At 47.5% G+C, this 280,622-nt stretch overlaps 13 protein-coding genes and 4 long non-coding RNA genes across 34 annotated transcripts; 5 read left to right on the forward strand and 12 right to left on the reverse strand.

The window, feature by feature from the left end:
* Window positions 1-11,370: 11,370 nt before the first annotated feature.
* On the forward strand, window positions 11,371-21,278 carry CCDC65 (coiled-coil domain containing 65). The gene is made up of 8 exons (XM_008522046.2): window positions 11,371-11,785; window positions 12,345-12,512; window positions 17,755-17,924; window positions 18,463-18,601; window positions 19,623-19,820; window positions 20,025-20,243; window positions 20,625-20,777; window positions 20,880-21,278. Exons 1-8 carry the CDS (start codon window positions 11,654-11,656, stop codon window positions 21,195-21,197), a joined length of 1,497 nt encoding a protein of 498 aa, XP_008520268.1. The 5' UTR covers window positions 11,371-11,653; the 3' UTR covers window positions 21,198-21,278.
* Window positions 21,279-21,666: 388 nt separating this feature from the next.
* On the reverse strand, window positions 21,667-25,003 carry FKBP11 (FKBP prolyl isomerase 11). Its single transcript, XM_008522045.2, has 6 exons — window positions 24,656-25,003; window positions 24,423-24,488; window positions 23,945-24,032; window positions 23,616-23,649; window positions 23,171-23,241; window positions 21,667-21,904 (listed from the first exon to the last, which is right to left on the reverse strand). Exons 1-6 carry the CDS (start codon window positions 24,782-24,784, stop codon window positions 21,687-21,689), a joined length of 606 nt encoding a protein of 201 aa, XP_008520267.1. The 5' UTR covers window positions 24,785-25,003; the 3' UTR covers window positions 21,667-21,686.
* Window positions 25,004-32,212: 7,209 nt separating this feature from the next.
* Window positions 32,213-50,657, reverse strand: ARF3 (ARF GTPase 3). Its single transcript, XM_070619535.1, has 5 exons — window positions 50,339-50,657; window positions 37,000-37,240; window positions 36,091-36,201; window positions 35,746-35,870; window positions 32,213-35,184 (listed from the first exon to the last, which is right to left on the reverse strand). The coding sequence occupies exons 2-5, from the start codon at window positions 37,145-37,147 to the stop codon at window positions 35,023-35,025; spliced, it is 546 nt and encodes a 181-aa protein (XP_070475636.1). The 5' UTR covers window positions 37,148-37,240; window positions 50,339-50,657; the 3' UTR covers window positions 32,213-35,022.
* On the forward strand, window positions 50,593-54,464 carry LOC103552199 (uncharacterized). Its single transcript, XR_545191.2, has 3 exons — window positions 50,593-50,754; window positions 50,945-51,161; window positions 52,174-54,464. It is a non-coding gene; the product is annotated as an uncharacterized lncRNA (long non-coding RNA).
* Window positions 54,465-54,609: 145 nt separating this feature from the next.
* WNT10B (Wnt family member 10B) lies at window positions 54,610-61,052 on the reverse strand. Of its 3 annotated transcripts, XM_070619534.1 has the most exons (7): window positions 60,778-61,052; window positions 59,922-60,519; window positions 58,911-59,030; window positions 58,517-58,779; window positions 56,434-56,807; window positions 55,354-55,804; window positions 54,610-54,695 (listed from the first exon to the last, which is right to left on the reverse strand). In XM_070619534.1, coding segments are annotated over exons 3-7 (1,164 nt in total). In that variant the 5' UTR covers window positions 58,985-59,030; window positions 59,922-60,519; window positions 60,778-61,052; the 3' UTR covers window positions 54,610-54,693. The 3 variants fall into 3 exon arrangements, with proteins under 3 accessions (XP_070475635.1, XP_070475634.1, XP_070475633.1); XM_070619533.1 differs by lacking the exon at window positions 60,778-61,052 and having other exon boundaries at window positions 59,922-60,635; XM_070619532.1 differs by lacking the exon at window positions 54,610-54,695 and having other exon boundaries at window positions 55,204-55,804.
* Window positions 61,053-62,568: 1,516 nt separating this feature from the next.
* Window positions 62,569-71,504, forward strand: WNT1 (Wnt family member 1). 2 transcript variants are annotated; one of them, XM_070619537.1, is made up of 4 exons: window positions 62,569-62,867; window positions 68,240-68,493; window positions 69,236-69,501; window positions 70,021-71,504. In XM_070619537.1, exons 1-4 carry the CDS (start codon window positions 62,602-62,604, stop codon window positions 70,507-70,509), a joined length of 1,275 nt encoding a protein of 424 aa, XP_070475638.1. In that variant the 5' UTR covers window positions 62,569-62,601; the 3' UTR covers window positions 70,510-71,504. The 2 variants fall into 2 exon arrangements, with proteins under 2 accessions (XP_070475638.1, XP_008520270.1); XM_008522048.2 differs by lacking the exon at window positions 62,569-62,867 and adding an exon at window positions 67,160-67,484.
* A 9,243-nt stretch (window positions 71,505-80,747) lies between these two features.
* DDN (dendrin) lies at window positions 80,748-84,954 on the reverse strand. The gene is made up of 2 exons (XM_070619538.1): window positions 84,616-84,954; window positions 80,748-84,225 (listed from the first exon to the last, which is right to left on the reverse strand). Exons 1-2 carry the CDS (start codon window positions 84,822-84,824, stop codon window positions 82,317-82,319), a joined length of 2,118 nt encoding a protein of 705 aa, XP_070475639.1. The 5' UTR covers window positions 84,825-84,954; the 3' UTR covers window positions 80,748-82,316.
* A 3,102-nt stretch (window positions 84,955-88,056) lies between these two features.
* Window positions 88,057-100,326, reverse strand: PRKAG1 (protein kinase AMP-activated non-catalytic subunit gamma 1). Of its 3 annotated transcripts, XM_070619540.1 has the most exons (13): window positions 100,128-100,326; window positions 96,251-96,299; window positions 95,283-95,420; window positions 91,106-91,215; window positions 90,825-90,906; window positions 90,667-90,725; window positions 90,500-90,545; window positions 90,345-90,399; window positions 89,794-89,920; window positions 89,523-89,688; window positions 89,327-89,364; window positions 88,912-89,058; window positions 88,057-88,772 (listed from the first exon to the last, which is right to left on the reverse strand). In XM_070619540.1, exons 4-13 carry the CDS (start codon window positions 91,175-91,177, stop codon window positions 88,668-88,670), a joined length of 897 nt encoding a protein of 298 aa, XP_070475641.1. In that variant the 5' UTR covers window positions 91,178-91,215; window positions 95,283-95,420; window positions 96,251-96,299; window positions 100,128-100,326; the 3' UTR covers window positions 88,057-88,667. The 3 variants fall into 3 exon arrangements, with proteins under 3 accessions (XP_070475641.1, XP_070475640.1, XP_070475642.1); XM_070619539.1 differs by lacking the exon at window positions 95,283-95,420 and having other exon boundaries at window positions 100,128-100,245; XM_070619541.1 differs by lacking the exons at window positions 91,106-91,215; window positions 95,283-95,420 and having other exon boundaries at window positions 100,128-100,245.
* Window positions 100,327-100,640: 314 nt separating this feature from the next.
* KMT2D (lysine methyltransferase 2D) lies at window positions 100,641-139,160 on the reverse strand. The gene is given in 57 exon segments (XM_070619543.1): window positions 100,641-103,272; window positions 103,433-103,541; window positions 103,670-103,743; window positions 103,986-104,271; window positions 105,398-105,445; window positions 105,942-106,072; window positions 106,163-106,299; window positions 107,172-108,312; window positions 108,450-108,577; window positions 108,656-108,788; window positions 109,467-109,597; window positions 109,697-109,872; window positions 110,042-110,117; window positions 110,781-110,940; window positions 111,099-111,266; window positions 111,390-111,530; window positions 111,669-114,545; window positions 114,646-114,878; window positions 114,977-115,055; window positions 115,161-115,245; window positions 115,371-115,494; window positions 116,886-117,205; window positions 117,207-118,772; window positions 119,003-119,139; window positions 119,217-119,399; window positions 119,505-121,316; window positions 121,441-121,491; window positions 121,701-121,774; window positions 121,877-122,118; window positions 122,359-122,443; window positions 122,510-122,686; window positions 122,886-122,996; window positions 123,175-123,240; window positions 123,441-123,588; window positions 123,673-123,803; window positions 124,019-124,132; window positions 124,220-124,339; window positions 124,569-124,790; window positions 125,457-125,504; window positions 125,600-125,709; window positions 125,805-125,969; window positions 126,403-126,584; window positions 127,333-127,437; window positions 128,063-128,173; window positions 128,523-128,636; window positions 129,087-130,192; window positions 130,287-131,906; window positions 132,045-132,190; window positions 132,395-132,552; window positions 132,667-132,781; window positions 132,882-133,047; window positions 133,367-133,529; window positions 133,704-133,813; window positions 133,931-134,154; window positions 134,321-134,447; window positions 134,707-134,792; window positions 139,023-139,160. Coding segments are annotated over 56 exon segments (16,908 nt in total). The 5' UTR covers window positions 134,756-134,792; window positions 139,023-139,160; the 3' UTR covers window positions 100,641-103,179.
* Window positions 139,161-143,408: 4,248 nt separating this feature from the next.
* Window positions 143,409-146,631, reverse strand: RHEBL1 (RHEB like 1). Of its 2 annotated transcripts, none has more exons than XM_008522051.2 (8): window positions 146,330-146,631; window positions 145,662-145,733; window positions 145,246-145,313; window positions 144,889-144,971; window positions 144,744-144,800; window positions 144,493-144,540; window positions 144,072-144,153; window positions 143,409-143,913 (listed from the first exon to the last, which is right to left on the reverse strand). In XM_008522051.2, the coding sequence occupies exons 1-8, from the start codon at window positions 146,379-146,381 to the stop codon at window positions 143,824-143,826; spliced, it is 552 nt and encodes a 183-aa protein (XP_008520273.1). In that variant the 5' UTR covers window positions 146,382-146,631; the 3' UTR covers window positions 143,409-143,823. The 2 variants fall into 2 exon arrangements, with proteins under 2 accessions (XP_008520273.1, XP_070478258.1); XM_070622157.1 differs by lacking the exon at window positions 146,330-146,631 and adding an exon at window positions 146,138-146,292.
* An 8,664-nt stretch (window positions 146,632-155,295) lies between these two features.
* Window positions 155,296-163,909, reverse strand: DHH (desert hedgehog signaling molecule). The gene is made up of 3 exons (XM_070621171.1): window positions 163,306-163,909; window positions 160,363-160,624; window positions 155,296-160,080 (listed from the first exon to the last, which is right to left on the reverse strand). The coding sequence occupies exons 1-3, from the start codon at window positions 163,606-163,608 to the stop codon at window positions 159,455-159,457; spliced, it is 1,191 nt and encodes a 396-aa protein (XP_070477272.1). The 5' UTR covers window positions 163,609-163,909; the 3' UTR covers window positions 155,296-159,454.
* A 1,733-nt stretch (window positions 163,910-165,642) lies between these two features.
* On the reverse strand, window positions 165,643-177,311 carry LMBR1L (limb development membrane protein 1 like). Of its 8 annotated transcripts, none has more exons than XM_070621174.1 (17): window positions 176,888-177,311; window positions 174,213-174,297; window positions 173,101-173,134; window positions 171,916-172,055; window positions 171,718-171,821; window positions 170,900-171,026; window positions 170,303-170,371; window positions 170,101-170,165; window positions 169,681-169,753; window positions 169,506-169,589; window positions 169,333-169,409; window positions 168,692-168,769; window positions 168,469-168,542; window positions 168,146-168,236; window positions 167,980-168,046; window positions 166,435-166,596; window positions 165,643-166,234 (listed from the first exon to the last, which is right to left on the reverse strand). In XM_070621174.1, exons 1-17 carry the CDS (start codon window positions 176,957-176,959, stop codon window positions 166,167-166,169), a joined length of 1,470 nt encoding a protein of 489 aa, XP_070477275.1. In that variant the 5' UTR covers window positions 176,960-177,311; the 3' UTR covers window positions 165,643-166,166. The 8 variants fall into 8 exon arrangements, with proteins under 8 accessions (XP_070477275.1, XP_070477274.1, XP_070477278.1 ...); XM_070621173.1 differs by having other exon boundaries at window positions 169,333-169,427; XM_070621177.1 differs by having other exon boundaries at window positions 176,656-177,284.
* Window positions 177,312-189,619: 12,308 nt separating this feature from the next.
* On the reverse strand, window positions 189,620-193,258 carry LOC103552226 (tubulin alpha-1B chain). The gene is made up of 4 exons (XM_008522082.2): window positions 193,013-193,258; window positions 191,393-191,615; window positions 191,102-191,250; window positions 189,620-190,787 (listed from the first exon to the last, which is right to left on the reverse strand). The coding sequence occupies exons 1-4, from the start codon at window positions 193,013-193,015 to the stop codon at window positions 189,807-189,809; spliced, it is 1,356 nt and encodes a 451-aa protein (XP_008520304.2). The 5' UTR covers window positions 193,016-193,258; the 3' UTR covers window positions 189,620-189,806.
* Window positions 193,219-200,489, forward strand: LOC103552210 (uncharacterized). 5 transcript variants are annotated; one of them, XR_011540410.1, is made up of 4 exons: window positions 193,269-193,516; window positions 197,156-197,340; window positions 199,906-200,086; window positions 200,299-200,489. It is a non-coding gene; the product is annotated as an uncharacterized lncRNA (long non-coding RNA). The 5 variants fall into 5 exon arrangements; XR_011540409.1 differs by lacking the exon at window positions 197,156-197,340 and adding an exon at window positions 196,576-196,780 and having other exon boundaries at window positions 193,294-193,516; XR_011540407.1 differs by lacking the exon at window positions 197,156-197,340 and adding an exon at window positions 196,642-196,780 and having other exon boundaries at window positions 193,298-193,516.
* A 9,962-nt stretch (window positions 200,490-210,451) lies between these two features.
* LOC139083573 (uncharacterized) lies at window positions 210,452-230,927 on the forward strand. The gene is made up of 2 exons (XR_011540412.1): window positions 210,452-210,527; window positions 229,894-230,927. It is a non-coding gene; the product is annotated as an uncharacterized lncRNA (long non-coding RNA).
* Window positions 230,928-231,923: 996 nt separating this feature from the next.
* TUBA1A (tubulin alpha 1a) lies at window positions 231,924-236,190 on the reverse strand. Its single transcript, XM_070621179.1, has 4 exons — window positions 236,049-236,190; window positions 233,760-233,982; window positions 233,470-233,618; window positions 231,924-233,118 (listed from the first exon to the last, which is right to left on the reverse strand). The coding sequence occupies exons 1-4, from the start codon at window positions 236,049-236,051 to the stop codon at window positions 232,138-232,140; spliced, it is 1,356 nt and encodes a 451-aa protein (XP_070477280.1). The 5' UTR covers window positions 236,052-236,190; the 3' UTR covers window positions 231,924-232,137.
* Window positions 236,191-247,065: 10,875 nt separating this feature from the next.
* On the reverse strand, window positions 247,066-249,867 carry LOC139083572 (uncharacterized). Its single transcript, XR_011540411.1, has 3 exons — window positions 249,785-249,867; window positions 248,556-248,668; window positions 247,066-247,196 (listed from the first exon to the last, which is right to left on the reverse strand). It is a non-coding gene; the product is annotated as an uncharacterized lncRNA (long non-coding RNA).
* Between the last annotated feature and the right edge of the window lie 30,755 nt (window positions 249,868-280,622).

Here is a 280,622-nt window from a genome sequence, read left to right on the forward strand (position 1 = left end):
ATAGGCACTCCAGGGGGAGCACAGGTCAGGGTGAGGATAAGTATAGCTACGAGAGATGACAGAAGGAGTCCCAGCACCTCCACAGGAGGGGGATGTCAGCTCACCAAGGACTTATCTTTATGTCTCCAGAATAAGAGCTTCATGTCTGAGAGGGGCTCGTAGGAGAAGTCAAGATGGCTTGGAGTTTCCAAGTCTTCCAGTTCAGGGCCTCTCTTGACTTCAGTATGGTTCACCCGGGGGGTGACTTCCTGTAATTTTAGGGCAGTGTGAGTAGTTAGAATCACCAGATAAGGCCCATTCCACTTAGGAGTGAGCTGGTCCTGTGGGTTCCCAGTTTTCCACGTTTTCAGGCATATCCAATCACCAAGCTGGAAAGGATGGAGGGCCGGGTCCGTGGAACTAGGCAGGACCTGGCTGCCATACGCTGTGAGTGCCTTCACTGTTTCCCCTACCTGAAGGGCATACTCTGGTTGTTCTCCTGTACCTCCAGTATACCCCCATTGGCTTTTTGACAGGTAGAATTGGAGTGTTGCATGCCTATTGGCATGGCCAGATGAGGCCTTGATTGATCAAGTTCTTTACAACAGGGCCAATGTCATTTAGGACATCCTGTGTGAGAGGACATTGTTTAAAATTTGGGCACTTGTGCCCAGGTTTTAGTTCGACGATCATGGAGTCCACTCAGATTCATGTGCCACTCTTCCTTGGGCCCAAATTCAAGGATTTACCTCTGGTAATTCCATTAAGTTTCTCTTTAAATCTTTTGACTCAATCACTTTTTTTTTTTAAGATTTTATTTTTTCCTTTTTTTCTCCCCAAAGCCCCCCGGTACATAGTTGTATATTCTTCGTTGTGGGTTCTTCTAGTTGTGGTATGTGGGACGCTGCCTCAGCATGGCTTGATGAGCAGTGTCATGTCTGCGCCCAGGATTCGAACCAACGAAACACTGGGCCGCCTGCAGCAGAGTGCATGAACTTAACCACTCGGCCACAGGACCAGCCCCTTGACTCAATCACTTTTGTCAGGAGCATAATTAGCTGGTGACCAAAGGCTGAGGGGACATTTACCTCCAGTCGGTCCCCTTTCAAATAAATGGAGACTCCTGACTTATGTAGTAGGTCCCTACCCAGCAAAGGAATAGGGCATTTTGGCACATATAGAAAGGAATGAGTTGACTGTTTTCACCTAATTTGTAGCTTAAAATTTTAATCAACTACTTGTTTTCTGGGGCCCCTAACACCCCCACTATATTACATTTCAGGCTGGTAAGTTTGGAGATTTTTAGCCAGATATTTGAGGAAAATAGAAGAATTTAAGGTCCAATCCAGTTTACGGGTAGAAAACAAAAACCTCAAAGACAATTAACAGAACTAGAATCTAATATCCACAATTGTGTATTAGTTTCTACTGAAACATAATTTTTTTCTCTAAAATTACCTTCATTTTTTTTTCACAAAAGATAGCCAAAATAAGACTAACTGGTTTGCAAAATAAAGCTAGTTTCAATAAAATTTGGTCCAATTATTTACATCAGTACAGCAAGAATAGCCATTGATCATATAGGCTTTTTAAAATCTGCTTTGCTGGAACTTTTTGTAAGGAATCTCAGATTGAACTTTAAAGGCATCTTGAGGCCAGGCCAAGCAAAGTCAAGGACGTCATCAGACTCTGCCTACAATACCTGTAGATCTGGGTGAATTCTTCTCTTCTCTTGAGGTTCCCCAAAATATCCTTGAGGTTCCCTGCACCTGTCAGAGAAGTGACCATCTTTACTCACCTGGTAAAGTTGTTGGGAACCCTGTAAAGAAGGTACCAGGCCAATATTTCCAAGTGGCTTTATTTCATAAAGTCAACCTTTATTCTTCAAAAGCTGGCTTGCCATATCTGAATCTATGCATGTTTTTCTCAAATATGACATTCCAGTCAAAGCTTTGGTAATATAACCAATGTTTCCAATTGTGTCCTGTTATAAGAAGAAGAGATTCTTATCAAACTTATGCAAATAACTATATTGCCACGATAATAACAATACTCACTCACTCACTAAAAGTTTCCAAATTCTGGAGGGATCAAGTAGAGTGAAAAAGGTAAATATTTCAATTTTGCTTACAAAAGTATAACTGACCAAATTGCCATAAATCATAGCTTAAGAGAAAAGAAAAAAAGACTTCCTCAAATCTGAAAAACAAAAAATTTTTAAAAATCAGCAATATTTCAAATGAAAAGTCATAGAAATTACAATCATCCTCATCAGTTCATTCAGTCCTATGTAACCAACTTTTGCTCTTGATCTTTTGTTAGCATTTTCATGAAGTCATCCATTTCTCCATTAGAGTTCTGTAATTTCTCACCCAACTCAGTCTTATGATATGAAAGTTTGTCAGAAACCTGTATTCTAGAGCAAATGTCAGAGTCTTTTCCATGAATCTCTCCAAAGATGAAACATATTTTCAAAAATACCAGAGTCTGCAAGTAACAAAACAGTCAAAAATGGCAATTAACAAAGATGCTTGGCTATTTCTGTGACATATAACACTTTGAGATAATACCTGGAATTGTGACTAACAATAAGGACAGGTCAGGATTTTTGGAATGTTTTATATATATATATATATATATATATATATATATATATATATATTTTTTTTTTTTTTAAAAACAGTTATATTAATAACATTTACCCATACAATATAACCTAGGAGTTTATCATCATTTATTTGATAATGTTTCCCATGTAATTTTAACATACCAAATAAATCTAATTAGTTTAACATTTTCCTTTTTATAGAAAGAGAGAACAAATTCTTTGAGAAGTCCCAGGGCTGACTGGAAATTCTTGGTTCCTCTTTCTTTTTTTTTAAGTCAAAAGAAAGACTTTAATTTCAGGGGAGGTTCATCAAAAAATATAAAAAAATTTTAAAACACTTGGTCAAATAGGAAACATGCTTACTTATCCCTTCAAGGGACGTGACAACAGAAACAGTGAAAAACAAAAACAAAAAACCCCTATTGGAGGGATCTCAGTCTTTTTGAACATAGGAAATTACTTTAGCAAAACATAGATTTTCTGTCTCTTAGGCAGACTTACTCAAAAGTAAAGAAAAATCTTTTATAATCTCTTTATTAAGAGCACAGCAAATGTTCAAGAAAATTATCTTTCTAAGAGAGAAAGCCAAATTCTAATTTTTGCACCAGATTGCCTTCTATATTAAAACTCATTTACTTAATTAAATTCATTTCACTCTTAGCCAACTTGACCATGCACAAAACTCCTTAGGGTTTTACTTCCATCAACCTTCTGTCACTTACTTTTTACATTTGGAAATTGTCCCATGCCTGCCTTTTTTTTTCCCTCCTAGTACTTTAGGACAAATTTATCTTTCTAAACAAAAATATTTCCATTGCTTTTTTTTTTTAAAGACTGGCACCTGAGCTAACAACTGTTGCCAATCTTCTCTTTTTTTTCTGCTTTTTCTCCCCAAATCCCCCCAGTACATAGTTGTGTATTTTTAGTTGTGGGTCCTTCTAGTTGTGGCATGTGGGACACCACCTCAGCGTAGCCTGATGAGCAGTGCCATGTCCGCACCCAGGATTCAAACTAGTGAAACCCTGGGCAGCCAATGTGGAGTGCACAAACTTAACCACTTGGCCACGGGGCCAGCCCCTCAAAAATATTTCCATTCTTTATGCCTTCTTTACTAAAAACATGTTATTTTCCTTGAATACAAAGATGTTTTCCTGATTAAATTTTTAGTAGTTTTAATTATATATATTAATTAGAATTCTTAACCCTTACAGACCTTACCTCTTAGTGAAAACTGAAAAGCAAGCATTTATGAACTGTCCTTTACATTAGCATTCTGTGACTTGGTAAATTCATAAATACTTGTTATAATTTCTAAAAACATGTTACCTTTGTCAACACAAAATAACCAATAACCATTCCACAGATAAGAGAAATAAGGAGAGTTTTACTTGAGCCAGAGTGAGTATTATAACCTGGGTAGGCCTTCAAAAGTGTTCCAGAGATCTTTTTAGAACAAAGAACATACATTAAAAACACCCAGGATACATTTTCATCAAAGTTGCAAATTAGCAGGTCAACATGACCCTGATGTAGGGAAAGGGACTAATCCAGGTGTTACCAACAAGGCGTTACCAATAGGGTGTAAGAGGGGAGGTATACATTCTATCTTAAGAGAGTGCATTCTTTACTTTAACGGTTAAGCAGATGTACAATGTATGTGTGATACGCCACAAGTCAGGCTTCTTTAGTTCAAGCCAAATCAGTTTTGAACAAGAATAGTTACCCCATATACCTCAATATGTGAAAATCTCTTGTCACCTCATAGTACAATTTTTTAAATAAAATACAGGACTTGTTTACTAATAGAGCCAAACATCTTTAGTTTCTCTGTAATAAGCCAAAAGTAGATAAACCTATATTTAATAATTAATGTCTAATGTTTTATCTTATTTAGAAATAATGTAGATAGTCAATGAATTTTTCATCATTTAATTTAATAGAACAAAACTTCAAAGTTTCAACTTATAAAGAGATTTTGGAAGTTATTAAATATATGTCATAAAATACAATTATTGCTAAAAGTTTAAACTCTTATCTCATTTACATCTAAATTATTCGTTCCCAACAATTATGTTTAGATTACCAATGAAAACTTCATGAGACATTAACTGGGACAAACAGTAACTATTCTTGACTGCATTAAACAACTCCATTAATTTTTTAATTTCAGTTTCCCCTTGAGTGTTTAAGGGTAGCAGTTTCCCAGAAGACCTCTCGGAGTCTCGTTATTGGGACCTCCCAATAACTCATATTGGGTCCTCCTTCGAAGCTAGATTATGGGGGTGTCTATAAAAGGCATGACTTAACAAGTGCACTTCTTAAATGATCTTACCTAATTGGAACGTTCCTTCTAACAGCCAATGTAGAAATTTTGGAGGCTCAAAGGGGCCCCAAAGTGGCCACTGTAATTTTAAATTATCTGGGGTTATCTTGCTCCAAAGATTCTTTTCTTTTTGCATTAAAGATCCTTTTTATAGCTGTTTTGAAGTCAGTTTGACCATTTTAAAGTGAGATCTCCTTTACCATGCTTAATTAACATTGCCTGAAGGGTGGATATATGGGCCCTCAGGATATCAGGCAAAGGAAACGCTTCCCAGTGAGACACAATATTTATCCTTCCAACACAATTCAAAATACAATCAATCATGAAAGATGTAATAATTTTACACAAAGCCCGCCATTCCCAGACAGTCCCGTTGGAAGAAGATTAGCACAAAGACAAAAACAAAACAAAAACCTTAAACAGCTATTCTTACCTCCTTCCATCACCACCTCAAAACCTCCCACTGAGGCACCTTGGCCTCCGGGTTTGGGTGTCCTCAACTGTGACCTGCTGTGATCGGGTGTCCCTGATCCCTCACCCAGTCCATCCCTCACAGACTGGGTACCAGTCAGGAAAGGGGCTCCCTTGAGGGACCAGCAAAACTGTTCCTGGGGAGAGGGTTCCCTCAGTTGATTTCTGGGGAAAGGCCTCTCCGTTCCCTCAGTCTGTTCCTGGGGCAAAGCCTTTCTTCTCCCTCAGTCCTGCGTGCAGGCACACACTCTGTTCTGATGCTAAACTGAAGGTAGACTTTATGTTGCCTCGTGGGAGATTCCCCTTGACTCCAACGAAGCAGCAGAAGACAAAAGTCTAAGAGCGACCTCGGGTGCTGGTTTGGTAAGAGTCAGTGGGGAGAGTCTGGGGGCCAAGCACTCAGCAGGACAGCCCTGGTTTCTCTCCCCTTCACAAGCCTCTGACAAAGTAGGTAAGTCAGCCTGGGACGTGATTCTGCAGCCCATTGCTTCACCCGTTGGGAGCCCAGAGGCCTGGATCAAAGAGAGGAGCCAGCGACTATTCCATTCCCACCAGAGTCAACAAATTTTGTTACCAGGCCCTAAGGGATGGGTGATCCGCAAGTGGGCCCTTTCTCTTGGAGTCCCCTGCGCCAATAGAACAAGACGGGGTTCGGAATAGCAGAGCAGAAAAGTTATTCACTGATCAATGGGTACAGGAGGTAGAGCTCCTGCTCTAAACCACCTTCACCCCAAGAGAAGGTGAGCAAGGTTCTTATGGCATGTGAAGGAGGAGGAGTCTCTGTGTCCTCACTCCGGGCGGGGGCATTTGGGGCATGCGCAGATCTTCCCTTCTTGCACATGGCACCTTTTGCTCATGTTTCCTTTTGTGCATGGCATTCCATCACCATCTCGGACGTTTCTGGTTTGGACTGGTTCTGCCATTTGTCCACCTGGCATTGTTCTGCCTTGGTTCCTATAAGCAAGCACAACTTAAAAACAAAGCATTAAACATGGAAAATATTTTTAGAGACTTCTCTGGGTGACATGGTAACTTCTACCACATTCCCATTCAACTCACCTATTCAGCCTGCACAGAAGACAGATGGATCTTGGAGAACGACAGGGGGTTATTGCAAGCTTAACCAGGTGGTGACTTCTATTGCAGCTGCTGTACGAGATGTGTTTCATTTCTTGAGCAAATTAACATGTCCTCTAGTACCTGGTGTGCGGCTACTGATCTGGCAAACGCCTTTTTCTCCATCTCTGTGAATAAGGACCGCCAGAAGCAGTTTGCTTTTAGCCGGCAAGGCAGCAATACACCTTCACTTTCCTACCTCAGGGGTATATCAACTCTCCAGCCCCATATCAAAATTTAGTTCACAGGGATCTTGATCACCTTTTTTTGGACAAGGCAGTCTCATGCCCACAGTGTTTTCAGCCCTGCTCAGCCACATAAGAATGCACTTTGGGCCTGGAACACTTTCTTACTAAGAGATCAAGAGCCCGCAGAGCCTGTGCTGGGCTTATCACCTTGTGTGGGAATATCTTTCCCTGTTTCATGCTCAGTGTATACTCCTTTGTTCTGCTTAAGTGTGTGTATTAATAGCCCTCAGGCATGCCCTCAGCTATTTCAGATTCCACAGACAAGGGGGAAGTCCTCCTCCTGTGGCACCAGAGAGGTGCATGTAGGCCAACTGCCCTGCATTGGCTTCCAGGAGACACTCACTGGCTATGGGGGCCCAACGTCCACTATAGAAGCTGATCTTGCGCTATCTCTTCTCTATGTGAGTAAAGCATTGTTCTAGCTAGTGCTTGACTGTGTTGTGTTTTCCTTGGTGACTCTGATACCAAGATGCAATGGACAGAAATGTTTGAACTTCTTTTCCTTGTGGCTGGCACTGTGATGATCTTTGCTCTCCCCCATGTAGTTGGAGTCCTCCCCTGACATTGGTAACTAGTGTGTGATGTTCTGCTTGACACCTTTTCCTTTCACAAGGTATAATACTTGTATGTTACATTGATGACATCATGCTGATTGGACCTAGTGAGCAAGAAGTAGCAACTAGTCCAGACTTGTTGGTAAAACATTTGTGTATCAGAGGATAGGAAATAAATCTTGCCAAAGTTCAGGGACTTTCCAGCTCAGTGAAATTTCAAGGGTCTAGCGGTGGCGGCATGTCGAGAAATCCTTTCTAAAGTGAAGGATAACTTGTTGCATATGATCCCTCCTTCAACCAAAAGAGAGGCACAACACCTTACTGGGCCTCTTCGGATTTTGGAGGCAACATAGTCCTCATGTGGGTGTGTCACTCTGGCCTATTCACCAAGTGACCTGAAAAGCTGCTAGTTTTGAGTGGGGCACAGAATAAAAGAAGGCTCTGCAACACATCGGGCTGCTGTGCAAGCTGCTCTGCCACTTGGGCCACACGAGCCAGCAGATCCAATGGTGTCTGAAGTGTCAGTGGTAGACAGGGATGCTGTTTGGAGCTCTGGCAGGCCCCTATAGGTGAGTTGCAGCACGGGCCCTTAGGATTTTGGAGCAAAGTCCTACCATCCTCCACAGATAACTACTCCTCTTTTGAGAAACAACTGTTGGCCTGCTACTGGGTCTTTGTAGAGACTGAATGCTTAACCATGGGCCACTAAGTTACTATGTGGCCTGAGCTATCCATCATGAAATGAGTGTTATCTGACCTACCAAGCCATAAAGTTGGGCATGCAATTCAGTACTCCATCATCAAATGAAAGTGGTATATATCAGATTGAGCTTGAGTAGGCCTTGAAGGCACAAGTAAGTTACGTGAAGAAGTGGTCCAAATGTCCATGGTCCCCACTACCTTCTCTCTTCCAGCCTACACCTATGGCCTCAGGGGGAGTTCGCCACAATTACTTGGCAGAGGAAGAGAAGACTCAGGCCTGGTTTACAAATGATTCTGCATGACATGCAGGCACCACCCAAAAGAACAGCTGCAGTACTACAGCCCCTTTCTAGGGCATCTCTGAAGGCCATTGGCGAAGGCAAATCCTCCCAGTGGGCAGAACTTCAAGCAGTGCACCTCGTTGTTCACTTTGCTTGGGAGGAGAAATGGCCAGAGGTGAGATTATATATCAACTCATGGGCTGTGGCCAATTGTTTGGCTGAATGGTCATGGACTTGGAAGGAACACAATTGGAAAACTGGTGACAAGAAAATTTGAGAAAGAGGTATGTGGATAGACCTCTCTGAAAGGACAAAAAATGTAAAGATATTTGTGTCCCATGTGAATGCTCACAAAGGGGGACTTCAGCAGAGAAGGAAGACTAATAATCAAGTGGATAGTATGACCCATTCTGTGAATACCAGTCAGTCTCTTTTCCCAGCCACCTCATCATTGCCCAATGGGCTATGAACAGAGTGACCATCGTGGCAGGGATGGAGGTAATTCGTGGACTCAGCAACATGGACTTGCACTCATCAAGGCCAACCTAGCTATGCCAATCACTGAGTGCCCAATCTGCCAGCAGCAGAGACCAACACTGGGCCCCCTACATAGTACCATTCCCCGGGATGATTACGTTGGACCACTTCTGTCATGGAAGGGACAGTATTTTGTACTTATGGAATAGACATTCACTCTGGATACACATTTGCCTTCTCTGCACACAATGCTTCTGCCCCAACCACCATTGGTGGATTTACAGAATACCTTATCCACCATCATATTTCCACAGAGCATTGCTCCTGATCTTGGAAGTCACTTCACAGCAAAGGAAGAGCAGCAATGGGCTCATGCTCATGGAATTGACTGGTCTTACCATGTTCTCCACCATCCTGAAGTGACTGGTCTGATAGAATGGTAGAATGGCCTTTTGAAGACTCAGTTACGGTACCAGCAATACAGGTAATACCTTAAAAAGCTAGGGCAAAGGTCTCCAGAAGGCTGTATATGCTCTGAATCAGCATCCAATATATGATGCTGTTTCTCCCCTAGCCAGGATTCATGGGTCCAGGAATCAAGGGGTGGAAACGGGAGTGGTATCACTCACTATTAGCCCTAGTGATCCACTAGCAAAATTTTTGCCTCCTGTTCTCACAGCCTTATGCTCTGCTGGCCTAGAAGTCTTAGCTCCAAAGGGAGGAACGCTTCCACCAACAACACAACAATGATTCCATTGAACTGGAAGTTAAGACTGTCACCCAGTCACTTTGCACTCCTCATGCTTCTGAATCAATAGGCAAAGAAGGGAGTTATTGTGCTGGTTGGGGTGATTGTTCCTGACTACCAAGGGGAAATCAGACTACTGCTTCATGATGAGGCAAGGAAAAGAATGTCTGGGGCACAGGAGATCCCCCAGGGTGTCTCTTAGTATTACCATGCCCTGAGATCAGGTTAAAGGAAAACTGCAACAACCCAATCCAGGCAGGACTACTAACGGCCCAGACCCTTGAGGAATGAGAGTTTGGGTCACCCCACCAGGTAAAGAACCATGACCAGCTGAGGTGCTTGCTAAAGGCAGAGAGAATAAAGAATGGATGGCGGAAGAAGGTAGTTATAAATTGCAAGCTACAACCACATGACCAGTTACAGAAACATAATTTCTATAATTACAGAACTGTAATTTTCATGACAGTTCCTCCTTGTTTTGTTATGAACGTGTTTGTGTGTCTGTGTGTACATATAAAAATAAAATATCATTGTTTCCTTCCCTCTCTTTTTCTCTTATAATGTAATGTAAGATGTATTGACCTTATATCAGAGAATTTAAGTATTATGACCTTGTTATTATCTTTATTTGGAGATTAAGTATGGGTTAAGAAGATATGTATTGACAAGGGGTGCATTTGCGATGGTTAATTTTATGTGTCAACTTGACTGAGCCAAAGGGTGTCCAGATATTTAGTTAAACATTATTCTGAGTATGTTTGTGAGGATGTTTCTGGATGAGATTAATATTTGAATCTGTAGATGAATAAAGCATATTGCTCTCCCCGATGTGGGTGGGCCTCATCCAATCAATTGAGGGCCTAAATAGAGTAAAAAGGCTGAGTAAGAGGGAATTCCTTCTGCCTTAATGTTTGAGCTGGGACATTGGTCTTCATTTGTCTTTTCTGGGCTTTGGACTCAGACTGAAACATCAGATGGATATATATATCTCCATATATATGTTTCCCATCGGTTCTGGTGAAGTCTGACTAATACAAGCATTTTATCTCACATTTAAAACAATTTTATCAGGGCACATTTTACATATCATATAATTCACCCATTTCAAGTGTAAAATTCAATGATTTTTTAAACCAAACACATAGAGTTGTCCAACATAAGTCAGTTTTAGAACATTTTCGTCAACCCAGTATGATCTCTCACGCACATTTAATATTAATCTCCCCTTCACCTCTCTCAAGCAATCGGTGGTCTACTTTCTGTCTTTGTAGCTTTGCTTTTTCAGGATATTTCACATAAATGGAATATATGGTCTTACAATATGTGGTCTCTTGTGTCTGGCTTCTTTTACTGAGCATGTTTTTGACGTTCATCCACGTTGTAGCATACATTCATAGTTCATTCTTTTTTATTGATGAATAGTATTCCATTGTATAGAAGAAGCATATTTTGTCTACCCATTCATCATGTTAATGGACATTTACATTGTTTCAGGTTGGGCTATTTTGAGTAATGCTGCTAAGAACATTCCTGTGAAAGTCTTTGTGTGGATACGTTTCAGTTCTCTTAGATTGATATCTGAGAGTGAAATTGCTGGATCACATGGTAAATTTATGTTTAACATTTTAAGAAACTGCCAAACTGTTTTCCAAAGTGGCTGCACTATTTTATATTCCCACCAGCAATGTATGAGAGTTCCTGTTTCTCCATAGTCTCCCCAAAATACATTATTATCCGTATTGTAAAATACGGACATTCTATGAAAAACAAACAAAAAGTGGTTTTAAAAGGTTCAGTGAGGAGGCTAGGGATTTTAAGAGGTGCAACGACCCTCTCTCAAAAACTGACTGCCGTCCTCCAGCCGGCAGAGGGCGCTCCAAGCCGAGGGCTCCCCTCCTAGCCTCACACAGCGCCATCTTAGCGAGATCCCCGTTGCTAGGAGACGGAGATGCGTCTTTAGGCTTGAAAGCTCTACCTCATTGCTATCTCAGGCTCTCTCTTGCCCGAGGACTGAGATCTAAGCTTCCAGTACCGTCCAGGGGAAGTTCCAGAAGGGCTCTTTCTGGGGGCGTTTTCCCCTTACCCCCTCTAGCGCTGGCCTTGGCAGGCCAAGGATCCTTGCTCAGGTCTAGTCCCCAGTCCAGCTATGCCTAAGAAAGGGAAAAAGGCCAAGGCCCCCCTGTCCGATGAGGAGCAGCTGCTTCTGTTTCAGCAGAAGTTGCTGGCAGAGGAGGAGATGGCCAAGAAGAAAGAGAGGCTCCTGAGCCAGTTCTTGAAGGTGATGGCTTTCTGCATACCTCCCTGCCCAACCTCACCCACTCCCTGCGCTGGTCCTATCGCCTTGACTCACTGTGGCAGCCTCATTTTCATGCTGGCCTTCCCTCCACCGGAAATCTCGAGACCCAGTTATACGTAGATTTGGGGAAATATTGTTTGGGGGGAGGGGCGGTTCTCTGTGAAGTATGGAGCCAGCCAGTGGTATAGAGTTTGGCAGTCACAACTGAGCCCCAGGACTGGGACAGAAGGTGCTATCAGCTGTGTGAGCTCTCTGAAATTCTGATGTTCTCCCTGGGGATGGATCCTGCTGTGATGCATCCACCCTGAAAGAAATTCACCCTTGCCCTCCCTAAAATGCTACTAGGTTGTTCCTATCTTACTTGAGACCCTCCCAAAACAAGAACAGGAGCTCCCTGAGTGTTAGTCATCAGGAGCTTTGGACCCTCAGAAAAGACAAAGAGTAAGGTGTCAGTTGACAAACTAAGTGTGATCTGGTTTGTTGCACTGTATCAGGGGTCTTGGCCCTGACCTTCTGGGGTTGTATTTATTCCTTCACACAGGACAAGCTGGCCAAGGAGGAACACAACAGTGCTCTGAACCTTAATAAGATTAACACGCAGTGGAGAACCGTTCTTCGAGAAGTCAAGACCAGAGAGCTTCATAAGGACATTGAGATCCTCAGCCAAACATTTGAACGAGTGGTGGACTGCAAGGACAGTGTCATCAAGGTACACATTCTTCCCAATGAAACACTTGAATATGGCTACCTTGACCTCTTCTCTTAATAGAATGGGCCTAGTGAATTAATTAATCAGTCTTAAAGCCCCCCAAGACACAGGCTGTGATGAAGCCAGGCAATTGGTAATAACAGTTTTTACTGAAAAAAAAATTGAAATTTTGGGCTGTCATCCCTCTCCTTCACTTAGAGGAGCCATTCTCCTTGGTCATCACTGCCTCAAACCAGTACTATACCATATTAGAGTTGTAAGGCACAGTATATATCACCCAGTGATTTGAACTTAGTCCCACACCTTCATTCCAGTGTGAGAAGACTCACTTCCAGAGACGGGACCCCGCTTGCCCAAGGTCACCAGCTAGTCAGCGAGAGAGCTGGGACTAGAGCATGAGTTTCTTGATTCCCACTCCAGTGCTTTGTTTAACCAAAGTTTGGCTTCTTTGATTCAGCTTCAGTGGCCCTGGATGAGGCTGAGAAGATCTCCACGGGGAAGAGCAGTTCTAGATCTCTAAGCAATTCAAGCAGCCGTCCTTTTGTTCTGGGGAGGCTCTTGAGTTGAGTCCATACCATCTTTTTTTCTTCTTTTACCCTTTTTTTTTTTTTGAGGAAGATTAGCCCTGAACTAACGTCTGCTGCCAATCCTCCTCTTTTTGCTGAGGAAGACTGGCCCTGAGCTAACATCTGTTGCCAATCCTTCCTCTTTTTGCTTGAGGAAGATTGTCCCTCAGTGAACATCTGTGTCCATCTTCCTCTGTTTGGTATGTGGGATGGCACCACAGCACGACTTGATGAGTGGTGTATAGGTCCACACCTGGGATCCGAACCTGTGAACCCCAGACCAGCAAAGTGGAGTGCATAAACTTAACCACTATGCCACAAGGCCAGCCCCTAGTCTTTTCTATCTTAAAACAAAACAAAACCCCCCACAATAACAGCAAAATATACAATGTCAGCCTGGTAGTCCCCTCCTAGAAAACACATACCTCTCCTTCACAGCCTAACCCCTGAGGAAAAAAATTCAGTAGACCTTGGGCAGTTTCAAGTGATACATATTAAGAGTTTCCAGATTTGCAAAAACCGTTCATTATACATTAGAAGTCCTCACCCAGCCAGTTTTACCTTATGGCTTTTTAAGTGACTGTTTAAGACTCTTATTGAGAGTTATCAAATACTTGCTGAGAAGAGAACCAGCAGTGTTCATTTTAGGATGCTGAGCAGTGGCCACGCTCACCCTTGAGCCAATTAGCTTCATCCTACGCAACAGCTTTGCAGCTAATTATTACACTCCCTGCCTTAGGCCAATCACACACTACTAATATTAAGCACCTTCGCGGTCATTCCTGAATAACTGAAACTACACCTGTTAAATGTGCAAGTGTTAGTGGTCCTCACATGCTTTCTTCACTTCTTCACTTCCCATTATTCCCATTCATCCTGCATCCCACAACATCAGATTTCCACCTTTCTCTAGGAAACTGCTCTTGTAAAGACCACCAGTCCCAAATCATGGATACTTTTCATCATTTAGTCTTCATCTAACCTGACTTCTCTATGGCACTGACACTCTTGGTCATGCCCTACTTCTTGAAACTCCCCTTTGGCTTCCCTGAGACCATTCTTTCATGGCTTTTCTCCTGCCTCTGGGATATATACATCCGGTCCCCTTTGTGAGTTTATCTCCTCTCTCTATCCTCTGAACTTTAGCATTTCCCAGTTTTCTGAGTCTGGCCACTTTTCCCTCTAACTAGGTACCTAGGGCCTAGACAATCTTACTTATTACCCTGGCTTTAAATAACACATATATTGATGACTCCCAGGTCTGTAACACCAGCCCAGATTTTTCTCGAGTTCCAAATCCTTATATTCAACATTCAACATTCCTAGATATCTGTTCCTGGCTGTTGCACTGTCCTGACAACTGAACTCATGAGCTCCCCCTTGCTGAGCCAGCCCCATTCCCCATCCTCCACAATCTGGTCTTTTTTATACTCTCTATTTGAGTGGCTATTGCCATTCACCAAATCACCCAACCCAGAAATCTGGGAATCATCCTAGGTTTTGCTTCCATCCCTGACTTCTGTTACCAAGTCTTGTATAAGTCTTCTGCTTCAGTATTTTTCAAAGCCGTACCTTGCTCTTTCCCCCACTATCCGGCTATAGTTGAGACCCGGGCATTATGTCTCATATGGACTATTGCAATAGTCTCCTATCTTCCAGCCTTCATGCTCAACCGCCTTCAGATGACTGTCTACACAAATGCCAGATTATCTTTCTAAAATAAAAATCTGATCCTGTTACTCCACTGCTTAAGTCTCTTTAATGGCTCCCCTCTTATACAGGAAAAAACCCAAACTCTGTGGAAAGAACATCAAAGCCCTTCATCATCTGGCCTTTCCCTGTACCTTTCACACAGCCACACTTGTTTCTTACCTGTGCCTTTGCACATGCTGTTCCCTCTATCTGCTATTCTCTTTTCCCCATCTTCCCAGTTTTCTTGGCAAACTCTCACTCCTCCTTCAAGAGTGATACAAATAACATCTCTCCTGTGAAGCCTTCCTCGGTGCTCTTAGTCAGATGTAGGCACTCAGTGCTTTATATTCCACTGTCACTGGTAAGTCATCAAACTCATAGCAGTTTCCATGTTATAATGTAATTTTCTGTTTATATACTCTTCTTTTCCTACTGCAAGACTGCAAGCTCCTTTGGGGGCAGTGAGCATGTCTTTTCATCTCTGAATCCTCAGCATCTACTACAGTGCTGGTACATAGCAGGTTTAGTAAACGTTTGTGAGTAAGTGAATAGTCTTCCATTATCAGCACCTATTTCCTAAGATCTTTTTTTTTTTTTTGAGGAAGATCAGCCCTGAGCTAACATCTGCTGCCAATCCTCCTCTTTTTGCTGAGGAAGACTGGCCCTGAGCTAACATCCGTGCCCATCTTCCTCTACTTTATATGTGGGATGCCTACCACAGCATGGCTTGCCGTGTCCACACCCGGGATCCGCACCCGCAAACCCTGGGCTGCCAAAGCGGAATGTGCGCACTTAACCACTGCGCCACCCGGCCAGCCCCACTAAGATCCTTTTTGATACTAAACATATACGGTGAAAGCTAGCTCTGCATAGAGACTGTAGTAGTTTACAGTGAGTGGACTCAAGGTGCTTGGACCATGGGGGCATTCAGTAAATGTTTTTTTGTTTTATTCATTTTAATTTTAACTTGTTTTACTTTTTTTTTTAAAGATTGGCACCTGAGCTAACAACTGTTGCAATGTTTTTTTTTTTAATTCTTCTCCCCAAAGCCCCTCTGTACATAGTTGTGTATTTTTTTTAGTTGTGGGTCCTTCTAGTTGTGGCATGTGGGACGCCACCTCAGCGTGGCTTGATGAGCGGTGCCATGTATGCATCCAGGATCAGAACCAGCGAAACCCCAGGCCACCGAAGCGGAGCGCGTGAACTTAACCACTCAGCCACAGAGCCGGCCCGTTTTACTTTTTTGAATAGGTAATACATTCACATTATTCAAAATTCAAAAGATAAAGAAAGTTATATACAGAAAAGTTCCCTCCTACCAGTGCCTTCCAGCCACCCAGTGCCCTGCCCAATAATTTGTTTCATAAGTAAACCCTTTTTTTACACATATGATAGTATTACATAGTGTTCTGCCCCTTGCCTTTTTCAGTTAACAATATATCCTGGAGATTATTCCACATTAGCCCATACAGAGCTTTTCTTTTCCTTTTTTTTTTTTTTTACAATTGCATAGTATTCTGTATTGTAGTTTAACATTTTACTTTGTCCTCTGTATTTCCTGTATCTTGATAGCTAGATCTGGAAGCTTGGACGTGCTGTGTTCTTCCATCAAAAGGCACATAATGTCTAGTTATTGCTCTTTTTGTGATGTTAGCAGCTGTTGATTATCCATTAATTTATTAGGGGTTGCAGAAATGCTGATTTTCTAATAGTATCATTCTTTTTTCACTTATTAGCTTTAATACTTTTATAAAGAGATACTTATCATCATTTACCATTCAATTACCAAAAGGTGCAGTTTATATAAGAAAGGCAGGATAAATGCTTCATTCTTTCTCTTCTCTTTACATACCAGTTAAAAAAAAAAAGAATTGGTTGTCTGGCATCCTCCAATTGTAACTGATTTTTTTAAAGTATCCTTATGAACTCCTAATCAACATATTTGATATTTTTCAGTTCATTGCAGTTCTTATTCTTATTGATGCTGCACTGTCCCTTTTTTGCCAGAAGTGTTCCAGTTATCTACTGCTATATAACACACTACCCCTAAATTAGTGACTTAAAACAAGAATTTCTTTTATTTCTCATGGTTCTTTAGGTTGACTTAGCTCCCTTAACCGGGGGGGGCGGGGGGGTGGTCTTTCTTGGGATCTCCTACAATTTCAGTCAGATGTCAGTGGGGGCTGCAGTCACCTGAAGGCTTAACTGGGTTGGATCTAAGACGGCTGGCATTTGATTCTGACTGTCAGCTGGGAGCTCAGCTGGGCTGTTGACTGGAATGCTTTCACCTGGTCCCTCCATATGCACTGGGCTTCTCACAATATGTTGGCTGGGTTCCTGGAGGGAGTGTCCCAAAAACAAGCATTCCAAGGGGCAGAAAGCAGAAGCTGCCGGGCCAGTTAAGGGCTATGCCTGGAACTGGCACAGTGTCACTTCCACCATATTCTAATATCTAAGTAGTCACAGGCTATGCCCAAATTCAAGGAGATAGAAAAAGAGACTACCGCCTCATGGAGGAGTAGCAATGTCACACTGCAGAAGACTGTAGGATGGGAGAAATTGTGCCCATCTTTGGAAAATAGAATCTGCCACAGAGAGCCACTTTTTGTTAGTTCCTGAGTCCTTTCAACATGACTCTATTTGCTGTCTTTTTGAGAAGATACTGTAGGTTCAACTTGTTTATTTTTTGCCTCAGACTTTGAAGCAGCCATTTCTCCAAGAGTCCCTAGTTCCTTTTAGTGGTAGCTCCATCACTGTAAATGTCCATTGCCTCTGCGACACTGACTGGCTACGTGGGGCTCCCTGATGTCAGTCTTACTTTACATTCAAGAGTGGGAGAACCAGCACTTTTAGAACCAAAGAATTGGCATTAGGAACTAGGGGAAAATGCCATTCATGTGATCCAGCTAGCCACCTGAATACATATTTATTTTCTCACACAGAAGCCATTCAGCCAAAATGTTAACTCTCTGTTTCCTACCCAGTCTTTAGCTAAGGACCTGTCAGAAGCTGAGGAACAGTATGCCCATGCCCTGCGCAGCCACATGCACAACATTGACCAGCTGTTGGCCCTGCAGAGAAGCCGGCTTAACCTCCTAGAGGAAAGTTACAATCTGGAGCTGGAGGCCCTAACGAAGGAGTTTGAGACAGAAAGGTATGAGGGCCTAAGAGAGATGGGGATTGAGCCACAGAGAGTATGCAGAGCCTTTGTCAAGGAGCTGCCTGCCTATGAGCTGGTGGCCAGCACCCTGGAGCATCTCGCCTTGATTATGACATGACCCCTGGCGCAGAAGATCCTGAGATCCTTCTAAACTAACTCAGATTTAAGCTTGTGGCCTTAGCTTCCCTTTGCCCATGCCAGGTCCCTATCTGTAACGCCCTCACCACCCACTTTCAACTATCAAAATCCTACCATCTGGCAGAGGACAGGGCTGAGAGGAGACTTCTCACTATAACTGTTTGTACTTTTTGATTTTTGTATCATATGAATATATTACATATTCAAAAACCATAATAAAATAATCTTATTCATTCTTTCTGTCCCTAAAAAAGAATAGAGCCCACCCTCCCTCTGTTCTCCTTCAGTACCTAATAGATTATACCATTCATAAAGTCTTCTTACTGCTTTGACTGTCATTATTGGTCTATATGCTTGATCCTTCAGAGCAGGGACAGTGTCTTATCTCCTATAGGAAGACAATTATTGACCAACATGAAAAAGAGATTCACTACCTACAAGATGTCTTCATGGCCATGGAGCAGAACTACATAGATTCCGAGTATGAAAGCAAGCTGGAATTCCAGAGCATGTGGGATGATCTCAAAAACAAGGTAGAGGGAGACCACATGGGCAGGAGGTGGGAGAGAAGTGAGAGCAGAATGCTCAAGCCTAGTGGAGCTGGAAGAGACCCTTTTAACAAACATCATCAGTAAAATGCCACTGTTGCTCTAGGTACCCCTGCTTTTTTGTACTTTTGTGAAAATTGGTCAGGAGGACCACTCTGAAATGTTAAGGAAATGCATTTTAGAGGTAAAAAGCACCAAGGAGATCACCTGGCTTCACCCCTGTGATTTTCAGATGAAGAAACTAAGGCCCAAAGACATAAGATGGCCTGCCAAAGTCATGCTGCTGATTTGTGGTAGAGCCAGGAGAAGTCAGGCCTTCTGCCCCTTGGCCCAAAGTGCTTTCCTCCAGCCTGCGGACCTGGGTTTGGGTATGGGGTTCTTTGTTTTGCCCCACAGTGTTTTGTAAAAATTTTTAATAAGCTTCCTACATTTAAAAATTGGGAGGGGCCGGCCCCGTGGCAGAGTGGTTAAGTTCAAGTGCTCCACTGCAACGGCTCAGGGTTTCGCCAGTGCGGATCCTGGGCACAGACATGGCACCGCTTGTCAGGCCACATTGAGGCAGCATCCCACATGCCACAACTAGAAGGACCCACGGCTAAAATATACAACTATATACCAGGGGCTTTGGGGAGAAAAAGGAATAATAAAATCTTTAAAAAAAAATTGGGAGATTTCACATAAAAATCCAAATTTTCAGCTTCCATTGAAAATTTTAAAGATCTGGTAACACTGGGCCACATTTCCAAATGGGGACATTCATGTGGAGCCGAACAGCTGTGCCATCCCCTTGCCCCCATAGAGCATTTCCTCTATGGTTCACCACAGGCTCCATCTAGCCCACATCACTTATTTATGTCATCTGCCTGGTCTTTGTCGGCATTTTCATTGGCAACCTCTGCACTACACTATGCTACACACAGTTCAAGAGGGCAAGGTTGCTGGTGGGATGTGACAGGGCACTAATAGGGTAATTCCAAGCACTGGCTATTTTGGGGCCACTTCCTAGAACATAGAAGAGAAGCACTTTCTAAGACTGCAACTGGAGAATATAGTAGAAGATCTGTGGAGGAGGTTCCAGGATGCACTCAAGAATTATACTGATGCCACAGAGGATCGAAAGATTGCCTTCGAGACCCTGAAGGTGAAGGACGAGAAGAGCTCCAAAGAGATTGAAGCACAGATGAAAAAAATACAAAGACTACAGGTTAGTCCAGCCAACCAGAAATACTTGCTGCTTTAACTGCTCCATTATCCCCTGTTCATCTTCCCCCAGTTTCCACTGGGCCTCATCCACTGGTTGGGGAAGGATGATATGCTTTGATTTGAGTCCCCAGACAGTCCTCTTACCTGTCTCACTGAAGACCCTCAGCTAGTCAAGTGTTTCCTCTAATCTACTCTGTTCCTCCAGGAGTCCATAATTATTTTAAAAGGCAAGATCATGGCGCACAGCCGTGAGAGTGAAGAACAGAACCAGGACATTCGTAATGACAAGGAGTTAGTCCTTGTACAACTGCGAAAACTTAAGGCGCAAAGGACTCAGGCCCGGGGAATATCACAGGAGAAGCTGGTCAAACTCACCCTGGAAAGTAATGCCACCCTCAAGGCCCTGAGAAAGACTGTCGATAAGGTAACAAGGGGAGAAGGTGATCAGAACCAAGGAACCTGGCTCCCTGCGAGGGGGAAGGGGTTTGAGAGAGGTAGAGAGCTTCCTCCTGCTTCCTGCCTCAGTGGACACCTGGAGTACCTTTTTTATTCCATGTTGTTCCCTTCTCTCTTTAAATTAAATGAATTTTAAATTAAATGAATTAATAATGAATGAATTTGGTAGGAAGACAGAATGCTTGGAATGGTGCTTGGCACACAGTAAGCACTCTGTGTTAGACATATTTATTACTCTCATCTCCCATTTGGATAAGTAGATTCCCTGGGTTCAAGCAGGGGAGCCAACTCCACTATTTCCCCTGCCCTCCTCCTTTCCTAATAAAAGGTCTCTTCCTGCTTCCAACAGGGTGAAAAGATCCTTAAACTTGCTGAAATATGTAGGAAATTTGAAACAGAGGAAGAAAAAGTGCTGCCTTTTTATTCATCAGTATTGACTCCTCAGGAGCAGGAGGAGATAGAGGAAATTAACCCAGAGGAGCTTACGGAGGAGCTTGCAAAGGTAAATTTCCTGGGGTCGCTCAAGGTTGGGGATGATGGGGCACTGGGCTGCATTCACTAACGGGCCCCTCCACACACCTTCTCCTTTTAACTCAACTCCCAGGTGATAGTGGACTACATAGGGATGGAGAATTTCTGGAAAAGGTACAACAAAGTGAAACTGGAGCAACTGAGCCTCCAACACAGACATGCCCAGTTGTTAGAAATCAACAGGAAACTGCGGGAGATGCTCAAGCAGTACTTGGATGGCATCTCAGTGAGTGATGAAGTGCTGAGCCAGCTCAACCCACTCTTCATTGTCAACCATCGAAGCAACTTAACCCAGCCCTTGTCCAAACCTACAACCCAGCCAGGTGACAAACAACCTCCAACCACTTACAACATCGTTGAAGCAGCCCACGTGATCTCTCACATCCTGTGATACAAGGAGAAAATCTCTTTTCAATCCCCAGAGAATTTTTTGAGACCTGAGGACTTTCAAAGCATTAAAAATTTCCATGGAGTTGATGAGCTCCTTCTATCTTTGCCATACTGGACAGAGCAGTCTATGCTGAACACACTAGGAATACAGTGGCCCCAGGGAGTGGAGAGAATGGCCAAGCAACTACCAGGACGTTTACAGCTCAATGAAGCAGTGCTCCTCAGAGTCAGGGCACCATGGGAGCCAAAACCCATACCTTCAGGACCTAGAGATCTTATGGGGAGATTCAAGGCCAGGTTCTTAGAGTATGTTAGGACAGGAAGAGGAAGCCAGGGGAAGAAGTGATCCAAAGCCTCCAACCACCCCATGCCAGGCAGGATCCAACTCAGAAGGCCTTTTTCCCCAGCCCTTTACCTCATTCCCCTTCAAAAACAGCCTCAGAAAGTATCAGGTGAAGAATGCAAAGACGTTTTTTTAAATTACTATTATTTATTTCTTTTTGCTCTTGTTTCGTTTCTCTTCCTTGAGCTTCTTTTTGGAGACTTTAGGTCTGTTGGCCTTTTTGTATAGGTGATACCCAATGAGGCCCAGGAGGGCTGGCACCATGGCCATGCCTACCAGAGGCAAAATGCCCTTCACCAGCTTTTGCCAGTAGTTGGCTCGGATCAGTGCAATCAGCTCCACGTCAAACTGCAGCACTGCATCCGCTGGAGGCAGAGAGGAGGTGAGGGTTAGAATCTCTGTGTGTTTTATCCAGGGCTCAGAGTCTGAATGAAAATAGGGAACTAGGAAGCTGGCAAGATTTAAATGTGGGGTTGAGTTCATTTAGACAAAGGCAGAGAAGGATGATGAGCAGAGTCTAGTGATGGTCATGTTTACACCAAATGTACACGTGTGGCTTGTGTTCAGTGACAGGTCTTTCACAGGACAGGAAAACTTTCTGTGGATGTGAAATGTACAGGCTCTTCTCCATTTAAAAGTGAGACAACCTCTATACTAACCATATTCCATTTCCAAACAGCCACATGGATAGAATCTTTGCAGGGCTGAAATTAATTGGATTTAAATTACACTTTTGGAAATTCCACCAACCAATGGGCACACTCAATATGACTGTTGGAAAAGATAAGTGTTTCAACATAAGAGCTGGAGAGGAAGAAGGATGTGGCTTAGGAAGTAAGGGGCAGGGAATAAATGGGAGTTGGGGGTCAGGGGGAGAAATGTAAACAGAAGCAGTACTGGAAATGGGGAAGTAATAGAGCTTTAGGTGAAAGAGTTTCTTTTTAGTCCAATGACCATCTTTCTAGGTCTCCTTCTAAGCTGGAGCAAGGATAAGAACTTTTATCCCATTACTCTGAAGTACAACACATTTTAGCTAATAGGACATTTGTGGTAACTAAAAGCAAGAGATATATACCTTGGGAAATCTGTCCAGTCTCAGCCCTTCAAGAATAGATATCAGCAGTGGCCTGTGAGGGCTTTTAAAGTTATGGGGTGGGCTTGGCTTTTAAAAGTTGTTTTTTTATTTTGTCTCAAATTCCTTGACTGTGATCATTTTTACTATCTCTTCCCTGGTGGAAGCTGAAAGGAGGGGTGGAGATGTGGTGAGAAGCCATGCCAACTGCACAAACCGCAGTTTGGAGTTGTAGGAAAAAGGCAAGAAAGAAGTCCAGTGTTCTGGGAGGGGTGGCACAGGCAGCAGACCCATGGGGCTCAAGCAGGTGTCTCCTTCCTAAAAATTTGCTGGCTGCTAGAGGGCAAGTCAGGTGGCCTTAACAGGCTACATGTCTCTAGTCCCTGTGGGTGATGTGAGGAGGAAAAAAGTGGCCCTGCAGAAGGAGGCCCCAGCCACTCCTGTCCCTTTCAGCAAAATGGCTGTAGACCATCTCAAGCTCCAGACAAAGTGTGCAGCTCCTTGTAGCTCTTAGGGACTAGGTATTTTGATTGCCTGAGAGACAGGCTGGTCAGGTTACCTGGAATAGACGGTGGAAATCCCCGTTTTCCATAGGCCAAGTGAGAAGGAATGATTACCCTTCGCTTCTCTCTGTGGGAAGGAATGAGTCACAGCCAGAGGTGGGATCAGGTGGGCCAGCAGCCTCAGTCCATTTGAAGCCCCATCAGCAAAACCCTCTGGATATTCACACCCAAAACATGAACTTTCCTACCTGAATACCAAATAGGTTGACCAGGAAAGGTGACTATTCCCCCACATGCCTCCATTCCTCCAATGAAACCCACAGCCAGAAAGGCACAGATGCTTTGGATGCCCTCAGGAGTCCCAACGACCTGGACCTGCCCAGCGCAAAGCCAGGGCCCTTTATCCCCTGTTCTCCTGCCTCCTCTCGGAGCAGGGATAGCAGAGAAAGCCTCTACCCATACAAAGGGGGGATCCAAGCCCACCCCTGCCCAGATACTCACCCCACACACATGTCTAGAAGGCTCTGCTCCAGACCTTGAGGAAGAAGACACAACTGAAGAGGAAGCTATCTACATTCCCCAAATCCCAGGAGAGGAGGATCAAAGGCTCCCATTTGACCCTCAATTGAGCTCCCCACTTCTCAAATCTCTGCCTTCCAGTGGGGTTTGGGGCAAGAGGAGTATCAGAAGTGGGGTTTGAACCTCCAGAGGTGGCTGGTAGAGCCCTGGAGTCATATTCCAGGGGTATTTCCAAGGTAGCTTAGGGGTTGAAGAGGCTAAGAAAGGGCTTAGGTTGGGAAAAAGTGGAATGGGAGACGCAGGTCACATACCTGGGATCACCTGCTTTTGGCCAAGTTCTATAACCAGAGGGTCTCTGGTCAGGGAAGTGTCAATAACGCGTCCATCTACCAAGCTGCCCTGCAGGGAGAGAGCATCAAGAGCGCACACCTGGTTCCTCTCCCGCCCAGGGGCCCGCAACACATACCTGGGCCGCTGGGCGGCGGCAATCCTTGCAGCTACAGCCTAGCATTCCCTTCAGGGCAGAAAGGAACAGGAAACCCCAAAGGGCTGGCACTTCTCGGAGATCTCCCCACCCTTCACTTCTCAGCGCCGGGAAGGAATTGGCGGAAAAGCCAGGAGGGGAAATGGGCAGGGAAGGGGAGCGCCCCTCCCCCCGCCACGTGCTCGACGACCCCAGAGCCCCGAGTTACTCCCGAACCACTTGCCACGTGTCCAAGCCAAAGCTGACGTGTTTCAGTAGGGCGCCGCCCCCTCCCAGGCCCCGCCCCGGCCCCCCAGACCCCTCACCGTGTAGTGTATATGAAGCGTGTCTCCAAAGGCAGCAGGCTCCGCACACGGTTCGGGGGGCTCCACCTATGACCGGACTACAGGAGTCACGGACGGAGGCTCCTCCAAAGATCCCGTTCTTGCCCCTAGACCCAGCACCCCCCAACTCAGTTCCCGCACTTCCTCTCCTCCCCGTTCCCAGGTTCGTTCAGACCCCGTATTCCCTGCGGGGCCCGGGAGTATCTCCTCCTCACCAGGGTCTCCACTTGGAGGGTCCGAACGGGACTTTCGGTTTCGAACCCAGCCTCAGCCCAGCACACCGCCCCACTGAGCAACAGCAGCAGCAGCAGATGGAGCGGCAGTAGTGAGGGGCGCAAGGTCATGACTGGACGCGGGGCAGGGCACGGGGCACCAGGACAGGCTGCTCGGGTGGCGGTGGCTAGGACAGCGGTTCCCTCGGCGCCCAGGCCAGACTGGACGGGACGGGGGCGGGTCGAGACGCGCCAGCTCCTCCTCCTGCAGCCCTTCCTCCACCTTGTCCCCACCTCCTGGAGGGAGGAGGCCACGGGGAGCCCTCCCTCCTCTCTAAGATCGGAAGGTCGCGGATTCTGACCCGTCCGTTAGCCATTCCGTTCCATAGCGAGGGACTGGGTCACATAATAGCACCCATTTACGATTACCTGTTGTGTACCAGGCATTTGTCTGTAATCCTTAAAACCACTCTGAAAAGTAGGCATAATTGTTTCCGTTTTACAGATGAGGAACTGGGTGCTCAGGTTAAGTAACTTGCCCAAGGTCATCTAGCTAGGGGGTGCCTGACACAGGATTTAAACCTAGGACTGCCTGAGTCCAGCCTGTTTGCTCTCAGCTCTTTCGTCTAAGCCCTATCCTGGCAGCGTCTGGCTGCCCCCCCTTCCCCCCACCGCCCCAGCATCTGTCACAGGTGGCATCCCTCTCCCACCTCCAACCCTACAGCTTGAATTTCTGGAGGTCATATGTCCAAAAGGAGGCAGGGAGCCGTCCCATCACTCTGTCCCTTACAAAGCTAACTGAAAGAGCAAGGGGCTATTTTCCTGTAAGGATGGGGTGAATCCTTGATCTTTTCTTCTGACGCTACCATTTCCTTTCTCTTTTTATCAAGAAACTTGTCCAATGGGTAGCTACACACAACTCTTTCCTGTTTGTGTAAGGACTTCAGTTTTTAAAAAGGTTTTAAAATAATTTCAGGTGACCCTGCCAGTCCCCTTCTGTGTGACTGGAACCCTCACTGCCCACTCAGGCCTTGGCATCTGGATTCTGCTCCCTCAAAAGTCATCAGCGAGTTCAGTCACCACATTCTTGGGTCATTTCTTGATCCCTTGTCCTCTTGGGCATCTCTCTAGTATTTGATGCCATTGAGCTCTGCCTCCCTTCCCAAGCTCGAGACACAACTGCCTACTGGGTATCTCCACCTGGATGTTTAACTGGCACCTCAAATCAACACACCCAGTACTGTACTCATTCCTCTTTCTCCTTCCATGTCATCTGCAACAATCTAGACTTCCCTCCCAATTTCCTGTTTCTGGTAGTGGCTCTGCTCTCAGCATTCTCTTCGATTCTTCTATCTCCCACATCCAACTAGCCTCCTTTGGGTTCTCCCTCCACAGCCTCTCCAGCTCTTTTTTTTCTTTCCTTTTTCTCCCCAAAGCCCCCCTGTACATAGTTGTGTATTTTTTTTAGTTGTGGGTCCTGTGGGATGCCGCCTCAGCATGGCTTGATGAGCGGTGCCATGTCCACGCCCAGGATCCGAACTGGTGAAACCCTGGGCCGCCGAAGCAGAGCCCATGAACTTAACCACTCGGCCACGGGGCCGGCCCATTTTTTTGGGCGAGTAAGATTGGCTCTGAGCCAACATTTGTGCCAATCTTCCTCTATTTCGTATGTGGGATGCACCCACAGCGTGGCTTGATGAGCGGTGTTTTGGGCTGCGCCCAGGATTTGAACCCACGAACCCCAGGGCCACCAAAGCAGAGCACGCAAACTTAACAGCTATGCCACCCACTGGCTCCCCTCTAACTCTTTCCATTCCCATGGCTACCACTCTAATTATGCCCTCATTATCTCTCTTTTTGGGGTCGTTTATAAAGAAAAAGACCCCTCAGCCAGAAGGAATTTCTGGGGAAGGTGGAATGCTCTATATCTTGATAGGGATGTGGGTTACATGAGTGTATGCATTTGTCAGAACTTACCAAACAGTATGATAAAATCTGTGCATGGCACTGCATGCAAATTATACCTCAAATTTTTAAAAAAGGAAAAAAATTAAACAAAAAAATAAGTACAAAACTACAATTCCAAGTCTCCCTTAAAGCTGGATAAGGCCATGTGCCTAAGTTCTGGCCAATAAGACATAAACAGAAGTGTTGGAATTATTGTCCTGGACTTCCAGGAACACTCCTTACAGGGAGTTAACTTAGCTAAAAAGTGTGTCATTGAATGCTCCTCCTCCTCCTCCCCCCTCCTCCCTCTTCCTTCTTTCTGCTGCCTGGAATGTAGATGAGATGCATTACACTCCAGCACCTGTATCAGACCATGAGATGACCATGAGGATGGAAGCTACATGCTAGTATGGTGTAGCAAAGAGATAGAAGCCTAAGTCACTGATAACTGTAGAGCTACCATACCAGTCCTGGACTGCTGACCACCAGATACCTTTAAACTGAGGTAGGAAAGAACCTGTATCTTGTTTTTAAAAAAGATAAAAAAGAGTAATGAGCCCGTCATCCCCAGCCTCTCCCTATTTTAGCCCATTCTGGTCACTGTTGCTATCTGCTCAGCTTCAGTCATGTCGCCTGCCCACTAGAAAGCACGCATGGTTCCACACTGCCCAGTGAATAAAATTCAGACTCCTTGACATGCCAATTGAAAGCTTTCATCATCTGGTCCTAATCTGCCTTTCCAAACTTGGCTTTTATTCCACTAAACTGAAAGCCTTTTAAAGACAGGAACCTCATCTTTCTCATTTCTGTATTCTCATTGCCTGGTGTGGTGTCTGACACACAGATGTTTGATAAATGTTTGTGAACTGAAGCAAACCCCCTGCCTGCTCATGGTCTGGCATCAGATGAACCTCATCATGTGTCTTCATCTCTGCGCCTGTACTCATGCTCTTCCTTCACCTGTCAAGCTCCCTCCAAGCCAAGCTCAAATATCACCTCCTCTGTGAGGTCCTGATTCCCTTCGCTAGAAGTGACTTCTCTGATTTCTGAACTCCAGGCATACACTCAGAGACATTCTTATATTTTTCCTTGTCTTGCAGTTATTGGTGTACACCCCACTCCTCCATCTCCTCTAAAGAGCCAGCTCCCAGATGGTAAGGACAAGGTTGTGATCATGTCTGGAGTCCCCTAGGTACTAGCTGCACATTTATCCTCCATATAACACACTCTAAACAAGTACGTTTTATTTTGAATAAATATTATACAATACTGAGAAGCCATTAAAAAGGAAGATCTAACTATACTGATATGGAAAATCTCAAAGACAAATGTACATACCCTTAAAAAAAGCAAAAATAGATGTGATATGAGCCTATTTAGATTTTAACCCCTCCCCAACGTGTGTATTTATATTTAGAAAAGGAACGAGAAGGATGCACACCAAATAGCTGAGGGGGTTACCGTTGGGGATGGGAACAGGTTCCACATGTGGCTCTATATATATGTACTCTTTGGATCTTCTGCAATAAAAATTAGTTTGGTTACAAAAATAAATCTTAAACAAAATATTAAATGAATGAACATGATATACAGCAATACAAGGGGATGTGTGGGAGGTGTTGAATAAGTTGTGCTAACAGAGCTAAAGGAGCCAGACTGGGGAAAAACAATTCCTTGTGACTAGACAGGTCACAGGCAGCTTTGTAGATCTTAAAGGAAAGTAGTATTTTTAAACAAGTGAGAAAGGGGACAAAGGCAGAGGGCCAGATATTTGGGAAAAATGAATGGACCAGTTTGGCTAAAGCAAGGGATTTAGCTGGATGAGGAGAAAGGTAGTTGAAGAGGGAAGTAAGAGCTGGTTGTGGAGAGCCTTGAATGGCAGACTAAGGCAGTGGGAACCCATTGCTTGTTTCTGAGCAAAGGGGTAATAGTGCATACTGCACCAATTCACCAGCTTATTGGAATGGTGCTGTGAAGGTGAAAGGCTACTGTCAGGTCCAGATCTGAGGCTTTATTTGGGAATCTGAAGGGGAAGTGGGGGTGGAGTGAGAGAGGGAGGTAGTGGCAATGGAAAAGGCAAAACTAAGACAACAATATCACCCACAGAGGGCAGCACAAGCCCACTTGGACCCAGGAGGAACCAAGGAAGGAGCTTTCTCCTTGGACCAAGTTAGGAAGAACTTGAAGGACAGAGAAAGGTGAGATGGTTCTGGGAAAGGTAGGGGAGCTGGCCCAACCTTGACTGGAGGCACAACTTAATCAGAGGGCCACTCCTGGAAAGGCCTCCACCCTCAAAGGTGTTGGTGAGTAAGAGAAAAACTACCACAGCGCCCCCTGGCTCCCAAGACTCATGGGGCACCCACGATGCCTAGCTTAGTTAGTGCCTATTATGTGCACATAAGTGCCTATTATGTGCCAGATAGTAAGCACAACACTGCTTTTTAAGTGTTTTTAATATGTTTATTTTAAACAGATTGTTAATAAACAAAAAGACTATGAGTCAGAATATGCAAATCTGGGTTCAAAATCTAATGCCATATTTTCAAGGGCATGCCTACCCTGGCTGACTGGATGTTTTCTTTTTAGGTATGGTTATGCACTCATGCATCCATATGCGCTTCATTCATGCATCCAGAATGAAGCGTTACCTCCCTCTCAAAATCTCACCTATGGCTGTTCTAGACAGGGAGGTATCATCCCATCAATGCAAGATCTGGCATAGGCAAAAACAAAGATTTCTCATCTCCCATCTATTACCTAAAGCCAAGAGAGCACCCCACTTTCCTATATTTGGAACTCATAAAGATGCTGGCATCCAAATCCCTTGGTTCAGAGCCCCAAGCTAAGCCCTCCAACCCTCAAAAGGCCTTGTACTCCATTCTGTCCTAGGACGGCTCTCAACAATGTTTGGGATGGAGGAGTGGAGGTGGGAGGTGAGCGGGAGGGGATGCCAGGTGGACAAGTTCACTCTCAAACCTCCTGCCTGGCCTGCACTGACTGTCCAGACCTCCTCAGAGAGAGCTTTCAATGTGCCTGGTTTGGAGGAAGGGTGCATGGGTAGAACTAGTCAGCTCTGGGCACACATAGCCAGAGTTCTCGCTAGAGTGTCATCCTTTCTGCTCCACCAGGTTCAGCTCAAAAGCCAGATTTTCTCAGAGTCCAGATACTCTCTTCTGTAGCTCATGTTGGCCAAGTACACACACAAGCAGACACTCACTTTCAAGCCTTAATGGTGAACAGTCCTGACCTAGGTTCCTTACTTCCAGACTTCCAACCACTGCCTTCAGGGGCATAGCTCCCTTACCATACTCAAGGCTCAGATTTCCTCAGACCTCACCCTCTCTTCCCTTTGCTCAGGAACTTGGAGTCATCCTTACTCATCCTAGCAACCAGGGCCAGGGAACCCAATTAGAATGAAAAATCTACAGAGGCAGGAAGGCATCTGGATCATCTCACTCCCTAGTGACCAGCATGATACTCTATCCCTCCAGTTACCAGGTTAGAAAATAGAGAACTAGACTTTGGCCTTCCCACCTCCACACCCTTCAGAAGTGGAAAAGAGGCTGTTCTTACTATTATGACTGCCTGCCCAAAGACACCACTCCCTGCACCAAGCAGTAGCAAAGGAGTATGCCCTTCCACAGTTATTCCCCAATTCTCACTACCCCACATGGTGCACTATGGCTACCCCAAGGATTCCAGAGCATCCCAGAAATAGATTCCCAGGTCTCTCCCTCCATTCTCTGGTTTGATTCCATTCTTAGCACAGCTCTGGAAACACAGAAAATACTAAGTAAATACCTGTCAATTTCCTGCTCTGACCAATCTAGGCCCTTGAACAGAAAGGGACGCAGTGAATCCCCAGAACCTTCAGACCTCATACCTTTAATCTAAGAAACTCATACACACCCAAACTCATTCTCCCTGCCACTACCCCCATACTCAGGAATGACGGGGGCAGTTTTGTCCTCCATCCCACGCAGACCAATCCAAAGGTTTTCTACTGGTTTTCTCCAAGCTCATTTTGGAAGCTCCTTTGCCCAGATTATCCTGAAGTGGACCCTGGGCCCCAGGTCCTCTGCGAAGCCACAACTGAAGAGCTATTCATGTTCTGGGAAGATGGGGTTGCTGTTTGTCCTGAGTTGGATGCTAAACATTTATCTTCCAGGTTAAGTCTCCCCCTCATTCCCCTATATCCCCCCAAAAGAAGCTAGAAGGTTTAAGCAACTGCCACAAGAGGGCTCCCTCCACCTCTTTCCTGGCATCCTAAAATAGAGGACTGAGGGACAGAAGGGACGAGGTCATCCTCTTCTCCAAGATATTCAGGGGTCAAAAGACCCCCAGTGGCCTGCCATCCAGCTAAAGTCCTCTCCATTATCATTATCTTATGAGAGGCTGTAGCTCTATAAGGTATCTATTAGCACACAAATAAAACACTTGAGAAAGGCGCTCCAAACTTATCAGTAACCTTGGTCACCAAGCAGGACTTTGAGGAGCCTAGAAGGAGGAAAGCAACATCTGATTTTGAGGGTTAAGTGGGTAGTGTTCAAGGCTTATGGGGTTGATAAAGGGATGTCTGGTTGGAGTAGTTTAAGAGTTTCATAAGGGCAGAAGTCCTGATCCTTGAGGGTCATGGCTTATTTTAATAACAGGAAAGGGGCTGAAAAGAAAAACTGGCAGAGGAGGCAGCAGCAAGGTAACTGAATATAAATGATATACTTCACACTGGTACTTGGGACTCTCAAACTTATTACATGCCTAAATCCTGTCCCTTTCCCACAACATCAGTGTGGAAAGACCTCTGACTTCAAAGCTTAAGAAAGTGGTAAGAGTGAGGAAGGTCCTGCCTGGCTCAGGCAGACCTCACCCACCAAAGGAAGGGTAGATCCGTTGCTTTCTTTGCCTGGAACCAGACAGCAGTAGCAGGAAAGGAACAGAATAGTGGTGGGAGTAGGACAGGAGGACTGAGGCTTGTCTTTTCCCTCAAGACATTTGTGGAATCTCTGGATGAGGCTTAGCATCCTGACAATGGGGAAACACACACCTGAAGTAGAGGTGACGCAGGGCCATCAGTTGTGAGGAGGATTAAGTTCATTACACTACCTGGACCTTTACCCTTCATGCTTACTCACTGCCAAAGTCCCAAACTAGATGGGTGAAGGGGACTCCAATCTATGGATGAGGAGACCCTGTTCCAACTAGAAACACCTGATGCACAGGGCTGGGGAGATCTGAGAGTGGAGGCAGTGTGGGGCACTCCAAGCTCAGGGTCCTCTAGCCACTGAAGTCCCTAACGTCTACCAACAGGTGATAAATATGGCTAAATTCAGGGTTAAACCCTTTAGAACTAGAGGAGCAAAGACATGATGCCCTCACGCTCTGGTGCCCAATTCATTTTGGCTCCCCTCTGGGGTATGACGGGAAGTAGTAAGCAGTGTGGAGATGAGCCTAAGTTCCTCAACGACCTCACTAGCCACGAGTCACATGTACTCTTTACCCCTCTGCTGAGAGAAGGAGCAGTCTAGAGAGAGGGACCAGAGACAGAACTACCCTCACCGTTAAACCACTGTCCCATGGCTGCTGCACACCAAGGATGAAGGTCTGCTCCAAAGCTGCATAAAACAAATTTAATTTCCAACCAGGGTCACAGTCATCGCGTATCCCACATATTGAGCAAGGAGAGAGAAGGTGAGTTACTAAACATGTACAGTCTACATTCCAGAAGAGGAAAAAAGAAGAGAAAAACCAGTTCAGAACTGCAGTTACCACTATAACACCACAAACGCGGGGGGCGTGGGGAGAGGAGGAATCCCCAGGGAGAAGAAAGGCTGGAACAAAGGAAAGCATAAAATTAAACCTACCCGAGGAGACTAGGGGAGGGAGTAGGCAGAAATGGAACCAAACACCCAATCCCCAAAAAAGCTTTTAGGTGAATGGGAATGTAGAAGGGGCCACCCCTGCCAAGGACCTAGCAGCCAGGGATACTACCAAGACCACTTACTGCCCCCTGCTGGACAGATCCTTGAGCAGCACCAAGGCCACCTCCACGGCTACTTCCTAATACCCTCAGCCCCATTGGTCCCTGGAGCCCCCAAAACGAGGTGGGGGTTGGCCTAAAATAAGGAAAACCTATTTGGGACCGGCATTAACTAGGGAGAGTTAGAGAAGGAATGAAGCTGAAGAGGCAAAGTCCTCCCCAACCACAAGGATACAGAGTCGGGAATCCTAAGTAGGAAAGAAACAAAGGAGAGACAAACGGGCAACAGCAGTGAATGAGTTGAGAAGGCAAAGGAAAAAGTTCAGGGAGGGAGAGGCAACAGGAGCAGGAGCAAAAAAATCTGAGGAAATAGAGACAGAGGCAAGGAAAAAGTGTGGAGGAAAGCATTTGTGGGGTCAGGGGAGTGAATACATGTTAAAATGAAATAGAAGCTCCAGCACCTCCCTCCCCCTGCCACCAAACACAAACACACAAACACACACACACACACACACACACACACACACACACACACACACACGGAAAGGCCTAGAGAGCAAAAGACCTGCACACACCCACTGCATCTTGGGTAAGTAACACATCACTAAGGAACTGGCACTAAGGGAGACACCCCTGGAACCTCTCTTTCACAGTTCAGTCTGGGGTGGGGTGGGGGGTACTGATCTGCCTGTTGTAGACAGGGTTAGCAGGAAGCCTGGCCCCATAGGATGGGGCTTGGGACAGCCCTTCTGGGAAGGGGGTCCCTCAGTTATGCTTTGGGGGCCCTGGGCCCCGACCTTAGCAGAAAGGTTATGGGCGGCCATCTTGGAGCTCAGGGCACAGCCAGCACACACAGGAGCCCATAGAAAAGGCACGGCTTCACAGAAACCGCAGAAGTCAGGACCCAGGCCAAGATCTCAGGGACAAGAGCCCCCTGTAGACAGAGAGATGTAGTAGCAGCAGCTTCTGAACAACTTCTTATCAATGGGGGGAGGACCCTGAAGACCACTGCATCCCACCAGCACCAACAACCACTACAGAATTCTATTTCCTACACTGTAAGCATAGATCCATTTAGGGGAAGTAGGTGAAGAGGGCAAGGGAAAGCTATTGGGATGGAGGAGGGAAAGACAGCAGGATGGTCTGAGGGTCTGGAAACAGAATAGGAAATTTTCATTCTTCAGCACATCCTGGACTAGAAAGAGAGAACTAGAGAAAAGGGGGACTGATGCTGAGGTCTGCTATGTCACACCCACTCCCTTGCTCCCCATTAAACCACCCAGCCAGCCCTGGTCAGGCCAGGAGGACTACTAGGGTGAGGAAACTTCTGACAAAGGACAGATGAACCACCCAGCCCCCAAGACCAGAAGACAAGGGGGAGGGGGCATGGGAAGGCAGGAATAGGACTGATCTGAACCTCACCTTCTAATAACAAGAGGATGAAGATGGAAAACCTGAGGCCCTCCCCTCAGTGCCCTGGGTCCCAAACACACCCTTGGTCTTGCTATCCCCACCCCACCACCCCCTCAAGCTCCTGAGGAACAGATCTAAGGATGAGGGGGAGGATCAATTGAACACTCTGGGCTGATTAAGACTGAGTGGGTTCCTCTCTCCTCCCCACTAACAAGGCAGGGCAGAATGGCATCTCCTTGGGAACACTCCTCTAGAGATAAATGCCACCCTCCTGCCCTAAGTAGAATGGAAAGAGGGGTACAGGGAAAATGGTGGAAAATCCATCACCTGTCCTATCATCCAGGAAAACCTACCTGCAGAGAGGAGAAGAACCAGTGCAAGACTGGGGCAGCCTTCCCTCTACCTTCAACCCTTTATCTCACCACCATGAGAGGGGCAGATGATAGGCTAGAGTGGGCAGTGTCCTGGCTGCAAGCCCTGAGCTGCACTCCACCCCCTCCACCCTTCTCCCTGGCCCCCACATATATATCTCTCTATACATGTATATACACACGCACACACGCACGCACACACAGAGAGGCCCGTGCAATTTCCATGTAGAACAGGGAGAAGGTGGGGAAGGAAAGGAAGACAGGGAGGAGAGGGGCCTGTGAGGAGAGGGAAGGGACTTAGATGCCAAGAGCACAGCAACCAGAGCCAAACAAAGCAAACGGAGAGAATACCCAACCCCACCTCCCAAACTCCAGAGGATTGTAGGGGGGCAGGGGGAGGGCTACCCCATGAAACCATAACAACTTTGTTTTTGTTTTAAATCTGGTAAATTGGAATGATTCATCATCAAGACAGCAACTGGGGACTGGTATGGACAGGGGAGAGGAGGCGAGGCAGGGGAGGCAAGGCTCTTGTTGGGCATGCGGACATGATACCCGGGCCCTGGCCACAATGGCAATGGGAAGAAAGGGCTGGGGCTGGGGCAGGGAGATAGTAGATGTGTCAGGGGTGGGTAGGGCGGTCAGACAGGGCTGCCTGGCTCTCACTTCTTGTTTTTGAGCTGATTGGCCAGCCAGTCCAGGCCTTCGTACAGCCCGTCCCCACTGGTGGCACAGGTGGCTTGAATGTACCAGTTGCGGTGACGCAGGGAATGCAGGCCCAACTTGTCTGTAATCTCGGCAGCGTTCATAGCATTAGGCAAATCCTGGAACACAAGGGAGAGACAAAAAAAGGAGCCTCAGGATCTTTCAAAGGCTTCTAGCGCACCCATCTACCAAAAAGATGTGCACCAGCACCCTCTCCTCCTCCTTCACTGGAGGAACCCAGAATAAGATCCTAAGGAACTGCTTTGGATCTAGTCATCCTAGAACCTCCTATCCAAGGCTCTAACGGTCATTCCACTGGCGAGCTGGATACCAAACGCATGGCTAGTAGGGAAGTGGAAGGTGATTCAAGCTGGGCAAAGAATCAGGTCTGTCAGACTGTAGAAGTGAGGGCAGTTCCACTAAAGTGGACAACAGGAAAGATGAAAGAGGGTTTGAGGTGATGTATCTACCACAGCAATGCCTGAGGACAGAAATGTTGCTAATTAAAGCTGCGGTGGGGGACAGGAAGAGGAGCATAAACAAGCCAACTAATCATATTTCCCACACTTCCAAAATTGAGAGCACAGTCATGGGGCTTCCCATACAATAAGCACCAAGGCCCCATGGTATCCACGGCCAGGTCACCCTCTCTTAAATCCAGGGGTAGGGAGAAGTCTCACCTGTTTGTTTGCAAAGACAAGGAGCACAGCATCCCGGAGCTCATCCTCTGCCAACATCCTCATCAGCTCCTCCCGGGCCTCATTTACTCGCTCCCGATCATTGCTGTCGACCACAAATATCAACCCTAGGGAGGCAGAGCACGGGCTACACAGAGATGACAGATGAACTCCCCTCCCCCAGCACCAAAGACAATACCCTCCTCATACCCTCCCTTTCCTCCTTTTCTCCCACCTCTAGGAGCTGCAGCAGGGCAAGGGTTGGCTGCCCATAACCAAGAATGACAGCCACACTCTGCTCACACCCAACCAACCCAGGCCAGTCCCCAGCCAATTTATATGCCATACCTTGGGTGTTCTGGAAGTAGTGTCTCCAGAGAGGCCGAATCTTGTCCTGGCCACCCACATCCCAAACTGTGAAGCTGATGTTCTTGTACTCCACTGTCTCCACGTTGAACCCTTTGGAAAAAACAATGGCCACTTGGCCTCAAACACTAGGTCTGCAAAGGATGCCCCACTGGGTTTGTTTCTGTTTCCCTCAGCTGTGGCCAAGATTCTATCCAGGGAAAGCAAACTAAGGCTTCCTCAGACCTGGTGTTCCTGACTTAGTAGCCTAAATGCCAAAAAGAAAATCTAAGAGAAGGGGAAGAGGATGAGGAGAACATCAGAGGTTCACAATCATGTGGGTAACGTGAGCCAATCTTCCCCACTCATTCTCTCTGTCTTTGACTCTCCCTCCTGCAAAGAAATGACTCAGCCCCACTCTTGTACCTTGGCCACTTGAGTCTGAGAGGCAGAGTGAAGAAAAAGAAGTGAGCTATAGTCCTGGAGCCCCAAATGCAGAATCAGCTGACAATGATGATCTCGAGCCCTATCTACAAGGCAAAGATTCTCTCTCCCACAGGCAGGTCTTAACCAGGATCAGGGCCACCAAGGATCTAAACTGAAGCAATTCCAGGCCTCTGGCAGGAACATCAAAGCCCTTCACCTGCTTTCCAAACAACACAAAGAACAAACCAGCTCAGTGCCTGAGGGCAACTGTTGAGTGCCAGGCTGCGGAAGTTCCCGCATCAGAGAGGGCCAGGGTAGGTGGGCAAACGACAGCCCCAGCACCTGCTAGTAATCTAAATAACCATCCTTTCTTGAACCCCACAAATTGCAGGGACTTGTCTGGTGGCCAGGTGGGGGATCTAGGAATAGGCCCCCTGCCCAGCTCAGCTGTCAGCATGAAAGCCTGTATCCAAGCTGTGCCCTTACCAATGGTGGGGATGGTCGTGACGATCTCCCCCAGTTTCAGCTTATACAGGATGGTGGTCTTTCCTGCGGCATCCAGGCCCACCATCAGGATGCGCATCTCCTTCTTCCCAATCAGGCTCTTGAGAAGGTTTCCAAAGATATTACCCATGATCACGGTGGCTGCTTTCTGAGGACAGTAGGGCCCAAGTGGGGGCAGTGGCAGTCTGGTTTTGGCCTGGTCCCTGGTATGGAGGACTTGATCCTAGGCAAAGAAATGTAAACTCACTACCATCATCTGCTTGTCAGGATTTCATGTAAACTGGATTTGTCAAAGTCATGGCTAGAATTCATTCATGACAAACTAAAAGCCTGGGGCAACTATGAAGATCAAGGCCCACTCAGATACATTCTGAACCTTTGGGAGCAGAGACAAAGCAGTGAACACTAACGACCCTGCTCTGCCAGTAATCTACTCATGTGACTTCAGCCAAGTTATTTCATCTGTCCATATCTGCACCTGTAACTGGAGGGGGCTGAACTAGATGATTTCTAAAGTCCCTTTGGTTCTGACATTCTACACTATACCCCAAGGCACTGCAAGATCATTAATGCCCCTCCCTCCCCCAACCTTACCCTGAGACTTCTGGAAAGGGTGGGAGAGGGAGTGGAATGAGGAGTGGCTCTTTGTGACTCCTGACAAGGTTCAGGCTTGCCAGGTTCCCAAGGTTTATGCTCAAGAGAGTCGGCTTCCTCCCTTTCTATATTTCTGCAATTTCACCTTCCTTCCACACACCAAAATTAATGAGGAAGAAATAAGAAAGCAGCACTCCTGAAAGAGGCTGATCCTTTCCACTTTGTAAAATGCTGGCTGCGAAAGTCGTGTTTTGTGCATACAACAGTGTGCTAAGAGTTGGGAGGTGGGGTGGGGAGACTCTACCCCTCATTCCTCAGCCAGGTAAATCCCAGGCTTGCTGTGGCCCATCCAAGGACAGCTGCTCCACGTGGTCACTCACAATAAGGCAGTCACCTCATCCCCTGCCTCTTACCTAAGCCCCTTCAGTCTATTCTCCACATAGCAGCCAGACTGATTTTAAACCCCAAATCAGGTCATGTTGTTCCTCTGTTCAAAACCCTCTCTTGGCTTCATATCTCCCTTTCAGGAAAACTCAGAGCCATACCATGGCCTACGAGGTCCTGCATCGTCTGCATTCTCCCTGCTTCTCTCATCAGATTTCCTACTACTCTCCCCTCCTTTGCTTACTCCACTTCAATTCCTCAACACTTTCCTGCCTCAAACCTTTTATACTTGCTATTCCCTCTCTGCCTGGAATTCTCCCCTCCCAGATAACCTTCATGGATTACTCCCTCACTTCCTTCAGGTGTCTGTTCGAATGTCACCTTATCAAAGAGACCTTCCATAACCACCGATAACACACACACACACCACCACCACCCCCGACTCTCTACCCTTTTAATCCCATTTTACTTTTCTTCTTAGCATTTATCACCATCTGACACATTACATATTTGTTTCTTGCTGTATTGTTTTTCTCCTCCTACTATAATGTCAGCTCCTTATCTATTTTATTCACTGCTGTGTTCCCAGTACCTTGAAGAGTGCCTGGCACAGCAGTCGAATAACTGAACTGACTCCCAGGGTCTCTACAGACCTCACTATAGCTCCCTCACACTGCAAGCTTATGTTTGGTACATAGTAGGCACTTAACAAATACCTGCTGAAGAAATGAAAGGAGCACTAAGAGCCACTGGGAAGGTACAAAATGCCTACCTGCCCACCTCACCCATTACCCTCAACAGACAGAACCATAGAGTCATTCGTTCCCTCTCTTCTTCCCTCCCTTCTCTATGGCAGAGGATAGGCACAGAAATGTGTCTTTGAAACAACAATGAAATGGGGGTTCAGAATCATCCGTGCCAGCCAGTTCTCTGTGCCTGCGGGAGACGTGTGTCAGTGGGCAGCTTATTCAGCAATATCCATATGCCAGCTGCTGGCATCCTCTATAGAGTCTGGGAACCAGAGACACATACACACCCCAAACCCAGCAGGAGAAGGAACAGGTCAAGACAGACTGCACCCAAACCCAAGAATGTGAAAGGTGGATGGGGAGGAATCCTATTTACAAGCTAAAGCATGGGGGTTTGGTGGGAGTTTACTGGTTTTTTCAAAAACTATTCCAGATTTGCTTGTTTTTTTCCTACTCTCCTCAGTTTGCAGCAAATTCCAGACTAGTACAAAGAGCCAGATCAACAGCCCCTGGAGACCAAAGTACTAGTTTGTCCAAAAAACAGAAACAATGAGTGCTTAAGGAGTGTTTCATCTTCAAAGGCCTCCCCAGACATCCACTAATGAGCCAGGCGTGGTGCTTCCGGTAGGTTCCTCAGATGAGCCCTGCCCTTGACCCAAAGGGCTCACACCCCAGGGAGAGGACCTGGCGCACCCTTAGGGCTCAACTTCAGCCAAGTCGCCCACTAGCCATCCTCTCTGCCCATCCTGCCACAACCCACCCAGGCAGACAGATTCCGGAGGATCCCTGAGGCAGGAGGGAACACCTGCCTAGCTAGTAAGATCAGATCCCATCAACCTTGGCAATCTGTGGTAGTCAGACTTCTGGTTCTGCCACCATCACCTCCAGAAATTCATACTTTCCCCAAGTCTTCCTAGTCTTTATCATGTCTCCTGATTAGGTGTCCTCTCCTTCAGCTCCAGATACTTTGCTTTAAAACTTAGGTAATGGGCTTTGGTCTAGATTCTGAACTGAATTTATACCACACATTTATCTTGCTTTCCTTCATGACTGGAACTATTGCTGACTAAACGATTACAACCCTGAGTACAGCAGTGGCTGAAAAATATCCCTTGCCCCAGAACATGCATACATTGTCCTTTGGTTTGCTTCTTTGCTAAGCTATCATGCTAAAGTCTTGGTTCAAAAGCTGATCCCATTGTTACACTCATTTCTATTTCCTGGCATGCTGCATCAAGGCCCCTGAATTATCTCAAACACTCATGTTGCACTTACTACCTTGTGGAGCCTTTTGCTTTCTTATAAGTCTGTAACATTTACTGTCTCTCCACTTAACTGTGTATTCTCCATGGGCAAGGACTATGCCTTCTATTTATTTTGGATCTGTCCTCACCCCCAGTGCCAAGCCCACTGTAGGAGTTCAATCAAGCACACTGGCTGATTTAAGCCTCATCTGAGGATGTCCTTATATCATTTCTTCTGTCCTAGCAGTACTTGGTATCTCTGTGTAATGCACAGATGGTTGCTTAGATATCCTGTCAATTCTTGGCCATTTTCCACACATATCTAACCCAAGACTGGTTTGGGAACACCATGAAAAGACTAGAAGACTAAAATTGGTGGAATTTTCTCTCGCCATTTAATGCGCAATGTTGCTGATGGTAAGTAACGAAATATCCAAGTGGTTACCGTGGGTCCCCTAGGGCAGCCCAGGGCCTTGAAATAAATGGACATTATGACTCCTTTTTAATATAATCAGGATGAGCATTGATTGACTCAGATAAATATCTCAAAGGGCATGTTGGCTTTCTCTGTCCCTGTCTATTACCAGAGAGCACGTTGCCCCTACCACCAGGACGGTGGCAACTTTCAGCTTTGTGCCATGAACAGAAATCTTTGGCTATATAGCTAATTCTCACTTTCACCATAATGCATTCCTAGAAAAAGCTCTGGGAAGCAGAAGGGCAAACAAACAAACCAACCCTGGCTTGTTTCCCTACATACTGTATAGCCTACAGTTACTCTCTTTCACCACAGATGTCACTCCTGTGTCGGACAGGGCAAAATGCCAGGGTTCCATGGGCTGGTGGAAAACAGGAATCAGCAGTTAAAACTGAAGGTGTGAGGGGCTGGCCCCGTGGCCGAGTGGTTAAGTTCGCACGCTCCGCTGCAGGCGGCCCAGTGTTTCGTTAGTTCGAATCCTGGGCGCGGACATGGCACTGCTCATCAGACCACGCTGAGGCAGCGTCCCACATGCCACAACTAGAAGAACCCACAACGAAGAATACACAACTATGTACCGGGGGGCTTTGGGGAGAAAAAGGAAAAAATAAAATCTTTAAAAAAAAAAAACAAAACTGAAGGTGTGGCTCAAGATGAAAAATGGAATACAGTAATATCTCTATTAACAAAGAGGTTATCTCAACATTCTATTTTACAGTCAGAAACTTTGTTATCAGTGACAAAAATAACAGGAACGCTAAAAATGTTCCAGTACAATATGTGTGGGACACTGCAGGAGTTCAATCAAGCGCATTGGCTGATTTAAGCTTCATGTGAAGATGTCCTGAGGACCACTTACTGCCTCCAACCCCACCCTCCCACACGCACCTCCCAGCAGAGGCTGATATTGCTGTAACTGACTGCTCAGCCATCCTGGGTTGTATGTGTTGCAGGAACATGCCTTACTCTCCAGGTGATTCTGAGAGTCACAGCTCAGTCCGCCACACACACTGTCTCCCTCTGACTCCACTGGCTGTGTGTCCTGAGACACTACTGAGGGGACTCCTGATCTGGCACCACCTCTTCCTCTTCACACCGCGTGGGTCCAGGGAAAGGAAGACCAGAGTCTTCCCAAACAGTCTGCTGCCAGACAGGGTGCACTAAAAGCACCTTTGTTCCCAGATAACTTTCCAATTGAGATATCACTAATAGAGACACTATTTTCAGCACAGCCAATGAAGCAGACCAATAAAATTTAAGGAAACAAAAGCAGGGTCTGCCTGTATTTAGTTTCCTTAGTGCAGTTGTCTTGTGACCCCTGTAAAGTTTCCAAGTTTTTGTCTCAGGAGTACTGTAATCAGCACACAAGAACTCCTAGATTAGTATCTCAATGACTCCTATTGGACTCAAAGATTTCCCAAGCCAAGAAACAGCTTCTAATGTCAGCTTCCATCCATTCATTAAACATTTGAGAACACTGAACGAAGGATACAGAGAGGAGGAGTTTCTGCCTTTATGAAACTCAGTCAATGGGAGAGAAAGACTAGGAAACAGAGGACTACAAAACAGCATGAGGATAAGAGTGCCCTAAGCACACAGTATTATGGGGATAGAAAGCTGGAGCCGTTAATCAAGACTTGGGGGTGAAGGATGATTTCCAGAAATGATTCTCAGGTCGCACCTGATCTAACTCCTGAAGGAAGAATGGGAAGTAACCAGACAATAAAGAGGCAATAGGGAAGAAGGAACAGCATGTGCAAAGGCATAAGGATTTGAGTTAGGGACAGCATGCTTTACTAGCCAAAGCCAGGCGAAACTGGAAGGAAGTTTATTTGGATGCAACATGGTGGGAAAAAGAAGTGATGAGGCTGGAGAGATAAGCAGGGGCTGGATCATGAAAGTTTTCAAAGGCCACACTGAGTAACATGACCTGACGTGTGCCTTAGAAAGACCATTATGGCAGCAGTTTAGGGAATAAATTAAGAGGAGGAAAGACTGGAGGCTGAGAGACCACTTGGGAGGTACAGTAATACAGATGAGAAATCAAAAGTTCTTAACCAGAGGCAGCAGTAGAGAGGACAGATTTGAAACATCAGAATAGTAGAATCCCAAGATTTAATGATTGATTAAATGTAGGAAGGAAGAGTAGAAGACTCAAATATGATCCCCAGGTTCCTGGCCTGGGTGATTCAGTGGTTCTTCTTTAGACAGGAAATACAAGAGGAACAGATCTGAGAGTGAAGATATTTGTCTTTAGATTAAATACTGATTTTGAGGTGCTAAGGTATGAAGCTCAAGAGAAAACTCTACACTGGGTATTTGGGAATCATCTGCACAGGTAGTAACTGAAGTCCTAAGAGGAACCAAGATGATCCAAGATGGCAGCAGTTGCCGGCTGCCTGCCCAAACAGCCACTCTTTCCTTTCTTTCTTCTACAGAACCCCTAATTTGTTCAGATGGCAGGGTATGAGATACCCTTCCCCAGCCTTAGGGTATGAAAACTGATCAGCCTAAGGGATGTGGGCATTCCATTTCCCTGGCCAGTGACTGAGTCACAAATGGTCATGTACTAATTCTAGCCAATAAGATGTGGGGAATGTCTGCTGGGAGCATATGGGAAAGTTTTCCTCAATCTTTAAAAAAGATATGGGAATATTCTCTTGTCTAGCCTTTGGATACTGGTGTAGAAAGATGAGATGCTGGAGTACTCTTGAGATCATGAAGAGACAGACAGAAGAACTCTAGGATGTCAGAGCAGAAAAATGGAGAAAACTTGGGTCCTTAATAATACTGTCAAACTGGCAGAGTAAAAAAAACCAAAGTGTTCTATCCCTAGATCTTGGGGTGGGGTGTGTGTGTGTGGTAAAACATACATAACATAAAATTTACCATTTCCACCATTTTTAAGTGTACAGCTCAGTGGTATGAAGTACATTCACACTGTTGTGCAACCATCACCACCATCCATTTCTAGAACTCTTTCATCTTTCCAAACTGAAACTCTGTACCTATTAAACAATAACTCCCATTCCCTCTTAGCTCCAGCCCCTGGTAACCACCATTCTACTTTCTTTTTTTATGAATTTGACTATTCTAGGTACCTCATATAAGTAGAATCATACAATATTTGTCCTTTGGTGTCTGGCTTATTTCACCTGGACTTCTTGTTACTGCCTTAATAAATCCTTATTGTTTGAGCCACAAGTGTGTTTTCTATCTTTTGCAACTGATACATCCTAACTGATATATCTAGGGAGAGTGTGTATAGTGGGACAGGAGAAAAGGCCAAAGGCAGAAACCTGGGGCACATCAACATTGAAAGCAGTGGGCAAAAAAGGCCAGAAAAGAGAGTAAGAAGCAACCAGAGACAGGGACTGGCCCAGTGACATAGCGGTTAAGTTCGCATGCTCTACTTCGGTGGCCCAGGGTTTGCCAGTTTGGACCCCAGGCGCAGACCTATGCACGGTTAGTCAAGCCATGCTGTGGCAGACATCCCACATATAAAGTAGAGGAAGATGGGCACAGATGTTAGCTCAGGGCCAGTCTTCTGGAAGCAACCAGAGGCGTAGAAAGGAAATCAAGAGAATAAGACACTATAGACACCAATGAGGAAAGAATATTAAAAAAGGAAGGAGGGGGCCAGCCGGGTGACTTAGTGGTTAAGTTTGTGTGCTCCGCTTTGGTGGCCCAGGGTTTGCAGGTTCGGATCCTGGGCGTGGACCTATACACTGCTCATCAAGCCATGCTGTTGTGGCATCCCACCTACAAAATAAAATAGAGGAAGGTTTCCACAGTGGTTAGCTCAGGGCCAATCTTCCTCACCAAAAAAATTCAATTCAATTCAATTTTAAAAAACTTTACAAAGGAGGGGCCGGCCCAATGGTGCAGCACTTAAGTTCCCACATTCCGCTTTGGCAGCCTGGGATTCGCCAGTTCAGATCCTGGGTGCAGACCTATGTACCACTTATCAAGCCATGCTGTGGCAGGTATCCCATATATAAAGTGGAGGAAGGTGGGCATGGATGCTAGCTCAGGGCCAATCTTCCTCAGCAAAAAAAGAGGACTGGCAGCAGATATTAGCTCAGGGCTAATCTTCCTCAAAAAAAAAAAAAAATTTAAAAAAGGAAGGAGGGAGGCCAGCCCCATGGCATAGTGGTTAAGTTTGGCACTCCGCTTCAGCAGCCTGGGTTCATGGGTTTGGATCCCGGGTGCAGACCTATGCCATTCATCAGCCATGCAATGGTGGCATCCCACATATAAAGTGCAGTAAGACTGGCACAGGTGTTAGCACAGGGCTAATCTTCTTCAGCAAGAAAAAAAAAAAAAAGGAAGGAGGGTCAAAGGCTTTTGAAAGGCCTGAAAGATACCCATTGAACTTAGCTATTAGGCAATCAATGATGGCCTTGTTATAAATTAAAACATACCTAACTAAAATTAGACTCCACTTAACTCAATTAGCAGTGTTTAGGCCCAGACCAGAATCCTTTTGCCAGTTTCCTTTCAAGTCTGAGAAGACAACTCTAGTAGAGGATAATCTGAAGGAGGCCACATTATCAAGCAAAGAAGGAACTTAAACTGTCCTGACCAAAACCCAAAGACCTGGGAAGGGTGTGGCTTTTCCCAAAGACAACCCTCAGCAAATGAGTCAGAACAGAGCATCAGATCTGTTTTAGAATACATAGGCCTAGCCAGATAAAACAGTGACCAGATAAAAACTAGACTCATTTGTTTCTTTGGAACGTTCTGTGGCACTGCCCTCTAACCAAAGATTTCAGCTTCCCCTATTCTTAGAATCTGACCAGCTTACCACTGTTTCCACTCCTGACATTTGATGGCTGCTCCAATGCCCACATCTATAGCCTTGGATATCTAGAACACTATACTTTCCCAATTACAAAATCACTGAAATTCCATCAGTAGTCAGCCTAAAACCCTAACAAACCTTTGCCCAAATCTAGTCCCACTGAACAGGTCAAGATAGAGCTGCCAGTGAACAGATGAAACAGGAAGCCATGATTTGGACAAAGCCAACCATCATAGAGCAGCTAAGGATACAGAAGACAGCAAACTGCCTACCTTAGGGAATAAGAGCCATCTGTGATCCCTCAGTACCTCAAACACACTTCTACCCTAGGACTTACCACAGTGTTTTATTCACTTTTATCTGTTTCTCCTTGCAGAGCTGGAACTTCCCAAATTATGTGCCTTTAATGTATTGCAGGTCAGTTGGAGATACTGATCCCATTAGTACTGGATAGCTAGGCAGGGCTTAGGGTGGCTAGAGCCCTTGGGCCAATCATCTCATGTTACAAGCAGCTACGTCTGTGTCACTGTTACCATTTTCTGTGTATGCCACAATGGGAAAAAGTGTGGGAGTACTTCACTAGACTATGAGCCCCTCGCCAGCAAGAACCATGCCTTATTCATGCTTCATGTCCCCAGCATCCAGTACCATGACAGCTCTGCGGCTAGTCATCGACACTGCTGTTGTTGAGGAGCACAGTTCTACTGATGGTGGCAAAACATTTATGAGGTTGAGGAGGACAGCATTCTGGAGGCGATCTCTCATCCTTTTCCTGTATCTGACAAACTGGAGAAGTGGCATCCATGTGCTCAGAGCCCTAGGGTTCCTTGACTGGGATTCAGAAGCTGCTTGGGGGAAGGGGAGAACCATATGAGAGGGTCTAATTATGCTCCCCGACTCTCTACCACCATCAGAGAAGCTTCATTTTCATCCATTTTATGTATTAGACTTCAAGCAGGATTTTACGTAAGGTACGGTTTGATTGTTTTAAAAAGAACAGGGGGTAAAAAACACTGAAACAGAAAGCAAATGTTCTCCTGCATCCTAAATCATCTTGAAGTTTAAACATTCATGCTTGACCCTCTGGTACATAAGCTCATAAAGGAAGCGTTATGCCAGGTTCTCACCAGTAATGGGAGAGCTAAAAGGTACCATGACATCTGCCACACTCAGTCATCTCACCTTTTTCCAGGACTATGGTGATAATAGTAGATCCCTGAAATCTCGAGCCATTTCCTTTCTGGTCCATACAGTGCAGCAGATCCTTTGCAGAAGTTCATGACAAAGCTCTAGCATGTTCATGGAATCACTACCTCAGTTCTTTCCCAGACTACAACACCAAGCCTTCAAAAATGTGTGGAACTCTTTCCACAGAACGCTCTCCATGTCTTTTCATTGTCAAAAAGCTTTATTAGCACCCTACCTATATTTGCAACAGATGTTGGAAAAGGTATAGTAGATAGAATTCACAGATATCACAACTCTGGACCCTAGTACAGTATATTCCGAAACATACTCAGAGGCAGACATTTAAAGGAGATATAACTAAACGAAAAGAGTGGCCCAGGAAATGGAGGATGCTGAAATATTGATTGAGACCAAAATAAGAGGACCCAGGAATCCAGATCCCCAACCTAGGTCAATCAGGGTGCTCCTTTATAGAAGAGGCAACCGCTACCTCAGAGTCATGCTGACTTTTTTTAACATGAACACTATTCTTGAGCCCCCACATCCTCACCCTACATCCAAGTTGACGGTTCAGGGCCCCGGCCTTGCACCAGCTTCACCTCCCACTCAGGCAGCAGGAGCCGCCTCTGTGAGGCTGATGCTGAAAAAAGATTTCACTGCTCATAAGCCTACGACCAGCACAGAAAGTCATGGTAACAATCATCCCTCTGCACAGGCGCTTCAGGCGGCAAGTTGTTCTTTTGTAAACCTCCTCTCCTTTAAGGCAGCCCTGAGTACTCATATTATTATTATGATAATGATAATGATTATTAATAGCAGCTAACATTTATTTGGGGCTTACTATGTGCTTTGTACAATACTAAGTGCTTTGCATGTATTATCTCATTTAATTCTCATGCCAACACTACGAAGTAGGTACTTTTTTTTTTTGAGGAAGATTAGCCCTTAGCTAACATCTGCTGCCAGTCCTCCTCTTTTTGCCAAGGAAGACTGGCCCTGAGCTAACATTCGTACCCATCCTCCTCTACTTTATATGTGGGACGTTTGCCACAGCACGACTTGACAAACAGTACATAGGTCCACGCCCAGGATCCGAACCACCAAACCCCAGGCTGCCGAAGCAGAACGTGCAAACTTAACCACTGCGCCACCAGGCTGACCCCTATGTACTATTATCATCACACTTTTTACAGATGAGGAAAATGAAGCTAAGAGAGGACAAGTAATGTCACCAAAATCATACAACTAGTAATTAGCAAAGGCAGAATTTGAACCCAATTTTGTCTGATTCCAAGGTCCACACTCTTAATTACTAAACCATTTTGCCTCTAAATTCACCTGCAACAAAAATGAAGAGAGCCAAACACAGTGACATGCTTTGAGTCCTGGGCCTCTGGGCAGCCATTTCTAAGGGTATATGGGAAGCAGATTCCACAACGTCCCTCAGTTATTTACTCAGCTTTAACAAACCTGGTCTTACAGAAGTTCCTCCTTCTAACCAACAAGTCCCACCCACTGTCCTCTGAGTCCATTTCCTCTTATTAGGACTCCAGTGGAAAAGAGAGTGGCAGAGATGAACAAACACAAAATGACCCTTCCTGCACTTAAGACTCCACTTCCACTCTTTCCAGCCTGCTCTCTGCTGTCCTTTATACTTGCATTTAGTTTAATAAGAGCAGCCGCCATTCATCGGCACCACTTCTGTGCCAGGCACCATATACAAACAGTGGCTCCCTCCTCCATAACCTCCAGGATCCCAATTTGCAGACAACACTTTGAAGGACTTAGGTCTAATGGAGAGACTTCTTTGCCCACAGTGGGAAAGCAGGAGATCGGGGATGTCAGATAAATAATGACTCTGTTCTAGTAATTCTCTCTGGGTCTTGGTTTCCATCATCCAGGCCTTGTTTTGTGCCTCTCAGGAAAGTGGACAGACCAAGACTTCTGAATTACAAAGGCCCTTAGCCTTTGTACCCTCACTTAGCTATCTCCAGGCACTGTCCCTGACAGCCAACCTTTCTCTTTCTCTTAAGCTTTAGTCAGAAAGTTTGTTGAGTTCTATCCATTCACACCGTGTATTCATCACAAGCGCCTACTGTGTGCATGGGCATTATGGGAGACAAGAGATGAGATCCAATTCCTACACTCAAAAAGCTTCATCTCTTTGGAAGAGCAAGACACGTGCATAAAAATTTTGACTATGCGAGGTAATAATTCTATGCTGGGAGGCAGGACGCAAGTGAATACAGTCATGTGCCACCTAACATTTTGATCAATGATGGACATTTATGACAATGATCCCATAAGATTAGTAACATATAGCCTAGCTGGGTAGTAGGCTATATCATCTGGGTTTGTGTGAGTACACTCTATGATGTTTGCACAATGACAAAATTGCCTAACCAAGCATTTCTCAGAACATTAAGCCACGCATGACTGTATGTGATACATGGGGGCCCTTCCCAGCCAAATCCAAGGTCAGTGATTCATTCTATGAAAAAAAATGAACTCAATAGATCAGCTTCTTTCTTAAGCTTTTACAGACATGTTATTTAAACTCGGGTCTAATGTGCAATGACCAATTCACTGCCTCACTGCAGTCATAGCAAGTGGAGACACTTACCCCAACAACAAACTCAAGACAAAATGGCAGCAAAGACTGTCACCACCTGACTAGGGACAGGGAAGGAAATAAGTAAAGACTGGATTCTGTCTTCTTGTATTGACTCAAGCAATCAGACTCCTGCAGCAGATCTTGCACCAATGAAACTTTCATGCCCTAGACCAGGGGCGACTCAATCCAACAGCAGCAGAGACAGGCTTTAAGTTACACTTCTCCCTCACCCGGATGACCTCACTATTTCTTCTCACTCCCAACCACATACCACACTCCTCCAGGCCTGGCCAAAGGGAGGCCGGCAGTAATACAACCCAGAAGGAAGGGAACTCCCCAAAGAGAGGAGCTACCACTTTGCTAATCAAGTGACCCGTTTTAACAAGGAACTCCACCTCCCCCTCCTTCCCTCAAACAGTGGTGTAAGCAATGGCTCCATTTTCTGTTCCGGGAATCCTGGTACTTCCTAAAGAAAGAAAGCGGATTGGAAGACACAAACTCAGAGCCAGCGGCAAGATGCTCCCTCCTCCTGTAAGACCGCCCCCGCCTAGCCTGGGGGAGGAAGGCACCACCTCTCTTCTCCAAGCAAGATCAGATCCCCTCCCCCGCCTCCTGCCTCCTCTCCTGCCGCTCCCCACCTGCTGCCCTTTTCCCAACGTGCGGCTCCTAAGACCCGAAAGCACAACCTCCACCAGAATACTGCCCTTGGGGTGCCCCACTAGCCTCCCCTGTCCTCTAATCCCTAAACCCCCTACGCACCCCTACCCCACGAGGGGGGAGGAGGTGTCACCACAGCAAGGCTTCTCTCTGGTCTCCTATTACTAACGTGGAAACAGAGAGGGGGTAGGAAAAAGCGGCATTTTCTAGCCCTTTAACTGGAAAAGGATACAAAACAGCCATCGCCGCCCCCGCATCACCTCTCCCTGGACTGCTTTCTTCCCCTTCAACCCCGACCCCTCAAAAGCCCACCTCCTGCAGGCGAGGGGAACCTAACTGCAGTCCAGGTCGCCCCCTTGCGCGAGGCGGAGGACAAATCCGTGTGTGCCCCTCACCCCCACCCCCACCCCCACCCCAGCTCCGCGTCCTTCAAATGCGGGGGCAGGGGTGAGGCTGGCCCCGCGCCCCCTCTCGGAGCTCTTGGGTGGGAAGGACCACACCGCCCCATGCCGGGCAGTGCCGGGCGTTGTAGGGGGGGGCTCTATCTCCTCAGCCCCCACCCTGAGCCTCTCCTCTACTGGGACCCGCCTTCCTTCCCCAGCCCCTCACCTGTTCCTGCTCCCGACTCCGCCGCTGCGGCCGCCGCCTCCGTTACCGCAGGTTCCGCTCGGCTCTAGCTCCGCTCCCTCCGGCTCTCCCAGCCGATTTCGGCGCGGCTGCTCCCCCGGCCCCGCTCCCCGGCTCCCTCCTTCCTTCCCTCCACCTAGCACCGGAAGCCGCGACAGCGACAGGAGCTGTGCGGCTCACCCCCACCCGCAGACCGGGATACTTCCCACCTCCCCGATCGCGCGAGAGCTGCGCTCAGCGAGCAGCGGTTCTCGCGAGATCCATCACCATGGCAGCGGCTGCAGCAGAAGCCGCGCGGTGTTGGAGCTGAAGTCCGGGCGGGGGCCGATGTGGGGGCTGGAGGCTGCGGGCGGCGGAGGCGGGAGCCGGGGAATGAGCATGAGACAGTGGGGACTGAGGTGAGAATCCCAAGCTCCAGGGCCATGCCTGGAATTTAAGGAGTGGGGCTGCATGCTGGCCACACTGGAGACTGGGGTTGGGCTGAGAGGCCCGGGGACTCTTTGAGCAAAGCCGGGAGCCGGGTATAGTGAACAGTCCTTTCTGTGGCCCGCCTTACTCCTCCAGACCTCATCTTTGTTTCTTAACCAGGGCTGGCTGCATCCCCCTGAGAGCCATCGCTACACCAGTGTTGCTGCTCACTACTCCTAACCTAAAACTAGGTTACTCAGGAGTCTGAACCGAGAGATCCTTTCCCGTAAGGAAGAGGAGAGAGGTGAATTTGAGAGACTGAAGGAAACAACTGGACTGTAGGCCTGTTAGGAAGTTGGAACGTGAAAAACAAATGGTTGGAACCTAATATTCAGAGGTGTGGTTTGAGAAAGTGTTCCTAGATGATTATGAATTTTAGTATCCCAAGGAAAGTGAGAGACTTTGCACCCACGTTTCTCTATTCCTACCCTCCCCAACTTCCCTCACACTCATTTCTGCACCTGATCTAGACATGCAAAGCTGCCTTGGAACAGTCATGGCTGTGATAGAAGGGCACTAGTAATGCTAAGAACAGAAGAAGGTTCTTTTTTATTTTATTTTTTTAAAGATTTTATTTTTCCTTTTTCTCCCCAAAGCCCCCCGGTTCATAGTTGTATATTTTTAGTTGTGGATCCTTCTAGTTCTGGCATGTGGGACGCCACCTCAACATGGCTTGATGAATGGTGCCATGTCTGCACCCAGGATGCGAACTGGCGAAACCCTGGGCCCCCGAAGCAGAGCCCGCAAACTTAACCACTTGGCCACAGGGCCTGCCCCCAGAAGAAGGTTCTTTAAGTGCCCTCTCTCCTCATTTACAGTAGTATAAGGGAACATATGGCTCTTCCCTAAGATGTAAGCCAAAATTGTTGCTTTTCTGGATTTTTTGCCTTGTTTCTTGTCTCCTTCCGAGAAGAACTATGCTGGTAGATGGCCACGCTATGTCTACCCCTTGTCCCTATCAATCCCTGGTGTATGTATTCACCAGTCTCTTCTTCTTATCCCAGTCTGTTTTCTCTCTTATTTTAACCTGGAGAATAACATGACCCTAGAATGTGAAACCAAGAGGACCCTAATTTAAGATGGTGAAGGATAAGATGGATAATAAGGAACATGTTTATAACAAACTGAGTTGTATCTGTCCTTGGCCATTGCCATTAAGGGCCTTTGCCCTGCTAAACTCAGTATGTTAAATGGCAGAAGACTTCTTCACTGTTATTACAGACTCCTAGAGTGGGCCCTGTGATACCTCACATGATTACTTTACTCTTTCCATTTCTTTCCTAGGAATTTTCTAGGAATACCCCACCAGTTTATGCCTCCATGCTAACCCCCAAAATTATGCTTTACAGCCCCCTTCCCTAAAGGGGAATGCCCCGTCCACACCAGCATGCCTCGTGGGACTCTAACAGGAGGCGGAAACTGTCCGTGTTCCTGCCCAAGACTTCATATCCTCTCGAGGTTGGATCCCAGTTGTGACAGAAGGACAGATGTGGTGACAGCCTAATATGGTTAGCAGCAAGTACCATGGCATTTGAGTCAGCATTGACGAATGGGACTGCAGAATCTCCCAGCCCTTCTGTCCTTGACCCCTCTGGAGTCTGGAGAGGAAAGTATCGATTGCAGCATCACTGGGTGCTTCCCATGGAGCCAGCAGGAGCACAGATAAGAAGGGTCCTGCCCACTGGCAAGTAGCCAGCCACTGCCACTCCCCAGCTTCCCAGCCACTTGAAAGGCTAAGGGAGAAGTGCTCATCCAGAGTTGAAGGAGGCCAAAAGGACTTACAGTTCATCAGCCTTTCCCCCTTCCTCTGGCAGCCACTGGAGCTAAGCGAAAGCTGAAATTGTAGCTACCCGCTCTGTGGGTTGCACACTCCCACTCCTGTCACTGACCCCAGGCCTGGGCCTGAGCCCAGCGCGTGTGCCGAGAGCAGGGGTGGGGAGGGGGGTGTTGGCCTTGCTGACAAAATCCATTTGGAATTTCTGAAGGTTGTGGTTTGGGGCTTAAGTTTGCCACAGAGTGTGTCTGATGAAAGAAGAGAGAAAGCTAGAAAGAGAGAGGGAGCCAAAGAGAGTACAGAGGAAGGAAACAGGAAAAAGCTGAAATATTCTTGCTGTGACTCCATTGCAGATTCTCCTCCCTCTTCCTGAGTGTGAGAAATTCCCATTCTGGATATTCCTTATCATAATTCTGTCTCATATCCTATGTCCATTCTAGCTGCATGCCCTCTCTCCTCCATTCCCCATACATACACTAGGCTCAGTCAGTGCCTGAAGGTATCTCCCTGGCTCCATCCAATTTCCAAACACAGAATTCTCAACGCTTAAGTGGAAATTCAGTACATAAAACTTTGCATAAAATAATACCCTAACTCAACACACTCCTCAAAATGCCCTTGCTACCATGGTGCTACCTTCATTTCACCTGATTTTGGGGGTAATTTGGGTTGCAGATATATCTATTGCCTAGAGGAGTGGAGAGAACTCTTCTACATTCCCTGGGCAAGGAGATGACCTGCTAGAATCAGCATCTTGCAACCCCATAAGTATTCAGTTATTTGTAAAGTTCTAAATGTGGGATGCATATCCCTTTTCCAAATTGAAAGATAACGGTTTGTTTTCAAAGATTTTGAGCTAGGAATAGAAAGATTGGAATAAAAGAAATTCTACTTTCTCTAGTTATGGGTATCTCCTAAAAGATAACAGAATTACTTTACTAAGATTAAATGCAGAAGAGCTCTGAATAAGAAAGGACAAAATATATATGCAAATAATTCAGTGGTATAGCATGCTGGTTTTGCTGCTTTCCAGAGCAAAAAACTCCAATTTTTTTGTTTTTGTTTTTCTTTTTTTTGGAGGAAGATTAGCCCTCAGCTAACTACTGCCAGTCCTCCTCTTTTTGCTGAGGAAGCCTGGCTCTGAGCTAACATCCGTGCCCATCTTCCTCTAGTTTATACGTGGGACGCCTACCACAGCATGGCTGCCAAACAGTGCCATGTCCGCACCCGGGATCCGAACCAGCGAACCCCCGGCCGCCGAGAAGCGGAACGTGCGAACTTAACCGCTGCGCCACCGGGCCGGCCCCCAAAAAACTCCAATTTTGAGCATAGAATTCCCTTTTATATGTTTCCCATTAGTCTAGTGTCTACCTCCCAAGTTTTCTGGTTTGAAGCCAGAGAGAAAAGTACCAGTTCTTTTGGGTCCAACTTCGATGTTGAGATAATTTTAGGACTTGAAAACCCCAGAACAGAGGTGACCTCATGATGTAGGGCAGGAGTCAACAAACTACAGCCAGAGGACCAAATCTGATCCTGCAGTCTGTTTTTGTGAATTAAGTTGTATTGGACACAGCCACGCCCATTCATTTATGTATGTTCTACGACTACTTTTGATGTACAAGAGCAGAGTTGAGTAATTATGGCAGAGTTGAGTAGTTGCGACAAAGCCCTCAAACCTAATATATTCACTATCAAGCCATTTACAGGAAAATAAAAAAATGCTGACCCTTGTTCTAGGGCAGTGACCCAGGCAAAATCTGGAGTTGAGGCACATAGAGAGTAAATGGGGCCTGTGTCTGGATCTCTAGCCCTTCTCACCTAGAAGTCTCCCCTGGTTTTTTGCATTAAAAGTTGCCAACTAAGTCACTGAGGACCATTTCAAATCCTTTGGGGAACCAGGCGGGATATACATAAATAAAGTCATTGAGTGTAGGAGGGTAGGAGAATTCACCTGGAAAAGAAGCCATAGACTGGGATCCCAAGTGTGGGCAGAAATATCACCATCTGCATCCACTGGTCCAGTAGCTTAATTTATTTAGTTACAAACAGGAACCAAGAACAAGTCTCAGTACAATAAATTATCCATTCGCACCCCTCCTGCCGAGGAAAGAAAAAGAGGCTCAGAGAGTCTTAGGGAAAACTCTTCCTTTGGAGGGTCCCCTTTAACATCTGAATTAGTGGCAACATCTTCCCTAAGGGCCTGGACAGATGACTCTTTGGGGACTCAGGGGAGAGCACCCCCCCCCCAGCACTGTGCCTTCCCCAAGAAAAACCTCTCTACCACTGTCTCCCATTACCCCACAAGGTGGTGCCCAGGCTGCAGCAGAGGGAGTATGGAAATAGCCATGGAGTGAGTAGCCTCTTTCTAGATACAGGTCTTATGGCTCCACACAATGTCTGGAGCTATGCCTCAAAGGAGAGGAGTGGTCAAACTCTAGGGACTCCTCAGCCAAAAGGAGTATGAATCAGAGTTAAAGGGACCCCAGGGTTGGGGAGAGGGGGACAACACAGTGCATTTCATCTTAGCCCATTCAGGTGTTTAAGGAGCAGAAGAGGGAAGACAGCTTCCCTCCAAGGTCCTCCTACTGTGGGGGTGAAGGCGGCACATCACAGACTCCACCTGACCCCCACCACCCCCAAAGCTGTTTCCAGGTAGATACTTTGAGCTTCCGGGGGCCAAGATTGACCCTGGACAGAAATCAGAGCAAAAGGCTGAAAAGGTGCCCCTCCCCTTCCCCAGCTGACCCTCACTTACACACGTTGACCCACTCTGTGACTTTGCACTCATCACACAGCACGTAGCAGCACCAGTGGAAGCGGCAATGACAGCGCTCAACTCGTGTCTGCCGGAGCACATTGTGCCCTCGGCCACAGCACAGGCTGCCACAGCCATCCAGCAGGCGGCTGGTCTTGTTGCAGGCCCGGCCCCGTGTGCCTGGGGAGCCCACAGTGGGGTCTCGCTCACAGAAGTCAGGAGACTTCTCAAAGTAGACCAGCTCTCCTGAGAGGCGACGGGGACGCAGGCGAGGTTGGAAGGCTCCAGAGTTGCGGTTGTGGGTATCGATGAAGATGGCCCGGCCCAGCCGCTCTCTCAACGCTGCCCCCACTGCCCGGAACTCTGGGGCGGCCCTCCAACATGTCTTGAACTGGCAGCTGCCTGACGTGCCATGGCACTTGCATTTCCGCTTCAGGTTTTCAGTTACCACCTAGAGCATCAGAGTGAGGAGGAGGTGAAGGCGAGGGCAGCAAATGGACAGAGCACAGAGGCACAGGAGTGGGGAGGGAACAGAGAGTACAGGGAGGGACAAAGAGAGGCAAGAATAACTACAAATATCAGAAGAGAGAGGGAGCTTCAAGACTGGCTAATAGCCCAGCTTCCTCATTTTATGGTGGGAGAACTGAAGACAGAGCAGAGTGATTTGCCCATCTTCAATCACTAGGTGGTAACAGAGACCCAACTCCAGTTGTCCTCACTCTCTCTCCAGTGCTCTTTCCAGGGTGAGCACTGCTAAAATGGGGAGTCTGACCTGGAGCACCCCTCAATTCTGTAGAGAAGGCAGCTATAATAATAGCAACCATGTAAAGAGCACCTGCCAAGGATGAAGCATTATGCTGGTGCTCTATTTGCTAGCTCACTCTTAATGACACTGTAAGGTAGGTATCATTAGACTCTTTGCAGATGTAAAAAACTTGTGATTAAGTGACTTGCTTAAGGCCATCCAGATGGTGAGTGACAATCACCCACCACATCTCATCCTCTTACTCTGCTGTGCCTCTCAAACTCTAGCCAGGCCTTGAAAGGTAGGGAGACCCAGGACAAGTTGCACACACGTACCTGGCGCCCCACCCTGTTGTTGTGGATTCTCATTCGTGCCTGGATATCCCGGGGAGCTTCCCTGGAATCCAAGAAATCCCGAGAGAACTTCTCTCCAAAGTCCATGTCATGGTTACAGCCACCCCATTCCCATGTGTCCTGGGGGCCAGGGCTGGGGCCTGAGCCAGGGCCTGGGCTGGGCAGGGAGTGGGGGAAACTCTTGCCCCGGGAAAGTGCCTGCAGCTGAAGCAGCTTGGCCCTCAGCCGGTCCTGCTCACCACTGCCCTTCCAGTCGCAGCCACAGCTCACCAGCTTGCCCAGGCTGCAGGCCGTGGCTACTGCATGCATGACCCCAGCAGCCAGCATGGAGAAGGAAAAAGCACTCTCACGGAAACCTGGGGATGAAAAGGGTGTGATGGTAGGGGTAAGGCTGACAGGCAGCTGAAAGTAGGGAGGCAGAAGGAAATAAACAGCCACCCTCCAACTGCAGAAATTCCTCACTGAATCCATTGACCAGCTGAGTAATTTGGGAGCAAGTCACTGGAGAAGGAAGGGAACTGAAAGCACAGAGCCTCAGTTTCCTCATCTATAAAAGAAGATGGCTTGAGATGATCTCTGAGGCCCCTTCCTGCTCTGTAAGTCTGGGATTTCGGGTGCAGATGAAAGAGCTAGCCTCGAGGGAAAGTCCCCTGGGGTTGGGAGATGACTAAGAGGGAGTCCCCAAGGTCTTTGAAGATGTATTCACTGAGTTCTACATCTGAAGCCCTTAGAAATTCCCCAGCCCTGCAGGGAGCTTGGGTGGGGTGGAAGCAGAGGACTTTGGGGTTCTTTTTTTTTTAACCAACCTACCCTCCACCGCTCCAACACCTCCAAAGCACTGGAGCTGTGCAGCTGTCCTTCCCCTTTCCAGTTTCTAGTTTTATATTTGCCCTTTAAGACTGCCCCTTATGTTTATCCTAACCTGCTATTACTCTATAAAACACTGGGAGGGGAAGGGAGGTGGGGGTGATTTTCCCCAAGGCCCTCTTAAAATGTTGGCTTCTTTGTTAGGTTTTGGGGGTCACAGAGGCTCAGGATGACAAGCCTTTCCCAGACTTAGATAGACATGCTTCTCATTTGGGTATCAAAGCCTTCCCTACACCAGCCCCTGTGGAGAAGGAGGGTGTCCCTCACTTCCTTTTAGGCAGGGGCTCTCTGGATCCCTGAGAGGATGAGAGACAGCACCTCCTTAGGGGCCAGGCCTCTCCCACCCCAGGATGCAGGGCTCCTGGCCCAGCCTCCTGATCCCCCCAACCCCAACCCTCCAGGGGTAAAGCTGTTTGCACACGTCTTGGGAATTCCCCCGCAGATGGCAGCTGCCTATTAACCCCATAGTCCCCGAAGTACTGCTCCCACACTTGAGCTGAGTCCTGGATGGGGTGCATGTTTACTCCTCCAGGGAGTAAACTTGGGCATGGCCTGGCAAGAGGCAGCAATGCCTCCTAGACCTGGCCTGCAGTGACCCGTTCTCCACCCCTCCAGCCAGTCTTCACCTGCTCAGGTGAGAGCCACCTGGGGCCCTCACAGCGCAGAGGAGGGGGCTGCTCCCCGGCTTCAAAGCCAGCAGGGTCTTTGTTCCCAGCTTCGGCTCCTGGGAACCCCAGCAATTAGGGGAGTAGGTTTAACCCTTAAACGGTTGGGGGAGTCACCCCACCCCCGCTATGGCTCTGGGGACACCAGCCTGGGCTTGTCCCACAGAGAGGGAAGGGGAAAATTGGGAGGAGGAAATGGGGGGGGGGGGGCGCGTTTGAAGCTTTCAGGGCTGGGGGCATCTCTTGCTCACAGGTGCAATCCAGATTGAGCTGGGCAGAGACAGCAAAAGGGGGCCCTAGGGTAGGGGAGCAGGGACCCAGCTGCCTTGCCGGCAGCGCACAGGTGGAAGTCAGAAGCGCAGGGGCCCAGACGGGTGGCCAGACCCAGCTCCGCACGGCTCCCGGGGAAAATTCCCCGAGAGGCCCCTCCCCAAGTCGTGAACCCGTCCCCCCCCCCCCCTACCTCCGCTCTCCTCGGCCTGCCTCCCACCCCCCAGCCTGGCGGCGGCTCAGACCCGCCCGGCCCGGCTCACCGCGCTTGAGGATGGCGCTGTGGTGCGGCAGGCGGCCGCCGCCCTCGAGCGCCGAGCAGTTCCAGCGCTGGTCGCGCAGCTGGTGCTGACACTCGTGGACCGCGATGTGCAGGCCCTGAAGCGCGGACGCCGTCACGTCGGGGCTGCGCAGGCACAAGCCCAGCTGCCGCTTGCTCAGGCCGGACAGCGTCAAGCACACGGTGTTGGCGGTCAGCGGCGGCTCACCGGGCAGCTTCAGGCCCAGAATCTCATTGCTTAGGGCCCTGGGAACACAGAAGGCATTTTGGGTTCTGTGGTCCAGGCCTCAAGCCCCCTTCGACTCCTCCCGCCCCGGGTCGGTGCTTCTAGCCCAGGGCTTCCCCTCGTGGGCTAGGTGACAAGGGGAACTGCTCACCGACTGCACAACGCCAGGAACAGGAGACCCACGAGGCCCGAGGGCGGAGGCCGCGGCCGGGGCTCCTCCAGCATGTCGAAGCCCGGGCCCGAAGGCTCCGGTGGGCAGATCAATCAGGGCCTGCAGGACAGGGAGACTTAAGTAAGGAGGGCGCAGGAATAGGGTGACTCACCGGGGCAATCAAAGGATGCCCAACTTTGGCCTCCTAACTTACCAGTGCCACCCCACTGACCCTTCTCATTCCTCCGGGAACAAAACAATAAGAATCACTCCTTGATTTCCAGAGTCCCTGGGTCTTGGAGGAAGAGTCCAGGCCTCAAAGCTGGGACTTATGCAAGCGTCTCTGGAGTGAGAGCCAGCCAGACACAATGCCCAGCACACAGACACACTCACATGCAAACTCATACAGGCTCACGAACCACCCCCTCCACCACCTGGCCCACAACTCCTTCTGCTCAACACAGCTACATGCCTTCACAGGGTTAGAGGACTGGATTGGAAGGGGGTTCCCCACCACCTACAGCCGGCAGGTGGGGGCGGGGGAAGAGCCGCCTCCAGGTGCCGTCGAGGGTAGGCAGCCTCCGCGGGAAGGAGTCAGCTCCCCATCCCGCTCTACCCTCTTCCTCCGCGGTAGGGAGAGAGGGGTGGCTCCAGGTGCAGCAAAGATGGAGAGGGGACCTGGTTCCCGCCTGAAAGGGACCGCGGCAAGCTGAGTCCTCTTCCTCCTCTGCCACCTTCCTAACTATATATTCCCGTCCTCCGTTGCCCGTCTGGTCCCCAGGGGTCCCAGCCCTCAGTTGCCCCCATCCCTTTGCTCTCCCGTTCATTGCCCTCCAAAGCTGAAAGCACTCCTTTACTTGCTGTGTCTTTTTCTCGGGCGGTATCCCTAGCTCTCTCTGCGTCTCCATGCCCCTGTGGGCGGATGCGTGTCTGTCTGTCTGACTACCCGTGTGCCTGTCTGGTCCCCGCGTGCGCTGTCCCTGCCCTCCCTGCTTTCCTGGTTCCGATTACCTCCAGCTGCTCCGCTGCGGGGTCCGCCACCGGCGGGGTTGGGTCGCCTGGGCTTGGCTCGGGCTGCTCAAACCGTGGGGAGACTGCGTCGGGTTCTGCCCCCTCGGCAGAGCCGCATTCTTCCAGGGCAGGGCCACTCCTCTTCGCCGCTTCCCCAGCGCCGCCGCGGCCGCCGGGAGGAAGGGAGGGAGGAAGGGAGGGAGCGATCCAGAAGCAAGCGAGCGGGCGAGCAAAGAACTGGGGGCTCTGACTCTACTCGCGCCGAGCTCACGGGCGGCTGTGCTGCGGCAGACAGAGCTGCGGCCCCTCCCCGAGCCCGGGGCATCCCCACCCCACTCCTCGCACCCCCCGCCTTGACCCCGGGAGTGCAGCCGCGCCCCCTCCTCCCAGGGCACACACACCCTCTCCCCCGACGCCCGGGTTCAGGCTTGGCCCCACTGAAGGAGGAGGTGGCCAGAGTTCCTCTCACCTGCTCTGGGGTCGCCAAGGCTGCAAGGAGGGTGCAGTGACCCAGACTAGAGAGCCAAGACCCTGGTCCCAAGTTGTCATCTCTCTTTGTCTCAGTTTCCCCACCAAGAGCTGGATGGCTGGAGGGTGCCTTTGACAAGATCAAGACAGAGCTGAGAGCCGACTTCCCTCTTGGACAGTCCCGTGTAGAGCCCTCAGCGAGAGCGCACAGCAAAACATTCAGAGCCGGCAGGCAAGCTCCCTTCTGGGTGGCTTGGCTTCCGCCCACCTCCCAGCCCTGCGCCTGCCCCTTGGGAGGGGTCAACTTTGGCCTCTGAGTTCGGCCCTAGCAGAGGCTCCAGTAGCCCCAAAGATCTTCAGCCTGCCCCTATTGCTTCCCCTGGCTTACAGGCATCCTTGCCCGCAGAGGTCTCCTGCCCTTCCCAGGATCCTGGGTCTGCACTTCGGGTGGCCCATATTCCTGCTCCAGGCTCCACAGACTTGCTTCATACGGAATGAAGAGGGCCTCGGGATCCCACACTGAGCCCAGCCCAAGGACAGCCAGGGAAAGAGCCTGATCTTGGGGTGCACAGACCGAAGCAAACCCCCTTAGGGAGCTCCAGCGGCAGTGAAGGGGTTAGGCGCCACTGCGCTCCTGCCTGACTCACCCTCCCGGCTCTAACCACTGTGGGCTATTTTTGCCAGAGAGGGGCCCCAGGCTTCCCAGCCGCCCCCCGCCCCTGCCAGACCGCAGCCCAAGGCACGGCTGGCCCTGAGTGCCCAAGGCTGGCACGTTGACTCAGAGACAGGCCCCCCAGGGAAGCAGAGCCACGGGCTGAAACCCACAGCCACAGTCATCCCTTCCTTGGTGGTGGCCATGCAGCTCTGCTGGGCAGCCAGCCTCTGGTCTATGTTGCTGCAGGTCCTGCCCCGTGCTGCAGGGAGCACTGCTGTCTAGGGGGCAGAGTGGTCTGAGAGAGATCAGCAGCTTTCATCTGTTGGGCTATTCATTGAACACCTTTATGTGCCAGGCCTTGAGCTGGGAGGTGAAAATGCCATGGTTCCAGACACGGGACAGCTGTGACCACAGAGGGTTGCTTTTCTCTGCTTTCCCACCTCTGGGGGAGGGGGATGTGGAGGAGAAAGAACCCTAGAGCTGTTGCCCCTCTTTCTTGTTTCGGCGTCAAGAACCAAACCATGTGTGGCTTTTGAGGCCACCAGAATCTGTGAGCCCCATCTCAGTAGCTTTTGTCCTTACACCTGGGTTCAGTGATCTTTGCCAGTGTCCTTGTCCTTCTCCCTGCATGTCACCCTGGGACTCCACCCAGCTCCTTGGAGGAGGGGGATGAGGTTTCCTATGCCTTTCTTCTCCCATGGGCACCTCTTGGACGTTGTATTTCTCCATGTGTCTCCAGGTCCCCTAAGGTTTGGGATTATTTCTTCTGATTCTACCCTTGTCAGGCTGCAGCATAGTCAGGTGCCAAGGAAGGGCCAGGGTCAGAACTACTACCATAGATTCCAACTTCTTAGTGACTCCAGGGTTCCCCAAGCTGGCCTGTCCCAAATCCAAGAACCCATACTCTTGTTCCCTCTCCCTGCAGAAGCCCAGCTCTGAGACAGGCCACAGGCAGGCAGACTGGGTGGCCTGAGTTGGCCCCCAGTGCCCTCGGCCCGACCGGCTGGCCTGAGCACTGACCCGCAGGCGGCTGGAGGGTGGTGGGGCAGGCGGGGCCTGGAGAGGGCTGTGGGTACACACCCATTGCCTAATATCCCAAGCACGCGGCCAGCTCCATGGAAGGGGAGGGGCGGGAACCAGAGAGACCTTGACAAGGGTTGGGGCCATGACAGGAGGGGAAAGTGAGGGGCTGTCATTACCTCTGGGAGGGAGTCGGGGCAAGCTGGTCCCCCTTCCCCTGGATGAGATGAGTGGAGAGCTGTCTTCCCATCATGGGGATGGAGGGTGTAGTGAGAGCAATCTAGGAAGCACACTGGGGCCCTGGAGGGCGGGGGTCAAAGAAAAGACTGGGGCCCCTGGAGATTGGGGGATCGAGCAACTGAGGCGGTGGCTAAAGCTGAGTGCAGCTTCGGGAACCTCCTCCTCCTTCTCCACACCCCCCCCCCCCCCGCCCCGTGTTTGCCTTGGCCCGGGGTCCCGTGTGACTCATCTATTGCTGAGCCGCTGATAGGGGCGGCCAGGCCTGGGGAACCCAAATTATAGGCCCGGGAGGGATGGATGCGCCCGCGCGGTGGTGAGCTCAGCTGCACTGCCCACCCTCTGCCTCGCACGCCGTCTGCTGCAGCACTGTGGGCCACCACCCGGAGGCACCAAAGGGCCCATAGCCTGACTGCGCTGGACTCTCAGGAAACCCCCACATTCAGCAATTGGCCCCAACAAGCCTGTGGGATTACCCTAGACAGAACTTTGCCCCCTTCTCTACCGAAGGCTGATGCCTTGCCAGCCCAAGAAGGCAGTGCTACCTGCTGGTGCTTCAAAGGAAGGTAGGCTCCTCTGTCCACAAACTCTCAACCTTGGCCCCTGCTTCCTCCCCAGACCCCAATATCAAGGTAAAATCCCTTTCCCCTCCGACATCTCTCTCCCTTATTCCTATTCTAGGGGGGCGGTTTGCTACTGATTTTCTGCTTCAAGCCTTTAAAGTTATCCATGGTCAAAAGCGATATAGAGAAAAATAAAGCAGGGCAAAGGAGATAGGGTGGAATCCTATCTTATATAAGGGGAGGGAAAAGGAAGTGAGGGAACAAACCCATGGAGACATCTGAGGAAGGGCATTCCAGAAGACAGAAAAGCAGGTGCAAAGATCCTGAGACAGGAGCTTGCTTGATTAGCAAGAAGACCAGTGCGGCTGGAGGGAGGAACCCACAGGGGAGAGAGTGGTAGGCAATGAGTCAGAAGTCAAAGAAGGAGCAGGGTAGGATTATATAGAGCCTTGTAGGCCACGTAAAGATTTTGCCTTTTCCTTTGAGTGAGATGGGGAATCATTGGAAAATTTTGAGTGGAGAAGGAAATGACCTGACTTCTGTTTAGAAAGAATGGCTCTAGCTGCTGTGTGGAAAATAGACTATGGGGGGGGGGGGGCAGGTAAGGCTAGAAGCAGGGAGATCTGTCAGGAGGCAAAAATATAGATGTGATGATGGTGGCTCCAACCAGTGTCCTAGTGTAAGAATGGATCAGATTCTACATATATGTTGAAGAGAGGAAGACAGGACTTGTTGATTGATTTGATGTAGAGTATAAGAAACAGATGAGTCAAGCATGGGTCTAAGATTCTTTTCCTGAGCAATTGAAAGGATGGAGTTGCCACTTACTGAGACGGTAATGACTGAAGAAAGAGCGGGTTAGAGCAAGGGAAGGATCAGGAGTTCAGTCTTGGATATGTATATTCCAAGATACTTATTCAAGTGTTAGATGTGTAAGTCCACATTCCAGAGCCAGAGACAAAATTTGGGAGCCTGAGACTGGATAGTTCACCAAAGGAGTGAGTATAGACTGAGAAGAAGCTCCAGACTGAAGGGGGGTGCAGTCCAGTGTTTAGGAATTGGGTATACAAGGTGGAACCACATAAGGAGACTGAGAAGGCAAGCAGCCAGGAAGGCAGGAATAGTGTTTCAGAAAACCAACTGAGAAAGTATTTCAAGGAGAAAGTGTTCAACTGTGTCCGCTGTTCCTGAAAGGTTGATTAGATGAGACCTGAAATTTGACTATAGAGCAACACGGAGGTCGTGAGTGATTTTGATAAGGCGGTGTAGTGGGTTCAAAGGTGTGATCAGAGTGGAAAGAGAGAATAAAGAAAAGAAACTGGTGCTAGTGATTAAAGCAACCTTTTTGAGTTTTGCAGTAAAAGAGCAGAGAAATAGGGCAATCTTGAGTGGTAATGTGGAATCAAACGAAGATTTTGGGTTTTTTTGATGGGCGATATGACAGCATACTTATGTGCTGATGGGTATGATCCAGCAGAGAGGTAAATTGATGACGCAGAAAAGAAAGAGAGGACAATTGACACAGTGATAATTTGATCTAAATAGAAATTTGGGCCAGGTCATACATAGTGTGACCCAGACCTAGAGCCCTCTGGCTCTTCTCCACCACTCCTAGTGAGTGGAATGGTAGAACAAAGGATACTGGCTCCTTCTTTCCTCTCTTCCCACCTCTGCTTGTCACCACTGGCCATGGACAAGGTTTCCCTGTCTTCCAGTCCACCTCCTACCTCCACCAGGTTTTACCAATCCACCAGGCCAGGAGACTCGACCCAGGACCCAGTGGGGAGAAACTCCTAAGGGACAAAGGACAAGTTGCCCATAGTACACTACATCTTGACTTGAGCCATCTGTGCTGGGTGCCCTCTGCAGAGACTATTTGTTTTTGGACCCATGGAGGATGCTGGGCCAGTATACCTCATCCCTCAGGGTCAAATCCTTGGAGGGGCCAGGTACACTGCCCTGGGCAAAGGGTCTGGGAAGGACATTCCCCTCCAAAATAACCTCCATCAGGCTTCATTTGGCTTAATACGCATCTCATTTAAAATGCAAGTGCCCCAGAGGATTAATTAAAGTTAGACATTTACTCTTTAGAGTGATTTCCCTGCCTTGGAGGGAAGCCCTGGTCATTTCTGGGACTTGGAACTCTTTAGGATCAGGCCTGTACATTACTCAGTGAGAAGGCATCCTAAAGGTAGGGGAGATGAAAAAGAGAGGATCCAAAAGGGTGTCAGGAAGATCCTAAAGATCATTTTTATTTACCTGTCAGCTTTGAGAAGGGGCCCCAGTCTGATGTCGCTACACACTCACAAGCAGCTGGTCAGGTGGAAAGTGCATGGGCTTTGAATCAAAACAGTCTGGGTGGTTTTTGGGTTTTTTTTAAAGGTTTTAGTTTTCCTTTTTCTCCCAAAGCGCTCCCCCCCCCACCCCGTACATAGTTGTGTATCTTTAGTTGTGGGTCCTTCCAGTTGTGGCACATGTGAGATGCCGCCTCAGCATGGCCTGATGAGTGGTGCCATGTCCATGCCCAGGATTCGAACCGGTGAAACCCTGGGCCACCGAAGCAGAGCATGCAAACTTACCCATTCGGCGTCGGAGCCGGCCCCAGAACAGTCTGCGTTTTAACCTGGCTCTACCATTTATTCACTTATGAGCTGTGTGGACCTTGGACAACCGCATCGTCTAATTTTTCCTCTGTAAAATGGGGAGGGAGGAAAGATGTAAAGGAGGAGATGCTCCGTCCTTAGACACGGGCCATCTGTGTGTGGTGGTGGGGCATGAGAGCCAGGCTGTCAGTGCCCCCTATGCCCCATCTGGGGAACAGCAGCCACTTCTTCAATAGGAGGCCAAGGTGGCCTTGAAGCTGAGTTAGTCTCTGGGAGGGAAGAGAAAAGTGTACAACAAAGGAGATAGTTGCAGGCACTCTGGGCATCCCAGCGTGTGGCAAGTGGAGAGAACCAGAGTTTGGAGGGAAGACAGAAACTTGGCAGAAAAATCCAAAAAGAAGCAGATACATGGAGGCACAAGTTCCCTGTTTTGGGTTCAGTTTAGCCAGCAGCCCTTCTCTTCCAAGCCCTCCTCCACCATACACACGCTTGACATCTACTCCACTGCCCTTCCTTTCTGAGCCTAGTCCTCAGAGACTCAGTCACTCCAGGCCTCATCCATCTTGATACCAACTTGGTTGCCATCTCAGCCCCCTCCCCCAGTGACATGCACAGGTTGACACATGCCACGGGGTGACACACCATAGGATGACATAAGGTACATCGGGTGAGACTGACACATACATGCATATTTAATCTCCCCACACACACACTCATCCACTCATCCACCCATCCACCCACCTCCACACACAATCCCAGACACTCTCTGTCAGTCAACCTTCTGGGTCTCTCCTGACAGTGGCTGCCACCTCCTTCCTGACACATAGGAGATGATGCTCTGCTCCAGGTGGTGGCTGTGACAAGATGACTCAGTGATCTCTTCTGACCTGAGCTAAATTCTAAGATTCTTTGGAAAGGTTCCTAACATCCCTACTCAAAACATGAAGTTTCTGCACACCAGTACATACACGAGTGTTACCCTCAGGACACACTCACGCACACTCTCACATGCACTACATTTGCACTGTCCCACTTACACACACACAGAGCCACTTGTGAGCTCCTTCTAGCCCACAGCAGGAAGAGCTGCTTCCTCAGGTTTCTCCCCCTGACTGGGCTGTGTTTGGTCAGCTCACCCCCAATCCACCCCCCGGATTTCTCTGACCACAGCCCCACCCCCACCTCCAGTCTTCCCCTTTTCTTTCCCTATTCAGCCGTCGGGAGTTCCTAAACGAGAAGGCGTCTCCCCGGAGTCGCCGCCTAGAACCACAGCTTTCCTTCCTCCACTCAGGATGAGTGAGAGAGGGGACGACGGTGGGGCCCGGGGTGACGTCGAGGGGACAGCCCCACGGCGAGCGACGAAGCAGTTGGGTTTCAGAGGACTCTCCCAGTAGCACATTGTTGCCGCGCCCCCTGGCGGACGCTGGTCCCCGTCGGGCTCCAGACGCGAAGAGGAGTGAGGCAGGCGCGCGTGGGAGGGCGTCCCAAGGGGAGGGGTCCGCGGCCAGTGCAGGCCCGGAGGCGGGAGCCACCGGGCAGGGGGCGGGGGTGAGCCCCGACGGCCAGCCCGTCAGCTCTCGGCTCAGACGGGCGGGAGCCACGGCCCCGCTCGCTGCCCATTGTCTGCGCCCCTGACCGGTGCGCCCTGGTGCCACAGTGTGGCCCGGCGGGGCAGCCTCCTATCGTCACTTCAGCCAGCGCCGCAACTATAAGAGGCGGTGCCGCCCGCCGTGGCTGCCTCAGCCCACCAGCTGGGACCGCGAGCCATGCTGCCCGCCGCCCGCCCCCAGGGCTGTTAGAGCCAGACTGCGAGCTCTCGCCACTGCCGCCACCGCCGCGTCGCGTCCCACCGTCGCGGGCAGCAGCCAAAGCCGCCCCAACTGCAGCACAGAGCGGGCAAGGCCGGGCAGGCCATGGGGCACTGGGCACTGCTGCCCGGCTGGGTTTCTGCTACGCTGTTGCTGGCGCTGGCCGCTCTGCCTGCAGCCCTGGCCGCCAACAGCAGTGGCCGATGGTGGTAAGTGAGCTAGTGTGGGGTCGCCACTTGTCTCGGGGCGCAAAGCCAGGGGCCAGCCCCATCCAGCTCCCACGCTCTGGGATGTGTCTACAGGCAGGCTCCCTCCAGCGCTCTGACTTTCCTCCTAGACACCGAGGGGCGCTCTGGAGCGCAGCTGCTCCAGAGAATCCAGCTCTGCTGAAGTGGGGTGAATGGTCCGGCTGAGCAGCCCAGGATACTCCAGGCAGGGAGCCCACTCCCATCTAGCACTGCCCTTCTTCCTTGAGCCCCAAACTCAGCCTCACGGTGGTAGCCACACCAAAGGTTTACCTGCCTGGGGAAGCGAAGGGCCGGGAATGCCCTCCGAAAGGAAGCAAGAAGAGGATGGGATTCCTAAGCATTTCATATCTTGGGTGGGCATGGACTGCAGGCTAGGATTTCTTCACCCAGGCTGCCTGGAAGCAGGCTCTGAGAGCCAAGGTGGACATCTAGTCTCCGGGTTCCCCATGCCTCCCATGTCCAGTCCCAGGACCCAGGGCCCCAAGCAGCCCTAGGACTCCTGGGCACACAAAAGTCTGGACACCCAGTCCTTTCAAATTACTAGTGAGCCCGGAAGCGCCGAGTCATTACCTTATTATTGATCTCCTGCCGCTCTCTCGCTCTCTCGCGGGGCAAATAGCCCCAGCCCCAGGAAAAGGACAGGGTGGGCACGACCTTTTTGGTTAGGGTGCAGGTCCCCTTCCTAGAGCCTGAGCTCCTATCATGCGTCTCTCCAGGGGCATCGTGAACGTAGCCTCTTCCACGAACCTGCTGACCGACTCCAAGAGTCTGCAACTGGTGCTCGAGCCCAGTCTGCAGCTGTTGAGCCGCAAACAGCGGCGGCTGATCCGCCAGAACCCGGGGATCCTGCACAGCGTGAGCGGGGGGCTGCAGAGCGCTGTCAGAGAGTGCAAGTGGCAATTCCGGAACCGCCGCTGGAACTGCCCCACGGCTTCGGGGCCCCACCTCTTCGGCAAGATCGTCAACCGAGGTGGGTACCCAGGAAGGCGACGCTTCCGGGACCAGGGAAACGCGGGGTCACTTCTAGGGCATGGACAGGCGAGTGCAGGGAAGATGTCCCGGGCGGGCGCCTGCAGGGTCACATATCAACCCACCAAGAGTTTCATGCCTAGCGTCAGCTCTCAGCCAAATTTGTTCTACCAAGCGCTTTGAAGCCGTGCACCTCGGGCAAGAAGCTTAACTTTTCTGAGCCACTGCCTCAGAGAAAGCGAGTTCTGAGTCGTGGACGCTCGCTGGCCACCGTTTTCCCCAGGCCCTCTCAAAGGTGCCTGAGAAGCCGCTGGCGGTGTGTGTGTGTGTGTGTGTGTGTGTGTGTGTGTGGTGGTGGTGGCGGGGGTGTCTTGCCTCCAGCCCAGCAAGGCTTGCATCGCTGAGACGGGCCGAAAGTTTGAGCTGCGGAGAGGTGCCGGCGGTGCGGAGTTCTTATGCTCCCCTCTTTTCGGTTTTTCTCTCTGCAGCTGCCCCACGTCTACTGAGGACCCAAAATGCGCCCTGCGTCTCAGTAATGCATGATTACAAGCGTGGACGTGGTTCCGTGCCCACGCACGTGCTTTCTCTAGGAGATCAGCTTCCCACCACAGCCGGCTGCCTGGCTCTCAGAACTCTAAGGGTGGAGTCGGGGCGTGGGACTCAAGGGTCCCAAGCCCTCCACTGACTGTGCTGGGCGCACCCCGTGTGCCCCCTGGCTGATCCCCCGCTCTCTTCCCCCACAGGTTGTCGGGAAACAGCATTTATCTTCGCCATCACCTCGGCCGGGGTTACCCATTCGGTGGCGCGCTCCTGCTCGGAGGGCTCCATCGAGTCCTGCACGTGCGACTATCGGCGGCGCGGCCCCGGGGGCCCCGATTGGCACTGGGGGGGCTGCAGCGACAACATCGACTTCGGCCGCCTCTTCGGCCGGGAGTTTGTGGACTCCGGGGAGAAGGGGCGGGACCTGCGGTTCCTCATGAACCTTCACAACAACGAGGCGGGCCGCACGGTGAGCGGGCTTGAGGGACTCCGCACCCGAATTGGAGTGGCAGGGATCTCCGAGTCCCGGCGCAGGGGCTAACCTCGGCATTGGGAAGTAACGGTCCGTGATAAGGCCAGGGGTTAGGGTAAGGACCAGGAAAGCGCGTCCTGAGGGAGCGAGAGGCTTGGAAGGAAGCCAGAGAATGGAAGAGAGAGTAGACGGGGGCAAAGGGATGCCTGGGCTCAGGGAAGGTAGAACCGAACAGGTCAGAAGTCATGCGACCCGCAGAATGCATTGCCTACTGCCCCTCCACTGTACAGATTCAAAAAATAATGCTGAGAGCCCGAGACAGACTCTCTGGCGCGGAGCAGAGTTGGGCCGCCTGGTGTCCAAATCTCTGCGGGACATTTCGCGCCTCTTTCCCTGGGCTCGGCTACTCCTGGGCCTTTGCTGAGGTCCCAGCGGCGTCAGGGAGGGGGCAGCATCTGGGATGAGGGCTCTGACTCTGAAAGTGTCCTGGGATACCCTTTCTTCCCCTTCCGCTAGACCGTGTTCTCCGAGATGCGCCAGGAGTGCAAGTGCCACGGGATGTCCGGCTCGTGCACGGTGCGCACGTGCTGGATGCGGCTGCCCACGCTGCGCGCCGTGGGCGACGTGCTGCGCGACCGCTTCGACGGCGCCTCGCGTGTCCTTTACGGCAACCGTGGGAGCAACCGCGCCTCGCGGGCGGAACTGCTGCGCCTGGAGCCGGAAGACCCCGCGCACAAGCCGCCCTCCCCCCACGACCTCGTCTACTTCGAGAAGTCGCCCAACTTCTGCACATACAGCGGACGCCTGGGTACAGCGGGCACGGCGGGGCGTGCCTGCAACAGTTCGTCGCCCGCGCTGGACGGCTGCGAGCTGCTCTGCTGCGGCCGGGGCCACCGCACGCGCACACAGCGCGTCACCGAGCGCTGCAACTGCACCTTCCACTGGTGCTGCCACGTCAGCTGCCGCAACTGCACGCACACGCGGGTACTGCACGAGTGTCTGTGACGCGCAGCGCGGACTCGCTCCCAGGAGCATTCTTCTCAAGCCCACCTCCCAAGCGGATTCGTTGGCACCTAAGACCCCCATACGCACCCACCCAGTTCCTCCAGCCACACTCCCCGCGATTCCTACGTAACCGATCATTTTTCCCACCTCCTCCTACCTGGGGACTCCTGAAACCACTTACCTGGGGCGGCAAGGATGTTCTTGCCATCCTCATGGACCTGCCCCGACCTACCTCCCTCCCTCTCCGCGGGAGACCCCATTGCACTGCCCCCTGCTTGGCCAGGAGGTGAGAGAAGGATTCGTCCCCTCCCCCATAGGGGTCAGCGCCTGACGGTGTTCCTCTGCCTCCTCCAGCACGCCAGCGACCTCCGTGCCTCTCTCCCTCCCCTTTATCCTCTGTTTTCTCCAGGTCCTCACATGCCCCTTCCCATTCTCCTGCCAAGGGTGCAGACCCTGAACACATACCTGGGCATCAGGACCTTTCTCCCCACCCCCACCCACATATCTGAAGCGGGAGGTTCCGGGGCGAAAGGGCAGCTGTGGTGATGTGGAAAATGAGGGGGAAATGAGGTTGGGGGACCCAGCAGAAATACCCCCATTCTCCCAGCCTCTGTCATGGAGCCATTGAACAGCTGTGAGTCTGCCTCCCTCGGCCTCCTCCTACCCCTTCCTGTCCTTCCTCCTCAGCAGTGTGTAAATAATTTGCACTGAAACGTGGATACAAAGCCACGGGTTTGGTTGTTGTAAATAAAACTATTTATTGTGCTGGGTTCCAGCCTGGTTTGCAGAGACCACTTCCACCCCAACCCAATCCCTCTCCATTCTTCTCTCCTTTTGACTCCTATCCTTTTCTGATCCCCTTCTCCCCAGTTTCTCAAAGATGCCTTTTGCCTACCGGAATCAGTATTTCCTTCCCCTGTGGCTATTAATGGCTCCTCGCCCCCACCAATGTAGTATCTTCCTCTGCAGAATAAAATCTCTATTTTTATCAATGACTTGGTGGCTTTTCCTTGAATCCAGAACACACCATTGCTTACCTCTCTTAAACAAATAGGGCATATTGTTGGGGAACTGGTTTCCTGGCCTTGCAAGAGGACCCTGAGATTCTGAACCTGAGATGACCCTAATGAAGCCACTGGGTATCCGGGTCTCCAGAAGAACCTGGTCAAGAGCCAAAAGACTCTGCAAGGTTCTTCTTCCTATTTGAACATCAGCTGGCTGTGTGATCTTGGGCAAGTACACAGCTGCCTCAGTTTCTTCCCTTGCTGAATGGGGATTAAACAAACTCTGAGCCCGCCTTTCCTATTGACAAGAGTTGTGAAGATAGCTACAGTTGAATGATAGCCGTGACTGTGTTCTCAAAAGAAACCAAAGGAGAAAGAGAAAGGCAGAAAGGGTGCTGCTGGTCCCAGCGTAGAGCTGTTGGTCCCCGAAGCGTATCCGCTCCCTCTGTGGTCAGGGCATTGGGCAGTGGGGAAAGCACTCCCTGCTGCCCAGACAAGGAAAAGCTTATTAGGACCCAAGTCATCCTGGACCTAGAAGCTCAGAGATGACGGTGGGGGAGAAGAAAGGAGCAGGAGGGCTACAATTCAAACACAGCCAGGCTTAAACCAGTGGAACCAAAAGGAAACCAAGTGCAGTCCATAACCAAAGCATTAAGCTAGCCATTCTCACAAAGAACCCAAGTGGGAATTCTGTTACTATCACCACTGATACGTCTGTGTGGGCATTCCCCAGAGCCTCAGGAGTACTCTTCCTACCCACAGCCCTAAACCTGTCTCTAACTCTAATCCTCTCCCCTCCCTGGGTCTAGATCTAACCTTAGCCTTAACCCGAACTTCAGACAAACACTAACCCCTTGCTAAGCTCTAATGCCTATCCCTAATCCTAACACTTCCCCCCAGGGGACACCTGAAGGACAGGGGGAGCTATGAAGCACCCCACCCCCCAAGGGCAACAACTGATCCTAGCCGACTGGAGAATTTCCCCTCTCCCCAGGACTCTTTTGCTGTTGTGGCTGCCTCCCACATCTCCCTGGATGTGTGAACTCTGACCCCTGATGGCCTTTGGGATATGTGTGGGGGTAGGGGAGTGGAGCCAGGAGCTGCTCAACCCTGCAAGGATATCCCTTTCCCTTTCTCTCCATCTGCCAAGCTAGCTGCTCTGATGGGCAGCCGAGGGGAAGGAATAGAAACCTTATCGATCTGGGGTAGGAGGCACCTGACAGGCCTTGGGTTTCCAATAAAGAACCTCCTGCAGAGAATGCCCATCTATATCCAATCAACTATTAGATCCCCCAGCTCCCAAAGCAAGAAGTTAATGGGCTGCCAGAGGCAAGAGAGGGGACTTGGGCCCTTGCTGGACAATGCCCAGAGTTGGGGAGAAGCAGCAGAGTGGAGAGTCGAAGGCTTGACAGCTATCCCCAACCACTGTGACCTGTAAGTCCTAACTCCAAGAACTGGAATCTACATCTGCTTTCAAGCCTGGAAGCTGGGGCCTCTGGGCTGAGCTGACACATAGGAGCTGGAGGAAAAGCAAAGGAAAGCAAGGAATCCCATTCTGGCCCTAACTAGACACAAATCTCTTGCTTTCTCAGCCTCAGTTGCCTTGTCTGTTAGTCAGGGATGGCTGTAGGTACTTAATCTCCTTCAGGAAGGTAATGAGGTTCAGAGAAGATTATGTCCATGAAAGCTCAGGTCATTTGAACACTTGCTGACACCTCTTCTGTGCCAGGCATGTGTAAATGCTGGGGATACAGTGAAGTGCGAGCCATCCTGCCTGCGTGGAGGGGTTTACAATCTGGCCAGGGAATCACACACATCAATAGATATTGTCAGGATAATGGGGGGAGTGTAATGCACTTGGTGAAGTCTAACACCCTCTGCACATGCATGAGGTTTAAGGACAGACTCCCATCCCCAAGTCCTCCACATGGAGGCCTTTCGCTTCAAGGGGCTGAGCTTCAAAGCAGGGGTATGTACTAATAAAACAGAAAAAGCAAGCAGAAGTGCTGTAGGAACTGCAAAGCACTACATAGGAGCAAATTGTTTTCTTGTTGTGATTGTCCGTGCCATCTTCTCGCAGGCGAGGACAGATCGATCCTCGGGAGAAAAGCAGCTGTTCCTGGAGAGAGGCCTCACTGAGGTCTCAGGGCCCAGAGCAGGCCAGGGGGTCACCATAGGAGCATGCTATAGTGCTCTCAGGAACAGGCCTGATGCCCCAGCTCGGCTCTGTCCACCCAGGCTATTCTCCCATCCATCTTGGATCTTCAGGTGCCAGGTGCCACATACCCAGGGGGATCTGAGGCTGCCAGGGACCCCGGACACACGGTTGGCCTCAGAGAGTGAGGGAGGCACTAGTCCTGAAATATCCTGGGGGGAGCGGAAAAGCTGAGAGGACTGAGACGCAGACCTGCATAGTCCCCGGGGGGTCAGCAAGCTGGCACCACACACACGCTGCCACATGCACCCTGGAAAAACCCCGTCAGTGGGGCTGCAAATACCCCAGGGTCTAGCAACCGCCCCCCCCCCCCACCTCAGGCTGGCTCAGTCCTCCTCTCCAGCCCAGAGGGAGAAAAATAACAAAATGAGGAGAAAATAAGCTGTTTGGCTGTGGTGTGAGCAGGAATATCCATACAGAGCTGCCCACCACTCACCCTTACTCACTCTTTCCACACCCAGCCGGGGCGCCCAGCATGAGACAGACCACCCCCCTGCCCCCTCCCCCGTCTGGGCTAAAAGCAGACGCTGGTGAGCGAGCAGCAGGTTATAAATATGCCCAGGGAACTGCCGCCAACTCGCTCCCTTGTCATCCCCTGGGAGGGGATAGGGTGGGGTGGCTCCTGGGGAGGAGCCAGGGCTGCCCTGTTCCCTGGGGCCCAGGAGGAAGTGGGGCTTCCAAGAGGCTGCTGCATTTTTGGCCCTTTTCAAAGGGAAGGAACCACTGCTACTTCATTTTTCCTGGACACTTGCTCATCTGCTCAGAGGTGGGGTCCCCATCATTCCTGGGCCATGGCTGGGAGCTCAGAATGAAAGGGCCCAAGGCCACTCACTCTGTGTCATGGTGCAGTCCAGTCCCACTTCTCTTCCTCACCCCCATTTACTGTCAGCAAAACTGAAGTTCATTCATTTATTCATTCAACAGGCATTTACTGAGGCCCTGTGCATAAGCACACCTGCATATACCAGAGTAGGCACACGTATGTGCACATACACACGTGGTAGCCTCTACCCCCATGCATTCACACCTGCTCCAACCCCTGCTATGGATTTCTTGGCTTTAACCTGGCAGCCTAATCAGGAAGGGTAAAGCTTCAGGCTCCTGCTTCTGCCTCAGAATAGGTTGCAGGCGGGGGCTTGAGACCAGGGCCCCTAAACCTCCATGCTTCCACCACTTCCCTGATAAATGAGAAGGTCTTTCCTCTCCTCCTGGCCCAACCATCCTCCCAATGTAGGCGCCATGCAAGGAAGAAAGAGGCATTCTCTGGGATGCTAGGGTCACCTGCCCAGGCTGCCAGAGCCTCCTGCCTCCCAGCCACTTGCCAAGTAGGTGCCAAACTGTGTAAGAGGGGGCAGTACCACCCTGGGAAGTTTCCAGCTCTCCTCCCCCAGGGCTGAACCCCTCCCTTCTCTCTCTTCCCTATTAATCCTCGGAAGTGAAGGGGCCGTCCCTGGCGGCCCCTCAGCCCTATTGTGGCCCCTCGCCCTCCTCGGCTGGCGTCTAATTAACTCCTCCTGCCCCTGGTTTTGTGTGCCCCCCTTACCCCACCTTGTCGGCCCCGCCCCTCCGCTCGGCCCACTCCCCCCCACGGACATTCCAGCCCGGCCGGGCTGGTGTGCCAGGGCAACCAGGGCCGGACTGAGGCCTAATCCCCCCGCCGCCTGGCCCGGCTCGGGGAGCCCCACTCACCTCCCCGCTCTCTGGGGGCTGCCCGGCTCTGCTGTGGCGGAGACATACAATCGGGACAAAGGCGCAGCCCCCAGGGGGCTAACTCAGCCTTCACGCCCAGGTTGTGCGGCATTTGGGGAGTTTAATGAATTGTCCATCACGCCTTTCAGGGCCCGCCCGTCAGCCTGGATTAATCTTCGGAGCCCTGGTGGGGTAGGAGACACTAAGCCTGTATTTATTACTCTCCCATTGTCACTAATTGAGGTAATTATCTGTGACTCTGGCCTGGCCAACAATGCGGCATTCACTCCTGGGACCTCGATGGGCCTGGCTCCCACTCTCAGCACCAACCCTCCCTCCTCTCCTCTCCCAAACCCACCAGGGACTAAGTTGGGCCCTGGAGCATGTTGGGAACGTTGACAATGTCCCACAATGCTTCAACTCCCAACCAGTGTCTCCACAGCCACCACTATGGAGTTGCAGCTAGGAGAGGCCCGTTCCCCCCAAAAGCAGGTGAGAGAAGAAGGCAATCTATCGGGGGACAGTCTTGGCCGGCAGAGTCCTCAGGCCACAGAGGGGCATGTTTCTGAGATCTTTGGTTTTCTGGACTCCCCAACTCCTCATCTCTGGATTGGTGGTTCCAGGGTCTCACAGGGCCCTTCTATGGATCCACCCTCATGTCCCTGTTGCCTCCAGAGCTCCAGAGCATTGGGAGGCCCTAACCCCTACCAAGCGTACTCTGAGGAGTTCCCTAAAGCTACCAGGGCTGGCAGACTAGCTGTGGATCTGACGGGAGAGAGAATAGAAAAGGGCTCATCAGGGAGCTCAGGAGAAGGGCAAGGGGAGCCATCCCAGGAAGGAGCATCCAGGGATCACAGCATCCAGGGGTCAAACTAATGTGGCCATGCAGCAACCTTAGGGAGAAACTTGGATCTGGAGGGGCAAGCAGTGCCTAAGAGTAGATTTCACACAGAGATGACTTCCCAGGTCAAGGGGATTGGCTCTGAGGAATGTGTGTGCATGCGTGCATGCATGTGTGTGTGTGCGTAAAACAGAGAGAAATTTAGCAAAGGAAGATTTGGTCAGGACTAGACGGTGACCTCCTTAAGGGCCGGGACTGTGTCTTGGTCACTGTTGTTTTTCCAAAAGCCTAACATTGTACATGGCACATAGTAGGTATTGTCAAATGAATGGCTGGATAGATGAGGCCTGTACTTGCGTTGGGGTTGGGGGTCTATTGGCTCTTCTCTTCCATAGCTGCACTCAGGCTTTTAATTCTGTCTCAGGACTTCCTGGAAGGAAATCTAGACAGTCCCTGGATGGCTCTTGGATGGACACTTCACCAGCTGCAAACGTGAAGGACCTTGACAGAACTGAGAGCTACAGTTAGAACAGCGCCACCTTGTGGTGCCTCTGGGAAGCGCTCCTGGAAAGACCCCAGGAGGTCACACCAGACAGCAGCCACCCCTCTTCCAATATATCTGATGCTGAATTGCTGTGCCAGTATTCCAGTGGCACAGTTTTATCATTTGGTCCTTCCTTCTGCCAGCACTTGTTGCTCCACTCCAAGCTTGCAGGGGATACAGAGCTAACTCAAAGTCACTACCCTTGATTAGCTCATGGTCCAGCAGCAGATTCCACAAGGTAACAGGATCAACAAAGGTCATAGACAAGCATCAGAGAAAACAACGCTGTAGGTGTTGAGGAGGCAATTGGGACATTTGCGGCCCAAAAACTCTCTGCCCCTTACCTCTCCCTAAATTCCTCTCACTAAAGCTCAAATGTTTTATCCTTGCTTCCCAGAGACACTTCATGGTTTGCCTCCTACGCATCATTCCAGGATCCCATCCCTCTGCACCTCTGATTCCCCAGTGCCTCTGTTCCTGGTGAAAGCTGGGTGCTTTCCCACCTCTCTACCTTTGCCCATACCCTGGAAAGCACCTCTTCCCCATCTCCCCCTGTTGAAACCCATCTCAAATGTCCCTGCCTGCATGAAGCTCTTCTAATTTACCTTGGAAAAGTGACCTTGCCTCCTGAAGCACCTTCTTGGCAGAGCTTTCACTAACAGCACATACTGGCTGTCCCATGCGTGGTTATCTGTGTATGTCACTCATCCTCCTACTAGGCTTCTAGCTTCCTGAGGACATGGGAACTGTGTTTTGTTCATCTTGGCATCCCTTGCAGCACTGAACTAGGCATATTGTATGCCATCATGAAGAGAATAGATGAATGGATGGATAAATAAATGGAAGAATGCATAGATGGATAAGTGGGCAGGTGGATAAATGAATGGGTGGGCTGTATAGATAAATAGATGCATGCATGGATGCATGGATGGATGAAGCAACTCTTCTCTAAAAGGATTCAGAAAAGGCTATGGGCCACCAGGGATTCAAAGGAGGGAGCCCATTCCATGCCAGGACATGCAGAAGTTGGGACAGTATCCAGGCTGAGCCTTCCTCCACTAATATATGCACCCTCAGTGACTTGTCTCCCAGAGGCCTGGGCATAACCTCACTCCCCAGAATTCACAGTCTGGGAGCTGCTCTTTCCTTCATGCTCCCCCAGACCCTCAGGAATGCCTTTATTAACATATATTATGTTGTACTGTCTGCACTGTAACAACTGTGGGTTTCCTTTTCTGCATCCCTTGCCCTATCCCACATACACCCTACATGCTGAACTCCCTGAAGACAGGAACCATGTCTGTGTCTCTTTTGTGTCCCTAGGACCTAGCATGCATGTTTAATGGGAGAGTGGACAAGTGAATAACTGAGCAAATGCTGACTCTTTTCCCCATAGGCGCACTTTGCACACTCCCTGTATACTCACGTTCAGCCATCTTTCCTGCTCCTCTCCTCCTCACGCACAGGCACACACTCCTGACCCTGAATCCCCTAAGTTCCCAGAGTCATGGCCTGGTTCTTTGTTTCTTTTACCCATTTGTGGCTGATCTAGGGAAGTCCCAGGGCTCTCCTGAGAGTCTGAAAGGGGAGGGGGCTCTTAGTTCCTCTAAAGCCATATTAACTGAGCCCCATTCGGGACAGAAAAGGGCTTCCCTGGGAAGAACCTGGCTGTTGGGAGGGTAGTAGGGTCCTGTGCTAACCTGAAGGCTGTTGCCCAACCTGACCACGCCCTCCTGTGTCTGCTGTCCCTTGTTCCTGACCTGCGAGGCTGTCCCAAGGTGGGGGGTGGTTGCGGCCTCCGCCTCGAGGTTGGCCAGCTGGCAGACACAGCCAGATTTAGAAGTCATTTTCGCAGCAGGGAGCCTCCAGCCTCCCACCCACAGGGCCCTGCAGGGCCAGTCAGAGATATGGCTCCCCAAGGGCTGGCCCCCAGACCTGCGCTTGCTGCTCCTCTTCTCTCTCTCCCTTTCTCCCCAGATCTTCAGCAGCTGGTGCTGACTCCACCCTTAGAGAAAGATGGAGGAAGTCCTGGGGAAGGAGGTGTGTCACATAGACACCCTAACCACTCAAGGGCTCCCAGTACACCACTCACCCATTCAAGGAGCTGTTTGTCTCCATCTCAGGGCTCCCCTCTCCCCTCGACTTGGCCTCTGCTGCCTGATCCTCCTCCTCCCCTACTTCTACTTCTCGCTTCCCCATCCTCCTGTTCCCTACACCCCCAACACGAATGAAATTGCTCTAGAGAGAAATAATAATCAGAACTTAATACTTTCTATATGCCAGGCGTTGTACTAAGTGCTTTACATAGTGAATAATTTAATCCTCCCAACAAGCCTATGAAGAAAGCACTATTAACAACCCCATTTTATAACTTAGGACACCAAGGCACGGAAAGGTTGAGTAACTTGCCCAAGGTCACACCGCTAGTATGAGGTAGAGGCAAGATTTAACCCAGGCTGCCAGGCTCCAGAGTCCACATTCTAAACACACTACCCTACTTCTCTGACAGTGGTAGCAGTGTGGGTGAGCTCTTAGAAACTGGCCTCCTGTGTGTTCAGCCTCAAAGAGGCTCAGGCAGCCTGACGGAATCCATCTCCACCAGGCCAGCCCCTCCTATCCCAGGCAGCTAACCTCTTCTACCAGCCCCAGAACCCTGGAGCTCCTGGACTGTAGGAAAATCCAGGCAGGTGCTCTCACGCTGCCCTGGCCTTCCTCAATCTTCCTCCAAGCCTGAAGTCCATCCTCGTCTCAAGCCCAGAGGCCCAAGGCACACACTCTTCAGCTGGCCCAGGCTCACCCTAACCTGGCCTGCCTTTATCTTCTACAACTCCTCTGAATGTACCCTCACCTCCAGTCAAACCGGACCATCTGGTAATTTACTAAACACAACCTTGTTTCACCACATCCATGCCTCTTTTTTTGCTGTTGCCTCTGCTTGGAACCCCTTTCCCCAAATTCTGTTTCAGATGCCCACCTCCTCCATGGAGCCTTTCCTGATCTCATGAAAACCATGCAATCTCCCCTGTTTGACTCTTTACGGTACTTACCACTCACTGCTCAATACTGTCATTATTTGATATATTTTCATCTTCACCCCATCGTCAGGCAGACCTATCTCATCTCTTTCCTGGAGCCCAGCCTGGTGCCTGGCTCCTCTCAGGTGCTGGGTAAAGGCTCCATAGTTAGAATGGGTAGTAGTTAGAATTCTAGGTGGAAAGGAGACAGACCTCAGGAAACTTTCATCTCTGCCCAAGGTGACCCCCACTTCCTTTACCTCCTCCAGCGGGAGCTAACTTGAAACCTGACAGTGTGGGCTCCAGGCAGATTCTGGGATGGACCTTCCTGGGTGACTCTGAGCCATGCTCTCTCCTCAAGTTCAGAAGCCCAGAGAGAACCACCCCTCTCCAGTGAACCAAGGCAGGCTGCCCGGCTTAGGGTCCAGTCCAGCGGCCTCCTCGGCCGCCCTGCCCCCTCCCTGTCCTGGCCAGTCTCTCCGGGTGCGGGTGGAGAGTGACGTCGAGATAATTGGAGACCAAAATCATAAGTGGTTTGAGAGCGGGGCTGGGGATCTGAACGCTGAGCCGGAGCCGGAGTTGGCGGGACTCGGTGGGGGTGGGGGCAGAGGCGGGGCCAAGGGCCGGGCCGGACTCCGCGACTGAGTCTGGGCGAAGCCCCCGCGCCCGCCGAGTCGGCGGCTAAATTTACCCAGGCTGACTCAGCCCTTGCCCGGAATGGGGGGTGGGGGAGTGCGCCGGGGCAGTGGGAAGAGCCAGCGGGGGTGGGGTGGGGGGCAAGGAAGGGAGAGTCCGGACTGGGGGAGACAGGGGTGGGCTGGGAGTTTCCATCAAAGGAAGGAGTCCCCCTCCACCGATCGGGAAGGAGCAGAAGACCCCTGGGGGAGGGACGCAGGAGGGAATGGGTTGGTGAAAGCAAAAGATGCCAAGGTTGGACAAAGGGAAGCTTAGATTTATTGAGCGCCTACTGTGTGCCGGGCACTGTGCAAGGCGCTTTACATACATTACCGCATTAAATCCTCACAACAACCCTGCGAGGTAGGTGTTTAGAAACCCCCATTTGACAGATGAGGAAACTGAGGCTCAGGGAGGTGAAGTGATTTGGCCAAGTTCACATGGCTAGTAAATAGGGACAGAGGAGGTGTCCAAGATTGGAGAGAAAAAAGACTTTAGAGTCTGGGTGCCAAGCTGGTCGGCGTGGATGAGTACAAAGAGGGGCTCGGCGCGCTCCGGAGGTCTAGAAGGCCACAGGCCTGCTCCCGACCTCGCACGGCTGGAGGCGGCAAGGCGGGGGACCGGCGCGCAGTAACTAGGGATCAATTGATTCACCAGCAGGGCCGGAGTGGAAGGAACTCGGGGACTAGCTCCAGGGGAAATCCGCGACCTGCGCGCGCCCCGTAGTGGCTGTAGCGAGTATCACACTCCACACCCGCAGGTTCTTGGGGACCAGCCTCCCTTTTCCTTCCCTGGCTGGTTTCTGGAAGAAGCAGAGATGCAAGAAATTCTCAGGGTTCTTTCAGATGGGTGATACCACCTGGATGGGAGATCGTGGTAACGATTCAGAGCATCGCTAAGGAACATTGAGGAGGAGAAAAAGGGGAAGGCCTAAAGACGTCCCAAGCTGATTCATTGGCTGCCTTCCCTCCCCAGCTCGGATCGCCACAGGCCAGGGACAGTGACAAGGCCACCATCCTGCCCTGCCTTGGGGAGCCCTCACCTAAACCTGAGAGACTGGGATAGGAGCCCTTGTCCACTTACTCGGCTCTTGTGCAACCCTGGACAGTCTGGAATTGAGAATGAGTGCAGGTGATAATGAAGCCACCAGGGACACTCAGACTCTGTTCACTTATTCCTAACTCTTTCTTGGCTTGTGGAAGGGAGGATGAGATCAAAGCCTCCAAAGTGGCAGGGATGGACCTTAGAACTCCCACACTTTACATCATAAGAGGCCTGGAGAGGGGAAGGGACTTGCCTAAGGTCACCCAGCAAATTAGCGTCAGAGTTGGGATTGGAACCCAAGACTTGTGACACCAAAGTCTTTCTGCTTTGCTGGTTGCTTCTGGACCCCTTCCTCTTCTGCCAAGGGCCTCTCGGCCACCTGGTCACCTCAGTCAGAAGCCTCTCCATCCCTTTCTCCCTCCTGCCCAGAGGCCCTGCCCTGAAGTTGCCCTCCTATGACTATACCACCCCTGCCCCCCTGCCTGATGCTGGCTAGGCCTCTCTGCTGAGCTGCACACCTCATACATCAGGTCCTGCTGAAGACCTTACTTTAGTGCCCTGAATGGAGCCCACATTAAAGTCTACTGCTCACCCTCACCTCTCCTGAAAAAAAAAAAATCATGAATCGGCATATGCTCCCTTTCCTTTCATTTGGGCGGCTTCTATTTCGAGCATGGGAACGGGTGTGGGTAAGGGGTACAAGGAAGTCTGTGAGGAAGAAAGGGGACCAGTGGCCCCGAAGATGGATGGGTTGGGGAAAACAAATACAAGAAAGAGCCTCTCACTGCCGCTCCCTATTTCCATGTGGGGTCCCCTTAGTGTCCCTCGCCCTGAAGAGGGCCTCCCTGGTTTGGCTGGTGACGTCTAGAAGCTCTCCCATACTGTCGCTCAGCTCTGTCTTGCCACCTTCCCGGGGCCGGGGCCGCTCATTCCGCCAGGGGGCGCCCGAGGCTTCTGTGTCGCTTCCATCAGAAGAACCGCTATGGACGCTGAGCTCCGCAGCTTCGTCCGAGTCCGAGTCCGGGGCGGTGTGGCGGCGGATGCGGGACACCGCTTCCCGCAGGGCCCCGGCGTAGGGCCCCGGGGTCCGCGCCCAGCCCCGGCCCGCGCGCCGCGGGACCACCGCCGCTTCCTCCGAGGCCTCGGCACTGCCCGCGCCTCCCGAAGCCGCTGGGCCTAAGGCTGAGTGCTCTGGGTTACCTGGCTGTGTGCGGGCGTCCTGCAGGTTTACCTCGCCCACCGGAAGCCCCAAGATGCGGGAGGCGCGCTCTTCCAATGAGGAGTCTGCGGGCTTCCCGCCCTCAGCTTCGAACTCGCGCCCCTCACCGGGCTGGTGTGAAAGGCGGCTGCTCGTTAGTAGCTTTTGGCAAGAGGAGGGAAAGAGCGCGGCCCCTTCGCCCTCCTCCTTTTTGGGCTTCGCTTGGCTGGGGGCATCCCCCATAACGCGCGGCACCCCTGAGGACAAAAGCTGCACATGCTGGGTACGAGGGGTCGGAACATACTGAGACCGTATCACCACGCAGGTGGCGTCAATGACAAAGACGCCTTCTCCAGGAGTAGGGCCGCGGGAACTGCGGGGCAGGGTGTGGGCGCGGCGGGTCGCCCGCCGACCCTCCAAGGTCTCGGGTCCTGCCCCTTCTCTATGACCCAGGGACTCTCTCCATCCCGTGCCTCCCGGAGCCCAGGGCCTGGGGAGGGTCTGGCTATGTCGGGGCAGCTGCTTTTTAAGGGAGGGAATCCAGCATTTGCGGAGCCAGCTGTGTTCTCTACCTTCTTTCCCTTCCCCGGAGCCGTTGAGATGGGCCCTGGACCTGGGAGCGGGACGCGGGGGGCTGGGAGTCGTAGTTGCAGACCCTGCAGGAGCTGTCTCCGTGCCTGGGCTCCCAGCAGCTTTGGCTTGGGGATGGCCGTCGCTACCACTGTTCAGGCCAGCAGCAGCCAGCCCCAGGCTTTTCTCCGCGGCCCCCTTGCCGGACTCCAGCTTTGGCCTGGCTGTTCTACAGCCTGGGGAGCCCCCCAAGAGACCCCGCCCCTGTCGGAGACCCCAAGCCCCAAGGACGTCCCGGTAGATCCGAGGATCCAGCTTCTTCTTTGTGCACCCTCCCTCTGTCCTGGCCGGAGTGGGAGCAGGGGCTGAAGAGGCCGGCGCCCGGGAGGGCTCAGGGCCTCGCTTAGCCCCCAAGGTCCTGTGGGGGCCTTCGTAAGAAGGTGGAGCCACATAGGGTGGCGGCCTGTCCCAGCGGCGTCGCGGGGCTGTCCCAGCAGCTCCTCTCAGCAGCAGGTGAGCCTCGTAGCTTGGTGGCCCTGGCCGCCGACCTCCCCAAGGCCTCGCCCACGCCGCCCCTGGGTCGCTCTGCAGCTGCGCGAATGGACGGGGCGGTCGCCCCACCAGCCCCAAGCGCTCGGGCCGTGAGGGAGCTGGGAGCCCTGCCAGCTGGGCCACCCGAGGGGCGTTCCGAGGCTCCAGGCGGGGCCGACCTGGGGGGCTCCTTCGGGCCCCACCAGCCTTGCGCCTTTTTCGCTCGGTCTCCTTGGCCTCCCGCTCCTGCGATGCTGCTTTCCTTTTCTCTTGTTCCCGGGCTCGAACCTCGGCCGGGGGCCCCGCCCGCCAGTTGGTCGCCTCCTGCAGCACCCTGGAGGCCCAGGGTCGGCGGGGCGGCGGCTCAGGGGATCCCGGGCGCGGCCCACACCTGGGACAATGAGCGGGAACCCAGGTGAGCAGTTTGTGGGGGAAGGGAGCCGAGGTACGGGGAGCTGGGAGCACTGGAGACCACTTGGGGCAGCCATGTGGAGGGGTGTGTGCACGTGTGCGTGTGATAGGGCTCAAGTCGAAGCGGGACTCCTCACCATCTCTCCATGCACACTTTAACAGAGTCTGCCCCATCTCACCTCCTGCCCTTTCTCACGCCCTCTCCTGTCCCCCCAAAACAACGTGGGATGAATCAGGCCCCAGACCTCGGGATTTGGGGGCAGGGAGCTGGGAAAGAGAAGGACCAGCAGTGCTGGCTGGTGCCTGCGGAGAGGTCTGGACCCCACTCCCGGCCCCACCACTCTCTTCCCCTCACCCCTCCTTCACTCACGTGCGGCTCTGGGGCCCGCGGGCCCAGTGGCTGGCGTGGAAGTCCATGAGCTGTCGAGGAGGGGCGAGGCGGCTATAATGACAGGAAATAGTCTTCACTTCGATCACCAGCAGCTTGGATTTCTGCACCCAGAGGCAGCTGCCAGACTCTTCATCCTGGAGCTCCCCGGGGCTGTCGGGCCCCTCGGAGAATAGCTGGCCATCCAGCATCCTGCCCCACCCCACCCCGGCCCCCCACCCTCCCACCCGCCCCGAGAGCCCCCTCCCAGCCCAGGGAGCCGGCGCCCACTGCAGAGCGGCGGGCCCAGCGACTGGGGACTATATATACCCGGGCACACGTGTGTGCCTGTCTGTGTGTGTGTGCGCGCGCGCGCATGTGACACGGCGCGGACGGCTCGGCGCTGCTACCTCCCCCATGTGCACGGCCGCCCCCTGGGGCCCGGGATTGGGCGCCCCTTCCCACTGCTCTTGTACCCCAAGCCTGATGGGACCTGCACGAGTGGGCAGGGGACTTCATATTCTTGCCAAGCTGACAGTGCCTCCGCCCCCGTCCTAATTTCTTCAACCTTCTTGCCGTTTTAACCCTTCACTCTCTTGCTTGTCAGGGTGCCTGACCACCAGGGCTCTGCCCCTGACTTCCCGGCCCGGACTTTAGTTTCCCCGACAGGGAGGTGATGAGAATGGAACTCAAGGTCTCTGCCTGCCACTCTCTGCTGGTTTCCAGGGGTTGGGGTGCAGGAGGGGCTGGCCCAGGCATGGGGGGCTATTTTTAGCAGCAGTGGGTTCGGGTGCAGAGAGGAGATGAGTAACCAGCTTCCATGCGTGGTGGGAGGAGGTGGTGGCTTTCACGCAGCTTTTGTGTGACTCTGGGAGAGAGCTGCCTCCCTCGACCTCAACAAGGGTGACCCTCACACCCTTAACTTCTTACCCTCTCAGTGTTGCAGCCCAGGGCTGCCAGTACAGCAGGGCACAGGATCCTGTCTTGGCCATGGGAGCTGCTCCACACTCGCATTCTAAGATGTTTGTCCTTGAGCACCCGTGGAGCACTCTCCCCGAAGCAGGCTCTTCCCCCCAGTCCAGAAGCCAGGATTTTGGGGTCATTTGTTTTGTGCCCACACAGCTCTGCTATGCACTTACACTCTTTCAGAGGGGATGGAGGAGGAATGGTGTGCTCCCTTGGTAAAACCAATCCCCTAGCAACTGAAATGATAAAAGTGGCCCCTAGTTCCCAGTGTAGAGCTGCCCATCACCACTATCACAATGCCTAGCTCACTCAGCCCCCACCTGAAGTGGTGTTCCAGATGCTCACCTTTTAGGCTCATTCTGTCCTGGGTGGGGGGTTGCTGCTTACATCCACATGATCCCTCCCCCTACGCCTATACCAGGTGTCCCCTGATTCACCATGGTAATGTTAGTGGCAGCACAGCCCACGCCAACCCTTCCATGCAGAGACTTAGCAACCATGCCTGGCAACCATGGCAGCAGCTCCAGTGGAGGGGAGGGGTGTGGGGAGGTGGGGGAAGGAGTGTGTATGGTGATGGTTTCTGAGGAAGAAGGGATAATCTGCCACTCCTGAGAGGAATAAATAAGATTAGAAGGCTATGAGGCTCCCAAATTTTGTCCCATGTCTTCTGCTCCATCCTCAGACTCTGAGACTGACTGGGTAGGTTTTAGGGGGAAATGAGAGAAGCAAGAGATCCTAATTTGTTTCTCACTAAAGTACATGCAGCCCTTTGGGTACAGACCTTTCCTTTTAAGGGGATGGGGCCAGGAGTGTTGTCGTGGGGAAGACTGACTTACTGAGAACCAGAACAACAAAACCCAGGCCTCCTGCTCCCTAACATAGGCCATCCTAAAGAACCCAAACATCCCCTATCCCATCTACTTGACCCCCCTTGAATCCATACACCTACCAGCTGCGCTGATGGCTCTCCGCTTGAAGGTGCTTCCATCCACCCAGGTCGCACTAGAGTCCTAGGGCTTTTTAAAGCCCTTGCCTCCTCCCTAGACAAACCCTCCTTCATGATGGAATGTGACATAAGGAGACATCTGTCCCTTCCACCACGCAGCCACCCACACACACATAAACATACCCTCATTCTAATAACTTGGAAGCCTCCCTCCCTCAAGTCTGGGAATGTGCTGTGAGAGCTGTGATGAGGTGACTGCATAAGCAGGGGCTTCTCCAAGGCCATGATGCAGCACTGAGAGCTGAGCTCTGATGAGTGCCTTGCTGCCTTTCCCTGTTCCATCAGAAAGCCTGGTTTGGAGGAACAAGTACAGTATAGCTGGGTTCATCAGAGTTCTTAGGTTAGCGCTGGGAGGGGCAAGGAGTTACTCTGAAAGTGCTTCAGGTCCTGGACAGGAAACGGTATCATACCTGCCAGGCGGTGGTGAGGCGGTGCCCAGAATTTGGCTCATACCAGTCAGTCTAGCAGTCCTTACGGTGTGTGCTGCCAACTACTGTTTTGGCCCACATGGTTTCAGCAAAGGGAAAGGGTGTGAGGGGGTGACCATGGTCCTGCTGCTCCCCCATGCCCCAGCTCATTCTCAGCTTGGAAGAAAGGCAAAAGATTTGTAGATTCAGAGACAGTGCCAGCTGAACAAACTCCAGAGTCCAACTTTTACTAAGAAAAGTTGGTGGTGGCAGATCTCTCTGCCTGAAGGAGACCCTCAGTCTGTCTAATTTCTGGAGACCTAACACTGTTCTTGGATTTTCCTTGGGTCCCAGCTATGGTCCAGGCAGAGGGGAAAGTGAGGTAATGAGGACTGCAGGGAATTGGGTGGGGAGAATGAGAAAGGTGGTTAAGTCTAGTGTACGGTAAAAAGATGAACTCTGGAACCAGACTGTTTGGGTTCAAATCCCGGCTCTATGTTTTTACTAGCCGTGTGGCCTTGGGCTAGTTACTTAGCCTCTCTATGCCTCAGGGGTTTTTTTCATAATTTTATTATTTTATTTCTTTTTTTTGAGGAAGATTAGCTCTGAGCTAACTGCTGCTGCCAATCCTCCTCTTTTTGCTGAGGAAGACTGGCCCTGAGCTAACATCCGTGCCCATCTTCCTCTACTTTATATGTGGGATGCACGCCACAGCATGGCTTGCCAAGCGGTGCCATGTCCGCACCCAGGATCCCAACCGGCGAACCCCAGGCCGTCAAAGTGGAACGTGCGAACTTAACTGCTGCACCACCGGGCCGGCGCCGCCTCAGTTTTTTTAAATCTGCAAAACTAGAATAGTATCTACTGTTGTTCTGAGGATTAACTGAATTAATATACGTAAAGCACTGAGAATGGTGCCTGGTACACAGTTTTATATATGTGTGTGTGTGCTATTATTATTAGTACTGTCATTATTAATGATGAGTTGAAAAAGCCATATGAACTAGGATGGTTGAAGCAATAGCATCTACCAACTATAAAAATCAAACACTGCAATACCACAAAGAGGTTCCTGTCATTTTAATTAGGTTTGCCATGAAAAGCAATAACCTCAGCTAACCACTCTGCCCTCCTCCTCTACCTAACCCCCTTCTCCCTTCATATGCATATAGCACAGGGACCCAAAGGCCCTCCTCCCCGCTCCCATTATGGGAAGAAATGTCACTAAATGGACTTGGCCCCTCATACAGCATGAAACAGGATGAATAAAAATATCTTTATGAAGAGTTCTGTTGTGCTATTATCTAGGGTGGAGTCAGGGGCAGAGATATGGCAAAGGCTGGGTGAGGTCTGGGGATCTCTTAGAGATCAGAATTTGCCTGAGGAGCACAGTGCCTATAGTTCACCCAGAAAGGGGGCTACGTCTAAGAGGACGGGGCTAGGATGGGCTAGGCTGAACGTTTTCCTCAAGTGTATGTGTGAGGATAAGGACAGCTAAAAATCCATTCTCCTTCCTCCCCTCACACCTTCCCCAGCTCCCAGGTAGAAGGGTAGGGGGCTCCGGAGCAGGGAACAGAGTCACAATTCTCTCAGTGTTTCATCTGTGGTTCCCAGAGCTTTGGGCAGGCAGTGAGTGGGGCACACCCCCCAGTGCTGCCTGAGCCCTTCCCCCAAGCTCAGAGCTTCTCTCCACCTGTGAGCACCAGGGCCTGCAGGATGTCAGACAGTGAGACAATTCCCTTGACCACATCATTCTCATCCACCACTACAAGTCGGTGAACCTGGCATGGAGCAACAAGGGAGAAAGCGATGTTTAGTGTCAGCCTCCGTTACGGGGAGCCCTTCAGTCCTACCCTCCTTGCCAAACCCCAGTCTCAAGGCTGCTCCCCTCAGCCCCTCTTGGATCAGTGGCCTCCCTACCTCTGCTTCCACCAGCCTGTTGATTATGGTCTCCAGAGTCTCATGCAGGTAGCACTTGAGGACACCCTCAAAGTAATGTGATCGATGTTGCAGAGCTTTGGTCACAGACACATCTAGGTTGTTGTAGGTCTTTTCTGCCGCCAGATTCTGGGGAGAGAGAGGAAGGTGCTTGCAGGGAAGCAAAGGAGCCAGTCCCCAAACTCTGAGCACACCCAACCTCACAAGTGGGATTTAGGGCAGATGTCAGCCATGCCCACAAGCCCCACCCAGCTCATTCAATTGCTTTTCAAATAGGATTTGAAAGCTTGGAAGCTTCTAAAACCCGTAGGTCCCAGAAGAGACTCTCTTCTTCTCCCTCTCCACATTCAATACCCCGCCCCTTTCCCTACCTCCCAGCCCCTCCACAATCACTCACGATAACATCAAACTTGGAGTAGATGTCCACCACACGCCCTAGGGGGACAGAGGCAGCTCAGCAAGGAGGATCTGGCATCCAAGGCTCCCTGTGCCCATAGAATCACCCTCCGGGCTGTGCTGAGAGGGCAGCGGATTTCCCCAGAGCCACCCTGGCTTCCCTGGAGTCTTCCCTCTCCTTCTGCCCAATCTCTCACCTTTTTCATCCACCACTGGCAGGGCCGAGACTCGATGCTGTACAAAGATGCCCAGAGCCACGTAGACGGGGGTGGTAGTGCGGACCATAGCAATGTTGGCATAGGTGCCAATCTGTAGCTCTTCCAGAGACTTGGACATGAACTCGGGCTTGGGGAATTCAGTGATCTGAGGAAGAACCATCAGCCTGAATTTCAAGGCCCTCTAAACCACCACTGGATATCCCTCCAACCCAGTATATAAGAAGTAAAAACTGGGCTGAGGAGCACTTACAAACAATTTGAGGAACTTGAGGATACGCTTGTGGGTGAGGATATACAAGGTGTTGCCTGATTCCGGGTCAATAACTGGCAGCCTGTGGATCTTGTTTCGAATTAATGAAGAGACAGCATCAAACAAGCTGTGGGAAGGTGGGGAATAATGATAAGTTCCGCAGTGCTGGGCCTGAGGGTGGTTAGATAGCTCCTTAGGGTATATTTACAAACAGGGAAAACTGGTGGTTGGGGGACGGGAGCAGTGTTCAGACCAGGCCTGAAGAGAGTGAGAGAGGAGTGAGTGAGTGAGTGAGTGAGAGGGAGAGAGGGAGAGAGGGAGAGAGGGAGGGAGGGGGAGAGAGAGAGAGAGAGAGAGAGAGAGAGAGAGGAGGGAGGGAGGGAGGGAGGGAGAGAGAGAGAGAGAGAGGGAGAGAGAGAGTATGCGTTTGTTTGGGTTTGGGAGGAGTGTCTGTTCTCTCTTCTGCCCCTGGATCTCTGGGTGTCTAGGGTTTTAGCTATGCTGATGGCAAGGCTCTTCCCTTTCTGGACAAATGGGTAGCTGGAACTCACCTGGCATTAGGAGAAATGCAGACAAGTGGTTTAAAGGAGTCCTGTAGATACACCTCTGAAGGGAAAAGGGAGGTTCAAAATATCACCATGGAAAACCATTTCCCAGGAAACTCTCTATCCCTTTATCCTTTTACAACCCCCAATTCTCTACACACCTCTCCAAGTTTCTATCTTGTGTTCTTCCAGCTCATAGATCTGTACCTGGAAGCAGAAGCAAGAGAACTTGAGAGTTGATCTCCCTGCTTCATTAACCCCTTGTGGTTTGCTTGGAAGAAAGGAAATGAGAATGAGGGACTTGGAGCGTCAGGCTAAGGTTCCTTACCAAGGCTGACTTATAGTAGCGGTGCAAGATGTTGATGAAATCAGTGATGGTCAGCATACCTGGAGGCCAAGACAAGAGCCCTCAGCACTGCTTAAAAGCTTCTTTCCCTGCCCGGCACAGGATGCCAATAATACTGTGTTCTAGAAATTTTTGCTTACCCACAAAACTTTGCTTCTTACTGTCCCACAAAGGGGCAGCTCGTACACCATTAGTCACCAAAGCAAAGAAAGCTTTCTTCACCTGTAACCAAAAGAGTAATAATCACAAAGGGAAATTCACAGGGGGCAGGACTTTAAAAGAACAGGGGTTGGGTATGTTGGGGAAAACATGAGACTAACCCCATAGAAGGACAAGGATATTTACCCTTGGGATGATAGGATGAGAGGTATTGAACCAGAGGCTCCAAGGAAGGGGAAAGGGAAAAGAGGAGTTCACCCACCTGCAGGGAAGTATCAAATACAACCAATTTGGAGCTTGTGGGAATCAGGTCATAGCAGCGATGAGACTTCATGAAGGAAGTATACACGCTATTGTTGGATTCTGGGGTCTCTGCATAGGGTGTGATAGTTAGTAGCTTCCTTCCATCCAATAACTCACAATCAAAAGGAGCAGAAAATAAAACTGTACTGTAGCTGCTCAAATATTTAGAGCATGATTTTATTTTTTAATTTTTTTTGGTGAGGAAGATTCACCCTGAGCGAACATCTGTTGCCAATCTTCCTCTTTTTGCTTGAGGAAGACTGTCCCTGAGCTAACATCCATGCCAATCTTCCTCTATTTTGTAGGTCGGACACCGCCATAGCATGGCTTGATGAGCAGTGTGTAGGTCCATGCCCAGGATCCAAACCCACGAATCCCGGGCCGCCAAGGCAGAGCACACAAACTTAAATACTACGCCACCTGGCCAGCCCCAGAGCATGATTTTTTATAAGGCCCCCTATTCTATCTCTTTTGTTCCTATTGTTCCCACAAAACCTGGATAAACCCCTTAGAAACCATTTCATTCAACCCCCATCTCCAGGTAGGTTCACAGGTTCAGATCCCTGGTGCCAACCTAGCACCACTCGTCAAGCTACGCTGTGGCAGCATCCCACATAAAACAGAGGAAGATTGGCAACAGACGTTAGCTCAGGGTCAATCTTCCTTACCAGAAAAAAAAAAAAAGACAGAGATGGCTGACTAAAACAGAAAGGCAGTCTTTCATTAATCTGTTCTAGTCTTAAAGTTTTTCTCTCATCTTTAACTGAAGTTTTCCCTTTCATATATTTAGCACATTTTCATTTGTTCTCTCTTCTCAATTAAAATGTAATTAAGCTCCTTAGAAGAATTTTAAGCAGCTTACTTGAATTTTAAGACCCACAGATGAGAAAGGCATGGTCCAAATTGGGCCATTTCACATCAACACTAAGTTGGAACCCAGTGCTCAATCATCCTGGCCCAAAACACCTGGAGCATCCTTCTTGGGATGACCCTGTGAATTAGAAATCATCCTACCGACTCCAGATAAATGGGAGACCCTGGCTGTGTTTACCTGTTCATTCCTCTGATTTTAATTGCTTGCAATCCCAAAATAATAGCCTGAATGTGCTACATACTATGGTATGTGTACTTAAAAATATTACATCATCTAATCCTTACAACAACTCTATAAGGCAAATATTGTCCTCATTTTTCAGTTGGAAAGCAGTGAAATAAATTGCTCAAGCTCAGGTCATTAGTAAGTGACAAGAAAGACTCAAACACAGATCTACCTGATTCCAAAGTTCATGCTCTTAAATCCTATGCCAGTTGTTTGTTTTTAATTTTTTACCAAAGGTACACAGTTTAAAGAGTCAAATAGTTCTAAAGATTTTAAGAAAACTGCAGTCCCTGGCACCCACCTCCCTATACTACCTCTCCCCAGAATCAGACTTCTTTTAGCTGATTATTTTGGTTATTTATTTTTTGTCTGTAAACAACATGCTTATATTGTTACTTTTTTTTTCACTTTTAGGAATTATCTATTATCATCCAAGGAAGATGAGAATTTTTAGTTCTCTTTCCTACCAGGACCCCATACTAACATGCACCTCCCATCCCCCCATTCTTCTCAAAATTAAACTGTAATGTTGGTTACATTAGTATTTAAATAATTTTAACTGAAGATTCATTAGAGCTAAACCAAATAATAAACTCTGATTTTTTTCTTTGTTTTCCTTGGAGTTAATAATTCTCTTGTCTTTTTGTTTGCTTAACTTTCTCTGTATGGTACTTATAACTGATTCAACCCTCAAACTCTTTACCAATTGTTAAAGTCTCCTTTCAAGAAGTTCAGAAGCATTAGATAGTCTATCAATTCAAACTACCCAAAGAAGTCTCTCCGGAGCCTTCTGACCTGCTCAAATCTGGGCTGGTTTGCCCGCTGTGCACTGCTGTCATCTTGAGATCTTCCTTCATCACCATCCAAGGGACCCCTTTCCCGTCTCTCCTGTATTGGCACTCCTGTATCCCGTATCTCATGTTTTCATCTTTTTTCACTACTCCCTTGTTTTGGTGGAGCACACCTTCCAGTAGCTTCCTGAGAAAGGGTGCATGGGATGTCAATTTTTAGAGACCTTGCAGCACGCAGATATCTTTATTTTGCCTTTATCTTTGATTTACAATTTGACAGGATATAGATTCTAGGTTGGAATTTCTTTTCCTGCAGAATATTGAAGGCATTGCTCCATTTCCTTCCAGCTTCTGGAGTTGTTGAGAGTCAGAGGCAATTCTGATTCTTTGTATGTGACTTGTTTTTTTCTCTCTGGAAACTCAGGATCTTCTCTTTGTTTCCAGTGTTCTGAAATCTGATGATTGTGCTTCAGGTGGGTCAATTTCATCCACTGTGCTGAATATTCAATGAGTCATTTCAATATGAAAACTAATGTCCTTCAGTTCCAGGAAATGTTCTTGAATTATTTCCTCGACTGTTTCCTTCCCTCTGTGTTGTCATTATTCTCTTTCTGTAATTCTTATTATTTACATATAGGATTTCATAGACTGACCCTTTAAGGTTTTTGTTTTTCTCTTGTTTTTTGGTGGGTTTTTGTTGTTGTTGTTGTGTTTAAAGATTTTATTTTTTCCTTTTTCTCCCCAAAATCCCCCAGTACACAGTTGTGTATTTTCAGTTGTGGGTCCTTCTCCTAGTTGTGGCATGTGGGACGCCACCTCGGCACGGCTTGATGAGCAGTGCCATGTCCGCACCCAGGATTCGAACTGGGAAAACCCTGGGCCCCAGAAGCAGTGCGCCAAACTTAACAACTCCACCATGGGGCCGGCCCCTGTTGTTGTTGTTTTAAAAATACTTTTTCTCTCCTATTTTCCACTTCTTTGATTTTTTTTTCACTTCCTTGATTTTTAATTCTATTTTCTGGGAGATTTCCTCAACTTGATTTTCCAAATCTCCTAATTGGTTTTAAAATTTTGCTATTATATTTTTAATTTCTAAGAGCTCCTTTTTGTTTTCTGAAAATTCCTTTTAAAAAAAAAATTGTATCCTGTACTTGTTCCATGGTAGAAATATGTCCTTTTATCTGAGTACATATTAATGTTAACTTCTGAAGTTTTCTTCTCTATACACTGACTTTTCCCCTCTGTTGGTTTTTCTCTGTTTGCTTCTTTTCATGTTGTGGGGGCAGTGTGGATCAGCTTTCTTCATGTTAGGGGGTAATCCTTGGTTTAAAGGAGCATTCAAACCATATTTTAAGAGTGGTGTCTTTAAAGCTGACTGGAAGCTCTAAGTGTGTAAATGAGCCTTGTTGACTGTGAGCCATTTAGATGGGGAGCACTCAATACGTATAGTTTTTGGGCTTTCCCCTCAAGAGGATTCTGGAGAGGATTTATTTTGTGCTTGGAGGGTGAAGTCTTTTCTGTCAGCCTTCTGGAAATTGAATGAGGAAAAGGACTGAGGTCTCCACATCCAGTATAGTTCACTCTTGCTCCTGTTTTTAGCCCAGTACCTCAGCCTTCAACTGGGCCTGAGCCCCTCTCCAGACCTCTAGTCTTTGACAAAGATGGGGGGGCATTGCCCAGCTGTACTCAGTGGGGTAGGGAGTCTTGGGATCTGAGAGCTTCTTAGGCCTTCAATGCTCCTTGGCTTTCCCTACTGCTAGTTTATAATTCAGTTTTCTCAGGTTGGCTAAGCCATTTACCACTCTTCTGTCTGCTTTCCAGCTTCCAAAATTTCATTGTTGTTGTCTCCTCTCTTGTTCTCCCTGTTCTGGTGGGTTTGTACCTTTTAAAACAAATTCTTTTATAGTGTTTTTAGTGGCTTTTTGTGAAGGAATGAAAGTAGATGCATGTATTTGATACACCATCTTTAATTGGAAGCCCACCATTGTTTTTCAAATTTGAAAACAGACTCCCAAGAGCGAGTCTTTTGACACCATGCTACATTTATAGTTAAATACTATCACTTTAGGCTACACCTACAAACATATTTGATTTGGCTTTCCAAGTATTTAAAAAATAATTTAAATTAGTTGCCAAATTTTAAAAACCTGGAGATTTACATAAAAATCCAAATTCTCAGTTTCTTTTCAAAATCAGATCCGACAAAACTAGGTCCTGAATTCTTGAATAGTAACAATTGACCAGACCTGGATAGTTGCTGCCTCTTTTTAGATGCGATGAGATCTACAGGTTGTCGCAGTCATACGCAGCCCACGTCACTGCTTAATCCACGTAGACAATTTGAATTTTTGACCCCTGCCTTGGTTGGCACTAAAGCAAATGTACTCAAAAACAATAAAATAAGCATTGTTATCACGTGGCAGTAGTCAATTAGGAAGTCATCCAGATAATTCAAAATATGACTATATTAACTTTTTTGGATACCAACAAAACGAAAACAGAACACTTAAAAATTCTTATGGAGAACTCATAGACCCTTAATAATATGTCCTAGGATCTCAGCTCATATTTCAATCCTCTGAGAAAGTGTGTACTCCTAATGCCATAAACATGTTCTAGGAAGACCTAGAAGTGTTCCTAGGCAAATCCTTTACCACAGATGCCTGTAAGTTCTGCTCCTGTCTAGATGGCCTAGGGTTGGGCCATTCCATTTTAACAAGGTATTTGGGAAGGTGCTGGAATTGCCTTCGCCTGTGCTCTGGATTTTGGACTTTAGTGCCTCTATTTCTAGATTAGTTCCAAGGGCTTTCAAGGCCTTTCTATAATTTCTTGTGTACGCTCAGCAGTTTTAGTGAACTCACTGGATGATAAAATCCTAGTGGCATTGTTTCTGGGGAACTCAGATAATACTAGAGACTTCTAGAACATGGTTAGCCAGTTGAGAGTTGCCTATGGAAGCTTTCCCTGGACCTCGAAAGCTTCTCTCAAGTGATTCAATAATTGAAGATATTAATTATGCTCATCACCCTATCAAAGATTTATTCCTAGGTGATCTTGCTACGTTATTGTTCCTGATTTGTGTGGTTTGGCATATTATCTGGCCCAGCTTTGAGTCTCCCAGGGGGACCCAAGGAGAGATTAAAAAACATTGCTGAAGACAAGTTAGGATTGCACTATTGCTTTCATACCAGTTTCCTTTTTTCAGTAAACTTACCTTGATGATGCTCATTTTCCAGAGCTGGGTGGCCATCTGAAGAAGTGGCCTGGAGAGACAAGAGAAACAAAGATTCAGCCTATCTTAGGTTCCATCCATGTGAGCCTAGCAACAAATGACTTCCTTGAAAGGACTGGAAGGCCTTTTAGAAATAAGATCTCATTTAATCTTCATAACAACACTGAAGTAAATACTATTATTAGCCTTACTTTCACAGATTAGGAAACTAGGTTCAAGAAATATTAAGCAACCTGCCCAAGGTCATATGTCTGGTAAGGGGTGAAATAGGGATTTGAACACAGATCTGTGTGGTTCCAAAGCTCATGTCTTTATATACTACACTGCCTAACGAAACATTAGGTCTTAGAAGCTGAGACTAGGAAATCTGAGTTTAGGGCTGGCCCCACAAGATTCTCACAGATCTACTTTATAAAAACATGGAAGCCAGACGGACACACTGCTTTCCTGCAAACACTCACCAAGCATAGTTGTAGGCAACAGAATCACTGACACAGCCCTTACCACCGAGAGAGGGCCACATCTGGGGAGGATCCCAGCAGCTGACTGTCAGAGAGAGTCAAAGCTTGAATGACTGAGGGCTGGATAAGGAGCACAAATGTTCTGAAACTGGGGACCTGGGTCCTCTCAGCACCCTTGTGAGTCAAAGGCTACTACAGCCCAGAGGGTGCTGGTTTTCCAAGTTTCCTTGCCTCGACAGTCTGAGATTAGAGAGTGCTTTGAATACAGAGAAAACTTCAGAACCATCTCTGTGCTCCCTCAAGTGGGAACATTTGGAAATTTCATTGTTATCTAGGAAGTCAGGAGGAATCGTGATAATTTTCATCCATTGGAATCAACAGTTTTGGCTCCATTTGCTCTGAGTAATATCCCCAAACTAACTTAAAATCATACTTCACCTCCAAAGCTGCTGTAGTAACATGAAGTTAAAGGCCTTGGCTTGAATCTGGGAGGCTGGCTGGTAAACAGGGTCAAGTTGGCAGGATAGCCCTAAACTTCTCTCTCCTAGCAGGCCAGGATGGGGGCAGGGGGGAAGAGGGATAATCTCTGTCTCTTCTCTCTGGGCTGCATAAGACTATCAGCTTGGCCTGGCATTTTGGCAAGACTTTCGGAACAACAGCCTCATCACTTATAAGTGGGAGAGACGGCTGTTCAGCTATAAAGAAACACACATGGTATAACACAGTCTCACAAAGATCTATACAAAGACACGGCAACTGCTACTTCTGTTGAAATTATTGTACCCATCACATGATACTTACATACTACACTGTGCTACAGTTACTTTGTTCATTCTCTATCCAAACAGATTATACATTCCTGGAAGTCTGAAACTATTTTATATTTCTTTGTATCCTCCATACGCCTAGCATGTGGTTTTGCAAATAATTCTCAATTGTTTTATTTTTTAATTCTCAAATTGATAATGATAATAATGCACACTGATATGAACAGAGACCTAAGACTAAGTCACAAGGAGAGAAAAGAGATGTACAGCTGGATATAGATTCGGATACCTATGTAAGAGTCAGACACAACTGAATATGCCTTTATCTTTCTCTACAGAGGAGTGGGGTAATTATGTCCACTCCTCTCTACTTTTAGTAACATAGGGGACCTGAGAAAGTACCATTGTACTACCTAAGTACAAAATATTATTACAGAGACACAGGCTAGATCTGACACATAAACTCACAATTTCTTTCAATTTCCTGATTCACATTTCCAATTGTTTGCTAAACAAGCACAGATGTCACAGAGACTCCTCAAATGCTTCAATACAAAACACAACAGCATCTGTCCATCCAATCCTATTATTCTCACTGTGGGTCCCATCTTTGTTTTTTGCATTGCTGTCTTCCCAGGGGCCGAGAACTGCAGTCTTGAATCCTCCAAGAATGGACTATGCCAATGTGTCTGTTTAGAATTGCAGAGCAGGGCATGACCTAAACTTGTCCTTAACATCTACCAGCTAAGCTGGTGAGTTAGAAATGCCTCAAATCTGTCTCTCTCCCTTCCACGTTCACAGCTTTAACTCAGGCTTTTACCTCTCACTTCTGCAACATTCTCTAAACTGGTCTCCCCGCCCTAAATCTGTTTCCTCTTCCATTCATCTTTCATGCTGTCACCACCTTCTCTCGCCAAGCATCTCAGGTTTGGAAGAGACTGATCTCCAGCAACCAGGAACTCACTACTTTCTGAAGTAGCTCCATCCATTTACAGAAAGCTGTTAAGAACATTCCTAAAGCACACTCACTACCTTGCTCGTAAATTTTCCATGGGTCCCCTTATTACAAAACAAAGTTCTAACTTAGTGTGGTATGCAATACCTTCAACCCGACCTCAACCTACTTTTCCAGTCTTTTCTCCCACTATGACCAAAATCCAAAGCTCCAGCAACATCAAGCACTGGCTCACCCCCAATTAATCTCTACATACCCCAATATCTGTGCCCTTGCTCACACTGTTCTCTCAACCTGCAATGCCATCACCCAGGTTCACAGTAATTTCTCCCTCCCCCATGCTTCCACAGTCCTTTGTTTGCATCTTGATGATAACATTTACTACAGTCTACCTTAAAGAACAGCTGTCACTGGCTTGCGCTCACCCCCACACCAGTTAAGCTGAGTATTTTCAAAGCAGAGGTTTTCTTTTTTCTTCTTTTTAAAACAATTTCTTTCCCAAGAACCTAATTCAGTACATAAAGTATGAGGTCTAATTAGAAAATCTATATAAAAATGCTTTGTAAACCCTGATAGATTTATAAGTAAAAATTAATATATTATTTTGAATTTAAAGGAATCAGACCTCTTGTTCTTGCTCAAAATTCTCTTAATCTGTAAGAAGTGACTCCCTTGCCTGGGTGACCAATTGCAAATCACTTCACCACTTTGGTCTGTTTTCTTCTTTATATCCTGAGGGACAAGGCATCTCTGCAGGGAGGGAAAAGGTGCCGTAAAGGAATTACTCTGGGCATGTAACTGATCCAAGGAAAGGTGAACCTGTAGCCCTTATACAACTACAGTAACAGATGATAAAAATCAAGACAGGAAGAGTTACTCTGTCGGCAAAAGCGTACATGGTTAAAAACTCTTGGAGAGGGAAGTGAATGGGAAGAATTCCAGAATGCTAAGAAAAGGCTCCTGAGAGCAAGGTGGGTCCAAACACGTAGCAGGCAACTGGCAGCATCTCTAGGAGGATGACAGAAACCTGCCACAACCGGTCAATAATTGCTGGCCAAGAACGAGTTATGCCAACACGCCTGCTTAGAATCGCAGAGCAGTGCATGACCTAAACTTCTCCAGGGACACAGCGGCCTCTAAAATTGAAAGATTCCCTCCTTCAGGAAAACCTCAGTTTTCAGTCTTATTAAGGGTATGTGACCTCGCTGGACACCTCAATGCAGTATAAAAGTCTTTCAGATGTCCCTCCGGCCACAGATTGTAGGGATCACAATCAGACAACCGGGGAGCAGGCGCTACATGCAAGCGGGGCTCCCTCGGAAGCCCCCTGCCTCACCCAGGAAAGCTGGATCACAACCCTGCTCTCTCAGGCAAGCTCTGAAGGGCTTGAGGTGCTAAGAGGAAAGGCGGCCGGAGATGGCCAGGGTGTGCGCGGGTTTCGGAGGAGCTCGAAGTCACTGCCCGCTCGGGCTAAGAGTGCCGCGGACGGAAGGCAGGCGCGGGCGCGGCCCAGTCCTAGGAGATGCGCCCGGCGAAGGAGCGGAGGGGCAGGGTCACGGGATAGGACAGACACCCGGCTTCCCGTTTACTGGGTACCAGCGCCGGCCCCTGCCCAGGCTTCCCCGTCCCCTAACGGGGGTCTCGGGCTCCACAGCGCCCCCCGCCGCCCTCCTCACCGTCTCCATTGCGAGAAGCGCCGGCTGGGTTCGTGCCCTTTAGGAAGCTCGCCGGAGGGGCGGGGAGTGGGAGGTTCCACCCCACTTCCGGCACCGCGACGCCACTTCCGCTTACGTCAGAACAGACGCAAGCCAAGGGCGGCCGGCAGCTCACCCTTCCCGCGCGGCCTGACCTCGGTAACCGCCCTCCCTTGGGTCCTCTCGGACCCTCAAGGATCCCGCTGACGGCGAGGCTGACGGGACGGAGCCGCTTGTATTTAAAATGTTGTTTTTTTATTTGTCGTTTAAAAACAAACTTGGAAGAAGCAAAATCCAAAACTTGCCCTTTGCCTCTTGCAACATAAATTATGTACAGTTCAGAATGATCGCTGATACAAAACATGCCAAGGACAGGGGCGCTGGGGGAGGAGGGAGAGAGGGCGCTTTAAAAAAGGGAATCATTTCATCCGTTGTTACGAAGGACCAACCTTGCTGTACAGGATACACACAACACAAAATAAAGTCTTCACGGGATTCACACTTGTCAGCGATTTATTTTTTAAAAAGGGGGAGGGTCCTGGAGGTGAAGGGAGAAGACCGTAAAGGGGAAAAACTGAAAATTGAATATGTGCAAGTGTAAACCAACCCAAAATACAAACACGGGGGGAAGGGGAGAGGAGGGAATTCTGATGCAATTATACAGGCGGGGTACTTAAAAAAAACCAACAACCAAAATTCCAACCTGTAGCTTGGGTCTGAGTTAGTTTATATAAAAATTAAAAACTGTATAAGGTTTCTTCACTAAATTCTACAGGACTATCGGATACCTAGCATATGCTTACAAAGTCTGCCCCATCCCCTTTTCCCAATCCCAGGGCCCAAGCCCCAACCAGAGCCTGACTCACAGGAGCCAATCTCTCCCTCCCTGTAGCCTAGGCCTTTTGCTCTTGGAAAAGGAACATCCAATGGCTTTGGGGGCAGCAGCCCAGTCTCCCCACTGTCTGATTTAATTACAGTGGTTTCTGTGGGGGTGAGGGGATGTTATTCTCTTAAACATTTGCAGCTTGAAACAGTTGAGGAAGCAGCTTAAAAAAAAAAAAAAAAAACTCCCTACCCCCATCAATCCGCAACCCCCCAAATTCAAAAACAAAACAAAACAAACCTAAAATCACAACAGCGACCGTGCTCCCCCTCCAGCAGGCCTGCCCATCCACTGCCACCAAGCCCATCCCTACACTCCAGACATTTGATTCTTGAAAATATTAATTACAAAATGCCCTTTGCCCACAGCCCCTAGGAGAGAACTGCATATAAGCTTCATCTTCATCCCCATGGCTCCCTACCAGAGAGGGGTCTGGGGCCTCACCCACCCCCTGACCTACCCCTACCCCCAGGAAGAGGTTCAACTGCAGCACAAGCTTGGGCAGAAAGGGGAAGGAAAGGGAGGCAGGGACCCCATCACCCTCTGGCTCCCCCTGGGGCCAGCTCACTTTTGTGCGTTATAACATAGTCCAACTATACAACAGGGGGTGGGACTCGCCCAGCCTCTATACCCCCACCTTACAGCAGTCACAGCCAGGGGGTGGGGAGGAGGGGGTGAGGAAAAGGGCGGTAGGTTGGGTAATGGAGGGGCCCCCCCACAAGGGGAGCTCCATGTGTCCGCCCCACACCCCCCTACCATTTATAAACTGGTTTTGTAAAAAGAAAATAGATATATTTATATAGAATATATAAAGCACAAAAATTAGTAGTTTTACATTTGCTCTCCCCGGGGGTGGGGGGAGAGGGGAGGGTTCTCACCTCCAGCCGGCTCCCCCATGCCCCACAAGACTATGTACAATCCCATGTATAAATAGATAAATACCCCCCACCCTCCCCGCGCTGACACTAAGCTCCCCCACCCCCACATCACCACCCCTTCCCACCAGACCAGCAGCAGTTTGGTGACTGAGGGAAAGTGGGAGCTCCGGGCCACACCCTGCCTCACTGGGTATGGGCATGCCACTCAGGGATAGCCCTCACCCTACCACCCACCCACCCCATCCAGGGGCTGGAGGGCAAATGGGCTCATGATGGGGTTGGGAAAACAGGAGGGAGATATCCTGGTCCTAGGTTTAGCACACCCCTCCTGCCCCCATGTCCAGATGGAGAAGGAAGTCCTAGAGCAACTAGGGGCCAGTCATCCCCAATCTTCATCATCATTAGCCTCAACCACCATCCCATGCCCATAATTAAAAACAAAGATGGATTTTTTGTTGTTGTTTTTTCTTCCTCCTCCTACCCCCCTTCCACCCACTCAGAAGAGGGCAGTGAGGTGGGGGAGAGGGTTGGGGCAGTAGGGGGCTTGGAGAGGGTCTCACATTTCAAAACAGCAAAAAATCCAACACTTAAATGAGGTAGGTGTGGGTGTGGGGTCTCCTTGCCCGGCTTGCCTGGCGTGCCCTCCTGGGCAGCTGGGCGCCTCTTTCCCGTTCATGTTGCATTTGTCAGAGTGGAAAACAAGGAAACACAACCCATAGAGAGACAGAAACACAGAGGAGAAGAGGGAGACAGAGACAGATTGAGAGGGAAAGGGATGGGGGTGAGGGTGGGGGCAGGACCCGGCAGGCAGGGCCAGGTGTGGGACCCGGCCTTTGGGATTGTCAAGCTTAGTCAAGTCTCTTTGCAGCCTTGAGTTGGGCCGGAGAGGTCGGTGGGAGCAGCAGGGCTGTGAGGCCCGGCCACACATCCTCCTCCCCCCTCCCTGCTGCCTCCCAGATGCTTCTGGGTAGTTCCCGGCCCATATCCCCCTCAAACCTGAGATGCCCAATGGCTGCTTCTGTCTGGCCCCTCCTGGAGCTGGGGGCAGAGATGCCAGCCTGGGGGCCGGTGGCGGGGAAGAGGGTTGTCCCTGGTGCCCAGGGTGGGCTTGGCCTAGGGCCCTCTGCCCCAGCCTCCTGCTCCAGGGGCTCCGGTCAGCCGGCAGCCCCAGCCCTGGGTCCTGGCTCTGGCTGCTACCTCTCTTCCCCCTCAACCCTTTCAGGGAAGAGATTGGGGGTGGGGGGACTCCCCTGCCTGGTAGCCACAAAGCTTCTTAGTTCATCCATTTCCGACAATTCCAGGCTCCACAGTGGCAGGGGATCTTGTGCTGATCGTCCTCAAAGTCAAACTGATAGTCATAGGTCAGCTGGAAAGAGAAGAGGGCAGAATCAATGCCAGCCCCTTGGAGGCAGTGGGGGAGGGCAGAGAAGATCTGATCTAAGGGCAGTGGCCTTGGAATTGGGCTCCTGAGGAATGGCAGAGAAGAGGGAGCTGCTTTGTCACTCACTCAGGATGCTTCCTCTCACCTCCTCTCCTTTGGGGATTCGCCGGCTAGAGATGATAATGATTTTATCCTCCTTGTCGAACGTCACAACTTCTGCCACACAGTTAGGGGCACAGGAATGGTTAATGTACCTAGGAAGCGGGACAGAGTCAGGGATGCCAGGCAACTGAGTTGGGATGATTCTGGTTCCTTGTTAGCCCACCCCCAGAATGCCACCCTCAGGAACCCCTAAATCCCTCCTTCTTCATTCTTCTCTCACCTGGCAGGGCCTCCGGTCAACGTAGCATCAATCACATGTTCATTGTTTATTCGGAACATGTAGATGCCTCGATTCTAGAAAGGCAGAGGTTGCAGAAGGAGGGGCAAGAATATCAGAAAACGGCAGCAGTGGTGGTGGTGGGATCAGGTGGTGGACTCAGGCAGTGGGCTTATCTTCATTTCTCATTCTTCCTTTTTCCCACCTCTCCTCTCCTCCTCCCACAGCTTTCCACCTGCTCCTCTGGCCTCAGTCCTGCCCCTTGTTCCTTGGCTAAGCATGGACCATGCACCATGATGGCCCCTCTGCCAGCCCATACCTGCTCCTCATAGATTTTCTCCCGCCGGTTGGCCACCTCGTTGCGAATGATGGTGCCAATGTACTCGATGACCATTGTGTGCTTTTCTAGGTCCTTGGCTGCATAAAGCCCCAGGCCCTGGATACGGGAGCGAGCCAGGTACACATTGTTCTTCCACTCAGTGCGCAGCCGCCGGTACTGAGATGACTTGGAGTGCACAAACTGCTTGCTGTACGGGGTGTTGGTCTCTCCTGTGAAGGTGCTCTGATATGCCTTGGACATGCTGGTGCTGTTCAGGGTGTGGGGCCTGGGAGGCGATACAGTCCATGACAAGAGAGTTCTCCCTTAGATCAAGCACACGCCACCCGCCTCCTCCCTGGGATTTGCAACACACCAGTTAGGGACGTGTGCTGCCTTAGGAATGGAGTGGAGGCATCTGGGCCTTGGCTTTGGTGAGGCAGCAACTAGCTACGGGGACCCTTCTGACACCCTGGGTGGCACAGAGAGCCCAGGATGGGGGGTGAGGGGTGGAGGGAGGGGGTGGCACCAATTCCCCTACACTGAGCCCACTCTCCCATCTCCCCACCTTCTACCACCCTTCTGCCAAACCATCCTCCAGGCCATGCTCCTCTGGGAGGTCTTCCCCAAGCAGTCCAGGCCTGGAATTTAAGCTCATGGTTTGCTCAAATGTCTGAGTCCTACCTCTTGCTCATACTGGAAGCCCTGAACCTGGGCTGGATCTGAATTAAAACTGGCTCTGAATTCAGCCAAAAGGTGGTATCTTTTCCTTTCTCCAGACTGTCCCCTTCTCTGATGTAACGTTGGGCTCCGTGCAGGTGGCTCAGTGCAGGGGAATGACTGCTGCCTGGCAGGAAGCCTTTCACCACCCTAGGGCACCAGCCAAGTTCTTGCCCATCCCAGAGCAGTGGTTTTCAAACATTTTTTATTCTTTTTTATTTAGCAGAAATCTTTTTTCTTCTTTAACAAAATGTTAGTGGAACTCCAATACATAAACTAGACGAAAATGGAACTTTTCTGGTTGAATCCAATTTGGGGAAGGTGGGGCCATACATGGGGAGGGCCAAGCTCTGCCCACGCAGTTTATGGGTTCCAGGGCTTTTGGAACACTCATAGTTTGAAAACCACTGTTGTAGAGCATCGAGGACTAGGGCTGACGAGGGTAGAGTCTGACATTCTACGACAGCCCAAGGAGCAACCGAAGGCCTTCAAGAAGGCCCTGCTACCGTGCATTCTGCCTCCCTCTACCCAGGGACCAAAATCAGGCTACCGTGATACACAGAAAGAACAGTGAACCACAAGTCAAGAGGTAAGGTTCTGGTCCCAGCTGTGTGACCTTTGTCTAGTCACTTAACCTTTCTGGGTCTCAGTTTTCTCAGCTGTAAAACGGGGGTCATACCACCTGCCCTACCTACCTCATAAGGTTGTTGTGAGGATCAAATGAGATAATGGATGTGAAAACGCTTTGAAAAAAAAAGTATAAAGTGCTATACAAATGTAAGGTTTTATTATTTTTCTATCATATTTCTAATTATTTATTTTTGATACCAACTCAGCCGGGGGAAGGGAAGGTGACCCTAGCACTCATGGGGTGTCTGAGGTTTGGGACAATCATAGGCCCTCTGAAAGCAAAACAGGAGAGGAAGGAGGTGACTGTGTCCCTTACACATCTCATAAAATTTCACTGCTGTCTACCCAGAACCTCCCCAGCAGCCATTTCTAAGGTGCCCAAGATAAGTCTGTCCTAGACCCCAGGTCACCCCAGGATAACTGAGCAGATTAGGGGAGGAGGAAAGGGAGACCCTAGTGATAATTGCGCACCCTCTAATCAGGAGGCTTACAGGGAACCCCCAGTCTCTTCAAGGGAACTGATCTGTAACCCCAAACCCTCATAATTGGCCAGAGAATCCCTACCAACACCCACACCCACACCCCTTGGCCCCAGCCCCACAAGCTCACCGTTTGTAGTGTGTGAGGATTTTAGGCTCTGATCGGGCACAACCAGTGGGGTTGATCATGAGTGGCAGCTCCATCAGGGGGTGGCGTCCATAGCGGAATAAATAGTTTTGACAGCTTTCCACTCCAGGCAGCTGTGGGACAGGTCGTGCTCATCTTAGCCTGAGCACTTCTGGGGCAGGACCCTTGTTCCCAGTGCCCCCCTGCCCCAGCCCCTTCCTTACTGATTCAGCTATGCGCAGCACGGCATGCACTGTCAGCCCAAAGAGCTCCTCGCCTTTCAGGTACTCGGGGAAGAGCCGCAGCATGTCGGCCTCTTTTCTCATGGCAGCCACAGGCTCAATGATGCGATTCCACACAGCTAAGCAAGGAAAGAGAGCAGCCCTCAGAGGGAACTTTTGCTCACTGATCTCAGTCCTAACCTCGACCCGGAGCTAGGCTGTTTTCTATAGCGTGCACATCTCCCTGTTGTGAGGGCGTGTGGTTCTTCAAGACCTTCTCTTGGCCTCCCAGTCTGTCTCCCTCAACAAGCCAGAAGGCTTCCCACCCTGGAGGGGCATCAGAGAGCCTTGGGACACAGAAACATGACCCCAGGGCCTAGAAGACCCAGCACAGGCCACGGGCCTCGCTGAGAGCCAGAACAACAGGCATGCTTTGGAGTTGGGAAGGTTGGATTCAGGTTCTAGTACTGGTCATGGGGACCATAAGCCAAATACTTAAATCTCTCTAAGACTCAGTTTCTTCACATACAAACCCAATATAATAGTACTTACCTCATCGGGTTGCATGAACAAAATGACCTCTATCAGTCACTTAGCTGTCTGTGGCACACAGTACACGCTCACTAAAAAGTAACTGCTCTTACTGTTATTTTTATCATTAACACTAAAACTAAGATCAAAAGAATTTTGTCCAGGGGAACGCAACCATAAGGAACTCGAGGTTAGGATCGGATTGGACGAGCCAGCCGACAGGGTCTCAGAACTGAGGCTAGGAAAGGGAGCTGGAACACGTGAAGTTAGACAAGCAGAATCTCTGCAATTACAAGAGAATGTAAGATGACTGAGAGAGGCTAAAACATGTTCTCTGGGCATCTTAAGAGACCTCTGCCTGCCTGCGGTTGGGGAAAGGTCACTCACAGGGACCCTGAAGATCTCTTCTTGACATCATAAATGTGATTCTGGGAGAAACTTGCCCAAATCCATATTATCATTTCAAGGGCCCAGTGCTCACCCTGGGGAGAGGCATCAGTGAAGACCAGGTCCTCCAGGCCCTGCTCGATGACTTTGATGACGAATTCTGGCCGCCCGTTGTTCTCGCCAATGGAGCAGCGGTAGCAGCAGCGGCGGTTGTTGGTGCGGAGACTCCAGTAGATGCGCGTAGCCTCGTAGCCCACGGGATAGAGGGCAGTGGCACTGTGGAAATCAGCCATCTGGTGGGGGAGCAGCTGTCCAATGGCATGGAACACAAGGCCTCCAACACGGAACATGTGTAGCCGCTCTCCCCGCTGGATGATGCTGGCGATTTGCTTCACCTCATCCCGCTCAATGTAGACCCGCCGGAAGACAGCAAAAGAGCTCAGCTCCTGCTCACAGGGCCCCTTGATCTTATGCATTGGACAGAGCATGGTCTTGTCCTTGAAGAACATGCACTTGGCGCGGATGGCGCAGGCAAAATGGTAGACGTTGGGACAACGCATGCGATTACAGCTGCTGGTGGCACCAGTGCGCTGGCACAGGGAGCACTTGGTTAGCAGTCCTCGGTGCAGAGCAACCTCCACATTCATCAGCGCCCCACCCTGCGTCTCATATACTTCCGTGGACCACAGGGCACAGTTGAGATGCACCCACAGGTCCAGGTCCAGGTTCAGCAGGCGGGCGGGCCCATCAGTGGCCCCATCACCCTCCTCATGACAGAAGCAGCAGCGCCGCATGTCTCGAGGCACCTTGTCGGGTCGCAGGGCTGTTCCAAGCTGTTCCATAAACTCTGCCACTTCCCGTTCATCCTCCTGCCGCCCACTGCCCTTCTGGATCGTCAGCAGCAGCCGCAGCCGCTTCCAACGCACCCCCTTCCACTTCTTGAGGCGAGGGGTCCGGGAATCTTCACCCTCTTCAGAGGGCCGGGCTCGGGGCTTGGGCCGGGCTGATTCAGGGGATGAAGCCAGTGGCAGAGGCGAGGGAACTGGTGGCTCAGCTGAGGGTTCAGCCGGAAGTTCAACTAGGGGTTCAGTAGCAGGGCTAGCAGGAGAGGGTGCCAAGGGGGATGGGGGTGGGGAGGGTTCTTCAGGAGGCGGGGCTGAGAGCTGTCGCACATCCAGATTGGAGACATTGTAGGTGTAGCTGTGTTGGGTAGGTGGCTCTGGGGCAGGGCTCTCCTACGGGAGGGCGTGCACCCTGTATGTTAGTGCCAGCTCCTTACTTAAGTAGCTCCCTCCCTCGTCGCACCCAGATTCCATTCTCTGCCTTCTTTGCCCTAGCCAGGTACCCATCCCTTTTCCTCCCCAAGACCCACCTGTTTCAGGAGGCTCAAGATGTCTAGCTGGCTCTTGAGGGTATAGCCAGGCAACACAGCATCAAATTGCTTCAGCCAATCAGGGCCAGCTTCTGGACTCTTGCCGCCCAGACCCTTGTCTTTCCCGCCTGCAGGAAGGAAGGGGTCAGGGCCTCCCACCAGAATCATTCCCTGTAGGTCCCAAGGAGTTTTCCTGCCACACTCACCAGGGCCCTCAGCTTCCCCCTTCTTAGGCTCAATGCCTGCCCTGGCTGGGCTCTCTGGGAGCAGCACCTCGTAGTTGTTGGGGATCTTCATGCTTAGCAGCTCTGCAACTGCCACCATCACACCATTCAGGTTCTGCCAGGGCAGGGAAGGGGATGGGAGAGCCGTGTTGGCAGAGTGTGCAGAGTAAGCACTACCACCAGCTTGGTGGGGACAAGGACACCCAGCACACACTCCCCAAGCAGCCGGTCAGTCCTGCCCCTGCGCCATCCAGCTCCTCTCACACACCTCCTTACAGTAGCCTTTCCCAAACTGCTGTGGGCATTAACAGGAGCTCCACCAAAAGGGACCTGTGTCAACTAAGTTTTGGAAATGATGCACACTATATCCACAACTTGGAGACTCATGATCCACATTAGCCAATTAAAGGAGCTGAGGAGTCTGGCAGTAAAGAAACCTGTTTTGTTGTTTTAATTGGGATTTCCAATTTTCTTTGACCACAAAACCCTGTTAACATTTTCAAAAGAACAGAGTGCCACCAATGTGACTGGAGACATGCTGTCTTGCTGCACTGGTCACATTACACACATTCTCCTTATTTGTTGACTTGTGTCTTGACCACTGGACTATGAGCTCCTTGAGGTCAGGGACCCCTCATGCTTCATTTACCCTAATCCCACAGTCTCACCCAGGCTTTCACACACAGTGGGTCCTTAGTACATAGTTTTGAATGATCGAATTTATCCAGACAAGCTCTAGGGACTGCCCTCTGATCAGTATCCCCTTGGCCTCCAAGTCACCCCCAGGACACACCTTGGCTGCAGCAGCAGAGACCGTCAGCATGACTGACACCTCGCTTCCTTTGCCCTTTTCCCAAGTTGTGGCAGGCAGCTTCCCAGGGGCCTCCAGGTCCAGGGACCCATAAGGTTTGGTATCTGGGAAGACTGAATGAGAAAGAGGGACCTGTGTAAGCTCCAACTGCCTCTCTCCCCCAGCCTGAGACAACCCAGCCTGGCCTGGCCCATGCCCAGAGCAGCCTTTACCTGGGATGCTGGCCCGAGGAATGATGGGGATGACAGGGGAGAGAGCCCGGTCGTCCTGCTCCCACCGGCCTGAGCCCAGCTGAGGGAAACGAGGAGCCTCCTCCCCTAGGATGCTCTCAGGAGATGAAGCCGGCACAATGCTGTCAGGAGAATCACTGTCCTCATCACTCTCCATCCTGTAACCCAAAAGTAGATATTTGTTGTTACAGCCCTGCAGACGCCTCCTCCCAAATATAGAGACTAGATGTCCTATCCTTACTTGAAATCTGCTATTGGCCAAAGGAAAAATGAGGCAACCTGCCCCCCACTCCCATTCCTTATCTCCATTTCCGGCCCCACTCCCACCTGACATCCTCAGTCTGATTGTGAGGGGGTGTAGGCAAGGCGGCCAGCAGGTCTAGACTCTTCACCTCTGAAGCATCTGAGGGGTAGATAAGGAGAAGAAAAGTCAGGCTGAGGTTCACCGGAGCTGATGGTGCTTTCTCCTCTATATTCCAGGCCTGACTAGTACAAGCTCTAGCTTAGTTATTGTGACCACTGTCTACCCATCCACCCATTTACCAGTCTGGGTTAGACAAGCTGCATCTATTGAGCCTTTCTTATGTGCCAGGCCCTGGGATCTAGGTTCACTCTTTGTTTATAATCTTTTAACAACTCCATGAGACCAGTATTATAATACCCATTTTACAGTGAGGAAATTGAGGCTCACACAAGTCAATCAAGTTACTTAGCTGCAGTAACACAACTAAACGAATGCAGGAGTCAGGATCCAAATCCAGATCTGACTGTGGTTCCATACCCACTAAAGCTAGGCTGTTCCTTACAAATGAAAGCTCCATTAACCCTCTCCCTGCCATCCCCCTCCTGTCGCCTTTTCTCTAGACTCCAGAAGCCCATCCTTGCCTCCAGCAAAGGAGTCCTGAAGAGGACCTTCCTATCTCATACCCTCCCTTCCTGTTGTGTATGCACACAGAGTAATATGCAACCCACTCACAGCTTAAACTGTGTGTCAAGGCACACTAACTGGCTTGGACCCTAGCCACCAAGTCCTGCTAGGGGAGAAGCCCCTCTGCCCCTGACTTACCCCTCAGTGTGCCTTCAGTGTCCCGGGCAGAGGCAGCATCCTTGGGGTGCTCCCCCAGCTCTTCAGATGCAGTGACACCATTTACCATCTTCTGCTGCACCGATGGGGGTGGGGTGGGGGGCAGCGACGAGGGTGGTGTCGGCGGGTTACTCAGGTTATTCTGGGGGTGGGGTGGGGTGTTGTGCGCAAGATGGCATAGGGAGACTGACATAATCTCCTGGCCCCACACTACATCAGCAATTTCCTCAAGTCTTCCACTCCCACCTCCACCTCCCCAAGAATCTCATCATCCCCGAAAGGTATCACCATTTTTCTGACCTTGGTAAGCAGCTGGGAATAATAGTCAGGGCCAGTGGGCAGCGCCCCACTTCCAAAGGCCCCCCTCAGCTGGCACTGCCCATTGATCGGGCAGCCACTGCCAAAAGGAGCAAAGAGGCTGAAATTGGCGGTGATGGTAGGCTCTGTTAGGGGCAGCAGGGACAGCTCCTAGGAGGGGCAAGATGACAAGGTTGGAAACCTGCAGCACGTACATCTCCACCACTGCACAGCTGGGGGCCAGGGTGCCCCCTATCCTGGGACGGGACCCGGGGACTGGCTCCTGGGGGTCACCTGTTTCAGCTGTTTCAGCAAGGCCTCGCTGGCCCTGACCCCGTCCTCCTTCCGCAGCTTCTTTCGGGAGCTCACCAACCTGTCGCTTGCCTTCTGTACCCGCTTGGGCTTCGGTGTCAAAGGCTTCCTGGCTGCTGTATCCTAAGCCAGATAAACCCACAGTGAAGGCTGCTGTCCTCCTTGGAGCCCTCACCTCTTGTTTGACCCAGATCTGCTCACTCTGCCCCCAGGCTCCAGGCCTCCTCACTCTGACCTCTCCACTCTAGCTAGAGTACTCACCTCCTTGTTGCTGGTAGTACCCTGTAGTTTCTGCTCCAGCCCAGCCAGCTTGCTGTCAATGTGCCCGTTGATCTCAGCTCGCAGCCCCTCAGGCCCCTGCCCAGTGCTGAGTTGCACATTCTTTGCCCGTAGAAGCTTCTGCAAGAGCAGATGCCCAGCCTCTGAGCGGGGGCCTGCCAGCAGGAGGTGGTTGCTGGTACCTGGTGCCCCTATTGGCTCCCCATTGGCCTCCCTCTTCACTGCCTGCGTTCCCAAGGCGCATGGCTCTTCCCGAGGTTCCTGCTTGATGCTGAGATGGGGTGGTTCGGGTGCCACCTGCCCATTCACCTGCTCCAGATGGCCAGGTACCAGGCTGCTCTGCTCTGGCTTGTGGGCTTCTGCAAGGTTGTCTGGGGGGTCCCAAGGTCCTACCCCCTTGCCGAAGAAGGCATCCGCAAGCTGGGCAGAAGCAGGTGAGACCTTCCCAGGAGGCAGTTCCAAGGGTGGCCCCTGGGGTTTTGGGGTCCCTGGCTGGATGGGGGTGAGCTGGGCTTCAGAGGGGAGCTGGGAGCTGGGAGAAGGTAATTGTGAGGAAGGTCTCTTTGGCTCTTGGGGGCTGGATGGTGTAGGTGTGGGATGGACAGGGCCAAGGACTGGTCCTGTGGATAAGGCTCCTTGTGGGGTGGGGAGCCGAGGTGCGCCCTGAGGTCGAAGCCCTGCTCCTAGCTCCTGGAGGGGGCCTGTCTGGGATCCAGGGAAGCCCCCAAGGTGGGGCTGGCGGCCTAGGAGGCCCTGAAGGGGAGAGGGCTGGGTCCCAGGGTCCTGGTAGGGTGGGGTCTGGCGTACTGCCTGACTCTGTTGCAGCTGCCGCTGCATGAGCAGTGCCTGTAGCTGCTGCTGCTGCTGAGGACTCAGGTGCCGCAGCTGTGGGTTTTTGGCGAGGACTCCTTGGAGCTGTGCTCGAAGCTGACCCACTGTAGGCATGAGTCCAGTCCCAGGCAGGCCCTGCCCAGACTGCGGGGCAGATCCTGGTTTGGCAGGCTGTGACCCTGCATTATTTTGCATGGGCCGCTCTAATCCAAGGGGCTGTTGAGAGCCCGGAAGGTTCTGGGTCATGGGCCCAGGCTGCTCCCCTAAAGAAACAGAGGATTGGGCCAGCAGGTGGGGCAGAGGTGAGGCCTCAGAAGATGATCCGTTGGTTGGCTGCCCATGGCTTCCTGCACCTGCTGTGTGGAGCAAGTTAACTTGCTGCTGCTGTTGTCCTGGGAGCCTCAGAGGTGGCTGCAGCTGCACAGAGTTGGGCTGAGGCTGGGCCTGGGGTTGGACAAGCAGGAGTGGCGCGTCCCCAGAGAGTGAGGGCTTTACCTCCCCTGGTTCAGTGGCCACGGACTCAGGAACAGTCGCTACTGCTAACGGCCCTCCCTGATGTGTGGAGGGCCCCTCAGTGGCCTCTGGAGGAAGAGCTGTCTCTACAATGCTTTGTTCCTTGCCCGTGAGAAGGAGGGTTGGGCCCAGGGCTCCGGGGCTAGAAAAGTGTTGCAGAGGCTTGGCTGGCATGCCAGGACCAAGCGTCACCTGCTGCTGCTGCTGCTGCTGTTGCTGCTGCTGCTGCTGCGGAGAAAGTAAAGTTCGGCTCTGGTTCAAGAGGCCCATCTGCTGCTGCTGCTGCTGTTGAAACTGCTGCTGCTGCTGCTGCTGCTGCTGCTGCTGCTGCTGCTGTTGCTGCTGCTGTTGCTGCTGTTGAAACTGCTGCTGCTGCTGCTGCTGCTGCTGCTGTAGCTGCTGTTGTTGTAGTTGTTGCTGTTGCTGTTGAAGTTGCTGCTGCTGCTGCTGCTGCTGCTGCTGCTGCTGCTGCTGTTGTAGCTGTTGCTGCTGCTGCTGTAGCTGTTGCTGCTGCTGCTGTAGCTGCTGTTGCTGAAGCTGTTGTTGCTGTAAGGAGCCCATGGGCTGAGCGCTCAGTTTGGGCTGCCCACTGTGTGGCATGAGACCCTGCTGAAGATGGGAAAGCCCTGCCACAGATCCCTGCTGTTGGTGCTGTTGCTGCTGCTGCTGGGCTGTGACCAGCCGGTGTCCTGTAAGGCCCTGACCCTGCTGTGCCAGCTGGGGGGAACTCAGCACCCGAGACTGGTTCAGAAGCACCTGTCTGTGCGGGCCCTGGGGACCCAAAACTCCAGGGTGGTGCTGCTGTTGCTGCTGCTGTTGCTGCTGCTGCAACACTGCCACCTGGGCAGGGCCCAGCATGCCCTGGGGCCCCTGGGGTGGTTGGGGGGACAGCTGCTGGACCAAGAGGCCCTGATGGCTGCTGGGAGGCAGAAGCCCCTGGGGCTTGGGGCCCAGAGCTGGGTTTGCTTGTACCCCTGGGCCCTGCTGCTGTTGCTGCTGGATTGCCACTTGTCCTAGGAGGTGCTGCTGCTGCTGCTGCTGCTGCTGCTGCTGCTGTTGCAGTTTCTGGGCCAATTGCATGCGTTGCTGCTGTAGCTGCAGCTGTCTTTCCTGTAAAAGCCTTGAATCAGGTCCTAGGCCTCGAAGAGCAAGGTTGCCAGGGAAAAAGCCCCCTGAGGGGCCAGCCAGGGCCCCAGCCCCACCAGAATGTTGCTGTTGTTGCTGTTGAGCCAGGGTCGTGTTGAGGAAGGGGCCACCAGGCTGTCCAGGTAGTGCCATGCCCCCAGGGGGCAGGCGAAGACCTCCAGCTTGCCCACCAGGTGGCCCCTGGGGTGGCTGCAGCCCATGGCCAGGGAGCAGCTGACCAGGGAGCTTTGTGAGTAGCCGGGGACTCTGGGAAGGGCTAAGGGCCAGCACGGCTGAGTGTTGCTGCTGCTGTTGTTGCTGCTGCTGCTGCTGCTGCTTATTCCGGTATTCTGCCATGAGATTAGTGTGCTCCTTCTGCTGCTTCCGGACCTAAGAGGGGAGGGTTGGGAAGGTTAGCCTGGAGCCTGCCCACCCATGCCATCCCTCTTCCCAGGCTCCTGTTTGCTGGGCTGAAGTGTGCTTTCCCCACCTGATCCAGCTGCTTCTGGATCTTGCTCTGCTGCTCCGTAACCAGCTTAAGCTTCTCAGCATCTGCCTCTGGGAACTCACGGCCTGCCTTTTTGGCAGTACGCTGCTTGGCACACAGAGCCTTCCGCGACTTGCGGTGCACACCAATCTGCTCCTCTAGCACCTTCAGCTGCATCTGTAAGAGCTGTTGGGTATGGAACAGCCACTCCTCATACTGCCGCTGGTCAGCCTCATCTGGGAAAGGAAGCGAGATGTCAGGACCTGTGAAATGGTGATCCCAATCCCTCTTCCTCCACACGCCCTAAGCCACTTCCTTGCATACTCCTCCTCACCCCTATACTCACTGATCACTCCCTGGGCAAAAGTGGGTGGATTGGGACGAGGCTGGGAGGGGTCACCGGCACTCCGCTCCTGTGATGAGAGAGACTGCTAGAAGGTCACTGTTCTATACCAGGCCCTACAAAGGGTGGCCTGATGGCATAGGACACAAGTTCCTACTTCCACCTGACCAATTACCTGGCCACTCCCAGCTGCCACGTGGTTCTGCAGATCACTGCCGGGCCCCCCTGAGAGCCTCTGGGCTAGCAGGGACACTTGCTGCCTGGAGGCCACCAAAGGAAACAGGATGTGTTGGTGATGGGGAAAGATGAAAGGCAAAGGGGCAGGACATGTAGGGAGAAGGAATGAGAAAGGAAAGGGCCATCCTGCTCACCCCACAAGTCTTACCTATTCATACCAGGTGCCACTCCAATGCTTCCCTGAGCCATCACCTTCTTGATGCCTTTCAAAGCCACCATCTTGGCCTTTGCAATGGGATCAATGATATCTTCTGCAGCAAACTTGTCCAGGTCTGGAGAGGGAAGAGCCAACTGAGCTGGGCATTTGGGTCAATGCTTCATTCCATGCCTGCCTTTCCTTCCAACAATTTGACCTCCACACCAAGTCAAGCAGAACATGGCACGACATGGTAGAAAGACCACTAGACTAGGAACCAGGTAGTCTGGGTGGCTCAGCTGTTACTCACAGGACACATGGACCTGTTTTTACTCGCACATTGCTAGGAAAAGGTCCTCAGTAAAGATTTGTTGAGCTAATGTGTCAATGTCATTTTACCTCTCTGAGCCTCAGTTTACTCCTCTATTTGATGGAGATCATTATCCCTACTTTGCCTACCTCCTGGAGCTATTCAGAGGAGCAAATGTGACAAGAATATGAGGACACTTTATAACCTAGAAAGTGTTCTTCAAAAGTAGTGTTCTTAGGGCAACTGATACAGGCCAAGAACCCAAGACATGGGCAATGTGCCAAAGCCCTAGATGCCAGAGCTGTTTTGGGCATAACATACATCACATACAGCCCACTCTCCTGCCTGTCCAGGATCCTGGGTAGAACAGAAGAAATAAGCAACCACCAAAAACTTAAATCTTCCTAAAATCCTGTACATCGTATATTTCTCCAACTGCTCAGAAAACTTAACTGACTCCTCATTTTTAAAAGACTAAGTAAACTCCCTCTCCTGGTATTTTGAGGCAGTAAAACTGTTAACAGGATTAGAAGGCCAGGGTTCAAACTCTAGCTCTGTTAGTTATGGGATCTTGAGAAAGCTGCGTAACCTCCATGCCTCAGTTTCCTTTTCTATAATCAGAGATAATAATTAGTACCCATTTAATGTGTTTCTTGTGATTAAATTAGACAAGGAATGTAAAGCGCTCAGCACACCGCTTGGCAAAGAGCACTCAATAAATGCTATTATAATTTGAGGTTTTCCTCAGTCTGGACCCCCTTCTTACCTCTCCACAATTTTGGTAGTGCCCACTCACTTCCCTCCACACACAGCCTAACCACTTCACTCATTGTCTCCAAATATAACCCCCAGCTTTCCTGCCACTACAGTCTCACTCAAGTCTTTTCACCTACCTGATTGCTTTTTCTTGCACCACTTCCCTCCAAGTCCTAAACTTCTGGTCTTACCACAGCTACAAAGCTTTTGCTAATCAGGCTTCATGCATTCATTCCATTCACTCATTCAAACATCTGAATGACTGCTATATGCCAGGCACTGTTTCTCCCTTCTTAATAGCTATAATGCTCTGCCTGTACCACTAGTATGGTATTTAGGCAAAGCTCTTTGTGTCCCACGTCCCTTAACTAGGGATTATCTTAGGTCTGTAGCTTCAGTGCCCATGTGGTTAACAGTGATCACCCCTGCATAACTAAGCCAGTGCCCCTTGCTGAGGTTACCTGTATCCGGAAAAAAGCTGTTAGCCAGCTGCTGTTGCATTGCCAGCTGCTGGGGTTTCATGCACATGGAAGGTGGCATGGTACTCATGGGCTTCTGTGTCAGCACTGGCTGTGGGCTCTGCTGGGGCACCAAGCCTGCCTGTCCCCCATGCTGCCCACTTAGCATATGCCCTTGGTTGGACACCATGGTCATGGATGGGGCCAGGCGCTGCTGGAGTGCATGAGCTGGTGGCTGGGTAGGCATCAGCGGTTGGGCCAAGCCCGGCTGTCGGGAACCTCCAAGTCCCAGGGCAAGCTGCTGTTGGGGTGCAGCCAAACTAGGAGAAGAGCCCTCGTGTGGCAAAGACATGGCCTGGGTAGGGCCTGGTGTGGCCAGTAGGGAAGTGCTGCTGCTGCTGCTGCTGCTGCTGCTGCTGCTGGGCAGGCTGCAGCTGTGCTGAAAGCTGCTGCTTCTTCTGCAGCTCCTTCTTCTCATGCTCCAACAGGTCCTCGATAAGCAGGGGTAACTCACTAGCTACAAGTGAGCTCTCCATCTTGTCCAGCTCATCCCCAGATGCTGCATGTCCACCAGGCAAGGTCAGGGTCCCACTCTCTAGCTCAAACTTTTCCAGCAAGGAGGACCCTCCTGGGCCACTTAGTGGGCTGGGGGTCAACAGGTGAGATGGTGGTCCTCCTGTGGCGCCAAAGGGGCCTTTCTCAGTTGTGTGCCCACTGCTAGAAAAGGGTCCTGTGCCCATTCGGGTGTCCCGGCTGCCCATCACACTTTGTCCTGGCTTCAGCCCCAGGCCTAAGGAAGGGGTGGCAGGCGCTGGCTCTACTTTGGGGGTGGTAATGGTGAACTGGCATGGGGAAGGGTGGCGCCCACCCTCCTCCACCTTGGGCTTCACCTCAGGGAGCACGGATGCCAGACGGGTCTCAGAGGCATCAGCAGCCGGAGGAGGGCGCTCCTCTGGGCCCAAGGGTCCTGGCTCCACCCCCCGCAGCAGGGCCTCCCGCTCAGCCTTTTCATTGGCTGACTCCACCAGCCTCAAGTGCTCATTGAAAATATCTTTCTTGTCCCCAGTGTCCAACTCAGGATCAGTATAGGCCAGTAGGTCAAACTCATCCCCATTCAGCAAGTCATCCAGGTGGGGGTCGTTGGTCTCCAGGTTTTCCAGGGTGCCCAGCTCATCATCCCCCTTGGCCACATCCACACCCAGGCCCAAGTGAGCAAGCTCCTCGTCATCCTCTAGGGCCTTGTGGGCATCAAAGTCATCATCCAGCTCAGGATCCTCACAGGATAACTTCCCAGCTTCCAGGGCCAAAGGAGGGGGGCGGCCAAGCTCAGAGCTCGAGGGGGGCCGGCTGACCAGCTCCAAGCCAGGGGGCAGGGTGGGAACCTTGGTGTGGGGTGTTGGATGGAGGCTGTTGTTCAGTTCAGGGGCCGGCGGGGCTGAGGGTTTCTGTGGCGGAAGGCCTGATACTGCTAGGCCTCGAAGTCCTTCAGGAGGCAGTCGGTGGGAGTCCTCATTTACAGGGTAAAAACGGGGTCTCTGAGGGGGGCCCTGACCAGGAAACGGAGCGCCCCCAGGCCCTAGTCCTTTCTGTACATTGTGCCGCAACTCAATGAACTGGGCAGGACCAGCTGGACCAGGCAGTGGCTCACCAGGGCCAGGCAGGCGGGTGGGAATTCCCGCCAAGGGGGAACCTAGGGCTTGGCGGCCAAGTTCAGGCCCAGGAGCTGATGGAAAGCGAGCAGACATGGCTAGTCGCATGGAGGTTGCTGCCGTTGCCTGTTGCTGTTGCTGCTGCTGCTGCCACAGTTGTTGCTGCTGCTGCTGCTGTAAGGGCAGGGACCCAGGATAGGGTGCTCGCTGATAGAAAGCTTGGGAGCCTCCCACCAGTTGCCTGAAAGAATAGGCAGTAGTCAGTAAGATGAAATCAAGATGAAGAAGAGCTAGAACATGGTCTTAGGGCATTGGGGAAGGATGCAGTTAATGTGCTGAGGGGAAGGAATGGAGAAGAAAAGTAAGTGATACTGGAGAAGAATTAGAGAGATGGGAAAATCAGAGGCAGTACACAACGGTAGTAAAATCTGTTCCCTTGGTTTACCCCCAGGGAACGCCCTGGAGCCTCACCGGCTGTTCACATCCATAGAAGAAGGGGTGGCTGGTGGAGGTGGCCGGGACAGTCGGTCATCACTGGGGAAAGCCCCTGGCCCCAAGATGGGGCCACCCAGCTTGCCTGGGGGCAGCCCCACAAGGCTGTTCTTGTCCTATGAGAGATACGGTTAGATGAAGGTGGGGCCAGCTTCAGTGTCCTGGACCCACCACCTCTTGCCACTCTTCCTACCTGGGTCCCAGTGAAGGGGGTCTGGCCTCGACTCAGCTGCTCAAAGGCAGGACTGCTAGGTTCAGCACCCCAGCTACCCGGAGTCCCCACTGCTCCTGCAGCTGCTGCAGCTGTTTCCTTCTCCTGCCGCAGAGTGTTGCGCTGTATCTGCTGCCGAATCAGTAGTTCCCGTAGTCGCTGGCGCTGTGCAGAGAAGAGAGAAGCTGAGTAAGTCCATTCTACTCCAATCCTAGGACTGGCATAGGGACAGAGGAGATGTGGGGGCTCAGCTACAGGATGTCAACCCACCTGCCGCTGCTTCTCCAGCTCTGTCTGGCTGAGGCTGGACATGCCTGGGTCCTGGGTACCTGGAAGCTCTGGTGCCGCCAAAGAGCTGCCCATTCCAGCCCCTGGGTCTTCTCGCTTATCGACTGGAGAGGTGATGCCTGCCCGCTGTGAGGCTCCATGGGACAGGTAGGGGAGGGATCCATCGGGTGCAGATGGTGGCAGGACTGATGGTGGGCGTAGCGGGGACAGCCCATAGCCCTCTCCTGTGGACCCAGTGCTGGGTCCCAGGGGGCTGCCCGATGGGTGGAAGTTCCCTGTGGCTACTGTGAAGTTTGTGCTTTGAGGCTTGCCCAAGGTAGGGCCGGGCCCAAAATGGCTGTTGATCCCATGGGGTGGAGGGAGGCCAGGCTGAGGGACAGGGGGCTTTAAGGAAGGTTCTCCTACTGCCTGAGGGAAAGTAAAACGCATGGACGAGGGGGTGCCCACAAATGCACCTGTCCCAGGGGACCGGGCAAAATTGGGGGGCTGCCCACCTGGAACCTTGGCATGGAGCTCACCTGCTGGCCCTGAGGGCAGGGCTGCTGGGAAGCCCCCAGCCCCCAGCGGGGTGTGGGCTAGAGGCCCAGCCTTGAAGGCAACTTCAGGGGGCTGGGGTCGGGGTGGTTTATGCAATGGGGCAAATGGGTCACGGGACTGAGGGCGTGATGGGGGGCGAGAATAAGGGTCAGGGGACTGGAAGCGTGGGGTAACGGGGGATGGGCAGAAAGCCTCAGCAGAGAGAGGACGGGGTGTCAACGGGGACTGGGAGCTGGACTGGGACTGGGGACTGGCAGGCACTCGGGAGAAAGGGTCAGAGGGCAGTGAGCGAGGGGGCAGGGCACAGCAGCTCTCAGGGGGTGGGGGTTGGGGCCGAGGGGTCAATGGGGGCTGAGCATAAGGGTCAGGGTAGGGGCCAGGGCGAAAGATGTCTGAATGGCTGGGGGGAGAAGGGGCCAAAGCCTGGGCAGGGGCTGGCTCCTGGGGCCTTAAGCCCAAGCCCGGGCTCTGAGGCTCTACCTGAGATGCCCGAGGGGTCAGGGGGGCTTTGAAGACATCAGGTGCCTTTAACTCCAGGCCACCCAGGTGGGGGCCTGAGGAGGGTGAGTCTACAAAGCCCAGGTTTGGGGGCCCATAGCTAGGAGAGGATGCCCCAAGTTCTTCCTTCTTCACCTCTAGAGCCTTCCGAGTTTCCCCAAAAGGCGGGGGTGACAGTAGGGGCTCGGAAGCCTTGCCTCCCCCTACCCCTGGGCTCTCAGGCACAGCTAGGTTGTCCAGTGAGGGGCAGCGGGGTTTGAGGAAGGGATCAGGTGTGGAGGGCTGGTGTCGGGGGGTGCCAGGTGGGGTAGTGTGGAATTCCCCTGGCTGGCCAGTCCCAGGACGAGATGAAGCGCCCAGCGTTGAGGGCTGTGCAGGGGCCCCGGTCGGACTAGGATAGGGAGGATAGGTGGGTGGTGCCGTGGGGAAGCGGGGATCCAGAGCGTAGGTGGGGGCCAGTCCAAAGGGGTCCTGCGAAGGCACTTGGGCGGGCACCTGGGGTGGGAGCTTGAGGAAGAGCTCACCAGGCGAGTCGGGGCCGGGCACCGTGCCCGCCGGCGGCTTCAGGAACCCGTCCGCAGAGGTAGACAAGCCGGCGGGGGTTGTGGGGCTGCCAATGAAAATGGTGGGGGCGGCAGCAGGGGGTGGGCTGCCCAGGGCCCCTGGCTGGGGAGGAATGCGGAGATGCAGGGCCGGTCGGTCAGTCTTGCGGGCCATGTCGCCCACCTTGGTCTGCTTGTTGATCTGACTCTCAGCCTGCTACAAGGGGAGACCAGGCACAGAGCAGTCAGGCTGCTGTGAACAGGCCTTCTTCCATCCCCTCACCCTCAAAGGGGGCCTACTACAGGACTTGGATGGTGTGGCCTGGCCCAGCCCCACTCACCTTCTGCACCTTGTTGATGCGGTGAGCCGCTCGGTTATCTTTGGCCTTTTGCTGAGGGATACAGGACACAGCCTTAGGCCCAGGGCTTAGGCTCAGGCCCAGCTCCCCAGCCCTCATCATGTTGCTCACACTCCCTACCCAGAAGCTGATCCCTTCTGGCCCAGTTGCTTTGGGAGTGGGGAATGGAAAGAACTGAGGTGAATTTCCCAAAGACACCCCCCTCTCTCTGTTCCCACGCTGACCCAAGCTCTCTGTCTCACCAGGTACGGGGCTTTGTCAGCAGCTGGAACTTTTCTCCAGAGCTTCATGATTTGTTTGCAACGGCTAGACCAGTCTGGAGGGCAGAGGGATTGCATTAAAGGAGACCTGGAACATAACCCCTGCACCCATGGGCCATGTTACCAGGGTGTGTCCCTTGCCCTTGTCCCTCAAGTACCTGGGTAATCTTGCTTGAGATTGGGAAAGTTCATATTGGCATAGAGCACAGGTGAGATGGTGGAGAGCTGGCCCAACTCCTCGTCCTTCTCCCAGCGCTGAAGGCTCCGCTGGTTATAGGAGAGCCCGTCGCCCTCACCCTCCGTGGTAGGGGTGGTAGGGGTGGAGGGCGTGGTGCCCCCTGAGCCTGTCCAGGGGCTGTCTGGCTCACCGGGTTCTGGGCTAAAGAAGCCCCCGCGCTCCCTGGGGCGCAGGGGCAGAGAGTCACAGGGGGCAGGGATGCCAATCCTCACCCCAGACAAAACTGCCAAGAACCCCTAGGCCACTGCCCTGCCCCAACAGATAAGGGCCACTAACGAAGGAGCAGAGGGAAGTGTTGCTACAGCAGCACCCAGGAGTCCAAGGTTCCCTCCCTCAGTATGGCCCCAGGTGGAGGGAAGGAACAACAGGGACTGCCCACAGAGATTAAGCATCGATACCAACCTAGAATCCAGGAATGGGGACTGGCAGAGGCCCGGGTAGGAGTCCATTGGGCTGCTGGAGGGGAGATTGCCCAAAGAGAGTCCACCTACAAGAAACACAGGATCAGAGAAAGGGAGCAAGTGGCCCATCTTGGGGGCAAGCTCAGCCATACCTGTCCACACAGTCTTCGAACCACTCTCAGCCAAATCACCTTGAAGAAAGGGCCTCTGCAACGGTGTACGGCTGCCATCTAGGCCAGGGGTTCCACAGCCCAGATGCTGCTCTCGTTCGGAACCCAGAACATCCTTGAAGAGCTGTTGCACATCCTTGGATTCCATCTTGGGCAGTTCTGTGGGGGAGTGACAAAGGATGCTGCTCAGGAAGACCAGAGTTCAGGGGACATCACAGATCTATAAATGGTCATAGTCAGGGAAGGTGCCCAGGACACCCCACCAAAGAAGCCATACAGATCAAAGTCCCACAGGTAGGACCTTCTCCTTCTCCCACAGAGGACCCTTACACACAACGAGTGCGGGTCACAGCCTCACCTTCTGTGGGAATCCTGTCTAAGTCAGAGCTAAGCATCCCTTCACCTGGGGTGCCTGGCTTCTCGGGGTCACTAGGCACTGGGGATGCCTTTACGCCCCCATCCTCAGGTCCTGCAATTACCAGGAGAAAGCCATCAGCCAAGGCCAGTATGGAGGCACAACACCGGCCACCCTGAGCCACAGAAGGCATGGAACAGTTTCCAGCCTCCAATCCTGATGGTGCTCAGAAGCAGAACAGGTTGACAGACACAAAAGCACGATAGGACACAGTCTTCTCAGCAGCCCTCACCTGGTGTGTCAGGCTTGCCCTCGGGGCCACGAGATTCTTCATCTGCAACATCTGGACCATCATCTCCTACAAGGAATAGTCCCCACACCAATCAGAGATGCCCTATACTTGATGCCCAGAATGGGTCCCCAGCTCCACAGGCCAGGGCCCTTGGCCCACCCCCAACTCCTGGAGACCAGCCCATTCCACACCAAATTCCCTTGCCAGCTCCTAAGCACAGAAGGAAGCTGGATCCCCTCAGACCACCTCACCCTCACACCACTGACCTTTCTGTGAAGTGGGGAGCTCCTTCTTATCTGAGCCTCCATCCCCCTTGGCTTTTGGGGTTCCTAGTGCAAAGCTTGGCCGGCCCACCCCAACTGCAAAAAGGGCCTTCCGGCTCAGGTCCAGCAGCTCCTTCCCAAAGAAGGCTTCCTATGGAAGAAGTCAGGGAGATATAGGCTTCTGCATGCCCTGCAGGGCAGACACCACCCTCACACCTCTGAGACTCAGACCCACCTGCAGGTAAGCAGGGAACATGTCCTCCAGTTTGCTCTTCTTGCGCCCTCGCCGCTGCTGCTTCTTCTTCTCGTCCCCATCAGCTAAGCTCTGGTCCACGGAGCCCTCTGCAGGCAGGTCGGCAGGCATCACTGAGGACAGAATGGCAGGTGTCAGCCTCTCTGGGGACAATGGGCATGCTGCTCCCAACTCAGCCTGGGGACACCTTCTGCCTATTCTCTCCCCCAACACCAGTTGGGCCCACGACCCTCTTGGCCCTTTGAGTGAGCCTCCCCCACGCCTCGTTGGCAGTGCTCCATAGGTCCTGTGATCCCCACCTTCTCCCAGGCCCCACTGGAGCCCTCACCCGTCTCACCCTCGTCGGGCTGCCCATCCCCACTCAACACCTCCGCCTGTGCAGCAGGCCCCTTTTTCACACGTGTGTGGGATTTCCGTTGTCGCACCATGAAACCACCGATGCCTACGAGGAGGCAGAGCTGAGGCTGAGAAGCCGCTAGGGAATGGTGAGCTGCCCCTTACCTCCCACCTCCCCATCCCAGGGCCTCACCAGGCCGATAGGGTTTGCGTTTGCGTTTTTTGCTTTCTTCAGTCTCCTCTTTGCCAGGCTCCCCATCAGGGCTGATGGGGCCCTCCAGTTTAATTTCACATTCCATGTGTTCTACAGCACCTGTGTATGGCAACAGAGGAGATGGAGGGAAATCAGAAGCATGGACCCTTTTAACCTTGTCATCCTGCCCCCAAGAACAGAGAGTTAAATGCCTTGCCACAGAGCCATTTGGACAAGACCAACAGTGGCTTAAGGGAGACTGGGAGTGGCAATGACGCCCCCACCCAACAACCAACTCTTACAGGTGACTCCCACTACTTTGGCACTCCCTGAGATTCCCTAGCCTGACCTTCACCCTTGAGCAGCTCATCAGTGTCCAGGTCCCCATCCTTCTTGTCATCAGGGCCAAGGGCATCTGAGGGCTCGGAACCCTCTAACCCTGCCTCGCCTGGGAGGCCAAGCCGTCCTCGCCGCTGGCGCCGCTTGTGCAGGGGTGACATGGTCAGGTTACGCAGCACGGCCATGCCAGTTTCTGTCAGCCACACACCCTCGAAGCGAAAGTACTGGGGCTCTGCACAAAGGGGATGAGCATGTGACCCCTGGATGGAGGCCCCAGGGAAGCCCGAACTCCAAGTTTCGGCCTAGGTCCCTAGCTGGGACAAAAGCAGTGAGAGAGAGAGAGGCCAAAGTCCAGACCGGCGTCTGAAGGCCGGAGAGGACAGGCTAACCATGGGCGCTAGCTGAGGCCCAAGTTCTCTATCAGTGACCCAGGGGGTTTCTGCTACTGCAGAAGCCTAACTCTGCTCACGATTAACCCTAGGTTCACCAAATATATTCTCTAGCTGTCTGTGGCTAGGAGGGCCCCTACTTGCTGGATGCCAGCACACACTGCCCAAGATGCCAGAAACAGTGCCCTCATCATGATGGAGGAGGAGATGGCCCCAGCCCCCTTCTCTGAGGAGAAAGAGCTGTGTTCTAGGCTCTCTGGAGATGAGATTCTGGCAGTACAAAGGCCACGTTGCCTGATGGAAGGAACTCAGCCTGGGAAACTGGAGGCCTTGGTTCCAGTCATAACTTCACCACCAACCTACCGGGTGATCTTGGGCAGGCCACTCAACCACCCTGGGGGTTAGTTTCCTCCTCTGAAAATAAGGAGATGAAGATGGGAGGCTGGAGCCAGACTAGATGGTGTCTAAGGTCCCCTCTGGCCTTGGCATTCAGAATTGCTGTGACTCACCTGGCTCTTTCACCTTCATAGGCACCAACTCTGGAGGTGCAACAGGCGCTGAGAAGAGAAAGACAAACCAAGGCAGCTTGAGGCCCTGTCCCAAAGCAAGGCACCCTGACTCCTCCTCCCGCTCTGTAGCATCTGGTACTCACCAGCGGGCTTGACCACATACGGCTGGCAGGAGACACAGTCAAAGCCCTCATCAGCCGCCTGCTCCACATCATCCTCTGTGAAAAGGCTCTCGCAGCCAGCATGCATCCACCTGGGAGAAGGAAGACAGGAGGAGATAAACCCAGACCATGCAAGGTTAAGAACAGGGAAGAGGGGGCCTATATAAGGAGAAAGGGGCATCCTCACCGTTCACAGTGGCGGCACTGGATTAGCAGGTCCTCCTCCACGTATGGGGCATGACAGATAGGGCAGGTCACCAGGCTGGCACAGGGCCCGCAATGTGTATAACTATTCTGCCATTCACAGTGGAAGCCAGGGGAGGCGGCCCCACATTGCATACAAGACACACACCTGGTGGGGGCAGAAAGACAGACCCTCAGCACCTAACCTACCCGAGGCACCCAGAGGTGCCCTCATTGAGAACCAAGCAACTAGCCTGGCCTTCTAAACCCAGCCTCTGTTAGGTATTCAACATCACATCCACTCTAGCATCTCAGGCCCAGGCCCCTCAGAAGATCCTGGGTCTCCTTTTTTTTGGAGGAAGATTAGCCCTGAGCTAACATCTGCCGTCAAACCTCCTCTTTTTGCTGAGGAAGACTGGGCCTGAGCTAACATCCATGCCCATCTTCCTCTACTTTACATGTGGGATACCTGCCATAGCATGGCTTGACAAGCAGTGCATAGGTCCACGCCCGGGATTCGAACCAGCAAACCCCGGGCCGCTCAAGCGGAAAATGCAAACTTAACCGCTGCACCATTGGGCTGGCCCCCTGGGTTTCCTTACCACTTGCACTTCCAGCCGCCCTTGGGCACGGTGAGCAGTGGGGGGTCCAGGCAGTACGTGTGGTAGCTAATGTCACAGTCATCACAGAGCAGCAGGCGTGAGGGGTCTGAGGCCTGGCCACACACCTCACACACGATGCACTCCACACAACGCCAGCCCTTTAGCAGCATCACCTTGGTGATCTGGTGCAGAAGATGGCAATTCCTCAGGGTGTGAGGCAGAGGGGAGGGTAGACCCCTTGGGGAGGGTGGGACTTAGATGGGTGGGGCTGGAGAACTCCAGTGCACAGGCCAGACCTCCATTTGACCACAGGGAGGCTATGCAGAGCACCTTCACCCCAAAAATGGTGGCTCTAAACTTAGGCTCCGAGAGATCTCTGCTGATTAGAGAACAGCCTCACCCGGCCACTGCCTCATTATGATCTTTCACTAGCCAAGTCCCCAAAAAGATTGTGCAGAGAATTAGGCTGTTAATTCCCCCAATTTTTCCTGAACATTTAGAACCTGTTACTGCTGCAAGTTAAAGAATGTTGTCAGTGGACAAGTTCTAAATTGCATTAATGAAAACCCCAAAATGACTGATGACGCTTGGATCAAAAACACTGCTTCCTCTTTGCAGATATCCGCTGGGATTTTGATTTTACATTTTATCGCCAGACCATATCATGTTTTCCACCAGTAAAGTTTTCACAGTTTATACAATAGATTCAATTATACCAGTAAATCATAGTCTACCACAAAGAAACTTACAAAGACCACCACCACAATTTCCAAAGTACTCTTCTTCAAGTTGAGTTTGATAACCACTGGTGATTGATGAATGACTTCTATGGCCAATGGCCACTTTAAGAAGTGTGGCCAGGACAGGGGCCTAGGATAAGAAGTAACCGACCCCATTCCCCAGCCCAGGCCTCCTGGGTCCTGAACTCACCTTGCTGTTGACACAGTAAGGATGATAGCACTGAGAGCACTGGGAACAGGCAAGGAGGTGGCCCTCTGCCCCCCGGCCAAAGCTGCCACATACCACACACATGTCCTGGGGAAACACACAGGAACCCAAATGTCCAACCTGGTCTCCTCATCCTACTCAGTCCCGGCAACTGACTACCCCATTAATCTTAGAGGGAGTCAGGGAACCAAAAGCCCTTCCACAGCATCAGGACAATGTAAGCCATCACGGGACTCTGTTCCTTCCTAGCATGCCTTGCTCGTCTGATCAGGTAATCTGAATTGATATAGCCTGACATGGGTAAAGCTAAGGAGTAGGGGAAGGAAGATGAGTAAAGACGGGTCAGGCTGAAAAAGTAACACATGTGACAGAATTCTATCAGCTTTGAGATTATTCAGGTGAGAACATACGTAAGTTCCCTAGACTATAAGCTTCAACATGGTGGAGACCATTTCTGCCTTTTCCACTGTGATACCTCTTGCTCCTACCTCAGTGGCAAGCTCAGAGGAGACAGTCAAGAGAAGTTTAATAGATGGACAAATAAATGAACAACGAGATTCCCATTCACCATCTATTTTCTCATTAGCTGAGTACCCCCAGAAGCAGGTCCTTGGTTTTCCCCATTTACCCTCCCACCAAAACACACACACCCAATGTTCTGTCTGCCAGGTCTCACTGCTGAAGATGGGACTACATCGCTCAAGTGTGGTACCTGCATTAGGACAAACTTGTCTGTGTTGGAGAAGAGAACCACAGTATTTTGCATGGTGTCGTCATCATCGTCTTCTTCCTCCTTGCTGGGAGAGCTATCGATATCAGCAACCTTATAGGCAGAGAGTTGTGGAAAGTGAGGCAGCTAAATCTGCCCCCACTAAGCCATTTTCCTCTTTAGTGTTGGGGGAAGGAGGCACAAACCCCTGGCTAAGATGAAGGCCAGGAGCCAGGACTAAGAAGCAGAAGCACACCCCAGCTCCCAAACTGGGCCTCAGCCCAACAGCAGAGATTTCAGAGAAGCCTGGGGGCCAAGTGGACAGAAGGAGCAGACACAGCTGGACAGGCCCCAGGCTAGCAGGCAAGTAAGTGAGCGTGCAGGGGACTGGCAGGATTTAAAGGGTGTTTAATCCAGAAGGGGCCAGTTGAAGCAGTTTGGGGGATGGGAGGCCTCTCCTTACTACCAGAGTCTCAACAGAAGAAGTAGTTGATTTTAGCCGGGCCCGTCCTCTCCCACGTCCTCCATGGGCTCCTCCACGTGGCCGGCGTCTTCCCGGGAAACTACTGCTGCGACCCTGAGTGAGGGAAGGGGACGATTATGGGAGCAGGTCAAGTGCTAGTGTGTTGGGTCCACAGGCTTGGAGGGAAGAGAGGAGACGAATGGACAGAGCACGCAGGAGTCCCAGTCAGGACAAGGGAAAGCCAAGCTCTTAGACAGCAACACAACGGTAGCTCTGGCCCAAACCATTCCCCCTCTCCCAAGAAGAATGGCTAATGTGGTGCAATGAGAAAAATACTGGCTTGAGAGAGATCTGAGTTTCTAGTCCCAGTTCTATTACTGAGTAACCATGAACCTAGGCAAGTCACCTCCCCCTCTATATATCGGTATTCTCCTTAATAAAACAAGACGATGGACTCAGAGTCTAAGATTCAGTAAGCCAAGTGGGAAGGTATCAGTGACACCGGACTATACCTCTGACAGTGACAGGACGTTGATCACATCCAGTGGCTGGATAGCCCCTCACCTGTTTGATGCGGGAACGAGCTGGGGAGCTGCGCCGCCTCCCCTTGTCCCCCTCAGCTTTGCCTCCACCGATAGCTGTCCCAGCATCACACAAGAGCGAGTCATCAGTCTCCGGCAGCGAGTCGGTACAGAGCCGAAGGGAGCCCTCATCTCGGGCTGGACTGACATCTGTAGATACCCCCAGCTCCATGGACAAGGAGCCACCCCCCTCGGGGTCAGGAGAGCCCAGCAGGGGCTCTGAGCCAGGAAAACTGGCACTGGCATCACCCTGGCTCAGATTGGAGATCTCATTAACGATGTCGGATTTGATGAGAGTGGGTGGGGTAGGGGCCACTGGTGCACGTGGCTCCTCTTGCTCTTCACAGGGTGAGCCCTGCCCTGCCTGCTTGCATTCTGGGCCGTAGACCTCCATAGGAGTCACAGGGGCCAGCTCCTCGGGGTCCAGGAGCACAGGGGAACCCTTAAGTTCACTAGCCAAACTGCCAGGGGTCTGCCCAGCCTCTGGCTGTGAACCAGGAGTGTCAGTCCCATCCAGAGGGGCTATGTCTTCCCCCAGGCCAGAAAAGTCATCCAGAGCTGGGGCAGGGCTGGGTGCAGGGCAGGAAAGGTTCCCCATGGGGGAGGAGAGAGGACTAGTAGGGCTGGGCTCTAAGGCTGGGCACTCAGGTTCTGGGACTTTCTCAGTCTCCATCTCGTGTGGCTCAGCCTCCTCTGAGACCTCTACTGCCTTCTCCATGGGACTCAATGGGGAAGGAAGGGACAGTGGCAGAGCAGGAGAACACTGGGAAGGCAGGGAGTTTTGGGGAGGCAGGGAATCCTGGAGGAGTGGAGAACACTGAGGGGGAAGGGGCTCCATCAGGACGGGAGAGGCCAGTCCCATTGGGGAGCCTGGAGATGGGGGAAGGATCATAGGGGGTACAGGCTCAGGGTCAGTGCAGTTAGCTTCTGGTGGAGGGCTGATGGGTGTCTCTAGGATGGGAGCAGCCAATGGCGACTCAGGGTCACTGTCCCCTTTGGCACCAAAGGGGTACTCTAACTCCCCCAAAGGAGACAGGGCTGGCGGGGCCACAGCTGTGATAATAGGTGAGAGCGGAGGAGGAAGAGGATCTGGAGGGAAACAGAAAAAGGGAGGCTCTTAGATTAGATGTGCCATAAAGAGTTAAGACTGTCCCAGAGTAAAGGGGTACCAACATCCCCTTACCTGGTGGCATCAGCTGAGGTGACAAGGATGGCTCCCCAGATGGGGACAACGGCAGCTCCTCAGGCAGAGGGGACAGAGGTGGTTCCCCAGGCTCAGACAGGGCCGGCTCTCCAAGCAAGGGGGACAAGGGTGGCTCCCCAGGTGGGAGGAACAAGGGCAATTCCTCAGGTGCAGGGCATAGGCCTGGCTGCTCAGGGTGCTCTTCAGGTCGAGGGGACAGGCACGGTTCCTCAGGCTGGGGGGACAGGTGTGTTTCCTCAGGCCGGGGGGACAGACGCAGCTCCTCAGGATGGGGGGACAGATGCAGCTCCTCAGGATGGGGGGACAGACGCAGCTCCTCAGGCCGAGGTGACAGGGGTGGCTCCTCAGGCTGCGGGGACGGATGCAGCTCCTCACGCTGGGGGGACAGGGGTGGTTCCTCAGGTTGGGGGGACAGATGCAGCTCCTCAGGATGGGGGGACAGATGGAGCTCCTCAGGCCGAGGTGACAGGGGTGGCTCCTCAGGCTGAGGGGACAGATGCGGCTCCTCAGGTGCAGGGGACAGGCACGGCTCCTCAGGCCGGGGGGAGAGACGTGGCTCCTCAGGCCGGGGAGACAGACATGGCTCCTCAGGCCGAGGGGACAGACGTGGCTCCTCAGGCCGAGGGGACAGACATGGCCCCTCAGATGCAGGGGACAGATGTCGCCCCTCAGACCCAGGAGACAGGCGCAGCTCCTCGGGTCGGGGGCAGAGTTGAGGTTCCTCAGACAGTGGTGACAGGGGTGACTCCTCCAGCGGCAGGGACATGAGCAAGTCCTCAGGTGGCGGGGAAGCAGGTGAGTCTTCAGGAGGCGGAGACGTGGGTGAGTCTTCAGGTGGTGGGGATAGGCGTGAAGCCTCAGGTGGAGGGGACGTGGGAGACTCTTCAGGTGGTGGGGACAGGGGAGATTCCTCAGGCGGTGGGGAGAGGCGTGACAACTCAGGCAAGGGCAACAGGCGAGATACCTCAGGCGGGGGGGACATAGGTGAGTCTTCGGGCGGTGGGGACATGGGTGAGTCCTCAGGTGGTGGGGACAAGCGCGATGCCTCAGGTGGTGGGGAGAGGGGAGACTCCTCTGGTGGAGGGGACAGGGGTGATTCTTCAAATGGTGGGAAGAGACGAGATGCTTCAGGTGGTGGAGACATGGGTGACTCTTCAGGCGGAGGGGACATAGGCGATTCCTCAGGTGGTGGAGACAAGCGAGATGCTTCAGGTGGAGGGGAAGTGGGCAATTCCTCAGGAGGCGGGGACAGGGGAGACTCTTCAAGTGGTGGGGACAGGGGTGATGTTTCAGGCGGTGGGGACAGGGGTGTCTCAAGTGGGGGAGAAGGGGGTGACTCCTGTGGTGGAGAGAAGGGTGACTCCTCCAGTGGAGAAAAAGGTGACGACTCAGGTGGGGGAGACAGAGGAGACTCCTCAGGTGGCGGAGAGAGGGGTGATTCCTCAGGTGGTGGGGACAGACGCGATGCCTCAGGCGGTGGGGATGTGGGTGATTCCTCAGGTGGTGGGGACAGGGGCGACTCCTCAGGTGGAGGCAGCAGTGGCATCTCCTCATTTAGGGGGGCCTCCAACTGGGGCTCAAGTTGGGCCCCTGCTCTCCCTGCAGACAGAGAACACTATGCTCCTACCTAGCTCAGCTCTGCTCCACAGAAAATACAGGGAGTAGGGCAAAGCAGAAACCATCCCTTGCCACCGAATAGAAGGGGATTACTTCCAGTGACCCTCAGACCCTACTCACCTAGTGGTTTGGCTTCACATTGCAGGGGCCCCGGTTCCTTGGGTTGCATAGAGGTCACGTGCCCACCCTTTGGCTGCCCGTGGCATGCAACGTACAGAGCATCGGGCTCATCAGTGGGGGTATCGCCAGGCTCTGGGGGTAAGAATCTGCAGAGGGTACAGGGGAGCAGGCACTGTGGCTCTCATCAGCTATCAACTCCCAGAGAACACACCAGGGCAAGGCATGAATGCTTTGGACTGTACTGCCCCCTTTAGGGCTCTCCTCTCAGAGTCAACTTGCTTTAACATGGCCCCTGCCAATCTCAGTATTCCCATCCCCCTCCCCAATCTCTTCCAGTCCACACCACTTACCTGCTACAGACAGGAGGATGCTGCTCAGCAACAGAACTGATAGGCTGTCCTCCCTGGGCTTTGTGACAGCGATGACAGAGTGAGTAGTTCTCAAACCACTCAGAGTTGGGATTCAGCTCTGCTGAGCTTGCCCCACAGGCCCGGCATACACGGCATGCCTAGAGGGAAGGAGCACGCAAAAACAGGCATTGGTCAGACAGCCGACTGAAGGAGAGCACAGGACTCATCACAACAGAGAAACTCGGGATGTTGTAGGAGGCGGGGACACTCACCTTACACTTCCAAGAGTGAGCAGGCAGTTCCTCCATAGGTGGTTTTAGGCAAAAGGTATGGTATCCTTTGTCACAAGTCTCACAGACCAGCATCTTAGAGTCATTCCCAGGTTTCCTGCAGGAGCACAGGGCACATAACAGGGTCCTCCCTGCCCTCATTTTCAACCCTAACCTGTGCTTCGCCTAAGGCTGCCCTCCTGCCCTCTCATTCTTACCTGCAGGCTTGGCACACTTTGCATTCAGGGCACTGCCAGCCAGCACGCTTGCGGGCAGTCAGAGCAGTGTCCAGGCAGGCCCCATGATAGTGATGCCCACAGCTGGTACAGAAGAACAGGTCACACAATTCCCCAGGCCCCTCACATACTGCACAACGAGCCTCCTCTGCAGTGGGAAGGGACAGAGAACAGAGGTCAGCTATGGATTCTTTGCAGGACTCAGCACAGTGCTGTCTGCCTAAAAGGCATTCTATGGACACAGAATGAATAAATAACAAATTGTTACTAAGTGTCTGCCTAATATATGCCAGGCACTGTTCTAGGCACTGCAGACACCACTGTAAACTCACAAACTTCACACCGCTTTAGTGGGGCAGACTGACAGTCTAAGATTATATACCGCGATGAGTGCTCTGCAGAGCACAAAATCCCCAAGCACACTTGGCCCCTCATTTGCCCTATGTCCAAAGAGCAGGACTTCTCACCCAGATGTGCGGCCCCCTCACTGTGCTCCGGGCATAGCAGCTGCAGTGTTTTCATGGATAAGAAGGAACCGCTGGCAGTCGCACAGGGGAAGTGGTAAAGCCGTGGACATCCGGGCGAGCGGCAAGGGATGGAGGCACCGAGCCTGGTGCAGTGGGAGCAGCGCTGCCAAGGTGGAGACAAGGCCTCAGTGCCAGCCAGCTCTCTCCAAAGCAATAGGGCAGGCCCCTAGCTCTGCCCTAGTACACCCACTGCCCTTCTAATTCTACCTTGACTCTCAGAGGCCCACCAGTCCTACCCACCCTGCCTCTGCCTAGGCAATCCCGTCCCCAGCCCCACCTGTGAGATCCCTGAGAAGATGGCCTTGTCCACACCACATAATTCTGGGCCCTCCTGCCCCCATACGCCTGCCGACCATGCAGCACACCAATGGTGAGCCCAGCAGGACCCTTTATAGGTGAAAGAGGTAAGCAGAAATGATACAGTTAACAAAAAAGGTGATCAGGACAGCCCAGCCCCTACCCTCTTTCCTGCCCAAGTCAGTTACCCTACTTCCCTTCACTCACCTCCAGGTTCTCCTAGGTGGGCAGGTGTCAGACCCTCAGGGAAACCAATCTGTGATAGGTCCTCACTGGGCAGCGCTGCCTCACTGGGCCCTGGGTTCCCCCCAGGGGACACCACTGGACACCGGGGCCAGTCAAATGGCAACTCAAAGCGCCGTAGCTCCCGTTGCCCGTGTAGACTGGGCTCCCCGCAGTTACAGAGAGCACAGCGCCGCGGCGGACCCCCACTGTGGACACACAGGCATCAGCACCACGCCGGGCCCCTGCCCACAGGCACCCCAATAACCCCATGATTTGGCACACCTATGCTTCCCAAGCACTCATTTTCCTAAATCTTCTTCTTTGAAAGCTTCAGACTCTCAAATCAAATCCTCATTTCCCCAAACTAGTTACCTGCAGTCCTGGAGAGGCTCCTGAACCCTGGGACCCCCAGAACTGGGCACTGAGACCTCCCCCACATGTGGGTTGGGAAGGTCTGGCTCAGTGGCGCCTGATTCCTCGGAGGCTGCAGGTCCATCAGCTGAATGAGCAGACAGAAAAGCACATATCAGCCATCATCTTCTATTTAATACTAGTCCACTCATCAGACCCATGAGATTATCCAAAACCCTTGGTGGATCACAGTGATGGCATTTCTACTTTTGTCCCAAAGAACAAAGTGCCTCAATTACCTGTCTGTTAGATAGATTTATCTACTGTCCTTGTGCTAGGACCAGAAATCTAAGGTTGCCTGGGAAGGGCGGAAAGCTGCCAGTAAACCCAGAATTTGCCCTACTCACCTGCCGATTCTGAATCTTTATCCTCACCAGGCGGCTTCTGGCTGTCCATCCCTCTCTCCGACTGGGCAGGGCCCTCTCGGGGAGACCTTTCAGAGTCAAAAGAGATATCTATATGTCTAGAAAGACCCACTAAGCACTTTTCCAGAATCCTAGAAGCAAGGCAGCTAATGGTATCTAAACTATAAAGAATTCAAAGGAAAGCCATACCTACAAACTCTTGTAATAATGACAAGGAAAGTCTTTCTCCCTAACCCTTTTCCCACTCCTACTTCCTCCCCAGATAAACACATACCCTCTTCTCCCACTCTAGATTCTCAGTGGATCCACTCCCCCCCTTTCCCACTTCCCACCTCCTGCCTAAGACTTCCCAGGGCAATAGCATCCAACTAGAAGCACATCCAATCTACATCTAGTACCACCCTTTGCCTCATGTCTGAGTTCTTGGCTTCTGCTGGGCACTATCCCCTGGCCTTTTTCCTTAGGTCTCAAGTCACCATCCTAGAGGTCTGTCAGTGCCAACCCAGGGGTAGTCATAACCCCTCTGAGTCCAGCCAAAATCCCTCTCCCAGAGACAGGGTCTGGGATCTTGCAGGATGTAGAATATGTCACTGGAACTAAAGCCCAGCTATGGATGGATCTCCCCGACCTCCACTGGTTTCAACCAGGACAGCCCAATCAGAACAGAAGAAACTCCCCAATTTCTACCCATTCCCCATCCAAGTCCAGCTCAGCCCACCCCCTGGCCCCTGGTGTGGCTGAGCTCAGGATCTCACCCAGCCTGAAGGCCTCAGGTCGTTGCCCTTAGCAACGCCAACTGCCCTTCCTCCTCCAGTGTCCCTAGTAGTTAACAGAAGTGGGCCTTAAGAGTTACTGAGCATGTGTAGCCAGGCCTGAGGCTAGGCATGCTGGGAGTTGTAGTCTCAGGAAGCACACTGCCACTTGGAGGAGTTCTAAACGGGGCAGGACACAGCAGAGCAGAGTAGCTTCCTTCCTCTTCCGTCAAGCAGGGTTTCCACACACTATGGGGGTGGGGGTAACGGTCCCCTCTTCTAAGATACTCCTGCCTATACCAGATCCAAATGAAACACACTAAAGTTATACCTAAGAGGATTGAGACCTACACCTTCGGGCATACTTTCCTAAACCTCAGAGGGAACTAGTAAGCATAGTACAAAAAAGAGAGAAGTAAAGAATAAGAAGAATTACAGAGGTGAGGAAGAAGAAAGGGATCCCACAGAAGAAGGGAGAAGGGGATAGGTGCCAGTAGCTCTTAGTGGAAAGGGTAGAGGCTTAAGCAGAGAAAGCAAGTACAGTGTTCCTAGAGAAGGCAGGGGGAACCCCTAAAACAGAACTCTAAATAAAAGTTAGAGAAATTTATTTCTCAGCTTTTCCACTCCTCTTGTTTATCAGAGGGACCACACCAACCTTAGTAAAGACAAGCCCCTCTTCCCAAACCAAATACTCCTCCAGTCAGCCACTTGGAGTTGAGTGACTGGGGCAGATGAGACAGGGGGAACCCTCAAAAGTGCCCAGGGTCAGTAAATCAATTACCTAAGAACCACAATATCAGTCTTCTTTCCCTGAGCTCACATTCCATTTCCAGAGACTGGCAATGTGCCTCCCGTGACATGTCACAGGAAAGGAAATTTTATTTTACTTTCTTCCCCCTCATACTATCAGAATCTACTAGATTGGGAAAGTGAAGTATCATGTGATACCTGTTACCTCCATTCCTGGATCATCTCTTTCCCAAACCTACCACACAACCACACCTGAAAGGAAACCATGGTGGTCATCTGGCTGTCCCACAGAAAAGGGGCTCTGGAACTTAAAGGGGCCCTCAGAAGCCACCTATGGGAAGTAGGGGTTGGTCAGGGCACCAGCCAGGCCCTTCTTCCTACTCAGTCATTCAAGGCCTGACCACACCTTGAAGGCTTCAAAGTTGCCTAAATGTGTGCATCTTACTGTACCTTACCCCTACATGCCCCTAAAGATCCTCCACCGGCTCTGTTCTGAAAGCTGAGGCTAAAGGAGTCACAAACAGCAAGAAATAAAAAGCAACAGTGATAATACAGTGGGTGGAGGAGGCCTGCCTCACACAAGGCCAGAGGGACAAATTCCTCTGCCCTCCCCCGAGCGCAGCCCTCTCAAGCTGGTAATGCTGGCACTGCTTGGGGAGATATAGACACCACCTTCACCCAGCCCTGGGAGATAGAGTACCAACATCCTCCAAAGCCAGAGCCTCATTCATGGAGCCATGGAAGATGAGAGATCAAGAAACAAAGAGTAAAGTGTCTTCCAAACTGTACCAAAAAGAATTTAGGGGACCCTCCAAGAAGCCTAAGCCCCATTTCCCTACCCCTGCAGTCTAGCACCTGTGCCCCTTGCTGAATCCCAGTTGTCAGGCCCCTGAACAGAGCTAAATAAATGAAGACCACAGGCTCCCCTGTCCCATCACTCACAGCCAAAACACACACACAGATAAACCAAGGGTTTTTTCCCTGGATCTGAACTGAGCTAATGCCTGGCCAGGCTTCCACTAGGAACTACAGATCCCAGAGAAGTACAGATCTAGGGAGTAAAACTGTGCTGGCTCCCCTTAGTCCTAGGCCTAAGAGGCCCAAAACAGCAGGAAGGCAGGGATTCATCTCAATCCACTCTCCTCCCTGCCTCCATCCCAGACCAAGAGCTTTAACTCCATTTAAAGGGGTAATGGAGGCTTGGAGAGGTGAAAGGCTGAAGCAGGCCCTTGAGTGAACAGCTCTTCTGTAGAATTTAGGACTTCCTGGTTCCCAGTCTAAGAATCAAACCACACCTCTCCCCACCCCCATTTTGGGTTGGCCCTCCAGGAAGAATCCAAATGACAACACTGGCCCTGTAGACCCTCCAGACTGTCCCTGGGTCATCCTGGGGTCAGCCAGAGCTAACTAGGAGAGATTCCTTCTAAGGAAGTTCTTTAGGGACAGACAACAGGAGGGGCCCTCCATAGGAGGCAAGGGCAGAGAGCATGGGTGACAGCTAGCCTCACTCTACCACCCCTGTGCCACTTCTCACCTCGGGTTACCACCCAGAAATCTTTCAAGGCAAGAATCCCTATTTTCTCCTTTCCAAGACCAGGTTCAAAGAGATCTAGCCTATGTAGAGAGGCTAGACTCAGGGAGCAAAACACACCAGCCAAATCCCTGCTGGGCAGCATGACAGCTGTGAGAGGGGCTGTCCCAGCCGAGGGCCCAGAGGCATGAGGCTCAGGCTGCACCCCTCGAGCACTCACATACACATCCCTTCTCCCCAACACCTCTGCCAGGGCTGGAAACCCTGCTTCCGTAGAAACAGCTCTTATCATGTCATTTCTGTTCCAAAGAGGTGCAGGCCACCCTTTTCTGCAGGTTTGGGACAGGATCAGATGGCTGGTTAAAATTCCCTGATCAAAAAGGGCAGGAGAGGTCTGGGAGGGGCTGCAGGATTGGCCAGGGACTTATGGGCAAGCAGCTCTCCACACCAGGCCCAGAGAAAGCAGGAGACAAAAGCCATTTTTTTGCAGCCCACATTCGCAGGGAGCAAATCTCAACGGCCTCCTCTATAATCCCCCTAGAGATTATGTCCATCCCGAGAGGAGAGGCGGCAAAGCAGGCTAAGACAGCACTAGGCCTCGCTGGGGTCACTTTGCCAGGCAGGGGTAGTTTAAAGTTGAACAGCAAGGCCAGAGCTGCCCCCAGCCCCGCCTCCTTCTTGCCCCAGCCACCTCCTTCATCATACTAGTCTGTTTCCACACACTCTCCTCTTTGCACAGTGAAATAAGGCCTGGCGAAGGATCTAGGGCTCCCTGAGTCTCCCAAGGACCGCTCTGGGTGTCCGGACAGGCAAAAACAACCTTAAAGTCCAACCTGGCAGTAAGTCTGACCTGGCAGTGGCACCCTAACCCCCCTCCCAAGTTGCTCTGTTCTCAAGGCCCACAAGGAACCCTGAGGGAGAAGCAACCGATTGGGATTGGTGCTGGCATCAGGGCCTGGGTCCTAGTTTAGTAGAGCTCCCCCCCAACACAAAAATAAACAGGCAGAGAGGCAATCTGGCCAGGTTCCCAAACTCCCGTGGTTCCATGAACCCCTAGTCTTTAAAGAGGCACACCCCAAGACACCAGGCCTCACTTCTGCCCTGGCGACTGGCTCAGGCTGCCTTGACAGACCCTGCCAAAGGAACCCTCCTCAGCTCTGGCACCCCTTTCTCCAACCTAAAGGCCAGCTCCGGCCAAGATAGTCCATCTGGCTATGCCCCCAGTCCAACCCTTTCTGGGCCCTGGCCGGGCGGACTTCACTCACCTCTTCACAGGGCGATCCAGAAATCCTCATCCGAGAACATGGCCAGAGCCCGGGCCGCTCCCCGACCTCCAACCGCCAGAGCGATCACAGCCGCCCCCCGCACGGGGGGGCTTACGGGGGCCAAGAACGGTAAATCCAGGTCGGAGAGGCCACCCTCCCTCCCCAAAAAAAGCAAGAAGCCGAAGAGGGGTTCTCTGCCTCGAGTTCCAGCAGTTTAGGTTTCCATGGACAGCCCCAGGGCGGCGAATCCCGAGCGGACACAAAGAGAGCACCGGTGGCTTTGATCTTGGGCGAGCAGGCTCCGCATCCGCGTAGCCGGGCGGCCTCTCAGTCCTAGGGCAGGGCCAGCGCCCCGGCCGCCCGCGCTGGGCTCGGGCGGAACGTCGAGGCTCTCCAGATGGAACGTCGAGGCGCCTCCCCAGCAGCCCGGAAGGAATGCCGCGCCGCCCTGCGCCGGGCCCGGATGGAACGTGAGACCCTCGCAGGAGCGCCGAGCCCCTCTCCCCGCCCGGGCCGGCGCCCCGGGGCCGCGCGAGCTACGGCGACGCGGAGCCGGCGGGGCCGCGGGGCTGAACCTGACACACACCCAGCGCCGGGCTCCTCGACCCCGAGCGCTCGCCCTCGGCGGCTTCGAGCCCCCCACCTTCTGCTCCCCCCCGGGGAAGGGAGGAGGGTAGGTGGGCGAGGAAGAGGAAGGGGCGGGCGGTGCGAGTCCTCTGCCCGCTCCCCTCCGGCCGCTCCAGGCCCTGCGCTCGCCTCCCTTCCCCTCTGGCCTCGGGAGCTGCCCCGCCCCCGGCCTGGCCGGCTCTGATCGGCGGCACCCCCTCGACCCCCGACTGGCTGTGATCGCGGGGGGCCTAGAGGTGCATGGCTCAACCCCGGCTCCCGGCGCCGGGGGGTCAGGAAACTGAGCGGAAAGTGGGGAACGAGGCAGCCATTTGCAACCGGAGAGGAAAGTAGTGCAGCGCGGCGCCGCTCCGCCTCCCCCCCTCCGCCTCCTGTTCGGCCGGTAGGGTGGTTCCTGCGAAGGGGCTATTTCCTGGCCCGAGATCTCGGCAGCGGTCGTGAAGATTCAGGAAGCCTCCGGCGCGAGATCCTGGGGGGGCCTTTTGCCTGGGGAACCCCACTCGAGAAGGGGAGAAAGGAGAAGACGCGGCCCTATTTTGTGTTGGAGCGGAGCGGCGGAGGGAGACGGCCCTCTCGGAGGAAAGGCTGTGACTCTGCAGTTCTACGCACACGCTGCGGGATCCCTCCGCCGGGGATTAACCCTGACTGCGCCGGGCCGGCCACCGTGCAGACACGTGGGAATGAAGCCCCCTTCCTCTTTGCCCCGACCCTGCAACTGCCTTCTTGACCGCCCGGCTTGTGAAACTAGGACTTCGGCCACTTTCTAATTCTGTTCCCTGGGAGTTATCGGCCCCTGAAACTCCAGCTGCCCCCTTGCCTTGGCTAGGGGCAGTCTTTCCCGGGAGGGGGATGGAAGAAGAGCCAGGAGATTGGCCGCTGCTCTGCATCCTGGGAACTGGAGTCCGCAAATGGAGAAAGTGAGGCACGGCGCCTGGCGCTGCAAAGGGTGGGTTCTCGCCACGTTCGGGGGCCCAAAGGAAAGCGGGACGAGCCCCTGGTCGTTCCTTCTGGTTCTCAAACCCCAAAGAAGACTGTCAGTGCCCCCACAATCACCACACACACCTTCCCCAACATAACATTAAATGTAGAGTTTGCCTCCCTAACCCCAGTCTTTTTCTCCGGATCTTCAGGGCCTGTGTCCCTTTTTAGTAAACAGAGGGGATGTACTGCTACCTGGTCGGAATACTGTTACCCTAGACAAGATCCCAAAACACTGCTTGCAGACACCCCCCCACCCCCGTCAAGTCTGGATGAGAAGGGATTGGAATGTCTTTTCTGCATTAGCTGTACCCAGGGATGGACAGGAGGAGACAAATTAACCATGTGCTAGATACTTTATATATTCTTAGTTATTCCTCGCCCTGAGTGTGAATTACATGGAATTATGTCTGTGTTACAGATGACGAGATTGAGGCTAAAATAGGTAAACTTGCCCAAGAAACCACATGTGGTGAGAACTTGAGCTATGATTCAAACCAATGGCCATGTTTTTCCTAGGATTTAAGGAAGATGTGGAGAAAGGCAGGCAAGATCAGGCGTAGGGCTGGTTTTGTGGGAAAAGGTTTACAGTGCTGTTCAATGGAACTTTCTGCAGTGATGGAAATGCACTATATCCACGCTATGTAATATAACTTAGCCACATGCAGCTATTGAGCACTTTGAAAAGTAGATGGTGCAACTGAGGAACTTTTTATTTAATTTTAATACTCAAACTTAAATAGCCGCATGTGACTTGTGGCTTCCATGTTGGACAGTGCAGGAGACCTAAATCCCTACTGGCCAGGGTCGTAGGAGGGATCGGGACTAGGTGTGCTCTGTGCTGGCCACACGACATCATGTACCCTGCACTGACCATTCAGGTCTATTTCAGCAAAGAAGTCCAGCAGTGACCCCACACCTGTCCTAGCTATAGTGACATGAGTAAACCAAGAGACAGAAGTTGGAAAATGGAAGGACCCCCTGCTGTCTATATGCAGAGGCAGGGAGGCAGACCCTCACTAGAATGACCTCCAATAACATGATAGCCACCATTTCTTAAGGGTTTATTATGTATGAGGAACTCTGCGGAGCATGTCATATATCACCTCAATTTAATTTTCACCTCAACCATATGAAGTTTTAACTATACTTCAAAGCGAGAAACTGAGGCACAGAGAAGTTAAGTGATTGCCCAAGGCCACACAGCTAAGTGGAAGAGTTAACTATTCCAACCCAGCCATTAACCACTATTCTCTACTGCTATCAGGCCTTGAGATTGCTTCATATACTTCTAGAAAACCTGAGACATTTGTGAGTCTATCCCAGACCTCACAGAAATGGCAGCAGTAGGGTAGTTACCTGTAATGAGCATTCCAGGTCAGATGTGCAAAAGGACCTAATTTTAACATAAGGAGAGAAAGTAGTGACAACCATCAAGAGACTCCTAAGCCACTAAGATTGCTCTTGGAGTATGCTCCTTCCAGTAGCTCTTATTTCTTTTTAGATTCTGGATCAGAGATGCAAAATCAGGTGGCAGGACTTTTGAAAACTAGCCTGACAAACCGTCATCCTCAATTGTAAGCCTAACTAGCCTAGAGTCAGGCATTAACAAGGTCATAGCTAAAAATCACACCAAATTTTGTCCCATCCTCCCCAACTAAGTGCATTGACAGGGTACCTCAGGTTCCCCCAGTTGGCAGAAGTCTGTGCCCTCCCTGTGAAGGATATCATTCATGTAACCCTTTTAAGTCCTTGGGGGAGGTATTAGCTCAGTTTGCCCCTAGGGCTGTGGAGGCAGCAGGAAAAGTAGGGGCAGATAGAACCAAACCTTCCTAGCTGAAATATCCATCCTCCCACTGAGGTGGTGGGTCAATAAGAAAGGGCAGAGGCAATAGCCTTTGACACTTAAAAAGAGTAGCATGAGGGGCTGGCCCCATGGCCGAGTGGTTAAGTTCGCGCACTCTGCTGCAGGCGGCCCAGTGTTTTGTTGGTTCGAATCCTGGGCACGAACATGGCACTGCTCATCAGACCACGCTGAGGCAGCGTCCCACATGCCACAACTAGAAGGACCCACAACAAAGAATATACAACTAGGTACCAGGGGGCTTTGGGGAGAAAAAGGAAAAAAATAAAATCTTTAAAAAAAAAAAAAAAAAGAGTAGCATGACTCCAAAGGTGTGAAAGATATGAAAAAGTGACCAAAGGCATAAAAAGAGCAAAGAACATCCATTTTCATGAAAGACACTAGGGACCTGAGGGGGTGGGGGGATTGATACACACCAGGAGCATTATTTCTCACTCTACTCAACTCTCTTAGAAAGCCAAAATCTTCACAACACTTTAGTCCTTGCCTCTACCTTCCTTCCCAATTCGTACATCATTAGGAATGAGGGCTCCCCCTGCCTCCTCCCCAAATCCTACCCTCTCTCTGAGTTCCAGCGAATGCCAAGGCCCCAGGAGGGAAGCTAGGTCAGCATGTGGCAGCTGGCCACTAGAGGGTAGTGTTTCTGTAGTTAAGGGGATCTGGAGAGCCTATAAACCTGGATGGGAGTGGCAGCCAACTGGTACTTGAATAGGGAGAACCCAGTGGAAAAGAAAGGTGGGAAAGACAAGTAGTAAGTCTCAGGGTAATGGTCCTGAATGGGTGGGGAGTAAGGAAGAAGAACGAAGTAGGAACAAAGAATTAGCTCTGATTCTCCACCAAAGACCATAGTCATCACTCCTTGGAAAAGGAGATATTGGCCCTGAGCTCTCCCCAGATACACAGAAGTCAAGGACAAAAAGATTTCTCAGTTTATTTGCATATATACATGGTCACCCCAGGGAGCCAGCTCCACTTCAGGAGTCCCCAGCAACCTTCACCCAGTCAATACCCAAAACCAACATAGGAGACTGGGTCCCAAATAAGCAATTCCCAGGACTCATATCCCAACTCTGCAAGTTATAACAACTCATTTAGCAAAAACAGAGGACTAGAGGCCAGTGCCCATGAGACATCCTTGCCCCTTTGTAAACATTGACAACCAGGCCACTGGAGCCTGGGGAAAGTGTGCAAATATGAGGGTACCACACTGTGTGCCCAGAGGGCCAGGGACACAGCTGGCCACCGTACCAGTGAAGTTCTGAGGGCCTGCCCCCACTGGAGCCTGGCAAGTGCCAGGGGCAGAATCAAGGCAGCTACCCCACGCCCGAGGGTTCACATGAGCTGGCAGCGACGCTCTTGCCCGTAGGAATTCTCCACCCGGGCAATCTCCTGGATGACTTTGGTGAATATGCCTTGAGTCAGCTGCAAGGGATAGGGATTCAGGGCAAAAAGTTAGTTCACTGCCAATACCACCCAGCTCTGAGGCAAATACCCAACTCCCTCACCATCCCCACCACTAAGCAGTGCCATAAGAAAAACACTGCTACCCCCACCACCTTCCTAATCTTCAGGCCCAGCACCTGATTCTCTCGGGCAGATGACTCCATAAATGTCGCACCCCAGGACTCTGCCAGTTTCTTCCCTTCATCTGCCTGGACCTCCCTAGAAGCAAATTTGGGATGTGAAGATGGAGGATAGCAATGTCTCCATGATCTCTGTAAAATCTTTATAGGATCTAGACTTCCTGTGACCCATCTCACTTCCAAGGTTTGGGAGGAGGGGTGGGGGAGGAGAAAATATAGGAAAACAAAGGAGCCTAGGACTGAGGCTTAAAATATGAAATTATAACTTTTGCAATAGAAAGGTTATATTGTCTTAACCTTCATGGTAGAAAGAGAAGCAATGAACTTGTTCAAATCAGTGGCAGGGCCAGGACTAGAGCCTGACTGATTCCTAGTCTGGCTCACTTTCCTTCACCTTGAGCTGCAGAGATTTCCATACCTGTATGGAGAGAGATCTGCCTTGTTCCCCACTAGCACCACTGGCAGCCTGTGAGGAAACAGCAGTTACTACACAATCCTCTCCCATTTCCCATGGACCCCAACCTCCTTCACATCAGGGCTGGAAAACTCCCCATCAGACTAGACAGGATCTATGTCTCGGCCTCCTCTCTAACTTGGACTCATACTCCCCTCTGCCCTCTCCCATCCCCTCATGTCCACACTATGTCTCTATCCCCTAGGGCCACTTACCGGGTTTTCCCATGGCCTTCATGTAGCTTTTGGTACAGACTCTCAATGACTTGGAAGCTTTAAATACAAGAAATAGAGCTATAACCTTATTCTGGAACAGCCCTCAGATCCTCCCAAGTCCCCACTCACAACCTTGGTCACTTACCTGTGCAAAGAAGTGACAGAATACACAAGCACATAACCATGGACCCCAATGATGAATGAATAGGGCAGAATGCTGTACTCATCCTGACAAGAAATAGAAACATCGGTACCAAGATCCACAACACTCAGATGGCAAAGGGTGGTGGGCTGCATCCTGGGGACCCTCCCTGGGGGCACTGCCTACTCCAGTCACTTCTATTCAACAAGTATTTATAGGGTAGCTCCAATGAGCTGCACACTACTAGCTGCTAAAATGCTTTTCTTTTAATACTACTTTATAGATAAGCCACAGAGGCTACCAGACTTCATCTCCCAGAACTGAACTGCCAAATTTAGATACCCTACCCCAAACTAGTACCTGCCCTGCTGTGTCCACCAGGTGTAGGTGAAACTCATCTTTGCCAAGAGTCACTATCTTGCTGTAGGCTGAAAAGAAAAGAAAACTTGACTGTGAGGTGCCTTGTAGGGCTAGCAATGTATGCCCCATACTTTCTTAACCCTGGGGGTGACAGAGATGGACCAGGTCCAGGCAGCTCTCCAGGAAACTGGAGAGACAATGTTAGGGTTCTGATTGTGTACATCTACACCATCCTGGACTCAGTATCTTGCAAGGTCCACACTCTACCTCCACTCATTGAACAGGATTGCTAGAGAAGACATTAGACTTAATGTCTAATTAAATCAGCTCCTTGGCACCAGGAAAATCCCAAATTATGGAGTTGGTCGGGCACCCAAACCCTCCCTGTCCCACCCCTAGGGGAGAATTCTACTCACTATTCTCCACCGTAGGATCATAGCCTTCCAGGAACTCGCCCTCCACAAACTGATGTGCCAAAGATGTCTTCCCTGTGGGAAGCAGTGGTAGTTGTATCCAAATCAACCATCCGTATTCACATCCTCTGTCCTTTCGGGCTGTGGCCCAGGACTAAAGCGGACCCCAAATTAGCACCCTAGTCTGTGAGTGCCCCATGCAATGCTTTCCCTTAGCCTCCCTCACCCTCTTTTCCCGCTGGGTCTGTGCACCTTGGCCACCGGATGCATTCAGCAGCGCCGCAGGAAGACTTTCCCGCCGCCTTTCCCTATCCTACCCCTGGGAAGATCCGGACTTATCTAGGATCAAGTCGGCCCCGCACCGGGACACCCACACAGACCGCGCCCCCGTCATCAAATCCTGACCCCACCCCCACCCCCCAGAGTAACGCTGGGGACCACTCTGATGTTCCTGCAGCCAAACCCACATTAACCCTTACATGCTCCGGCTTCCTGCAGCTCTCCACACACTACCACCACCCCAGCCTTTCCTCCTCCATCCTTCATCCGCGCTCTACACCCCCGTTCTAACGATGCCTCCATTCCTCCCTGGGTCGCATTCCCGCGGGAGTGCGCCTCCTCTGGCCACAAAGCAGCGGTGCGTCTGTGCTCTCCCCGAGGCGGAGACTCACCTACAGAGCGGTATCCGAGGATGACCACCTTCCTGTAACGAACTAGCGGCATGGCAGGAGCCGGCCCCGAGGGGCTTGCAAAACTGCGGGCTGAGAGAACCCTAAGAAGAGGAGGTCAGAGTGTAGGCAGGCGCGCAAACCGGCACAGAAAAGTCTCTCACCCCTAAGCTGCCAGGGGCAAGCCAGAGGGAAACCAAAACAAGCGCCGCGCCCGGAGCTGGCCACGTGATCATAACACAGCAAGACTAACGCGAGGGAGCCGGCCGCCGGGGGAACTACAGTGCCGCGCCGCTCCGGGCTCCGCCCTCCAGGCCGCTCGCCATTGGTCAATTAGAAAGGATAAGGGCGGGGCTGCCAGCAGGAGGGAAGGGTGGGCCTCACGTGGAGCGGGAGAACCAGCAGTTGCGCATGCGTAGACTAGAGCCGGTTCATTCATAAAGAAACAGAAAGGAACCCGGGGTCCTAGAGGTGTTGGCGTATTTGCAATCTAGCAGAAGTGGCTGCGAAGAGTCTGGACGGAAAATACTGGTTCTGGCTGGGCTGGAATTTCTGACTCTAGGCCTCCGTTTTGCAACGTCTCTGGGGTCCTTGGATGGGGGGGGGTGGGGGAAAGGCCAAAGTTCCAATATATTCCCTGTGCATGCCCCAGCCTTCAGCCTCAGATCTTTTATTGTCAGATTTTCAGTCTTCCAGAATCCAACTTCGGAACTGCAATTCTTCTTCTTGGGAAAATTGTTAGAATTTGGGGCCAGATCGTCTGAGGTTTCATTGTCATCATCATCATAATCAACGCATTCGTTTATTCAAGAAATATTTATTAAGCATACACTACATATTGCAGGCGTTGCTCTAGCTTTGGGGATAGAACGATGAATGGGACAGACAAGGTCTCTGCACTCAAGAAACTTAAAACTTAGTGGGAAGAGACAAACATATAAACAAGGAAATACGAGATAATATTAAATGCTATAAAAGACTGTGTGATAAGAAATAGCGATTTTAGGGGCTGGCCCTGTGGCCGAGTGGTTAAGTTCACGCGCTCTGCTGCAAGTGGCCCAGTGTTTCGTTGGTTCGAATCCTGGGCGTGGACATGGCACTGCTCATCAGACCACGCTGAGGCAGCGTCCCACATGCCACAACTAGAAGGACCCACAACAAAGAATATACAACTATGTACTGGGGGGCTTTGGGGAGAAAATGGGAAAAAATAAAATCTTTAAAAAAGAAAGAAAGAACGATTTTAGATTAGTGATACTTTCTGTCAAAGGAAGCCCCATTTAAACTAAGGTCTGAATGACAATAAGGAGCCAGCTAGCAGAAGATTCCGTTAGTGCTATGGTGCTAAGATGGAAATAAATTTTGTTAAATTCCAGAAGAGAGAGAGAAAGAAGAAAAGTCCAGTTAGCCTAAAATAGATGAAGTCTGAGAAGATGGCAGGGGCCAGGCCATGTAAAGGAGTTTGGGCTAATTCTAAGTACCAAGAAAGCTGTTAGCAATGTTTAAGTTGGGGCATAATATGATCTGAACTATGTTTCCAACAGATCTCCCTGGCTGTGGAGAATGGATTGTGGTTGAGGGGACAGGAGCAAGACGGAAAGCGGGGAGATCAGCTGGAAGACTGTTACTTGTAGTCCAAGTGAGAGGTGAGGATGGCTTGACTAGAGCAGTAGAGATGAATGAAGTAGAGAATTCAGGATATGTTTTGGTTTTTTTTTTCCCTTTTTCTCCCAAAGCCCCCCGGTACATAGTTGTGTATTTTTTAGTTGTGGGTCCTTCTAGTTGTGGCATGTGTGATGCCACCTCAGCATGGCTTGTTGAGTGGTGCCATGTCTGCGCCCAGGATTTGAACTGGCGAAACCCTGGGCCACCGAAGCAGAGTGCACAAACTTAACCACTCGGCCACAGGGCTGGCCCCCCTGGATATGTTTTGAGGCTGAGGTCAAGCTGACTTGCTGAAGGACTAGGTGTAGGAAGTGAGGGAGGGGAAAAGAGGAAAGAAAACGCCTAGATTTATAGAGTTCTACTTTGTGACAGATGCACATCACTGTTATCTCGTCTAAAATTCACACCAGCTCTAAGGTTGATAATTGGTATTGCTCATTCATTTGTCAACAAATATTTTTCAAACAACCATCATGTCCCAGGCACCCTTCTAGGTGCTGGGAACAGAGCAGCAAGCAACATAGAGAAGGTCTTTGCCCAGAAGGAGCAAATATTCTTTTGAGAGAAGACCAACAATCTACAGGTAAATAATAAATAAGTTACAATAAAAAAGTAATAACTGCAATGGAGGGGAAAAAAGCACAAGATCTTAATGGGCTAGCATGTAACTTGGAGTGTGGTACTACTCTTTTTTTATATGATATCTTAGAAAACCTGAGGAGGTGACATTTGTGCCTGAGCCTTGAATGATGGGTAGCTCTCATCGTCCTTGTCTTACAGATATGGAAACAGACTTAGTCATACAGGTAGCGCACGGAAGTTGCACTGAAGGATAGAACAAAGAACTTGATTCAATTAAATTCAATCAAAATTTATTCATCTTCTACTATGTGCTAGGCACTCTTTCTATGTGTTGCACACTAGGGATATAAAGATAAATAAGAGATGCCTCGGGCATTGTTTAGTGAGCCAATCTATAAGACCTGTGCATCTCAGGACCAAGATATTTGTTTATTAAATATCCATCACCTTGGGGCTGGCCCCATGGCCGAGTGGTTAAGTTCGTGCGCTCCACTGCAGGCGGCCCAGTGTTTCGTTGGTTCGAATCCTGGGCGCAGACATGGCACTGCTCATCAGACCACGCTGAGGCAGCGTCCCACATGCCACAACTAGAAGGACCCACAACGAAGAATATACAACGCTGTACCGGGGGGCTTTGGGGAGAAAAAGGGAAAAAAATTTTAAAAAATCTAAAAAAAAAAAAAAAAAAATCGATCACCTTAAAAAGTAATGGATAGGGGCCGGCCCTGTGGCATAGTGGCTAAGTTCAGTGCACTCCTCTTCAGCAGCCCGGGTTTGCCGTTTTGGATGCTGGACAAGGACCTATACCACTTATCAGCCATATCTAGGTGGCGACCCACATACAAAATAGAGGAAGACTGGCACAAACGTTAGCTCAGGGCTAATCTTCCTCAAGCAAAAAAAGAGGAAGATTGGCAATGAATGTTAGCTCAGGGCTAATCTTCCTCACCACCACCACCAAAAACAAAAGATAATAAGAGATGCCTTTTAGGCTGTTTGTCTTTCCAGATTAACTCTCCACTTTTTTCCACTTAGATTTGTGTCCAGGAGGCAGACCTTGCCCTCTGGATCCCAGTGGGGTTCAGCCAAAGGGAAGCATTCACAGAAGACCAGATGGAGGGAGGAGCATGCCTGTGTCCCCACTGAAGGTCACCACACCTCTCAAGGCATTCCTTCCCATACACACTGCTCTCTTGTCCTGTTTTCAGTAGTTCTCTCTCCTCACCCTTCAGGCCCATGGTGGTAACATCCCCTCTGATACTTACCTTGGGGTACTGCTCTACCCCTTGTGGTTTCCCTATACCCTGCCCACACCTTCATAAATAGTCTCTTTAGTAAATTACCCTCAGATTATCTTGTTTTCTATCAGGAAGATAGCAAAAGGGCTAAGACAAAAGGCTTTCTCAGGGCCAGGCCTGGTGACCTGGTGGTTAAGTTCAGCATACTCTGCTTCAGTTGCCTAAGTTCACTTCCCATGTGTGGACCTACACTGCTCTGTTAATGGCCATACTGTGCTGGTGGCCCACATACTAAAAAATAGAGGAAGATTGGCAGGGATGTTAGCTCAGGGTGAATCTTCCTCAGCAAAAAAAAAGGCTTTCTCCTCTTGCAGTTTCTTTCTTTTTATACAGGAAGAGACCTCACAGCATATTTTCACCTATATCTCCTTGAGCAAGACTGTATCACATGGCCATCTCTAGCTGCAAGGGAGCCTAGATATTAGCATTTTCTTTTCTACATTCTATAGTAAAGGAAGGCAAAAGAGAAGATGGGTGGTTAAGTTCCTGCACTCCTCTTTGGCCCAAGGTTTGTGGGTTCAGATCCCAGGCACAGACCTACATATTGCTCATCCAGCCATGCTCTGGTGGTGTCCCACATACAAAATAGAGAAAGATTGGCAACAGATGTTTGCTCAGGGCCAATCTTCCTCACCAAAAACAAAAAGAAGAAGAAGAAGAATTAGAAGAATTTGACCTTTATTCAGCACCCCAGAGTTCTCAAAATATACCACTAGTAATATGTAAGATGATTTAGCTAATACACAAACTTAAAAAAAGTTTTTGTTATGTAATCTTTAATGGGTGGTAGGAAAAGCAATAGCCAAAATGCCAAAACTATGACTTCACAAATATTCTTGCTTAGAAGAGGCTAAAGTTGGTACTCAGAAAAGCCAGTAGAATTAGAGAAAAATGTTGAAAAATTATATGGGTGGAAAGGGACTAGAGACCTAGTCACGAAAACAGTACAAAGTTTGGGATGCACTGTAATAAGCTGTTTCCTCGGTGGGGGTATTGAGAGGAAGGTAGTACCCTGAGGAGAGCCATGCTTTGTAAGGATCACACTGGGGGCCCCATGGCAGATGGTGTATCGGGAGAGGTTGGGGCTGGAAGCAGGAAGCCCTATTAGGAAGCCAGTACCCAGGAGAGTAGTGACAGAGAGGGTGGTGAGGACTCATACACAGGGCACTACAGATACAGGTGATGACCTGGTTAAAGGGGATGGAGTAAAGGAAGATGGCAATTCCATTTATCCAATTAGAGGACATGAGAAGAACAGGAATTTTTTTTTAAAAGATTTTATTTTTTTCCTTTTTCTCCCCAAAGCCCCCAGTACATAGTTGTATATTCTTTGTTGTGGGTCCTTCTAGTTGTGGCATGTGGGATACTGCCTCAGCATGGCTTGATGAGCAGTGCCATGTCCACGCCCAGGATTCGAATGGGCAAAACCCTGGGCTGTTGAAGTGGAGCACGTAAACTTAACTACCTGGCCACCGGGCAGGCCCCCTACACCTACTCTTGACTTCTGCTAGCTTGGAGTGTGATAAGCACCAACCCATTTCAGGAAAATGGGAAGTACTTAGCTCTTCTCAGGGGACCTTGCTCAATCGAGGGACCACAACCAGCAACTTACAAAATAATTGAATCATAACCTGTTAGAGCTGGAGGACCCTGATGATCATCTGGTAGAGCTGTTGCCAAACTCGAGCATACATCAGAGTCACCTGGAGGGTCTGTTAATGCAAAGATTGATGGGCCCTACACCGCAGTTTTTGATTGAATAGGTCTGGGTAGGACCCAAGAATGCATTCTGAAGAAGTTTCCAGGAGATACTGAGGTTGCAGGTCTGGGGAACCACTTTGAGAACTACTGACGTAGCACAATTTTTCCCTACCACAGGCTGGGAAATTGCAGCCCAGAGAAGTGAAGTGCATCACAGCAGCAAAACACAGTGAAAAGAACATGGACTTTGCAGTCAACCAGACCTGGTTTCAAATCCTTGCTTATATACTGTGTGATCTCAGGCACGTTGCTTAACCACTCTGAGCCTCAGAATAACAAGGTCATGGATGTTTGTCATTCTTTCTGGCTGCCTGCAGAAAGATCGAGTTCAGGTTAGACAGTGGCAGTGGTTCAGCACTGGCTTCCAGCAGCCAATGTCAAAGCATCGGTCTGCAAATTGCAGTGTCTAGTGTTTAGTGGCAGTTGCCACAGTGCCACCACTGGCTCAGTTCTGTGATTTGAGGCGTTGTTTCTGGCTGCATAGCCTCGGAACCCAGGTCCCCAGCTCTCCTGGTAAGCTGCTTAAATCCTTCTGGAATCAAATACTCATTTTTGCACAAGTGTTGTGAGAAGTAAATGAGATAATGTATATGATATCCTTATCACTCTATTAAAAAAGAGTTGGTACTCATTAAATTGAAGCCATCATAATAATTATTAGTTTGAAGGTGAATTCACAAGTTTGGCCAGAGAGGTTATGCCCAGAGGAAGGCAAATGGTCTGGCCCCCTCCATGGATACTGAGAAAGATGATCCTAAGAGGAGCACACAGTCTAGCCGACTTGGGAACTGGACTTGCTCAGGACACGTCGAAATGCTCATGTGCTAGGGAAGCCTCGCAATAATTCATGAGAGCCTGATCTGGGTCCCACATGCCAATGTATCCCATTGCTTTCCCTTTCCAGCACCAAGGATGCCTGCATCCTCTACCTAGGGTACTCACTTGCCTTGTATTGAGGTACCAGATTGTTGCCTGATGAGTAGAAAATTAGTATAAAAGGAGAGGACTATCTCTATGGGGTATTTCAGCCAGATCAAACAGAGGTCTGAAGAACCATCCCTGCCCCACCCGTGACCATATTTGGCATATCCCTTCCGAAGACCATTCTGGGCACACAGCAACAATTCTGATTGACCAAGTTGCCCGTTTGCTACCTTCCTTTGGATTAATGATTGATACTGGCTGATCAACTACTCTTTCTCTTTCATTTTTAGATATGTCAATATCGGTAGATAAAGTTGAGAGAATTCTTTTTCTCCTCTACTTGCTCTTCACTCCTTCCTTCCTCCAATCAACCACCAAGTCCTATCAATCCCACAAATATAAATATTTCCTGAAACTGTCCTTTCTTCCAGTCTCCTTTGCCACCTCTTTATCTCAGCCAACATCATCTCTCATCTGCACTCTGCATTGTCCTTTTTGCTTGCTCTTCTCCCTGGACCTGCTAATTCCCTTCCAATCCATTCTCCACTCAGCAACTAGAGTGATCTTTTTAAAACCCAAATTTGATCAGGCCACTCCTCCAAGCTGAAAGCTAATTAAATTAATTTAATCTATTAAAATCACTACTTGTTCCTCTAGAAAAATGTCAGAAATCCTTAGCCTAGTACAATGCCTATTTGCACTTGCAGGGGCTTAATAAATATTTGTTGGAGGGAGTCAAGTCTCTGGTCCCTGGGAGGAACTGCCTTGACCCTTTGTGTGTTAATTTGCCTTGTTTAAATCTCAGAGCACCTCCTTATTTCCATGCTCTTGGTACCAGTTCATTGTAGCCTCTGGCATCTCTTACAAAGTGATTTCCTCAAGGTCACACAGCTGGTGCATAAGCACCAAATAGAATATACAGCCCTATTGTTCTGAACTGTAGAACCCCAGTTAAGTGGGAAGCAATCACATTTTAAAAGTGACAACCACTAGTAGGATGCTTGATCCTCCTGCAACACTCCCACCAAGTTTCCAGGCCTTGGTATGGAGTCTCTCAAAGATAAAGGAAATCCGCCTCCTCTCCCGACCAAAGAAGCCCTTTCACGTTTGCACAATTCTAACAATTATTGAAAATCAGACATTTCAAAAAATAATCCACCCTAGTCAGTTTATCAAAGGATAGAGAGAATGAGGGAAAGGAGGCTGTGTGTGAGAGAGACCCACACCCTCCTTCCTGTGGTTATCCTAAGGTGCTCTGGGTCAGCTGCCTCGGAGAGGGAAGAAGGTGGGTGACTTTGCCTCCAGCTTTGTTGAGGGGGCGATTCACGAAATCTAGTCTCAAACATTCTACGAGATACTGTAGACTAGCCAGGGACTAGAACAAGGAAGGGATGTGTGTGGAGGAAACGGGATTAATCCCAGCTCAAATGTTGGGTGGAGTCCCAGCTGCTGCAGCTGCTGAGGGCTTAACCAGCTGTTCCCTGGGCAGCTGCAATGTTCAGCCCAGACCTGGCTCTCAGGGTGGCAGCTCTGCTTCAGCTTAGGGCCATCAGCTCCAAGCTAAGCCAACGCTCTGCTGAAAGACTCTCTGGAAAGCAAAAGAAAATAGCCAAAAAAAAAAAAACAGTCTCCAGTTCTAAGGACTTCTGTTTGGACACCATGTGGTTTGAAATCAGACAACTGTGTTCTTAGGTTGCGTGGTCCCAAGGAGAGAAGTTGAGAGATGGTTTGGGTTTAAGTTTCAGAAAGAAGCAGAGCCAGGGCTGGAGGTGCCATCTCCAATTCTGTTCCTGTCCTGCCCTGTACGGCTCCAATTTCCCTACACTGCTCCCCCACCCTCTGCTCCCATAAAAAGCTCTATGTGGGGCTGGGGACATTTCCTCCTTGTGATCAGGATCAGAACTGTGCTCAGATGAGGACCAACCTTCTTAGGGATAAAGGTGACCCGGGAAGACCATCCAATTGCCAACTTCCTTTTTAAAATGCATGTTTGATTTTTTTCCCCTCGCCTGCTTCAAATCCTACAATTGTTTTTCATCTTTAGGAGAAAATCGAAAATCCTTAAAGTGACTCACATCTCCCTCTCACTGTACTGAACTTGTCCATGATCCTCTGATTCATCTTACTCTTGCTTCCCAACTCCAGGCCTTTGCACATGCTATTCCCTCTGCTTGAACCACTCTTACTCATCTTTCAGGTCTCAGCTTAAATGTCACATCTCATCTCTTTCACCACACTCTACAACCTTCTGTTTATGTCTGTCTTTCCAGATGAACTGTAAGAGCCATGCCTGACTTCATTGTCCTATCCCCATGGCACAGGACAATATTTAGCACATAGTAGGCACTCAGTAACACCTCACGGGAAGCATTCATTTGTATACATCAACCAAGTCACATCTGGAGACAGTAACAGGGGAGGAGGGTTTGAATGTGCTAATTGACCATAAAATCCTCCACAGGGAACTACCCTGACCAGTCGTAGCCTCCTTCGCATAGACACCTGCCTCAGTCTCATAACCAGAGAAGAAAATTTCCTCTGATATAGCAGAGACCACAAGAGCACAGTCAGGGAGAAACAGGTCAAGGCTCTAGGTCAGAAATCCTCATATTTCAGGCAGAGTTGGTTATTTTCACTAAGTGAAGACCCCATCTTAGCACTGGCCTCTTCTTAATTTAAACATTTCTGGAAGCTTGTCTTAGTCTGCTATGGCTGCCAGAACAAAGTACCAGAGACTGGTTTAGACATCAAACATTTATTTTCTCACAGTTTTGGAGACCAGAAAAGTCCAAGATGGAGGTTCCAGCCGATTTGGTTTGCGGTGAGAGCTCTCTTCCCAGCCTGCAGACGGCTGCCTTCTCACCATGTCTTTGCGTGGCCTTTCCTTGGTGCATGTGAAGAGAGAGAAAGCAAGCTCTCTGGGTTCTCTTCTTATAAGGACACTAATCCTATCAGATCAGGGCCCTACTCTTATGGCCTCACTGGACCTTAATTACTTTCTTAGAGGCCCTATCTCTAAATACAGCCGCATAAGCATTAAAGCTTCAACGTATGAATTTTGGACAGACACATACATTCAGTCCATAATGAAGCTCAATTTCCCCTCTCCCCTAATCCAAAAACAGCTGAGTCTTACGCTGTGTTGGTATACCAGCCTGCTGTGGATTCCTGCCAGAAATCTGCACCAATATATATAGTTCCTTAACTGGGGGCTAGGTAACTTTAGTTAGGGAAGCCAGCCATCTGGGCAGGAGGAAGAAGAGCTAACGAAAATGAGAGAGAAATAACTGTCAGAAAGCTAGGACTTATTCGTGACTCAATGAAGGGAACAGGGAAGAATCAAAAACACATAGGATGTGGCCCCATCCATCAAGGCAGTCTTACTTCTTGTTATTTCTGCTCCAGTTCCACCACTTACTGGCTGTAGTAACTTGGGCAAGTGACTTAAACCTCTCTTTGCCTCAGTTTCCTCATCTGTAATACAATCTCATAGGGTTATTGTGAGGATTAAATGAGAATGCATGTAAAGTGCTAGAATAGAGCCTGGCAGGTAGTGTGTTCTCAGGAAACATTAGCTACGTATAGTTGCACTTCCCAATCTCCCACTCTAACCAGCCTGCACATCCCAGATTCCAAGTCCTTGCTGGTGTTGTTACTTCTGCCTGCATGCCCTTTCTGGTCTCCTCCACCTACACATGCTTCAACATCCCATTCAGGCCCTACTTTCTCCACAAGGCCTTCTTTGTACTAATATGACATTTTTTGCCCATAAAATTCATCTTGATTAAGTAACAATGTTGCTTTGGTAGTTAACATTCTTATACCTTTATGTTTATTCCTCGCGGGAAGAAACTGTTTCTTTATCTTTTGTGTGTTTTTCAGTGTCCTATGCAGTGCTACACTGTAGATTTCAGTAAATCCTGCTTGAAGAAAGGAGCCAGGGGAGGTCTGGATTCTAGCCATAAAAAGGTCACCTGAGCCTTGAAGCAGTGATTCTCAACTCTGGTTTCCCAGTATGCAGAGTGGTCTTGCCGGGATTATCACAAAATGCTTTGAAAATTCTCAAAACAAGATTACTCTCATACTTTAGTTCTAAAACAAAACCAAGTCTGTCACACAGCACCTTCTAAAGACAGCAGTGTTACTGAATCAAACGATTATAGGGGGGACAAAATCACCCAAAAGTTTAGGAACCATTGATAGTGCTTCTAGTGGAGTGATGAGGAGAGAAACAGACAGACAGTAGAAAGCAGGAAAGGCAGTGAGAAATGGGCGCAGAGCATAGATGGCATTTACAGAGTGCCTCTTCCACACTGGGGACATACACTGATCTTGTCAAGAATCCTGTCGGGGAGGTATCATTATCTCCGGGTCTGCCTGACTGCCAAGCCATGCACTTTCCCTAACCCCCACTGCCTATTTTGTTGATGTGAAGAGGTGCTGCAATTAGAGATGTTGTACGGCCAAGTGAATATGCCCTCCTGGCCAGCTTCATGGAGATGCTGCTCTTTGCTGCTTGAAGGCAGGTGATAGATTTTTTTAGGGAACTGGGAGGGCCTCAAAGAGACGAGGATAATGAGAGATGGAAGTGAGGGGTGAAAGGTGAGTCTCAGGCCTGGGAAGTAGTCTATAGGATGTAGTTTAAGGGAAAACAATTAGTTCTCCTTGTCCCCAAATATCTTCCTGCCTAACTTATTAAGGTGCTAGGAATCAGCACCTTATGGTTTTGTGGTCTAAGGCCTTATTTTTAGCAGGGCTTTAAGACATATGCATTACCTGGGAAGGGGAGTAAAAAAAAAAAAAAAATGGAGTCCATCAACATAGGAAGACTAATTAGTTTATCAGATTAGTTATCACCTGGAATGACATGACAGGAGGGCATCAGGATATGATAAAGAGAGACAAAGGCAGGTTTAAAAAGAAAGTAGAAAAGGTCCACAGGTTGGACTGTGTTTCTGAGAGTGGGGAAAGGCGAAGGTAGGTACAGGAAGGTAGCAACAGGCACCAGGTGAGGACTGAGGGAAATGATGGGTGGAAGGACACTAAAGGTAAACTTAGCCCGCTTCCAAATGTTGCCTTTATCAAGCACTACCTGGAATCCTAAGTATGCTTTCACCTCCAGACACTGAACTCAAGGGTTACAAGGGTGAGGGAGATGAGGGGGCAACTTGAATTCATGAGGAAGTCGGGACTGTGACAGGCTATATGCCTCCAGCTTCTAGGAGCCACAGTAATGCAAAAGTGGGTGGTTTGCAAGAGCTTTCCCAATGAGAGGCAGGTGGCTCCTTGCCAGCCCTGGACACCTGTGGCTCAGCCCTGGTAGTTTAACAAGCCCCACCCACCATCTCTCCACTCCTAGGAGAAGGCTCCTTTGCTCCAGTCCACCCATCATCCATTTAGTATATATAGTTCTCTTTCCTTTGGTTTGGAAGGGAACTGATCCTGAAGGCCACCAGAGGGCAGTGCATAGCAGAGACCCTGAACTGGGAGAGCACAGCGGCTACAGGGAAGGGCAGGTACCACCAACCCCCACCACCCCCCAGGCCCTAGACACTCCCCTTCCAGTGCAGCCCAACTTCCCCAGAGCTTCCATTCCTAATTGAGGGGTGCCTGCCTGCCTGGATTCCAGGTGTCTGCTGCGTTGGAACCCAAAGCTTCCAAAAACACTTAGTCCAGGGAAGCAGGACCAGGGATAGTGGGAGAGGGGAGAAGGGGAGGCAGAGTAAGCCAGTAGAAACAACAACCAGGACTGGTGACCAGGAAGGGGCTCTGGTTTTACTTCCTACATGCCCTTGCTTGGAGAGCCTATTTTCCCCCAATATAACAGGGCTGAAGCCAGTCTCTGTGAGCAACCCTTCAGGAGGGATAGGTTCCAGCCCTCTGTCCGGGTTCTTTCTCTTGACCAAGAGTGTGTGGGGACTATCAGTTATGAATTAGCTAGAGATTCCCACTGGTCATCAGTGAGTCCAGTGACATCCCAGAAAAAAAACATCGGCCCCATCCAGACCCTGACACAAGGGTAGGATGTGGGCTAGGCTGATTCATGACCTTGAGAAAGGGCTCAGGACTGCAGGCTAATGGTCAGGGGGTCAGAATTCTTTGCATTCAGTACCCACAATGGCCTGAGTCCCTGCTGGAGTCGCTATGAACATAGAAAGGACCCACAAGGGCCCTCTCCCTTGTTCGACAACCCTGGACCCTCCAACAGTCGTATGCAACCGTGGGGACAGAATGCTGGTCCTCTCTGGGTGGGAGAAGGGACTAGGAGCCCAGAAAAGGGCACGACTGACTCTTCTGGTCTCTGTTGCTGATTGATTGGGATGCCCCCTCAGTGGGGAGGAAGAAGAGCAGGAACACCTGCTGGGGAAGAAGGGAGGAGTCGGAAGTAAGGGATTGACACCAGGTTGGTCCCCTTCCTCCCCACTTCCAGAGGTGAATCACCCTCTAAATAGAGATATTTTCCAATAAGCTCCTGGAAGCCTTCCCTTTATTAGCCCCCCTGTGGGAATGTCGGACGTCACATTGGCTGGCTGTGTCAGACAGTGTTAACTCCAAGCCCTAGCCCCTCATCTTGCCAGGCTGGGCAAGCAGATCATTATATTACAATTTATAAATAGAAAATAAAATAAAATAATCAGGTGGGGCTGAGGCACCGGGGCAGAAGAGGCGAAATAGTCCCCGTCAAGAAGTAACCACCATCTACTCCACCTACCTAAGACCCGGTATCATCTCTTTACGGTTGGAGGTTACCCCTAAACCAGGCAGTCCCGTATCGCCTCCATTTTTCTCCCCATTCTTCCCTCCCTCCCAATCAGCATCGGTTGCTGCCCACATCCCCAGATCTCAGCCCGCACGCCCCTTTTCGGCGGGCGCCTCGAGGTTTCTATGCCTGGAGTGCTCAGCCCAGCAACTCCTCCGCCAAGCGATAGAGGAACCGAGAGTACCAATGCATGCCAGTCGGCTGGACGGCCCCGCCGGGAAGCAGCGCCCCCAGCGCGTGCAGCAGGCGCAAAGGAGCAAACGCGCGGTGTGCCCACTGATGACTCTCCAGAACCGCGTAGCAAGAGGCCAGGACGTCGTTGACCAGCAGCGTCCCGTGCGCTGTGAGCGGCGCGAACACCCCCACGGCTTCCTCCCGCGCCACGCGAGCCACACGCGCCGGCCGAAGGGCGTCCCCGCCGGGCGCCAGCACTGAGTCCCCCGCGCGCAGCCGGCGCGCGAACACCGGTGCAAAATCGCCTGGCGCCGGCGCCGGCCCGCGAGCGGCGAACACCAGGTGCCAGGGCGTGAGCAACAGCTTGCGCGGGGGCCGCTCGGTCTCCACAGCCACGAAAGAGGCCCGGCGCTGCAAGTCCCGGTCCAGAAAGAGCAGCACCGGCGTGGGCACCACCCGGCCCGTCGCGTCTGCCGCCAGCACCCAGTCCCCGCGATGCAGTTCCCTCAGCCCCTTCCGCTCGCCGCTCCGCAGGCGCACTGTGGCATTTCCCGGAAAGCAGCCGCCTGCCCTGACCGCCAGTGAGTTATCTGCAGGGAACAAGCACAGAGAGGATTGCATGAAGACCAGCGGTTCCAGAATGTTGGTACAGATTCTCAAAGATGTGGGTCAAGCCCAGCGCAGACCTCACCAGTCCGGGGACAACATGCAATGACCCGCGGATCTGGCCCCGACCTGGGCAGGAATGGAAGGGTGGATTCCAACACTAACGCCCACTTGGTCTCCCCTAGAGTCGCAACAGGGCAGTGCAGCCTCAGTTTCCCAGAGAGAGCCCCCTTTGGGCGGACCTCACCACCCACCCCCTACTGTACCGGCTTTGACCGACACGTGGACGTGGTTGCGGGACTCGTAGTAGACCCAGTCGAAACCGGCTTCCACTGCCAGGCGCGCCAGCAACCCATACTTATTGCGGTCGCGGTCGGACGTGGTGATGTCCAAGGCACGGCCTTCGTAGTGGAGTGAGTCCTGAGCATGGTGGCCGTCCTCATCCCAGCCTTCGGTCACCCGCAGGCGCACTCCGGGCCACATGTTCATCACGGCAATGGCTAGCGCGTTCACCCGCTCCTTACAACGCTGGTGGGGAATAAAGGAGTAGGTCTCCTCACTACAGCCACCACCACCGTGGGGGCAAAAGGGACCTGGACGGGAAGGGTCAATTCCTCTGTTTTCCCCGCCCCACTCCACTCCCTCCCAGCTTTTGAGTGTCCTGGAGAAGTGAGAATCTGAATAGGTGTCGCCGCCAATGTGCGCTCCCTTTCCAGAGCATCGTTGGAAAACTGTGGGGTCACCTCTGAGATTGAGAGGGGACGCCTATATCTAGCTCTTTCCCCACTTTTAATGCCCGCCCCTCACCCCTATTCTTTCTGGGACCTCAGCTTAACCTGGGAGAGGGCGGGTGGAAGCTTGGTCAGGGAGGGGTTGAGCAGCCTGGCTCCCGGAGAGGAGCCCCTGTTTGAGCCTGGCCCCCGCCCCAAACCCCGGCTGCCTCCCTCCGCCTGATTCATCTTTTGTTTCGTTGCCTTCCCTGGCACCGGGCATCGCTTCCTTCCTTCCTTCCTCCTCCTCCTTTTGGCCCCTCGCATTAACCCCTTCGTGGAGCGAGTGCCCCCCACAGAGGTGCCCAAGCGGAGCCGTGAGGGATCAAGGCTGCTGGAAAAGGGTTGGGGTGGCGGGGGCTGCGGGAAGTACAATGGCCATTCTCCGGGATGACTTAACCGAGCGAGAATCCCGGGCCGAGGCCGGGGACGCGCCGGGAGAAGCGGACTCAGCAGCTCCATCCACAAAGGCGCTTTTCAGCCGCCCCGGCGAAGAAAGAGGAAAGGGCAGAAAGCCGCGCCCCCAATCCCTGCTCCGGCCTGCCTGGTCCCCTCCCCCAGCGCGGCCAGCTTTCCAAGATCCTGCTAAGGTTCTGCCACCCCTGAGAGCCCCCATCTCTCCCTCTCTCTTCCAGATGCGGTCCAGAAAGGCGTGGGAGAAGCACCTGAGAATAACGGGAGCTGCCTTTGCGCGGATCTGGGGGGCCCCCTGCAGGGTGGGAGTGGAGAGGAGGAAAAGCAGCAGCGGCTGGAAGCCTGCACCCGGGGGAGTGAGACCAAGGTTATCTCGGCCGCTCCAGTCTGGGAGCCGGAGACCTTGGCGCGCACCATAGCATGGACATGGCGGGAGGAGGCGCAGAGTGGGCAACTTCCTTTTCTTCTCCCCCCTCTGACCTCTCACCTCGGACTTGGTTTTCTCCTAACTGCCAGAGAGACACTTTCCCCCTAACCTTCTTCCTGAGTCTTCTACACCTCCGCAGGGTTGGGGGGGGGGGGGCGGGGGGGACAGGAAAAGTGGTAACTCCTTCCAACTTTTTGTCGTTTTGTCCCCTAAGGAGGCCCTGAGGCCTTGACCTGCGGGGGCAGCAGCCCAGTGCAGAGCCAAGTCAATGGAGGCCTTTTGCAGCCAGGGTGTGGGAGATAAGCAGGCCAAGGGGGTTCCCAGGCCTGTCAGAACCCTTCCTGGGCCTGTCCCTTGTTTTGCCCTCTTTGCTGCAGGTGGCAGCCAGAGGGAAGGGCCACCATATTCCATGACCCAGGAGGGAAGGAGTATCCCCAATCTCTGGGCAGGAGGAAGGCTTCAGGGCGGGAGCAAGAAGGAATTCTTTCTCCCCTGGACAGGTTTTCCTAACAAAATAACCTGGAAAACTATGGCAATTAATCAGAGGAAATCCGTACCCCTCCCTCTCCCCCCACCTCCCCACTCCATACACAATTAGGTGGTGTAATGGAAAGTGTATAAGACTTAGAATCAGGAGTCCTGAATTCTAGTCCCAACTATGCCACTAATTAGTTTTAAGAATTTGATTAAATCACTTTTCCTCCTGGGACCAGCTCTCAATGTAAAATGGGGGATGAGGGAGGTGGAGGAGGATGGAAGAATGTGACTTTCAAGTTTCTTTCCAGTTCTGACATTTGAGATCACTGGCCAGAGGTGGTCCTTCTCTCCCAAGTCATTGCTCACTTCATCCTAGGTTGGTTAGGTTCTAGTCTGCAGCAGATGCTCAATGCATGGTAGTTGAATTCATTTTAATTCTTTAATTCCAAGGAAAGCCCCTGAGCTAAGCTGAGCTTGAGGGATGCAGGAGCCCTCTGATTCTCAGGTGGGCCCATCTAATTTTCTCACTGAAAACTGCTCTTCACCCCAAGACAATCGTTTAGATTCTAGAAAAGCCTTGCCCTGGTTCTAGGATGCCTCTCCCATGCCAAAGACAATTCCTGCTCAGCTCCTCCTCAGGTAGATGGCCTGGTGACCTGACCCTTGGCCACCCCTTTGCCAGCCCCCTTCTGTCTCTTTGGCCCACAGAGCTTTTCCACAATCGGGTCAGGAGACAGGCTAAGGGTAGAGCTTTCTGTCTGCTGCCTAGCTAGCTCCTGGCCCCCAGCTCACCCCAGCCCTTCCTGCCTGGCTTGGTAGCTGACCCCCGGTCCACGCCTCAGCCATTTCCCGTCTCGCCTGCCGCCATCCTCCTTTCCCCGCCCTCACTGTCTCTCCCAGCTTCACTCTCACTAGTCCCTCCTCCCCCTCGCCATCCCAGCCTCTCCTCGTTGGGATCCCTCCTGATCACTCAGTTCAGTCAGCAGGGTTTTTTTCTGTTGGGGGAAGGTCTTTCGGACTGAGGTCTCAATAGATGAAGCCCAGCTCACCCTCCCGGGCTGCTATAGGAGAGCAGAGGAGTTGACAGTGCCCTGGCGCAGGTGAGGAGAGGCCCTCCTTACCTCGGTCATCAGGCGGTCTGCTCCACTGTTCTCCTCATCCTTGAAGATGATGTCGGGGTTGTAGTTGGGCACCAGGTCCCGGAAGCGCTCGGAGCCCCTTGCCACCCTCCCTTCGGCTGGCCCACTGGCGCCCAGGGTCCGCTCAGGCACGCTGGGGACAAATTGCTTGTAGAGCAGCGGCACCAGCTGCTTGCGCACGTAGCGGCGCCGGCCAACCGGCCCCCGGCCCGGACCGCAGCTCTGGGCCGGCAGCGCCAGAAGTGCCAAGCAGCACAGGGGCACCAGACTGGCTGGCAGCGCCATGGATGCAGCAGACTCGGGCCAAAAGGGAACGTTCTTGTCCTCACCAGTTCGCCCGTCAGTTGGGCATTTCCCCAGGCACCAGAGAGCGCAGCAGGCAGAGCTGCCCCCAGAGTGCCCTAGAGCGCTTGTGGCTCTGCGCACCTGGCTGCCGCCAGCTCTGCCTACATGCCCCCGGGGGGTCTGGAACCTGCTAGTGACGGGCCATCATAGCAGGGAAGGGGGGTCGTGGGTGAGTGCCAGCCCAGCTTGGCTCTGCTGCCTGGCTCCAGCGCTGCCAGAACGCCCAGGCTCCGCCTTAAGTGGCCCCTGGCCCCGCCCCCCGCCCTTCTCCCAGGACCGTCCCGCCCCCTCCCACCAGGGCGGGGGCTCCAGTCCGTCACTGCTGGTCCATTTCGTGACTGAAGCAATTAACTGTCCCATCCTGGAAAACAGGCAGGGACCTGCCTAGGAAATTCTAGTAGCGTTACAGTCGTTGGCTGCCTGGATAAAGCATCCTTCCATCTCCAAGCCTAAGCTTGGCACCAAACCATCCTCCTCTGATACTTGAATTGGATCTTTGCTCTCCCAAAGCCTACCCTGGCAGGCCATGTGCTCTGCTATCATCCAGGAGGTATGAGTTCTAGCTTCTGTCCAAGGCCAGCCAAGCCCTTTGGGCATATAACCAACCAGAACCTCCTTTTCTCTGTGGTCCTCCCCAAACCTCCCCTACTTCCATCTTTCCTCACCAGCAGTAACCAGGACTGGAAGGGGTGGGCACCAGAGGACCATTTTCCCTGGTAGCTTTGCAGCCTTCTGCTGGGAGCTTCCTCAGAATCAGGAACAGAGCTCCATAGTTATAGTCTAGTTGAAGACTTCAAACTTTTGTCTCCTCTCTTGTCCTGGCCAAACCCCAACAGCTGCTTCTTTTCAAACGAATAACTTGTCAATTGGAAGCTGGTGGAGGGCAATGGGTACTTACATTTGTAGTCTCTAACAGGCTAATAACTGCTTCTGTTGACCTTCCATCTAGGCATCTCTCTAGCCTTCTTCCTCTCTGGACCCCCTGGGGCTCTGCCTCTGGCCACTCAGGTCTCATCTCAGAGGCTTTGAGCCTGCAACACTTCACCCACCAATCTACTATCATTTAGAAATCACTTTTTCTCAGAAGCCTTCCCTGATGTCCTGACAACTGCCCATCTCTGTGTTTCCTTGAGAACCAGTAATTAACTGCCATCCATTGTGGTACAATATTAGAATTATCTGCAACCTTTACTAGACAAAACAATTCTTAAGCACAAACTTGTTTATCACGTAGCCCTATAGCTAACTAAGCGCCTGGCCTATAGTAGAGTGCTCAGCAAGTATTGGTGGCATCTACACTTTTTTTGTATTCTATACTCACCCCTCACTCAGCTCTATGGCTAGCACTCACAGCAACTTTGTGCACATTAGAAAAAAGCACCCCTTCCACAAAAGACACCCGACTGCCATTTGCCAGAAAATAGTCATAGTAACTACATATACAGTGACTATGAGGTGAATGGTGCCCCTGAAGTTGTGCAACATACGACCTGCATGACCCTGAGCAGAAACTTTGCCCCTGCCCCCAACATAGCAGCGAGGCGCACATAGCATTCGGGGCACCGAGAGCTGGAAAGATGGAGTTAGGTTCTTCTCTGAGCTGGGGATCAAAAAACCTTGTCAGGCCGCCACTTCTTTTACTCTACATCCAAGAGTCAAGTGAGGGAGGTGTATGTATATAGAGAGAGGTTATCCCATTCCTACACCCATGCCCACCTGCCCCCAAGAACTAAGGCACAGAACAAGGCCATGGGCACAAGGAAGAGTCAGGGGACCAACCAGCTTTACACAAGGCTAAGGGAGGAGGAGCTTCCCACTGCCTAATCGTGTGGCCTAACACCAGACCCAAGTCCCCAAAGGCCAGTAAGAATGTAGATGGAGGGCAGGCAAAGGATGGTGTGCAGGACCCGTTTCTCTCAGTTGGTAGACTTAGGACTGCAGGGAGCAAGGCTGTTCAAACAGACACAAAGACTCTTTAAAAAACCAAAGCAAACCCTGGATCAACTTTATTGCTGATAGTTGTGGCCTCTTCCTCCCTATGCCCTCATCTCTCTGGTAGTCCAAAACCCCTCTAGGACAGCACAGTGCTTAGGTTCTGCTGGGCCAGAGGCAAGGGAGACAATCCACCTCCCAAGTCCACCCCGGCCCAGTCCCTCCCTGTCCCCACCCCACCCTATTGCACATCAAATCATGTAAACATGGCTACGGGCATGGCCCGAAACAGCAGTGAGGCAGATTGATGTGTAAACACGTTTGGGACCAGGAGCCAGACCCAGTCACGCAGCCCCACCCCACACTGGGGCCCATGGTTAAATCTGGAAAAGCGGCGGGGGGGCCTGGTCCCAAACTCTGGCTCAGATTATGCGACAGTGCAGACGGCTCAGCTCCCCTCTGCCACCCACCCTCTCAGATTCCAGGTCCTGAGGTCCACCCACCCCTCCAGGCCTGGGCAGCAGATGGCAGTGTCCAGTATTCTCCCTCCCACACCCAGCTGGAAGTCACTGGTGCTGGGTCTTCCTAGATGCCCGGGGGAAACCGGAGACAGGCAATGGCAGTCTGTCCAGCCCTGGAGAAGAGTAGGGGGCAGTCAAAAGTGAGGCATAGGTCCAGTCTTCAGGGATAAGACAACCAAACCATAGACAGGGTGGATGAGGTACATCACAAACAAAGCAGAGAACATGCCCTCTCCCCTGCCGGGATGACCACTGTTCCAGAGGGCTCCACCTCACAACCACCCCACCAGCCTGTGCCCCCACCCCCTCTCACCAAAGGCCCGGATCAGTTCTGCCCGCACAGCTGCGGTGAAGGTCTTCACCAGACATAGAGTGGTGAGGCCCGCGAAGGCTGCATTGTAGAGGAACACGATGTAGAAATTGCCCAGCCAGTTGAAGCGTCCAAAGTCACCCAGCAGGTCAAAGCGAGTGAGCCCTGAAATACAAAGGCCAGGATGGGAGGTGGGCTCCCCAGCCCCTCCCTGACCCACAGCCCAGCTTTCTGCTGCCTCCTGGTGGCTACATCTCAACACTGCAACTGATCAGTTGGCCTCTCCTATGCATTAATTATTCCTACCTCCCAAGCTCTGTCTCAGGGGCAGTTCAGTCCTGTTGAAGAAAAGCATCAGCAGCTAGGCTTCCTTCAATTTCCCTTCCAGAGTTTGGCATCTTCTCCTCCAATGTGGCCTTTGCTCAGGCTGCAGGTGCCCCGAGGAGCTCCCTGAACCTGCTACTTGTTCCTGGATCAGGAACCTGCAAGCTGTTCATCAAGCGTTTTTTTAGTAGACAGGGCAGTGTGGAGGCTAAGAGCTCGGACTCTGAGCTGCTTTGGTTCCAAACTCCACCCCTCACTAACTGTGTGATCTGGGGCAAATTCCTTCAACACCTGTGCCTCAGTTTCCTCAACTATAAAGTAAAGAAAATAATGGGACTGTGAGAATTAAATAAGACAATACACATAAAGCACTATAAGTGCCAGGCACCATTCTAACGCTCAGTGAGCCCTTAATATTATCACCATAAATCAAAAATCTCGGGCCACCCCCCCACTTTAAAACAAAATACTCCTACTTGCATCCAATCTAAACAAACTAACTGATGGGCCCACAAGTCTAAATCTTCCTACTAAATCTCCACGGCATAAATACAGATGGTATAGCAGAGAGAGCATGAACTTAAGAACCAAATAGAACTGATGTAAATACTAAATCATTTATAATATATGGATGATGATGTGGGGGTGGCAGGTACCTATGCCACTCCCATACTACCTTCGGGTGAACTAGATACACTTTCGAACATTTTTACCAGGTAATTCTAGATTATAGCTCTAAAAATGGGAGAAGCCCTGAGCATATTATTTGACACCCCAGTGTGTGGGGAAAGCAATGGACTAGGGTTCAGGAGACAAGGGTTCCAGCCTGACTTGGCCTTGCCCCAAACTAGCTGTATAATTCTGGGTAAATCAATTGGCTTTTCTGTTTTTTATCTTTAAAATGAGAATGTTTATTAAATGATCCACCCCAGAAGAAGATTTGGGGAAAAGTGGTGCTTCTCCACCAAAAAATGGACGTAAATGGGGGAGGGTGTGGGAGGAAGCAAATGGGAAAGGTATGAGCTTTGAAGCAACACTACTCTACTACTCTGAAGCTCAGCATAGGCAGTTTACAGAGCCTCAGTTTCTCCTTCTGTATAATGGGGATAATACCTCCTCATAGGTTTGTTGTTTGAATTAGAGAGAGCATATATATAAAGTACCTGCTTAGCACCAGTAGGTACTCAAAAAAAGCCAATTCCCTTACCTCCTTTTGCTACTTACCTAGAGTTCGAGAGAAGACAGGAAGTGCTGAGCTCAGGACCAGGAGGCAGACACAGTTCCCAATTATCTGGGTGGGAGTAAGGAAAGGGGAGGTGAGGACAGGAGCTCCAGCACCTAGTACCCATGCATGTTCCCAGGGGGGCTTCCTCTACCCTCGCCCAGCTACCTGTGTCATGGCTGTGTCGTGCCATCTGGGCCACAGGCCCCGGAAGAGTGGAGAGCTGTAGAATCCCACAACCGATGAGACCATCAGGTAACTGCCACTGGGTTAGGGAAGAACTGGCCAGCTCCCAAGGATTAATGCCTCATCTCAAAGGGAACAGACCTCTCCCCCAGCCCTCCTTTCAAATCAAGTCTTTTCCTGCTTTCTGAACCCCAGGTTGGTGAAGACTTGCCCCCTTCCCCATCACCCTCACTGTAGCTCTGCCCAGAGTCCCAGAGGAGACAGATTCAGCAAACAGAGGCAATGATGGATTTCCAGAAGGATACAAGATGAGTACAACCTGAATGACAGCACCAAAGGAGCCCAGCTTGGAGAAGGAGACCTGGCCCAGAGAGGTACCCTGAGAGATGGAGTGGTGTCACTGTGGAGTACTTCCAACCATCAGTACCACCCAGCACTCAACCTTCCCTCTGGCTTCAGCTTCTGCCCCCTCATCCCAGCCTTTCCTAGGCCCTCCCCAAAACACATGGTGGGATGCCAACCCAATACCTGCATGCCCCGGGGCATGGCAGCCTCATCAATGAGCAGCTCCAGGATGTGGATGGCCACAATGAGTACAGACAGGCCCTGTGTAAGGCAAGGTCACAAACTCCCATCCCTGCCCCAGCCCACAGCAGTATCCTGAGTTGAAAAGTAAGAGCAGACACCCTGGTCCAACATTTTCAGTTTCCAATTAGCTGTGTGGGATGTCCTCAAGGCTGTTGCTAGCAAGAGAACACCTTTGAGGGCATTATAAGATGTAACTTCCCAAGTGGAAGGACTGCAAAAAGGCTGAACAGAAAAATGTGCCTCTTCCTCCAGACTAATAAGATTTATTCCCAAGTCCAGGATGTGGCAAGTGGGGGGATGGACTGGATTTCAATCCTTATTTTCATCCCAGAGCAAACTTGCATAACTACTCAGTGGCCCTGTGTGGGCTTGGGCAAACTCCTTAACTTCTCTGTTTCTTCATCCACAAAATGGGAATTGATGTGCTCAGCACAAGGCAGGACACAAAGTAGGCACTCAGTGAGAGGTAACTATTATTATTGATGACAACCAGGTCCCTGCATCTCCTCCCTTTTCCCTGAGAAAGCCTAAAGTATTCAAGGGCCTACTGCTCCCCAACCCACCAAGGCTGGAATACCTACCGTCAGTACCAGCAAGAACAGCATGGCCAGGGGGTAGCCCAGGTTCCGCTGCCAGGCGGAAGCCTTCCGCCGCTTCTCTGTGCAGGGATGGGAAGCTGTCAGCAAGGGCCTGGAATGAGGGGCTACTTCCCTTGGGGAAGCCCAGGTATCCCGATCACTACCATCCCACATACCGAGCAGGACCCTCTGTGTCTGCAGAGCCAGGACCTGTCTGTGAACCAGCTCCATGTCCAAAGGCAGCCAGCAGGAGGTGGGATCTGAGGGCAGAGAGGATGGTGCTGCCCCCAAGTCCTGCAGCCCCGGCCCAAGCCACGCCCACCATCCCTGCTGGGAAGGACCACAACTCACTGCAAATCCTGCGGGTCAAGGCTGCCTCCTCAAAGGCTGAGCAGTACAGCTGCTCCTCCAGGTCTTCCAGCAGCTGAGGGTAGGGGAGAAGGAGGGACCAACTGACAGAGGCTCCCGGATTCCAAGGGCCCCAGGAGAACCCTGCTCATCCCAGGGCTCCAGAGTCCCATTCCTTCCCCTAACCCTCATTCACCACCCTGTGGCCAACAACTTCATCCAGTCCCTCCCAACTGCCTTGTGTTCTGCTTTGCATGTCTGGTGACCAGCTCCAGATGATAGGGGTGAAGGATACAGGAGCCAACAAAAGCTGTGGCCCTCTGCAAGGTGTGCAATACACAACCACGGGATTGCTTCATTGTATGGCTCCAGCTTTGCAGGAAGCTTGCCCTGCAGGATCAAAGGGCAAGGAGCACTACATACCCGGGGCTTGACCAGCAGCTTCCCAGTGACCGAGAACATGCGGGCGAGACCTAGTGGAGTACAAACTGTGGGGACAGGAGCCAGTCACCTGCCAGACCCTTCTCTCCACCACTTCCCCTACCCACTCCTCTATTCCCTCTCCTTCCACCCTGGTCACTCTGGCCCAAGGACCTTATCCATCCCCTCAGACCCGAACACTCACCCAGGAGCAGCAGGACTCCGAGGAAGGAGATGCAGGAGTAGAGGTAGGGGAGGTAGTACTCCCAGAAGTCTAAGGGTAAAAAAAGATGTACGTCAGCTCGTCTCCCTCTTCCTGCTTACGGAGGGCTCACAGGCCTCAGAGACTAGGGAAGGACACTACACTGAAGCCTACAGGGGTTACGCAAATAATGCAAATGAGGAAAGCTCAACTGCCTCAGCAGAAGATGGAGTGGCAGGGACTACAGAAAACTGGAGATCCTAAGCCCTACTGAAAAGGCACAGCCGCTACTTGGCCTCAGTCACCAGGGACTAGTGTGGCTGGATCCTCAAACTTGTCAAGCAAATATGGATATTAACCTCTCAACTTTAACATGTCAACAACTGACTCATATACATATATTTTAATCAATGCATGGGCCCCACGGAACACTTCTGCAGGTTGGATTTGCCCTGAAGTCCATCAGTTTGAAACTTCAGTCTAAGGGAGAGGGTCCCAACCTTCTCCACCTTAGAGGGATACTGTTGTTCCAGGCAGCGGGACATTAGCCAACTGAAGAGCCACTCAGCTGGAGGGTGGGGAGGAAGCTGGCCCTCTCACCATAGAGTGACTCCCTGCTGGCCTTGTTGTTGTCCACAATGGCTGATGCCACCCACACTATGCCCAGCACCAGCAGAGTGAGAAGCATCAACATTACCACCGTCTCGTAGACTCGGCCCAGGACACCCTACAGGAGGAGGCAAGAGGTGGAGGGGGGAGGGGTCAGCACCAGGGCAACATGGGGAAGGAAGGAGACATCAGAGATGGCAGCCTGGCTGGGGGAACTAAAGAGCTTTAGATTCAGGAGACAGGGGAGGGCATTTCCCTCTTATTCTAAGTCACTCTGTCCTCCTACCCTACAATCTGGGGCCATTCCCTATACTGGATATTCTTCATTTGCAACTCCCTCCCCAGATTCAGTCCCCACCCTGCTCTGGGAGGTTGACCCCCGAGGTCTGCATCACATAAGCTCTTTGCTTTCTGGCTTCCTGTTCAGCTTGCCCAATGGGAAGGACCAGCAGGAGAGTGGAAGGTAGGAAGAGAGAGAGGTCAGGGTATTTTTTCTGTGTGTCCTCCCACCTTTGGCACCTTGGTTTCGGCAGTGGCTGCAACACTAAGACAACAGCTCCTCTGCTTGGTGGCTGCACCTCCCCAGCTTCAACTATCAGTGGGTTCCAGAAATGATTTCTTCCCTTCACTCCCATGGGCTTAGATGTGGTAATGACTTCTTGCTGTTGCTAGCACCTCAAACTCCTTGTTGGTCCCCTTAATTCTGACTATACCTCTGCAAATAGTCTGTTCATTAAAATCTCTTCAGGTAAAGCATTTGAGTAGAAATCTGGTTCCCGCCTGGATCAATTGACACATCCCCCACTCACCTTTCTGGAGCCAGCAAAGCCTTCAGACTCAGTGAAGAAGTATGCAAAGGGCATGAGGAAGATGAGGGACAAGTTAGAAAAGAGAAAAACGAGGTTCCAGAGGCCTAGAGCAAAAAAGAAAAAGCAGAGGTGGTCAGTAAGGGGACTGACCTACCTGCTCCCTATCCCCACCCCAAGCTGCAACCAGGAGCCACGCACCATGGATGAGGGAGCCGTTGAGCCACTGGATGTAGTAGTTTCGAGGCAGAGAGAGCAGCACCTCATTGCCGATGATAGAGAAGGGCAGGAGCAGGACAGCACCCAGGGCAACCGCCAGGGTAAAGGTGCACAGTTCGAGCCTGGGCAGAGGAGGCGACAGTGCCCTTGCTTAGGTCAGACACTCATTACTCTATGCCCAAGAAGCCCCATTCGTCCCTATAGGCACCTGTGGCTTCTCCTGGAACCAGCTGTAGCAGTGACAGATCCAGGGAAAGAGCGGTCCAGTTGGGGCTTTACTCACTGCCCCACCCCCTACCCTAGCCCTTACCTCCAGGGAAGCCTGGGCACATGGGATGGGCACACCTCAGGCATTCACAGGAACCTGGTCACCTGCCATGTCATTTGCCCAGACTGTCCCCAGGAATGTGATCTTCCTGCACATGCCTGTAGGGTGTGCCGGGCATGAAGCCAAGCTATGGGGCCTGGCTTCTCTTCTCTGCTCAGGGATGTGGATTTCTGAGCCTGCCTTCTTCAGCCCGGATAAGAACAGGGTCACCCCATGTGGCTATGCCCTGCATGAAGGCACTACGACAAAGTGGGGAAAAGGAGCAGAAATCCAGCTTCATAGCCAAGGCCTGTGTCCTGGGCTGCAACAGCTGACAAGAGGGGACATTTTGATCTAGGTGGTCCATCAAGGGGGAAGGGTTGCCTTCTTCTAATCTGTTGACCCAGAAAGGTCATCTCTATGTTTTTCTCTATACGTGCTAGTGAATAATAGCAGCCTGGAGTAAGGGTCATCCTGTCAGAATCAAGCATGCCTCACCCTTGGGGGTTCCACCTTCCCCATCCCCTGCTCTGTTTCCATCTGTCTGCATCCCGCCCCACTCCCTCCCCAATAGCCACTGGGAAGTGAAGCCAAGCTGGAGCCATTTCCGGTGACTCAGGCCCCAGCCAACAGGACTGTGAGGCTCCCAGAAGCTCCTGGCCTAACCAGGGAGACAGGAACAGCAGCTTCTCCAAACGTCCCCAGGGTGAGGTAAAGCCGGAAGAAGCCAGAAATCAGGTGGGAGCAGAAACTCTCTCTTCACTGTGTGAAAACCCCACTCTCCCTTCAGTTCCATGGGCCTCACTAGATCCCAGCTTCTAAAGGCTACTGGTACCAGCTGCTCAGGCAGTGACACTTACACAATCTTGTTGACTGTGGCATCTTCATCATCCACTACAAGAGAAAGAGGCATGGGGAAGAGGCAGGACATCAGCGGGCAGCTCTGGGAGCCATCTGTGTTGCAGTGTGCCCTCCTAACCCCCTTCCTGCCCCCTGAAAGAAGAGCCTGGCCACAGAGGCAGAGCTGGACAGGAGGCTCTCGGAGAGCTCACACGATGAACCCCACAACCTGTTCTCTGGCCAATGTGGCAGCTTAAAGGTCAGTGGTCCCAGGTGGGAAGAGTATAAGCCAGAAATTCCCCACTTCCCTCCCTCCCCATGATCTCTCCCATTACAGCTTCCTCTTTATAAGCTGAAATTACAAGAAACAACTGGTCTGTGAGGTTGGTTACATCAGTGGCTAGGTGTAGTGAAGGGAAATGAGGGTTGGGGGAGAGAGAGAAAATCCCCAGGGGAATCACACTGAGGATTCTTGGGTGGGGGCTTATGAAACCATCTGGAGGGGAAGAAAGGCTAGAGCCAGGACAAGATGATCTGTACAGGCTGGGGCCAGGAACTGGGGCAAGTGTGTCCACCCCCTGCCCCCTTCCCCCCAACCACACAATGCCTACAGGAAGGAAAGCTCCAGTCTGAGCACACTAGGCCCTCTATAAAGAGAAAGGCCACTAGCACCAGGCCCTAGGGCCCAGTGGTCAGGGAGGTCACTGGTCCTGGGTGTGTAGCAGTAGGAGAGGAGATGGCAGAGCTTGTGCCTGTGATAATATGCACCCTGCAGTTGCGTACTTTAGGTTCACAGAGGGTTTTCACATTAACCATCTCCTTCGGTCCACACAGTGATAATGGACTGAGCAGAGATTATTAGGCCCATTTGTAGAGGATGAAACTGAGGGTCAGAAAAGTTACATGACTTGCCCAGAGGCTTTATTAGTTCCATTTATTAGATACTTCCTTCTAGACTTTCCACTAGACCACCTTGTCCCTGCCTCTGCAGGTTGGGAGGAAGCGGCAAAGTCTCCAGAACAGCCACCTCTACTTTCCCAGAAGGCACCACAGGCCCATTCTCCTGAGGCTGGCCCCATGGCAACGGGAACGCTGGCAAAGGGAAGGCAGGAGGGAGGCAAGGCACAGGTACCTGTGGTGAACTCAGTGGGCTTCTTGAAGCGGGTCAGGGCGATGTGGCAGAGGATGTAGAGTGTCGCAAACAGAAGTGTTGAGATCTGTGGCAGAGTGTGAGCTGGGATGAGAAGCTCTAATCCCCAGCACATTCCATAGCCCCGGTGGCCTCTAATTCCACGGGGTCGCTTCCCCAGAACAAGGCTCCACACTTCCAGGGGTTCCATCTTTCTCCCTAGTACCTCCTTCTGGTCAGGGCCTCAGGGGCCTCTAAGAAGCACCAGACAGGGGCTGTCCTGTGCACCTGAGGAAACAGCACCCTGTCCAAACCTATGGGGTTTTTCCTGGGAGAAAATGGCTTCAGTCAAACCCTGGGTAGTAAATGGTCAGAGAAAACTCCTAGAGACACACACACACCTGAAATGGGCCACGGAACCAGAGGGAATTCACTCTTGGCACATTGTTGGAAAGGAAAACAGATTTGAGGGGAAGAAGAGGATGTCTGCATGGTCCTGGCACTCCACTCCCCCTCCCTCCACTCCCCGGCCCCCAATGCCACCTTGCCTCAAGCTCCGGGAGAGAATCAGCAGGAATCACATTTCTATGCCAAGTCAGAACTTCTAGCCTGTCTTTATTCAGGGACCCTGAAAGATCAGGTCCACTCTGGGCCAAATCAGAGCCTCATTTAATCCTCTGCCCCTAAGAGTAAGCCTTAGTTGGGGCCCAATAGCTACAAATTTCTAGAGCCAGCATCGGCCCCTTTAAAAGCTGTCAATCCCTGGTCCCTACCTCAAGTGACTTCCAATTCCAGGGTCAGGCCTCTCAGGGCCTGTCCGGTGCCCTTGAGTGATTGGACCTCTAGTCCACAGTTACAGCGGGACTTGGCCAGGTTCCTCTGTACATGCATTCATCCCTACCTACCCCAAGTAAGCTACTATTGCCTAGGGGAGGAGCCACCAGTCAGCTAGGCTCCACAATCAGGGCCAGAGAGTCCTGAGAAGAGATGTTATTGCGTTTGAAGTAGGCCAAGAAGGCAGGATCAGTCTCATGGGCCCTCCAGTCTCCAAGAGGAGCCGACCACACAGGGAATCTGCACACAGCTATCTATACACGGAAGGAAGAAGTTATAGATACCCCAGAAAGCAATGGGTCCAGGACAAAGTCGTAGCTTTTGACATTAGGGAAGCAGAGTAGAATGAGCTACTGAGATTGTAACTGCAGGATTTTCACAGCCTAGTGCTCTGCCCTGGGTTTGCGTAATAGTCAGGAAAGCAGGAGGGCTCAAAAGGTCAGGCTGGAGTTCCACGCAGTTCCAGCAGAGGCTAAGTGATTCTCTAGAGCAGGGGATGGGAGCCAGGTGGGGGAGGCACCAGAAGTCTTCAGGCTGCCCTTGGCCAGCACTGATGTCCTCAGCTAACGGGACTAAAGGATGGGGGAGACATCCAGGAGGCGGCTTCTCTGTCCAAGGTCTCATCCCTCCCTCTTCTCTAGGAATGTGGGCCTCGGGCCCTACACTGTCTCAAGGCATGGGCATGCCGCCACCATATGCCCAACCCCACCACATGGGATTATCCACTAAGGAACACACAAGGCAGGCGTCCTGAGAGCAGATCTGGAGTTCTACACATGGACTGCTATGCTCCCTCTTTTCAGTCCTCACAGATGAGGGCAGACCTAGTTATGTCACGTTCACTTTACTCCTCCTCCAGTCTGAGGCTGCCCAGGGCTGACTAGAGCCTGAGAAAAATGGATGACCCCATCAGTGGGTCCCCCTTCATTAATACTTCTATTTTTCCAAATCTTTCTCTTTTCCTTTCCATTTAGTATTTGCAGGTTAGGGTTACCCTGGGGAGCTCGGGGGGAGGAGACAGAGGAGAAAGATGAGAGTTGAGAGTTCAAAGCAGGCTTGAGGAAGATGTGACTCCCTAGGCTCCACCGGGTGTCCCCGGCCCAGGAGTGAGGAATCCATTGCTGTGTGGCAGGTTCAGTGTTGCTCTAGGGGCAGTGAGGGAGTCAGGAAGGCAGCCAGGTGCCCTCTGGAGCACGGGGGGAACAGCTCACTGAGGAAATCCCTGAATGGCTGGGAAGCTAGGAACCTCAGTTTCTAACAAACACCAATGGGAGAGGGAAGTGGGAGGGGGAAAGGGGAGTAGAAGGGGAAACCTTAGTTCTGCATCCTTACACAGTAGAATCCACCCCAGCAAGAGTCCTTTCTTCCAAAGTGGAAGACCCACCAAAGTTCCCCGTTATCTCCCCTTCATCAAGCATCAGTTGGGCTTGCGGGGTAAATGCGAATAAGCCCCCCACCAATCAAACCCAGCCCTCTGGGGCTATCCGACTAAGATCGGCAGGCTCATCAGACTCTCAGACACAGGAGGACTCACGCCCAGAACACCGGCGGGGTGGGGGACCGGGGGGAGGGCGGGGGGAGGGGCGTGTGGAGGGGAGGAACGGAAAACGACCGGCTTTGTTTATCGCGCAGCTACCCAGCTGATCCGGTCTAGGGGTTCGCCCGCTGGGGCACCGGTCCTTCTGTCGGGCCGGGCCCCCTCTTCGCTCGCCCCTGGTCCGAGCAGAGTCTGACGGCGCTCTGAGCCCAGGCGGTCGCACTCCGACCCGAACTTCTCCCTCTCTCGCGACGCCGGGGCTTCTCCCCCACAGGTCCTACCCTTCCTGCCCAGGTCCCGCACTCACAATGCACTCGCGGACCCTCTCGTGGAACAGCTGCTCACGCACGGATAGCACTTCGTAGTCAGCTGCTTCCATACTCTGCTCAGCATGACTGAGGCGGGGGTGTCTCCGGGCCCGGGGAGGACGAGCGGGGAAGAAGCCGCCGCCGCCAAGCACCCGGACCCGGCCAAGGAGCCTCTCCTCGCCGCCTGCGACGGAAACTCGGGGTAATATGGGGCTCAGATTCAGTCGTCGGACGCTCCGCCCTTAAAGGGGCAGGCACCAGCGCGCCTTGTTTTAAAGGACCCAGCCCCCCCCCACCCCCCCTCTGCTCCCGCCCCTTTAAGGTCGGGCCTCAGTCCTGTTTCAATCCAAACACCCCCCGCCAGGCTCGCAGCGAGGAAGCGCGGGCCCTGGGTCTATCTTGCCAGAGACCGAGTGACGACACAAGGGATGGGCGGGTTCCTTCCAGAGAGCTGGACTCATTGGCTCCTAGAGAGCTGCCGCTCATCGCTAGAAGAGCGCTGATAGGCTCGCCTTGTGGAAGGAGGCGGGATCTTTGGGGCCTACCGGTGCTCTTTCTAAAACTAAGCAACTGTCTCCCTCACCTCCAGCAGTAGAGGAGCGACGACTCGTGCGTTTTAGTAGCGACCAAGATTTTAGTTTGACGGTGGTTAAATTAGCCACTTGGACTAGGGCAGGCAGGGAGGATGCGAGAGCACCATGGGGGTTCTGAACGGTACCGCTGCCCAGTAACCCCAGGCCCGAAGCAGCATTTTCTGAAAGTGTTTTATGTATGGGTTAAAATTAAAGAACCAGGGAAGTGGGAATGTGTGCCTTTAGCTTTAACTCATATATGCTGGGTTCACGGTAGGGGAACCAATATCAGGGCTGATATTAAGTAAGACCTGGTAACAAGCTGACCACCTACTATTTGCCACTCACTTTATAGACTTTATCTCATTTTAACATCGCAATAACCCTTCAGGGAAGGTGTTCTGATTAGCCTTTTAGAGATTAGAAAATGGTGAGAAGTTGTCACATGCCCAAGGTCACACAATTAAGGGAAGCAAGTTACCTTCCTGTGACCTTGGTATGTATATGTACTGTTTGGGGAGCCCCACTTTAGTGAAGCTGAATCCTTCCTTTAAATTGGAGGGACCAGTACAGAGAAACTCAAAAGAAGGGCTGAGTTTTGCAAAGCCCCACTGAAGAATAAGAGCCCAATTCTAAAGGCCTCAACTGGGCCAGCCCAGTGGCCAAGTGGTTAAGTGCCTGCGCTCGCCTTTGGCAGCCCAGTGTTTCGCTGGTTCGGATCCTGGTGCGGACATGGCACTGCTCATCAAGCCATGCTGAGGTGGCATCCCACATGCCACAACTACAAGGACCCACGACTAGAAAAAAAAGGCATACATATATATATATATATATATATATATATACACATCTATGTACCAGGGGGCTTTGGGGAGAAAAGGGAAAAGTAAAATTTAAAATGAAGAAAGGCCTAAACTACATCCAGTTACTATCTGAGCAAGAATCACAGGCCAGAATTAACAACTGAATTCTGTACCCTTACAACTTCTTGGGGCAAGTTATTTTAACTCTTTTCTGTTTCCCCAGCAATTTGCAGTAGAACCTTAGGAAATAAAAACATATACTTGTATTTATACATTATGTATATGTATATATGTATATATACATATATACACCTGTCTTTGGTGATAGCAACATATAATGAGAGAACCTGAAGAGCTGATTTCTCACTTAGCAACCAGGCGTGGAGTGAACAGACCTCTAATGGGGAGAGTATGTAGAGACAGTTACAAAGAAGAGAAGATAGCTGGCTGGGTCTTTGGCTCTGCTGCAAGGAAGGGAAAGAGAGCGCAGGGAAGTGGCTTGGGCCTATCGAGTGTGTTTGAGGAATTAACATGAATGGATCAAGGCCCTGCCCTGGAGGAGCTTACAGCTTGTCAGGGAGAAGTGACCCTGGTGCTTAACTCTTCTTCTCCGATCTTTGTTTCAAACCTATGTGCTTTAATGATCTTATTAAAACACAAATTGGATCTTGTGCCTGCTCAGAACCCCTCAAAAGCAATCCATTTGCACTTAAAAATTCACTTGCCATAGGGGCCGGCCCCATGCCGAGTGGTTAAGTTCACACACTCTGCTTCGGCAGCCCAGGGTTTTGCTGGTTCAGATCCTGGGCACGGACATGGCACTGCTCATCAGGCTGTACTGAGGCGGCGTCCCACATGCCATAACTAGAAGGACCCACAACTAAAAATATACAACTATGTACCAGGGGGCTTTGGGGAGAAAAAGGAAAAATAAAATCTTTAAAAAAAAAAATTCACCTGCCTTGAAGTAAGACTACAAGGTCTTCAGAGGTTGTAAAATGGTGGCCTTTGGGCTGCATTAGACATTCTGTGTTTTGTTTGGCTCTCAGTGTTTTTATCAAATTTGAACAAACTTTTAAAAATCAGGAGATGACAGCTTAAAAATTCGATTTCTGTCTCTTAAATAGAAGATCTGGCAGAGCTGGGCCACAAGGACCTATGGCTCTGTAGATGGGGCAGGATGTGCTCAGGCTTCCACAGATCCTATCACTCTGGTAAGCACGCACACCTCTCCAGTTTTTCCATTTGTGTTGTCAGCCCGGCTGTGCATGTGAGTTTGCGACCTGTGAGCTGGCACTTCTCTAGCGCTTCAACTTGGCACCATCCTCACCCTGGCATTTGCTCAGTTCCTGGTGAACCCTGCTAAGCTCTTTCCTTCGTCAGGACTCTGCACTTGCTGTTTCTTCGGCCTGGAAGAGCTCTCTCCTTCCCCTCCTTCTTCCCAATTCACTTTTGGTTAGCTTCAGTTTCCTTCGACTTCAAGCTTAAATGCTACCTGCTCAGAGGAGTCTTCCCTCACTACCTTATCTAAAGCAGCCTATTTTTGTCATATTATTTATTACAAGTTGCCATGATTTAATTTGCTTGCATTTGATTGTTTGTCTCCCCCATATAGGCTATTGAAGGGAAAGAACTGTGCTTGTCTTGAACACGCTTATTTCCCTAGGCCTTAGCCTGGTGCATGTAGACACTCAAATATTTGCAAATGTAGTGAGAAAAGATGGCAGGCATTGCTAATAATCAGAAGAGCTGGGTTCTGGTTCTAGTGCTATCATCCTGGGCTATATTGATCTCATTTGCAAAACTAGAAGACCCTTCAAATTGCCTCCAAATCTATGAATCTAACGTTCACAGTCCTTTGCAGTTTACAAAGTGCTATGAGATCACCCGAGTCACGGACTATTACATCTGACTCTTACAACAATTTGTTTACATAGATTCTGCTTAGAGACTTACCATCATCCAAAATGTACCAATCTATACAACTGAAGTGAACTTTAAAAGGCGAAATGTCAATAAACAATTGAACTTAGGACTGTATAGGGTAAGACAAGGTCAACCTCAGAACAGAATGAATCTAGACAAATTCCTAGAGAAAGTAGTTATGAGCCCAGCAACAGTCTGATTTATTTGCTCACAAGTCTTTGGGCCCTTGTTTACAAGTAAGCTGGAAGCACAATAACTTTCTTCCCAGTGCCTGTGTTTAGAATTGGTGAAAGCTGCTCTGTTTACTGAATCACCACTCAGGACGCTATACAAAAAGACACTCCACAACCTCTTTTTAAACTTACCAAATCTCCCTTTGTCCAAATCCTATCTACTTCTAAGGCGGAATTCAAATAATGTCTTTTCTTCCATCCTTTCCTGAACAGATTTCCACCTCCTCTAAATTCTTGAAGTAACATCCAGCTGTATATTCAGTGGGCAATGAACAATTAGGCATATGCGTGCTGTCTCATGACATTCATTATCTTGAGCTGTTATTTAAATCTTTTGTACTGTTTAACTTTACCTCCACTTATGGCTTTTCTCCTTTCCCCTCCTCTTCAAGGGTTAGAAATCTGTATTTGGCTTCTAATTCACCCTTTTCTTTTCAACCTCAATACTTAACCCCAGGGCAGTTCTCACGCTAAACACTCAAACAATAGTTATGGATTTGATCTGCCCTGGAGATTAGGTCTTGGGAGGGAAGGGGCCACTTTGATTGTGGGGAGTGAATTTCAATGTCTTCAAGCAGCACAGAGAAGGGAACTAATCCAGACTGAGCCTCTACTAAGTGCTAAATATTAACAGAAACATTGCAGAGATTAGTTTATTCAGTGTCACAAAGGCCCTACAAAGTAGACTTTATTTTTTTGGAGAGAAGGAATCATTTCAAAGGGATTAAATAACTTGTACAAGAGCCTACAAAAGTAAGTGGCGGATCTGGGATTTGAACTTAGCCTGCCTGACTCTAAAGCTTCTCTTTTCCCCCAATATTCTGCCATTGTCTCTTAGTGGATATATCTTGCCACTTCTGTATTTCTCTCATTGCTATGCTGTTTAGATATTCAGTGTAATAGAGAGGTAAAATTTTTTTAAAAAAAGATTTAATTTTTCTCCTTTTTTCTCCCCAAAGCCCCCTGGTACACAGTTGTATATTCTTAGTTGTGGGTCCTTCTAGTTGTGGCAAGTGGGATGCCACCTCAGCGTGGCTTGATGAGCAGTGCCATGTCCGCACCCAGGATTCGAACCCATGAAACCCTGGGCCGCCTGCAGCGGAGCGCGCAAAATTAACCACTCGGCCACGGGGCCAGCCCCAAGAGGTAAAACTTGGTCTTCAATATGCTTAAGAGCTCTGTTATCCTCTATCTGTATCTAACGGGCTCACTGGAGCTGGCCCGGTGGCACAGCAGTTAAGTGCCCACGTTCTGCTTCGGTGGCCCGGGGTCCGCTGGTTCGGATCCTGGGTGCGGACATGGCAACCCTTGGCAAGCCATGCTGTGGTAGGTGTCCCACATATAAAGCAGAGGAAGATGGGCACGGATGTTAGCTCAGGGCCAGTCTTCCTCACCAAAAAGAGGAGGATTGCCAGCAGATGTTAGCTCAGGGCTAATCTTCCTCAAAATAAGTAAATAAATAAAAGGTTCACGGTCTGCTCCTTTCTATGGGGCCACCTTTGAACTTCCAAATGAGGAAGACTTATTGCTGAGGAGCCCCTTGAGGAGACAGAAGACCAGGGGCACTCACTCCCAGTGGTGACTTGGGCGGAAGAGGGGCGGAGAGGGGGATGAAGAAAAGCTGCCCTTTTCTTTAAACAAAGATTTCACAAACTTTCCATTCAGATTATGGGTTATTTTTATTTTCTCTTTGCTTACCTACATGTCCTAATTTTCCCACAGAAAACATAAGTACAGAAAAACTTCTGCTTTGGGGCTGGCCGGGTGGCGCAGCGGCTAAGTTTGCATGTTCTGCTTCTCGGCGGCCCTGGTTTCACCGGTTCGAATCCTGGGTGCAGGCATGGCACCACTTGGCACACCATGCTGTGGTAGGCATCCTACATATAAAGTAGAGGAAGATGGGCACAGATGTTAGCTCAGGGCCAGGCTTCCTCAGCAAAAAAGAGGAGGACTAGCAGTAGTTAGCTCAGGGCTAATATTCCTCAAAAAAAAAAAAAAAAGAAAGAAAGAAAGAAAAATTTCTGCTCAGAGTAGTTTTGTTCCCAAGAGTTCCTGGGTCTTCAGGAAGAACTCATCCAGCTCTGAGGTGAAAATACTACAGGCTGTGCTATGGACTGAATTTTTGTGTCCCCCCAAAATTCATATTTTAAAACCCTAAGCCCCAATGCGATGGTGTTAGGAGGTGGGGACTTTGGGAGGTAATTAGGTTTAGATGAGGTCACAAGGTACAGCCCGAATGATGGGATTAATGACCTTAGAAGAAGAGGAAGAGACTAGCACTTTCTTTTTCTCTGCCTTGTAAAGAGGCAGCAAGAAAGTGGCTGGCTATCTGTAAGCCAGGAAGATGGTTCTCACTAGACACTGAATCTGCTGGCACCTGGATCCTGGATTTCCCAGTCTCTAGAACTGTGAGAAATAAATATTTGTTCAAGCCATCTAGTCTATGCTATTTTGTTATAGCAGCCTGAACTAGGACAGGCTGTAAACCTTTTTCTCTTTCTCTGATGGAAATTGGACCAATTCCTAGAAACAGACCAGCAACTTTGGAATTGCCCTCTTGTCTAGGGTACCAGGGAAGTCAGAAAATCAGAAGTTCCTTTTAAGCAAGTCCTCCTTGGGTCTGAGGACTTTTTGTTGTTGTTGTTGTTGGCAGGGATCGGGAAAGGGTTTATTTTTTTTCCTTTCTCTCTTTTTTTTTGAGGAATATTAGCCCTGAGCTATCATCTGCCGGCAATCTTCCTCTTTTTGGTGAGGAAGACTGGCCCTGGGCTAACATCCGTGCCCATCTTCCTCTACTTTATATATGGGATGCCTACAACAGTATGGCTTGCCAACCTCTGCACCCAGGATCCGAACTGGAGAACCCTGAGCTGCCAAAGCGGAACATGTGAACTTAACTGCTGCGCCACCGGGCCGGCCCCAACGTGCTTTGGGAGATTCTTTTCCTTTGTCTCTACCTATCTCTGACCTCTCCAAAAATGTTTGAGAGAATAGTTGTAATGAAAGATTGGCTTGAGACAGCAGGAAAATTTGTGAAATCCCAGACTCTGAGAATGGAGAGGGATCTTAGAAGTCTTCAGTTCTACCTGTTTGCCCTTCACAACATGAATGGCACAGTTGTCCATTGTTGGTCCTAGCTAGTTATTAGAAAGCGAACTGCAATGTTCTTCTGCATTCTTTGTTGTGCCCTCTGGGGTTTTGAGGAATGAGTCTGCTGCCATTTCTGGACAGGAGATCTTCACTGGGTTTCTCTTTTCTAAACTAAACATCCTCAGTCTGAGTTGCTCTACCCAGAAACCCTTACCACTCCACTCACCCCTTGGAGGAAACTCTCTTGTCTGTCTATACCTTTCTGGAAGTGCCCAGAACTGAATAACAGTTTTCATAGTAGGGTGACCAGTGAGGAGGATGGTAGGAAAACTCATGTGCCTAGCTTTGCACACTGTTGAATAGGACTGTCTAAGGTGACATTAGTCAGTTCTGGCAGCTGGGTCACACCTTGGCTCATGGCACACATTCATTTGGTCAATGTGAGCCAGCAGGATTTCTTGCATGCTAGTATTGTGAGACACTATAACTGGGCCAGAGAGAGGCTGAGAGGTCTTATTTATGAATAATCTTTAGAACAGAGCAGCAATTTTCCCTTCTACCTCCATTTGATGTCACTGTCCACACTGCAGTGTCTTCCTGAGGCATCTTAGATCTTTGGGCCTGGGAAAAGGGCAAGGTAGTGGAGGGCCAGTCATCTCTAGCTTTCAGAGTTTAAAGTTGGAATCTCTGCTCTTGCCTAAAATTAATTATTAAAATATTTATTGAATGTCGGTTACGCACTGAGTACCAAGCCGGGTACTGAGGATACAATGGAAAGTACAATAGACATGGAGCTTATAAAATCTTGTGAGTGAAAATATAGTATTAATTAAATAATCATATAAATAAATATATAATTCTAAAATATGATAAATGCTTTGAGAGAAAAGGAGAAGGTTCTATGAAAATATATAATGGGGAATCTGACTTAGTCTGACCTAATCTTTAAGTCCTTGAAGAGGTGACACTTGGTTTCCATCATTGAAGGAAGAGTATGAGTTAACTGGGCAGTGGAGGGTCGGGGAGGCAGTTATGGTTGGAAAAGATATCATAGGCAGACGGAAGAGTATTTGAAGGCCCCAGCAGGAATGAGATGATGAGCTTGATTCCGTCACGCTTGGCAGAGTAACATACAGCAGGCTATCGGTTGGGAGATGCGTTGGTCAGTTGAGGGATGGGTGGAGTAGGGCATTTATTTTGGTTTATGGACCAGACGGCAGAGAGGAAGAAGCTAGCCCTCCCAACACAGTGATATCAGTATCTGCACGATGATGTCCACATCATCAGGTTGTTGACTTTGCATTGAATTTAGATTGATCTGGCAACATGCTCCTCCCTTACTACATGTTGACCCCAAGTTTTTTTACTCATCCTATCCTGGGAAACACCCTAGGGGTAGGAGCTGAGGTCAAGAGCTCCTTGGGTGTGGGCTTTCCTGTGGCTGCCTGATTCACAATGTCCTAGCATGAGTCCCAGCTGCCTCCAGGAATGGACAGAACAAAAAGTGACAAGCATGTGAATGCCAGGGATGCCAGGTGAGTCACTTCCTATTGTACATCTTTTAGGTTCAGTTCCAAGGTGACAGTGAGGGCAGAGTTCACAAATCTGAGCTCAGCTCTTCCGGGCAGAGAACTCCTTGTCAGTGGTGCCATCTGCAGGGCATTAAGGAATTTGCCAGGAATTTGATGGGATTGGGAGGGGGAAATGGCATCTCTCTCCTCCCTAGTTCAAGCCCCTTAATCTGAACATGTCCCTAAATCACAGCCCTGGTCCTCCATAGGGCTGAAAGACCCCTATTCTCTCTGATCTTGTGGCAGGCAATATTTAAGACACCTGGTCCTACAAGGCAGGAGACAGGACTGTGGTTATCACTTTCCTTCTTCCCTGCCAATTAAATCTGTCTTCTGTAAAAACAATGCGCTGGGCTCCTCCCATATTAAGCTCACCTCAAGGAGGTTAAGAATGCTGTGGTTGTGAAGGCATTTTCACATTCTGGTGTTAAAAAAACAAGAGTAGGTGGGTGTAAATTGAAGGTGTTGACTACTTAAGGTTAATTATCATTGGTATCGTTATCATCATCCTCACCATCTCTAAGTAAGTCCCCCTTGGACTCTTACTTATTTCTATTTTTTTCCTGAATAAATGGCTTGTTCTTCCTTGGCAGTGGCTCTGGAGTGCTGCTGAGCAGAGCTGTTAAATCCTGAGGTGCCCTGCCCCTCATCTTCCAAGCTTGGACACACATGTCTAAGCTTACAAGTCCTCCAAGACGTGATTGCCCTATTTGCCACCCCCTCTGAGAAAAGCAGGATGGAAATCTGTAGTGCAAAAGGGAAAATAGGCCCAGAAGCTTAAGAGAGCCTTACTATTGACAGAACAAGAGGTCAAACATCTCTCTGTTTCCTAGGCCTCTCCACCATGAGACTCAACTTCTTGGGAGGTATTTAAAGAGACCTGGGCTCAGAAAGAGGGTGAATACATTTTACAGAACTCTAGGGTTTAATGTTTATGTTGAATAGAATGATAAAGAATCTGGCCTAAGAGGTAAATAAATAATCATTATTTATTTTTGCTTCCCTTGGAGCATTCCATGGGCCATAAACATTACCAGGCTCTGTGCTTGCTGCTGGGGCACAGATATAGATAATAAGACCCCAGTGACCCCCTAAAGGAATGCTTGATGGCATTTCTTGGCTGCCTCAGCATTTCATTATACCCATCCTCCTTCCCATGTCCCACACTTGGTATCTCATGTCACCAAAGGCTTTGACTACTAGTAACTACTAGTTGTCATCTTGACATATAAGATGATTGGGAATAGAGGAGACAGGAAATATTGAATTTGATCAACAAGTTGGGTCAATAACCAAGTAATTAGGGTTTAAAGGGGATTGGATAGTTCAGGAAGAATATAGATAGGAGGTGTCTGTTCTAAAGGATAGCTTAAAAGGCAAACAAAAATTCTGAAATTCAAGTTTAAACTTTAGAAAATGGAAAACCTCTTCTCTCTAAACTACGTTTCCTCTCTCTTTAAAAATGAAATATTTCAAGCATACAGAAAAAAAAGGGTAATATAATTAGTATTGTTCTATTTGATAGAAACGTTAAACCTTTAGGGTTTTGTACATAACTTCCATTGATTTTCACCTCCTGTCATTGTATATTTTCCTCCCACATTGACTAGGACTGACATGTAACAAATAGGATACTGTAGGAATGACAGAGTGTGACTTTTGAGGTTAGGTCATAAGACAGTTCAGGTTCCTACTTGCCCTGTCTTGGATCACTCACTGTGGGGGAAGCCTGCCCCCATGTCACAAGGACACTCAAGCAGCCCTATGGAGAGGTCCATGTGGTGAAGAACTAAGGCCACCTGCCAACAACCAACACTAACTTGCTAAGCATGTGCGTGAACCACCTTGGAGGTGAATCCCCTAGCCCCCATCAAGCATTCGGATAACTGCAGCCTCAGTCAACGTCTTGACTGTAACCTTATGAGAAACTCCAGGACAGAACCATCCAGATAAACTGCTCCTGAATTCCTGACCCTCAGAAACTGCATGAGGTAAGACAGTTGGTCCTCCATATCTGCAGGTTCTGTATCCTTGGATTCAACCAACCATGGGTGGAAAGGTGTACAATGGTTGCATTGGTACTGAACATATACAGACTTTTTTCCTTGTCATTATTCCCTAACCAATATGGTATAACAATTATTTACATAGCATTTACATTGTACTAGGTATTATAAGTAATCTAAGAGATGATATAAAGTACACAGGAGGATGTGTGTAGGTTACATGCAAATACTATGCCATTTTATATAAGAGACTTGAGCATCTGCATATTTTGGTATCTGCCAAGGGTCCTAGAACCAATCCCTTGCAGATACCAAGGGACGACTGTACACATATATTGCTTGCTTTAAGCCACAAAGTTTTGGGGCAATTTGTTATGCAGCAAGAGGTAACTTAATAAAATTGCAAACACCTATGTACCTACCACCCAAGCTTAACATCTTGGCTTGTTTACTAGAGGTCTTTTCTTTTCTTTGTTTGTGAGGAAGATTGTCACTGAGCTAACATCTGTGTCAATCTTCCTCTATTTTATGTGGGATGCTGCCACAGCGTGGCTTGAGGAGTGTTGCTAGGTCTGCGCCTGGGATCCAAACCTGCGAATCCCAGGCCATCGAAGTGGAGCACACAAACTTAACCACTAGGCCATGGGACTGGCCCCACAGATCTTGTATTTTCTTAAAAATGCAGGGGCTGGCCCCATGGCCTAGTGGTTAAGTTTAGCACATTCTTCTTCGGCAGCCCAGGTTTGTGGGTTTGGATCCTGGGCGTGGACCTACACCACTGTCAGCCACCCTGTGGCTATGACCCACATGTAAAGTAGAGGAAGATTGGCACAGATGTTAGCTCAGGGCTAATCTTCCTCAGCAACAAAGACCCAAACAACGCCCTCCCCCCACCAAAGCCAAACCCAAATAAAACATCAGCTACAGTTGAAACCCTGGCTTCTTCTCTACCCTATCCTCTCGCTGCCTTGTTTCTCAGAACTCTGTACAAAGCACCATGGCACAGTCTATACTGAACATGTCCTTCCCTGACTCTAGGCCACCTGGGACAGCTTCCTGAAAAGCAAGCTCTCCCTGCACTGCTTTGCTGCTGCTTCCCAGGCTCTTGTTTTGCAGAAAAGAACAGAGGGACATTTTAAGTCTTCAGATCTCTCAAGACGGTCTTCCTCTGTGAGTTCAGCACTAATTCAAAACCTTCTATCCCCATTTGGTCACTAATTCAGTTTCAGGTTTCCCCTCAGGACTTTAAAGCCCTGATATCTGCCTCCCCCAGGATCTGTGGTGGCTACATTTGCATTGCTGTGCTGGGCCTGCAATGCCACCCAACAGCTTTCTCCCTGAATTATCTATACCAAGTCAGATTGTTTCTTTCAGGAGCTGAAAACAACTATTTTGTAAGTTTACAGGCTTTATGGGCTAGGAAAAAAACTGGGAAAATGTTGGTATTCTCTACTCTTAAACCAAGAAGACAGCAACACCTTCAGCAGACCATAATAGTCCCTCCGCTTTCTGAATCTGAAATGCACATTTTCTCCTAGGTTTAATCCTCTTATTTGTATCCTGTTTGCCTATCTTTATAGTCCTTTAGATGTGGTCAAACTATACACTTGAAAGAATGTAAACTATGCCAAGTGCTAAATTGTAAATTCATCCTTTTACAAATGTTGCCACTTCATGCCCCTGTAAAGCAGTGCTCTTCTACAAATGCACGTGGCTTATTCTTCCTATTTGGTTTTCTCCTATAGCAGGATTTTTGTTGATCACCAGGAATTCTGATCCTGCTTTGCCTCCTCCCATTATAGGGTTGGAAACACAACTTTTACCTCATCATGCTCAAATTTTTTTTTTGAGGAAGATTAGCCCAGAGCTAACTGCTGCCAATCCTTCTTTTTGGTGAGGAAGACTGGCCCTGAGCTAACATCCGTGCCTATCTTCCTCTACTTTATATGTGGGACGCCTAACACAGCATAGCATGCCAAGTGGTGCCATGTCCGCACCTGGGATCCAAACTGGTGAACCCTGGGCCACTGAAGCAGAACGTGCACACTTAACTGCTGCACCACTGGGCCAGCCCCTCAAATATTCCTTTAATAAACCAGCTGTTTGTTCAAGAGTCACTTTGAGATTTTTCTTGTTACATTGGTAAGTTGGCAGCACCTTTTAAATAGCAGTCACATTATTTGCAGGATATTCCAAATTTCTTACTTATACTTAACTCATTAATAATTGCTCAGTAATCTCAAGAGCTAGATTAGCTCTGGGTCAGCAGAATGACTTTTTGGCACATCATTTTTCCAAGCCCTCTATGACCTGGATTCTAACACTGGTTGAGGTGATATTAACAGTGTCCAAATCCAGTGTGTGCTTTTCCAGACCAGTGTGTTCCCTTTGCCCATAGAGGTAGCTAGACAGGAACTGCCATTCTTGTTATCACCCGCCACCCTGTTACAGACTCTATCCTCCAGGTATAAAGAGTATTAGTATATCCTGCATTGGAGAAATCAATTTACAAAAAGCACAGAAGTCAAACTTTCTTTCTTAAAGCCTTTACTTTAAGACATAATGGAAAAATCTTACAGGGATACATTTAAAAGCAGAACATGATCACAGTTAAAAGAAAGCGAAGACAATCTAAACAGAAAGCTCTAACGCCTGTCAGCTAATGTTTAAGCTGAAATTCTGCGTATGACATGCTGAAGGGCTGAAAGGAATGGTAATTAGTATTCCTCTCCTTCTTCCTCACCCTCTCCTTCAACAGAATCCACACCGACCTCCTCATAATCCTTCTCAAGGGCAGCCATGTCCTCACGGGCCTCAGAAAACTCTCCCTCCTCCATGCCCTCACCCACGTACCAGTGTACAAAGGCACGCTTGGCATACATCAGGTCAAACTTGTGGTCCAGGCGAGCCCAGGCCTCAGCAATGGCTGTGGTGTTGCTCAGCATGCACACAGCTCGCTGTACTTTGGCCAGGTCTCCACCAGGGACCACAGTGGGAGGCTGGTAATTAATGCCAACTTTGAAGCCAGTGGGGCACCAATCCACAAACTGGATGCTGCGCTTGGTCTTGATGGTGGCAATGGCAGCATTGACATCTTTGGGAACCACGTCACCACGGTACAACAGGCAACAAGCCATGTATTTACCATGGCGAGGGTCACATTTCACCATCTGGTTGGCTGGCTCAAAGCAAGCATTGGTGATCTCTGCTACGGAAAGCTGCTCATGGTAGGCTTTCTCAGCAGAGATGACAGGGGCATATGTGGCCAGAGGGAAGTGGATGCGGGGATAGGGCACCAGGTTGGTCTGGAATTCTGTCAGGTCAACATTGAGGGCTCCATCAAATCTGAGGGAAGCAGTGATGGAGGACACAATCTGGCTAATAAGGCGGTTAAGGTTAGTGTAGGTTGGGCGCTCAATATCGAGGTTTCTACGACAGATGTCATAGATGGCCTCATTGTCTACCATGAAGGCACAATCAGAGTGCTCCAGGGTGGTGTGGGTGGTGAGGATGGAGTTGTAGGGCTCAACTACAGCTGTGGAAACCTGGGGGGCTGGGTAAATGGAGAACTCCAGCTTGGACTTCTTGCCATAATCGACAGAGAGACGTTCCATCAGCAGGGAGGTGAACCCAGAACCAGTTCCTCCCCCAAAGCTGTGGAAAACCAGGAAGCCCTGAAGACCTGTGCACTGGTCGGCCTGTTAGAAAAGAGGAAAGAGAGAACAAGTTATTGCTTTTTGTATACAATCATAGTAAATATATTTTCACTTTTCAACAATTCCAAGGATAGGATCTTATTTTGACAAGAAACACTTTTCTTAATTAAAAATAACTTCATTAATATTTATAAAGTGACACCAAATAGTTCACGTTTTAAATTAACTTTTTAAAAACTATAAAGGAATAATTCATTTCACTCATTATTACATTTCAGTTCTGTTTGGAAAAAAGAGGCTATTTCAGATGTCTTCCTTAGGTTCATTATTTACTTAATTCTTGAGAATAAACATACCAGTTTGCGAATTCGGTCCAAGACGAGGTCGATGATCTCCTTGCCAATGGTGTAGTGCCCACGGGCATAGTTATTGGCAGCGTCTTCCTTGCCTGTGATGAGCTGCTCAGGGTGGAAGAGCTGGCGGTAGGTGCCAGTGCGAACTTCATCTGGAAGAGGAAGACAAAGCAGCCACCCATCACTAACCACCTGCACAAGCCTGCCCAACCCCAGGGCATCAAGGGAGCCCCAGCGCAGACCTCCTGTCCCAGACCCCTGGGATCTCACTTTGGGTTAGTGTGGTCAACTCACCAATGACCGTGGGTTCCAGGTCTACAAACACTGCCCTGGGCACGTGCTTGCCAGCGCCGGTCTCACTGAAGAAGGTGTTGAAGGAGTCATCTCCTCCCCCAATGGTCTTGTCACTTGGCATCTGGCCATCGGGCTGGATGCCGTGTTCCAGGCAGTAGAGCTCCCAGCAGGCATTGCCGATCTGGACACCAGCCTGCCCAACGTGGATGGAGATGCACTCACGCTGTGGAAAAGGAGATTAAAAAGATTAACCTACTCCAGTAGAGACTGTGAAGCAGAACAACATACTTAGAGAATCTTAATCTTACATATTTCCTCTTTTGAAACGAATTAAAATTTAATAGTCTTTTCCCAGGGGAGAACCACTACCTTTTCGATCTACATTACTTCTAACGAATTTCTTTTCCACCTCTAAATTGGGAAGGTCTCTTTCTAGACCAAGAGAGCTTAGTCACGGCTTCCCCCCTTGGAAGACCAAGATAGGGTGGAAGCCATCCAGTGCTCAGGCCCCAGAATCCCATTTTAGGCTAGGTGGCAAGATTTCCGGGCAGCTACCAGCACAGGAAGCACGTGTCCAGAGCAGAGCAGAGGAAATATCTAGCCTCAGGGACGAGGGGCGGGGCGCTGCGGCACTGGATGAGTGAGCAATTCAGGGGCACGCGCCCGGGCCCCCTTCCCAGGCCGGCGGGGCCGCGCAGCTGCAAAGGCGCACAACGGCCACGTCTGCAGAGGCACTGCCATGATCTACCATCCTCCACTCCCCGCAGGCGTTGGGCTGAGCCCAGCACCTCCACATCTGTCAAGGCGCAGCAGGGGATTATCAGCGGCCCAGATCTGGGCCAAGATCCGATTTCCATTCCCTGGAAATCCCTCACCGCCACCACCTGCTCCCACACGCATTCCTAACGCAACAGAGAGGCCAAGGAAGGAGGGACAGATGGTCTCTACACGCTTTGGGGAGCTAATTGTTCTTATACACTGGCGCAGTGCAGCACACTGACAAGGAGCCCTTCCCCACATTCATCTTTTGCTTTCATTTAAAAAAAAAAGAAAACAGAGGGCAACAGGAGCCACGCCCTCCAGCCATAGCGCCGCAGCTCCCCAGCGCGCACGCGCAGACTGCAGTGGCGGTCTCCCGCCGCTCTCTGGCGGCAAGGTAACGGTCGCGCCTGCGCCTTTGTGCCCTGTCCCTTCCCGCCTCCGCTTGTCTAGTTGAGGAGGAAGTGAGGGCGGGGAGAGCCCGCGCGCGCCCGCCAAAGGCGGGGGAAGAGAAGGGGGATGGGAATGCGCGGGAAAAGACTGTAGGGTCTCAGGGGGCCGCGCCCAGGAGATGAGGGCTAAATGAGCGTTCTAACCACGGCGGAGAGGAGCCGGCGTCTAGCCATCCCTTCCCGGAGTCCGAGAAGAAAACGCGGTGGCCGCCCTCCTTCCGGGCCCCAGCCGTTCTCCACGAACGGGGGTCTCTCTCCTCCCGCCCTCGCCTCTCGCCTCGCCTCCTGCCCTCGGAGGGCCAGCGCTGGTCCCGGCCCTCTCGAGCTAGAGGCCCTCCGCGACCCCCCGCCCCCGCTCGCTCGTCTCCGTCTCTCCCAGGAAGGGCGGCGCCGCGCACGGCCCACTCACCATGGTGGCTACGGGTTAGCAGGCGCAGACGACAGGAGTAGACACCGGGTCCCGGTTACCGTCCCCGACAAGCTAAGAGTCGAGGTAAGTAACGCACTGAGGCTGGGGCGGCGCCGGAGCCACTTAAGTAGTCGTCCGGGGAGGGGCGGGCGGGCCCAGGCGGCGCCGCGGCCGCGGGCCCCTCCCCCGGCTCTGGGCGCCCACTCGGCGCCGGGCTCGGCAGCCGCAGAGGCGGGCTCTCCGCCCGGGGCCCCCTCCCCGCGCCTGCGGGCCGCGAGCCCGGGTGCTGCAGTCTGCGGCGCCTGGCGGCTGGGGCCTGGGCGGGGGGCGGGCGCAGGTCCGGAAACAGACCAGCAGGGGAATGGGAAAGGCGGCCTGCCTTTATCTGGACCAGCCTTGAGACGTAAGAAATGCATACAGTTTTAAAGATGAAGCGCCATGAAATGCAGAAACTTCTGGTCTGGATAGCTCAGCTGATTATTTTCATGTTGCCACAATTTGTCAGTGAGTTGTGCCTTTTTGTTTTCTCAGTTCCTTTAAAGGCAGTGCGTTCCTGTACTTACCTGACAATGTGGAGGAAGTGAGGTTCAGAAAACAGAATAGTTTTATTTGGTTTACTGTAATGACTTTAAAGGTAGCAAACGTTGGCAGGCAATAATATTTCGATGAAAGAGTAGGACCTAAGCACTGAAATCGAAGCTTTTGTTAAAAGGGCAGAGTATTTGTAGAAAGCATAGTTTGGCCTTTCTTTTTAAAATCCAGTCTGACAATCTCTGCCTTTTAATTGGGGTGATCAGGCCATTTACATTTAATGTGATTAATGATATGGTTTTGACCCTACTATCTTGCTATTGTTTTCTGTTGTTTATACCCCCCCCCCCCCCCCCCCCCCGCAGGCTTCACCTCGGTTCCCCTCCCTGCATTGCGGTGTAAAACCTCTTCAGACAGAATGCTAGCGTAATCATAGGGCTCACCTCATTTGTTTCCTTTCTCTCAGGGATCAATGTCCTGTACTGCTTGACGCACAATGTATAAAACTGTTGTTCCTAGACAAATACCCTATGATTCCACTTATTTGAAGTACTTAGAGTAGTCAAAATCATAGAGACAGAAAGTAAAATGGTGGTTACGAGGAAATGGGGGAGGGCAGAATGGGAAGTTACTATTTAATAGGTACAGAGTTTCAGTTTTACAGGATGAAAAGAGTTATGGAGATGGATGGTGGTGATGGTTGCACAACATTATGAATGCATTTAATACCACCGAACTGTACACTTAAAAATGGCTAAGATGCTAAATTTTATGTTAGATGTATTTTTATCATATAAAAGAAAATGGAAAGAAAGCAAAAGGGCAGAGTAGGCCTCATTTTTAGATCTAAACCACAAACTTTGTGGACCAGCTCTAGAGGCTTTTAAAAGGGGAGATTTAAAGATCCATTTCAAATTTGGTAGCTGAATTGAAGAAGAGATGACAGAAACTTGGGTAGGGAGGAAATTGTTTGACACTGAAAGATATTAGGAAGTAGGGGTTCTTTGTGTAATTCAGAATTTTGTAAAATTCTTTATTTAATAACAACTGCTTTCTGTTATGTCATGATAGATCAGTGACTTACAGCTTAGTGCTAGGAGGCCCAGATTATAGTGAATAGACTCTTTTTTTTTTTTCTTTTCAAGAGAATCTATTCCAAGACCATGAACTACATTGCTGACCCTTAGGAATGCATAAGGTGGTTAGTTAGGGTTAAAGTGTGGCTTTAAAATGGTCCTAGCAGAAACCTATCACTGTTGTTACACCATTCAAAATATCCTCCCAGTGATAATGTATCAGTAACAAAAAAGATAAACATAAGACAGTAAAAATTCATCATTCATATTCAGTTATTACCTTATTCAGATTTGGTAAAGCCTTCACCCTTGATGTCAGACAAATAACAAATTTAGACTGTTAATATGTATGTGTAGTTTGTTAATATGTATGTGTAGTCTTCACTCATATGAACCTAGAATGCAAACAAGGAGGTTCTCATTTATTTATAAAATACATATTTTTTCTAGTCCTATTAAAAGGTTTTCGACTCAGAAACCAAATTTGCACACATTTCCCAAACTGGGTTATAGGAGACAGGAATATATTTGAATATTGTCTCACTTATTCTTAAAAGGAGATGGAAAATAATTAGCTTGCCTTGACTGGAAGGCTGAATGTTAGGGAGCCACCCAACTGAACTCCATTTTGCTGTGTGCTCTGGATGAAAGCCATTTGAAAGCAAGCAGGCACCTCCCTCCTCCTAGCTCTCTGCAGAACCATAGAGCTTTCACTGCAGAGATTTGCTCCTGTGGGTCTATATACCTCCCTAGATACCTTCCTAAAACCATTAGCTTTGCTAGCCTTGCTATCTGTGAATTCCCCTGCTGTGAATGAGGAAGTACTTGAGGGGTTTTTTTTTTAGATCCCTGATGATACCTTAGGATTCAGAGAGTAATATAGCCAAAAGAGACCTTTAAATATAATCTAATCTGATTTCTTTATGTCAGGAAAATATTGAATAATGCTAGATTAATTTATTTTGCTACCTCCTTAGTACCTAAGAGGAAAGGCTTACTTTTTTCTTTTTTACCCATGCTAAACTTACACGGGTGGATTTGTTTACATCATATATGGATGTATACACTTTGTGTACATTTAACAACTAAATAGTAGTTATCTATTGCTGGAATATAAACATAGTGTTATCCACTGTCTTAGCATTTTAACTGATTATTTAGGTCTTTCTTTTGTTGGATTGTTTCAAGGCCTGTAACTATTTGCTTTGAGTCTTTGATGTCGTGGAAAACCCTGTGTTGCTATTCTAGCCACTCCCATCTTTGCTTCTTAACATCATGGCAATTTGCTACTGTTCTAAGCAGTCGGTAGCATTTTTGATAGTTCTGTATTGTGGTCTAGACACAAAAGTTCACAAAATCTTTTGTTCATTTAACCAGCTCAACAAGGAAAGATAAAAGTAACAAATAGCAACAATTTACCGAGCATCAACTATTTTCAAACATTTGGCCTTTTATTCTTTTTTTTTTTTTTAAAGATTTAATTTTCCTTTTTCTCCCCAAAGCACCCTGGTACATAGTTGTATATTTTTTAGTTGTGGGTCCTTCCACTTGTGGCATGTGGGACACCGCCTCAGCGTGGCCTGACAAGCAGTGCCATGTCCACGCTCAGGATCAGAACTGGCGAAACCCTGGGCTTCCAAAGCGAAGCGCTCGAACTTAACCACTTGGCCACAGGGCTGGCCCCTGGCCTTTTATTCTTATTTATTACAGTGGTATAAATTTATATTTGTCATTTTGTATGCTATTTTTCCACAGATAGATGGTATAGGGGAAAGAAAATGGGCTTTGATTTCAGATCCTACTAGATTCAATTCTCATTTTGTCAGTTAATAGTGGTATGACTTTAGAACCTTAATTATCTTTATCTAGCTTCATTTATGAATGGGAATCAATATTAGCTTGGAATCATCTTTTTCTCATACTGCCACATTCAATCCCATTTGTAAACTCTATCAGCTTTATCTTCAAAATATGCCCTTCACTGGCCTTAGTAGAGAATCTGAAAAATGATCATATTTAAAGTAGAGAAAAGGAGCCTGTAAAAGGAGTCTGAGAAGGATTGATCAGAGAAGGAGAACTGAGAGGCTCACATTCCAAGGAAAGAGAGTTTCAAGAAGGAGAAGTGCTACAATGTCAGATGCTGCAGAGAGGCTAAGTAGAGGTAAGACTAGAAAGTGTCCATTCTATATAGATAACAATATGGCTTCTAATTTTATTTGTTTATTGGACAAATATTTATTGAGAGCCTACCATGGCAGGTACTCTTTTTAAGTGTTGATTAGATATAACAATGAGCAGAATATGTCCTTGCTCTCCTGGAGTTTGTGTTCTAGTGAAGGAAAAAGAAGATGAACATGAAGCAAAGAGATATGAAATATAATGCCAGGTACTAATAAGTACTATGAGGAAAAATAAAGTCTGGAAAAGAGATTAAAGTTACAGAGGGATGCTATTTTAGATAGATTGATCTGAGAAGGCCTCTCTGAGGAAGTAGTTATTTTATTTATTTATTTTCTTCTTCTTCTTCTCCCCAAAGCCCCTTAGTACATAGTTGTATAATCTAGTTGTAGGTACTTCTGGTTGTGCTATGTGGGATGCCATCTCAGCATGGCTTGATGAGTGGTGCCATGTCTGCGCCTGGGATCCGAACTGGCAAAACCCTGGGCAGCCGAAGTGGAACACGTGAACTTAACCACTGGGCCACAGGGCCGGCCCCAGGAGGTAGTTATTTGAACAACGATGTGAATGAAGTGTTAGAGTGGGCAGTTCAAGCAGAGGGAACATCAAGTTCTGCAAAAGCTCTGAGGTTGAGGGTGTATGTCTTTTTAAAGCAATATCAGTAAGGTTGGTGAGACCGGAGGAGAGGAAGTGAGGGGGAGAGTGTTATGAAATGAGATCAGAGAAGTAGCCAGTGTCTAAATCATGAAAGGGTCTTTCTTGTTAGCCATAGAAAGACTGTGTTTTATTCTAAAAATCATGGGAAGCCATTACATAGTTTTGAGCAAAGATGTGACATTCTCTTTTAGATTTTAAAAGGATTGTTCTGGCTGCTGTGGGAATAAACCACAGGAGATTAAGAATGGGATAAGGAATATGAGTTGAAAGATAATTGCAGTAATGCAGATAAGAGGTGATAGTTACTTGGACCAGGGTGGACCAGTAGTGGAGGTGGTAAAAAAGTGGTGGGTTTCTGGATATATTTTGAAGGTAGCATTGGATGTAGGATGAGAAAGAAAGAGAGGAGTCAATCATGACCCCAAGGTTTTTGGGCTGAGCAACACTGGGGGACACTGAAGGAGGAACAGTTGTAGGGAAATGGAGAGAATCAGAAATTTTGTTTTGGACATGTTCAATTTGAGATGCAGTGTGTTAGACATCTAAGTAGAGATGATCATTAGAAATGTTGATGGAAATAATCCATAAACAATCTATAAATCAAAATTGGGGGTGAGTGTATTATGAGCCAACTCTGAGAACTATATAGATAGGGAGAGTCCTTTCACAAAGGAATGGAGCACTCCAAAGAAGTAGGGGTGTACAGAGTGGTTATATACCATCAATATATCACATATGATTGGAATGTCCCTTGTTTTTTTTAAAGATTTTTTTTTCCTTTTTCTCCCAAAGCACCCCGGTACATAGCTGTGTATCTTTTAGTTGTGGGTCCTTCTAGTTGTGGCATGTGGGATGCTGCCTCAGCATGGCTTGATGAGTGGTGCCATGTCCATGCTCAGGATTTGAACCAGCAAAACCCTGGGCCACTGAAGCAGAGTGCGCCAACTTAACCACTCGGCCACGGGGCCGGCCTCCTGGAACGTCCCTTTTACAATAGTCACAAGATTGCTTTGCGGGCACAGCAATTTGGTGAACACAGTAGGTCCGTGGTCTGAAGGTGGGAGGTCACAAGTTGAGCGCTGCAGGTTAGCAATCAATCCTTAGTTAGGGAGAGATGCTTATCCTTAAGGAAATGCCAATGTGGGGAAGTTACATCCTTTCCTTTAAGGGCATTATTCTTGTCTTTGGGACATAGTAAATACTTAAAGCAGATATACAATGCATGCTCAGTGGCCATGTCAGGCCCTTTTGGAAAACACAAGTTCAGGCCAGATTAGTTTTACACCAAATGGCTTCCTCGTATACTCCAATATCCTATTGCTTGTCATTTGTTTATCAGGCAGTAGGATAAAGTGCAGAATAGATAAATTGTGAAGATAAACTTAGGAGTCATCAGCACAGAAACTGGATGAGATCACCTAGGAAGAAAATATAGATTAAAAGAAGTCCAAGGGGGCCGGCCCAGTGGCATAGTGGTTAAGTTCACATGCTCCACTTCAGTGGCCTGGTGTTCGTGGGTTCATATTCTGGGTGCAGACCTATACACTGCTCATCAAGCCATGCTGTGGCAGCATCCCACATTCAAAAAGAGGAAGATTGGCAATAGATGTTAGCTCAGCGCCAATCTTCCTCACCAAAAAAGTAAATAGATAAAATAAAATAAAAGAAGTTGAAAGACTGAACCCTGGAGCACTTCAGCTTTTAAAAATTAAGAAGAGGATCCAGTAGTTGAAAGTGAGATGGACCAGCTATGGGTAGGAAGAAAATCATGAAGAGTGTGGTGTTCTGGAAACCAAATGAAGAAAATGTTTCAAGCAGGAGAGTCATAACTGAAATTCTTCTGGGAGGCTAGGTAAGATGAGGTCTGAGAACGGGCTAGTAGATTTGGCACTGGAGAGGTCACTGGTGACTTGGGCAAGAGTGGCTTCAGCGGAGCAGTAGGGATGAATGGAGGCCTGGCTGGAGTGTGTTTAAGAGAGAATGCAAGGTGGGGGAAGTGGAGAAAATGGAATAGAAACCTCTTTTGAGAAATTTTGCTTTAAGAGAGTAGAGTGATAGCTGAAATGGCTGGATAGAGATGTTCAATAAAGGGAAGATTTTTTTTTTTTTTTAAAGATAGGAGATATTTTAGAATGTTTGCTAGTGAGAATAAACAAAAGGGAGGGGGAAATTGATGATGTAGCGAAAAGGTGGGATAATTTAAGGAGCAAAGTTTTAGACCAGTGAAACGGGAAGGGATCCAGTGCACCACTGGAGGGATTCACCTTGGAGAGGAGCAAGACAGTTTATCCACTGACACATGGGGGAAGCCAGAGTATATGAATATGGATTCAAGTTGGCAGTTAGATTTGGCATTGATAACATGTGAAATTTCTCTTCTGATTGCTTCTTTTCTCTCCCCCACTCCAGTGAAATAAGAAAACAGATAATTTCTGTTTTTTTTTTTTTCAGGAATATTATCTCTGAGCTAATGTCTGTGCCCATCCTCCTCTATTTTATATGTGGGACACCTGCCACAGCATGGCTTGATAAGTGGTCCGTAGGTCCGTGCCCGGGATCCAAACCGGCAAACACAGGGCTACTGAAGCAGAGCACACGAACGTAACCACTAAGCCACCACACCCACAAACAGGTAATTTCTCCTTGTTCTCGCCCTATTCCTTAATAACAACAGAACCCAGGTTTTGTTGGGAGCAAGGTGCTGAGTTTCTGTTTCAACTACACTGGGGATGTCTGTGTAACTAAGTTCTGGTGAGTTGTTAGCAGTTGTTTGGTGGGGCTTCTGAGAAACAGGATTCACTAAACTGGTATATGTCTTTGGTCCTTTCTCTTTTTCTTGCCTAGAAGGTGGACATGATGACTGGAGTTTTAGCAACCATCTTATGACAATAAAGCGATCCTAAACCATAGCTAAGGATGGAGGAAGATAGAGACTAGGTCCCTGATGAGACTGTGGAGCTGCCACACAAGCCCTGGGTTGCCTATCTCTGAACTTCTCGTTATAGGAGAAAATAAAACAACTTGTTTAAGCCACACTGATCTTTTTCCCTTTTTTTCCTTATTTGGGGGTATGTGTGTATCTGTTATTTGCAGCTGGTTGTAATTCATAACTGATATGGTGGTGGGACCTTGAGGAATTTTTCTGCTGATTTTTTTTTCTTTTTCTTTCCTCAGTGAAATGGGGAACAGGGAGGTCATCAGCTAAATGTGAGGATTGGGGAAGGAGAGTTGGAGGTTTGAGGAGAGAAAATGTATAAAATAATCATCTCTGAGAGTGGGAAAGTAAATTAACTAGGGAAATATAGTAGAGTTTCCAGGTATTGTTGAAGGCATAGTAGGTTTTTCAAACATTTGTGGTTATAAATATAGAATGAGATCAGTCATCTGGTTGTGTTTTTCTCTAGTTAGGTTCAGCTGCTCAGTGAGTTATGAAATAGGTGGAGATTTGGTGTAGTGTAAGCCCTGATAGTTGGGTTTTCTCTTGTAGTGCGAGTGCCTGACTTAAATTTTGATTGCCAAGGCGTCCACTTTCTCAAATAAACACATTGCTAATCACACGACTAGATAGAGAGCCAGGCTGCCTCCCCTCACTGAGGTTCCTTCGTTTTAGAGATCTTGGTTGATTTCAATAACTGACCATTTGGGCTACTTTTTTTTTTTTGTGAGGAAGATTAGCCCTGAGCTAACATCTGCTGCCAATCCTCCTCTTTTTGCTGAGGAAGATTAGCCCTGAGCTAACATCTGCTGCCAGTCCTCCTCTTTTTGCTGAGGAAGACTGGCCCTGAGCTAAGATCCATGCCCATCTTCCTCTACTTTATATGTGGGATGCCTATCACAGCATGGCTTGCCAAGTGGTGCCATGTCTGCACCCAGGATCTGAACTGGCAAACCCCAGACCGCCAAAGCGGAACGTGCGCACTTAACCACTCCACCACCGGGCCGACCCCGGGGCTACAATTTTTTGGTTCTGTGCTTTAAATTCTCATTCTTACATTTTAAATTCACCAATGAAAAGTGAGCCCTTGAAGCCCTAGGCTCCCTCTCTCGACCCTAATAAAAGTAGAACCCCAGGCCCCTTTGCTCACTCATTCTATCTACCCTCAACCTTGCTGTGTGGCCCCAGGTGTGCCTTGTACACTCCAGGGGCTTGTAAGTAATAAACTCTTTTTTTCTTCAAAGTTTCCTAATGGTTATTGCTGAAGGGCATCTTGCAATTATAATAAGAACCAAAAGGGTTGGTCCAGTCTAACATTGGCTTGGAAAGTGGGGATGTCTGTGGGAAGCTCACCTGAGCCCAGTTGAGTACCCCCAGGCATTGGCGTCCACAGGCTGAGACCACCACAAAGCAGTTGGATTTATCCAGGATTAATGTTTTGCTAAAACTACTAGGTCACCATTGTGAAATCAAAGACAAAGTAGACTAGAGTCACTGAGGAGATAATTGAATATCTGAATTAAATTGAATATTTAATGGATTTTTAAAAAACATGTAATAAAAACAAGAGACTTGAAAGCAAAACTTAAACACATTTTTTGAATAGATAAAAATTCCCATGGCCAGGGCTGGCCCCGTGGCCGAGTGGTTAAGTTCGCGCGCTCCGCTGCAGGCGGCCCAGTGTTTCGTCAGTTCAAATCCTGGGCGCGGACATGGCACTGCTCATCAAACCACGTTCAGGCAGCGTCCCACATGCCACAACTAGAAGGACCCACAACTAAGAACATGCCACTATGTGCCGGGGGGCTTTGGGGAGAAAAAGGAAAAAAAAAAATAAAAAATCTTAAAAAAAAAAAAATCCCATGGTTCAAAAAGTGAAGAGATAAAAAGATATACATTGAGATGTTTTGCTCCCACCCTGTGATGGCTAATTTTATGTGTCAGCTTGACTGGGCCAAGAGCTGCTCAGATGGCTGGTTAAACATTAATTCTGGGTGTGTCTGTGGAGGTGCTTCCTGAAGAGATTAGCATTTGAATTGGTAGACTGAGTAAAGCAGATGGCCCTTGCCAGTGTGAGTGGGCATCATCCAAACTGTTGAGGTCCTGAAAAGGACAGAAAAAGGCAGAGAAGGGTTGAATTCGCTCTCTGCCTGACTACTTGATCTGGGACATCCATCTCCTGCTGTCCTCAACGCTCCAGGTTCTCAGGCTTCAGATCCAGAGAGGAATCTACGCCCTTAGCTCTTCAGCCTTTGAGTTACGCCACTGGTTTTCCTGGATCTCCAGCTTGCGGATGGCAGATAATGGGACTTCTCGGCCTGTATAATCATGTGAACCAATACCTTGTAATACCTCTCTCTCTTTCTCCCTCTCTCTCTCTGTTCTGTTTCTCTGGAGAACTCTGACTAATACACACCCCTGTGCTCATTCATCCCATTCTTCCCCACTGCCCGCTATGGATAAGCATTTTTATTAGTTTGTTGTGAAGTCTTTTGGTGTTTCTTCATGAAAATACAAATAAATATTGTTTGATTGATTTATTCTTTTTTCACCCCTTTCTTACACACAGAAGTGTAGCAAACTATAGTGCATGCTGTTCTACACCTTACTTTTTTCACTTCTCAGTATATTCTGGATAGCTTTCCATATGAACACTTAGAGAGTACCCTCATTATTTTTATTTTTTTCATCTACAGAGTATTCCATTGTTATAGATGTTCCATGGCTTATTTAATTAATATTTTGAAAGCAAGGCCTTTATTTGCAAAAACTAGGTTTTGGTAAGGCTTTGTGAGTTCCAAGGAGCCAGTATAGCAGGATTCTATACTTAAAGTTCATACCAAAAAAAAAAAACCTTTTAAAAATAAAGGGGGCCACCTCCGTGGCCGAGTGGTTAAGATTGTGTGCTCCGCTTGGGTGGCCCAGGCTTTCGCTGGTTCAGATCCTGGGTGCAGACGTGGCACCGCTCATCAGGCCATGCTGAGGCGGCATCCCACATGTAACAACTAGAAGGATCCACAAGTAAAAATACACAACTACGTATGGGGGGGCTTTGGGGAGAAAAAGGAAAAATTAAAAAATCTTTAAAAAAAAATAAAAGTTCATGCTAGAATCCATAGAATTGTGAAGAATGAATGATCGTGAAAAATATCATTATCTCTCCAAAAAGAAGTAAGGATTCAACCAACAGACAGGAGGTGGTGAATCTTAAGGCAGAATGATTAGAGTTTAGCTGCTTGTGGGTTCCTGAGACAGGGTCCAGCATTCTCAAATCTTACTCCACTGGGCCTTTGCCCTGACAGTTGAGGTGAGGGTAGATAAGCTGGTTGCGGAGATATTCTAAGCAGAGAAATCTGTGTTTCACTTTTCAGGGTATAGCCTGGAGGACTGCAAGACACTTGAAGAAGCCCAGCATCTAACTTAGTGCCTGAGTAGTAGAGTAGCCATGGCTAAGGGAGGTGCCCAGGCAGATGGGACTTAAAGCAGCCTTACAAATTCCTTCCCACACCCCACGGTGACGGGCAAAGCAGCTGAGAGCTCCCAAGTACCCAATGGGATGTAGAAGTTCTGAGAAGGCTAGCAAACTTGAAAGAGACTTGGAATTGGAGAAAGAAGGACTCAGACCAGAGGCCCAGGCAGGAACCCTATGTCAAAGCAAAATAACCAATAACCATTGTATAGATAAGAGAGAGAAGGTGAGTTTTACTTGAGCCAGGGTGAGGGTCATACCCCGGGAAGTCAGTTTCCACAAAGGAAGAAGGCATTCTGGAGAAGCATGGTTTTCAGTACAGTGTTACACCTTTTTAGAACAGAGAACATACATTAAACAAGCACAGGATATCTATTCATCAAAGTTTCAAAGAGGTATTCAGTTGCAAATTAGCAGGTCAACATGACCCTGTTTTTGGGAAAGGGACTAATACAAGTGTAACCGATAGGGTCTTACCAATACTGGTGTAGGAGAAGTATGCATTCTTTTTTTTTTTTTTTTAAAGATTTTATTTTTCCTTTTTCTCCCAAAGCCCCCCAGTACATAGTTGTGTATTCTAGTTGCGGGCCCTTCTAGTTGTGGCATGTAGGATGCAGCCTTGGCATGGCCTGATGAGCAGTGCCATGTCTGCACCCAGGATCCAAACTGGCGAAACCCTGGGCTGCCAAAGCGGAATGCGTGAACTTAACCACTTGGCCATGGGGCAGCCCCCAGAAGTATGCATTCTTATCTTAAGAGAGCGCATTCTTTACTTTAACCGTTAAAGCAGATGTACAATGTGTACAATGTATGTTTGATAGGCCATAAGTCAGGCTTGTTTAGTTCAAGCCAAATCAGTTTGGAACTAGAAGTTACCCCATATAGCTCAATTTGTGAAAATCTCTCGTCTCCTTTATATCAGCATGAGAAGTCTAAAGACAGGTGGGGTGAAGTGTACAACTCAGCAGAGGCCAGCAAAGATGGAAGACAGTACAGGGATCCGATTCCCTTCCTCTAATTTGAAAGTAATACCCAAGCCCCTCTAGGAATTTAGATCACCTTAGAGAGGATAAGAGAAGGAGAAGGTAGGAGAGTTTAAATCTTGATTTTGACCAAATACTTTCTCAAATGAGGCCGTTTTTACAACAAGAAGTAACTGATTTACCTTGAAGTAGTGTTTAAGTTTTCTGCTCTTGCTGGGGTTTTGTGAGCTGATGAATTTTGCTTATAGAGAAGGGAAATCCAAAGGAGCAACAGCAAAAAAAAATGGAATTAATACTACTAGTAGGCCTTTGGCAGAGATGTGGGGGCATTTGGAAAATTTTATATGAAAAATCAAGCAAAAAATGAGGTAGTTAGGAAGTTCAGAAAAAGTGAAACTTTTTATAGGAAACAAGGCATGATTACAGTGCACTATTTGCTTCAGCAATGAATAAGATATTAATAATTGTAATAATATAAGCACTGGCTGATTTAAATTAAAACTACGTTGGGGAGATGGCCAGGAGGTGAAGTGTGAGGCATATAAAAGACCTAAGTTCTCAACTAATATGGTGAAAAATAAATCTATAATGTCTAAAATTGATGAATCAAGAAATAGCAACATAGGCATTTTATTTAGAATTAAGTAGGTAAACATGAAAAGATGCTCAACATCACTAGTCGTCAGGGAAATGCAAATCAAAACCACAATGAGATATCACCTCACACTTGTCAGAATAGCTATCATCAAAAAGACAACAAATAACAAGTGTTGACAAGAATATGGAGAAAAGAGAACACTCATGTCTTGTTGGTGGGAGTATAAATTAGTGCAGCTACTACCGAAAACAGTACGGCAGTTCCCCAAAAACTTAAAAAGAGAACTACTGTACCACCCAGCAATTCCACTTCTGGGAATTTACCTGAAGAAAACATAAACACTAACTCAAAAAGATATATGCACCCCTATATTCATTGCAGTATTATTTATAATAGCCAAGATATGGAAGCAACCTAAGTGTCCATTGATAGATGAATGGATAAAGATGTGATACACGCACGTGCGCGCACACACACACACACACTGGAATATTACTCAGCTGTAAAAAATAATGAAATCTTGTCATTTGTGATAACGTGAATGGACCTAGAGGGTATTATGCTAAGTGAAATAAGTCAGAGAAGGAAAAACACAGTGTGATTTCACTTGTATGTGGAATCTGAAAAACAAAACAAATGAACAAGCAAAATATAAACAGAAACTCATAGATACAGAAACTAAACTGGTGCTTTCCAGAGGGGAAGGGTATGGGAGGTTGGGTGAAATAGGTGACGGGAATTAAGAAGTGCAAACTTTCAGTTATAAAATAAGTTAGTCACAGGATATAATGTACAGCGCAGGGAATATAGTCAATAATATTGTAATAAATTTGTATGGTAACAGATGGTTACTAGATTTATTGTGGTTATCATTTCGTAATGTATATAAATGTTGAATCACTATGTTGTACACCTGAAACTAACATGATATTGTATGTCAATTATACTCCAATTAAAAAAAAAGAAGTAAGTAGGTAAATTCCAAGGGAAATGGCTAGATGAATTAGGGGTAATTGCTTCTGGTGAACAGGACTGGAGTAGAAGAGGAATGATGCAGGAAAACTATTGTTTTAATATAATATTATTTTATTTTTGGTTTTTGTAAATTTTTTATTGAAATATAACATATATAAAACCTTACATACAGAAAAGGATACAACTTATAAATATACAGCTTGATAAATTAACGTTAAGTGAAAGCACCTGTATAAATTAGCACCCAGATCAAGAATATTTTATTTTTAAACTATACACATGTATTCTTTGATAAATATTTAGAATTAATAATAATAAAGAGTTAGGATATCAGGAGAGAGAAAATGCTTTTGATAATACTACTTTTGATAATACTGCTTTTGAAAATACTCCTAAAATCTGGAGCAGTGCTATCCAATATGGTAACCTCTAGCTACATGCAGCTATCGAGCACTTGAAATGTGACTAGTCTGAGGAACTGGATATTTTATTTTTGTAAATTTTAATTGACTTAAATTTAAATAGTCACATGTAGTGTCTACCGTATTGGACAGTGCACATCTAGAGACTTAAGTACTTAAAGTCCGCACAGAGAGGGAGAAAGGAAGGCTCAGTTTCCTCAGGTTAAATGAGAACTGGTGACAAGGCACTTTGAAAGTAATGAAATAAAGCACCAATAATAACTGAATGGGATTAAGGAGAAAATTTTAAGTAGAGACTAACCATGATCTGAATTTATCTATATGAACTATATTCTATAGGGAAAGAGCACAAATTCAGAAAATATTTTAAAAATTGAGAAAGCAAATGCTAATTCCTACAGTAGTTACAAAGGGAATACTTAATAAACTGATGTTTTCTCTGTGAAAAGAAAACGAAACTCTCAATATTGAATGCTAAGATTTGTGGTTCTTTCTATTTTTCTATATTTAGCAAAGTTTCTTTAATCCAGATGTATTACTTTTATAATTAGAATTAGTGTGAAAAAAGGTCAATATAAAGGGCCCGGCCGCATGGCTGAGTGGTTAAGTTTGTGCACTCTGCTTCGGTGGCACTGGGTTTTGCCAGTTCTGATCCTGGGTGTGGACATGGCACTCCTCATCAGGCCATGCTGAGGCGGCGTCCCACACAGCACAACTGGAAGGACCTGCAACTAGAATATACAACTATGTACTGGGGGGCTTTGGGGAGGAGAAGGAAAAAAAAGATTGGCAACAGATGTCAGCTCAGGGCCAATCTTTTTTTTGAAAAACAAAGGTCAATATAAAGTAAGATGGTGAATTCTAAGACTTAAGAGATAGAAGTATTTATGTTTGCACTTTACCTACTTTGTAAAAAAATAACAGATTTGTTGAAATAATTCACATTCCATAAAATCCGCACCTTTAAAGTGTGCAGTTCAGTGTTTTTTAGCATATTCATAGAATTGTGCAACCATCACCGCTCTAATTTTAGAACATTTTTATCACCCCAAAAGAAACTTGGTACCTGTTATTTCCAAATAAGGTCACATTCTGAGGTTGTTGGTGGACATGAATTTTGCGGGGACACTATTCAACACAATACAGGGTCCAACTTCATTCCTTTGCACGTGGGTATCTAGTTGTCCCAGGACTATTTTCAGAAAAGCATACGCTTTGGGGCACCTTGTTCCAGCCTGGCAAGGGTGAAAGTCTAGGCTCCCTACTCAGCCTTGCTGGCATGGGTAGGGGTTGGGCCACAAATTTTTCTGTGGTGTTTGGCTAGAGAAGAGCGGTTGTTGTGAGAAGTTTTCTGTTTTGCCAGACTGCCCCTTTCCTGGTCCTTTGGCTAGGGAGAGCAGGCTTTTGTTGTTGTTTTGACTGCACCCTTTGGCTGGCATTTCTGGGTTGTCAGCTTCTTCAGCTCCAAGAAAATCCAGGCAGGAAGAAAACCCAGGGAACACACCACCACGTTGTTCCTTGGACCCAAGGTCCCTAGCCAATCTGCCTTCTCTCCATCTTTCAGAATCTTAGGTTTGTTTTATACATAATCTCCAGAGTTTTTAGGTGTACTTAGTGGGAGGAATTAGGAAAATACATCTATTCTACTTTTTGAACACATTAAATTTATAAATCAAATTTAGGTAGAATTTATATCTTTGTAACTTAATACTTCCAAATCACAAATGTGATATGTCTCTCAGTATATTAATCATAATATCTTCATAGTATCTCTCAATAAGATTTTAGACTTTTTCCCTTAGGAGTCTTATTCTTTTCTTTTTTTGGTTAGATTTAATCATAGGATACTTAAGATTTTTTGATGTTATTGTAAGCGATATCTTTGCAGACTTTTCACTTTCTATTTGTTGTGAGTGTATAACAATACAATTGATTTTTATATATTGGTTTTGTATCAGCAACAACCTTGCTAAACTCTTAAATTCTGATAGTTTGTATGTAATTTTGGGGGGGAATTTTTGCATACATAACCATTCAGTAAGTTTTTTTCTGGCACCAAATACATGGTGTTTTCCACATCAATTCTCTAATTCTCTGACATCAACTGGGTGTTCAACATTCAACTCAATTCTGACACTAACTATTTGGAATTAGTGCAGGCACCACTGGTTAAGGGTTCAGCCACAAAAGACTGTCCCCCTCTTCAGGGGCCAGTCACAAGAGCCAGTTTGCCACGTGTACTTCTGACTGACTGGCTATAAATTCAGGGGTTCCTTAGACCCTCTCTCTCAGGCTCAGTAATTTGCCAGAAGGACTCACGGAACTCAGGAAAATACTTTACTTACGTTTGCCAGTTTATTATAAAGGACACAACTCAGGAACAGCCATATGGAAGAGATGCTTAGGGCAAGGTATGGGGGGGAGGCATGGAACTGCCTTGCCCTCTCCTGGTGCACCACCCTCCCAGCACTTTGATGTGTTCACCAACTCAGAAGCTCTCCAAACCCTGTCATTTGGTTTTTATGGAGATTTTATTACATAGGCATGATTGATTAGATCATTGTCCACTGCTGATTGAACTGTCTCCAGCCCTTCTCCCCTCCCTGGAGGTGGGATATGGGGTGTGGCTAACAGTTCCACCCCTCTGATCATAGCTTGGTCTTTCAGTGGATGAGCCCCCATTCTGAAGCTATCTGCCCCACACCCCCACGCCAATAATCTCATTAGTATACAAAAGACACTCTTCTTACTCAGGATATTCCGAGGATTTTAGGAGTTCTGTGCCAGGAACTGGGAGACAAAAGCCAAATATTTATTTTTTGTTATACCACAACCATATAATTTGCATTTACATTTGTACTTTTACATTCTTTATTTCTTTTACTTGCTTTTCTTGATGTACTGGCTGGGACCTTCATTAAAGTGATAAAAGAAGTGGTGATAATGAGCACGCTTCCCTTGTTCCTGCTCTCAAAGGGAATGGTTTTAATGTTTCACTTTAGGTATGATGTTTGCTGTAAGTTTTCTTATAGATAGCTTTTATCAGATTAAGAAGATTTTCTGAGTTTGGTAAAAGTTTTATCGTGGATGAGTGTTGGTGTTTAGCAAACGCTTTTTCTGCATCTATCGAGATCCTCCTTTGATTTTTCTCTTTTACTATATTAATGTGGCAAGTTACACTGATTTGTCTCCTAAAATTAAAATGACCTTGAGGGGCTGGCCCCATGACGCAGCAGTTAAGTGTGCACATTCTGCTTAGGTGGCCCAGGGTTCGCCGGCCCAGATCCCGGATGTGGACATGGCACCAATTGGCATGCCATGCTGTGGTAGGCATCCCACATATAAAGTGGAGGAAGATGGGCACAGATGTTAGCTCAGGGCCAGTCTTTCTCAGCAAAAAGAGGACGACTAGCAGATGTTAGCTCAGGGCTAATCTTCCTTGGAAAAAAAAAAATTAAATAAATAAATAAAATGACCTTGAATTGCTGTGATAAATCAAACAAGGTCACAGTTTAGACTATATTACTGGATTCAGTAATTGCTAATATTTTCATGGATATTTACATCAATGTTTCTGTGTGAAATTGGTCTGTAATTTTCCTTTCTTGTACTTTTTTTTTTCTCAAATTTTGGCATAAGGGTTTGATAGATTCATGAAGGAATACACCATCTTCTTCCAGTCTCTGGAAAGGTTAGTATAATATTGAAATTATTTTTTCCTTGAAATTTGGTGGAACTTGCTGGTAGAGTAATCTGAGCCTACTGGTAATGGAGGTGCTGTTAATGGGAAGGTTTTTCTTTTTTTTTCTCATCAGTTTCTTTAGTAGTTATACGACTGTTCAGATTGTTTATTTCTTCTTGAAGGCTTTTTCTCAGTTCATCTTTATGGGCAAATCTATTGGAATTAAATTCTTCATAATATCCTAGTTTATCTTTTTATTGCATATGACTTCTGTGATGATGGCTCCTTTTTCATTCCTGATAGTAGTTATTTGCTCCAATTCTGCTTTTTTCTTAACCAGTTTTTTCAGAGGTTTATCAATTGTATTATTTTCAAGGGACCAACTTTTGACTTTGTTGATACTCTTTATGTAGGTTTGTTTTCTATCTTATAAATTTGGCTATTGATTATTTTCTTCAAATTTCTTATTTGATGAGTACTTAGCTCTTTAATGTTTAGATTTTATTCTTTTCTGATGTATACATTTAAGGCTATAATTTCTTGTGTACTTGTACAAAAAAAACTATATTCTACAATTGTGGAGTACAGTGTTCTCTATGTATCCATTAGGTCAAATTTGTTCACCAAGATATTCAAATGTTTTATATCTTTACATGCTTGTTATTCAGATGTGTTTGTAGTAATTTGTTATGGCAGCTCTAGGAAACTAATACAATAATTTTAACTTTTTACCTCTGCAATTTCTATTTTGTTCCTTTTCTATCTGCTGGGTCATCTTTTTTTTTTTTTTCCTAAAGATTGGCACCTGAGCTAACAACTGTTGCCAATCTTTTTTTTTTTTCTGCTTTCTCTTCCCAAACCCCCCCGTACATGGTTGTATATCTTAGTTGCCCGTCCTTCTAGTTGTGGGATGTGGGACGCTGCCTCAACGTGGCCTGGCGAGCAGTGCCATGTCCGCGCCCAGGATCCCAACCCTGGGCTGCCGCAGCGGAGCGCGCGAACTTAACCACTCGGCCACGGAGCCAGCCCCTTGGTCATCTTTTATTGTTTCCTATTTCTTACAGATGTATTCAAGCTTGTCTTTTATCTTTTGAAACACAGTATGCAGAGTTATTTTATGATCTGGATCTCAGAATTCAATATCCAAAGGTTTTGCTGACCTGTTTCTGTTCTATGTTGTTTACACTGGTTGATGCCTATTTCCTATGTTGCATAACTATTTTTTTTACTATGAAAGCTCATTTTCCTTGGGAAATTGGATCTGTAGGGGAAATTCTTTGATGCCTAAGATAAGGATTCGCTTTTTCTTCTGCCAGTTACCTGGGGGCACTACCAGTCTAGGATGACTTTAAACTAAACTCCTGCTTTAGGACTTTTTGGAACACCCAGGTTGTGTAAATTAGAGTTGCAAATCCATGCAAGAGCTGGTTGTTTTGAAGATTTCTCAGATATTCTTTTTATTTGTTTTCTTCTTCCCCTTTTCTCTACTCACAGCAAGGCAATTTTCATTGCAATCCCCTAGAAGAGGGGATTGGGGTACATTTACTTCTATCTCACCCTTACATTGGAGGTTTAGCGCTCTGGAGTCCCAATGTTTTGAGCGAGTGCTTCTCTTATTGTACTTGTCACTTTGAGTGGACTGTAGGCTTACATTTTATCCCAGCACCTATTAGGCTGTAGAGATAATGGCATCAGTGTTCCACTTCCCTCTGGTTTAAGGATTCCCTACTATCTTATCAGCTTTTTGGTACTTTTAAGAAAATGGTTTTATCCAGCATTTTCAGTTTTTATTGTAAGGCCCATCAAGATATCTAGCTCACCATATTATTGGAAACTCAGTTTTCTCTTATCTTTTAGAAATGGATGATGACAGATACCAAATTACTATGTTTTGACATTCCATAGATGTAACAGAATGGTATAAGTTTTACTTTAAAATATCAAAATTTACAATATGTTTAAAATTACATTTTTTTAACCATTTAAACTTAACTTGGAAAATTTTAGATATCAACTTAAAAATGTCTGAAGAAGTATGCCCTTTTTAAAAAAATTTAGGTGGTACACAAGCAAAAACGTGAAGACCACTGATCTAGAGAAATGTTCACATAATTCTATAAGAAAACATATATACCCGTCTAGTCTCATGGCTTTAAATATTATTTAAATACTGGTGACTGCTGAATTTATATCTCCCACCCAGACCTTTCCTCTGTTCCATGAAGCACGTATCCAACTGCTTCCTCAACATCTCCAATTGGATGCCTAATAGGCATCCTACATTTATCATGTCCAAAACAGAATTCTTGAATGCCACCCCCTCCCCACACTCCCACTCACACAACCTGCTCCTTTCCTCTCCTAGTGTTCTCCATCTGAGTAAATGTTACCTCTGCTCACCCACTTGCTCAGGCCAAAGACGTCTGAATTATCCTTGACTCCTGTCTTTTTTTTATACATATATTTATCATCTAATGATCAACAAATCCTGTCAGCTCTATCTACAAAATATATCCTGAGTTTTCTATCATCTGTCTCTCCCAGGCACAAAAATAGTCTACTTTCTGCTCTTCCTGTTTCTGTTCTTGCAGCCTGTTTTTAAAAATGAGCCTTTAAAAATAAAGCTTTGATCATGCCTACTCTGGAGGCTTCTTTTCATTCGTAGAATAATACTCAAATTCTTACATTGTTCTAAAAGGTTCTGCATGGCCTGGATCCTGGCTGCCTCTCTAGCCTCATCTTATATCATTTTCCCCTCACTCATTCCGTTTCAGCTGTACTGGCCTCCTAACTGTGCCTCCCACACAGGAAGTGTGCTGCTTTGCCTCCAGGCTCTCCACTGGTGCTTCCCTTTGCCCAGTTTGCTCTTTCCCAGATATCCACTCCCTCATTTCCTTAAAGTTTCTCCTTCAAATACCGTATGACCCAGCCATCCCACTACTGGGTATCTATCCAAAGAACTTGAAATCAGCAATTCCAAAAGTCCCATGCACCCCTATGTTCATTGCAGCATTATTTACAACAGCCAAGATGTGGAAGCAACCTAAGTGCCCATCAACTGATGATTGGATAAAGAAGATATGGTATATATATACAATGGAATATTACTCAGCCATAAAAAAAGGATAAAATCATCCCATTCACAACAACATGGATGGACTTTGAGTGTATTATGTTAAGTGAAATAAGCCAGATAGAGAAGGACAATCTCTGTATGACTCCTCTCATATGTGGAAGTTAAACATGTAGACAAAGTGAACAGATTAGTGGTTGCCAGGGGAAAGGGGGGTGGGGAGTGGACACAAAGGGTGAAGGGGTGCACCTACAACATGACTGACAAACAATAATGTACAGCTGAAATTTCACAAGGTTGTAAACTATCATAATCTTAATAAAAAGTAAAAAAAAAAAAAAAAAGGTTTCCCCTTCAATATTATCACCTCAAAGAGGCTTCACCTTTCTTTCTAAAACAGCATCCTCCTTCCCTTCTTTTCCTCCTTAACCTGCTTCCTTTTTCCTTAGCACATTTATCATTTGCTTATTTTCTGTCTCTCCACTGGAATATAAGTTCTAAAAGGGGAGGATCTTGTCTGCTTTGTTCACTGCCTTACCCCCCAGAGCCTTATGTAGTAGGTCTTGAGTAAATATGTGTTGAATATGAATTGAATGTATAAATATGTATCCCCAAATGCCTACTATTGGGCTATTTATATATTTGGTGTTGACAGGATATTAAATGGTTGAGTGAACGGATATAGTATCATTCAGGTACTTTATTGTTCTCTTTTGTCTGGGAAGATTACATTTTGCGTAATGTAAGGACTGGTTCCTTTTCACTTTATTGAGCTTTGAGATAGCAACCCAGGTTCTCAATCTTAATCCTCCAGCACCTCAAATGACTCTCTAGGGTCTCCATTCCCTAACTTCTAACAATAAGGACAATGGTTCTACAGAAAGCCTTCACAAGGAAAAATTTAAAGGACAGATAAATTACTTGTTAGATTTTTAGAGTTCAGATTTTTTTTCTTCCATATTAATTCAAATGCCCTTGGGCCATTTTTCTTACCCGTAGTATAAACATTTTGGTCCCACAGAAAATATTATAAAGTGATTTCATTTTGCACAAAAGACTTACTTGTCACTTTGGCACAATCCAGGTTCAAGAACTAATTCTCATGTGTACTGTCAAACAACAGTCATTTCTACATGATAGAAAAAACAAGAAATTAAAAAAAATCTATTGTATTATTTAATATAATTGCACATAGGTATTAACCTTAGTAATTGAGAAATAATTATTAATTATATTGGGTTGGTAGTAAAGAATGCTGATTTTATGTCTGGTGTTTTTGAAGGGAGGACAAGCTGTTAAAAATGGATGAGAAGCTGGTAATTTTGAAGTGCTCATTCAAGTTAAATTGCCATTAATAAAAGCTTAAAACAATGTATTTTATATATGAAGAAAGAAAATTGATGTTTAGTTCTGTATAGTTTTTTGAGGAGAATTATCTAAGGAAGGTTTTTCTTTAAAATTAATGAAATCTATATCTCCCTGACTGTACTAGCTTCAATAGTGCTAAAAAGTATAAATTTGGAGATACAAGATGTGTACAGTTGAAACCATGTAAGTTATGAAGAATGTTGCCATTTATTCAACCAACCAATATATGATTTTGTAGGGGAAGCAGACAGATATTCTGCTTCTATATATACAACATTAGGAAGAAAATTATGTTGCATTTAAATTTCCCATCTGGCAGAACTTCAGGTTCAGAATATTAAATAAAGATTCTTCAAAAATTAACTCTCGGGGGGACCCCATGACGTAGTGGGTAAGTTAGCATGCTCTGCTTTGGTGGCCTGTGGTTTGCGAGTTCAGATCACTGGCGTGGACCTACACACGGCTCCTCAAGCCATGCTGTGGCAGCGTCCCACATATAAAATAGAGAAAGATTGGCACAGATGTTAGCTCAGGGACAATCTTACTCACCCCCCCAAAAAAAGTTGACTCTGACTCTCTTAAACAAATTAGAAAGGTACTTTGCCTCATTTAACACCTTCTACAGAAGGTGTCTTAATGCTGTTTTCTATTACAGCTGCAGAATAAGATGTTCTACTTAATAATAAACCCAAGGGGGGAAAAATCCCTGCATCTTGTCACGGATGTAACAAGCCCCCCCAGGGAAACAAGCAGCTTGGATCCTTGATGAGTGTAGAGAATATGTTATACAGCACAGTAGCGTTTCTTCAGGGAAGTTCAGACCAAGCGAAAATAAGAGACCTAGCCTACCATTATGGGAGAGAGATTTGGTGGTCCTGAAATGAAAAAATGTGGGAGTGGGGCAGAAAACTTAAATTGAAGACCCACTAAGGATCAAAAAGTTTCTGAGTTTCCGTATGACAAATAAATCTCTCTTCAAAATCTTGAAAAAGAATTGAGAGACTTGAATTATAATTATTACTTTTTTTCTAATAGATAATATTGCAGTTAAAATTATGGACTAACTATAAAACATTGTTGAAAGAAATTAAAGACAATCTAAATAAATGGAAAGATATTTCATGTTTAAGGATAGGAAGACTTACTATTGTTGAGGTGGCAATATTTCCCAAATTGGTGTACAGATGCAACATAATCACCAAAATCCCCAGCTGGTTTCTTTCCAGAAATTAGCAAACTGATCCTAAAATTCATATGAAAATTCAAGGGACCTGTAGTAGCCAAAACAATCTTGAAAAGGAAGAACAAAGTTAGAGGACTCACGCTTCCTGATTTCAAAACTTTCTGCAAAACAACAGTAATCAAGACTGTGTGGTGCTGCTGTAAGGATAGGTAAATAGATCAGTGGAATAGAATTGAGAGTCCAGAAATAAACTTTCATATTTATGGTCAGTTAATTTATTAGAGTGATGCCAAGACAAATCAATGAGAAAAAAATAGTCTTTTCAACATAGAGTCCTGGGACAACTGGATAACCATGTATGCAAAAGAATGAAGTTGGATCCCTTCCTCACACATTCAGAAAAATTAACTCAAAATAGATCATAGACCTAATGTAATAGATAAAACTATAAAATTCTTAGAAGAAAATATAGAAGTGAATCTTAATGATCTTGGGTTAGGCAAAGACTTCTTAGATATGATACCCAAAACACAAGCAACCAAAGAAAAAATAGGTAAATTGGACTTCATCAAAATTAAAAACTTCTGTGCTTTAATCAAGACTCTATCAAGAAAGTGAAAAGACAACCCATAGAATGGGAGAAAATATTTTCAAATCATAAATATTATAAGATACTTGTAGAACATATAAAGTATGAACATATAAACTAGAACATATAAAGAACTTTTACAATTCAGTAGTAAAAGACAAACAATCCAATTAAAAAATGGGCAAGGAATCTGAATATATATTTCTTCAAAGAAGATATACAAATGGCCAATAAACACATGAAAAGGTGTTCCACATCATTAGTCATCAGGGAAATGCAAATCAAAACTCTAAATAAGATAGCACTAGGATGGCTACAATCAAAAAGATAATAACTAGTCTTGGCGAAGCTGTGGAAAAATTGGAACCCTCGTACACTACTGGTAGGAATGTAAATGGTGCAACCACTTTGGAAAACAGTTTGGCAGTACCACAAAATATTAAGCGTAGAGGTACCCTATAACCCAGAAGCTCCACTTCTAGGTATATACCCGAGAGAAATGAAACCATATAGCCACATAAAAACTTATACGCAAATGTTCACAGCAGCTGTAGAGGGGGAAATTTTTCCTTCTGCCATTCTAGGTTCTTGCCTGGGGCTCTGTAACAAAAGATGGATTAACAAGAGGAAAACAAATAGAAGTTTATTAACGTGTCTATCTCATACATACATGAGAGAAACTCAGGGATAGTAACTCAAAGGTTTGGTTAAAACCTGAGCTTATATTAGCATCTTAGCAAAGGAACAGTAAGTCTTTTTTTTTTTCTTTCTCTTTCTTTTCTTTGTTTTTTTCGAGCTAACATCTGCTGACAGTCCTTCTCTTTTTGCTCAGGGAGACTGGCCCTGAGCTAACATCTGTGCCCATCTTCCTCTACTTTATATGTAGGATGCCTGCCACAGCACAGCATGGCTTGACAAGCAGTGTGTAGGTCTGCACCTGGGATCTGAACCGGTGATCCCTGCCTGCCGAAGCAGAACATACGAACTTAACCACTGTGCCACTGGGCTGGCACCCCCCCACCTTTTTTTTTAATTTAAATGTATATTTTATTTATTTATTTATTTTAGGGGCTATTATTTATTTATTTATTTTAACTTTATTTTTTATTGAAGTAACATTGGTTTATGACGTTATATAAACTTCAAGTGTACGTCAATTTATTTCAACTTCTGTATAGACTATATCATATTCACCACCAAAAGTCTAGTTGCCATCCATCTCCGTACACATGAACCCTTCTACCCCTTTCTCCCTCCCCCCTCCTCCTGTCTCCTTTGGTAACCACCAGTCTATTCTCTGTATCTATCTGTTTGTAGTTGCTGTTCTTTTATCTTCCATATATGAGTGAAATCATATGGTAGTTGGCTTTCTCCATATGACTTATTTTACTTAGCATAACACCCTCAAGGTCCATCCATGTTGGCTGTTGCAAATGGCAAGATTTCATCTTTTTTATGACTGAGTAGTATTGCATTGGATATGTATTTCACATCTTTTTCCATTCATCCCTTGATGGGCACCTAGGTTGCTTCCAAGTCTTAGCTATTGTGAATAATGCTGCAGTGTACATAGGGGTGCATGTATCTTTACACATTCATGTTTTCTTGTTCTTTGGATAAATACCTAGCAGTGGAATAGCTGGATCATATGATAGTTCTATTCTTAATTTTTTGAGGAATCTCCATGCTATATTCCATAGTAGCTGCACCTACCTCCTACCAGTGGTGTTGAGAGTTCCCTTCTCTCCACATCCTCTCCAATGCTTGTTGTTTTATATTATTTTTTAAAGTATTGCCTTTTTTCCATCTGTTCTCTTTTCTCCTCTGGAACTGCTCTTACTTGCATATTAATGGTCTCTTGGGTCTCTCTCTAAGTCTTCTATTTTCCATCATGATTTCTGTTTGTATTTCAGCTCTGTGCTTTGAGATAGCACTTCTGCTTGATTTTCCAGTCATTAATTTAGGTCTTGACAGTAAATATTCTCTCCTTCAAATCTTCTGCAAATTTTTTTCTGAGAGATCATAGTTTTTCATTCCAGAAATTCTTTTTTTTTGTAAGATTTTATTTTTTCCTTCTTATCCCCATGTCCCCCAGTACATAGTTGTATATTTTTAGTTGTGGGCCCTTCTAGCTGTGGTATGTGGGATGCCGCCTCAGCATGGCCTGATGAGCAGTGCCATGTGTGCACCCAGGATCCGAACTGGCGAAACCCTTGGCCTCTGAAGCAGAGTACACGAACTTAACCACTCGCCTACCGGGCTGGCCTCTAATTTGTCTTCATTTTTGAAGTACATTTTTTACTGAGTATAAAATTCTAGTTTTGCAGTTATTATCTTACAACACTTTGAATGTGACATTCCATTATCTTTTGGCTTCCATCAACTTGTTGAGAAGCTAGCTGTTAGCCTTGTTGTTCCTTTGAAGATATGTCCCTCACCCTCAACGGCCCGCCTAACTTCGTTTAAGATTTTCTCTTTATCTTTGCTTTTCAGCAACTTCACTATGATATGCCTGTGTGCTTTTCTTTGTATTTATCCTGCTTTATTTCATAGAATTTCTTATATTTGTAACTTGGTTTCTTTCATCAGTTTTGGAAAAATTTTGGCTATTTTCTCTTCAAATATGGTTTTTATCCCATTGTCTCTCTCTTGTCTTCTGGATCTCTGGTTATACATGTATTAGATTTTTTAATAGTGTCTCGTGTATTTTATGTTCTTTTCTGTATTTTCTTTTTCTTTTTCAGCTTCTGTCTGGATCATTTCTTCTGACCTATCTTCTGGTTCACTAAATATCTCTTTATTTGTGTCCAATGTGCTGTTAAGCCTACTGAGTTCTTAAATGTGATTATTGTTTAGTTCTAGAATTTCTATTTTATATTTCATACAGTTTCCTCTGCTGAATTTCTCCATCTTGTCATTTAATTTCTTAAACCCATTCATAATGGTTATTTTAAAGTCCATGTCTGATCATTCCAATATCTGGTTCTCCCGTGGATCTGTTTCTATTCTCTGATATCTTTTTGGTTTTTGTTGTTTGATCTTGTCTATGGAATACTGGTAATTTTCTGTTTAATACTGAAAATAGTTTATGAAAAATTAAAGAGATAATTTGAGGTCCTGCAAGGTGTTGTCTTCCTTTAGCAAGCATTTACTTTTATTTCTGGCAGTCAGTTAGGGTAAGATTAGACCATCTTAATCAAACCAGGGATTGAGCTGATGAGAGGCTGAGCTTTAGTATTTACAAGGGCTGGTCTCTCATAAGGTGTAGGCTTTTGGGGTCCCAACTAAAAGGAAAGGGTGGTTTCTAAGTTTCCTCTATCTTGTTGAGTCCTGAATCTCTAGTCACCATTCCCCCTGAGCTCTGTAAGACTACAGGAAGACCAGTTTAGTTTCTCCTCCTTTTACCCACTGCTTTCTGCTCAGCTTCTCAACCTCTCGTTACTACTTTTAAATCAGTAATGCCTTGAGGGAAAAAGAGTCATCAAATGTCAGGCTTCTCTCTTCATACTTCTTTTCTGTCTGACATTTTAGCCCCTCACATCCTTGCTGCCTTGATAGCTCTTTGATACCTATGAAGAGATTTTTTATTTTTTTTGTGAGGAAGATTGGCCGTAAGCTAACATCTGTGCCCATCTTCCTCCATTTTATATGTGGGACACCTGCTACAGCATGGCTTGATAAGCAGTGCACGTGCAGGTCCACGCCTGGGATCCGAACAGGCGAACCCCAGGCTGCAGAAGTGGAGTGTATGAACCTAACTGTTACACCACTGAGCTGGCCCCAGCAAAGATGATTTTCTATTTACCTTTGATTGACCTTGAGTTTCAAGTGAATTTTTAATTTAAAATTTCTCCTTTTGTTGGTCTTATTTCTACTGCAATCATTTTCTTTATTCTCTTCCTCACCACCCTCTTCATAATTCTGAGGGTCTTCTAATTTGTCTTAGACAAGACATGTGTAAACTATCCCATTAAATTGTATCTGCAGGTGATAATATGATGGCTTATTCCCTCTCTTATCTCTAGAGAATAAGGCAATCATCAATGAGACTGAATGAAAATATTCCTTAGTTTGATTTCCCAATACTAAGTCTCTAGTTAACCTTTTTAGTTTTTATACATTTCTAAGGATAGCTTGATAGTGTATCTTTGTAATAGATGGATTTTCATTTGGCTAACAAGCCTACAAAAATTTTCTATTCCCTAGAAGTGGCCATGTCCAAAAATAATATAATGTATTACATGTTCTTGCCCCTTCTAGCCAAGGCTGACTGACCCACAGGAGAAACTCTAACCCAAACTGGGCCAATCAGATCCTCACTCCCAGGAATTTGACATTTGCAACAATTAGATACAGGGATAGAGTTTTTAGAGCTGAGTAATTATGATGCACAGCCTCTATTATTCCCCTCCTCCTAGTATTTATGTCCTTATGTAATGCTCTCCCTTTGACTGTAGGCTGGACCTAGTGATTCACTTCTAATAGACTACAGCAAAAATAATAAGATGTCATTTCTGGGGCGGGCCTGTGGCCCAGTGGTTAAGTTTGCGCACTCTGCTTCAGCGGCCCGAGGTTTCACCAGTTTGGGTCTTGGGCGCAGACAGGGTACTGCTCATGAGGCCATGCTGAGGCAACGTCCCACATAGCACAACCAGAAGGACCTACAACTAGAATATACAACTATGTACTGGGGGGCTTTTGGGAGAAGAAGGAGAAAATAAAAGGGGAAGATTGGCAACAGATGTTAGCTCAGGTGCCAATCTTTAAAAAGAAAAAGACGTCACTTCTGAGATAAGTTACAAAAAGACTGTGGTTTCTGTTTGGGGGCTGTTTCTTGCTCTCTTGCTCACTTGCTCTGAGGGAAGCCAGTTGCCGTGTTGTATGCTGCCCTTTGAAGAGGCCCATGTGTCAAAAAACTGCAGAAGGTCTCCAGTCAATAGGCAGCAAGGAACTGAAGCCCTCAGTTGAACAGCTGTCCGGAGACTGAATTCTGCCAACATCCATGGGAGTGAGCTTGGAAGTGCATCCTCCCTCAGTTGAGTCTTCAGATTAGATGGCAACCCTGGCCAACAGCATGATCGAAACCTCTTGTGAGATATTTAGCCAGAGGAACCCAGCTTGGCTGCACCCATATTTCCGACCCTCACTTCATCTCTTCAACTGCCTGCTGCTTTAGTCTTCCTAGTGTAGTATTCCAGCTGATCAGCTTCCTTGGCTCTCACCTTGTTTTCCTGTGTTTCCTTCATCAAGGATTTCCCCATGAGTTCTGGCATGTAACTCGTTTGGTCTACTCTCCTGGAAATTGTCACGGGGAAGGGCCCTTCCTTCTGTGATACGCTGCAGAAAGGAGTCCTCTGAATGCCACTCAGAATTCTGGGTTTTGCCTCCCTCTCCAGGTCAGACCTTGGATATCTTGGCCTTCAACATCCTGGACACTTGACGGAGCACTTAGCTGTTGTTTCCCTAAATAATGCCTAACATAGGAGCCAAACAGTCTGCCCAGCAGGCCTCTGCCTGTGCCCCTGATGTATTCTCTTTGACTGTTTCTGGGTAGCTGGCCTGATCGCTTCAAGCTCCTTTTTCCTGGTCTACTGTATTAGTCTCCTTCCAACCCTCTGCCCTACCCTACCCCATTCACCAGATGAAAGCCATGCCCTATGCCTTAGTCATTTTTTATCCAGGCTCTACCCAGGTAAGTTCTAACTCAGTTTCAGATCACACTCACTTTCTACCATGGCTGCACTATTTATAATGACAGTTGAATACATCCAGCTGGTTCATGTATGCAACTACATTTTTACCACATTTATGGTGTAGAACTTTGGATCTGCTTTTGTTTATTTCCCTGTGTATAATTTTTGTGTGTATCTTTTCACATGTTCATGTGTATATTTTTTTGTGAAGAGTTTTGGTCTAGCCCTAAAATACTACCTAAACTTGCTTCAGAGCAGAGGAGGGATGGTTCAGTAACTTTTCTCATTTTTCACCTTAAGTTGTCAGTCCTATTAGATTACGAAAGCATATGACTTTTCATTTTTGTCAAATTCAATAGCTATACTCTACTTACACATGACAAAAGATTATAATCTTAAGCACACTGCTGCTAATATCTATCAAAAACACTGAAAAAAGGAATATTTATAAGATATTTCCTAAAGAATTTTCAGTGTTTCATTCCTCTAGCGGTTTTAATTGTTTTGGAGAATCTGATGAAAACTGTCTATTTTCTCTCCAGATGTGTGTATAAACCTTGTTTCAGTTATCTATTGCTACGTATCAAGTCACCCCAAAACTTACTGACTTAAAAGAACAATTATTTATTATTTCCCATGATTCCATGGGTCATGGTGTGTTCTTCTGTTCCATATGGTGTCATCTGGCTCACTCATGCATTTGCATTCAGCTGAGAACTCAGCTGGAGCTGGAATGCCTCGGATAGTCGCACTCACATGTCTGGGGTCTTGGTGCTGGCTGTTGGGTGGAGTGCTCTGGTTCTTTTCTACATGACCCCTCTGAGTGAAAACAAGCTGCCAGGCTTCTTAAGGGCTTGACCCTGATCTGGCACAGCTTCTCTTCTGTCACATTTTATTTGTCAAAGCAGTCACAAGGCCACCTGAGCTTTAAGGAGACAGGAATAGACTCCGCCTCTTGATGGAGTACCATGTACCTACAGGGATGAGAGAAATGATTAGTGGCTATCTTTGGAGACAATCTACCATGAGCATATTTACACAGAATTTTGCATACAACATCAGGGAGCTCCCCAATCCATGAGAATCATCTATGAAGTACTCTATACTTTCCGGAGCCTTGAGTTAAGAATCCCTGCTTTGAAATATAACCCAACTATAGTTTATCCCAGGAATGCAAGGTTGGTTTCATATTCAAAAGTCAGTGAATCCAATTCACCATATTAATAGAATAAAGGGAAAAAACCCATATGATCATCTCAATAGGTGTATGCAGAAAAAGAATTTGACAAAATCCAACACCCATTTATGAAAATAAAAAAAAACAACTCTCAGCAAACTAGGAATAGAAGGAAACTTCCTCAATCTGATAAAGAACATCTATGAAAAACTGACAGCTAACATCATACATAATTGTGAAATATTAAACACTCCCTAGGACTGGAAACAAGACAAAGATATCTGCTCACATCACATCTAGTCATCAAGAATGAACTCCTGCTTTTGATACGCTAAATTCTGTCTCTGAATTAAACTAAAGCGTCAAAAGCTTACTTGCCTGCACTGTGCTATATAGACTTCTGCTGGAACTACTTTTTTTTTTTTCCTGGATTATACTCTGGTATGATATCACAGTCCATACTGAAAAATAATATAAGACTCAGACATATACTCACATACATTGCTGGTGGGAGTGAAAATTCACATCATCAAATAGAATCTGGCAGCATATTAGAAAAATAACCATTGTGATCAAGTTTTTTTACTGGAAATGCAATGATGATTCAATATTAAGAAAGCTTTTGAAATAAGTCATAATGTGTTGAATGAGAAAAATGTTAATCTACAAATATTACTGAAAGGAAAAAATCCATTCTGATAAAGTTTTTTCTTTTTTTTAATTAAAAAAATTTATTTTTTTGAGGAAGATTAGCTCTGAGCTAACTACTGCCAGTCCTCCTCTTTTTACTGAGGAAGCCTGGCCCTGAGCTCACATCCGTGCCCATCTTCCTCTACTTTATTTGTGGGATGCCTGCCACAGCATGGTGTGCCAAGCAGTGCCATGTCCGCACCTGGGATCCGAACCGGCGAACCCCTGGCCGCCGAGAAGCGGAACGTGCAAACTTAACTGCTGCACCACCAGGCCGGCTCCTGATAAAGTTTTAAGAATATAGAAATTCTTATATTGATATATATCCTTTCCATAGATTGACAAAAACACTTATAAAACACATATCTTAAGGCCAAAAGCTACATTCCAATTAAAGATAGAAAAAAAAGATAGGATGAGCACCATAGCCACTATTGTTATTTTTTACTTTTTTTTTTTTTTAAGGAAGATTAGCCCTGAGGTAACATCTGCTACCAATCCTCCTCTTTTTGCTGAGGAAGACTGGCCCTGAGCTAACATCTGTGCCTATATTCCTCTACTTTATATGTGGGACGCCTGCCACAGCATGGCTTGCCAAGCGGTGCCCTGTCTGCACCTGGGATCTGAACCGGCAAACCCCGGCCCCTGTTTTTTACTTTTTTTTTTTTTTAAAGATTTTAATTTTTTTTCCTTTTTTCTCCCCAAAGCCCCCCAGTACGTAGTTGTATATTCTTCGTTGTGGGTCCTTCTAGTTGTGGCATGTGGGATGCTGCCTCAGCGTAGTTTGATGAGCAGTGCCATGTCCGCGCCCAGGATTTGAACTAACGAAACACTGGGCCGCCTGCAGCGGAGCGTGCGAACTTAACCACTCAGCCACGGGGCCAGCCCCTATTTTTTACTTTTTAATATGAAGGAGTTAATACACACAGGAGAATTATAAAATTTATATGGTCTCATGATAAAATATTCTTTTTTACTGTCAATTTTTTTATTTTTAAAATTTGTTTTTTTGGTGAGGAAGATTGGCCCTGAGCAACATTTGTTGCCAATCTTCCTCTTTTAGCTTGAGGAAGTTTTCCCTGAGCTAACATCTGTGCCAATCTTCCTCTGTTTTGTATGTGGAACCCTACACAGCATTGCTTGATGAGTGGTGTGTAGGTCCGTGCCTGGGATCCAAACCCATGAACCCCGGGCTGTTGAAGTGGAGCGCGCAAACTTAACCACTATGCCACTGGACCAGCCCCCAATTTTTTATTTTTTACATTTTAATTATCTCAAGTTTCTTATAACTTCATAGATTAAACAGGGGGACAAAAGTGTTTTAATATTAACAACTCAATTAAAAAGTGAGCAAATCATAGATACAGAGAACAGATTAGTGGTTGCCAGAGTGGGCAAAATGAGAGAAGGGAGTCAAAAAGTACAAATTTTCTGTTACAAAATACATAAGTCATGAGGATATAATGTGCACCATGGTGACTATAGTTAATAATACTGTATTGCCTATTTGAAAGTTGCAAAGAGAATAAACCTTAAAAGGCTCATCACAAGGGGCCGGCCCAGTGGCTGAGTGGTTAAGTTCACGTGCTCCACTGCAGGCGGCCCAGTGTTTTGTCGGTTCCAATCCTGGGCATGGACATGGCACTGCTCATCAAGCCACGCTGAGGCGGTGTGCCACATGCCACAACTAGAAGGACCCACAACTAAGAATATACAACTGTGTACTGGGGGACTTTGGGGAGAAAAAGGAAAAATATAAAATCTTAAAAAAAAAAGTCTCATCATGAGAAAAAAAATTTTGTAACTGTGTATGATGACAGATGTTAACTAGACTTATTGTGGTGGTGATTTTGCCATATATACAAATATTAAATCCTTATGTTGTACACCTGAAACTAATATAATGTCATATGTCAATTATACCTCAATAAAAAAACTATTATACTGAAGAAATAAAAGTGAGCAAAGGACTCGAATAGACATTTCTCCAAAGAAGATATCCAAATTGACAGTAAATGCATTAAAAGATACTAAACATCACTAATCATTAGGGAAGTGCAAATGAAAACCACAATGAGACACCACCTCATACCCATTAAAATTACTACCAGGGCCAGCCCCATGGCCTAGTGGTTGAGTTCGCGCACTCTGCTTTAGTGGCCCAGGGTTTCGCTGGTTTGGATCCTGGGCGCAGACATGGCACCGCTCATCAAGCCATGCTGAGGTGGCATCCCACATAGCAGAGCCAGAAGGACCTACAACTAGAATATACAACTATATACTGGGGAGCTTTGGGGAGAAGGAAAAAAAGGAAGATTGGCGATAGGTGTTAGCTCAGGAGCCAATTTTTTTTTTTTAAAAAGCTACTTTCAACAAAACAAAACAATGGAAGGATATGGATATGGAGAAATTGGAATCCTTGTACACTGTTGGTGGGAATGTAAAATGGTGTAGCCTCTATAGAAGACAGTATGACAGGTCCTCAAAACAATTAAACATAGAATTGCCATATGATCCAGCAATTCCACTTCTGGGTATATACCCAAAAGAACTGAAAGCAGGGTCTGGAAGAGGTATTTGTAAACCTGTGTTCATAGCAGCATATTCACGATAGCCAAAGGTGGAACCAACCCTAATGCCTGTAGACTCATGAATGGATAAACAAAATGTGGTATATACATACAATAGAATATTATTCAGACTTAAAAAGGAAGGAAATTCTGACACATGGATGAGCCTTGACAATGTTATGCTAAGGGAAATAAGCTAGTCGCAAAAAGACAAATAATGTCTGATTCTATTATTTGAGGTACCTAGAATAGTCAAATTCATAGAGACAGAAAGTAGAATGGTGGTTACCAGAGGCTAGGGGGAAGGGGAAATGGGGAGTTGTTTAATGAGTATAGAGTTTTACTTTTGCAAGATGAAAAGAGTTCTGGAGGTAGGTTGCACAACCATGTGAATGCACTTAACATTACTGAACTGTACACTTAAAAGAATGGTTAAGATGGTAAATTTTATGCTACGTGCATTTTACTACAATTAAAAATAGGGTGGGCCAGCCCTGGTGGCCTAGTGGTTAAGTTTGGCATGCTCCACCTCACTGGCCCAAGTTCAGTTCCCAGGCTCAGACTTACACCTCTCATCTGTCAGTGGTAATGCTGTGGCAGCGGCTCACATACAAAAAGAGGAAGATTGGCAACACATGTTAGCTCAAGGCGAATCTTCCTCAACAACAACAAAAATTAAGTAAATTTTTTAAAAAGGCAAAATATATATAAAAATAAGCAAAATGAAGTGTTTTAACATTATTTAATTCTAATCTTAAAAATATCTCTGTAGATTTATAAAATTTATTTTAAATTTATTTATAGCACCCTATTTTATATTGAAAGCAGTTTGTAATTGAAAAAATATAATACAAAAAGGTTTAAAATCTCATTCTTGAAGTTTATAAACTGTTTAAAAATACCAAGTCATCTTCAATCTGCTTCTGTTTGTGTTCTATTTAGTATCCATTTATTTGTACTGTTTTTTCCAGTTTATTTTTTGTTCTGTGTTTCATTTTGGGTAATTTTTATTGTTATGTTTTCAATTTCTTAATCTTTCCTTCTGCAGTGTCTAGTCTAGTCTTAATCCCATTCAGTATATATATTTGTATGTGTGTGTGAGGGGAAGATTGGCCCTGAGCTAACATCTGTTGCTAATCTTCTCTTTGCTTGTCTCTGAGCTAACATCTGTGCCAATCTTCCTCTATTTTGTGTGGGATGCTGCCACAGTGTGGCTTGATGAATGGTGCTAGGTCTGCACCCGGGATCCAAACCTGCCAACCCCACACTGCTGAAGTGGAGCATGCAAACTTAACCACTATGCCACTGGGCTGGCCCTGCCTTCAGTATATATTTTATCTCAGATATATTTTTTGTCTTTAGCATTTTGATTTGAATTTTCCCCATATCTCTGCTTAAAATTCACCCACTTTCATGAACATATGTAATATAATCATAACTTTTAAGATTTTTCTATAATAATATTAATGAATTATTCATTTTATTTACTCTAATATAAATAGTTTCAAAATAATATAAATATTATTACTAGCAATATTATTTCTGAAAACAGTTTATGTTTTTTTGGAGTTCCTTTTTTCTTTAAGGTATATCTCACATGGATATACAGTCAAATTACTGTGTTTTAAAGTTACCCGAGGGGCCGGCCCAGTGGTGCAACAAAGTTCCCACGTTCTACTTCGGTGGCCTGGGGTTCGCTGGTTCGGATCCCAGGTGTGGACATGGCACCTCTTATCAAGCCATGCTCTGGCAGGTGTCCCACATATAAAGTAGAGGAAGATGGGCACAGATGTTAGCTCAGCGCCAGTCTTCCTCAGCAAAAAGAGGAGGATTGGTGGCAGATGTTAGCTCAGGGCTAATCTGCCTCAAAAAAAAAAAATAAATAAAGAGATAAAGTTACATGAAATAATTCTCCACTCAAGCTACCAACTTGATACTTGGTTAGATTCATTTATTTCACTTTGCTTTTAACTTTTAGAGATATTTTTCCATTTTGATTTAGTTCTTTATTATAATTATGTAATATAGTTACATGTTTCTACAATTAAATGATACAAAAAATATATTCAAAGTTTGGTTAGACCATGTTCCCTCCCCCATAGGTAAGCAATTTTTTAGTTCTTGGTTTATGCTTCCGTTGTTTGTCTGTTTAATTGTGGTAAAATATACATAACATAAAATTTACCATGTTAACCCTTTTTAAGTGTACAATTCAGTAGCATTAAGTACCTTTGCATTGTTGCGCGATCATCACCACTATTCATCTCCTGAAGTTGTTCATCATTCCAAACTGAAACTTTGTATCTGTTAAACAAAAACTTCCCGTTATATCCTTCCCCTCTGCCCCTGTCTTTATGAATTTGACTAGTCTACCTACCTCATATAAGTAGAATCAGGCACTGTTTGTCCTTTTGTGTCTGGCTCATTTCATTTAGCCTAATATTTTCAAAGTTTATCCGTGTTGTTGCATGTATCAGAATTTTCTTTCTTTTTTTTTAAGATTTTTAAATTTTTCCTTTTTATCCCCAAAGCCCCCCGGTACATAGTTGTGTATTTTGTATTTTTAGTTGTGGGTCCTTCCAGTTATGGCACGTGGGACGCCGCCTCAGCATTGCCTGAAGAATGGTGCCATGTCCGCGCCCAGGATTCGAACCTGCGAAACCCTGGGCTGCCCGAAGCGGAGTGCGTGAACTTTACCTCTCGGCCACGGGGCCGGCCCAGAATTTTATTTCTTTTTAAGGCAGAATAATATTCCAGGGCATGTATATACCACATTTTGTTTATCCATTCATCTGTCGATGAACATTAGAGTTGCTTTCACCTTTTGGCTATTGTGAATAATGCTGCTATGAGCATGGGTGTACAAATACCTGTCCAAGTCCCTGCTTTCAGTTCTTTAGGTATACACCCAGAAATGGAATTGCTGGGTCATATGGTAATTCTAGGTTTAATGGTTTTAGTAACTGCTGTACTGTTTTCTATTGTTTTGGGTTTTTTTAAAGATTTTATTTTTTTCCTTTTTCTCCCCAAAGCCCCCCGGTACATAGTTGTATATTCTTCATTGTGGGTCCTTCCAGCTGTGGCACGTGGGATGTGGCCCCAGTGTGGCCTGAAGAGCAGCGCCATGTCCGCATCCAGGACTCGAACCAACGAAACACTGGGCTGACTGCAGTGGAGTACGCGAACTCAACCACTTGGCCACGGAGCCAGCCCCTGTTTTCTATTGTTTTTTAAACTACACGAAAAATATTATGAGCTCATGGATTTTAACATATTTTATATAGTTCAGTCCATTGCAGTCACTATTGTTTTCAGTGCTTACATTGTACCATCAACAAGATCCCCTTCGACTTGACTCCTGGATCCTTTTGATATGACTTTAGTCTTTGATGTCGTCCTTGCTTTCTGGAATGAGAAAATATTTGAGGCTGAACTTGTATCTTTTCTTTTCTTTTTTTTTTTTTTGAGGAAGATCAGCCCTGAGATAACATCTGCTGCCAATCCTCTTCTTTTTGCTGAGGAAGACTGGCCCTGAGCTAACATCCGTGCCCATCTTCCTCTACTTTATATGTAGGACACCTGCCACAGCATGGCTTGCCAAGTGGTGTCATGTCCACACCCGGGATCCGAACTGGCGAACCCTGGGCCGCCAAAGCGAATATGCACACTTAACTGCTGCGCCACCAGGCTGGCCCCATGAACTTGTATATTTTCTGCTCCAGGCTTGGAACCAATCTTTTCTCTAAGATGTTCTGGTTCTTTTTAGAGGGAAATGGTATTTAGAGACCACCATCAGAGTGCTAGGGATACTCATTACTACATTGGTCCTAGGCCTTTTCAGTGGACTAAGCTATAAAAATTTTTTTCTTTCATAATAGAAAATATATAACAAATTCATACTGTTATTTACAATAAAAGTTAGGATCATAGGGCTTTTATTATTGATTTTATACTTGTATCTCTTTTATCCTACATTTTACTTATTCAGCCAATAATCACTGTACATCTACCATATCCCTTATACTTTACTAGGTGCTGGAAATATATATTAAAAACTTACATTTGATTGAGTTTCCACATTGTTTTCTATCTGAATGAGGCCTTTTACTCCTTGTGCATCAGATCTATTCACATTGGCTTCTAGTTAAAAGGGCTGAGCAGTATTGGATTAGGTTTAAAATTAGTTGATCTTGGCTTATTTCTTATTTTGCATTATTTCCATTAACTACAATATGATTACACCCCTTAGTTGGCAGTGTCAAAGGAAAAATAGATTAAATAGGCTATTAATACCAAAAAATCATTTCATCACCACTGGATATTATCCCAGAACAAGATAATGTGATAGCAAGACAATTTATTGTCCTTGGGTGCTTAGCCTTTTGGTCAGTTGGGCTGGCATCGAAACTCCATTGTGGAAGAAACTCTTGGTCCAAAACTGTTTCACTGTATTTACACTATTAGAGTTTTGTTCTTTGAAGCTATTGGCCCATGTTAAAAAAAAAAAATCCTTAGAGAGTTAAAATTCAGATATATAATTAACACATAGGAGTGAATAAATTTATCAGGCTTTTCCATTGTGACAATCAGCTGAAAATAAGTTTGGAAAGAAGAAAGTAAAGAATTAGGTCCAGCATAGAAGGGAATTGCTTGGCGAGGCAGACTTCTGAGAACCCGGGGCAGAGGTAGTGTGATGGCACTAGACACATGCCAAGGAGATGAGGGGCGTGAAAATAGCTTGTTAGACCTGAAGTTGCATTCGGAATATTCACCATTTTATGTTAGTTGTATAAGACTCAGCAGCCAACTAGACCTTTGGTGGTGCATCAGCAAATATCGATTCTAAAAAGTATTAGCAGTTTAAGTCAAAACTTAGGAATGGCATGGATGTTATCTAATGGTAATCTTTAGGTATATTTTTTATAAATAATAATATACTGATAATTTAAATTAAAAAAGTCACTTCACAGTATATGTATAAACTACAGTCAACAGTTATTCTTTTCAGTGTCCTAAATACATGAAAACTTTCAGAACCCAAATAGAAAACACAAGACTGAACTCATTTAAGACAGGGAATACTTTATTCAAACCCATCAGAGAAATGGACAGCTTGGGTCTGTAACAAAGCGTCATGTTTTAAAGCAAAGTCAGTAATTGTATATGAGAGTATACACTGCTACATACAAATTATCTGATCAGACCAGAACTTTTCAATGTTTAATAAAACAGAATAAGCTTCCCTGTAAAAGCAGCACCTTTGTGACATTTTAACTTCAGTATTCCTCTCCTTCTTCCTCACCCTCTCCTTCAACAGAATCCACACCGACCTCCTCATAATCCTTCTCAAGGGCAGCCATATCCTCACGGGCCTCAGAAAACTCTCCCTCCTCCATGCCCTCACCCACGTACCAGTGTACAAAGGCACGCTTGGCATACATCAGGTCAAACTTGTGGTCCAGGCGAGCCCAGGCCTCAGCAATGGCTGTGGTATTGCTCAGCATGCACACAGCTCGCTGTACTTTGGCCAGGTCTCCACCAGGGACCACAGTGGGAGGCTGGTAATTAATGCCAACTTTGAAGCCAGTGGGGCACCAATCCACAAACTGGATGGTACGCTTGGTCTTGATGGTGGCAATGGCAGCATTGACATCTTTGGGAACCACGTCACCACGGTACAACAGGCAACAAGCCATGTATTTACCATGGCGAGGGTCACATTTCACCATCTGGTTGGCTGGCTCAAAGCAAGCATTGGTGATCTCTGCTACGGAAAGCTGCTCATGGTAGGCTTTCTCAGCAGAGATGACAGGGGCATATGTGGCCAGAGGGAAGTGGATGCGGGGATAGGGCACCAGGTTGGTCTGGAATTCTGTCAGGTCAACATTGAGGGCTCCATCAAATCTGAGGGAAGCAGTGATGGAGGACACAATTTGACCTATCAACCTATTCAGGTTAGTGTAGGTTGGGCGCTCAATATCGAGGTTTCTACGACAGATGTCATAGATGGCCTCATTGTCTACCATGAAGGCACAATCAGAGTGCTCCAGGGTGGTGTGGGTGGTGAGGATGGAGTTGTAGGGCTCAACTACAGCTGTGGAAACCTGGGGGGCTGGGTAAATGGAGAACTCCAGCTTGGACTTCTTGCCATAATCGACAGAGAGACGTTCCATCAGCAGGGAGGTGAACCCAGAACCAGTTCCCCCTCCAAAGCTGTGGAAAACCAGGAAGCCCTGAAGACCTGTGCACTGGTCGGCCTGTTAGAAAAGAGGAAAGAGAGAACAAGTTATTGCTTTTTGTATACAATCATAGTAAATATATTTTCACTTTTCAACAATTCCAAGGATAGGATCTTATTTTGACAAGAAACACTTTAAAAAAAATGTAGCCCTTCCTGGAATTACCCAGCATTTCTTAATTAAAAATAACTTCATTAATATTTATAAAGTGACACCAAATAGTTCACATTTTAAATGAACTTTTTAAAAACTATAAAGGAATAATTCATTTCACTCATTATTACATTTCAGTTCTGTTTGGAAAAAAGAGGCTATTTCAGATGTCTTCCTTAGGTTCATTATTTACTTAATTCTTGAGAATAAACATACCAGTTTGCGAATTCGGTCCAAGACGAGGTCGATGATCTCCTTGCCAATGGTGTAGTGCCCACGGGCATAGTTATTGGCAGCATCTTCCTTGCCTGTGATGAGCTGCTCAGGGTGGAAGAGCTGGCGGTAGGTGCCAGTGCGAACTTCATCTGGAAGAGGAAGACAAAGCAGCCACCCATCACTAACCACCTGCACAAGCCTGCCCAACCCCAGGGCATCAAGGGAGCCCCAGCGCAGACCTCCTGTCCCAGACCCCTGGGATCTCACTCGGGTTAGTGTGGTCAACTCACCAATGACCGTGGGTTCCAGGTCTACAAACACTGCCCTGGGCACGTGCTTGCCAGCGCCGGTCTCACTGAAGAAGGTGTTGAAGGAGTCATCTCCTCCCCCAATGGTCTTGTCACTTGGCATCTGGCCATCGGGCTGGATGCCGTGTTCCAGGCAGTAGAGCTCCCAGCAGGCATTGCCGATCTGGACACCAGCCTGCCCAACGTGGATGGAGATGCACTCACGCTGTGGGAAAGAAAGAGAAAAATTGTAAAATTAGGTTGTATTAGAATTTTGAATTTCCAGTCAAGTTCTAAAAATATTTCTAATAATATACAGGTATTCTTCAAATTTATTTTGGTCATATCCCTAACACAATAGAAATGATTAAGGAAAAGCACGTGCTACAAATGCTGCAGATGGGTGTGGTCTGAATAATTTTGCACTGTTTAGCACATGGTACAAGTCCATTGTTCCCACAGCCATGCTTGAATAGAAGATTTTTCAGATTTAAAATATTCAAAGCTCAGATTTTGTAAAATGAAGTAAATTAAATTCCATCATTAATCAATTGAAATCAATATTACTACCTCCTTCCCCTTTAAATAAAGATGAGCGTTTCTTCTAAATATGACTTGGTATTTCAACATGGACATCTGTACTGCAGCTGAGGTTAGCAGCCACACCCTTCTGCAGTCTATCTGCAGAGTCCTTCGTACTAGGAGGTTGGAAGCCAAAGAAGCGGCCTCCTGCATTGCTGCATTGCTGTATTTGCTGTGCCTGGTGCTAGCCTGTACTGTCTGCTACATTATTTAACAGAGCAAGCTCTATTTCCAGAAACTGCCTACATGATCTCATTCTGCTATTCTGCCAGTTTTCCTCCTCTGACCCAGGCTGGGACCATATGCCTAAATTGAAATGAATTAAGGAAGATGCACTAGAACAAAAGACAGCTGGACACAGAGTATAAGTCTTCTTTGTCTGAGGCAATTTCATTACTTTAAAAAAAAAAGTTTTTTCAGAATCTTCTCCACTGCAAAAAACTGAAAAATTATTAGTATCTTTAAAACAACAGTTCCTAAATTAGAAACAAATATCACATGAGAAGCTACCAAACAAAGAATAAAAGCCAACTGAAAGGATAATAAAATATTTATTTAAAACAACAAAATAGTATTTTCTTTCTGAGATTCTCTACCTACCACAGAATGTTCATATTCATCACATTCAATAGAGGTTTTCTTCTCTATGGTGTTTATGTCTATAACCTCCATTGTCTATCCATTGTCTCTTCACGGACATATTTGGGGGGAGGGGGGAAAGGAAGGGCGTTTCCCTGGGTCCTGAGCATTAGGGTACCCTAGGTCACAAAGTGGGCTTTCTCCCTCGCTGAACGTGCGGCCAAGACAGACAGACAGACAGACAGGCACTCACACTCTCTCGTCAGTCAGGGCGGGGCGACCCCAGACCAGACTTTAAAGGGCTTGTCAAGTGAACTGTGATTTTGCTCCTCAAGAAGAGATATTTCATCCAAGTTTTAACAGTGAATGATAAACCTTTTGACACCTACAGTTCCACAACGATGAAAGGCTTTTATTAAGTCTTCTGACAGGGGAGGTTTAGCGAGGGCGAACCCCGCCCAGTGGCTCCAAGGCCAGAGAAGCCAGAAACAAACAACTCCGCCCCTGCGCCGCCCTGACGCCGATTGCCATGGGCTCCAACAGAAACTAACCATTTTCCCCCGTTAATATACGGGTATCTTTCTAAAATGCCAACGAGCCGGGGAGGGATCTTTTTATACTAATCCGAGGCTCCGCTTTGTCCCTGTCTTTCCCCGCTACACCCACCGACGCCCAGTCTTTTTGGACCACTCCTCCTCTCCCTGCCCCTGGGGAGCAACGCGAGGAAGAAAAGAGCCCCTCGGCGTCACACGGATGCCGTGCGCACAGACGCGAGAGCCAAGCAGGCGACGCCACGGTCGCCATTCCCTGCCACAGACTCTTTCATCACCGACAGAGGGGCTGCCTGAGGTGCTGAAGGGCTCGGAGAACAAAAACTCCCTCCGCGCTGCCTTTGTTCTTCCCACGGTTCTGCTGCGCCCTGGGCGCAGTTCTGGCTGGGCCCCGGCACCCTGTACTGCGGCGGCCGCCGGGCTCACGGATTTGGGGCAAAACTAAACCTCGCAAACAAAGCATAAGGTTACCCTTACCCGAGGAAGTTGTAAAGGAAAAAGGTCTTAAGATTTTCCAAGTAGATCCTGGGGGACCGACCCCACCCAACGGACACAAAGAGCCGAGAGAACGGATTCTTACCATGGTTGCTGCTTTGCGGCTGCGGAGCAGACGGCCGAAAGGAAGGGGAGAGGTTGTTGCTTCTTACAGCGCGACTCTTAGGCGGTCGATGTAAGAGAACCTGCGGCACATGGGCGGATGCGGCTCCCTATATACAACTCGGTCACCATGGGGATGGGCTGGGGCCTTTTCCTGTTGGTCCAGACCCCTCGATCTGCCCAGAGAAGCCACGACAGGAGAGTGGTGATTGGTGCAAGCGACATGGGATGAGGTAATCTCTCCCCCACCCCTTTTTCCCTAGCATCCATAGACTGTTTGCATCCTTCAGACAAAGAGACCGTGCAAAAACAGTCAGCCGAGCATCCATTATGGGGTGGGGTTGGGGAGGGGGGCGGGAAGGAAAGAAAGGGAACTGGGGTCGGATGGTTTTACATTGCTTAAACCTCAAGGCAGAGTTAAAATCACCAGTGTAGGGGTTTTTTTTCTATCCCTTAATTGTAGAGTTTGTGTTGAGATGAAATATTTAATGAAAAATTCCTCCCAACCCCTCCCTCAAAGTATACTAGACTCGACTACATTCGTTGAGGATGCGACGTCTTTAACTGCTTTAAAAATAAAGTAGGAGAGAAGATGGGAATGGTGCTTAAAATGGCTTATGCTTAAAATGGGTAAATGTGATTTTTTTTATATTTAAGAAAAGCTCAATAATAGAGCCATGCAAAATGGCTTCTCGGGTTCAAGTAATTTATTTTCAGACCTTCTTTTGTACTCCTCTTCCAAATGGCTAAACAAAAATGGAAGATGGAATGAATAACAGTACTAAATATGGAAGCACACAAGTAGTTTTAACATGGCAATAATTAAGATCTAATGAACGTATCATAGTTAAATAGTCTACTAGAAATATTGTTTTACCAGAAGCCTATGTAATATATGTATGTAATATGTAATTTATTTTATGAATATATTCATTTAAAATGAATCATCTTTCCTGATATACAATTGAGAAAATACAGGGAGGAAGAATTGAGTTCAGAAGCTAGTTCTACCTGTGCATGCAGTTTATTTTCTGCATTGTCTCTTTTCTGGAAAGAGGAAAAGAACTGAGACACCAAATTTAAGAAGAGAGCTGTGTATTGTAAAAAGACCATTTTGTAATGTTGCCTCCTTCCACAGACAACTGTGTGATGTCGGCTCAATAACTGCATTTCTTTTTTATGTGGTTCTTATGTGAACTTGGTACATCTCCTTTGCGATTGGGCTTTAAACTGTGGGAACTGTAAGCAGACTCACGCAGTTGCTATTCAGCTAGAGACTGGTGGTTGCTCAACTGCCTCTTGGGTCAAAAAGGCTTTGCTTTCACCCCTAGAAAATGGATTGCAGTAACATTCTTTTGCTATTTAGAAAGGCTCCATTATCAACAAGGATGGGCTATGCAGAATAAGACTCTGGACTGGGTGCCATCTGACATTGCTAATGAAATTTCAGAGGTAAGGAGGTTTATTATGGCCACCAAAGTTGAAAATTTGTATTTTGGCAGATAATTTTTCCTTCTGGTGTTCAGCAACAGATTGTCATGGTCTGCGGCACCATTTATAGTGCTCTGCAGAGCCCATTCATCCCTCCTGGGCTGGCAGGCAGAGCAGGGTATGGGAGGGGGAGACTTGAGGAGACAGCTGCTGCAGGTTGTGGCGTGACAATGGCGGCCATGGATTTTTCTCGCCTGCTATCCACAGCTCTGCTTTACTTCTTCTAATTTGCTGCAGTAGTCTTCTCTGGAAAAAATAAAACCCAACACACAAATAATTTCATCTACTTCTTGCATATTTCATAGGAAAAATATTCTTCAACATCATCTTATTTCCATCACTTTAGCAAATCAGAGTGTATTTCAGAAAAGAGATAGGAAAATTAAGGGTGACTTGAAAGTTTCTTTCTGAACCCAGAAGTACATTTAACAAAAATAAGAATTAAATGGCATAGGGAAGTATAGGATTAATAAGTAGCTCATTGAAAGTACTTCTTTCAAAATTTTAATAATGAAATAAATCAGACACTGCTGGACCATGGTAAATCTCCTTTTAAGAATGAGAGGCACAGCCTTGAATTTTATTTTCTTTGCAATATAAAAGTAATGCAGCATTTCCTCAGTAGTCTCAGTTCTTTATGCAATTTACAGAGGAATAAATAAAAGAGAGGCATGTTCATGCAGTTGATTCTTTGTAATTCTATCTCAGAGCCATTCTGTTCCTTATGTAAATGAGGATTTTTTTTCTCCCCTTGGGCATAAGTAACACTAAAATCTAGGTCAGAAATAGATTATTTGAGTACTGATAATCTTAAATATATAAATGGGAGATAACAGTTTTTTCCTTTTGTTCCTCATTATCTGACTTAATAGCATGCAAACTATGAAAAGCAAAAGACGTTCTTTTTGCTTGTTCACTTATTTTTACTGCCAGTTTCTTTAACTTACATCAATATACGTGTATTAACATCTTACTAATGGACTTATTTTTGTCCACAATAAGATTAGCATAAAACGTCTCTTCTTTTATAATATTTTTGGAATTTAAATTATTTATTTTTGCGTCTATACCTCTTCTCCATTAAAATGTGAATCCTAGTCCCTGGCAAAGTGCCTAGTATATACTAGTCATTATATACATACTTGTTGAATTAAATGAACAGCTTCTCTCTGTGCATATTTTCATTAAATATCTCATAGTCAGTAATTTAAAGATATTTAATAAGATATTTTACCTTTTTTATTCAATAAGCATTTACTGAGTGTCTACAGTTTGCCCTGGACCATCCTAGATAGCATAGGGAATTCGGAGGTAGCAGCATTGTCTCTTTTCTCTAGAATCTTCCAATCTAATTGTAGAAATAAAACAGGTATATGCATCTAGGATACATACATACATCTGTGTATATATAGAACGGCATGTGTTTGTATGTACGTGGGGAGGAGCCTGCTAGAATCCACTGCATGACCCCATGTATCATAACTTATGTAGGAAACAAGAGAGTTGTCTAACACTTTTTTTCCTACTTCTTCACCTCCTATATTTATCCCTAAATCTATTCCAGTCTGGATCCTGCTCCTACCACTCCTTGAAACCAAATGCCCTCCATATTTGTTGCTAAATCCACTGGACATTTTTTAGTTCCTGTTGACCTGTGATAAACTTTGTCACAGTTGACTATTATCTCTTTCTTGAGACACTTTCTTCCTTTGGCCTCAAAAACTCTACATTTTCTGAGTTTCCCTCCTACATTTTTTATTTCTTCTGTTTCTGCTGGTTCCTCCTCCTTTCCTAATCTTTAAATGTTGGAGTTCCTCAAGGTTCAGCCCTAGACACTCTCCTCATTTTATTCTATGTGATCTCATTCACTCCTAGTGGCTGGTAAGTGCATTTATTCCCAAGGCTGCAAATCCTTTCCATATGCCCGTGACTACTTTTTTTTTTTTTTTTGAGGAAGATTGGCCCTGAACTAACATCTTTTACCAATCTTCCTCTTTTTGCTTGCGGAAGATAGTCCCTGAGCTAACATCCATGCCAGTCTTCCTCTACTTTGTATATGGGACACCACCACAGCATGGCTTGATGAGTGGTGTGTAGGTCTGCACCTGGAATCCGAACCCCAGGCTGCCCAAGTGGAGCATGTGAACTTAACCACTACGCCATGGGGCCAGCCCCTGCCCATGACTTCCTGACATCTCTTGTTAGTTCCAGATTGTATAGTCAACTTCCAATCTCTGGCTGACTTTCTCATAGGTATCCCAAATTGAACTAGTTATCTTCTCACAAACATATACCTCCTACAGGGTTCTCTTGCTCAGTAAATGGAGCATCATACACCTGGTTTCTCAAGTCGGAAACGGGAAATATTCTTGCTATCTCCCTCTCCTATTCTGACCACCATAGAATCAGTAACTAAGTCCTGTCAAGTCTACCTCCTAAACATCTCTCAAATCTTATTCTTTTCTCTCCATCTCTACTGCCTCCTGTCTAGTAAGTACATCATCTCTTGCCTGGACAACCTCAATTCCCTCCTAGATTTCTTCTACATCCACTCCTACCCCCAGTCCAGTCTTCACACAACAACCAGAGTGATCTTATTATGATATGTATCACAGATCATGTCATGTAATACAGATCATATCACTCCACTGTTTAAAGCAGACCAATGGCTGCCTGTTAGTTTTAAGATGAAGATCTCAAATCCTTAATATAGCTGTTTCAGTTCCATAATAGAAGTAAATCTTATACTTAAAAATCTCTGAGAGGACACATTGATTTTAAATTACATTAAAGTTCAGATAATTTCCCAAGAGTTGGTGTTCATAGGGAGAAGGGAGGCAAAGGGGTATAAAAGCTGGATGTTCACTTTATAATTATTTGTTATGCTGTAAAGTTATACTTTATGCATTTTTGTATTTATGCAGTTTTTATAATAAAACATTTTAACAAAGTAAACTAATGAGTTCATAAAGATATCCCCATAAAGGAAAAGAAAAATAAAAAAGAGAAGAAAGTGAATTAAAAATAATCATCTGAGGGCCAGCCCCAGTGGCCTGGTGCTTAAGTTTAGCATGCTCTGCTTTGACGGCCCAAGTTTGGTTCCCAGTCACGGACATTCACTGCCCTGTTGGTGGCCATTCTGTGCTGGCAGCCCACATACTAAAAAATAGAGGAAGTTTGGCACGGTTGTTAGCTCAGGGCAAATCTTCCTCAGAAAAAAAAACGTCATCTGCTACCATTGCACCACTGGAAGTAACTAGGGCACCAATTCCATACTCTACACACTGGCAATCAGATAGTCAAATAAAGAATTGAACATTTGTTCTGCACTTCCTGTACAAACTGTATTTCAAGGTAACCGAATGACCCTAGTTAATTAGGGAAATCATTCTTTTACAGAATAATGCCAACTAGTAAATGTGAAAGTAATCATAGAATTAGAAAAATCACCCTTTACATCCCCTAATGAAATAATTTATTCAGGCAAAGATCGTCAGTGGATGAAAACTCAGATGAAGTATTCATGTGGAATTTTTAAATGGAAGGATTAGGCCTTTACCGTCTGAACTCACCGATCAATCTTAGTATCACTAAAACTGGGACAACCAGACCTTGTGAACCTATGAGGTGATCCAATAGGAAGCACACAGCATCACTTATGAAGTGATCTAACAAACAATTTTGCTGAATCTAATCAAGCCTTTAGAGCTGACTTCCATTTACAGAAAATACAGGGAATAGAGGAACAAGTCAGATGACATTGGAAGGGGGCAAACAGGAGGCCACCCGGGAGCGTAGCAGTTAAGTGCGCACGGTCGCTTCGGCGGCCCCGGGGTTTGCGGGTTTGGATCCTCGGTGCGGACATGACACTGCTTGGCAAGCCATGCTGTGGCAGGCGTCCTACATATAAAGTAGAGGGAGATGAGCACGGATGTTAGCTCAGGGCCAGTCTTCCTCAGCAAAAAGAGGAGGATTGGCAACAGATGTTAGCTCAGGGCTAATCTTCCTCAAAAAAAAAAATAAACTGGAAGGAAATTTATAAAAAAAAAAAAAAGAAGGGGGCAAACAGACAAATGCAGAACATGCGACATTCTATAGGACAAATTATCTTGTTTCTGCAACAAGTCAGTGGTGGAATGGGATGAAGAAGGTGGGAAAGGGCACTGCTGTAGATTAGAAGAGATTTTGGTGACTAACTACCAAATATAACAAGAGATGTTTGGATCCTGATTCACACAAACCAAATGTAAAACATTTTGGAGATAACCAGGTAAATTTGAATATGGATTGCTGATTAGATAATACCAACGAATTATTGTTCATTATATTAAATGTGATAATGGTAGTGTTATCTAAGAAAATTTCCGTAATTTTTAGAGATGCATGCAGAGGTATGGCAGGTTAAGTGAAATATGGTCTGAGATTTGCTTTAAAATACTTCAGCAAAGAAAAAAGGAAAAAAGTGACAGATAAAAGATTGTGGCAAAACTCTTGATAATTGTTGAATCTTAATGATGGGTATATGGAGCTTATTATACTATTTTCTCTATTTTTGAGTATATTTGAAAATTTCTTAGTAAAATTGTAAAGGACATAAAAGGAAATTGTGGATGCTGAAGACAAATTTTATCTACTTCACAATTTATTCTGTACTGTCTTGAGTAGAAAGCTATAGAAACTTCAAAGGAAGGAAAATGTCTTGTATTATGACCTATGGTTTATCGTGGAGGCCTTCATTAGGAATGGTGGCTCTTAACTGAATGGAATGAGAGTAGAGTGAGTATTTTAAATAGGAAAAATAATATTAGCAAAGACATAGTATGATGATGATCTGGTGCCTGTATCAAGGAGGGTAAAGAAATTGGCTTGATTAGGGCATGCAAGGGAATTGTGGGTGATGCATTATACAGGGAGAGTGGAACTAGTTAATGAAGTGTTTTGAACCCCGGTCTGAAGGAGTTTGGGCTTGAGTCCGTAGACAGTGTGAAGCCTTTATGTTCTTATAGAAAAGAGTGAAGGAAAGAGAACAGCATTTTCATAAAATTAATCTGACAGGTAAGTGGAATAGGAAAAGAGACTGGAGATAAGGGGACTAAGAAGGAGGTTATTGCAATAATCTAAAGCAGAAGGTCTAAGACTATCATAATTACAGTGGGAATGGATAGAAAGGGATAATTGAAGAGACCATGTCAAGGAAGAATCCCTGTGGTGATTGGTTGGACATGAGGTAGAAAAGAAAGGGTCAAAATAACCCTTAGAGTTTTGAGCCTGGAGAACTAAGAGAATGAAATGGTAGTGGTGCTCTTTACAGAAATAGGGAAGTTGCAAGTCTGAGCAGAAAATGCATTTGTGTGCGTGTTGTGGGAAAGGTGTGGAGGGCAGGACCGATCAGTTGGTGTCATCTTACAAACTGAATGCTACACTTTGAGGTGATAGAGGGATTGGGGGTAGAAGTCTTGCAAGCCACTAGGAATCTGAGATTGGCACTGCTCAGAGCAAGGTCAAGACAGGAGGGGTGGAGATGTATCTTTGGAATCTAATGACAACAGTATTATATGCTGGTGGTATGGGATGAGAATGGAATTCTCCAAGTGTAATCCAGAATTTCAAGTTATGTCACTGAATGGGAAACACAATTCAGGTGCAGTTATGGTCACCAACTGAAAAGGCTTTCTTTTTTTTTTCTTCTTTCTTTTCAAAATTCTTTATTGAAGGATAACATGCATATATAAATTTTTGCCTATATAGATGTACAATTTGATGAATTTTTGCAAACAAACTAGTATAACCAGCATGCCGATCAAGAGACAGAACATTGGCACTATCTGAGAGGTCTCCCTCTCGTACCCCTACCCAGCCACTGTCTGCTCTCAGAGATAATCCTGGCTGTCTTGTAGCACAATAATTCATTTTGCCTCCTTTTGAACTTTATATAAATGGAATATACGCTTTTATATGTGTCTTCTTTCATTCAGTATTATGTTTGTGAAATTTACTCATACTGTTGAATGCAATTGTAAATTGTTCTCATTGCTGTATGGTATCCTATTGTATGACTATACCATAATTTATTTATCCATTTCCCAATGTTAATGAATATTTGTATTGTTTCCAGTTTTTGGCTGTTACAAATGGCATTGCTATAAGCATTCTTGTCCAAGTATTTGGGTGGATATATTTATAAATGTCTGCTATATATATTTCTGCTACTATATGCCTAGGACTGGAATTGTGGGCTAATAGGGCATGTATATGTTTAGTAGAAAAGTGCAGATTTTTCCAGAGGGTTGTAGTTATGTACACTCCCACTGGCAGTGTAGGAGAGTTCTGTTATTCCTCATCCTCCTTCAGTGTAGCCATTCAGGAGAGTTTATAATAATACGTATCACACTGCAACTGTAATTTGTTAACTCATGAAGTTGACACCTTTTCATATGTTTGTGGTCCATTTGGATGTCCTTGCTGGTGAAATACCTGTTCAAATCTTTTTCATATTTTCTTGTGGGTTGCCTGTCTTTATCTTGGGGATGGGTAGGAGTACATTATATATTATGAATGAGAGTCCTTTGTTGGATTGAATATTGAAAAAAAAAATCTTTGCCCACTCTGTAGCTTGCCTTTTCACTCTTTTAATGGTATCATTTGATGAACAGTTCTTAATTTTACTGTAGTTCAGTTTATCACCTTTTCCTTATTGTTAGCATTTTTTGAGTTACATTTAAGAAATCTTTGCCTACCCACAAGGTCATGAACATATTCTCCTAAAGGATTTATTTCTTCTAAAGAATTTATTGTTTAACCTTTTGCATTTAGTTCCACAATACGTATGAGAATTAATGTTTTTGTGTGTGTTTTGTATGAGTTTGGGGTCAAGAGTTTTTTTCCTCATGTGGATATCCAGTTGACTCAGCACTATTAGGAGACCATCTTTCCCTCACTGGACTGCAGTGACACCTTTGTCATAAATGGAGGCACCATATATATATGGGAAGCTTTCTCTCTTTCTAGCTCATGCATATTTCAACTTTATTATTTTCTAAATTACTGTAATCTTTTTTTAACCCAAGTATTAACTCATATGGGTGATCAACCCTGTGTTTCAAACATTTACTCATTTGTTTCTTCTTTTTGGAAACTCATATTGATTGCCTACTAAGGTGCATATATTGGGCCAGGCATAATCTGAGGTATTAATAGGTGTTTCTTTGGCTAAGATTTAATTGGCTATAATGCATTCTAATAAGTCCCAAGGGGGCCGGCCCCGTGGCCGAGTGGTTAAGTTCGCGCGCTCCGCTCCGGCGGCCCAGGGTTCGGATCCTGGGCACGGACATGGCACTGCTCGTCAGGCCACGTTGAGGCGGCGTCCCATATGCCATAACTAGAAGGACCTGCAACTAAGATATACAACTATGTACCAGGGGGGATTTGGGGAGATAAAGCAGAAAAAAAAAAAAAAGTCCCAAGAAAGAATCATGGCATGATCCTGTGCAGAGATATACATTACCTATAACCTCCAGCTCTGTGCCGGGTGATGTGTAGAGGATGTAGGAAGGCTTCCTGGAACAGGCGATACTTGGGACTGTCTTGAAAAATAAATAAGAGTAGTAGGTACAAATGGGGAAGAGAGTGCACATGCAAACACAAGGACAACTGAGTGAGTTTCAGAAACTGGAAGTGGTTTGTTATGGTTTGTTACATAAAGTGTAAGGAAAGGGGATTGGGGAGTGATGAGCCTGGAGGATTGTGTAGAGAATTGATTTTGAAAGGACTTTGTTCCAAACTCACTGAGAGCCATTACAGGAAAGAGGATTAATGAACTTTGCATTTCAGAAAGATCCTTCTGGGCCAACCCAGTGGTGCAGCGGTTAAGTTTGCACATTCTGCTTTGGGCAGCCCCGGGGTTTACAAGTTCGGATCATGGGTTTGGACTTATGCACCACTTGTCAAGCCATGCTGTGGCAGGTGTCCCACATATAAAGTAGAGAAACATATAAATTAGAGTAAAGATGAACATGGATGTTGGCTCAGGGCTAATCTTCCTCAGCAAAAAGAGGAGGATTGGCAGCAGATGTTAGCTCAGGGCTAATCTTCCTCAAAAAAAAAAAAGAAAAAGAAAAAGAAAGCAAGAAAGATCGTTCTGACTACTATGTGCAGAGAGAATAGATAGAACAGAGTTGGGGATGTGGGGAACATAGGCAAGGAGACTGGTTAGAAGATTGCTGGTTAGTGGATGATAAAACTGACTTAAGGAAGGACTGTCCTTTGTCAAGATAGAGTGCTGAGTAATATCAAATACTGCACAGGGGTTGTTAATAAGGACAAAAGAATGTTCATTGGATTTAGCAACAAAGAAGTAAGTATACAGCAAGGGCTTGGCACGGAAGACATAAAACATGTTTCCTGGCCCAGAGGAGTTCAAGACCCAAGAATGGAAACTGTTATTACAATACTTTGTGTTGAGTGCCGTGAGAGAGAGGTCAGTGCAGGAGCTGCCGGACACACAGAATTGGGTCAATTTCACAACTTCATTCCACCGTGGTGTTCACTGTCTTATGCCACATCACTGCCTCTGCATCCTTTGTGAAATGACTGTACCTATCTACCTTACGCTGCCTTCCTCATGCAGGTTTGAGTGTGAAAGGATAAATTCAAGCAAGTAGGTTTCCCTTAAATTCTCTAACAAAAACACACTTCAAACTCCAAAGTTAAACAAGGAGATGGACATGATGATGCTGACATGCTGAATTTATACTTAGTTTCATTTTAGGGCTCAGTACTGATCAATACATTGAGTGAATTGCCTCTCACTCTGTATGCCCTTTAAAGACCATCTGCTGCATTCACCTCGGCCAACTTCCAGCGTTAACACTGAGGTAAGAATATGATCCCACAACTAAATTTGGAATTTTATTTAAAGTTTAACGTAACCTTTCTCAAACTCTGGTCAACACAATGCAATATTAGTAAATAATAGTTTTTTCTGGATACTGATGGTAAGAATTATCTGTGGTGATCCTGCTAACTGAGGTTTCATCTATTTTTGGAAGGACTTTTATATGTATAGCAGAGATAAATATTAATGAATTTCTATTCCAGAAGTAAGACCTAAAATAACAGAATAAATTCCTGTACTCTGTAATATTAAAAATACATCCCAGGTATTGTAAGACAATGCTTTGAGGTCACTGATTGATGTTCAGTCATTTACTGAACTACTCTTTTTAACAAAATATATATGCTCTGAGATACGCATTTTATTTTATTTTATTTTATTTTACTTTTTGAGGAGGATTAGCCCTGAGCTAACTACGGCCAGTCCTCCCCTTTTTGCTGAGGAAGACTGGCCGTGAGCTAACATCTGTGCCCATCTTCCTCTACTTTATACATGGGACGCCTGCCACAGCATGGCTTTTGCCAAGCGGTGCAATGTCCGCACCTGGAATGCGAACCAGCGAACCCCGGGCTGCCGAGAAGCGGAACGTGCGAACTTAACCACTGCACCACCTGGCCGGCCCCCTGAGATAGACATTTTAATCTGTAATTTTGCTCTGGGTCACTGGGGAGATGGTTTCCTGAAGCCTACTGATGAAATCTGACGTTTGGAGAAAGGGAACAAATCTTGAAAAGGCTTGAAGGCATCCTGAGAAGAGAAGAAAGAAAACGAAGTGAGAAGACAGTAGATAATCTCAGTTTTCCATGAAACCCAATTTATAATTTGGTTGCATTTCATTAACCCAAATTACACACACTCACAAGAATGCACACTGAGCGGCCTCTGTCCCGCCCCTCCTTCCCCTCACAGCAGATGGAAATTAGGTGGCAGACTGGGAAGGTTGCCATGGTACTCTGACTGCAAGGATTTAACAGTAATCAAAAGAAGCTCCAAAGTCCCCTCCCCCAGCCATTCAAATGTGTGTTTCCCATTTTTCTCTCAAATCTTTGTCTTAATTAATTCCATGTTATAGATAAACCAGGGTGAGATTGACCTACTAGTGAACCAAAAAAAATTTACTGCCTCCAAAAGGGTTTATAGATGCATTGATATTGTTAGAAGTAAACTACTGAGGAATTATAGCTGGTCCATTTTTATGTAGAGCTAGCTACATAAAAAGTCAGAATTCGTTTTTAATATGCAACATGCCCTCATCTTCGAGAATCATATTTCTTACTGGTTTTATCCCTCTGGATGACCTGCAGGCTTCTCAAATTCAATATATTTAAATGGAGTTATTTATTTTTCTCCATTACCTTCCTCAGATTTCTATGTTCTCAATTATTCTACATTCTCAATACCTGTTCATTGGCAACATCTTTCTAGTATACCAACCTAGATTAAAGTAATAACCTCATATAATACCATGTGCCAGGCACTATTCTTATCACTTTGTGTATATTAACTTATTTAAGTTAATGCCAACTGATTATGAAATCTTGTCAATTATATTTCAAAATTATCTTAATAAATATTTGCAGAGTGAACAAATGACTAATCTTCTAAAGCTTGACCAATTTTATTAGGCAAAGGGCCTAGTTCAGGAGAGGATGTGGCAGAATATATAGAACTTGGTCTTTGAAGCTTCCTCTTTGAACGTTACATGTATAAATCCAAGAGCCAAAATAGTAGAAGATAAGCCTTTGTAACATATTGGGATCATTCTCCTCACCAGTGTTTCCTAAGGCTGCTGAAGTAATTAGGGTGCTGGTTAAAAATACTGATTCCCAGGGCCTGGCCCCATAGCATAATGGTTAAGTTCATGTCTCCGCTTTGGCAGCCCAGGGTTTGCAGCCGAGATGCTGGGTACGGACCTACACACCTATTGTCAAGCCATGCTGTGGTGGCGTCCCACATACAAAATAGAGGAAGATGGGTACAGATGTTAGCTTAGGGCAATCTTCCTCACACACACAAAAAAGTACTGATTCCCGGTTTCTGCACCAGAGAGTCTGATTAAGTAGATCTAGTTCAGTAAATAGTATTCTCTTAGAATTAATAATTTACCGTTTTGGAACTACAGAGTTTTGATGCTTTTGGGTGGTGTGGTTCAGTTATTTCCAAATTCTGATAACCCCTGGATAAGTTGATAGAGAATTACTCCCCAGACGGTTGTAATCCTGAAAGACACAATTCCCAATGGTGCTCAGCCTAAAAGGGTGTTTTTGGAAACATGTCTCCATCTTTCTTTAGATTTAAAAGTCAATTACACATGTGCAGAAGAGAAGGAAGCCTATGTTTTTCTTCATCTGCCCATTAAAAGATCATTTAGGAAACACTTCTCCATTCCCCATAAAGATTGATTATGCTTGTGTTGAAGAGAAAGGATTAGAAAAGGCTGTGGGGTTTTTTCTTCATCTGTTTATAAGAACAGCAATCTGTTATTCTAATATACAGATTATAAGAGATACAGAGGTTTATTCAAGATAGCATGGCCTGAAATTAAGTCCCCTCAATGTTAAGATTGTCTCTGAATTTAGCATATTTTAATAAGCCCACTATTAATATTTTTTAATGATTTCGATAGTTTTAGATATGTAAGAGTGACTTCACTCTCCTCTCGTTACTAAGCAACGTATCTTACAGTTGCTAGGAAACAGACTAGCCAGCTTGGGGGTACTTCAGTTTCCCCTACCACCTTGCAGACACATGACTATACCCTAGAGAGTTTCAAAGGCTTAGAGAAAAGAGAAAAAAGTTAATGCCATATCCAAAGGATAGAAAAAGAGATGAGTGGAGGAATAGAATAAGGAAAATAGGAAGGTATTTGAGAAGAAGAGTACATGAGGTTGGCAGAGCAAGGCTATTACGCAATTTCCTTGAATGAGTCATGGAAAAACCTTAAATTTCCAGTGCTCTATCTCATATTCTGTATGCTTCTACCTTCTCTAAAAACAAATTAGGGAATAAACTTGGAGAAAAAGATCTTTCAGCTAGTATTCCTAAATATTTTCAGAAGGGTAGAAATCAATTGTAACTCCTACAGAAGACTGGCGGTTACAAACACATTAAAGTCATACATTATTTCAAATTCTAAAGTCAGATATACACTATCTCCTTCCATTTCTCCTGAAAATAGTAAAAAGGGACAGTACTAAGAGGGAGGTTAGAATATAAGTGTTCTTGGACAAATTTAGAAGCAAGATGGTCATACAGGCTCCTGGGCAATATGTGTTTCTGTACAAAATTTTAAAAATCTAATATAAAGGGGGAAAGAAGGAACTGTTGTGCTGTACCTGGAGGACTCTGTTGTATCTGAAATAGGAAACCAGGCTCTAGGTTTCATTGTCCATGTGTGAAAGCTTGTGTCCTTGTGTCTCTGTGGTATTTACTGTTGCTGGCAACCAGGAAGCTCCGTAGTGATTGTTGCTAGGTCCTCAGTGCCTCTGTTTGCCTGAAACCGTAATCAGTGCCAGAAACACCAGAGATAAAAATCTTTGCACAAAATCCAGCGCCTGTTATCCCCGACAGTCCTACTGCAAACAGTCCATCTTGTGTCCAGTGAAAATCAGTATAAAATGGAGACTTCTCACAAAGAGTTCATCCTCAGCTTCCTCTTCATGGATGCTACTTCTGTCAGTGCAGAGCACTAAGAGAACCCTGGGGAATGGTTTAATTAAAATAAGGTTTATATTCTGGTGTCACCAGCTTTAACTAAGTGCTTAATAAAGAGTCTGAGACCAGGAACACAGAGAAGAAAGACTGCGTCAGATTTAGATGACTTCCTGTTCTGAGGCAGGAGGGTCCCGTCGGTGTTTGCTGGCAGCCTGAGATCACCTTACTGACCACAGAAGCCATGGTACAAATGATGGCACGACTTCAAATAGAAGTCTAGAAGATTCTGATAAAGACCCATTTCAGCATCATCCCCCAAAATAACTGACATCATCTCTTGAAATTAAACATCGGCTCTTGGATGAACCTTACAAATCAACACAACCCACTGACTCAAGCCATCTTGTCTAACTGCAGACTTCAAATTTTGTTTCCTGTATATCTCCTACCTAGACACAGACAGTTATGGCTCTGCACTTACCTGGAAACAGTTGTAAATCTGGGGTGAGATTTAGAAAAGATTCATGCCGAGATGACATACAGGTCTATTGAACATCAGGCATCCAGCTTCCTAAAGTGGGTCTGAAGAGATATTTATTGTTGTCATTATTACTAATTTTTGAGCACATAATCAAGGCTAAGTACTTCATATGTATTATCTAATTTATCCTCAAAATAATTCTAGGAGAGGGGCTGGCCCCGTGGCGGAGTGGTTAAGTTCGTGCTCTCCACTGCAGGCGGCCCAGTGTTTCACTGGTTCGAATCCTGGGCACGGACATGGCACTGCTCATCAAGCCATGCTGAGGCAGCATCCCACATGCCACAACTAGAAGGACTCACAACGAAGAATATACAACTATGTACCGGGGGGCTTTGGGGAGAAAAAGGAAAAAAATAAAATCTTTAAAAAAAATAATAATAATTCTAGGAGATAGATACAATTATATTCATTTTTTTCCTCAGTTGAGGAAACTGAGGTTCAGAGAAGTTAAATAATATGCCTAAGGTCTCTCGAAGCTAATATGTGGCAAAATGAAAATTCAAACCTAGACCTATCCAGCTCCAGCATTTGACTCTGAACCACTATTCTATGTATTCTGTTTAATAGAGAAAGCTTTTTATATGGGGATAAATTGTGTAGTACATCACTGTGTCAAGGTGAAGAGTGTAGACTCTGGAGTCCCTCTGTCCCCTAATAGGGTAGTTGAGACTCATAATGTCTGCTCCCTCTGGGTTTACCATAAAGGCCCTACCAGGACAATCCTCCAGAACCCTGAAATTCCCTATCCTTGCATTTCCTGAAATCTAAGTTATTCAATATGTAATAACACCCAGTAGAGTCTTTAGATGGATGGTTCAGACTGGGTTCTGCAACCCCAATTCAGTCAACCTGGTAGTTCTTTTTCAATGTGAGGCAAAGACTTGCCCTTAGAGCCTTTCTGCATTCATCTGGTCTCCTCTTCTCATTTCCTTATCTAATAAGAACAGGAGATCATTTTTAAGGACTGTGTGGTCTGAATGCTAATTTAGAAAGGAATGCTTTTTTAAAAGAACAATCTGGAGAGCTGTAACATTTTACATTATCCAGAGGTTGGTTCAGTGTCTTGGAGCCACACTATCTCAAAATCTTCATTCCAGAATAAAATCTTTCCTTTCCCTTTGTATAACCAAAAAGTCCACTATATTGGTATTTTCAGAACAAAGAATTATTTGATAATTTAAAAAATCTTTCATTCTTATATACACACTGGGCAGAAAACATAAAATAGTCACATGCAGGTGGTGTGCCATGGCCTGCTTGTAAGGGCTCGTGAGAACTGATTCTAAGCACCTCTTCCCAGCTCTGTACTATATTCAGTGACATCACATTGGTAGCTTGAAATTTGTCATGATGGGAGCATTTATACCATGGAAATTGACCAATAATACAAATCAGGGCTTTTTCCCCTCTCTCTCAGAGCCAGTTAAACATTTACCAGAAAACCTCTAGGAGAGGAGTTCTCAAAAAGCAATGCATCAGCAGTGTAACTTCAGTGAAACAGAGTCCATCCTTATGTCACTGGGCATCATGTTGCTGAACTTCTCATATTGTATAAATGAAGGAAGTCATCTGTTCAATGATGTATACTAATAAAAGTTTTATCAAATGAGGGCATACAGCATCAAGCACAAGAGTTGGTAGAAATTGTGTTCACTGTCTGACACAGGACAGGCTATGGTATGATCCACATCTCAGAACATTGGGTATATCTGGGAATGTCTAAGAGAGAAGGTACAAAGCAGGTTGCAGAGAGAGCACAGTTTTCTCATAACAGCGCCCGTAGGTGGCTTTTGAATTCTGAGATGATCACCCAAAGAATCTTTCTTGAAATCTGTAGATAAAAGGCTTAGTCTATAGATGATATGCCTGTGTGTGAGAAGCCTTATGACCTGACTTAGAATGCTAATTGTTAGAAAAATGAGATTTAAAAATCCTGACTTCTATTGCCAAATGATTTGAGAATATTTATGATAATAGCTAACATTTCTTAGTTTATTACTATGTACCAGGCTCTATTCTAGGCACTTTACTTGTATGAACTCATTTATTCCTTGTTATAACTCTCGAAGATAGGTACTAAATTATCCCCATTTTACAGATGATGAAATTGAGGCACAAAACATTTAAGTAAGTGGCTGAAAGTCACCAAATAAATAATAGAGCCAGAGTTCAAACTCAAGAATTCTGAGTTCTAATCCTTTATAGGTATAACTTTTCATGCTAAATATAGATCAAGATTAACATTTAAGTTGTTTCCAATCATTTTTTAACAGAATATATAGAATACCACTAGTTTAATATTTTTCCAACCTTTTGATCTTTGACCCATTGTAAAAAATACATTTTGCATTCATATGTATACCCCCCAAAAAATACTTATCTTACTATGCTTAATACCATCTATTTTCTATCCTATTCTATTTCATTTTTTAAATGCTGATCATAATTCACTAAATTGATTTCTTGACCTACTAATGAGTAGTAAATGTACTGTTTGAAATTTACTGCACTAGATTTTTGTATGTGTAGCTCCATGCCATGGCTCCGTTTACTACTGGTATCCTATTTTAAAACAGAATTCATGGTACCCTTATTTCCTTTCCATTTACTCTGTTCTAGTGGCAAAGTTACTTGAAGATGGACATATGATTTAAAAAGATGTGAGAAGTAATGGAAGTCTAAGCTAGACAGGTAGCAGTGAAAATGGAAGGGAAGGATCCAATGTGAGAGTTTTAGTGGCATATTTTTAGGATTTGGTAACTGATAGGGCATGAGGGTCTAGTGTCCCTCCCCAGATGATACAATTAATAATGTCCTAAGTGTCCAGGCGGGGCAGAGAGGTGAGATATAGGGTATGGAGCCATGGGTCAATAGCCAAATGCAATGGCCCATCAAGTTTCCAGGCAAGTAGTTCTAAGGTTACCACATCCTAAAGCTGAGTTGCTAAATCCAAATAGATGAAACAAGAAGAGAAGGCAAGACCTGAAGCAAACAAGTTGGAGATCCAGGAGAGCCCTGCCTACAGAAGTTCTAATGATCTGAGAAGGCAGCAGAAAAGTGAATTCTTGAGGAAAAAGCAAGCAAGTAATTCCTATCTATGGGTCTGAGTGTTGCCTGAGAGTTTAAGTAAAGGAGAAGGTGGCACACAAGCATGTGCTGGACACTATTGGGGTCCCAAAGATTAACGTATGGCTTCACTCCTTTAGGAGCTCAAAGTCTAGTGCAGCATCATATGAAGGAGCATCATTAAGGAAAAGCTTTTATTTTGCCAGCATCCCACATAGCTAGTAATAATGACATTTGTATAGTGCCCTACAGTTTACGGAGAACTTTCACATCTGTGATCTCAATTAATTCATTCAACAACCATATGGGATAGATATTCTTATTGTTGTCATTTTATACACATAAGAAGGCAGAAACTTAGGTCCTGAGCTTGAGTATATCTAAATTTAGGTTTCCTTCTTTCCCCACTATTTCAGAGCTGTTTATCAACAATAAACTGTAATCATTAAATGAAATTTACCTGATAAACTTTCCTACCATAGAAGATGTGTTGGGAAAAGAGCATAGATGCAAGAAGATTCTATGATTAAAAACGAATGTCTGATACCTCATCATACCCCCAGGATGGCTGTAATGAAAAACACAGATAATAACAAGTGCTGCTGAGGATGTAGAAAAATTGGGACCCTCATACATTGCTGGTGGGACCGTAAAATGGTGCAGCCGCTTTGGAAAACAGTTTGGCACTTCCTCAAAATGTTAAACATAGAGTTGCCATATGACCCAGCAATTCTGCTCCTAGCTATGTGCCCAAGAGAAATGAAAACGTGTGTCTACACAAAAGTTCATACACAAATGTTCATAGCAGCACTATTCATAATAGCCCAAAAGTGGAAACAACCCAAACGTTCATCAACTGATGAATAAATAAATTGTAGTAGATCCTGACAATGGAATATTATTCACCAATAAAAATGAATTAAGTACTTATACATACTACAATATAGATGAACTTTGAAAACATTGTGCTAAGTGAAAGAAGCCAGACGTAAAAGACCACGTGATATTAGATTTCATTTATATAAAATGTCTGGAATAGATAAATACATCGAGACATAAAGTAGATTAGTGGTTGCCTGGGGCTGGCGGGAAGAGCGGGTATGGGAAGGCTTGGGGGAAGTGGGGAGTGACTGCTGATGGATACAGAATTTCTTTGTGGGATAACGCAAATAATCTAAAATTGATTGTGGTGATGGTTGCACAACTCTGTGAATATACTTAAAACCATTAAATTGTGCACTTTATTATTTATTTATTTATTTTTTTGCTTGAGGAAGATTGTCCCTGAGCTAACATCCATGCCCAATCTTCCTCTATTTTTTTACATGGGATGCAGCCGGAGCGGGGCTTGATGAGCAGTGTGTAGGTCCCCACATGTGATCTGAACCCACGAACCCCAGGCCGCCAAAGCAGAGCATGTGAGCTTAACCACTGCTCTACCAGGCCAGCCCTAAATTGTGTGCTTTAAATGGGTAAATTGTATGGTACATTAATTATTTCTAATAAAGCTGTTTTTTTGTTTGTTTTTGTTGAGGAAGATTTTCCCTGAGCTAACATCTGTTGCCAGTCTTCCTCCTTTTGCTTGAGAAAGAGTCACCTGGAGCTAACATCTGCGCCAATCTTACTCTATTTTGTATGTGGGTTGCCGCCATAGTATGGCTGCTGACGAGTGGTGTAGGTCTGTGCCCAGGAACTGAACCTGGGCTGCCGAAGTGGAGCACACCAAACTTAACCGCTAGGCCACCAGGCTGGCCCGTGTTTGCTTTTTTTTAAGAAAGAGTGTAGCCATGAAAAAAATTATTCCCTGGTTCTGTTCACTGAATAGGTCTAGAAATAATTACATCCCGGTAGCAAACAGCTCCCTTAGCACCAAGATTGTGAGTTTCACAAATCAATTAGGAGTTCAGGAGATTCCAGAATACAATATGATAAAAGAATCTAGCTATATTACAAATGCGTAAACCAAGCTCTCTGAAGAGGATGGGGAGAAAAGGTGCTGATCTAAGTAACTTTGGAAAGGACTGCAGCCTGTAAGTCTAAAGGCAAAAGGAAGCCTACGTAAGCACTGTGCTCTAGTCAATAAAGTTGTTTCCCATGAGGTACAAATTAACAATTCTGAAACCACTATATATCTATACTGTAACTGAACAATTAAGTAAGTGGATAGTGGATGGTGGGAGCCATATTTCTTTCTTAGTGTTGGAGTTGGGAGTTACAGACAAGCAAGAGGAGAAAGCTAAAATGACCCATGGATTAGAGTTGGAGACATTAGTATGATCCCGTGTTTAACTTAATATATATCAATGGTTACATATAGAAATATTAATAGGCCAGCCCCAGTGGCCTAGTGGTTAAGTTAGGTGTGCTCCATTTTGGCAGTCTATCAGTGGCCATGTTGTAGGGGTGGCTCACGTACAAAAAGAGGAAGATTGGCAACAGATGTTAGCTCAGGGCAAATCTTCCTCAGCAAAAAAGAAAGAAATATTAATAAATATCTGTGTAATATATATATTTCCTTTCTCTGTCAGCTAAGAGTGCCCAGAAGCAATGACACACCCTAATAGCAACATCACACGTATCTTGTATTTCTAATAACATTCTCCAGTAAAAGGAGCCAGGGCTCCTTGGAGAAATGGCTGATTCTAGGACTAGGGCAAGAAATATACAGGGTGATCCTGGAGTGTCTTAGAGTGCCAGAAAGTAATGAAGTGCTCAAAAAACCCCACAATGATGGGGGTAGGTCAGAGGGACACAGGAGCCAACTGAAAGAGCCCAATGGCCAACGCCAGAGCAATTTGAGCAACAAATAAAGTAATACTGGATTAAAATCCAGGACATAAAATAAATATCTATGAGTACATAGTGATATAAATACATAAGTAGTAAATAAGTAAATAAATGGAGGAGAATAGACAAAGCTCCCATGCAGAAGAATGCCAAATAATTTATGTAGATTCTCTCCCCTTAAGGAAATGGAGCATAATTTACCACTCCTTAAGTATGGGTTGTGCCTAATAACTTCCTTCCAAAGAGTACAGTATGAAGAGGGAGGAAAAGAGTTACAGTGGAAAAACCTGACAAACGTTAGCTCAGCCAGGCGATCAAGGTTAACATCATCAGTGAGAGGCATGTTGATTGGATGGACTCCTGATATGATGTGATGGGAATTGCACTTTACCTCTGTGGTCTTTATGCCCAAGCCCCCTAACCCCCAGCCCAATCATGAGAAAAACATCAGACAAATCCCAGTTGGTGAGCAGTCTACACAATATCTGACTGGAACTCCTCAAAACTGTCAAGGTCATCACAAACAAGGAAAGTGTGAGAAACTGTCATAACCAAGAGAATCCTGAGGAGACATGAAAACTAAATGTAATGTGGTATCATGGATGGGTTCCTGCAACAGAAAAAGACATTATGTAAAAACTAAGGAAATCTGAACAAAGTATAGTCTTCAGTTAATATTAATGTAGCAATCTTGGTTCATTAGTTGTGACAAATATACCATGCTATTGTAAGATGCTAATAATAGGGGGAAACTGGGTGTGGCATATATGAGATTTCTCTGTACTGTCTTCACAATTTTTCTGTAAATCTAAAACTATTTTACAACAAAAATTTTATTTAAAAAACCTATTTCTTACTAAAAAGAATAAGGGCTTCTTGGAAAAATGACTAATTCCTGGTCTGGGGCATAAAATGTACAATATGAGCCTGAGACATCTTGTTATTCCAGAAAGCAAGGAAGTTCTCAAAGAATTAGTGAGATTGTTTCAAAAGGACACAGGAGCTATCATGAAGAGGCTCCTAATGGGCAAAAATGGGACACTATAAGCATTCAAAAGAACAATTTTTGCAATTGATGGAAACACACTGATAGTATTTTTTAAATCATGATTTCATAATGAGATTTTAAAGAGAAAGAAAAACAATTGTCACTATATTCTGAAAATTGTCAATTTAAAGGAAAAGAATTAAGTTCTATCCTATCTTTTCCATATGAATTATGTTTCAGGCAACCAAATACCACTTCTTTACAGAATATTTTAGCTAATAAATGTGGGCAAAAGTACAGAAATCACCCCTTTGCAACTCTTAATGTCAAATCATTGATTCAGGCAAAGATCATCAAAGGATGATACCATTGCAAGAAAGGTTGATGGGGCATTTTACAATGGAGGGCCCAGGTGGTCACAACCTGAACCCACCGATGAGTCTTAGCATCACTAGGAATTGGATAACCAGAAATTGTGTGCTCTCTGATGTGATGCAGTATGAAGCACACAGCGCTACCTATGACATAGATCCTTGAACCTGGATTTAATCAAGCATGAGAGCTAACTTCAAATTTACAGGAAACATGGAGAATAGAGGAACAAGTGAAATAAACCTCTAAGAAGCAAATAAACAAATTAAGAATGGCCTACATTATTTTAATTTATTTTTACTTATTCAAGAAGATAATGGCTTGGAAATAAAAGGGAAAAGGAATGGCTTAGATTAAAAGAGATAAGAGACATACCAAAATAATGTGTTCCCTTTCTTTGGATCCTAATTAAAACAAACCAATTATAAAAATAAATGTTTTTTAGATAGTCAGGGAAATCTGAATATGGACCGAGGAGTTGTTGTTAATTTCTTAGGTATGATAATGGCATTGAGGTTATGTAAGAAAATGTCCATATTTGTTAGAGATGAATACTGAAATATGCGGGAGTGAAATTACATGAAGTCTGCTTTAAAATAATAAGTCAAAGAAAGAGAGAGAAAGGGATAGATGAAGCAAGTGTAGCAAAATTTTGATAATTGATATATCTAGATAATGAGTATATAGTGGTTAATTATACTGTTCTCTCTACTTTTACATTTGTTTGAAAATATTCATAAATGTTTTTAAAAAGCAAGTTGCAGAATACACACAGCCTATTCCGTTTTTATAGAATTCAAAGCCAGTGTGGTGGACTCTGTGATGCACTGCCTACATTCCCCTTTCTGAGGGCTTATTGCCCTGGCTGCTGGGAGTGCTGCTGGCAGATGCACTCAGCTGTCAGCCCCTTCAGAGACTGCCTCAGCTGCAGACGGCTGCCTTGCCCAAGCCCCTTCCTGAGATGGCTAGGTCCAATGACTGATTGATGTGGCAGTATAAAGCCCTGGCCATCTCACCCCAACTTGGGACAACTCTGAAGGGTCGCTGTTGCTCCAGAGCACCTTGTGGGGTCAGCTAAGGCAGTGGAGCCTGCATCACAACTTGACTTACCCCTCTGCCTAGTCCTGCTTCCTTTCTCTCCCTTCTCCAGATGTTGATCCCAAGGACAAGCCTTAATAAACATTGCACATGCTAAACTCCATCCCAGAGTTATCCCTGGGATCCCTGTTTGTGACAGTCTAACGGGTTGAATTGTGTCTCCCACTAAAATTCTTATGTTGAAGTCTTAGTACCTCAGGATGTGATTTTATTTAGAGACAGGGTCTCTAAGGAAGAAATCAAGTTAAAGTGAGGTCTTTAGGATGGGCCCTTATCCACTATGGCTGGTATCCTAAAGAAAGGGGGAATTTGGACATGTCTGAATTGTGGGAAAATGTGCAAATTTCTCTTGCAGAGTTTGGCATTACAACAGAGGGAAATATGGACAAAGACAGAAATCTATTTCCCTTTACAGGGACCAGAGTACAGATAGGAGATTTTCTTTGGTAATATTCACTTCTGGTCCTTCTGGGCTTCTTTCGTGGCCAGTGGAATGTGACAGAGGAAAAAAAAAATCCCTCCTTCCATTTTTCATGCCTCAGGAAACATGTTGCTCATATGAGCTCAACAATAAATCAGCTGAAATGACTCATTTATGTAGTTTTCAGAATGGATTCAGCAGATTTTTTCAATTCCAACATTGACTGCAGTAGGAAATAATGTGCTTGACCTCATTCTACATCTTGCTGGAAAATAGGATTAATGTTTACCTCAGAACAATAATATGAGGCTTAATGTTTCAGAGGAGCTTTTTAATGAGAGGTGTTTAAGAAATCCAACCTGTTTGGGCTGCAGCTGAGATTGACTGTTTTCTTGTTGAGCTAAATAGGAACTCTGTTTGTTCTTCCTTTAGTATTGGCCTGGTACTCCCCCAGAGGCCGACAGCCCTGGCCCTCTCACCTTTGGGAATGGTTATTAGGGTTCCTGAAGCCACCACCATGTAGGTCACTGCCCTGACCCTTGTGTGGCGTGGGCCTGCTGGAGGGTATGCATTCCCTGCAGCTCAGGTAATGAGCCCATCTTCACAACTAACACTTTCCACACTCAGGAGGATTGCTTAAGGTTGAGCAGCTTCAAAAAGGCAATTAGCATAAAGTGGGAAAGCAGTCCAGTGTCAGAACCTGGCAACTAAAGGGACTGGAACTCAAATTACACATCTAAATATTGGGAGTATGAAACAATGAAAAGGAACAGTTGCTTAGTGGACATTTAAAAACTATTTTCTTAAAACAGCAATCGTGTCTCTTTCTTTTAATCCAAGGTAAAGGATACGGTTGAAGCTCTTCTCAGAAAACAGGTGGGATTGAGGAGATTTATTTATGAGTTACTGGAAGCACAAAGAGAAGCTTTTATTGTTGATAGCTGGGCTGGGTGGATGCCAGGAAACACATCCCAAAGGAGCTGTGCTGCCAAGCACTGACACACAGAGAGAGCTGACCTAGTCGTTTTTCATGCTGACTGCTTGCTCAGAAATTATATCAGAGAACAGTATTGAAAGACCCAGTGTGGTTTAGAATACCTATGGAGACTTTAGAACGACCCTAATTCTAAGGAACCATTTGAAGGGAAATAGAGAAGCAGTATATTCATTAGCTTTGTGTGAAACTACTGTTCAGCTCATGTAGGGAACCGGCCTTGAGACAGTTCCACATTGCCAGACATTCAGTGTCATCAGCCTTCATGTTCCTTTGAAACTACAGATTTAAATTCAAGCTTTCAGCAGATGCCTCCTAGATACCTCCAGGGGAAAAAATATAAGGAGTACATCATTGTAACCAATATTTTTAGGCTTGGGAATATTTTTCAAATTCTAAACTGAAAGTCAGAGGGAGAAAGGGACAGGGTGTGCACTCTGAGAGGGTTTGAGAGGAAGGGGGAGAGAGGAGGAGGGGAGAGAGAAAGATGGTTGTTTTAAAGAAAGAGTAGTATAAAATGCAGAATAATGCATAGATTTTCTTAGATTCAACAGAATCATAAAATGTCAGGGTTGAAAGAGCTTTAGAGATGATTTCCCTGTCTCTCATTGGTCATCTTACTGGTGAGGAGCCTTGGACCAGAAAAGTGGAGTGACCTCTCCAAAGACGCAGAGCCAGGTGGTGGCAGAACCAGGCTGGAAGCCAGGCATTCTCACTCTATGACACCCTTGGCATCCCCCCATGTCTGCATCTGATTTCCGCCTTGCCCGACAGCTACAGCCCCTCGTCCATCATTTTAGGAGGTTTTGGACAAAGGGAACCATCAGCAGGTGGAATTGCGATTCAGTGCAATTGGCTTCTAGCCTCCATGTCTTGTATCTTCACGTCCTAAAATAAAGAAGTTGATTCTGTTTCTCAACCAGTTCTTATTTTTTAATCTTTAATTTGGAAACTATAACACTTAAATGTAAAAGAAGAGGACTAACTGTAAAGAATTTCTTTACAAAGCAATTCACATTCTATGATCTTTTATGATGGTATGGATCCCGCACGCGTCCCACGACTCTCTAGGTGTATCAACTGCTGCAGTCTCATATTCCTCCCCTACAACAATAATTTGTTTTCTCCACAGTAACCTGAGTGCCAAGGATTTTACCAGGATGCAGTCCAGGGACCACATGGGACTCAAGGCTTTGGCTCTTCCAGATAAGCTGGTTGAAGCCATTTACTTTATAGAGTATTAGGGGGAGGGTCATGCATGGTAATTGGTATAACATAAAATATAATAATAGTGTGTGTTTAGAGCTCAGCCTCGGGTCTTTAATTACCTTCTTCTCACCTTTATTATTGTCTTGCTCCATACTAGACATACTGTCACGTCAACTACCAACAGGCCAATACAGTAATTTATGTTTGTGTCTTTGAGGTATGCACAATCAAAACCAGAAAACTACACAAAGAGGGACTTTTCAGTATGGATTCTGAGCAGATGACTGGTGCTTGATACCAGAATACTCCAGGCGTCTGAGTTCTATCTTGACATCTAATGACGATTCCCTGTTTCCTTATAAAGTGAAGGACATAATTCTCTTGATTACCTCACCTGGGCTCCAGGCCCCAGGTGATGGAATACATGGGGGCAATGGTGAGATGCTCTTCAAAATTTGGGAAGTAAAATTGTCCTGATAAATGTTTAGAAGTAATTATTGTCTGTACAAATACACTCTTGTTGCCTCAACATAAGAGTTTCTGATTCTCTCAGGCCTTTGAAAGAGATTTATAAGCAGCCTACTAAATCAGCAAAAACTAATTTTTAGGCATCTACTTAGTGTTCAATGATATACTAAGCAATGTGGGGGATAATAGTAATGGCTAATATTTATTTATTTATTTTGAAGATTTAATTTTTTTCCTTTTTCTCCCCAAAGCCCCCCAGTACGTAGTTGTATATTCTTAGTTGTGGGTCCTTCTAGTTGTGGCATATGGGACGCTGCCTCAGCGTGGTTTGATGAGCAGTGCCATGTCCACACCCAGGATTCAAACCAATGAAACACTGGGCCGCCTGCAGCGGAGTGCGCGAATTTAACCACTCGGCCACGGGGCTAGCCCCTATTTATTGAGTTCTTACAATCTGCCAGGCATCTGCTGAGCGCTGTGCATGAGTTGACTCATTTAGCCATATAGCCATTCCTGTGAAATAGGTGCTTTTATTATCTCCATCTTAAATATTAGGAACTAAGGCATAGAGAAGTTAAGCCATTTGCCTAATGTCACATAGCCGGCAAGTAGGAGAGCCAGGATTTGAGCATAATCTGATTCCAGAACTTAGGATCTTAAAGAAGTATAAATCATGGTTCCTACCCTCAATAAATTTATAATCTAGTTGGGGGAAATATGACTAATGCACATTAAAACAACAGTAAACTATGTTTACTGTTGATGAGCATGTATAATTAAGTGCCAAGTTGGATGCTATCAACTATGAACACTTCAGGAGTTCAGAGGGCATGGGGAGGCATGAACCAGGCAGGCAGGATTTCCTGAAGCTGAGTCTTGAATGGTCCCTCAGATATGCATAGAGAAAAAACTGCCCTAGGCAAGTGGTGGCAAAAATACTAGAAGCAGGAAGGAGCAAGGCCTGTGCAGGAGGATGAAGCAGCCAGCCTGACCACAGCAGGGTGGAGCTGATGGGAGGGGCTGGACCTGCTATGAAGGCCTTTAAAGCCTTGGTGCATTAGCAAGGAGAGAGTCATTAAAGGCCCTAGATCAATAAAGCAATATCAGAAAGGGGATGTTTAAGGAAGATGTGTTTGGCAGGATACAGAGGGTCCATCTTATTAAAACTGCAGATGACACAAAGCTTGGAAAAACATATATGAAATTACTGTAAATTGTTACCAATTCTTACTCTCAAATTCCCCGTTTATTCTGTTTGATCTTTATGATTTATTTTTACATTTATTTCACATTAGCAAGCTCTACCAACTCTCCTTCCTTAATAGTTTCAAGTTCGTCCATTTTTCTGTACTTCCCTCGCCATTACTTTAGTTTGACCACCATCCTACGGGTGAGGGGAGGTGTCCGAGAAGCCTTCCCAGAAGAGGTGATATTTTTCGCGTCCTGAATATTTAGCAAGAGTTAGCCAGGTATGAAGGGAGGAGGGGGGAAGGGGGATGGGAGTGAGGAGGGGAAGGATAATATAATGGGCAGAAGAAAACAAAAAACAAACAAGCAAAATAACAGATAAGGAATTTAGTGCTGGACCTGGGGTGCTACAATAAGAAAAACTAAATGTGGCATTAACTTAGTGAAAGGGGTCACTGGTGGGTGATAAGGGCCCAAAGAGTCCAGGCTGGAAGGCTGATGACCCTCGTTACGTGATATCAAAACATTTGGTCAAAATGTCACCTTTTATACCCTGGAAGGAAGACCACCCCAGTGTGGTGGAAAGGAAATCTCTTGAAGAGATGACATATGAACGAGGCCTTGAACATAGAAATTGGCCTTCTCAGTGGAGGGAACAATCTTGGCAAAGGCACAGAATCTGGTGGCATGAAGGACAAGGGTCCCAGATGTGAGACTAAGCTCTGGGAAGATTAATCTGTTGTTGGGGGTACAGGGTGCTGGGAAATGGACCTGAGTAGGGACAAACTAAATTTAAGCGTAAGACCCATTTGGAGACTGCCTATTATTTTAGAGAAATGTTGAAGAATGAAGTAAGTAAAATATTTAAATAATCTTTCAGAATCCAGTGAGAAGTTAGTGCTAGATTTTTTAAACAGCTTTACTGAGATATAATTTATATACCATACAACTCACTTTTTGAAAGAGTACAATTCAATAGTTTTTAGTATAGTCATAAAGTTGTGCAACCATCACCACGATTAATTTTAGAACATTTGCATCACTCCAAAAAGAAACCCTGTACCCATTTCCACCCACCCCCTCCCCAGCTCCTGGTAATTTGCTAACCTACTTCTATCACTGTGGAGTTGCCTATTCTGGACATTTCATATGAATGGAATGATACAATACGTGGTCTTTTGTGACTGACTTCTTTTATAAATGCTAGACTTTGGAATTCTGTGATTTGTTTTTAAATAACCAATGGTTAAACTACACATTTTCAAATGAATTATGAAGGAATAATAGTAAATATTTGGAAAACAGTCAGTAGGGCTGGATGCTAGTGTAAGAATAAAGACCCTGGGCCAAAAATCAGGAGATTTGAAGTCTAGTCTTGATTCTGCTTTTACTAGGTGTGTGATCTTGGGCAAGCTAGCGATCACACTGGGCCGCAGGTTACCATCTGTAAAATAAGAGGAATGAGATTAGAACAGTAATTATCAGCCTTTAATGGATAGCAGAATTGCCTGTGAAGCTTTTTGGAAAATATACAACCCTGGAACTGTATCCCGAGATGTTTCAAAAGCTTCTAAGGTGAATCTGTTGCTTACCAAAGGTTGGGAATTTCAGGACTTAAATGTTCTTTAGCTTTCCTTCTAGATCTGACATCCTATGAGGTAAATTTATTTACCGATACATTTTGCTTAGGGCCACATCTCTGACTTTTAGCCAAGTCCCTCTGTCTGTGGTCAGTAAGTACATCAAATGGGAGGACCTTAGCATGATCCTCTGGATGCAGCAGTTGCTGGTGGCAGTGGTCCTGAGCGTCTGACGTGAACTCACTGTGAGTCATAGAAATAACTAAGAGCAATTCGCTTCCCTAATACTTCCACTTTATGGAGGACAGAAATAGCTGAAAATGAGGAACAAGCTATGTGAGTAAATAGCATATATGTGTGGTCTTGCAAAGCACTGAACTCTGTGAGTGTGTGAGTGTGTGTGTGTGTGTATGAGAGAGACACAGAGAGAGAGAGAATGCTTAACATTTTTTTAGCCCACTTCCCCGTGGACAGCTGGTCAGATTCCTAACTTGTGAGGCTGCTTGGATAGAAGTAGTTGAGTTTTATAACAGAATGACGCTTCCTGAAAGCTTTGAACAAGACAGGAAGAGATACAGAATGCTCTTTAGTGAAAGTCTTGAGTTCCTTATATTCTGTTTACATGGAAAATGTAGACATTTGATCCTTCTCCTTGAGTACTAGCAATTCATTGCTCTCATACCTTTTTATTCTCTCTTCAGCTGCCAAACCCCTTCTTAAAACAGGGGAGAGGGAAGCTAAAATTACAAGCCCGGCCTCCACTTAAGAAAAAATAGAGAAACCTTACAAATGTCCATGAGTTAACCCTCACTGTTACCTAATATCCAAATTGCCAGGGAGAATTGCTCCCTTTGGTTTAGATACAAAATTAACCTTCAGTGCATGTTTTTCTGACCATCTTATAACCTTCCTCAAAGCCTTTTACTAGCTTCTTTTCACCAGGTGTAAAATAATTTCATTCTGTAAACTTTAAAACTCTTTTCTTCTTGAGTTTTCTTTATCTAATGATTTTCATGGCCCATTTCCCTTCATCCTACTCATCTCCATGCATAGTTTTCTGCCTCTAAACATATTATATTTGGTCAATTCCAAGACACATACTTTTTCACATTTTAACATCTCTGAAATCAGGAAGCATCTTACAACCAATGGTATCTGAAATTCAATGAAATACGGCAAGTGCTTTGTGAGTGAGCAGTTACCTCCTACCAGTTACTGAATGATGTTCTTCCTTCCAACTATTTGGCTCCAATTCATAAATCTTATAAAAAGTCTTGCCTTATTTTTGTGAAACTATTTGATATTAATATAATTCCAATATTTCTAGCACTTTGATATATATGTTCATAAGAAGTGGCATATAAATCTACTTTATCATTTTAATGAATATATAATATCCCATTATTTGAATATATCATAATTTTATTAGCCAGTCCCTATTGATATCATAAATAATGCTCAGATAAACATACTTCATACACTTATCTAATTACTTTCCTATGATGCATTTCTAAAAGTAGAGAATGATTACTAGTGTTATTGGTACAGTGCAGCAAGCTTTCCTGTCCCTATGTTTTCATGTGTTAACTGGACTATAAGCCTTTATTTCTGGTCTAATGATCTTTTTCTTTCTTTTATTCATTTTTTTATTGTGGTAAAATATATAACATAAAATTTACCATTTTAACCATCTTTAAGTGTATAGTTCAGTGGTGTTAAGTAAGTATATTCACATTGTTGTACAACCATCACCACCATCCATCTCCAGAAGGCTGATCTTTTTTAAGGCTGTAGATACATATTGCCAAATTGCCCTATAGAAATAAATAGTTGCTGTTCCTCACAACAACTTAACTATTAAATACACATTTATTCAGTAGTTTCATGTGTCAAGCAGTGTACTAGATACCTACACATATTATATCAGTTAAGATGGTTTTGTTGCAAATGACAGAAAACCCAAGACAAACTGACAAGCAATCATTTTCTTTCCAAGTGTGGCTGAATTCAGCTATGTTTACATCACCAGGACTCTCTTTCTCTTGGTTGTGTTCTCTCCAACTATTGCCTTCATTCTCAGACAGGCTTCTCCCTTGTGGTATCAAATGACCCTGCACCCTATTGACTCCATGTCCAGCAGAAGTAGAGAGAGAGCAATAAAGAGAGAGAGAGAGAAGAACCTCTCTTCTAGTAACTCTGAAGAAAGTCCTGAGATTTACTCTGACTGGAAAGGCTTAGAGCACATACTTACCCAAACCAATCAGTGAGGCCACAGGAATGGGAGAATAACTGGCTGCTATAGGCCTGTGTGTGGTCCTCCACCCTGGGCCAGGGGCGGCGTGAGCCCCATCCAGATCACAAAGACCAAGAGCAGAGAATCCACAAAGAAAATCAGGCCTGTTGCCAGAAGAGCAGGAAGGGACATTGGGGTGACAAAAACAATGTCCACTGCCGTTCAGGAGTAGACTGAGGATATCACGTAAGAAACTATATCATACATCATATAAAAAGGCAGTTAAAGAAAAGAGAAAAGGGAACAAAGTTGTGTTCAATACATTTTTTTTTTTGGTATATATAATGCCATGTACTGTGCTAGGTAGTGATGCTATAAATATGTAAAAAAAAATACAGCCTTGGCCTTTGGGATACTTATACTCTAATGAGGGAGACAGACATATAAGCAGATCTAATAGGCTGAGCGTTAAGAGAAGGGGAGGTGCTGCAGAAACCCAGACAATGGCACCCCAGACCAGCCTGAGAACCCAGGAAAGGCTTCCTAGAATAGATGACATCTGAACTGAATCTTGCCGTATGACATGAAGAAAGGTGGAAAGAGACTTTAGGGTAAAGAGAACTGCATGAAATGGTTGGAGGGGAATTATAAATAGTTCAGTATCCAAAAACTAACATCTGTTGAATGCCGCTGTATGCTAGACACTTCTCAGCTATTTTTCTATACTATTTCATGTAGTTAGTATGTTCAGAGGATAATGAATAGCCTGGCATTCTGGAAGGAAGGTTCATGAAAAGGAAAACAAAATAAAACAAAACAAACCCAAAGAGATCAAGCTGAAAAAAGTAGTTTGGGATCAGATTATGGAAGGGTTTTAAATACCTATAATATACCTAATTCAGAAGGTATTGGGAGCTAAGGAACGTTTTGGGGCAAGGGTTTGACATGATCAAGGCTGTATTTTGCAAACATTTTCCAAATTTGATGCCTGCAAGAGGGTATGGTGTGAAGAGAATTGTATTTGGGAGACCATTGAAGAGGTTGCTAAGATACGCCAGCCAGAGGTGAAAAGCATCCCCTTCTGCCCTCCTGTAAACTCTCTCCACAGCGCCCTCTGGAATCATTGTTCTATTGCACCCTGCCTACGTTCTTAACCTCTTTACAGAATGCACCCTCCTTCTCCTTGCCTTAAATGAAACTTGTCTTTTTCCTCTCAGGAAGCCACTTCAACCAATCCCCCTTGAAGAGACATTATTGATCATCCCATTGGACCCAGAGCTTGCCTATTTGCAAATCATTTCTAGTCACCTCCCTGCCAATTCCCTACTCCTGTCAGGACCACGCCATCCAGCCCTCCTCCATCTTCCAGGCTCTGCTTACTCTCCCTTCATTCACTTTTCAGCACATTACACTCTCTTGAAAGTTCTTTGATAGTTGTCATTTAGATGCTAAATGCAATGAGTTTATATTTTAACTTGGGGCATTTGATTCTCTTGACTCATTGTTTCTTGACAGACTCTCCAGGAATTGTTTTTTCCTCTTTCTGCTCATTTTCCTGTAGCTATTCTTCTTAGTCTCTTTTGTGTGTTCTTCCTCTCCCCACTTCTTAAGTTTGCCTTGAGCTTCTTCCTCAGCCATCTTCCCTCTTCACCTGCCATGCACTTCCAATGGTTTGAATCACCACTCATGTGTTAGTGAGCTGGCAGCTCGCAAATCAACACCACCAGCCACAAGCTCTCTCTTGAGCTCTAAATCTATGTGTCTAACTGCCTACTGGACAGCACTACCTCAGTGTTTTGCTAAAACTCTAATTCCACATGCTCAAAAGAATAAACTCTTTCCCATGTATCCAGGCCCCCAAGCAAAAGCCTGCAAATCACTTCGACTCTTCAATTTCAATGGCCACTTTTAACCAGTCAGAGTATTGTTAATTTTGCCTTTTTACTATCTTTCCTAGCTCTCTCCTTCACTCCATTTTCACTGTAACTTCTTTAATTTAGGATCTCATTATCCTTTGCCTAGAATGTTAGCTTTTTATATTGAAAATTTTCAAATGTACGTAAAGTATAATGAACCCCTACATGTCCATCCTCTGGATTTAATAATTATTAACTTTTTGCCATAGATACTTCATCCAATATTTCTACAGTATTTTAGAGCAAATCCAGATATTATGGTATCTCCCCCAAAAACATTACAATATGCTGTTTTATATTACCACAGTAGCATTATCACACCTAACAAAATTAATAAGAATGCCTATTATAATATTATCTAATACTCTGTTTGTCTTCCAGATTTTCTTTTTACATTTGGGCTGTTTGAATCAGGATCCAAACAAGGTCCACACATTGCATGTAATTGAAGTCTCTTGGAAACAAAAACAGTCCCCTCCTTTTCATCCTTCCTGTTGACTTTTAAAGAGACTGGGTCAGCTGTCTTGGCTCACCTAAATTTTTCTACTTGTCTCCTAAAGTCTCTTTGCCTTGGGTCTTGCTCCTTCCCTCCCCTTCCCCAATCCTTTCTCCACATTGCCATCAGAGCCATCTTCCTAAAATGCAGTTTGGATCATGTTATTTCCCTGTTTGAAACTCATCACTGGTTCCCACGAGCTGCCATGGTAAAATTCAAACTTCTTCCTGTGTCATATAATGTTTTCACTGATCTCTACCTAAATTTCCAATCTCATCTTTGCTTGATGCTTCCTCATACTATGCAGGCCAAAAACTTCTCTTTTCCCCGAAATGCTAGGCTCATGTTCTGTCTGCATGCCATGTACTTGCCTCACTTCCGCCTGGAAAATAACCTTCATTTCCCAAAGCTCAGCTCAAGTATCACCTCCTCTATGACATTTTTTGATTCCTTAAATCCCAACGAAGGAAAATTGACCATTTCCTCCTTCCATCCTGGCCTCCACAGTGCTCCACTGCACATAGTGTTTACACTGCTGGCTCCTTTTGAGGCTCCTTGAGGCTGAGTCCTACTCATCATAGTAGTCTTATCAGCCCCAGGGACTTAGCAAAAAATGGGCTTTTAAAAAATGCTTGTGAGTAGGTGAATGAACAATAAATGAATCGGTTACATTAAAACCTGGGAAACTTTAGATTTGTTCCAAGAAGAAATTCGTAACAGTCTATCCTGCTCACAGCTCTTGAGGCCGTGGGCACAGTCAGACTTAGGTCAAGGACAGGGCCACTCATATTTGAGAGCAGGGCCCCAGACCTCCAGCCTGTTGAGTTCCATCCTGTACCCCAAGGGGAGTCATGCAGCATTGGGTGACTTAGCTTGTATTACAAAACCATGGAATTCTCAGTAAAGGGAAGCATTTCTGAAAACATAGTCCTTGGGTGAGGAGAATTCCTTCCTTGGAGAAAGAAAGTTGCTTTCCTGGCCAATATGGTTTCTTATCAAGCATAGGATAAACTGGGGAAAGGCAGGTGAGTGACGAAGCTAATTAGCAAGCTATTATTCAGTGCCAGGTGTTTTAAGTCTGTGAACTAATTTCATGACACTGTGCATGTCACCTCCCTCTTTTGGGCTATTTTTTAATCTTCCAAATGAAGACATTGGACTAGATGATCTCTAAGATCATTTCCAGCTCTATCATTTTATTATCTAATTCTTATATAATACCAGTATAACATATTTTTGATATGATGAAGATTCAAGAATTATTGATGGCATTTTACAGATATGGAAACTGAGCACAGCGGGGCAAGGCATTTGCTTCAGACACGTGGAGGTAGCGCCAGGCCCGGAATCCTCTCTGAGCTCTCCTTCATGAAGCAATCCGTGTTTCCCGGCTCCCCAGTGGCGCTGCAGTATCTTTCCCTTTAGAAAAACTGGTCTATTTTTTCCCTCCAGGCCCGCAGGAAACAAGGGCCATAGAATTAATATGAAAAATATTAGAGCACACTTATTCCACTCCCACAGCAAACGAGGGTTTGAATCTCACAGTATTGAAAGCGAAGTCAGTGGTGCTGAGAATGTCAGGAGGCAAGTGAGAACGAACCTGGAGGAGGAGAAGGGGAACAGATGTGAGCTGCTGGGGATGCATTTCAGTGTCTGTGGACCAGGGTGGGGGTGGGGCACTGATCCCAAGGGCATAATGACAAGGTCAGCCTCATCTCTTCTCTCCGTTCTTGGCAGTAGCCAGTCTAGCTAGAAAGAGCAATCTGTCAAGTCTAATTAGAGTGGAAGAAAGTGAACAATGGGTGCCCAGCTCTAAAGTGACAGCCCAGTGAAATGGGGTGGAGGAGCTTGGGAGGGACGTGGGCTTTGTGTGCTTGGAGTAGGTTCCTTCAAGTCGACCCTTTCTGAACTCAAACTGCAAAACAACTTAAACTGGATTCTTGTTTACTTCACCAGAAATCTTCAGGTCCCTGCGCTTTTTAGCACATGCACATCCAGCAAAAGCAGAGGAGGACCTGGCTCTGTTTCAAAGGTGAGGCTGTAATTGAAAATAGTTACATCACGCAGCCTGGACATAGGGCTGTGTGCATGCAACTGATATTTATTAATCTGTCCATGTTTCTCTTTTGTGTTTAATTATGTTGGTGGTATATAGGATTTCTCTTATTATTTTTGCAACTTTTTTTTATTGTAAGGCTTATCATTGGATTCTTGAAATTTCAGAACTGCCTGAAATTTTAGTAGGATCACAAGCACATTTTAAGATGCAAAAAAATTCGTATTATATTTTTGGCTTACACTTTAAATGGTCTCTCTGATTTGGATATTTTAGTTCTTAACTCAAAAGTAGGTTTCACAGGAAAAGGGTATGTTTTATAAATAGAATCGAATAAATATACTCCTTAGGATAAATACATGAATATTGAAGCTTAACAGTTATGTATTTGCATAATCTAAAGCCTCAAATAAGAAAGGCCTGTTATCCTCAATTATACTGAAGACTAATGGTTTGTTAATTTAACCCTCCCTCAGTGTGCGGTCTCAGACATCTTAAAGGTGTGAGATAAAATAATTCTCTGAAGTGGGAGAGAGAGAATGGGAAGACAGTAGACACAAACACGGTTTATAAGCTGTAAGTGTCACCTGCATGATGTTGCTGTTCTTCCCTGTGCCTTACCTCATTTAATCTCCGAAGCACCCTGTGAAGTATGTTGCCAATATCTTCATCGACAGATGAGGAAATCACGGCCCTGAGGAATTAGCCCAAGGTAACAGAAAAATGCAGTCAGGCCTTGAACCCAGGTCATCTGGCTCCAAGTCTAGTGTACTTCTCTGCTCTGTCTTTCTGGTAGAGTCAGGAGACATTACATTTCTAAAATCAGCTGGTTCATAATCATAATGCCAACATGAGGACTCTCTTCCAATCTCTCGGTCTCTTATGGACATGAATGAGGCAGCGGATTTTCGTGTGGTGTTTTTGTACCACTTACTGTACTTTACGGCATGTTGCTAACCTTTTATTTTCTAACAGCCTCACTTGTTTCTTTTCTGTGCTTTCTTTCTCTCTTCTTTCTTTTACGTGCACGCTATTTGAGTAAATTATCTTGTAAAACGATAAAGGGAAGTTCTGCCAACGCTGCGCACCCCACGCCACTCCCATCCTCTCCCCAGAGAAACCGCTTATCAATTTGGGACACAACCAACTGTTTCTATGTGTGTTTGCATAGATGTATGTGTTTGTATCATATTGTTTTGAACCTTTTTAAAATATAAATTGTACCATGCTGTACTTTTTATTCTGCAACTTGCTTTTTTTTTTTTTTTTTTACTTACTTTGCCTTCTGGAGATCTTTTCATGGCAGTACATTTAAATCTAATCCATTCTTTTTAATTGTTACATAGCATTTCATGCACTGTCACTTTTCCTGTTTCTTCTGCACCTTGCCTCTGCTTTTGAAATGACTTAGTGGCACAGCAAATCAACGTAAACCATATTTGTATTTATGGGGCCGATAGAGACAGGTGTAAGCTTGATGGCTCGTTGGAGTGTGAACAAGTAAGAAAGGAAGGAAACATAAGGAGGCACCCAGACCAGCACTCAGGGCTGAGATGAGGCACAGTAGAGTTATCAGTTATCAGTTGAGTTGTTACCTCTCAGCTTCTGAATTTTAGCATTTACTTCTTTTTTGATTTGACTAGTTCTCCAGAGATATATTCCTTATAGATTAGAGATAATAGTGACATACTTTTGCCAGGGTGCTGTGAGGATTAAACGAAATAACGCACCGGAAAGAACATCAAAACCATGCAAACGGGTACGTTATGAACTGTGTTTGCTCACCCTCCCTCCCACTTCAGATACTATGTTGTGAGGCAATAACTCTAAGAAGGGTGGTTAGTAAATGGAGCTATGCATGTTGTTGTTAGATATTCTGGAGCAGGAATGTACCTAAAAGCATGGACTTTGGAGGCTAACTGATCTCTGGATTCAAGTCCTGATGTGACTATTTATTAGTTGTGCAACTTGGGTAATGTTTTGTCATATGTAAAAGAAGGATAGTAATAACAGTGAACAGCCTGTGGGGTTGTGGTGAGGTTTAAATGAGGTAATATATGTAAAGTACTTATGCAGTTTTTGGTATAGAGGAAAGTCAGCTGCTGTCATTATTCTCATCAGAGAAGTTGCAATATCCCCACTTCCGTTTTCTGTCTGTAACGTACCACGGTCCAGTTTCTTCAGACATGACAATCAAGGCAGGCCTAATCTCAGAGTTAAAGCACAGCCATTCATTGTTCCTTTAGTCCATTTTCTTTTTTTAAAGCAAGTATTCCCTGAGCGCCCACTGCATGTCTGATACCCTGTTTGGTACTGTGTGAAGCATAAAGGAATTACAAGACAGGGCTCTTGCCCTCAGAGTGATTACAGTTGTTAAAGCGAAGTGCCTTAATGTGCAAAGTTAACACTGGAGAGATCTCTGAACCTGTCAGATGAAAGGCATTCTGTAATACGCTCTCTGAGTAAAAGAGAATAACATAAACACAGGGTGGTATTATGGATATTCATGCCCAGTGGCTATTTCATCAAAATTTTCTGTTAATCACAAAGATATACATATGATCCTTTAACACCTGCTTATTCCTTCCTTATCTAGCTTCAGAATTATTTTAGAAGCCCACCTGGACCTCACCTGTAGAACTTGAGCCATTAGATCAGCCGCTAACCCAGTGCTGGTTTCCTGGCTGGGGGCTGCTCTCACTTCCTCTTGAGACTACTGGAGAGAATGAGCTTGCCAGCCTCCCCAGAGGAACTGCTCTCCACATGGCCTAAGGCTTGGTTGAGTAGCAATGTGCAGATATTCTGTTAATCTGGACAAAATAGCTGATATTTAGTGAGCAGATAAAAATCCCCAAAGAGTAGGGACTGGCTTAAAGAGCCTGAGGATGCCACATGAAGGCACTGAAAGTACCTTATTTTGGGGGGTAAATTCCCAAGAAATAAACCTGTAGTATTTGCACAATGTCAGCCTAGTCTGTCTCAGCCCCAGAAGCTTTCTCTGACCCACAGAGTCCATCTTCTGGTGTGTATGTGAACCCATTCCAGCCGACCCAAACTGAAATTCCAACTGGACATAAAAGGCCACCTCAGCTGTCAAGCACAGAAGCCATGTGTGGCTTTTGGTTTAAGAATCAGTCCAGGCAGCAGATGCTCTGAGTGCTTGGGGAGTGGCACGCCTATTCCTGATACAAGAACAGACACCCTCTGTCTTAATTCCTTCCACACTTAAGTCAGGGATAGACAATTCTGAATGTCTTTACTTTCAAAGGAGCTATGTGAAATCATTCTTATGAGAAAAAAATCACTTATAGTGTAAAACAGTGTGATTTCTCAGGGAGCCCTCTTAGTGCTGAAGGGATTTCTTAGCAGACAAAGGAATTTGCTCATTAAATCATACCTCTGTGAGGAAGAGGTTCTTTTTGTTCTTCCTCTTCTGCCCAAAGCCCCCCAGTACATAGTTGTGTACTTTAGTTGTGGGTCCTTCTAGTTGTGGCATGTGGGACGCTGCCTCAGCATGGCCTGATGAGCGGTGCCATGTCTGCACCCAGATCCGAACCAGCGCAACCCGGGGCCACCCAAGCGAGTGCAGGAGTTAACCACTCGGCCATGGGCTAGCCCCAAGAAAGAGATTCTTAGGTGTAAGGTGCAGGACATGTAATTATTAGGTTAAGTAGGATTCAAAACACTCTTGTCTCCACCCCTTTCTGAAGGCCACCTTTTTAGTTTTATTTGATAAAGAGGGGCACCTTTCTGAAGTTTTTGCCTAGAAACCCAGAATAAAAACTCATGGCATGTTAGAATTCTAAAAATAGTTTGACCCCGCGTTTCACAGAGTTCAGGGCTCCAAAAATCTGCTGTCCAAATCATTATTGGCGATTAATTTATTTTGCCCTCCTCCAGGAGGTGAAGCAGCTGGTGTAGCGAGACTTGAGAGAGAGCCCATTTTCCAAGAAAGAACAAAGAGAAAGCGGGCGCCCCTCCCCCTCCAGAAGCTGCTTTGCTTTGTGTGAGCCACCTCCCTCGGAGGATTGCAGCAGGCGAGGCTCAGAGCTGTGTCCCTGCTGATTAGCAACACTGGGTTCAGCAGTCCTGAGGATGTGGGCAGACGGGTGCCTGCCTGCACAGTATTCGTGTTATCAGCTGCCCTGTTCATGTATCCCCTCCCTGAAGGACACTTTTATAACACAGTAACACTTAGGGACACATTCCCCTCCTTTACTTCTGTTTCTCTGTGGATAAACAAATGTCAGGCATTGTCTTGGATCCGGTCCTTGATTCACTATGTTACTGTATATCCATTGCTCTTCTTTGTCCTCCAAACACTGCCCTCTCAGTGCTCATCTGGTTCGATCCAGAATGTGAAGGCTACAGCCCAAGAGGTCACAGACAGGACTTAGGGGCCCAACCTTCCTTCTCCGAGACCCTCAAGAAGGCTTCTGTTCCAGTTGGGTTCCTAATTATGGTGTTTCTGGTGCTACTGGACAAAAGAGAGGACCTTGTTTTGAACCAGAGTCTACAATTTATGCCTACAGCTATGCCCTGATGGGAGGTGGGAATTTTCATGTCAGAGAACAGGGACCTGAAAACTGCATGACTAGTCCAAATGAAACCGTCCACCTGGGTCTTCACTCCCTTACTAGAAGAAAAATGGCGATGCACAATTCTTACACGTAATACTCTGAATCTCTGCAAATGGAAGGGACGAGAAAGTTATTAGTGCATCATTTGCACAACGTGAAGGACAGGGCCCTGGAGGAGAAAACCTCAGCTTAATGAAGGGCAACATAAAGCTCTCTGTAGCATAAAAAGGGAGATGCTGCACTTTGGCATCATCTTGCAGGTCACAATTCCCGGCAACCGCGCTGGCTCAAGAGCAGAAGCGCAACCCGTCATCTTCTTTCTGTGGGCTTCAGCCATAGGGGGAGAAAGGTGGTACCACAATTCTCTCCCAGTGGATGACGATGACGTGTTCTAAGCAGATGGTTGCAGAGGCTCCTGTCAAATGAATGAAGAGAAAAAGGAAGTGGGGAGAGGAGGAGGGACTCTAGAAACGGCACTGCAACAATCCTGGAATAAAAATGAGGGGAGAGAAATGATAAGCACAATCACCTTGAAACTCAACCCCCGCCCGCAAATTTTTCCAGTTTGCTTCCAATAACCTCTCTTAATATTTTGTAAGTAATTTAAAAGCAGGATGGGCTAAATGAAAGAGAGCTTCTAATGGGTTCTATTTTCACTCTCTTTCAAGATTGTTTTAAATAATTATACCATAAAAATCAAACCCACCCTTTTTAGCTTTAGGAAGCATTAAAAGCCGTCAGGCCCTTTGAAACACTGTATACCCAAACGCTAACAGGGCTCTCAGTTCTCTTCTCCACAGAAAGTCTGCTCTGGTTGTGCCCATTACTTTCAGTTTTGTTGGGCAGGGGGCATAACGTGCAACATCGTGAGTACAACGGTGTTTAGAACGCCTGTCTGGTCTCCGCGGTCCCGGGAGCGACGCCGCAGCCTCTGGCGAGAGCCGAGCTCTCTCCCTTGTCACCAGCAGGCGGCGCTGTTTTCGAGGCGCCCGCGGCCACCGCCCCGCCCGCCATGAAGGTCACTTCCGCCGCGGCCCCATGGTGCGCACCCAGCCCCCCAACCCTGCCACGCCTTGTGGTCTGTTTTGAGGCAGCCGTTCTTCACCCAGCGCCGGCTGCTGACGTTTCTGAACCTCTATGCTCGTGTGACAGTTTATGCCCCTTGAAAACTTGCTTTTGAGTGCTTGGAAAGAGTGGAAATCGTAAAATAACATGTATTTGGGCTTTCGAAATCACTGCTTTTTTTAAACATCTCTCATGCATTTCCACTTAGTCAAATAAAAAGAGCCTCTGTCTCGACAGAGAAGGCAATAGATGTTGAAAATTAGAATGCTTAAAAAAAAAATTCCCTTTCCTGTTTATTCCAGACTCTTCTACAGGCGTGAGAGCAGCTCGCGAAAATTCAGCTGCGGCGCCATCTGCTGGACGCGCTGTGACGCTGCAAGGCCCCGCCCGGGAAGTAGAGGACGGGCTGCAGGTGAGTGCCCGGCCCTCCGCCCAGGAAGGGCTCTGGCGCCAAGGTAGCAGTCAGCTTATGGGAAAGGAGGCTCAACTGCCCGCCTGCGAGAAAATGGTCTCCGCTTGGGGGAGCCGGCATATGCTACATGAGTGCTCTCCTAGGAGAACGTGGGGCTTCGGGAGAGGAGGAGGCATAACTCATTTCATTACCCCGCAGGTCCCTCAGCTGCAGGGCGGAAAAACGAAAACTGTATTTTCCATCACTGCACACGGGGAAGTACCAGGAACAGAAGTCACAATGTATTTGTTCTCCTGAATGGAACTGATTTTGCTAAATGGAAGGAATTTTTAAGGTGAAGAGAGTGACAGAAATAAAATTAATCTGGGAGTGGGGAGGTGTTCAAATGTGGCCTTGGCTGTGGTTTGATAGGTCACTAAGCCCTGCTACCATTTTCCAAACTCGTTAAGTCAGCTCTGATTTACTTGAAGATTTTTCTATTTAGGAGACTTCAGGCCCTTTCCACAGAAGGGTCTAAACCCATTTGGAAACGCATTTATATACATACTTCGGTGTGAACCTGCATTCGCCGTTGTTGCCAACTTTGTTAAAGGCCATAATCAGAAAACGCCTGGGGAACTGGTAGAAAGCAGAATTTTAGCGCAGAATTACAGTTGGCCCACCCATTTGGAAAAATATGGTATCTCTGACAGGAAACGTTTGTAATGGAAAAATGTTATCAAACATAGTTCTCTGACCCTCCAGAGCTTGATAATAACTTTCTAACAAAAGTGAGTTTTTGTGTTCTGGGATAAGCTTATAACATTTTCCTGAAAGAGATTAAGTAGATTTACGAACAATATAGCCTATTGGAGCCTAACTGGTTATGTAGTCCTTGGGGTCTATGTCACGTGCCTTCCGTATACAACCATTGTTTTATGTGGACATCCTTTGGGGCTTCAATAATTAAGCCCTCATGCATTAGACCTACCTGATTCTACTGCCATAGTAAATAGTTTCATAGAGAAAATGTTAATCCTCCATATGGGTGCTTGAAGAAGATAAACAACTAAGAAAACTGGATGAGAAATAAAATTTAAAAACATTGCGATGCATGGGTCGACTATATCAGAGAACTAGAAGACTGAGTATATTTTCTATTTTGAATGAACAAAGAGTTATTGGGTACCAAACTATGACCAGTCTGGCAGATATTTGATGGCTGATGCCACATCTGTCATACCTCTCTTCTACTAGTGTATTTGTAGAGGAGTCTTTCTTAGAAATAAATAGCTTGATAACAAAGTAGGATCGTGAGTGTTGGGCATGAAGTGGAGAACTGAACATCCCTCAGTGAAGGTGTTTTCAGGGCCTTTGGCTCAGGACGGAGCTGGACGGGATCAGAGGCAGAGCAGTGGAAGCCAGCTACCTCGAGCCCTCACGGTTTAATCCTCTTGTGTGGCACAGGCAGTCCCTGGAAACTGAATCTTTTCTCTTCGTGGTTCTCCTTATTTCATTAACTTGTTTGTTTAGAGGGTGCCTCCATGTACAAGCTACCTGTCATTTTCTTCATAGACATCCCAAGAGCATTCAGTGAGCACTATTTCAGGCAAACTCAATACAAAAAGGCTACCCATTCTCCCAACAAATGAGCTTGGGATTTAAACATTTTGTGTTTGGCAAAAAGCAGGGGAAAATTTTTCTAGAGATGACCTCTCCCTTGACTTTCAGCCTGTTCTAAATTGGGCTTTTGAGAAAATGTGACCATTCTCTCAAAAAACATGAAACAGATTTGAACTTGGTGGAAATTTCTATGCGGACCTTAGAGTTAGGTAAGTGTATCTCTCATGGTCAAAATCCTGACTTCATGGGGCCAGCCAGGTGGTGCAGCGGTTAAGTGTGCATGTTTTGCTTTGGCAGCCCTGGGTTCGCTGGTTCGGATCCCGGGTGCAGGCATGGCACCACTTGGCAAGCCATGCTGTGGTAGGCATCCCACATATAAAGGAGAGGAAGATGGGCACAGATGTTAGCTCAGGGCCAGTCTTCCTCAGCAAAAAGAGGAGGATTGGCAGCAGTTAGCTCAGGGCTAATGTTCCTCAAAAAAAAAAAAATCCTGACTTCACAGAGGAATTGCCTTAATAATGTCACTTCAACTCACTTTTGATTCTCTCAGCGTAGATCAATCTTCTTCTCGCCCCTCCCTACAAAATGTCAGGCTAACTCCTGCTCGTCAGTGGGTCTTCACTTTCTGGCTACTTCTTCTTCTAAGATTTCCTTTACCCCACCCCCACACCCCCACCCCTCCCAGGTGAAGAGAGGGTGCCCCGCCGAGTTCTCAACACCTCATGATTCCCCCCGTCCTAGCTCTGTAATACCATATTGTCACTGCTTATCTGTCTGTCTCCCATACTAGACTCTTACATACTATGAAAACGAGGCCAAGGCTATTATTATGTTCATTTTGCATCCTCAGTGCCTAATTAGTGCCTCAGACCAAGCAGATGTTAGGTAGGAGGTCAACACACATTGGGGGGGGGAAGGGTATTTCCAGTGGAGGAACTGGCATGAGCACGTCCACAGGTGTAGACCTGAAGAGTGCCTAGGAGCATAGATGTGGGTTTGGGTGTGGTGAAGCCTGAGGGGGAGTGAGGAAAGATAAAAAGAGAAAGAATCTGGGGTGGTTATGAATATTATAGGCAGTGTTCGTAAGAAGTTGAAACAAGGGCCAGCCCTGATGGCCTGCTGGTTAGAGTTCGTTGCACTCCGCTTTGGTGACCCAGGTTCAGTTCTTGGGTGCAGAACCACACCAGTTGTCTGTTAGTGGCCATGCTGTGGCAGTGGCTCACATTAAAAAAAAAAGGGAAGATTGGCAACAGATGATAGCTCAGGGTGAATCTTCCCCAGAAGAGAAAAAAAGAAGTTGAAACAGTTGCAGATGGTGGAATTTCTGGTGTATTGTATATCAGATAAGTGCTCTGCATGTATTTTCATCAAAATGTGGGGCCCCAGATCTAGCCCATTCCACTTCTGAAAAATGTCTCTTAATTGGCAAAACCAGTCTACATGCCCA

This window comes from Equus przewalskii, chromosome 5 (assembly GCF_037783145.1).
Source record: "Equus przewalskii isolate Varuska chromosome 5, EquPr2, whole genome shotgun sequence".
Taxonomy (NCBI): Eukaryota; Metazoa; Chordata; class Mammalia; order Perissodactyla; family Equidae; genus Equus; species Equus przewalskii.

Bases quoted from the DNA above. Each gene is read 5' to 3' on its own strand.
- FKBP11 (XM_008522045.2), bottom strand. From the start codon at position 24,784: ATGACCTTGCGCCCCTCACTACTGCCGCTCCATCTGCTGCTGCTGCTG. The intron at 24,489-24,655 runs GTGAGGAGGAGA...GTCCGGTCATAG, and splicing joins CCCTCCAAGTGGAGACCCTG to GTGGAGCCCCCCGAACCGTG. The intron at 24,033-24,422 runs GTGAGGGGTCTG...CTCTCCCTGCAG, and splicing joins CGCTTCATATACACTACACG to GGCAGCTTGGTAGATGGACG.
- RHEBL1 (XM_070622157.1), bottom strand. From the start codon at position 146,240: ATGGAGGCATCGTTAGAACGGGGGTGTAGAGCGCGGATGAAGGATGGA. The intron at 145,734-146,137 runs GTAAGGGTTAAT...TGCTTCCCACAG, and splicing joins GCTGCAGGAAGCCGGAGCAT to GGAAGACATCTTTGGCACAT. The intron at 145,314-145,661 runs GTGAGTAGAATT...TTTTCTTTTCAG, and splicing joins TGATCCTACGGTGGAGAATA to CCTACAGCAAGATAGTGACT.
- TUBA1A (XM_070621179.1), bottom strand. The intron at 233,619-233,759 runs GTGAGTTGACCA...TTCCTCTTCCAG, and splicing joins CCTGGAACCCACGGTCATTG to ATGAAGTTCGCACTGGCACC. The intron at 233,119-233,469 runs GTATGTTTATTC...CTTTTCTAACAG, and splicing joins TGGACCGAATTCGCAAACTG to GCCGACCAGTGCACAGGTCT.
- WNT1 (XM_070619537.1), top strand. From the start codon at position 62,602: ATGCGCCCGCGCGGTGGTGAGCTCAGCTGCACTGCCCACCCTCTGCCT. The intron at 62,868-68,239 runs GTAGGCTCCTCT...GCGTCTCTCCAG, and splicing joins TGCTGGTGCTTCAAAGGAAG to GGGCATCGTGAACGTAGCCT. The intron at 69,502-70,020 runs GTGAGCGGGCTT...CCCTTCCGCTAG, and splicing joins ACAACGAGGCGGGCCGCACG to ACCGTGTTCTCCGAGATGCG.
- CCDC65 (XM_008522046.2), top strand. From the start codon at position 11,654: ATGCCTAAGAAAGGGAAAAAGGCCAAGGCCCCCCTGTCCGATGAGGAG. The intron at 18,602-19,622 runs GTAGAGGGAGAC...GCCACTTCCTAG, and splicing joins GGGATGATCTCAAAAACAAG to AACATAGAAGAGAAGCACTT. The intron at 20,778-20,879 runs GTAAATTTCCTG...CTCAACTCCCAG, and splicing joins TTACGGAGGAGCTTGCAAAG to GTGATAGTGGACTACATAGG.
- ARF3 (XM_070619535.1), bottom strand. From the start codon at position 37,147: ATGGGTAATATCTTTGGAAACCTTCTCAAGAGCCTGATTGGGAAGAAG. The intron at 35,871-36,090 runs GTATGGCATATA...CTGCCTCCCTAG, and splicing joins CTACTTCCAGAACACCCAAG to GGTTGATATTTGTGGTCGAC. The intron at 35,185-35,745 runs GTGAGACTTCTC...CTTGTGTTCCAG, and splicing joins TTGTCTTTGCAAACAAACAG to GATTTGCCTAATGCTATGAA.
- LMBR1L (XM_008522052.2), bottom strand. From the start codon at position 174,420: ATGGAACCCCTGGAAGTGTGGAGCCTTGTTCTGGGGAAGCGACCCCGT. The intron at 172,056-173,100 runs GTAAGTGTCACT...TCCTCTGCCCAG, and splicing joins GCCACAGTCAACAAGATTGT to GCTCGAACTGTGCACCTTTA. The intron at 170,166-170,302 runs GTGAGTGTTCGG...CTGTCCCCACAG, and splicing joins CGGAGTCCTGCTGCTCCTGG to TTTGTACTCCACTAGGTCTC.
- LOC103552226 (XM_008522082.2), bottom strand. The intron at 191,251-191,392 runs GTGAGTTGACCA...TTCCTCTTCCAG, and splicing joins CCTGGAACCCACGGTCATTG to ATGAAGTTCGCACTGGCACC. The intron at 190,788-191,101 runs GTATGTTTATTC...CTTTTCTAACAG, and splicing joins TGGACCGAATTCGCAAACTG to GCCGACCAGTGCACAGGTCT.
- PRKAG1 (XM_070619539.1), bottom strand. The intron at 90,546-90,666 runs GTAAGGAACCTT...TTCTGCTTCCAG, and splicing joins GCTACTATAAGTCAGCCTTG to GTACAGATCTATGAGCTGGA. The intron at 89,921-90,344 runs GTGAGTTCCAGC...ACCTTCCCACAG, and splicing joins TGCATTTCTCCTAATGCCAG to CTTGTTTGATGCTGTCTCTT.
- DHH (XM_070621171.1), bottom strand. From the start codon at position 163,608: ATGGCGCTGCCAGCCAGTCTGGTGCCCCTGTGCTGCTTGGCACTTCTG. The intron at 160,625-163,305 runs GTAAGGAGGGCC...ATTCCCCACCAG, and splicing joins CAGACCGCCTGATGACCGAG to CGTTGTAAGGAGCGGGTGAA. The intron at 160,081-160,362 runs GTACAGTAGGGG...TGTTCCCTGCAG, and splicing joins CCACGTGTCGGTCAAAGCCG to ATAACTCACTGGCGGTCAGG.
- DDN (XM_070619538.1), bottom strand. From the start codon at position 84,824: ATGCTGGATGGCCAGCTATTCTCCGAGGGGCCCGACAGCCCCGGGGAG. The intron at 84,226-84,615 runs GTGAGTGAAGGA...TCATTGTCCCAG, and splicing joins CGCGGGCCCCAGAGCCGCAC to GTGTGGGCCGCGCCCGGGAT.
- WNT10B (XM_070619532.1), bottom strand. From the start codon at position 58,984: ATGCTGGAGGAGCCCCGGCCGCGGCCTCCGCCCTCGGGCCTCGTGGGT. The intron at 58,780-58,910 runs GTGAGCAGTTCC...CTGTGTTCCCAG, and splicing joins TTCCTGGCGTTGTGCAGTCG to GGCCCTAAGCAATGAGATTC. The intron at 56,808-58,516 runs GTGAGCCGGGCC...TTTCATCCCCAG, and splicing joins CAGCGCCATCCTCAAGCGCG to GTTTCCGTGAGAGTGCTTTT.